We start from the raw sequence: 288,358 nt of genomic DNA on the forward strand, positions 1-288,358 counted from the left end.
TTAAAAGAATTAAATATAATAAAAACGGATTTAAATGTGTATTTTATTCATTGAAACCAGGTAGCTTTTTCAAAAAGGTATTACATAAGTTGACCGCCATTACCGGGAAATTTGATGCAGTTCATTTCTTTTTTGAATAATTATTATTTCTTTAATGTTAGATACTTTCTAGTTCTTAAATAAATAAATTGAGCAAAGTATCTCTCTCTCTCTCTCTCTCTCTCTCTGTCTGTGTGTGTGTGTGTGTGTGTGTGTGTGTGTGTGTGTGTGTGTGTGTGTGTGTGTGTGTGTGTGTGTGTGTTTGTGTAATTACGTGAACACGCGCTTTAAATATCATTTATTTTACTACATTTTGAGGAATCTTATACACAATTACATGTCCATCTAACACGCAAAGATTTAATCTTTACGTGTAACATATTTACATTATATTTGAATTATTGATTTTCAAAAAAAAAAAAAGGAAAAGAAACCGGCATATGATGTCTGAGGTCAACAGTTAACATTAAGAAAAAAAGGAAACATTTTCAGGAGTTACATAAACTCTTTTATTTGTTTAAAATATTGTTTTGTATTGTTTATTCTATACACTTTATTTGAATTCCTTTTATACTACAAAAGTTTGTTTAACTAATGGATTTTGGATTAAATCTCTATTGCGTACGATGAGAACGAGATAGTTCTATACATATCAAGTATGAACACACTTATGTATGAGAGAGAGGTTTGACCTTGTTCTAGCATTGAAATAAGTAGAATACGGCATTAGATTAAAAGTGTAATGTTATTATGTAAATATTAAGAATGTAAAAAGAATCTGTAAATAAAATAAAATGTATAAAATAAAGCGTTTTAATATACTGATTGGTTGACCAGGAACGAACAGGTCAAATAAAAGTTGTGCTGTGCAGAATTGCCATTGTATTGGAGTTTTCGACCGCAGTAGCCAAATTCGTGAATGTAACTTGCTAATTTAATGTATGCTAGACAAGTCTTGGCACGGGTTACGCATTTTTCATCGTTAATCTTTTTGCCTCGTAGGTAAAATCTCCGTAAAAGTTGTTTGTAATATACGGAAGTTAAATAAAGATGGTATGTCGTTTTAGAGGAAGAGACGGGATTTCCACGAGTGAAAATATTGGATTTTTTAATTTTTATAATTTTTTCTGAGAGTTAACCTAAAATTTCAAATTAAGAATTTTTGAAATTGAAACTGTTCTGTATGTTTATAATAGCTTATTTAGAGAAAAATTAAAAAGAAAATCAAATCGAAGGATTAAATGATATCATTGTTATTTTTTCTTATTATCTTTTTTTTGATATGCTAAAAATTATAAGAAAGTAAAATTTTATTTAGTATAGTTGTTTTCCTGAAGGTCAACACCTTTTCTAGCTTAAAAAGGATAATAATAAGAATTCCTGACCCTTAATATATTTGTTACCGCTCAGAATTTCGTGCTTATAGTTTCTTTGTTTCTGGAATACATAACAAAATAGACAACGGCTCACATTTCTATAAAAATATCGTATGACAAAGCCTAATATTAGTCCGGGAGTATGATAAACTAAATAATGGATATGATGTCACTACTACAATATTCTTTTGTGATAAAAAACTACTAAAACATCTTTAAAAATGTTATTCTAATATATTTACTTTTATTTATATGCAATATTTATTGTTTTAGTTATAGAAACATTTTTTTCGTTTTTATGTGGGACACTATCATCCTACGTTTGGTTTGCGGGATCGTGGGGCAGGTACCACCATAGTCACGCTATTCTGGATTTTCAAAGAACAAAATCTATTATTTCTTCATCAAAGCATTACCGTTAACTTAGACGGTCGTACGCTTATCGGGAACCATCTAGAACTGAAATCTCTTCATGTAAACAGTAAAAAATACTACATTATCTAAAATGTTATTTGTTCTTTTTACTTCCTTGTACGAAGTAAAGGATGTACTGTGATCGGGAAAAATGTCGGTTTTCAGATTTCAACGGAAATATCCATTTTGACCATCCCTGAATCCTTTTTGACTAGCTACGGCGTGACGTCTGTACGTACGTATGTATGTATGTACGTACGTAAGTACGTAGTTATCTCGCATAACTCAAAAACGATTAGCCGTAGGATGTTGAAATTTTGGATTTACAACTGTTGTAACATCTAGTTGTGAACCTCCCTTTTTGATTGCAATCGTTTGAACCAAAAGTATCAAAAAAAGCTCAAAATACAAAGAAATTTGGAATTTGAACTTTTTCTTAACTGCAGTAATAAGCCTTTTTTGAGAGCCTTTGAACGGTATATCATAAGTGGTACTTATTTTCATTGGTTCCAGAGTTAGAGCCAAATAAAATTTTAATTAATGAGATGTTTGGATTTTACAATGGAAAGGTAGATTGGTTCGAATCAGACTTCATCTCATTTTTTTTTATTTATTTGAATATATTGATTTATTAATAATTATTAACCTTATTGTAAAAAAAAAATTACGATAAATAATAATTCAATAACAATAAAAAAAAAAAAAACATGAAAAAATATATCATAAGTTATTAATGAAATAAAATGTTATGTACTTTTCAGTTTAAAAATGTAATGTAATTTAATAGGCGTACAAGGAAGTCATTTGGTGCCCACATCAGATTTTTATAATTTAGACACTTTATTATCGTATAGTTTTAAAATTGTATAACATGTGCTATTATTGTTATTATAAAATCATATTAAATTACATTTTAAATTATCAGTTCAAATAGATAAAAAATTCTTCATTTGTCCACGCTAATCTCAGAAACTGCACAACCGATTTTAGTGAAACTTTGCATACTGATAGCAGGCACTGAGCAGAAGGTTTTCCTTTTTGTTTGATATTGATACCTTGAAAATAACCGGAGTTATTACAAATTTTTTCACTTACATTCTTGACACGCCCATAAGTTTTTCCGACATTGGGCCACATTACTCGCTCCGCCCCTCACCGTCATCATTATCGTATAGTTTCTTCAATAGCGCAGTTTATCGAAAAGGTTTATGGACTCATTGAGTTTATAAATTTGTACGATGGTGCGTGATTATATCAGCGTGTGATACTTAACACCAAGAAATGAACAAGTAAATGCCGTAAATACTCCATACTGCATGAATTTCCGGGAGACGAAAAAACCTACTACTCCATTAATATAATTTTCAGCAAAGAGGATCCAGTTCATTACCCGACTGGGTTTATGAATTATTTATCAGTATCAGGATTCCTAGCTCACATATTAAAATTAAAAGTAGGTGTTTCAGTTATACTCATGAGAAATCTGAAAGCCACTTCAGTTACGTAATGGAACTCGATTGAAAGTTAAGTCCCTAAAAAAATATATCATCAAAGCGGCTATTTTAACAAATTGCGACGGAGAAATGTGTTTACCCCTAGAATTCCAGTCATACCTAATAACTTTCCGTTTAAATTTAAAAAAACTCCACTTTCCAGTTAATATATGTTTTACACTGACCAGTAAGTTACAAGGTCAACATTTAAGTACAGCTGGTGTAGATTTGCTTTTCTCCCGGGCAGTTAGTTGTAGGTGGCATGTTCTGGAATAAGTAAGAGCGGTGAGACCTTTATTTGGTTTGATAATGGAAGAATCGAAAATATAATATTTAACGAGGCGTCGGTGTAAAAATGTATATAAAATCACTATTTGCATTATTTAAAAAAAAAATAAACATTTCATCTATCTCTCTATTTATATGATTCGTGTTAATGCATATTTATAAATACCTCAAAATTATCAAATATTGATTTTACGTATCGAGGACATATAAATGATGAATCTATTACTTCATACTTTGGATATTCATAAATCACAATGAGAAGTATTTTGTACGTATTAGTGATACAATGTGACAATTGCTACAACGATCATAGTTCCAAGTGCGAAGCCGCGGGTACTTGCCAGTGATAAATAAAACTTTCTTACTTGTCGTATTTTAATTTTTAAAACAATCTTATCTTTATACGTGTTGTGAATATGATACTGTACATTTTTTATTTGACTACATTTCTTTAGTCCAACGTGAATTTAGATACAAAATAAATATTGCTTCCTACTAATAAAATGAATATATAATTTGATTTTTCGGTTTATACATGTAACCTTAAATATAGAATTTTTAAATATCGATTTTAATATTTTAAGAATTCATACTTTAAAAAGTCGAGGGACAAAAACTCTAGACAGAAGTGTTTATTTCATCTTTAGAAGTACTTTTTTTTTGTTATTACTATAAAAACCTTGAAATTAAAAATTGTGGAAGAAAATTTACAGATTTATTATCTGCCTGTGTTCGTAGTAAGTTTTTACCACTTACTTTCTAGCTATTTATATCAGTTAAAAAGTAGTTGCTTTTTCAGTGGTAGTCACGTTCATCCGAGTATTAGAAAAATTGCACTTAGTTTTTCATTTATATTACGTGAACAGCGTCTGAAATTGTTTTAGTTTTGGTTTAGATCTTATTTTTCACTTAGTTTATTAAGATGCATTTCATGTTTAATGGGATATTTATTTATTTCTTTAATTTTATTATAAAAATTTTCAGTGAGAGTCGGAAGGCACTTTTTGTTATTTAATGAATTTTTTTTCCATATCTGGATGACTGTACTCTTCAATATTGTTTAAGTAGTATAATCGCCTAATGTTTTAAAGGCACTATTCTAACGAAAAAACGATTATAAATTAATTTAAATATACGAATATATATATATATATATATATATATATATATATATATATATTATGCCACAAGATCGGTATAACGGACCTTAGTAACAAATTCCTACCAATTAAGAAGACTGTAGTAGAAAATATAATAATGAGAGGAATCCAGAAAGGGGCTAGAAGAAACCCTTTTAGTAAAGGTAACAGGTCCGTTTAACAATCGTCTTTTGTAATACTGCCCACTGACACACCTAAACAGATGTTGTTCTATGACAAGAGTTGCCGGATCAGTGTAGGAATTTCTTGAGAATGAATGACGGCGAATGATCATTCTCACTCTTCGAATCGGGTCAGGTAAAAAGGATCGTTGTATAAATACTGCGGAGAAAACCAGTTGACAATCAGTCTAAGCGAAACGTTATAATGTCAGTCTGCGAGAAGAGTGCTACGATCCTACTACGATCCTTATAACGGTACGTCATGTACCGTTATAAGTTCTAAGCGAGGAATTATTATGCGAATATGAAGCGAGAGTATTCTGCGAGGAGATCAGTGAAGGAGCGAATTTCTAGTGAATTAAGTTCGACGCGATTAAGGTGACGTCACGAGTAATTACGGTACATGAAAAAAGACGTAGTTCGGTGAGTTACTATTAGACAATCTGTGAAAGAGATAATGTACTAAATTTAATTCATAATTTGTTAGGGTAGTTTTATTTGTGAATAGCAAAGGTATTTGCAGTAAAAGAACTTTATACTTACCTATTACACTATTGCTGTTAATACAAGACTAGTGCTTAGAAGTGTTAAGAGTAGCGGTCATGCTAATGTCAACAATTGACAAGTTTGGTTGATTATATATATAATTTATATCTATAATTATGAACGGCAATGCTTATATTTTTAATATGGAAAATATGTTAATATGAAGAATGTTTAAAATAACTTGTATAAAACAGGATGTTTATGTGTTATCGGGATATTGGTCTTTTCTCCAACCTGGTTATTGTTAATAGCAATATTTTCTGTTATTTTGAGTTATTTCCAGGTGAAAAACTTTGCAGACTTTTGGGGAGGGAGAGAAACGAAAAAGTACGATTTATTTAATATTTTTTTTAAATAGTGTACTAATTTTTTTTAAACTGCCTACTGTAAGCGGTTCGGATAGTTGGATATCCGGAAAATCGGCGTTTGGATAATCTACTTCCATCGTGTATACATTTATATTTAAAAAGGCTATAATTTAAACGTTACATTCTATACACATACAATTTAAGTAGTTTAATCAGAACAGATGTAATTTTATATTAATGGTCTGTTCAGTATAATCTAATAAAGAGAATTCTAATTATCTACAGAACTTCAATGGATGGATCTATATAATATGCTTCTCCGGTCGGCGTAACTTTGCTGCTCGTGCCAATGGTATTCCCATTAGTAACACTATTTGCTTATAATGTTTAATTTTATGTACCGTTATAAATGATACGTTTTCATGAGATGATCAAAGTGATTTTATTTGCAAAAAAAGTACTTCAAATAATTTTTGTTTCGGTTTGAAATTTCTAGATCAAAAGCTAAGGTTATCATTGTTATTATATAAATATTAAATCTATGTAAAATTTAATATTTTATACTGAGCGGAATTCAGGTTCGGTTTACAGAATAAAAATATGTCAGCTCTTTGATGACGGTAAATAAGAGTAATTTAGAAATAGATCGATATCTAAAAATCAAACACGGTAACGTTTTCAATCGATTGTATATAAAATATACAAATGTTCTTTTTTTATTAAAACAAATCCTTTAATAAATCTATCCTTTAAAGTAACAATATCCACTGCTATCATAATAGACATCAGTACTGTTTTCCATAATAAAGCTTAGTATGTCCATTAACGAGAAAATACATTACCGTGCTTCAGTTTCTATTTGTTATTAGTTTACCTAACGATGTAAAGCCAATTTATTTTTAATTAATTAAAATGATTTTCCTTTTAATTTTATAAAAAAATGACTGTTTCGATGAATTTTTGATTAATAGGAAATAAATCTGAATTTTATGCATCCGCTTTTAATTTGAGCTTAGATTAGTAACTCAAATATTTTTTAGTCGTATAACATTTTTATTTTATTCTGTATAAATTTTATTTACTAATTACTTCTCGTACTCGTGCATCACTGTTTTTTTTTTTTTCATTTAATTAATATTTGTGTATATTGTAATGGAGTAACCACTTTTATTATTAATTAATTATTCTAAATTTTATGACTTTTCCTACAGTTTTCCTTGCTACTTATTAGAAAATATTGGAGCAATTTCTTTTTCTTATTTTTTGAGTACCACACCAATCCATTTATGAGTTGGTTGGTATATGTATTATTGAAATGTTGAAATAAATACGCATCTTAATAACAAAAAATATTAAAATTAATATTATTAATGTGTTAATAGTAAGCCAGCGAGCTTAATGAAGTTTTTATTTTGTAGTTACTATGTTTGTTGATAGATGGCACTTCCTGTAATTGTTATTGCGATCTACGGTAAATAAGAGTCCGTGTACTACGTGTCTAAGTAATTTAAATTTCTTACTTTTATTTTTCTGTATTTTTCTAATTTAAATAGAGCATGACAGTGCTGCTGAGAAAAAAAGTATGGTAGACTCTATTTTTTAATTTCGTTAATTCGTAAAGAAAACTTTCTTAATTATTCTTTCTTATGTATATACAGAGTGTCCCACAAAGAGGTATACGGCTTTGATTTACTATCACTCGCCCATTCCCAGACCGATTCTATTGAAACTTTACAGACCTTTTATTAACGAAGGTTTTAAAAATGTTTTGTAAAAAGTTTAACTTTCTAGGATTTATAAAAACAAAATGACGGTTTTCAAATAAAAACATCAATTTCAGGTAAACCACAGGCTTTATTCATTACAAAATAGCTAGTAAAAATGATTAAAATAAATGATAATTAGAATAATTAAAAAACTATAATTAGTTGTGATTATGACTAATTATTAACTTCTTTTATTCAATTTGAGTAGCTGTTTAACTCCATACTATATGTTTTTAATAATTTTTACCCGCTACTCGTATTTTGTAATGAATAAAAGATGTGGTTTATCTGAAATGATGTTTTATTTTGAAAGCCGCCATTTTGTTTCTATAAATCCTAGACGGTTGAAATTTTCACAAAAATTTATAGAATCTTCGTTAAAAAAAGGTGTGTAAATTTTCTATAGAATTTGTGGGAATGGGCTTGATACTAAATCAAAAGCGTATAACTTTTCGTGGTATACTGAATATATTGCTATGATAATCTGCTGCCTGACGTAAGTTTAGTAATAAATCGAACGTAGGCTTTTATAATTAGAGATTTAAAACAAAACTAATATAGTAAAACTTGAATTTCTATTATGTTTCCAAATATTATTAATGTTCAAATTATATTACTATTTTATGTAAACTAAAGGAAATGTAAATTCTTCAAGAAAATAACATTTTAAGGAAAATTAACACACAGGTGGCTCTTATTTTTCTGAGTTTCTATAGTTAAATATCTACATATTTCATAAACTTTGCTTTAGACTGATTTTCCAAAATGTGACTTTTGGCACTTCGATACATTTTAACATCTACTCTGCAGTTATAAACTGATCTGAATAAAATACTTGTTTGTGTTCTTTCATGCTTATATAACGGTAATATTTGCACGTGATCAAACATCTATATGTGTCCTTACACAAATGTTTTTAGAAAAATTAAAAATCTTTTGTCTATTTAGTTAAGAATTTTTTTAATGTAGTTGAATGTAAGAAAAGTTTGAATATGTGATTATTGGTACGAATTCTTGGCCGTATCATAATTTAAAACTGATAAAATCTTTCTTTTACAACAAAGAAATTCTAAGTGTCTGTGCCCTTTGTTAATTATTTAAGCTATTAAAGTTGTTCTATTTTTTAAAATAAAACTAATAAATTATTTAGCTTATTTATGCGTTTAATACTTTTTATATTACGTTAGAATTATTTGTGCGTGAATAATTATCAATGAAATGTGAAGCTGAGTGTTAATTATTGCATTTTAGGTAGATTTCACATGAAAGCTACCTATTGTAATGGGTACCATGATTCGAGTTCCGGAAAATTTCGACATATCTTTGTGTTTCTCATCCCCTAGACCCCAATACAACCGTCAGTTCGAAATTTTATATATATATATATAGATTATATAATTTTATATATATATATATATATACATATATATATATATATATATTGAAAAGACAGGGTAACTGCCGTAGTTTTACGGCAATCACTTTCAAATTGTTCCCTAAAAATAACTCGTCTGAAAATCTCGACCAAGTTCGTTAACGGCCAAAATCGGACCATGGAGGTGAAAATGGGAGGGCTTTTTCGTAAAATCAAAATATCGCTATAACTTTCTTATTAAGTAAAATATCGAACTCGTTTAAATTTCTTCCTATTCTTTGGATAAGGGGCTAAAACTAATCTTTGTAAAGTTTTTTGACATCACCAACCATTGGCCCAGGGAGTGGAAAAAATAGGGTTTCGAAGGCAAAAAGCATACCTCCCTTAATAGGCACAATATCGAATCGGTTTAAGGTGGTTGTTAGTTATCTAAACATTACCTAAGACTTTTGAAACAATTTTTGAAATGACCAACCCTTACGACAAGGGATGACCAAAATCCCTTGTCGTTTCACATGTTTATTTGTAAACATGTGAAACGTTTTTTCACATGTCGTATTGAGTAAATTTGAAGTTTTTTTTAACTTTAAGGTGGAAATAATTTTTATCTCCTACTTAGCACCGGTGAAATCTAGTTCCGCCTTCCGGCGTGCCGAAAGGGATTTTTTATATTTAAGTTATATTCGGTTATTATTTATTTTTTTTAACCTATATTTTATTCGTTCTAATTAAAAAAATTATAAAGCGTTCATTATTAATATCTAATAATATTTTTACAAAATTATTGCTCTAGGTAATTGAAGGATATTTGATCAATTTATGTGAAATTTATTTTTTTTTAAAGAGAAAAGAGTTAATTTTATCTAATGAGGGTAGAAAATAAGAAGTCTTGTTATTTTATTGGTCGATTTTTAATAAAATTTACCCTTTTCAACAGTTGGCCTAATGCCAGTCCTGTAAACCAATCAAAACTAATTAATATGTAAATTACATTTTCTACGAACCAATCAGGAATGTTCTGTATATGTTGGCTGATTATATTTTTTCGTCATATTGGCAAAAAAATTTTTTATTTTCATTTCAGTTTTAATAAAAATAAAGAAAATTCGCGTTTTGTTGTGGAGGAACATAATTTTTTTCCACTTTCTTAATAAAATAACCAAAGCGAAGAAGTTAAAAAAGATTAAACTGCTATCCAATGAAAGATAATTCTGTTATAATAAATTTATTGCCAATCTGTTGATATTTAGAGTTGGAAAAAAAAATTAAATTGTTGAAACCTGATAAAGCTGAATAATAAAGATTTGAATGAGCGCTTCATTAGCCGCTATTCCTTCAATATGCTTTCTTTCAATTCTTTTGACTTTGTTATTGAAAGTCTCTCTTTCTCTCTCTCTCCCTCTCTCTCTCACTTATATTAAACTTTTCTCCCTATGTTTTATTTTTCTTGAATGTATTATGTGTTCGTCCTTTCTTATTTATTTCCTTTCTCTCAATTTTTTTTCCCACTTTTTTAATCTCCTTGAATCCATGCAACTATTCTTCTTGTGTTCACTACCTCATTTCCTTTTCTTACTTTCATTTTACATCATATATCATTCGTTATTTATAACTATTCCTTTATTCTAACGTCTGTACCATTATATGTTTTATTACCTTTTTTTGACATCCTTCCATCATCCTTTTCTTTTGCTTTCATAGTCACTTTTTCTTGAAGATTTCTGTTATTTTTTAGTCTTTGTGTTTTGCGTATTTTTCATAGATATACGAGAGGTTATCTCATAGGTAAAGACCGTTTCATTGTAAAAAAAAATATTTTTAAAACTTTATACATGTTTTTTATTTCCCTTAAACTACATACCATATACTACTTCTTTATATATTGGCCACATGAATTTATCGTAGCGATACACAAGCTTCAATATACCCTCATATTCTTCTGCCACCGGACCATTTAGCCACTAATTAACAGGATTTTAAGTTCATCGTCACCCGCGAATGGGTTACCACTCAAAAATCCTTTCAATTTGACCAACAAAAGGAATCAGAAGGAGCTAAGTCCGGACTGTATGGTTGGTGATCGTAAATTTCCCATCCAAATTTTCTCAGTAAATCACATGTCGGACCTGCAACATGTGGACGTGCATTATTGTGCAGCAGGACGACGCCGTCGGTCAGCCGCCCACATCGCCGATTTTGAATGGCGCGCCGTAACTTACGTACAGTTTTGCAGTAGGCTTCTGCATTTACAGTCGTTTCACGTGGCATGAAATCAATTTGCAGTATGCCAAACCGATCCTAAAAGACTGTGGCCATCAGTTTGCCTCCAAATGGTTGTGGCTTGACCTTTGTCGGTCTGGTTGGTGATTGAGAATGACGCCATTCATTAACTGCCGTTTTCTCTCTGGCGTGTAATACGAAATCTATGTTTCATCACCGGTAACAATCGAATTAAAACTCATCGCCTTCTTCTGTATAGCGTATCAAAAATTCCAAAGCACTTCCCATTCGGATCTTTTTGTGACGTTAATTAAAGACGTACGGCACCCGACTTGCACGAACTTTTCTGAAGCTTAAATGATCTTGAACAATGCGACCAATAACAGCTCTTGAAACATCAAGGGTCTGGTCGAAATATCGTTGAACGACGATCTTTTCTGATTTCATCATCGACGCGATTCAATAAGTTCTCGGTGATTATCGAGGACCTCCCCGAACGTTCTTCATCATTCACATTAATTCTGTTATTTCTAACCCTTTCACATCATTTTTGGACGTTTCTTTCATTCACTACATTATCACCGTACACAGCAACCAACTGCCTGTGAATTTCAGCCGGCTTAACGTTTTGACGGTTTAAAAAACACATGACTCCACGTATTTCACAGTCGGCGGCAACATCGATTTTCCTATTCACTTTATAATGTAACTCACACGTAATCAGAGATAATACAACGCGACAACTTATAGACAACGATGCAGTGTGTACATTACTTTCGTGGCCATGAATGACACAGGTTCGCCAACCTTAAGGAGAGAAATTTCCCAGCGGTCTTTACTTTAGATATATCCCTCGTATATTTTTTTAATTGAGTTATACGAGTAAAAATTCATATTTTATTTTATTTAAAATTTCAACGTACAAAAGTTTATTACATTTAAAAAAATGAATTAGTAAAGGATTTACCGCTTTTTCACCCACTTTTTCCTTATTTTTAACATCGATGAAAATTGTTTCTAATTCTTAATGCAATTTTTTTTTATAAATAATTCTTTTATTCTGTTTGTACCGTAATGTACGTAATAACAGCTATATATATCACTTCTTTATAAGACAGATTATGAATGTAAAAATGAATTATATGATAAAAAAATATACGATTTAATTCCATATTAATAATTTAAGAATATACACGTAAGATTATTTTTTATTAATGTGATCTTATTATTATTACGCACTTAGTTATTACTATTACTTAAGTAGTTGTTGAGTAATAACATGGAAGAAATATGTTTTTTTCTTGGAAAAAGAAGTTCATACCGAATATAAGCTCATAAAAAATAAATTAAATGTGGGTTGTCAACTCATGTCATTTCCTCTTTTGATGTTTTTTTCTTCTTTGATTTAAAAATGACTATTTAATTTTATTACTTTTTTTTGTAATAAATATATTCGTATTTTTTTATTAATTTATGTTAATTCATTATGATTCTTAGTAATTTGTAGAGATAATTTTCAATAACTAATAATTTTGTTTTTATTTTACTGCTGATTATTTAAATAGAATATTTTTATATGATATCATGTACAAAGATAAAAAATTTATGACGCAATCAGAAAATTATATAATGATTAATCCTTAAAGGTGTGTTGTTAATGTAATTCGCTAAGCGTGTACTGTGTAATATGTGACCCGAGGCATGAAGATTAATTTGATGCAATGCCAGATAGATTTAACTTAAGTGTGATTCATACCTTGTATAAAACAATCCCGTACATGTTGATCATTTCTATAATTAAAATATTATGAGTTTCATTTTCCTCCGTTAAAGAATTTATGTTTCCGTATTAGTTTTTTTGTGTTTAATTTGTAGTTTATGCCATCTGCATACTTAAGTATGAGATTGAAAGACGTGTGTATGTACTCGTACAGTTGCGTATTTATAGAAATTAGTGTTATTTAATATTACGTTTTTTTTTGTCTTCAGTCATTTGACTGGTTTGATGCAGCTCTCCAAGATTCCCTATCTAGTGCTAGATCGTTTCATTTCAGTATACCTTCTACATACTACATCTCTAACAATTTGTTTTACATATTTCAAACGTGGCCTGCCTACACAATTTTTCCCTTCTACCTGTCCTTCCAATATTAAAGCGACTATTCCAGGATGCCTTAGTGTGTGGCCTATAAGTCTGTCTCTTCTTTTAACTATATTTTTCCAAATGCTTCTTTCTTCATCTATTAGCCGCAATACCTCTACATTTGTCACTTTATCCACCCGTCTGATTTTTAACATTCTCCTATAGCACCGCATTTCAAAAGCTTCTAATCTTTTCTTCTCAGATACTCCGATCGTCCAAGTTTCACTTCCATATAAAGCGACACTCCAAACATATACTTTCAAAAATCTTTTCCTGACATTTAAATTAATTTTTGATGTAAACAAATTATATATCTTACTGAAGGCTCGTTTAGCTTGTGCTATTCGGCATTTTATAATAATATTACGTAAGAAAGTAATTTTACTTAAACTTGTTAATTTTATGGGTTATGAAATCGTTTTTGATTGACTTTCTTGAGGAGGGTTCCTTGGATCGTGTTCTTCATTATTCCTTTTTAGATCTAGTTAAAGTTTTATGGTTGATGTTCTTTTTTTTAGATCTTTATCATTTTTATTCTTGGTTTCGTTTTTTCTTCTTTGCTCTGTTTTATTCTACACTTCTCTTTCTTATATATATATATATATGTTAAGAAAGTATTTCCTACTTCATAAATATATATATTTTTGTTTTGTTACAAGCTTTTCTATTGGAATTGTTCTGAATCACTTTATATAAGAGCATCCCCCCCAAAGGACGCAATAATTGATATGGCAGCAATACGACTATGATGCGAGTTATTTTTAAACGGTAAAAGCATACTTGATTGATTCATTTGTATTGTATCTGTATGTACGAGAACTATATCGCATTCTGCTTCTGATGATTATGATAATTTTGATGATACTGCATACTGCATAGTATTGTTGTGGTTAATAAATATGAGCAATAATGATTCTAGTAAACCACGTTTTTGAGTGCATCCACATTGAAGAGAATATAAATATTACAAGAACGAGTTAAGTGCTTCGTAAAAGAAATTTTTTCCCATGCATTATCTTCTTGCTATTTCCTTTGCTGTAACCGGAGTTTGTGATTTAGTATAAACATACGATTATGTTCTATGATCGATTCAAATTTAATATTAATTTCTACATCGTCTTTTATTTTATTATTTATGTTATTCAAGCATAGTAATAAATAAATATTTTAATAAGCAGTTACATTTATTGAACTAATAACAGACATGGACAGGATACAAAGAAAAATTAATTTTTTTACTTATCGCACGGGCTGCTCACTAAAAACAACAAATAGTGGAATATGCTGTACTTAGAAATAGGGTTGTTGCTAATCGTTTGCCTGTTGTATCATGTCGGTGGACGCTGATTCATACGTTTATAATATGAAAGAAGTTGCTGTTGTATCTTAATCGTACCGCTCTCAGAAGATCATTTAATGGGTGCTCCGTCTACGACTTTCTAAATTTTTCACTGTATCTGAGCGTTTAATAATAATGTAAAGTATCTTCCCTGCTTATCCTTCAAGTTCTACTAACCTTTATATTTCTTAATTTCTACGTTTCACATTCATTTTTAACTATATATATTAAGGTTTCTTAAATTACATTTTAGGTCCCTTAACGTATTGTTAAATTTTTATCGACTTCTGATTTTTATAAATTTAGTTTTATCGACTAGTATTAAGAATAATAATTATACATGTATTTTTACAAATGTTTTAAATTAAGTTAGATTTACAGAGGAAGAAATTCTATACGGTGGAACCTAAGGGATTTTCTGTACAGCCTTTTAAATCATCTAGCGTGGTTTTATATTTTTAAGATGCAGAATGTGGGGCCTTTTTTTAAAATTACTTTTGAACTTTTCACTTCTCGTATTTTATTCTGCAGAATTTTAAAGTTAACAGTGAATGTTTGTTTTTTCTTAAAAATGTACTTTACATATTATTTGATCTGTTGTATGAAAAAGCAGTCTAACTTTACAATTTGCACTACTCACCTCTGTGCAATTTTTTGAAAGTGATTTTAAAAATTGAAAAGTAGCAGAGTTAAAGTGTAAACTTGATGAAACCTACACTATATTTCTGTATTTTTCTTTTGAATGTGTGTTTTATGTTGATTATTTAAGTCCGCTCATTATTTAGCAAAGAATATTTCATGTTTTTAAGTAACCCTGTTACATAATATTTTTCTGTAAGTTTCGCCGGTGTTAAGTTTCTGAGATGTGTGGTTAATTGAAACCCAACCATCAAAGAACACCGGTTTACTAGATCGTGGTTACCGGTGTTTTTGGTGGTTGGCTTTCAATTAACCACGTATCTCAGGAAATGTCGACCTGATACTGTACACAAGACTACACTTCATTTACATTCATACGTATTATAATCTGAAGTAATACCTTACGGTGGTTCCGGAGGCTAAACAGAAAAAGAAAGTTTCACCGGTAGTGGTTGTATCATCTTAAAAACGATCAGTGATTGTATGATTTAATTTTTATCTCGGGTTATACGCGATTCAAATTTTGCAAAAAAAAAATTTCTTTCATTAGCCATTTCTTCTCCCTTCATCACTGCTGTAAATCTTTTTCTCACGTTATTTATGCGCATCATAAACAGCCAGTAGAATCAGTACGTTATCCTTTCTTAATTCTTATAGACTGCTCTTCAAATTGTTATTTTGAGAAGTACATTCTGAAAATTCAGAAAAACATTTTAAAAACAGATTAGTCATTTTTTCAATTTTGCACTTCTTTTTTCAAACATTTACTTAAAAAAATCTGATGTGGATACCACATGACTTCCTTGTACGCCTACTAAATTATATATACAGATTTTTAAAAGGACATAAAATCTTATTTCACTAACTTCTGACTTTTTTGATACTTTTTTTTTGTTAAATTGAATTATATTTTATTTTAAACATTTTTTTACAATCGGAGGTTAATTCGCTGATGTTTTTCTTTTATAAATAGCCTCAGGCACATCCCGAATTAATATCCAACAGTAATCGGCTAGCACGTTAGTATTTCATTTGCATTTATAGCGGTTTTCTATCACCGAAATGTCTTGGTGGAAACGTTCACCGTGTTCGTCACTTACATCTCCGACGTTGTCTGGGGAAAAAATCCACATATGAGTGGAGGAAATGTATTTTCAAAGACAGATTACATCCCATAGCTGTGTATGAGGTAAAAAGTTGATTGACAGTATTGTAGTAATTGTCGGATTTTTGATTGTAGAGAAAATATTTGCAAATGTCTTTCAATGAAGCCCAAGCTGCACTTTCTATATTAACATCTAATTAAATACATCATATTTGACCAAATTCGGAAATTTCCGCCTGATGTACAAAATACGGGACTATCTTTTTTTATTGCTTTTACAAATTTTTTTTTTAGTCCTAGCTTGATATGGAGAAGGGTAAAAATATTTCTTTGGGTTCAGCTAAGGGCTCATGAATAGTATTTTTCCCATTTGGAGTTAAGTTGTCTCGTTTCTTTCATTCTTTGGTAACATAATGTTTATCTCTAGCTCGGCTGTCCCATTCGCAAAGAAAACACATGTACTTAGTATAGCCTAACTGCGTCGTGCCTAACAAAATAGCTATAACTTTCAAACCACAGTGTTCCAGCTTATGTTTCTTTCAAATTAATATCATAAGCGATCGGTATTCCTTGTTCTTCGTACATGGAAGTAAAAAAGTAACAAAGAAACGAAAAATAAGACGTGTAAAGTTGAAAAGTATTTAATAAAAACAGGCACCTGACCTAATAATTCAGAATATTTACTCGAAAGGGAGAATATTCGAAAAATTATGTTCGTTTGGTTTAGAAAAATTCTGTGATTAAATAATAGTCAGTGTGATTGGATTTTTGGCTTAATTAGTTTTTATCAAAAATACCCTCAGTTTTAAAATTGACTCTTAAAGACATCATATCGTGTCAAGAAACTAATCATTGATTTTTAAGATTTTGCGTATACTTTCTAGGACGTAAAACGATAACCGAATTTGCAAAGAAGAATTATGCAAAGTTACTTAAAGGCTGGATTTTCGAACTGTAAGTTGCCTTTGCAAGATTATCTAGTCGTGCAATATTAATTTTTGGAATAATTAAGGTGTAATAAATGATGTGATACCCCGTTTCTTTTAGTTTCCTGACATCATAGCTCTTGAGCTCTGCTACCGAAGGAAAGTATGGTAATCAGTCAAAAACTGGGGTATGGGTTTTTTCTCATTTCTCGACATTTCATGAATCAGGGACTCCAAAAAAACAAAAAAAAAAAAAAAAAAAAAAAAAAAACAGTGGGGATAATGTTCGTCAATGTATGTGCGTTGGCGTGCTTTAAGCTTAATAATTTTTGACTGGATAAAACCGATTTTGATAAAATTTTGTACAGAGTAAAATATCAAACGTAAAAAAAAAATCAAAAAAAGTTTCTTGGAAGGTGATTTTGGAGGTGGCGGGATTAAAAAAATAAATTTTTTAATACCAATTTTTTGACTTTTTAAAACCTTTTTTGGTTTATTTGAACATAAAATGATAATTTACGTAAAACCGTATCATAAATTACCTATACCTCAAAAAATGAATTTTAGATAACTTTTTTCATGTATAATTATTTTTCCTTATATAAGCAGAAATAATTAATGACAGGGAGGTATTAAAACTTATCAAATTTTTTTAAATTGGGAATTAGTCTTTTGTTTCCGTGTAACGCGGAATATCTTTTAATAATAATAATAATTATAATAAGAGATTTTCGTTAGATTTTAATTTTAATTTGAAATAAAATTCAATGTGAAATGAATAGTTGAAATTTATTCAAGAGAAATTTATTTGGTATAAAACAGTTGTTATCGTGTAAGATTTTCTTTTGTAATTCTATATATATGTGTGTGTTCATAAATTCTATTGTACAATAAAGGAGAAATTGACTTGAAGTGAGAATAACACGTTTGTAAAATTATTATTGCCTGTAGTCGACTGAGTTATATGACAAGAGATGTAAGGATATTACATCTTGTTATTATTACGTATTATTATTACTGTATCATATTGTGCTTGTATCCATTATAATATTGCTTTATACCATTCTAACTCACCCTCCTTCTAGTTTTCTCTGTCTATATCTATATCTCTCGTTTTCTTCATCTTACTTATTATGACGAACATTTCATTGTAATATTAAAACAAGTAAATTTTAGTACTAAATATCAGTCGGGCGATAACATTTTAATTGGTTTCATCTTTGTTACGCTCCGTACTGCATTTCCAATGTAATATGAAATAAGTTACTGTTGATAATTGCTTTATTCCAATATCTTCATTATTATGTTTTCGTTAAAATTATTCTGAAGATTTTTTCGTTAATTTACTTAACTTTCAAGGCTACGCCGTGTATGTTATGCAATTCATTTTTAGCTTAAAAAGAAGCTAAAAAAACAATTTTTTTTCATTCCGGGACTCCCTTACTTAAGGGGAAATATTTATTTAAAGTTAGTTTTTAAGCACATAATCCGTAAGTGGTGATAATAAATTAAATAAAGTTTTTAATATATACAGCCATAATTCCAAATAAAGTTATAATTTTAAGGGTGAAAATTACTGGATATCTTTTTACTTCCTTGTACGAGGTAAAGAAATTATTGTGATCGCTAAAAATGTCATTATTCAGATTTCAATGGAAATATCCATTTTGACCATCCCTGAAGCAATTTTGATTAGTTTCGACTTGACGTCTGTACGTACGTATGTAACTCGCATAACTCAATAACGATTAGCCGTAAGATGTTGAAATTTTGGATTTAGGACTGTTGTAACATCTAGTTGTGCACCTCCTTTTTTCATTGCAATCAGTAAACCAAAAGTATCCAAAAAAAGCCCAAAATCCAAAAATATTTGAATTTTGGATTTTTTCTTAACTGCAGTAATAAATCCTTATTGTGAGCTTTTCAACCATATATCATAAGAGGAACTTATTTTCATTGGTTCCACCTATAGCAAAATAAAATTTTAATTAATGAAATATTTGGATCTTACAAGGGGAAGGCACAGCGATTCAAATCCGACTTCATCTCCTTTTTTCTTTTTTTTTAGTATATTGATTTATTAATAATTATTAATCTCAGATTGTAAAAAAAAGTTTTACGATAAATAATAATTCAATAATAATAAAAAAAGAAAAAATATCAGAAGTTATTAATGAAGTATGTAATTTAATAGATTGGAAGTCATGTGGTGTCCACATAAGATGTTTTGAAAAATACTAAAGTCTAAGAGGTATAAAAAAATAAGGTTGTTTCATTTTAAATACGATGGGTAACTTTCGGATGGACTTAAATTAAAAAAAAAAATATTTTTGTTATCACAGATCATCGGAGTGGGATGGGTAAAGTAGTTATAGTTGTTTGAAGGTCAGTTAATGAGAATTTAAGTGCTTTATCAAGCAAGATATAGATAAATAATTTTGTATAAAATTATTTTTTGAGGAGTGGTGATTATTAAACAATAATGGGTACGTTTTCGGAATCCGACAGCCAATTTTTAAAATTTTGTTTAATTTAATACTTGTAAAATAGCACGATTTTGAATGATTGATTAAAAAATATGTTGAAGAAATAGAGGTAAAATGATAAATTCACAGAAAATATTTTTGTTGAAAAAACAGAACTTACTGTCAACACACGTATCAGTACACGAAATCAATATAATCTAACTAAACATAACCGACGCTCTCTAACCTCGTCTAATTAACGTTAAAAATAATAATTATTTATAATAAGTTGTATATAAAATTTTGATCGTGAAATTTGCAATATCTTACAGCGTGCAATATTTTTTCTTTCTTGAAAAACTTTCACTGCTTTTTCAGAACTATTAACATCTCGAACGATTGAAGCAAAAGTGACGGAGCAATATTTTCAGCGATTTAATAATGTACAAATCACAAGAAATTCAGAAGAAATGAATACGAACACCGGTTATTTTGAGTTATTTCTCGGACTTAATTTTTGTTTATTGCTTCTTAAAAAGTTTCCTATAGTAAAATAAAAAAAAAATCCCTTTTGGGCACGCCGGAACGCGGAGGTAGATTTCATCGGTGCTAAGTAAGGGATAAAAAAATTTCCACCTTAAAATTAAGAAAAACTTCAAATTTACTCAATACGACAATGGTTGCGTTTGAAAAACGTTTCACATGTTTAACATACGACAATCCCCGTCTTACAACTACAGCAGCGTTTTGGTCATCCCTTGCCGTAAGGATTGGTCATCAAAAATTCTTTCAAAAAGCTTAGGTAATGTTTAGAGTACTAACGAACACCTTAAACCGATTCGATACTGTGCCTATTAAGGGAGGTATGGTATTTGTCTTCGAAACCCCATTTTTTCCACTCCCTGGGCCAATTGTTGGTTATATTAAAAAACTTTACTTTGATTAGTTTTAGGCCCTTATCCAAAGATTAGGAAGAACTTTAAACGAATTCGATATTTTACTTAATAAAAAAGTTATAGCGATATTTTGATTTTACGAAAAAACCCTCCCGTTTCTACCTCCATGGTTTGATTTTGTCCATTAACGAACTCGACCGAGATTTTAGGTCGTTATATTTTATAACCGCACGAATTTGAAAGTGATTACCGCACGATTAGCGGCAGTTATCGTATCCGCTAGGCAGTGAAAAATATATATATATATAAATTTTTAAGCTGACTGTGGTTTTGGGGTCTGGGGGATGTGAAACAAGAAGATATGTCGAAATTTTCCGGAAGTCGACTCCTGGTACCCATTACAATAGGTAGCTTTCTTAAGAAATTTATCTAAAAGTAGAAAAAAGTGGCTGTCGGATTCCGAAAAAAAATCTAAAAATGTTTGGTAATTTGAGTTTTTGATATGAAACACTTCGACTTTTGTAAGAAAATGTTTTTGCTCAAACGTCCCATTAAAGATTTAAAATTTTATTTCGGGCAAAAATACTCTCGCCCTTTTTTCAAATTTTTGTAAAAATTAACACGCTCTTTCCTCTAAAAAAGTTAGAATATGTTTACCAAGTTTGAAGAGAATCGGTCCACGGGGTTGGGAGTTGTAAGACTAAAACAGGCCGATGTACATACCTACATCCATAGACACAAACGTCCGTCTGATAAAAATAATTTTTTTCACAAATTATTTACAATTTATTTAAATCTTTTTTTTTTTTTGTATTTTAATATCTACTTAAGGCACAAAACTTAAAAAAAGAGCAATATTTTTAGATGTTTTTTTTCTTCTTTGATCGATCGATATACTTCCCGTTACAGCTAGCTGGGAAAATAAAAAAGTTATAAGAATTATAAAAAATTTAATTCTGTGTTGTTTCTATCATAAACGTCAAAAAAAATCCGTAATTAAAGAACTTTTCAAAGAAATAGTAATTAAAAGAAATAATAGTAATGAATAAATACATAAATAATATATACTTAGGTTGAGTGGCTGCCATAATTACAAAGGAACGAGTTTAAATTGTATATAACCATTTTCGCAAATAGGAAGTACTCTGTACGTTATTGTTTAGTTTTCTGTTTCGGTTACTGCTATGAGGGTTTTTCTGAAAGTTTTGAGCCTCATCATGAAGATGGCAGCACTCGACCACAGAAGTTAGGGAATATATTCGTGTATAAGTTGAAAGGTACTCACTAAAATTTCAGATATTTTGGACGTATAGTTGTTGTTTGAATAAGTCATTGTGAGTGTTTTTGTGAAAATGGAAAAAATCTAATATCGTGCCTCGATAAAATTGCATTTGAAAGGCAATACGCCTACGCAAATTAAAACCGAGTTGGACGCTGTTTACGGGGTCTGTTCCGTCATTTACCACCATGAAAAGACGGGCAGCTGAATTTAAACATGGTTGTACCAGCTTCGTTGACGATGAACGCCCTTGAAAAGAGATTTTGTTGAAAAATAAACCTATATTTGATAGAAAAAATACGTCTTTCTATGTTAGGTTCAACATTTTTCAGACACCCTCGTATATTAAATGCTATATATATTCAACCCTATAATTGACACCTTCATTCTGCACACCAATGGAATGGAGTACGTCATGATCATCATTATTGTCAAAAAGAAAATTAGACTTTGTTTAACCTTCGGGACCACCGTTAGGTATATCGCTTCAGAGGATGAATGATTTGTAGCGTGTGTGAAAATGCCATCCCTGACCGGGATTCGAACCTGGTACCTCCGGATGAAAGGCCGAGACGCTACCATTCGCGCCACGGAGCCCGGAAAACTGTTGTTACTTGTGACTGAGATTCGTTACATGAATGACCAGTATAAATTTTACTGGGAGAGGTAGTGCAAAGCGATAAATTATTCCCCCTTTCTACGGGAAAGTATGAATTACAATCTTCAGTTGGTAGAAGAAATTTAAATGTATATTTTCATTTTTTTTTTAAAATGATTACCGAAATGCTGATAAATGATTTGCTTGTGATTTTATAATAATAATTTTACCGTTTTATTATAATATTTGTAAAAAATGTTTGATTTGTTGACTGTTAAATATATATTTTGGAAAAATAAAAAAAAAATTCAGGATACAAAAGAAAGCTTAGAAAATTATTATTTACTTCTAAACAGTATAGGAATACCGAAATACTGTATTATGAAATTTTAGGTAATTTTCTTTTATTTAAATTTAATTATTGATAGTTCCCTAATTATTCATTTATACATATATAAATAATTGTAGCCATTCACATCTTAAAAGAAATTTAGACATTTATAATTGAATCAATAAATAGAAAATTATGGTATAATAGTCGTAGGATCTTAATTTTGGCCGTAGGAAAATAGTTTTCAAAAAGTGATAAAGATAATTTTATAAAATAAAATATAAAGATTTCATAAAATAACTCCTTTCCTCCCTGATTAATAGATAAGTTAAATACTTAAAGTTTTAATGTAACTTTTAATTCCCCAAGGTAACTTTCGGACTTAATAAACTCGGTACTAATTTATCAGGGTATATTTCATTTTTTATACTAAAAATACAAGGAAAACATTTTTTATTATTTTAATTAAAAAAAAAATTAATTTACCTCATAGTCTGAAGCTTATGTGTAAGAATATTACAAGAAATAATTATACCATATAAAAAAAATTCTAAACCTGGTTTGGATTCGAACTAGATCCTTCCAGATAAAAGACAAAGATTTTAGCACTTCTGTTGGGAGGTCAATATTGCTTAAATTTCTTCGAGTAGTTAAATTGAAAATTAATACTTTTGCAATTGTCACAGTTATTTTCTTATCAAAAGGAAAATTATAAAAAAATTTTTTGTAGTTATTTTTTTAATATCTACATACATAATTAGAAACAAATAATCATTCCTGTCGATAGGTTTAACATTTTTTAAGTTATAAAAAGATAGGAAACCCTTATTTTAAAGAGCTATCGTATATTGTTTAACCTTAACATACTGGTTGGTAGTGCTACGTTTTGATAACATATTGGGGACCAGTACGGGTTGTTCTAGAGGTGAACGCGTCTTCGCAAATCAGCTGATTTCAAAGTCTAGAGTTCCAGCGTTCAAATCCTAGTAAACGCAGTTACATTTATACGGATTTCATTATTAGATCGTGGATACCGGTTTTCTTTAGTGGTTCTTTTTCCTGTTAAGCCTCTGGTAACTACCGTTCAGATAATACTTCAGAGGATGAATGAGGATGATATGTATGAGTGTAAATGAAGTGTAGTCTTGTACATTCTCAGTTCGACCATTTCTGAGATGTATGGTTAATTGAAACCCAACCACCAAAGAACACCGGTATCCGCGATCTAGTATTCAATGTTCTAGAGGTGAACGCGTCTTCGCAAATCAGCTGATTTCAAAGTCTAGAGTTCCAGCGTTCAAATCCTAGTAAACGCAGTTACATTTATACGGATTTCATTATTTGATCGTGGATACCGGTTTTCTTTAATGGTTCTTTTTCCTGTTAAGCCTCTGGTAACTACCGTTCAGATGATACTTCAGAGGATGAATGAGGATGATATGTATGAGTGTAAATAAAGTGTAGTCTTGTACATTCTCAGTTTGACCATTTCTGAGATGTGTGGTTAATTGAAACCCAACCACCAAAGAACACCGGTATCCGCGATCTAGTATTCAATTCCGTGTAAAAATACTGGCTTTACTAGGACTTGAACGCTGGAACTCTCGACTTCCAAATCAGCTTTCTTTAGTGGTTGGGTTTCAATTAACCACAAGTCTCAGAAATGGCCGACCTGAGGCTGTATAAGACTACACTTCATTTACACTCACACATATCATCCTCTGAAGTAATACCTGACGGTGATTCCCAGAGGTTAAACAGGAAAAAGTATTTAATGACTTGCTGGAATTTTAAATCTGTTAAAACTCATTTTGTGAAAGTTTTCCGCTGTAAGAACATTAAACTGTTAATCCGTTCCTTGAAGTTTCGTTAATGGGTGGGGATATCTCTGATTCGTTTAAGGCTTTCGTTACCTTTATCTCAAGATTGCTTACCACGACTTAATGCACGCCTTTTTTATCCTTTAGGTAAATACAACTTATTTGAGTAGTTTTATAAAGTTGTTAAGTCTTCATGAAATCACGGTAGGCAATCTGAGTGTGTTGGTTCAATTAATTTAGATTTTTTTAAATTTAATTTACCCTTTTTTGGAATTAATGACTATTTTTTTTTTTCAATTTCTTTTTTTTGTAATTTATTTTTATTTTCATTTGAAAAGCCAGACTATAAGTACTGATTTTACGGGATTTCGTGTGTACTATTTGTCAACTGAATGGTGACACCCGGAAGACGGACAGTTTTTAAATAAGCAATACTCCGTTAATTTTAAAATTAATTATGTTTATTGACACGAAATTAAAGCTGAATTAAGTGCAATTTGAATGTAGTTATATTCACCATATTTATGAAAAAATGTCCTCGATGTGACGTCCATCAATCTGAGTGCAGTTCTCAAGTCTCTTTTCGAAATCCTTCATCACACGGGCCAACATTTATGGAGAAATTGTAGCAATTTCTTAAATTATTGCATTCTTTATATCGTTGAAATTGCGGGTTTTATGGTTGTAGACACAGCTTTTGAGGTATCCCACAGAAAATATTCACAGACGGATAAGTCGGGAAGTCTTGGAGGCCACGGAACATTGTCCAGAAAACATGCGTCGAAGAATTGCCCTTTTATCGTTTGCGGTGTATACTGTAGAAACATCTGCTGTAACCAAACATCTTTTAAAGCGATTCTTCGTCTTCACAGTTCTGGTGTAAAAAACGCCATCCAGCCGAGTTAACAGTGACATTAACGCCATTTACCACAAGAAAATACTGTCCGATAATGCCAAAAGAGCCAACCAGAGCGCCGGACTGTCACTCGTTGAGAGTGCAGAGGACGCTGGTGAATGATGTGTGGATGTTCAGGACACCAGTAACGCAGGTTTTGCTTATTTACGTTTCCTTTGAATAATTACTGTTTACTTCTTCCACAAAAATCGCCGTCCCAAAACCGCGATCGCGAATAGGTATCACCATTTGTAAGTTCCCTATTACCTTCCTTTCCTTTCAAGAAAGAAGAAAGAGGGAACGAGCCCAGCAGCCATCAGCCCAGCAGTCGCAAGCCCAGCAGCCACCTGCCCAGCAGCGACCTGCCCAGCAGCGACCTGCCCAGCAGCCACTGACAGCACAGAAGAGCGAAGAAACCTGCACTTTCCCCCGTTCAGCCCTTCGGGGCTTCGGGAATTACAAGGTTAATGGTATGTTACTTCGGTTACTACCAATTCTTGGAAAGTGCGGGCCAAAGAAGAACGAAGAGGTCTTCGGGAGAAGAAGAGGGAGAAGATGAAGATGAAGAAGAAGGACGACCAGCCACTCGTCTCAACATCACGGACTGGAGTCCGGAACAGAGCCCAGCAGAGATGCGTCCTGAAGGGCAGCCATACCAGAAGCGGATGAAGAGCTTCTAAACATCCTCTCCTTTTCAAAACTTACAATAAGATAAAATACCCCAGCAATTGCAACTCCTCCGGAAAAGGGGACGCATTGCTCCCTCCTTACAGGTAGTGCCCCGTTGTGGCGTATTCCTGGTAGCCTATTAAAGAGTTAGCACCGAAAGGACTTCAGTGGACGGTCTGAAGGGGTATACGTCGGGAGGACAGGCTTTATAAGCGTAGCCTTCCGCGGTCGGCCCATGAAATGGGTTCGATAACGCTGGTTTAACAACGGATTGGAATGCAATTAAATCCGTCTTAAATTCCCTAAAATAATAATAGACAAAAATTGAAAAATTAGATCCGAGATTAAAAAAAATAACCTTTTAAAAAATCAAAGCCCGATTAGAATGATCCAGCAGCAAGGGACTCTGTCCAGGTTCTGCGATAAAGTAGGGAGTAATAGACTCCTGCCAACTTTGCATTCCCACGTTTCCGTTCAGATGAAAATGAGCTTCATCATTCATCATTAATCTTACATTTTCATTCAATCCCAAATTTTGTAAACAACTACTACTTTGTGCCTACTATTCTTTGTGCCTAAACTTATCTGAGTAAATTTATATGATATAATCAACCATTGGTTGTTTCATATACGCGTTCACCAAGAGACCAACCCGGTGGGTTTGTGCTCTCAGTACTACGCAGTTCAAACTTTCCGTCTCACGTGTGTCAACCGTTATTTAATTACTTTTTATTTATTTGCATAAATAACTATGTATTTTTACGTGTAGTTTTTCCTGGAATATCTACTAATAACGATTGTGTAATAATCAAAATAGCCATCTGGATTTAGATTTTAAGTTAAAAAAAGAAGAATATTGTAATTGGCTTTTCGGGCATAATCTTATGCTCTAAATTCTTATGTATGAACATTTATTGTGGAATTTCTTTTTTCTTGAATTCCAAGTTTCAAAGTATTGAAAAACTCAGAGGAAATTTAATTTAAAATTAGGTCTAGTAATTAAAAAATTAAATAAATAAAAGCGTGACATGTTTTTGTTCTTAGGTTAGATTTATAGTGTGGGTTTCGTTGCAGAAAAGTAATCCTTCAACCAGCAAGAGCCATAGGTATCAAATTACGCTTTAAAGCTCCCCGGATCCTCTTTATTCAGTTGTGTAGCTTTTCTTTTTTTTTTTTAGTAAATGTATTGAGTATGGACGGTGAGGATTGTGTTTTCTACTTAATAGTAGGATTTTTATCCTTGATAGTCGTAGTTAACAAATTTTTAAAAAACAATTCCTATAACCCAACACCATATGTAATATTTAATACGTATATGTTTCGTAAAGTTTTTTTTAAAACGGTTGAGTTTATGTCTTCGGGGTATGGAAATACAGGATATTTCCCTTGTCACTACAGTTTTATGTAGAACAGCGAGAAAACATCATAAATACGACAGTCCTGCTGTAGCCGGATATCTGGTCTCATTAGTTATGATCTTTGTCAACGTCTACTGTATTTTAAATTATCATCTTTCTCCTTTGATGTTTTTACTTTAATTTCGTTTTGTTTTATTTTTTATTTCTACAATACTGTATATATTATTTTTGCTTATTAAAAAAATTCATAGTATTTTTAAATCCTCTTTTATTGTTCTCTTTTGTCGATGAGTTTTGCTTTGTTTGTTTTATTGTTACTTTCTTGGAAATTTTAAATAAATATTTTTCTGGGATATTTTTGTTAGTTGAGGGTATATTTTTCTGCATTAAGCTCCGATCCAATTTTATGTGTTATTTAAAAAGATATTACATAAACCTTTGCTATTGTGTGTAGCAATAAAAAAAAAAAATTCAATATATACTGCATATTTAACTTCAATATTTATCGGCATTATTTAATTACAGGCTGTAAATTGTTTTTTGTCGTTTTAAAACTCAGTAGTTCTCCTAAATATGTACATATGATAAACAAGATATATAATTTATGTAAATGCTGCACTAAAGTATATAATGGTTAGCAAGTTGTACACTTATTGTATTTTGTTATTAATATTATTATAATAAAGAAGCGTAAAAATGTCATTTATTTTACCTGACAGGTGACGCTGCTCGGTTGTGGAAAGCGCGACGAGATAAAGAAGAAAAATTTCATTTTCATTTTTCTAAAGTAATTAGTTTGCGTTAATTACATTTAAAAAACATTTTCAGTTTTCTTTTTATTTATAATTTTTTTTTCGTTGAACATCTAAAAGTGTATTTAAAATATATTTTACGTTTTACTTTTTAAATTAATATTTCTCATCAGTTTTCCTCTTTACTTTTGTTTATCGTTATTATCATCAACTTTTTAGATAAATTATAATTTAATTGTAACATTTATGAGTAAATGTAGGTGTAATCTTAATTTTTCTTCGTTTCATATTTTTTAATTTATTTTTAAGAAAGAGGAAACAATTTAATTTTTTTCAAATTTCTTTTTCTTATTATGACTTTTTTTACAATCATACGTTAGTTATTTTTAAGCTTACCTTTATTTGTTTAGTTAAATTAATTACGTATTTGATTTATTACCTATTCATTATCTTTAATTTATTAAAATATTAAATACTTTATTGAAACACATTATTTCTGTTTTCAGCATCTTTTTGGATCATTGTAATAATGCAGTAAAGCCTGTAATAAATTTTTCTTGTTCCAACGATTCCACTTTATATCTAGTTTTTTCTCTTCTCATAAAAAAATATTGATTTTCAATTTGAGAAAGATTTACGATTTTACGTTTAAAGATCGATGCGCATTGAAAAGCAATGAAATATTTTTAAATTGAACAGTTCTATTGTCTATCTTGATTTTGAAGGGAACATTTAATATTTTTGTTTTATTTTGTTCATTGAACAAAAACGTAACTGCTGTTTTTAGACATTTCTCATAATAGTTTACTTGCCGAATTCTTAATGATTTTAGGTAGAATTCATAAGAAAGCTACTTATTGTAACCGGTACCGTGACTTGACTTCTGGAAGATTTCGACATATCTTTGCGTTTCACAGACCCCAAAACCATCGTTAGTTCAGAACTTTATATATATATATATATATATATATTTTTTTTTTTGTCTTCAGTCATTTGGCTGGTTTGATGGAGCTCTCCAAGATTCCCTATCTAGCGCTAGTCGTTTCATTTCGGTGTACCCCCTACATCCTACATCCCTAACAATTTGTTTTACAACTTTATATATATATATATTTTTCACTTTCTACTGGACACGATATAACTGCCGTAATTTTGCGTATATCACTTTCAATTTGTTACATAAAATATACGACCAAAAATCTCAGCCGAATTCTTTAATAAGCAAAATCAAACCATCGGGGTGGAAATGGGGGTGGGCTTTTTCGAAAAAAACGAAATATCACTATAACGTTTTTATTAATAAAAATATCGAATTCGTTTAAAGTACCTACTATTCTTTGGATAAGATTACTACTTTGCGCCTAAAACTTATCTAAGTAAATTTATATGATATAACCAACCATTGGCCCAGGTGGTGGAAAAAAATGAGGTTTCGAAGACAAAAAAAATCATAACTCCCTTAATAGGCACAGTATCGATTCGGTTTAAAGTGGTCGTTAATTCTCTGAGCATTACCTAAAACTTTTGTCTGAAACTATTTTTTATATAATCAACTTTTACGGCAAGGGATGGCCAAAATATTTCTGGAATTGTAAGAAGATAGGCCTAGCCGTATGCTAAACAGGTGAAACTTTTTTCACATGCAATCATTGTCGTATTGAGAAAATTTCATTATCGTATCGAGTAATTTTTCCTTACCTATGAGGTGAAATTTTTTTATCCCCTACTAAACACTGGTGAAATCTACCTCCGTCTTCTTGCGAGCCGAAAGGATTTTTTTTAAATTTGTTTTGTTACTTCCTTGTACGAAGTGAAGGAAGTATTATGATCGCGAAAAATTTCGGTTTTCAGATTTCAACGGTCCATCTCTGAATCCATTTTGACTAATTTCGGCGTGATGTTTGTACGTACGTACGTACGTATGTATCTCGCATGACTCTAAAACAATTAGCCGTAGGATGTTTCTGTTGTAACATTTACTTGTGCACTTCCCGTTTTGATTGCAATAGATTGAACCAAAAGTGTCCAAAAAAGCCCAAAATTTAACACAATTTGGATTTTGGACTATTTCTTAAATGTAGATAAAGTCTCATTGAGAGCTTTTCAACGATGTATCATAAGCGGTACTTATTTTCATTGTTTCCGGAGTTATAGCCAAATAAAAATTTAATTAATGAAATATTTGGATCTTACAAGGGTAAGGCACATCGGCTCGAATCAACCTTTATCTGATTCATTTTTTTTTTAAATATATTGATTTATTAATAATTATTAACCTCTGATTCTAAAACATTTTTACGATAAATAATAATTGAATATTAACAATAAAAAATATATATATTAAAAAATATCAGTAGTTATTAATGAAATAAAATTTTATGTACTTTTCATTTTTTTTAAATGTGAATAAATAATTTAATAGGCATACAAGGAAGTCATGTAGTGTCCGCATCAATTTTAAATTTACATATATTTTAAGACATACTACCAACAGCATTAAAAAAATAAGTAATTTTTTATAAACTCCTGATATAAAATTCTTTCGTTTTAAATACAACGTAATAAATACGTTTTAATATTTTTTTTCTTTAAACTTTATCAATTCATCTTTTTTTCAACAATCTTTGGTTTAAAACCTTTTCAAAAGGGTTCGCATCAGAAATCATATACTTTTTTCTTTATTTAAATATCTTGATTTATTAATAATTATTTACCTGTTATTGTAAAAAAAGTTGTACGATAAATAATGATTCAATAATAACAATAAAAAAAAATATTAGAAGTTATTAATGAAATATTATTTTACGTACTTTTCATTTAAAAAAATATATGTATATGTGATTTAATAGGCGCACAAGGAAGTCATGTGGGTACACATCAGATTTTTATCAGTTAATAAATCTAAAATATTATTTTTAAATGTTATAAATACAGAATTTTAACAAAATATGAGAACCCTAAGTAACTTTTCCACCGTTAACATTCTGTAAAAAAGTTATTCTTAAAAGTTATTTAAGAGTTCTCATATTTTCTTCACACACACACACACACACATATATATATATATATATATATATATATATATATATATATATATATTTGTTATATTTATATATAATTGTATATAAAATAAGTAAAATCTCTTTAGAAACTAAATTTCATTTGTTAATAGTTTTATTTAAATTAAAAAATGGTTTTGTAATGCATTATAATCTTTTTTTGTTGTTAGTGTGTGTGCGAGCGAGCGCACACATACACACACACCAGTTTAATATAAATAATTTAAGAAATTGTATGTCAGGAGCAGAATATAACATTTTATTAAAATTCTATCAGTTACTGCCGTTTTTCTTTTGCCCTTTCGAGTACTTTCGCAGAAATCTCTACTTCTTCGGCAGCTACAAAAGGAGAAAAAGCAGCAAGCGATAAATTTGTAATCAATTTTAATAAATTATTAATTTCTTGTTGTATGTATGTATGTATGTGTATATTAACCATACCTATAGCATTGTAGAAGCTATTTGTTTTTTTTCATTTACAATGTTATTGTATTTATGGGATTTGTGTACCAATGTATGGTAAAATTGATGTGAGAAAGATAGGTGTAGGTTGTATAAACTCTCATCGTAGAATCTGAGACTAAACAGTTACGAAAAAAGTTATTAGTTGATTTTCTTTAGTGTTTAGCCAGTCTTTTCTGGAAAGATGCCTAATGGAATACAAGCGTTTTATCGTATCAAGCGGAAATGAAATGAGAGAATGATCTGTTGCATCTAAATATATTCCATCCGTATTTGCCATATAATAAGTTATATTAAATTCTGATGGTAATCGCCGGAACGTTTTCCTTCCACCCTTAATATTACGATAGTAATTTATATATTTTTATAAAACATATGATTAGCTTAAACCGGCCGGTTAACGTTTTGAATTTGCCTTATGTTTTTATTAAACTAATAATGACAATATTGTTAACTTAATAAACTAAATTATCACCCACTTGTTTTTGAAAAAAAAAAATGGAACAGCTTATATGAATAATAGTTGTGCTAAAAGCTTGCCAAGTTTGTTTCAAATCTCAAACTTATCAGCTGCAAGGTTTCTTCATATTAATCCACAATTTTTTTCAAATTGTGGCAGTATTATTTTACCCCTAAGCTTGTAATTAATGAACAAATACAAGTCTTTTAGTTATTATTACTTTTAAATTATTTATATGTTTTCTTATTCCATTTAAATCGATAGCTTATTAATAGGTGTACCTAAATATCAAATCTGAAGTTAGGCTAAAAATTATGATGATTCAAAGAAATTCTATCTTTTAAAGGAGAGACGGATGTGCTTTTGTACCTCAAATGTTAGAAAAAAAGTATTAGTACTTCAAAAGGTTCAAGAAGTAGGCTTATTTACAAAATTTCATATCTTAAAGTTGCTCTATTATATTTCTCCACGATTTACCGGTTTTCTGCGGTCAATCTATTTACCGGTAAATTATTCACCAGTGAAATGTCTTAGTTCATTCAATAAAATGTGTTGTTGCTCCATCAGGTTTATAGTACATTTCAATTCGTTTCGCTAATGAAAACTTTTTAAGGGCTGTAGAAATTCATTGTTTAAAAATTCCAGATAATTTTTCCCCGTGACACGTTGTTCAAATATGAAATGGCCTATACTAATCGGTTGTGAGCGTGTAACGTTCTTCATACTGTTCTTTTTGGAATGTGGAGTTGTGTAGAAATTCTTCGCGTACTCGTTGCAGGTCTGAGCTGTACTTAATAATGTTTTCTCTTTCATCGCTATGTCCCTGTTGACGTTCAGATGAAAACATGAGCCCTGGGAAGTGTAACATTTTCACGAAAATTATTAAAAATTATACAAAATACTTAACGGTTTAGAACTACTCGTTCAGGATACCTGCGTCGGTATTCTTCCACCGCAGCTGGAGCATTTCCATCGCACAAGCCGTACACAAAAATCGTATCGTATTCTGCATGACTAAAGAGACGCGGAATTTTTAAAAACAAAGAATTAATAAAAAAAAAAAATGAAAAAAAATAATTTTAGGACGTTATCTCAGATTGTATTTGACAACAATGTTTGATGGTGTATGTAAGATTATGTGAAAGTCATAGCTTCAAATAAAAAATTTGATATTTTTGCTTTTTTCTTCAAATGCGTGAAAAAATTGGGTTCATATGGACCCAATGCACTCCCCTCTTTAGGCTATTCATTACGCATATGAAAAAATTGAAGAGGGATGAAAAATTGTATTATTGCGATTTCCGGCGAAAGTTGATGCCAAAAAAATGTGTGGTTATTTAAGACACAGAAAGGTATACTTTCATCAAGTTTCGTCAAAATTAAATTATTTTTGCGAAAATTAAAAATAAAAAAGGAAAAAAGAAAAGATTTTTTTTTGAATTTTTCTCGGAAATTTTGAGATTATGTTAAAAAGTGACCTCTTTAAAATTTGTAGATTTTTGCATGATCTACAACTTTTGTATTAGAACATTTTTTTTCAACCTCCCAACCACCTAAATCACCCCTTCACCGCCACCGCTTACGCATTTAATTTTTTTACGTTTATTATAAACCCCTTTACCACTTCTAATTATAAAAGTACTGGTAACAATTTTTTTTTCTCTAAGTGTCATTTGGTTGGATTATTACACCTGTGCCAGTGTACAGATTTGAGCGGTGATTTAGCGAAAGATTTAATTTACGATTTAATTTACGGATAACCAAGATGCGGTCGATCAAGATGCGTTACACAGTTAGCGTTCGACATATGTCGTTTGAATCGTGAAAATCGGACGAGTGGCTGCCCAGATATTACGGTGGCACCCCATCAAACCCTCACAAATTTCCGAACTGCGCCCCGGGGGCACTTGAAAATATTATTATCCGACGGATATCACTGGGAGCGGATAAAGTGTAATCGAGAGGGTTGAAACAATTTTTCATATCGCTAGGACCAACCGTTTTCGAGATATTTGCGATTTTCTTCCGAAAATTCGGATCCTGTTAATAAGTACTAATTTTTTCCAAAACTTCGTTCGCTACTGTACAGAATTTGTAGTAGCACCTTAATATATATCTCGCTTGTATTTTATAATAGGTATACCCCTACGTTAAACATGCACGTAAACGAGGTTGCATAAGTTAAAGGGGCATTTTTTCTCTTAGCAACTTAGGAGCATCATAGCGACTTGAAAATGTTGCTAAAATGTGTCGTCATCAGGATTTCAGAGCGAAGGGATAAGCGGAAGTGCTTCAAAATTTGACTGAAAGGTTCCATACCGTGAATTTCATATTACATAGTCCATGAGCGAGTTAATATAAGAGTGGTAAAAACGGAATTTCACTTTTTAAATTCAGATTCAGTTAGAAATGTGTTGATGTAATTTAAGAGTTCAATAACTACAAAAACATTACATTATTTGATTTTCAAAAATTATAAAACGCAATTAAAATGATGTAAAAACGACTAAACCGCCTAAAGTTTACAATTACACGTAACTGCAATTATATTATGATAAGAATGAGTAGTATTCAAATTAATTACGAAGCATAGTGTTGCAAACCTAATCTTTTAAAGGTCTAAATTTATTGTACTAAAAACAGCTGTTTTTAAGTCTTTCATTTTTACAACTTCATTTTTCTGCTGTTTTGTTCTGTTTTTCTTTTCTTTTTTAATACTTTTATTTATAGTCGCATCTACAATTAAAGTCATTAGCAACTTATCAGTGTAACGTATCTGTACCGGTAAATTTGTATAGTCTTGAACAAATTTAAATCGACTACTCCTGAGACGTGTGGTTAATTGAAACCCAACAACCAAAGAACACCGGTATCCACGATCTAGTTTTCAAAACAGTATAAAAGTAACTAACTACCTTTATTACAATTTAAACCTGAGATTTTCGACTTCAAAATCAGCTGATTTACGTCGGCGAGTTTACCACTAGACCAACCCTGTTTGGGTTTGTTCTTTTTTGTTTTTAATAATAAAGTTGATTTCTTTTTTTTATAGACTCTATTACAAGAATTTTTCCAGAATTAAGTTCTGTACACGTTTTAATAATAAAATTTATTTGTTTATTAGTCATTTAAGAAAGTTATTTTACTTCAAACCTAAAAAAAAACGTGTTTTTCGTCACAGAATTTTTCTGATTTACGTTGGATATCGTGGAAACTACGCGAGATATAATTAATTATCGGACCTGTTTTATTCGATTTTTAAAATCAAAAAACATAAGAAACCATAAAATTTATCTCTTATGTAACGCTTTAAAAATTTTAGCATGTTCTCATTTCATCGAGTGAACTGAAATCCTGGCTCAATCTTTCGCTACTCGACAACTACCATATCTTTATATGAACTTTTTTCCTTATTTCAAGATCTAAAATCACTTTTCATATTATTTCCCTTTCTTCCTGAATCATCCAATATATTTATTTAAATACGTGTCTGTATATTGCGTATATTTGATTGTATGTGCGAGCGCGAATAATGCCGAGTTGTTTTTATATTGCTGAATTTAAAAAAATAGATATCCCTTCTTCATTACAATTGTGTCATCGTGATATATTTTTAAACGTGAAACATAAAGTTTGTTTTTACAAACCCTTAACCTAATTTCCACACCATTTATTACACAAATCTTATATCATCCAAAAGATGTTAACAAATATATATAACAGCGTGGCGCCCCATTAGCGGTTTTCCTCTTTTCTGTTTGCACAGTGACATCAAGTAACTTGACTCCATTGCATATGTATGAATTTACGTAATATTCCCCTGTGTCGCTTTGTGGCATGTAGTTCGCGATTTATGTAAACATTACGTACTTATAATGTTAAAAGAGCTCGTGTAATTCAATTGAAGCTTATAATTATGCGTTAAACTAGTATTATAATTAATTGTATTATTCATCGTATGAAAATAATTCAGTTTGTTTCATGTTTTATAACTTCAATATTTATTTTTATTTTAAATAAAATTAATTAGTTAATGATGAAAAGCGTATAAATATTTTTAATTATTTTTTTGTGTTTAATTTAATCGTAATATAAATAAAAATAATTGTATGTATTGTTTGTTTCGCATCTCCTCCTAAAGCACAGGACCGATTTCAACCAAATTTGAGACAATTATTACTTTAAACTTAGCAAAAATACTGTGGATGTTAAACATTCTTATCGCAACCGCTGCGCGAAGAGTGAGGGGTAAGAACACTGTTACAGTATTACTTCTATTTTCGAACGCTATTACATTTTGAAATTTTTAGAACTTCCTAAAAGTTTTTGAAACATATAGAAGATGTTTTAACTGGAACTTTTAGATCAATCTAGAATATTCCAAATGTTTGTAAAACATATAATAAGTAGAGTTCGAAAGAAGAGTATAAACTAAAGTGTGAGATTTAGTTGTTACATTATGAAGTTAAAAGTGTTTAAGTTAAAATCCAAGTGCGTGATATAAAACTTAGCTTCCTGATAACGAGTGAACTCAGATGATACTGATTACTGGAATTTCGGACGATATTATCATTGAGGAGTGTATAAACTTGTGATTTGATAACCTCGAAAGGAAAGTCCATCGGTCAAGTTCAAACGAAAACGAAGAAAGTAAACATTTTGCGAGTCGATGAAATAAATGATAAACGACAGCAACGGCTGTACGGGAACGTGCCAGAACATCGCCGTGGTCTGAATCTGTGGACCAATGAGAAACGTCGTTTTCAAGCAAAGAGGATGCAAGGTAGTACAACGTGGATTAATTAATACTGCTCACAGCAGGATTAATTAATTAAATTAAATTAAAAAAAGTAAAATTAAATTAGATTGTACATATTTTTTTAATTGTACAAGTTATTTGTATATAGGTGCATTAGATATTGTAGTGTTTGAAAGTTTAAAGTACATGTTTTTTTAAATAACCCGCTTTGTTATTCAAACCGTACTATTTTTGGTTAATAAACAGGATAAATTACAAAGGTTAGATTCAACAAGAAGGAATGCAAAGGAAATTTGTTTGTTATGAAAAGTTGTGATAATTTTTATAAAAAAACAAATGGATGGGCCTGTGAAGTAATGATGACCCGGGCAGTGCCGAATATATTAGCCGGCAATATATTAAAATCGTGTTTTTTTTTTATTTTGGGATAAATAAAAAGATAATCCGTAGATATACGGATTACAGTTTTTAAAATAATTTTACTAAGGAGCATAGTTTTAAAGATCCAAGCGTATTTATTATATTTTTCTTTTAATCAAAATTAAATTTTTATTGTTTTTTATCAAACAAAATTAAAATTTATTTACTTGTTATTATATTGTGTAATTATTTGCGTTAAGTTTTTTTTACCTAGGATTTGAACAGTACATTTCTAATAAACAGTTGTATGTTGATCAGCTTAAATATATATTGAAACCAACTCTGCTCGTTTAAAAGATAAAATGTGCTAATTCCAGCAGGATCATACTTTGCAAAGAAATAGTCACGCTTGTCCACTCGTTTCTTTGCCGAATAAACTTATCAAATTATTTTTAAAATAGCTAAGCTAGAAAAAAATCAAATTGCAAGAATATAATTTACATCAAAACTATTATTAAGTATATTTCATAACAAAGCTACCTATTGTAATGGATACCATGATTCGACTTCCGGAAAATTACGACATATGTTTGCGTTTCACAACCACGAGATTCCAAAACCACCGTCAGTGTAAAAGTTTGTATTTATACATTTCACTTGTGGACACGATAACTGCCGTAATTTTGCGCCAAACACTTTCAAATTGATACATCAAGTATAACGACCCAAAATCTCGGTCGAGTTTGTTAATGGCCAAAATCTGACCACGGGATGGAAATGGGGGGCTTTTTCTAAAAAAACAATATATCGCTATAACTTTTTTAAGTAAAAATTCTAATTCGTTTAAAGTTCCTAATATTCTTTGGATAAGGGCCAAAAACTTATCTGAGTAAAGCTTTATGATATCACCAACCATTGGCCAGGAGGTGGAAAAAATGGGGTTTCTAAGACAAAAATTATCATACCTCTCTTAATAGGCACTATATGGAACGGTTTAGAATGGTCGTTAGTCTTCTAAACATTACCTAAAACTTTTGTCTGAAACAATTTTTGATATGACCAACCCTTACGGCAAGGGATGACCAACATTTTGCTGGAAATGTAAGAAGATGGGGCTTGTCATATGCTAAACATGTGAAAGTTTTTTCACATGCAATCGTTGTCGTATTGAGTAAATTTCAAGTTTTTCTTAGCTTTAAGGTGGAAATTTTTTTTATCCCTTACTTAGCACCGGTGAAATCTACCTTCGCCTTCCGGCTTTCCGAAAGGGATTTTTTTTTTTACTGACTGTAGATAAGTACAATTTTACTTTTGGTCGCACGGTGGGTTTAAGGGGTGAAATGTAATTTTTTTTACGATTTGAGATATGAGGATTACGAAACTACCACTCATATGTGAAATTTTATGAATCGAAAATCACAAAAATAACATTATAAGATTTTACGGCACAAAAATAACAAAAACTACTCGATCAGTTTCATTGCAATTTAGATATGCTGCAGTAGTCTATCTGAAGGTGCGCATGTGAAAATTTGATGAAGATTGATCGAGGTGTTCTTCACTTATGCTCAATTTAACGTCGATGACCGACATTGATTTTTTTTTCCTGGGGTCACAACGAAGTTTCGTTATCAGCGCCCGGACATGATATTTATATTTTAAATAAATACATAATAATTAACATTTGCACAAACAGCTGAAACGTTTTACAGAAAATTCAAATAATTAAACGTAAACGGACGGCCCTAAGAAATCGTAAATCATAAGATAACATTTTCATTATTACCTAGCATATTTCATACGTTAGCCCCTAGGTTAAACTTGCGACACAATATCGCATATCACAATTCACAAGGATGTGATGTACACTTGAACACCAAATGGTTAGCGATCGCAGCGAACACAAACGGGTGCATCAGTTTGAGTCATCAGATATCCATGAGTGAGCCTAGCGTGCCGTATTTGCAAACGGAAAATAATTACCTCCTCGCGACGGTTATTCCTATATAAAGAGCTCCAAGGTGACACGGTGTTCTTAAATGGATAAAGTTTATTATTGACGGTAGCATTCCATTCACTTTACCATTCATCTGGAAGCTCACTTCAGAAAACAGATAAGATCGAAACAACACGATTAGTGAAAGGAGGCTGCAGACAAACCACACGATCAACGCGCAAATGTGAAAATCCATCATGGTTGGGGATCCAATAGAAGCTCACAGTTGTGTTACGTTTTGTATTACTGTATTACAGTTGTATTACGAGTCACGCAACGACATTGAGTTTATGTTGATTGTGGTTTTTTTTGTATGCAATGACTCACAGTGGTGAACGAGTTAAATTTGATGCTTTTTTGTAGGATCTACTCGTTATTTTTAATTATTTCATCAAATTACGGTTATAATAATTTAATTTTAATATTAAATAAAAAAAAAATTATACCTCTTTTAGTTTTCTCATTTAATTTATGTTTTGTGTATTCCTTGCGCAAAAAAGTATACAAAATAATAACCAAAAGTTGGTCTTCTTGCGCAGAAAGGCGCAATTTTTTTTTTTTAAATCCAAGTGTTTTTTAAAAGGTGGTGTTGAATGTTAATGAATTGAGTTGAAAGTATTTGTCATTAAATGATTCAATCCTTTTCATTTTTTTTTGATTCCACGAGAAAAGCTTTTCTTATTTCACTGTCAGGGCTAAAGAATCAACCAATACATTACTGGTTTCAGCGATTTTTTTCATCGCTTGTACATCTAGTGATGCTTTTTTTCTGAGTTTCTGAGTTCATCATTTTATATTTCCCCCTGGAGCCAAACTCGAAACCAAGCATGAACACAGCTTCACGGAGTGCCATAGCCTCAAACTGCCTAGTCGAGAACTGATGTTCGCTCCAGACAGCCGAGACTCGGTCTTTAATTAATCGCCGTACCTCTAAGGAGGGGACTTCGTAGATATCCTCCCACCGGGACTCCGGTCTTGATGCCACGCCTCAAATGAGAACCCCAAAGGAATCCTCCACCGGGACAATAGACTTTCTTTGTCCCCCTCATCAAAGTTCGATCGGAACACTAAGGGAGTCCATCACCGGCAGCGGGACATCTAAGCGACCCACCCCTCCTGGACAGGGCTGTCCCAACACAGGTCTTCCCCAAAACATAGGAAAAGCACTTCATTATTTGGTCTTGGTCCTGCAGCCGCGTCTCCCGAGAATTACAAAGGGTTCATATGGTGATGCTTATTTGTAGTCTGTTTCACGCTTGAATCTTCGGTTTTTATCTTGCCATCAGTTTGCAGTCCCTGTTATGAAATTTTTCGGTTTCTCGAGGCCCTTCAATCTTTACACATATTTAGATTTCTATTACCGATATTATTTTGTTTCTCTTCATTTCATTGTTTTATAATCTTTTCATTTACTTCATTAATCAAATAAGCTAACTTTTTTGTATTTTTAATTGCTTTTGAGCTTGATTAGAAGTTAAGAGCTTTAGCTTTCTTCATTTTGATAATATTTCATTTTTTATATATTTAATTGGTTTTTTTCTTTCAACAACTAAGCTGCACGCTTTGGGGGGCCTAGGTTGCAGAAATATTCACCGGAATTGAGGTGTACTCTCTTTGGAGCGTAGAAATTTGGTGACTCCGACCCGGGATAGCTTTGTACAGGAGTGGTGGGACGCTCCGGCGTCTCATCACCGACGAGTGGACGTGGACTCTTGACGGAGGCTTGGGGGGGGGGGGGTAAATCAGATAGATCGTAGTCCCGGTGGAGGATCCCTCTGGGGAATCCTCGCTAGAGACAAGGCGTAAAGACCGGAGTCCCGGTGGGGGAATCTCTTCGGGGTCCCCTCATTTGAGGCATAGCGAATAGTCAAAAGGGCCGGGTACCGGCTTCCTGGGTGGGACTTTAAGTTCTTCCGAGGTAATTTGAGGAGATGGCACCCTCCGGAGCTGTATATGTTTAATTGTGGGTCGGCTCTGGAGAGAAGGGTAAACAAAGATGGAAAAAAAGCTGCACGTTTTTAAAGATAATGGGTTACATTTTTTTTTTATGTATTAAAATAAAATTAATATAGTTTTTTTTTCTGTTTTTTTATAAAAGTAAATTTATTCATAATTCTTTAATGGAAGGCATTAATTTATTTATAGCATTATAAATCTACTTAAAATAAATAGAAATCTGTTCTTTTTAGTTATTATAGAAAGTTAACCGTTGATTTATTTACTTATTGTTATCCACCTTAAGTTGTTTTTATGAAAAGTTTAAAATGGAAAAGTTTTAACAAAAAGCCAGGAAAGTTGTTCATTTTATTTATATAATAATTATTAATATTCAAAAGCGGTTATGAGAGAGTTGTTCATTTTATTTGTATAATAATAATAATAATTATTATTATTATTGAAAAGCGGTTATGAGAGAAATTTATTGCCGTGTCTTTTATCCTTTTTATTGTGGAAAATACATTATTTATTGGTTGTTTAAATAAAATATTCCTCTTTTACGACTTTGTGTACGTACATAGTTTTATTATAATAAACCTTTGAAATATTTTCTTGGATAAATATCCAGCAGTTTATTGTACGATTTTAACAATTCCCTTTTTTTAGTAATCATGCATCGGATTGGGTTAAAAGAATTGTGACATTGAATTGATTTAGCAATAGAAAAGTTATTTTCTATTCCCTTCTTATTCAGTCTTCAGTCCGTAGATAGGTTAGCAGCTGTTCTCCATTTGGATCGTTTTTCAGCCTTCCGTTCTTCATTTTTTCATAAGAATTTGACATTCTTTATTACTTTTTTGATATATCGTATTTTTTTTGGTCTTCCTACGTATCATTTCCCTAATATAATCCTGAGTTTTTTTTCTGTTAGTTGTTATGGAGTATTATCCTACAGTTAATTTAACAAAAATCTTATTTGTTAATTTCTGTGTTTGAGATCTCAACTAGTAAAATTAGTAAAAGTTAAAGTAACAGTAATGGAAAATATGTTAATTTAAAAAAAAAACTAGTAGCGGATTTTATAAAAATTAATTCATTACATATAATTTAATTCTAGTTATGAGAACCATCGATGTTGAGAAAATAAATATAATTTAGAAAATTTGAAGAAAAACAAATTTGAAGTAGAAAGAATTTATATTTACTCGTATTTACAGTTTGTACAAGAGTCAATTCATCAATATTATAGATACATATCTATAACATTGATGAATTTTTATTAAAAAAAAAGAAAAGTAAAATTAAATACAGAAAATGAATAAAGATTTAATATATTACCGTTACTTTTACTTCTCCGGCTATAGCGATATATGCTGCTACACCTATAACGAGAAAGCATATAAATCAGTCAAAAAAATTGACTTGTTTTTGAAAATTTGTGCTTTAAGACATTACAAAAAAATAAATTGTAAATGATCTACGAAAATATTTTTAGTCCTATGCTCCCAAGATCAAAAAATCTATTTTTGTCAGACGGACGTTTGTGTGTATGTAGTATATGTATGTATACATACATACGTATGTATATTGGCCTGTTTTTGGTCTCATAACTCTGAACTACGATGAACGATTTTCTTCAAACTACGTAGACTTGGTTTCTACTACCTTCAGAGGGAAAGAATGATTAAACTTTTGCAAAAATTAGAAAAAGTGTGTGGAATGTTTTGGCCGAAATAAAATTTTAAATCTTTAATGGGGCACTTAGCAAAAATGTTTTCGTACAGAAGTTGAACTTTTTTTTTATAAAGATTACAGATTACCAAACAGTTTTACTTCTTTGTACGAAGTAAAGGAAATATTGTGATCGCGAAAAATTTCGGTTTTCTTATTTCAACGGAAATATTCATTTTGACCATCCCTGAATCCATTTTGATTAGTTTCGGCCTGACGTCTGTACGTACGTACTCATGTATCTCGCATAACTCAAAACGATTAGCGGTAGGATGTTGAAATTTTGGATTTAAGACTGTTGTAACACCTAATTATGCATCTCTCCTTTTGATTGCAATCTACTGGACCAAACATGTCCAAAAAAGCCCAAATTCCAAAAAATTAGATTTTGGACTTTTTCTTATCTGCAGTAATAGCCCTCATTGAGAGCTTTTCACAATATCGCAAGTGTAAGTTATTTTCATTGGTTCCAGAGTTATAGCCAAATAAAATTTTAATTGATGAATTATTTCGATCTTACAAGAAGGCACATCGGTTCGAATCAGACTTTATCCCCTTTTCTATTTTTAAACTTTTTTTTAAATTTAAATATATTTATGTATTAATAATTATTAACCTCTGACTCTAAAAAGTTTTTTACAATAAATAATAAGTTAGTAATAATAATAAAAATACGAAAAAAATATGCGAAGTTAATTAATGAAAAAAATTTTATGTACTTTCATTTTTTTTTAAATGTAATTTAATAGGCATACAAGAAAGTCATGTGGGGTCCACATAACTTTTTATTGAACAATCAGGTTCCCTACCTAAAAAATGGGTTTATATATATATATATATATATATATATATATATATATATATATTTAGATATATCTTGCTTCAGAAAAGGAGTTAAGGGAGTTTTTTTGTATCTATAATTTCTTCATCAATAGGCCTTCAAATCATTATAAATTTATTTTGCCTTTCACTCCAATGATCTGTAGCAACAAAATATATTTTTAATTTAAGTTTATCTTCAAAGATAGTCATTGCATTTAAAATTTAAAAATCATGATTTTTTTTCTATAACTATTTTTTCAGTACTTCTTGAAAAAAAAATTAGACAAAAATTTTCACCCGCTACTTAGAAAAATACAACTTAGTTTATTTTGTATTATGGCAGTATCTTTGTATTTTGAAAAACGTTTCATAAATTTTTTTAAAAATTTATTATCATCAACCAGGGATTATTACTTAAAAATTAATTTTATTTGAATGCTTTTCCCTGAGTATGGAAACGCCTAAAATGAAAAAAAAATCATTGAAATTATTAATGATCAATACGTATTTTCTTAAACAATAAAGTGACTAGAATAACTTACTTATCCTCCCCCTGATGGGGAGCTCTCAATCTTTTCAAGGTTAATCTTTTTTTAGGTTTAGATTTTAATTTTAAATTAATTTTAGTACCTATAATAATTGTATTGTAATTTTTATTATATTGTATATCATTTTTAGTGTACCTATTAGTATTGTAATCATTAAAAAATACCCTGAAACTCCAAATTAAAAAAAAATCGAAAACATATTTTTCGAAATTGTTAATGCTAATATACTGATATTAAAAATGTTTAATATTAAAATTTTACTAATACATTGTATTAGAAATTTTTATTTCTTAATTTTTTTGAGCATCTTGGCTTCAAAGATTAAAATTAAAATTTTTAAATAAAATCAAACAAGTAATTTCATATTTAATAATTTTTTTTTTTTAAATTAATAACTAAAATTTTGTATTATACATGTCCTTTTTTTAATGTCGATGAAAAAATAACTGAAGTTTGATATTAAAAACATTACAATTATGCAGCATAAAGATTCAAATAGAGCTTAAATTGATTGATTTGAAAAAATGAATTGGACACCTTGACCGGCTTAGTTGGGAAGCTTAAATAAACAATTTTTCCTTTTTTTAACTGTTATGTGAAAGTAATAAATTAAAATTTTTAATAATTCATCTTCTTTAAATTTAGAAGCTTATAAAAAATTGATTTGAGAAAAAAATAAGGATGTAATTTTTTATCTATAACATTCATTTTTTGGCTGTAACAAAAAAGGAATTAAGGAAATATTCATATACTAAATATATTAATTATTAACTAACTAAGGACTTGAAATGAAAATAAATTTAATTTGAAAATACGGTAAGTAATAATAAAATGGGATTTTTTTTATCCTGGTATGTTGCGACTAGGTGGGTAGTTAGTAATGAGTTAATTGGAAATCACAGAATTAGAATATTAAAACTTGGAAAAAAGTTTTTAAGAAAACAAAATAATATAAGTCTGTTGAAATCAAGACAAGGATTCAATTAAATGCAACAACAAAAGATGAGTTCATGGAGATATTTCCTTTTGGATGTAGTCATTTGAAATATAGATTTATAAAAATATTTTACTTTGTTTGAAACGTAATGATTTAGGGCAGTGAGATAAAAACAACAGAAAAAAGGAAAGGAAGATGAATAATAAAGCTTTTGAAAGGGTTTTAAACCAAAGATTGTTGAAAAACAGATGAATTGATAAAGTTTAAAGAAAAAAATATTAAAACGTATTTATTACGTTGTATTTAAAACGAAAGAATTTTATATCAGGAGTTTATAAAAAATTACTTATTTTTTTAATGCTGTTGGTAGTATGTCTTAAAATATATGTAAATTTAAAATTGATGCGGACACTACATGACTTCCTTGTATGCCTATTAAATTATTTATTCACATTTAAAAAAAATGAAAAGTACATAACATTTTATTTCATTAATAACTACTGATATTTTTTAATATATACATTTTTTATTGTTAATATTCAATTATTATTTATCGTAAAAATGTTTTAGAATCAGAGGTTAATAATTATTAATAAATCAATATATTTTTAAAAAAAATGAATCAGATAAAGGTTGATTCGAGCCGATGTGCCTTACCCTTGTAAGATCCAAATATTTCATTAGTTCTACTGTTTTATTTGGCTATAACTCTGCAACCGATGAAAATAAGTACCACTTATGATATTTCCTTGAAAAGCTCTAAATGAGGGCTTATTACTGCAGTTAAGAAAAAGTCCAATTAATATTTTGGGCTTTTTTGGACATTTTAGGTTCTGACGATTGCAGTTAAAAGGGGAGGTGCGCAACTAGATGTTACAACAGTCCTAAATCCAAAGTTTCAATATATTACGGCTAATCGTTTTTGAGTTACGTGAGGTACATACGTACGTAAGTACAGATTTCAACCGAAATTAGTCAAAATGGATATTTCCGTTCAAATCTGAAAACCGAAATTTTTTGCAATACTTCTTTTACTCACAATACTTCTTTTACTTCGTACAAGGAAGTAAAAACATAGGTGTAGAAAATAAACGTAATAACAATATGAGAAGTAAGTAGGTAGTTGAGATTGCAGGATGTAGAAAAATATGATTAGATTAAAAATTTGGGAAAATCACAATAAAAAATCTAGAAATATATGAGTATAATGAAAAAAGCGATTAAGTAAATTATTACTAAATTATTACTTTACTTTTACTAAGATATACTTTTAAATTTTCTTAATATAAGTAATTTTTTTTCGTATTCTGTTAAAGAACTCGAAATCTTTATAAATTTATCAAACTGGGTAGGGTAAAATCTTTTTTTCATCATCATACGAATTTATCTTAATAAGCTGGAAGAGAGGAATTTTTTAAAAATTTCCTCTTCGTTTCATTTCACTCTCGTTGCTTTGTTGATTATTATTTTCGTACCTTTGTTCCATCTGTGATTTATCTCTGTAAAACAAAGTTGGAACTAATGTGATTTTATTTTATTTATTGAGCAGCGTGATGAAACGTGATAATTTAAAAAAATAAAACTAATTGAACCCACCGGATTGGTCTAGTGGTAAACTCGTCGTTTTAAATCAGTTGATTTTGAAGCAGAACTTCTCAGGTTCAAATCCTAATATAGGTAGATATTTTTATTCGGATTTGAATAATAGATCGTGGATTCCGGTGCTCTTTGGTGATTTTTTCCCTTTTTTAACCTATACTCCCAAGGCCGGACCCGCTCTTTGGGAGCGGGCCCATCCGAGTGGCCTCGCTGGGCCCGCTCGCTATGCCATACCCAGCAGTACCACCCGGGTAGCCGGGACTAGCTCTTCTCTATGCCTCGCCTCTAGTTGGGGTCCTTCTGAAGGGGAACCCCACCAGGTGTGTGTTCTTTTGTTAATTCCCGTCCTACCCAAGTACCCCTGCTCTTCTGCTGCAGAAAGCCGCTTTTATCTGCAATACTAAAGTCGCTAATGACTTGAATTGTTGATACGACTATAAATAGAAGTATTAAAAAAAAAAACTAATTAATAAACATATTAAGATTCAATTTCAAGATCTTTATTGTAGTACCTATTATGAAGCTTCTTTGTTCATACAAAATCAAGCGCAAAGAATTTTATATTACTTCGGGCAGACTGGACTAACATTAATCCATATATATATGTAAAGAATACATACTAATAGAACTCAGTATTATAATCGACCTTCACAAATCAGCTCACAAAAATTCTCTTCTTTGTTGTTTTTGATGCTGTTATATGACCTTTGTATATCTGGATGCATATTCGTCTATCCATTCGGAAATAATATTCATCGCAATAACTGCAATTTACTTTGTTTATCCAAGGGCCTGCTTAAGATATTTTCGTGTTTACTTTTTTTTTTACTATACTAAACTTGGAACCTGTGCAGTAAATATTAAATTGCATATTTCTTATGTAACGTTGATATGGTTATTTTCAATTTAAACCATTTGTACGTGTTTTTTACAGTATTAATTAGGTATGAATAAATAGAAATTATTCATTCTTTTATTTAACAGTAAATTATATAAAATTTATTAATGTGATTAAAACCACATTTGTGTAAGTATATATTCAATTTTTCCAATTTTTGGAGTAAAAAATAAATAAACTTGCATTTTTTGTCTTTTTTTTATCACTGGAGACTGGATAATGTATATGTGTCATTACGTTGATTTGTCCTTTTAATTGTTACTCATTGATCAGCATGACAAAACGTAGTAAATTAACTTTAAATTTGCGAATTTTTAAAACGATTTTTTTTTCTCAAATTAATGGAACATTTTCGTTCAGCATCTTAATCGATACCAGGAACAGCCGAGATTTACTGCTCCACTAGGCATCAGAGCTCAGCGCCTTTTCTTATTTCTAAACATACGATTACCTCTAGTTCTTACTGTTCCTCCATGTTATTACTCCCGTTGGGGGCTTTACTCTAATAAATTACTGCTTTGGTCTTTGTCGATATCATAAAAAAAAACACAAATCCGGTTTTCTTGCAAAATTAATTTTATAATATTATAAATAGCGTGAATTCTGATGCTATAGTTCATACGAACGGCTCTAAAATCGTTAATTTTGATGGTTGTGCTTTGTGGTTGGCAACAATACATATATGTTTGATCTTCCCAGTATTTTCGTTGCGGAGCTGTATGCTATTAATAAGGTCTTAAATATAATTAGCCCGACATTTGATACACACTTGTCTGTTCAGATTCCATGAATGCCTTACAGGCGATTAGTAACATGTACTCTAGACATCCTATTGTCTGTGAGTGAGTTTCAGCGCGTTATTTCGCAAAGGAATCGGTGTAATACAAATGTGAGCTTCTGCTGAATCCGCAGCCATACTGGAATTTCAGACAATGAGCGCGCTGATAGCGTGACAAAAGAGGCTTGTTTCCAGCCCCCTTTCACCAATCGCATTGTTTCGAACGATCTTGGTAGTTTTCTGAAGAGGGTGTTTCGTGATGAGTAGGTAAGTGAACGCTGTATTACAGTGGAGCTCCTACTGCAGAAATAACCGTCAAGAGGAGGTTATTGTTTGCCGTTTACGAATTGAACACACCAGGTTTACTCATGCATGTCTGATGACACAACTGCACCCGTTTGTGCTCGCTGCGATTGCCAATTAACTGTGTACCACATCCTTTTGAATTGTATCTGCATTGCGTCGGAAGTTTAAACTAGGGACTGACATACGAAATACGTAGGGGAACAATTGTTTTAAGATTTCTCAAGGCCGCTTCTTTATATTCAAATATTTGAGTATTCAGGAGGAACTAATTCGGTAAGTAGCACTGTTATTAATGTCAGCCATCTTTAAAAATGTTACGAAACCTTTCAAGTATGTTATCGAATAATATAATCGGTCTGAGTTATGTTTTTGCTCTCACCCGCTAAAAAACCTCCCCTTCCACCATGCAGGGGCCGGATCTAAGCCATATGGTGGTATTTACAGCCCCTGCATGATCACCCAGGCACTCTACTATCCAAATCCGTGTGACCGGAAGGCGTCCCCAGGGGGCGATCGACGAGCGACCACTCCGAGGAGCCCCCGCTGCCCACCCCCAGAAGCTGGCCTCCCTTGATCACCCGTCATCGAACTCCAAGCCTCCATAGATTCGCATCTACTCAGCCTGCCGTCACCTCTCTTCATTGGTCTTATCTCGTATCGTTGATGCGATCGTAGTCGAGACACACTCCCACTTGTTGCTATTGCTGAGCATTACCTCGATTATATTGTTGGCCCCCTCCACACCCTGACCCTCGAGCACTACGCGGAAGTTGCGCCATCTAGGGGAAAAAAATAGTACATGCTCTGCTGTATCCAGTCCGCCACAATCGTGACAGCAACTTGTATGGCATCTGCCCATCCTGTACAGGTCCCGAAAACATCCATCACCAGGCAGGAACTGGGTGAATTCGTAGCCTGTATTACCATGCTTTCGCTCCATCCAGTTCCTGACGTCTCGTATGAGCCCATAGGTCCACCTTCCTTTGTCCGAATCTCGCCATCTGTCACGTCAAGCCATGTAGAGACCGTCAATTGCCTCCTCTCTGTCCCCTCCATTCACTGTTGCATCTCTCTATAACCGAAGCCGCCTCGGCGCTGATCGTACGATACGCTGCGATGACACGTATGTTCAGCCTTCGTTGTTGCGTAACCAAACGCCTCACATTCCTTGCCCTCGACAACGCTCCCAGCCATACAGGAACTCCATATAACACCACAGAAGAGTACACACTGGCCAACAGTTTCCTCTTACCCGTCTGAGGACCGCCCTTATTTCTTATCATGTTGCTCAGAGCCTTCACCACATTTTCGCCCTTTCTCGCCGCCTCCTCAACATGTATAGTAAAGGATCGGTTCTTGTCCAGCCACACGCCTAAATACTTCGCGGCTGGACTAGGATGGAGTATCGTGTGTCCCACTCTAAAACGCAACGGATGCAGTCTGCGTCTTCCAGCCATAACAACCACTTTCACTTTGTCTTCAGCGAGCCGTAGACCATGAGCTATTAGCCATCTCTTAACCACGTCAGCCGCTTCTTCACCGGCCACCATCAGTTCTTCTTCCATTGTGCGCACAATCACAAGTGCCAGATCATCAGCAAACGTCACCGGGGTGTTATTGTTTTTGTCATTGTTTGTATATTATATATTGTTCAGGTGTGTTGTTTAGAGTTATTTTGCCAAATTTTATTCTGTTTTTGTTCTTTGTATTCATAGATGAATGTACGTCCAGTTTGTCCAATGCAGTATTTATTATAGTTAAATTTGTATTTTCCTGGATCTCCGGTTATCATTGTATGTTTTATTAGTTTGTTGGTTGTTTTGAAACGGGCAGTTTTTTTTAAATATTGTCAGATTTGTATGACTGGTTGATGCATATTAATGTAACATATTTATTTTCTGTCATTTCGTCTGTGTTTTTGATTTTGTTGGAAATATTATGTAGCATGTAATTTAAACATGTATTGATTTCTTCGGTGTCAACTGAAAAAAAACTTTGACGGAGTTTTATTTCATTTTGCAACATTAAAATTTATTTTTTAATTAATTATTTATAATTAATTAATTGGGAATAGTATTATAATTTTTAATTTAATTAATATCGTTGTGAATTTTTAATTTTATATTTGTTTCAATACGACCTATAAATATTAAATGATAAATTTAATATTTAACATGTCGAATAATTAAAGCGCAAAATTGAAATGTGGTTTTTTTTGTTTAATGAGTGACGTTAGTTTAAAATGATTTAATCTGATAATTATGTTCGGCGATAATTGTGGATGAATATATTGAAAATTTTGCTTAAAAATTAGTTATAAATGTGACCTCATGTGAACAATAAAAATGTATTATGTAAGTATTATTTTCCCATAAATAAACTTTAATACATTTTTGTTATAATGAATGTGAATTATTAATTTTTCAACAAGTGATTTCGTATGTGCTATCCGTTGTTTTTTCGTTAAGTGTATCTATTTAAATATTATGTTTTGGAAATAAGCTATTCTAAATCTCCTTGGCAGTGAGTTATGCTTAAAAGAACATTTTAGTGATGAAATCTGGAAGTAAGCCATGCAGTTTTATTTTATCCTTTTTGAATTGCTAATAATTATTATTGTTTGTCTTGACTTGGACTGAATTTTAGTTTATTAACATTTTAACTGTTGCTGAGCTAATAAATTTTATGGTGGAATAAATTTACATATTTCTTTTTTAGATGTTGATAATAAATTTTAAATGAAAGGTATAACTGTTGTTTTCTCAGTATTGGGTTATATGTAGATCAGTTGTTCTTCATAGTGAGACAGTAGTAAATTAAAAATTCCTTTTTCCCTATTTGTAAATTAATTCACAAATTGTTTTTAATTATATTTTCTAGCCCTTGAAATTTTATATTTTGCTTTTCCATTTTATTTTATAATAGTTTTATATTACTGTTACTGTGTTTTCTAATTCAGTTAATTTTTTTAAAGCAACAGTATTACTGGAAACGATGGTAATTTAGGCATAACGCACACAAGCAACTTAAAATTCATAAATTCTTTTAAGTTATGTACGCGCTAATATATTATTTAGTCGGGATCAGTTGTACAACTGTTGGACAAATGTGTGCATACTTCTATTTACAAGTATTCTCATTGATCTGTTAATTACTTTCATGACTCTTACAACGGTTTAATTGTTTTTATACGTTATCTAGTAATCACGAATACATTCAAACGTATTAAGCGTAAAATAAAGAGGTTATAAAACAGTTATGAGGTTTGTAGCAAAGGTCTTATAAAAAGTCGAAGAAGTTGGTAGGCCATTTATTGAAATACCTAGGTTTAGTTAATTTTATGATGATGAACAGGTGGTAGATAAAAACTGTAAGATTGGAATATATTGTAACAGAACCAGTATAACGGATCAGGGTAACAGATTCCTTTGAATTAAGAAGAAAGAATGAGAAAATAACAAAGGAATTCAGAAGAAACTAAAAGAAATCCTTTTTTTCAGGCTGACAGGTCCGTTTTACTATCTGTTCTTTGCAATACAGGCCCCTTTAACAGTTGTTGTGCGACGAGAGGGTTTACCGGAGCGGAATAAGAATTTATGGGAAAATGTAAGGACGTGGACGATGAAAATTATTCCGCTTCAACAGTTATGGAATGAGGCGGGTACTGGTTCTGCAGGTCAGGGGATATATACTGCCGGGACCAGCGGGAGCAGTGAATAGTTAAGCGAGTACCTATACGAGGCCGTGTTCATCGTAGTCGTGATAACAGTGAATAGTTCTGTTAGTTGTTCTGCGAGGACGTGTTCTTCAAGGTTACGGTGACGGCGATATCAGTAAAAGTTTGATAATAAGAAGTAAAGAGTACGTCACAGGATTCCAGTATCGAGGTGGTTGAATGCAGAAAGATGTTCGGTGAGTTAATGGTAAACAGTATTGAAAGTAACGGTCTTAAATTCATTCATCAAGTGTAGGTTGTTCTACTTTTAACAGTAAAAATAAGATTTGCAGAGGACTGAATCGTGTGAACTTTAGACTTAGCTAATGTTATATTGTTGTTAATGCATTGTCAGGTTCTTCCGGTCTTTATACCGTTTTTAGTGAATTAGACTATTCTGGTTTTTATAATTCAATTGTCTTTAAACGAATCTTGTTCTCATTTGAATTACTATTTTGTATGTCGTATATCCACTACCATTATTATTATTATTATTATTACCATTGTTATCATTATTATCATTATTGTTATTATTTATTTTATTTTATCTTTTTAGAATATTGAATTCTATTTATAAGGAATTTTTAGTTTGTTAGTCTCCCAGTTACGTGTTCGAGCCGCGAACACGTGACAATATAAAAGAGGTAACTAAAAATGTAGGTTGTAATCAAGGGTAACTTTCCTTACATAAAGGAATGAAAAATAACACCAAACCGTCATATGAAAATAATAATAAAATATTTTTAAAAAACCGTTAATCGTATTATAAAACTACAAAAAATTGAATTGATATTTTTTCACTAATAATTTTGAAGCGGTACAATTTTAATTAGTAGAGATATTGTATGCATGTATTTCAAAAGGAGGAAAATGTGACGTGTAAAACAAATAAAAACAGTAAATTCTTGTAATAACATTAAAATAAATTAATGCTTAGAAAAATAATTAAATATCTTTCTTTACTATGACCTCATAGTTTTAACCAAATTATGTCGAACATTTTTTTTATCACCGTTAAATTTTAAGTCATTATTTAAAAATAAAACTGATGTGGACAACACGTGACTTCCTTGTATGCCTATTAAATTACATATTCACATGTTTTTTAAAATGAAAAATACATAAAGTTTTATTTCATTAATAACTTCTGATATTTTTCATATATATTTTTTTATGTTATTAAATTATTATTCATTGTATTTTTTTTTACAATGAGAGTTTAATAATTATTAATAAATGAATATATTTAAATTTAAAAAAAGAAATAAAAAAATGGTGATCAAGTCTGATTCGAACCGATGTGCCTTCATTGAAAATCCAGATATTTCATTAATTAAAATTTTATTTGGCTGTAATTCTGGAACTAATGAATATAGGTACCACTTATGATATATCATTAAAAAGCTCTCAATGAGGGCTTATTACTGTAGTTAACAAAAAGTTCAAAATACAATTTTTTTTTTGGATTTGGACTTTTTTGGACAATTTTGGTCCAGTCGATTGCAATCAAAAGGGGAGGTGCACAACTAAATATTTCAACAGTCCTAAATATAAAATGTCAACACGCTACGGCTAATCGTTTTTAAGTATATTAATAAAATTAATATTATCTCTAATGAGGAAGATATAAACGTTTAAAAAAATATTCTCGATTTGTGTATTTTTTAAATTGATTTTTATTATTACATAAAACTTTGAGATGTGCCTAGTTATGATTTCTCTCTCTTAAATGTGCTGAAATCAGTAGTTGACTAATGTAAATTTGTTCTTAAGTTTTCCAGGGGTTTTTTTGTTGTTAATCTGTATTTCCTAATCAGTCAAAAAATGGAGTATGGCTTTTCTCAGCATTTCAAGATCCAGGAACACCAAAAAAACAAAGAAAATTGGGAGGGGAAAGTTAATGTTTGTACTTACGTACTAAGTACGTGACTTTGGCGTGTTTGAAGCTTAATAAAATTTGATTGGAAAAATCGATTTTGTTGAAATTATGTGCAGAGACTTACGTATATGGGGCAATTTGTTGGTAACAGCTTGAGGTAAATTTCCTGAAAATTTTGCAAATATCTCTATTTTATATTAAGCCTATATATATATATATATATATATATACATATATATATGAGTACATTAAAAAAAAAATTGCCTCAAAATTCCCCTTTTACAAAAGAAAGAAAAAGCTATAATTTTATTTATTGTATATTTTTTAATCGAATTTTTTTTGTCTTCTTAAGTGTAATAATAGTTGATTTGGAAGTCAAGAGTTCCAGCGTTCAAGTCCTAGTAAAGTCAGTTATTTTTAAACGGATTTGAATACTAGATCGTGGATACCGGTGTTCTTTGGTGGTTGGGTTTCAATTAACCACACATCTCAGGAGTGGTCGAACTGAAACTGTACAAGACTCCACTTCATTTACACTCATACATATCACCCGCATTCATCCTCTGAAGTATTATCTGAAAGGTAATTACCGGAGGCTAAACAGGAAAAAGAAAAGAAAGAAGGCGTAGTAGTAGTGCAGATAGCTGCTAAAAAATACTTTGGGGACAATATTGGGGATAGCGGAGGCAATCGATCTTTAAAAATAACGAATTTTGACATTTTTGAAACTTTTTTTGATTTATCTAAATTTTAATAACAATAATACAATAAGAATTTTATCATAATTCACTCCCACCTACAAAAAAATACTAGGTAACTTTTATCGGTTGTACTTTTTTCAGTGAAATGATTTTGGTTTCTTCCATTTATCATAGTAAACGTAGACAGATTAAAAACCTTTCTTGGAAGGTGATTTTGGGAGCGGGGAAGTAGATAAAGTAAAAAAAATCAATTTTTTGAATCTTTTATTCAAGCATCATTATTTTTCCAATATATACGAATAAATAACCATTGCCAGGAAAATATCAACTTTTTTGTCAGATTTTTTTTTTTTTTTAATTTACATATTGAAATTAATAAAAACTTTTATGTTTCATTTAAACATACGATCAGTTAAAGGATATTTGTATGAATATACCGATCTACGTGCGGGAGTGGTAGCGTCTCTGCTTTTCATCCGGAGGTCCGGAGTTCGAATCTCGGTCAGGCATGGCCGGATTTTATATGCTACAAAATTCCGTTTCGATATCCCGCGCGCAAGCTTCAAGCTTATGTTCTGATATCATCAAGCAAAAAAAAAAATGTTGTTTACAATAATTTACAGCATTGATATAGTTTCAACTTTTATTTTTATATATATTTTCCTATACGCATATAAAAAAATACAGTAAGGTACAAGAGTTAACCGATAAGGTTGCCTTCTATGATAGTAATGTTGTTTAGTGCCCGTTTATACGATTAGAGTAAAAGTATCACTTGTAGGAAAGAATATTGCTTACATTTTTGGTGTGCTCGGCATTGGAAAATATCTTTCGAGCCTGACATGGGTTACTTGTTATTTTTGAGAAAAGGTACGATTTCTGTGATTCACTTGTGACTAATTTCAGGCTTGTTTGCAACTTTAATATTATGTAATCTAATGGAAACATCATTAAAGAATGTTGTTCTGAACAGGTGAAAATCGCATGAAAATGTTATAAAATGTAAAAGTTAAATAAAAATTGAGAAGGTTGATTTCTTTTAGTTATTAAATTTGAATATGGAAGCCTCATAGTTTCTTTATTTGTGTTAAAATAAACGTATGTTCTATGGATACGCAGATTAAGTTTGGATACACTATCCAACTTCGGGTCGAGCTTACCATCCAACCAAATTGTATTGTAAGTCTGTTGTACAAACTAGTTAGTTGTCCCTATGTTTGGGTGATAAGTAGGAACAAACCATCCAACTTAAGGATTTTCCCACCATTTTTGTTGGTGGCGTTGCCAGACCGACCGGTCAACCTCACAGTATTGACTGAAACCTCAGTGTATTCATGTTATTTATAAAATTTAAAAAATATATCATTTTTAAAATTTCGATTTTAATTTATTAGTATTGTTAGTTCTAAAGTAATGAAATTTAACTAACTCGTGAAACCGAAAATTATAAAATCTACACCTGTGTAACAATTGACTGTTCTGTTCTTTATAAGGTACCAGGTTCTCCTAATTTTTCTTTTTCAATAATTGATCTGTTTATAAATAATTTTAGCATGCTAAGTAAATAACTGTAACACTTGTCCATTCTTAGGAATATTCTAAAGTCGGTTACATCCGATTCTGGCAATGACTGAATCTCTTCCGATTTAACCATTACTTTTTGTCTACGTTGATCGTTTCTTCTTTGAAATTAAGGAGAAATTAAAATCGATCGTAAAATTCAGACTTTTTACCACGTTTATATTAACTTGCTCTTGGATTATGTACGTTCATGGACTAGACCCACCGAGTTGATCTAGTGGTGAACGCGTCTTCGCAGATCAGCTGATTTCGAAGTCGAGTGTTCTAGCGTTCAAGTCCTAGTAAAGGCAGTTATTTTTATACGGATTTGAATTTCAGGTTGTGGGTACCGGTGTTCTTTGGTTTCAACTAACATCTCAGATACGGTCGATCTGAGACTGTACAAGACTATACTTCACCTACACTCATACATATCATCATCATTCATCCTCTTAAGTAATAACTGAGGTAATTCCCGGGGGCTAAACAGGACAAATGGAATAGATTGTATGTGAATGAGATTCATGGTACGGAACCTTTCAGTCAAATTTTGAAGCACTTAACGCTTATCCGTTCGCTCTGAAATTTTGCGATGTAGTTAATACAGAAAAGATGTAGTTAATACATCTAAAGATGTAGTTAACATCTAAGATGTAGATGTTAAAGATGTAGTTAATACAGAAAAAAGACGCCCCTTAATAATGTTTAAAAAATTCCCCTTGAACTTATGCAACCTCGTTTACGTGGTGTTATGAACAAGTGGGATATATATTAGGGAATACAGTTGCTACTACAGGTTCTACACAGTAATGATCTAAGTTTTGGGAAAATTGAGTACTTTTTAATGGTGTGGTTCATATTTGTCCAAAAAGACAAAATATTGGTCGACATACAATTAATCATATGTAACCATGTGGCACAGACGAAGTCGCGACGGTGATGCAAGGGACTAATAATTTTTATAACCAGCAGCACCGATTGACGTAATCAATATCAAAATTAAAATAACTGTCTGTGATGTCATGGTAATATACGAGTATTATGAATTTAGATTAATATTACAAAAATGAATTTACAAATTGGATAAAAATTACTAGTATATTATGTAACACACACACACACACATACAACTTACACCTTACACACACATTAATTTATTATAGTCAATTAAATTTGACAAAGTTGAAAGACCCAGTTTTTCCTGGGTATATTATTTCTTTAATTTTACGTTAATTTAGGAATCATTGAATAAACAAACATATCGATTAAGATTTACGATTAAGCACTTCTATATTTTTTTGCATTGCTGTATTTGATGGTTCTAATTCTGATGTAGGAGCGGTTAGATATAGTATATACATAATATTTATATATATGACATAATCGGGTGATGTCAGACGTTGCAATAAACGCGTGCTGTAGCATTTTAGCATTTTTCTGTGTAGTCCAACCGCTGTTGAATTCTTACATGAAAAGAATGGATGGTAGTACTAGTGTTACGCAGTAGGAGGCGGGTCGTATAATCTTGCCTCTTGCTGTGTGTCTTTCATTTGACCCGCCTCCTATTATAAACGCGGGAGGAAGCAAGAACTGGTTATTTTCTATGGAATGAAGACGCCTAAAAATTTGCTTCTTAGTTACCTACTTAATTTACGCGGTGACTACATGAAATTATTCTGGATACCGTTTATTTGCCACTTACGTAAATATATTTCATCACTTATAGGTGATAAAAAAAAAGAAATTTTAATAACTGAATTAGAATAACCGTATTTAAATTTAAATCACTGTTAAAAAACTGTGTCTGTAAAATTAAATTAAAATTTTATTTATGTATATTTTTAATATTTAATATTAAATGTAATATTTATTATTATACATAATATTTTATTTTTACTTCCTTGTACGAAGTAAAGGAAGTATTGTGATAGCGAAAAATTTCGATTATCAAATTTCAACGGAAATATCCATTTTGACCATCTCTGAACTCATTTTGAGTTGTTTCGGCGTGACGTCTGTAGCACAGTATTTTCGTATCTAGAACTCAAACACGATTAGCCGTAGGATGTTGAAATTTTGGATTTAGGACTGTTGTAACATTTAGTTGTGCACCTCCCTTTTTGATGCAATCGACTGAACCAAAAGTGTCTAAAAAAGCCCAAAATCCAAATTGTTTTGGTTTTTGGACTTTTTCTTAAGTGCAATAATAAGTCCTCATTGAGAGAGTTTCAACGATAAGTGGTACTTATTTTCATTGGTTCCAGAGTTAGAGCCAAATAAAATTTTAATTAATGAGATGTTTGGATTTTACAATGGAAAGGTAGATTGGTTCGAATCAGACTTCATCTCATTTATGTTTTATTTATTTGAATATATTGATTTATTAATAATTATTAACCTCATTGAAAAAAAAATTACGATAAATAATAATTCAATAACAATAAAAAAAAACATGAAAAAATATCAGAAGTTATTAATGAAATAAAATTTTATGTACTTTTCATTTAAAAAAAAGTATATATGTAATTTAATAGGCGTACAAGGAAGTTATGTGGTGTCCACTAGAGATTTATATTTTTTTTTCTTTCTTGGTCTAGCGGTATATGCTACTATAGCTATAGCGGAAACGTACAACGAAGAAAAAATAGATTTAAAAATATATCCCTCATTTTTTAAGTTTTTTCCAAAAAAACCTTTTGACAAAAAAGAAAATCAGGAAACGATTAATTTTTGTTTGTTTAGGGTTTTTTATGATTGCATTGTCATCTAAGATTAAAAAAATACGTGATAAAGTTTTTTTTTAAAAGTATTACCAAACGTTTTGGTGATATCTTTATTAAATCGAATTAATTTTAGTTTTTTTTAAATTATTTTTTTATTAAATTATTATTTTTTTTAAATTTTTGTGGCTATTCATTATAATTCTTATAAAATTTCTATATTTTCTTTTTATTTTGTGTATATTTTTTCTTCCTTGTACGAAGTAAAGTAAGTATAGTGATTGCGAAAAATTTCGGTTTTCAGATTTAAACGGAAATATCCATTTTGACCATCCCTGAATCCATTTTGACTAGTTTCGGAGTGACATCTGTGCGTACGTATACATGTTTGTACGTACGTATCTCGCATAACTCAAAAACGATTAGCCGTAGGATGAAAAAAATTTGGATTTAGGACTGTTGTAACATCTAGTTGTGCAACTGCCCTTTTGATTGCAATTGACTGGACCAAAAGTGTCCAAAAACACTTTTTTCGTAACTGCAGTAATAAGCCCCCATTGAGAGAATTTCAACTATATAAGTAGTATTTATTTTCATTGGTTCCAGACTTTACAACCAAATAAATTTTTAATTAATCTTACAAGGGGAACCACATCGGTTCGAATCCGACTTCATTTAATTTTTATTTTTTATATATTGATATTTTAATTATTAGCCTCTGAAAGTAAAAAAAATTACAATAAATAATTATTCAATAATAAAAAAAAAATCAGAAGTTATTAATGAAATGAAATTTTATGTATTTTTCATTTTAAAAAAAAAGTGTATATATGTAATTTAATAGGTGTACAAGGAATCCATGTGGTATCCACATCAGATTTTAATTTTTATAATTAGAAAATAAACTCATATTTAAATTGTGTTTTATTTATATATACATTATGTTTCTTTTTTCTTTTGTAAAATTTTCCTTATAAAAGTAAAGAAAGAAAGTTTTTAAATGTCTTCGTATTAACGTTTGTACTTTAATATATTTTGTGATAAATTTCTTGGATAGCATTTGGTATAATTACTGTAAAACATTTTTCCATCTATTTTTTTAAATTAATTTTTGTGATTAACAGTGAAATATTATTAATAGAAAATAATTTATCAATTAATGATGCTTTTTATTTAATAAATAAATCTGAAAGGTGAAATATATTATTCAATATGCTAGTAGAAATATTATTGTGTAATTTTGAAATAGGTTTATTATTACATTATTAGATTGAGTGATTGCGCTATAAAATACATACACACCCGGTGACTGAATCTAATAATTTTGTCAGTTAAAAAAATTAATTTTGTGTCAATAAAAAAAAACCAAAAAGAAGTAGTAATTCAATTTTTTGGCTTTATCTTCTCATAATTTACTAAAATATACATTTATAGCATTTCTGGAAAGCCAATTCTGAAAAATTGTTCATATATGTCCCCAATTCTAACTGCGATAAGTCACGAACTGATTTAGTGAAGTTTGGAAAATTGCTTTTTTGTGCAGTAAGGATTGTTGTGAATTGCTTTTTTTTAGCTTAATTACTTTAATGGCATTAGATAATTATATTTATTTATTGTATAATTATATATTTAATTATTTTTTTTTAGTAAAGAAAATAAGATGAACTTTTGTTGAAAAATTAAATTTCTTTTAGAAGTTAAGTTAAATGTTCCTGTTTACTTAATAATTTCCTCACTGTAGTACGATATTCAGCGTGTAAATTTTTAAAACTTTTTAGTTATGAACTTAAAAATAAATTTACCGAAAATAAACTCTACCTATGAAATTACTATTAGTAAATGAACGTCGATTTAAGCTCCGATTCTAGTTTCTTTTTATACAAATTAAACTGAAACCGTGTGTTTAAAAATGAATATCGGCATTTTAAAGTTTTGTAATATTACTTTAGTTTTACTTGCGTTAATAAATTATACGTGAAATGAAAGAACAACTCTAACAGTTTTTCCTATAAGTGTTCAATGCGGGCACCATTCATCACACGACAGTCATCCAGCCAATAAGAGAATTAATTGTGTACTGGCACATACACTTGATCTTTTATAAACCTCCAAAGAAAAGAATCGCACGGGGTAAGATCAGGCGAACTTGGGTCCCCGGCGACCGAACCAGCGATCGGGTAGAATTTCATTCAGTCGATCGCATTATGCCAATGAGGAAGGGCAACATCTTGTTACCAAATAAAATTCTGTAATTCGAATTGGAGTTAAGGAAAAAGCCATACTCATTCCAGATACACTTGCTTGCGCGAAAAAGAACGGCCGGTAAACTTGGCGTCGGGATACGGTACAAAAGTCATTCAGTTTTTGGGAGTCTCGTTCTCACTACATTATTTCTTAAGAATATTCTGATCCCCGCATAGGCACATTTTGAGTGTTTACTTTAACCTTAACGTGAAATGTCGATTAGTCACCGAATATGATACGATAAAGAAAATCTTCATCGTCACGGTGCATCATTTCATTCGCAAGCTAGCACGCAAACCATAATCTATAGGCTTTAGAGCTTATACACAACTAAAACTGTTTGAGTTGCTCTTTCATGTCACGTATAATCAATTAATGTACGTGACACTTGAGAGATATTACGTAGCTTTAAATACCCGATACTCACTTTGAAACGCACGTTATTTTGTATTTATAATGTAGTACCGCGGAGAATTTCCTTACCCCTCTTTTTTTTCTCCTATTTTGTGACCGATATTGTATTTCTGAAGTGATACCTGCCTCGTAAGACATTGGTGCCTTTGAACATATTGAGGGCGAAGCATGGCAGATGCTCAGACTGGTTACACTACTGGGGAAAATTGCTGACACCAGTATGCTTCAAGGCAGTCCATAAAATGCATAACAGGAGACTGCCCTTTCGTACATATGAGAGTAATCCGGAAGATTTCCTGATGGGAACTATTAATGCAATCGAATACATAAAAGGACAAGTCCTTCGTAACATTAAGATATCGTTAATCAACGTAGAATATAAAATTGTTGTTATTGTGTGTACGTTTATGTTGCGTATTTGTTTAATTAATTTACTACTGCTTAGCCGTACTGTGTTAGGTATATGTAATGAAACGCTGTGTATAAATGCTATTCGTACGTATTTGCTTGTTATTAACCTTTTATTTTTAAACAAACAAATGGATTGAAATTTCTTGAATAAGTCATTTCATTTATTTTATTGTTCTGTTTCTTCCTCAATAAAATTCGATTTTTTAACTCTTTTATTTAATTTTTATTGAAATTATTTACATCACTGTTTGTAAAATTAAATTTTCTACAAGTTTTATTCATAAATTTTAGCATTTATTAGTCGGTTAATAAAATATATTTAGTCATTGTATTACAAATTTATATAAACGGTTTTCAGACAATTTTTTCATTTTTAACTTTGGATATCATGAAAACTACTGGAGATACAGTTCTGGAACCTATTTTCAGGTTTTCAGGTCAAAAAATATAGGAAACCATTAATTTTGTCCCTCAATCAACATCCTACAGATTTCAATAAGACCTCATTTCAACGAGGGAGCTGGAGTCCTGACGAAATCATTCGCTAGCCGTAACTCGCTAACGAAGCGTTTATAGACTTATATTTATATGAACTTTTTTATTTTTTTGATGAGAGGAATACACCTACAAAGGTATGTTGGTTTCCTTGTGGGATATTCTATTTATATACAGGGCGTTTCTAATACGGCGGGCTGGCTATTCTTTTTCTTTTTCTACTTAACAAAAAATATCGTTAGGAAAAATGGCAATTTCTCCTTCGTTCTCCCCCTATCCACTAGTTTGTTATTTTTATATAAACATTTTTATCTCAAGTTCGGATGGACGAATCACATTAATATTTCGTAAGCGTCTACGTAATAAAGTTTTAAAATTAGCAAAAAATCAGGACATAAATACCTTCCCAAATTACAAAATAGCAACCATTTTTTAATCCGTTATATCTACATAAATGTAAGTTTTATGAAAATTTATCTTATACGAGGTGTGTGAGAAAAGTAATGAGATTGGTAACACTGTTAGCGATCTGGCAAGCTGTGTCTACCGGTCTGTGATAGACCGGTTTGTTTATCCCTTCCAATGCTCAGTACGAGTTTCAACTCCGTTCAGCCAACACATTATTTTTGACAGCGTTATCAGTGAAGTTGTGTTACGAAAATGGAGCAACGGAATTTAGAGCAACGTTGTCCAGTCAAGTTTTGTGTTAAACTTGGGGAATCCGCGTGTGTGACCTTTGAAAAGTTGAAACGGGTCTATGGGGAACATTGCTTATCAAGAGCACAAGTTCCGCTGGTACTAATCATTTTTGGAAGGCCGAGAACACGTTGAAGATCAACCTCGCTCAGGGAGACCTTCAACTTCAAAATCCGACGAAAACGTTGAGCGTATGAGGGTTCTTGTGAGATCAGACCGTCGTTTAACAATAAGGATGATTTGTGAACAGTTAAATTTAAACACTTTCACCGTACATCAAATTTTGACAGACGATTTGGACATGCGAAAGGTTTGTGCGAAATTTGTGCCGAATAACCTCACAAAAGAACTGAAGGATAATCGAAGAAACCTGTGCGTTGATTTTCTTGAGAGGATTGACAACGACCAAGCATTCTTCAATCGTGTGATCATTAGTGATGAATCCTGGATATTTGAGTACGATCCTGAAACAAAGCGGAAAAGCGAAGAGTGGCACACTCAGTCATCTCCTCGACCGAAAAAATGTCGAATGAGCAAATCAAAGATCAAAACCATGTCGATTTGCTTTTTTGACAGTACGGGTATCGTGCATGAAGAAATTGTTCCTCCAGGACAAACTGTCAACCAAATGTTTTACAAAGGTGTCCTTGAAAGGCTCAGAAAAAGAGTGATTCGCGTGAGGACATTGCAGACAAATGGATGCTTCATAATGACAATGCCCCGTGTTACACGGCCATTTCCATCAGGGAATTTTTGACCTCAAAACGCTTTCCTACGGTTCCTCAACCCCTCTATTCACCTGATTTGAATCCTTGTGACTTTTTCCTTTTCCCGAAATTCAAACATGTCTTAAAAGGACGTAATTTTGGAACTCTGAAGAACATTCAACAGACTGTGACCGACCAGTTTAAAGCCCTACCAGTTGAAGCCTTCCAGCGCTGCTACCAGGAGTGGGAACAACGACTCCACCGGTGTATAGCTGCCCAAGGGAACTACTTTGAAGGGGATAATATTGTTGTTTGAAAAAATAAAAACTTTGGAAAGTAAAAAGTCAGTCTCATTACTTTTCTCACACACCTCGTTTACTAAAATATTAAGCCTTTTATTTTGAACAAAATGAAATTTTATTTTTTTTAAATCGGTTAACAAATAGTCGAGTTATGGAAGAAATTGATGTTGAAATTTTGTCATAATTATTAGGTCTATTATTTTGAGAAAATTATTTCTTAATTTTATACTAATTAACAATACTAGAATTAATAAATAAAAGCAATTAATATTTCACCGAATTGAACGTAGTGGCGGGCATGAAAATAGACACATAATTACAAATTTTCTGTCATAACTCGGCTATTTGTAACCAATTTTCAAAAATAATATATCATTTTGTTCAAAATAAAAGGCTTAATATTTTAGTAAATAACATAAATTTTGATAAAACTAATATTTATGGAGATATAACGGATTGAAAAGTAAACATGGCCACCATTTTGTAATTTACAAAGGTATTTAAGTCCTGATTTTATGTTAATTTTAAAACTGTATTACCAACACGCTTACCAAATAATAATGAGATTCGTATATTTGAACTTGAGATATAAAGTTTTATATAAAAATAACAAAATGGCGGACAGGAGGAGAACGAAAGAGAAATTGCCATTTTTCCTAACGATATTTTTTGTTTAGTTTTATAAGTAGAAAAAGAAAAAGAATAGCCGTTTTACCATTTTTTAAATATTCTGTATATACACATATTTACATAGCCTATGATATTCCCGGTAAAGTAAGGATTACAACGCGGGGTCATAGTCTAAATCGGTTCAGCTGTTGAGCTGCTACGGTGGAACAGACAAACAAATAAACATTCATTCATACACCCTAAAGACATTACAATTCTTTTTTGGGCAGTCGTGTAATAATGCCATAACCCCTTTTTTCAGTTTTATGAAAATTTAATAAATTCGTTCTTCCGGAAGGTAGAATTTATTTACGAAACTTGAAGAAAATCGGTCAACGAGATCCAGAGTTATTAGAAAATACTGATCAACGTACATACGCACAAAAGTCCTACTGACAAAAATGGATTTTTTGGAATTGGAGGTTTGAAATCAAAAAATCTTTTCGCAGATTATTAATCTTTTTTTAATTTTTTTGTTTTGTTAAACATTTTTTTTAATGACCTCTTAAGGCACAAAACTATTTTGAAGATTTGGATAAGTCATAGGAATGGGATGGAAAATCTTGAACGTTGTTGAACTAAATATTTTGACTGAAAGGTTACGTTGAGAAAAAATAAGGTTTTCCCGAAAAATTATACCTCTTTATTTTTGCACAGACTTATCAAATGTCCCTCATAAATTTAAACCTTCATTCTGTTTACTATAGAAATGTAGCATCATTTTGTGTGAAAGAAACTGTGATCAGTATCACCGTTTTTACACGATGTATGCGTTACATACAAAAGAAATATTTGAACAAATAATGTAAAACAAGAAATTATTTTACTCCTTTCTGTTATGAAATAATGCATTATAAAAGCTGTTTTGACTTGTAGGAGAATTCAGTTTTTATTATTAAAAATTTAATCACACGAATGTATATTTCAACTGCAATAATAGAATATTAATTTTTACAATAAATTTTTATTCCAGAGAACTTCTCCAAAAAGGAAACATCATGTATAACTAGTTATATTTTTATATTAAATTTTTACTGTATTTTTTTAATTTATTTATTTTAATAAATATTAATAAACAATATTTTGAAATATTCAAATTAATTATATTCATATTTGATTAATCCAGTCTTATTAAAAACGAAGTGTACTTACCTACTTGTTATGTTTTCATTATAAATTTACATTTTGTTTTGTTATTAGTTATTTATTTTTAAGTATTATTTTTCGATCGCTGTAAATTTAAATTGTATATTACGTAACCTCATCGGGTTTGTTGGAAATTAAAAGAAAATAATAAAAAGATGTTGATAATATGAATTTTATATTATTACTGTTTGTACCCGTTATTTTAACTGTATTATAATTTAATTTTATAGAGAATTTTTAAATTGATATAACTTTGTAAAAAGTTTAATATCTATCTACTTTTGTATGCAAGTCTTAAGAGGAATATGATGTGCATTGCGGTATTTTATAAAGAATTATATTATTGTAATTTTCTTTGAACAGAAATATTTTTTAATAAGTTGAAACGATATTAAGAAATTTTTCTTAATATATAGGCGTAATATTTAGTATTCCATTACATAAAAAAAAAGTAATATTGTGTTATTAATACCTTGGTTATTTTTATGCGAAATATTTTCTTTTATATTTTTTTAATTAAACTGGTACATGTTTGTTTTTATTTTACTAAGAGTAGAGAGCACCGGCCTCTGTAGCGCGACCGGTAGCGTCTCGGTATTTTATTCGAACGTCCCGGGTTCGAATCCCGGTCAAGTATGGGATTTTCATACGCTACAAAAATTGTCATTCATCTCATACCTAACGGTGGTCTCGGAGGTTTAAAAAAAAAGAAGTAAAGAAAAAAAGAATTATACGACTTTTATTAAAAAAGAAGAAAATTAGAGTTACGGTAAATGAGACAAAATATTAGTCTATTGAGTAAATAACTGACTTCTATAACTCGTAGGATAAAATAATTTTTTTTTAAGTTAATACATTTTAATTTTCTGATGTCTGAATTAAATTAAAAAAACATTTCCATCAAATTTTCATCTCTTAATTTATCGCAGAATTAAAAAAAAGGCAAATTTTAAGGAAAATTGAAACGTTTGGTAATTGTGAGCCTGAACTTCCTAAACCTTTTTTTTTTTTCAAATTGAAGTATGTTGAAAAATATGTTATATAATTATAAAAATACAAGTTTCAAAAGTCGGAAGAATGAAATTACCTCATTATTCTTTCTCAGAATCTGTAATTGCTCTAGCGTTGTTATCTGCTGTTTTGGGCAATTCCATCGTATAGTCAGGATACAGTGAAGCTGTCAACTGGCCACCTAAACAGGTAATGTATATATATATATATATATATATATATATATATATATAATTTGTATATTTAACGTTAATTAGACGTTGTATATTTAACTTAGGTTATGTTTGGTTAGGTTATATTGATACAGTGCGCGATACGTCATTACACCGAATCAAAATAATCTTAATTAAACATAATCTACGCTCTCTTAGCTCGCTATCCTCGTCTGATTAACCTTAAAAATAAAAATTATATGCAATAAGTTATAGTTGATTTTATTTTTACATACTCAATTGGATTTCAGTAGGTGGTCCCGTATAACTATAGGTACCGATATTCTTTTTTTGTACACCCTGTAAATCCAAATTGCTGTTTCAGATCTTTTTTATTTTCACTTTTAACAATATAATACCTTGTACAGTTAGCTATATCAGCTATCACACACGCCATCTTATTTCCTATCATATAAAGTATATTTTTCCCGGTACAAAAATTGTTAGCGATTGCTGGAAGACATATAATTGTTTGCAACACGAGAGCTACCAACATCTAGCGATGAACCACAAATATAATTTCATATATCCGGACACGGGAGCTCACACAGTTACCCAAAACAGCTGATAACAACAGTACTGCCATTACAGATTTTGAGGAAGAATAATGAGGTAATTTTAGTTTTCCGACTTTTGAAACTTGTGTTTTTATTAATTATATAACATAGTTTTCAAAATACTTCAGTTTGAAAAAGATTAACATTGAGGACGTTCAAGCTCACAATTACCAAAAATTTTATTTTTCAGTATAAAATTTAATAAGGAGCCTACAAATCTTAAGTTAATTTTTTTTATGCTGTAATATCATCCTAGGTTTTCCAACCAAATTTCATTAATTTTTTTTGTAAAATAGTAGTCGTATAATACTTCGTCAATCGTCTACTGCTGCTAACTTTTTTTGATCCAACTATATAGTTTTTATTGATATTTCTCTGATTTTGTGTATAAGATAGAAAAGGAATAATATTTATTAATTTGGAACTATTATAGTATACTTATCTTACAAGTTTAAATAGGTCGCTGTAAAATTTACAAAATTGAGTAGAAGTATTTCTGACCGTACAATATTTATTATTAACTGAATCAGAACTTGCAATGTAGTCTAAAATATAGCACAATAAACACATAATTGTGTAACCGTAAATACATCGAAAATATTAAACAAATCTGAAAATGTGAGTATTTTTTTAACTATTAATTGCTTTTGAAGAAGAAGTCAACTGAACCACCGTCAAATTATAATATTGGTTTCCAGAATTGATTGGTGAAAGACAGTATAAATGTTTTTTTACTTTAATATTAAAATATGTAAAAAAAATCCCTTTCGGCACGCCGGAAGGCAGAGGTAGATTTCACCGATGCTAAGTAGGGGATAAAAAAGATTTCCACTTTAAAGTTGAGAAAAACTTCAAATTTATTCAATACGACAATGTTTTGCATGTGATAAAAAGTTTCACCTATGTAGCATACTACAAGTCCTATCTTCTTACAATTTCAGCATTATTTTGGTCATCCCTTGCCTTAAGGGTTGGTGATATAAAAAATTGTTTCAGACAAACGTTTTAGATATGTCTAGAGGAATAACGACCATATGATTTTTTTTTTGTCTTCGAAACTCCATTTTTCCATCCTCTGGGCCAATGGTTGTTGATATCAAAAGACTTTTCTTAGGTAAGTTTTAGGTCTTTATCCAAAGAATAGTAGAAACTTTAAACGAGTTCGATATTTTACTTAATAACAAAGTTATAGAGATATTTTGTTTTTTCGAAAAAGTCCCCCATTTTCACTCCCATGGTCCGATTTTGCCTATTAACGAACATCACCGAGTTTTTGGGTCGTTATATTTTATGTAACAATTTGAAAGGGATTGGCGCAAAGTTACGTCAGTTATCGTTTCCACAAGAAAGTGAAATATATTCATGTGGATGTTATATACGTATATATATCGTATATAAATGGATATATAAACTTTTGAACTGACGGTGGTTTTGCGGTCTGGGGGATTTGAAACGCGGAGATTTGACGAAATATTCCGGAAATCCATTACAATTGGTAGGTTTCTTATGAAATCTACCTAATACACAAGAACTGAACTTTTCTTTTACTTAAAATTCATTTAAAGTGATTTTTTTTTTAACCCACTAATACACAGATAGGAATATTTATAAATCAACATTAAAGTTATATACAGTAATATATATATATATATATATATGTAGCCTTCGTGGTGCAAGTGGTACTGTCTCGGCCTTTCATCCAGAGGTTCCGGGTTCGAATCCCGGTCAGGCATGGCATTTTCACACGATAAATTTGTCATTCATATCATCCTCTGAAGGAATACATAACGGTGGTCCCGGAGGTTAAAAAAAAATTAAAAATTTATATATATATATGTATACATACATATACAGAATCGGTTTCAGGTTTTAAGTTTGCTAATAATAATAAATATATAACTTTTCCAATAAAGTTTTTACTCTCCCGTCTAGATAGCGCTATAACTCTAGAAGGGAAAATATTGGAATCAGGCCAATTTGGGTATATGGTTTTCTCTCGATCTTATTTTTTGACACCTAAGGAACGAAAAACCAAAAAAACCAGTTGGGAATTTTCCGGATGTTAATGTTCGTACGTTTGTGTGTATGTGTTCGATGTTGGCCTCTAAATCACCCTATATCTCCAGAAGTACTGGACCGATTTTCACCAAATTTTGTCGGATTACTTCTATGTATGGGGCATTGGTTCCAGTAAATTTTCAACGTAAAAGATCAAGGTGAGGCTGTAGTGCAAAAAATTTTGTAAAATCGCATTCCAACCCCAAAACATTGCTGTTCTAGTCATCTGCTACGTTGTGACGTCAGAGGTGAACGGTAGAATTAAATATGAATACTATTTAAAGTGTAAAAACGTAACGCGGTCTGGTTGGGACTCTGAACTCGATCGCCCGGCCGACTTGGTACCTAGTGCGTTAAGCCTCGCGGCTACACCAGTCTTCTGACCATATAAGCGAAATTTGTTGTATGTAAGTTGTGAAATTACATTAGTTTAGTTAATGCCAATAGTCGCCGCTAGTCCCACCATACCCGCGCAATTGTATAATATGCGTGCGTACTTTAGTTATAATCATTGCATTAAATAAACGAAAAAATCTTATATTTAAATAAAATTATAAATATTTTACATAAAATTGTATGTGTATGTTTGTGTAATCTGTGCATCAGAAATAACCCACAATTGTAGGAACGGTAAACCAAAACAACTGTTTTGGATTTTTTTTTAAATTTATTTATTTGGTGGAGTGGTATTTTCTTAGCCTTTTATCCAAATATTTCTAGGTTTGAATACTAGTTAAGTTTGGCTTTTCCGTACTAGATTATATTCATTAACAGAAATTAACTTTTCGTGGTGAATTAATTTTTTTGTAAAAAAGTACTGTAATAAACGTTCGTGTTGTATAATATGCTGTAGTGCTTCTCTCTCACTTAAGTTTGATTAAATTAATTAGTATAATAGTATTATATTTGATTTATGGTTACTGCTCGACTGAATTGAAATCCAATAAGCATTTGTATTATGAACAGTGAATTGGTAATTGGATAATGCCAGGTTTAAATTTCAAACATTGTCCGCAGTATTAAATCCATTCTCAAAAATGTGTAATACGAGTATGTAGAATTATCATATATATATATATGATTATATATATTTCTTGTTCTTGTTGAATTGGATATATTATATCCAAACATATATATATATCCCAAGTAACAGATTTTATTTATTATCTGATGTAGAATCTTCAATCAAAATATTATCAAAATATTATAATATTATAAATATTAGAAATTTTTAAAATATTTATTTGATTTCATATCACCTTAAATCTTTTACTGAAATGTACCCCAATAAATTAAATTAAAAAAATAATTTTCCCTAACTTTGGTGAAAAAAGTCTATTTATAATTTTTTTTTTAATTTCTTTGAAAGCGCATATATATATATAACCGACTTCTAAAAGGGGGAGATCTTCAGTTTGACCCGTATATATATATTTTTTGTTTTTCCGAGCATAAATTTTCATTAAGTGCATCAATTTAGATTAAATTTTATTTAAACAATACAGGATGATCAGAAAGTGGTCCCACATCAATCCCGAGTGGTACTGAACTATTAAAAAGGTATATTGAGTGAAAAACTTCCTTCTAGGCAGTAGAATGTATTTATTATTTTTTGAAAAACTTCTGAATTGAATACTTGTATTGGATTACTCGATATTTGAGGTATACGCAGTAAAAAAGTATAGTTTTCATCGATTTTTTTTTTCGAAATTTTTCATGTTGACGCCCTCTTTCAAGTCAGTCGATGTAAACGTTCTTCAGGCGTTTCATTACAAATACTTTTATGAATCGACCTAAAACGGTGTGGGATCTTTGTTGTTGAGTCTCATCTAAAGGCGTTTAAATGAGACGTTAAATGCGGGAAATATTCCCGCATTCTCATATGCGATATCAGACTATTGACTCCAAATCCTTTGCATCCTTCGTTCGAACTTTTTAGGTTATTTTGAGCGACCTATTTTGTTTCAAGAGAACTTTTTTCTTACGAGCAATCTCTTTTATAAACTTGCCCATATTTCCGCATCGATGAACTTATAAAACTAAAAACATAAAATAAATAACATTTTTTTTTTATTTTAAATTGAGGGACTCCAAAAAGATGATTTTTTTTTTCATAACTAGTATTATTACAATCGGCTCCTTAAGTAGAACAATAAATAAATGGTTTGATAATAGACACAAGATGGTTCTTAAGTAATTCCCATTTTAAGTCAATCCATAATAATAGTTATCATTAAGCAGTAATCTTAAAATTTATTAGTAAAAAATATATCTGCCGTCAGGCCATAAAATCAAACATTAACAATAAAAACCAATAAGGAAATAAATAGTCAATAAAAAAAAAATCAAGCGATAGCTGATCGAACAAAGGGCAAAACACCTTGTAAAAATTAACTTATTAAATTACAATACAATCTCAAAAAAGAAATCAAAATCCAAGGAGTTTTTTGTTAGTAAACAAAAATAACATAATTTTTTTATTGTTCCCCTTTTTTTATCCACCCCTGGAACCGAATCCGCAACTAAGCTTGTACACAACTCTAGGGTGTGCCATCGCCTCTAACTACCTCGGTAGGAACTAAAGTTCCCGCCCAGGTAGCCGGGACTCGGTTTTTAATCATTAGCCGTGCCTCTAATGAGGGACTTCGATCTTGACTCCACGTCTCTAATGGGGAACCCCAGAGGGATCCCTCACCAAAAATAAAATCATTAGATTTGGCGAAAATAACCAACTGTGGCGGTTTTGGCAAACTGTCATTCAGTAGCCCCTAAGTCAAGCACATAAAGACATTTCAACCTTCGAATGTCGCAGCTGTTATCAAGCAGATTGATTGCTGAGTGGTTAAAGTGATTTTCTAAACGTTTTTGGTATTAAACACTGCTGTCTCACAACCTTACGAAACGTCGGAAGCTCCAGGTATTTGTGAATTCATCATTACGTGTGAATCATGGCGCCTCTACAATTCTCGTTACTATGTTTTGGAAGCGTTGTATAATATCTACGTTACTATTACTTGCTGTACCCCACAACTTCATACAGTAAGTAAATATTGGTCGTACAACGTCAGAAGAGAGTTCTCCGCAGCTGCCAGTGCAGTTCCCTAAGCTTCACGTTCCATTTGTTTTCATCCTCGAGTGACACTTCCAGTCCGGAAACGCCGATGTAGGTGAAGTCCTAGGTACCGCACACTCTGTTTGTGGGATCAAAACACTATCCATGTTCACACTGGGACAGTTATCCCTTTTCACGGCGAATGTGACGTGCTTCAAATTATTCTGATTAACTTTAATCCTCTATTATTTCTGCCATGCGCCGATAAGATCCAATGCCATTTTCAGCTCTTGCGAGGCTAGTTAACGTCGACTTAACGTCCTGTCATAATGAACGTCTCCACCGTTTTTCAGATTTAAAAAAAATAATTTCTTAGCATAGAATTTAAAAAAAAACATCTAAAAGGAAATGCTTTTAGTTTATTTGTTCTCTTTATTTTCTTATTCGTTAACTGTATCCCGAAATGATTAAATATAAAAATGAAATTTTTGAAAAAAAAAAGGGCAATCGAATATTAATATTAGTTGAAGACTATTTAAAATTTTAGTCTTGTAAATGTCTTGAAAGAAGTTCCTTCTGCGAGTTGCATTGAACCAGGTTTCTTGTTCATAACCTACCGGGTCGGTCTAGTGATGAACTCATCGTTTCAAATCACCTGATTTCGAAGTCGAGCTCTAAGCTTCAAATCCTAGTAAAGGCAGTTACTTTTATATGGATTTGAATACTAGATCGTGGATACCGGTGTTCTTTGGTGGTTGGATTTCAATTAACGTCACATCTCAGGAACGGTTGACCTGTACAAAACTACACTTCATTTACATTCATACATATAATCTTTACCCATCCTCTGAAGTAATACCTTATGGTGATCCGGAGGCTAAACAGAAAAAGAAAAACGTTGTAACAAAAAAAGTTGTAAAGTTGTAAAAAAGTTTAAAAGCAAATATGATAACTATTACACGAACATTTAAAAATATACTATACGTTTAATTTCTAATCTTCTGACTAGTATATTTTTAAAAATGATTCTGTCCGCAATAAATAGAATTTATATAATATATATTATATTCCATAAATAAAAAAAAATAAATAAAATCACAAATTGGTCTGTAACGACGAACAAGGGACTTGAACATACAATTCTTTTACGTAGATTTCATAAGAAAGCGACCTATTGTAATGGGTACCATGATTCGACTTCTGGAAAATTTCTACATACCTTAGCGTTTCACATCCCCCAGCCACCAAAACCACCGTCAGCTCAAAAGTTTATATATATATTTCAGTTTCTTGTGGACACGATAACTGCCGTAATTTTACGCCAATCCCTTTCAATTTGTTCTCATAAAAAACTGGACCCAAAATATCGGTCGAGTTCGTTAACGACCAATATCGGATCGTGAGGGTGGAAACGGGGTGGTTTTTTTTGAAAAAACAAAGTATTGCTGTAACTTTTGTTAAGTAAAATATCGATTTCGTTTATGGTTTCTACTAGTTTTTGATAAGGGAGCCTAGAACTTATCTAAGTAAAGATTTTTGATATCGCCAACAATTGGCCCAGGGAATGGAAAAAATGGGGTTTCGAAGAAGAAAAAATCATACCTCCCTTAATAGGCACAGTATCGAATCGGTTTAAAGTGGTCGTTAATCCACTGAGCATTACCTAAAACCTTTGTATGAAAAAGTTTTGATATGACCAACCCTTACGGCAAGGGATAACTAAAATTTTGCTGGAATTTTAAGATTGTCTTGTCGTATGCTAAGCACGTGAAGCTTTTTTAACATGCAACCATTGTTGTATTGAGTAAATTTTTCATTTTTCTTAACTTAAAGGTAGTAATCTTTTTTTATCTCCTACTTAGCACCGGTGAAATCTACCTTCGCCTTTTTTTCTTCGGATTTTTTGTTTGCTTTTGTATTATCCAGAATTTCCTTAATATATATATATATATATATATATATATATATATATATATTTGTATTATTAAGGGAATTTTCTTTCTATTATTCAGAACTGTACAAATATATACTGGGTGATTAAAAAATCAGCTGATTTCGAAATCGAGAGTTCTAATGTTCAAATCGTAGTAAAAACTATGTACAAGGCTTCACTTCATTTATTTTCATACATATCATCCTCTTTCATCTTCTGAAGTAAAAACTTACGGTGGTTCCTGAAGGCGAAACAGAAAAAGAAAGGTTTATTGTTCACGCTTAGTTTATATAAACGGATACAAATCGAGTTATGAACGAATCTTTATTTTAATTTTGCTTGAAACACAAAAGAAAAAGAAAAAAACGCAGTCTTAATACTGTATAAACAAAATTTTAGTGTTATATACATTTATTTATTTATTTAGCATATGGCACCAAAACACAACACCAATTACAGCAGAAATTACAAACAAAGATTTAACAAGTTAATATATGCTACTGATTCTGGAGTTGCCATCAGGAAATCTTGAGAATTCCCTTCATAAGCTGTCCTAGGGCAAACTTCTGTGATGTGCTTAACAGAAATGTATAAATATTTATTTAAATCGATGCGAAAAATTATGTTACTCCTGTACCTAGAAAAATTGTGGTAAAATAACATTTTCTGTCGAATCTGTGTTTTCTTAGTCTTGTTTTTTCGATTTTTAAATATTAAAGTAAGATTCAAATTTTTTTCTCTAAATTAAAATTTCGAGAACTGTTTACCTCTTATAAAAAGTGATTTAATCGGCGATTCAAAATATTAATTCATGAAAATGGCGTTTATAAAGATACGATACACTCTCAAGTTAAGTTCTTATTGTTCATCGAACGGTGGAATTATCTCTATAGCTCTAGGCTTAATATCTTCTGAAAGTTTTATAAATATATCATTCATCGTTCTTAACGGCTCAGTGGTTCCTGTATTTTAAATGAACATCTGCATAAATTAAATAACACAAGAGTTTTTGATTTATTAAGACAAGATGTTTGTATTAAAACCGTTCAATATGTTAATCACGATAAAATATTTCGAGGTTTACTGAATTTTTAAATATCTAATATTATTTTCATAATTCTAAGTTTTTCTAATAACTTATTTCCAGTCTGTATAATTTGAAAATTTGGCATTCTTATATAAATATATTGTACGTAAAGATTTTAATATTTTAAATGAAACTTTTTAGAAAGTTTTGAAAGTTTACTTTATTCATTTTCCAAAAAAGTACGCCTACATTAAAATCAAACTCTTCATTCTTGACAAGAGACTGTAAAATGAAGTTATGAAAAGAAGTTAACAAAGGCAATCCAAATTGATGTAATCCTTCTTTGTGTTATAATATGTTTTACATAAAGTTATGCCGCAAATTTTCGTATCGAGATTTAATAACAGAAAACTTTTTAATATAAAAATATGTTAATATTAAAAAAAAAAAAAAAAATAATTATTATTAAGGTAGTAGATATATAGAAATAAAAGTGCTTTTGCGAAATTCGAGAAGTTTTAAAATATTTGTTGATTTATATTACTTTGCCTGGAAGCAACCGAAGAAAATTTGAACTACCCAATAATATACTTTTGTCATATTAATTTACTTTCTTTTTACGCTTGAAGAAAATTTTAAAACGTTGAAAATTTGCTTTAAAATTTTGAATGAGAAATACCGTAAAACATTTGAATTACCCATTATAAGCAGGGTAAACAACATAAAACCGAACCCATAATTTAACCTCTGCAGAATCGGTAGGTTATGTTGGAATGACATTTTATCAATGATACGGATAAATTAAATAAGAAAAATACAAAACGTAATTAAAATGTTGCATTTATTTACCTTATTGTTACAAAAGATGTTAAAAATGACCACCTTTAGGCATCGATGCACTTTTGTGCTCGATTGATCATATTGACAGTCGTCTGACGCAATAATTTGTTGTCAACTGCGTTGATTTCTTCAGTTCATGTTCTGCGAATTACCATGGCCGGATAAATGAAATCATGCCTCGTCTGACATGAAATACGACATCGGGTGTGTCTGCCCACCAAAAATGTTTTCGAGAAGACCGTTGCAATAATCATGTCGTTTCGGTTTGTCTGTGTCCTTCAGTTTTAACGCGGTATGGTTTAAATTTTAATTCATGAAGAATTTTACGACAAGATGTGCATTTAACATCAAATTGTTGGGATAACTTGCGTAGTGATTTTTCTGGACTGGCGGTAATTCATTCAATATCGGGAATGTCCTTCTGAGTACTAACGGAAGGTAGCCTATTTCGTTTTACATTTGAAACCGAACCTGTTGCACGGCAATTTTAACTAAAGCGTGTGTGCTACTCTTTGCTGGGATACAGGAATTCGGAAATTTTTCTACGAATACTTAACGTGATCCTTCAAACGATCCAGAACTAATATAGACCTTAACTATAGCTATCCTCTCCTGGATTGAATACGGCATTTTACACAAACAAAACTTCTTTCTTTCTTTTTCCTGTTTAGCCTTCGGTAATTACCTTTCAGATAATACTTCAGAGGATGAATGAGGATGATATGTATGAGGGTAAATGAAGTGTAGTCTTGTACAGTCTCAGATCGATTATTCCTGAGATGTCTGGTTAATTGAAACTCAACCATCAAAGAAAACCGGTATCCACGATCTAGTATTCAAATCCGTAAAAAGTAACTGCCTTTACAAGGACTTGAACCCTGGAACTCTCGATTTCCAAATCAGCCGATTTGGGAAGACGCGTTGCGTTCACCACTAGACCAACCTGGTGGGTTACAGAAACACAACTCCACTCACAATACTACACTGCAACAAAACGTACACTGCATCGATACGTAAGCACCTGACAAAGGCAGCAACAATCAGTAGTAACATATACATTCACTAGTCGTTCTATTTGTGCGAGTCTTTCATAAATAGTGTTGGTTACGGGTCGGTTTTACGTTGCTCACTCTATAAGCGTTACTCTACGGGTCGCTATGTATTTATAAAAAGTTTATATGGTTATTTTAACTATGTACTATACTAGCACATACATTTTTCTCTTGAATTTTCGAAATTGTAACAACTTTTTTTTCGTTTTTTTTCCCGGTACCACCGTTAGGTATTGCTTCAGAGGATGAGGTGAATGATTTGTAGCGTGTGTGAAAATGCCATGCCTACCGGGATTCAAACCCGGCACCTCAGGATGAAAGGCCGAGACGCTACCACTCGCGCCAATTTAAAAAAAACTTGAAATATTTAATCTTTACTATCTACTTCGGCTAACAGAGGTGAAAGTTTGGTTTTTTCTTCATTTTTGACTTGTAAGATGAATATTCATTTTACTGTACTGTTATTGTATCGACGCGTGTTCATTGTTTAGGGTAAGATAAGGGAGATATATCTGGATATTGATAAGAAGAGTTACGCGCGGTCAAGAGCTTTATATTTTTGTACTATCTAAACCTATCTCTAGTAACTTGTCTCTTAGGTTATTAGTAATCCTTGTGAAAAATGATAAATTATTTATAATTCATTTTAATCTATTTTATCTTCATTATTTAAGCGCCTCGGTGACATTTTTTCATGAATTGGGTCATAACACCCGTATATATGATGCGATTTCTATTACTGAATTCACTTTTGTCTGCCATCTCTGAAATAAATTATTGTTTTATTGTCAGTCATTTAATTGTTTTTACTATTCTTTATTTTATTTTTATTGATAAATATACTTTTAAAATATTCAATCAGTATCATTCATTTGTAGTGTTTTGCCATTACGGCAGATCCTGTCACGGCTGCTGCTCTCCATCTTCTATCCTTTGCTAACCTCTTTTGTTTCCGCATATTTTCCTTTTTACATTTTTCCATTATCCCATCCATCATTTAGAATCTCTTCCTTTCCTTTTATTGATCCTTCTATCGTATCTAGTAATAAACACTTTTTTCTCATACAATGTCCTAGCTAGCCGGTTTCCTTTTTCTATATTCAATCACATTTAGCATTTTGCTGTTCTCTCCGTTTCTCTTTAATACTTTATTTATTACACGGCCTTGCCATCTGAAACTTGTCATTCTGCGCCACACCCTCATCACAAAAGTGTCAATTCGTTTTCTATCTGCCTTTCTCATCATCCACGTTTCGGCTCCATAGAGCATCACATTCCATATAAAACATTTTATTAATTTTTTCCTTAACGCTATGTTTAACTTTCCACACAGCAGATTTTCCTTCTTATTAAATGCCTGCTTACTTCTTGATATTCTTGTTTTAATTTCTATTATGCTGGTCAGGTCATCGGTTATAAAGATCCCTAAGTACTGAAAGTTTTCACCTACTCAACAACTTCATTTTCTATCTTAACCTCAATCCTCTCCTCTTTTCCACCTAATACCGTGCATTTTGTCTTCTTTTTGTTTATCCTCATACCCTGATTTTTTAAGCTTCATTTAGTTATCAAGCATTTCATTTAGTTTACGTGGACTTACTGCGAGTACCGCTATGTCATCAGCAAAACGTATACATTCTAATCTTCTTCCACTGATGTTTATTCCTCTTTTCCCATTCGGACCGTAATAATTATTAATAGATATCTTTCATAATTATTTGCTTTATATTTTCTCCTGTTTCCACATTAACTAATTCTGCACTTTTCTTTAGAATAATGATAACTAATGGTAAAAACAAAAATTAACGGTCATTAAGTAATAAGACGGAGTTAGGAGTTGAAGAAGCGTTTTGTGAAATGTCACGTTTGGAGTGTACGAATGGGAAACGTGGAGGTTAAGAGGAAAAGAGAAAGAAAATGGTTAGATGGGGGCGTTTGAAAAGCGGGCGTGGAATTACTACTCCACTCCCTAACTCTCCTAATTACTATTAGGAGGGTTAAAAGAATAGAGATTTAATAACAACTTACAATAGGAAAGGTAACTAGCTGGAAAATGTTAAAGCAGAAGGATCGATTAAAACATTTAAGAGGATCAGTGTTAGTAGAAAGTGCAAAAAAGAGATACCGGAAAAAGATTAAAAAATGTCGATGATTTAAAAGGAAACAGGAAATATCAAGATCTTAAAAGTTTAGCTGTTAAGGAGTAGATTGGAGACTGACATTTTGCAAGGGACCTGTCTCAGAGCTGATAATCATATGATTGTGTACTTTTCATATCGAAGGTTATTAATGATCCGATCGGATTTCGATTAGGGGAGGAAAAGGAGGAAAGGTAAGACCGTTTTCCCGGTGGGGGAACCCTTTGGGATTGAGACCTGGCGTCATGACCGCAGTCCCTCTGGGGGGATCTCTACGAGTTTCCCTCATTAGAGGCATGGCGACTAATGGAAGACCGAATCTCGGCTGTCTGGGGGGAACGTCAGTTCTCGACTAAGCAGTTTGAGGTGATAGCACCCCCCCCCCCCCTGGAGCTGTGTTCTTGCTTGGTTTTGGGTCTGGCACCAGGAGGTGGATAACAGCTGATGAACAGAAAAAAAGGTTATTAAAACAAATATTTTAATTATTACGAAAGTTTGTAAGGTTAGATGAAGATAAAATGAATAGATCAGTTGTAAGGGAGTAAGCAGAATGTATATTAAGAGGGAAGTATACATTAAAAATACTGAAAAAAATTTTCATTACAACATTTTTTTGCTGTACTTTTTTTTCTGAAATTTACCGAAAATGTTGATACATTTATTTGTTTCTAAGTTACCTCTAAGTAAATTAAAAATTTTATAATAAACTACACATCATAAGTGCCCGTCTGGAGAGGAATCTTGGTGTTTTTATAATATAACGCAAGTACATGGTAAAACTACTGGGAAACATAAAGATAATATGAAAATACAGATCAGTTTGTTTTGCAACATATTGCCCCTATATATGAAAGAATAACAGACAGCGGACTGCTTTAAAGATGCACTAGAGGGATAATCCAAAACGGTAAAAAAAATTTCAATAACCGTATGTGGCGAAGATGTAACAAAACCAGGAGTTTTTCTCGGAAAATCGTCGAGACGGTTGTAGCAAAAGGTATTGGTGAGTAAAATTTTGGAAATACATAAATTTTCAGAGCTGGGATTTCCCCGGGGAGTTCATCCAGTATTCTTGGACGAAAAATGGACAGAAGAAGAAAACGGAGAATCACTAAAATACAGTCGAACACTCAAGAAAGAAAGAGAAAGTTTCGTACGATTAAAAAATTTAAAAAACGAAGAAAAATAAGTACAGGAAGATGGTGTAACATGTGGAGCAGGGCAGTTGAGTTTCAGAATTAATTTTTTTTGTTTAATTATTGTTTAGTTAATTTTATTTTGTTGTTTTCCGCAAATCTATTTTTTCCTTGTTTTCATTTGCTAGATCAATTTTATCTTTCGTTTTATGCTAGGTAGAAACATAATCATTTTTCGAAGTGTCCAGAATTCTTTGATCTATGTTCTGATAGACCATATATTGTAGTGTTTTTCATATAAGATATTTTTTTGGAAAAAGTTATATCGGCGAACTTGACTTTTCATTAAAATATAAAAAATAAATAAATAGTTACTTGGAAACACTATATTTTTAATTTGTTCTTATAATTCATAAAACCAAGTCAGGCCTTTTAAATGATACTAGTTTTGCTGTTATAGGTTCGATACTAATGAAATTATGATTTCTATAGCAATTTACTGTTTTTGCCACTTCAACCCTAACGTCCGGGGTTGTAACTATTGGGGTTGAAAATTACGCTTTACATTACTCATAACTGTTGAAAATTTATGACAGGAAATTGTAACCACAACTCTTATATTAAAAAAAAAGTAATTTTTAACGTATACTCCCCTCTGAAGAATCTCTTTTTTTTATACGTTCAGGAAAAAAAGTTTAGGAAAAAACATACTCGAAAGTAAAAGTTTCAATTCTTTAAATTTCAACCTTTAAATAACTCAATAATTCCTCCTTTCAGGTTAGATAATACAATTTTCCAAATAATCAGATTGAGATTTCTTTTATGGCTCCAATTTTCTTAAGGGGGAATTATTTACAATTAAAAATTGAAAGAAGTATTAATTTGACTTGTAAGGGGTTTATTATTGGAAAAAGCCTCTTATTATTTACTATTAATACATTTTTTGTTATTTCTATCCAAGATTCACCGTATTTTTTTAATGAAAGATTAATGCCATTTTGTAAATTAAACAGGATTTGTATTTTATACAAATCTAAAAATACTTCGTATTTTAACTATAGTACAATTTTTCACGTAATTTTGAGCTAATTTTTATTGAAATAAAAAATGAATGATTTTGAATAAAAACAAACGTAATTTTTCGCATAATTTTTTTAATTTTTTAGTCTGTAAGCTTAAAAAAATTTAGTGTGTGTACAAACGATATATTAATTAATGAATGAAATAATCATTTAGTGTGTATTTTAATTAAATTAAAAACAAGTTAAAAATTAAAATAAATAAAATTTTATAGGTTAATTACTAAACGACTGATTTTACTGTAAATAATTATACCACTAGTTTTTGAATTGTCCATTTATAAAAGGAAATATGTTGTTATGACATAAAATACAACATCGATACTGAATATTAATTAGCCCCTTTGAACGATATTTAATTGTTAATCATATACAGTTTTTTATGTAGAAAGTTATTTTTGCGCGCACATAACACGTGTGTGTATTTGTGTGTGAAAATTAAAAAGACCGATCGTTTGTTAATTAATAAAAAGAGAAGGAAAATCGTTTGACCCAAATATTAGTGTTCATTATAGCTAGCGGATCTTCTCTGTTGCTCGGAGAAGGTTTATATTTTATATGTTGGGTTGTTATATGCGAACATGATGAAATAATTTACACCGTGGGTTCATCAGAGCATCTCACCCCTTAAATGTCAGTCATCTGTAAAACTGAACGACCCCCCCCTCACCATCATCCATCAACCGACTCCAGTCGAGGATTTTCACTCGGGTTGATAGTCAAAGGAACAACTAAACTACTCTTGTTTAATATACCGCTCTGTTCTTTACTATTTTATTTTGCACATTTTATATTTTAATCTAAAAGGTAAATCATACCCAATAATCAATCGATCGGCATCAAAATTTATTTTTATTTTTTTTATATTTATCATAATTTATTAAATATATTTTTTTTTCGGAGGTAAAATGTTTGTATTTTCTTATTTGTCTTCCTATAATATTCTATATAAATTTCCTATAATCTTCTGTATAAATTTATAATAATAATTAAAAATTTTTTTTTTTGTAACATTATATATATATTTTTTTCTTATCCTCATTTTCCTTACAAAAAAAAAAAATAAAAATAAAAATGCAGCCGCATTAACCCCCAAACGACCTCGCTATTATCCAAACTATTATTTTTTTTTTTAATTTGAACTATTTACTTTTTTTCCTCTTTCTGATATTTTTTGTGTTTCTTTGTGTAACTGCGAGATATACATCTTGGTGTTTTCATTATTTTATTTTTAAGTTATGAATTGTATCAATATTATTTGGTCTCATCAGTGTAATTAATTATCTTTTTTTTATATACTTGAGTACTGCGTAAAATATGTATACATATTCATACATCTGCATGCATTCATAGTTCTTGAGAGATTTCAATAAAGACCTCTCTTTGCATACAATTTGTTTATTGTAATCAAATTTATTTTTGGTTCCGGTTAATTGGGATTGATTGTAAATAAAAATAACTTTACTAGCAAAAAAAAAAATCCTTTTTTCTTCTTTATATGCCGTTTCCTTTCAAAATCTTTGATTTTACAAGATTTCCCCCCTTTTTTAGGAGGGGGGGCATTGTTTTAAATGAAAATATACCAAAAATCGTACCAATTGTTATGTGCGGTTAAGAAATGTTTTCCTGTATACGAGTAGTCCCGTTAAAAAGAAAATGGAGACAAACACGAATTGAAATAATAGAACCAAGATTGAAATAACTTTTTTTGTGATTTGGTTTGGTTTTTTTTAATAAAAAGCTAAGCTTAAATTAAAATAAAATGTTTTTTAATAATTTACAGTCGAATCTTTAATTATGTGTCCTAAATATAAATAAGGTTTTTAACAAAGAAAAATGTACTTGCCGAACTAATAAAAGTGTGAAAGGATGAGATTTTCTATTTAATCTGTGATGCGTGTTGAACGATTATTTTATTTCGTACACGGATATCATGTTGATGATTATTACATTACACGAACTAATGGGTCATTACTTACGAATTAATGGGTACACGAACAGAGACACGGGTAATCTGAATCATTATAATAAGATTCGGGAGAAACCTCAGAATTTTATTTTAAGAAAAAAATATTTTTTACAAACTATTACATTCGAAGTATTTTCTTTCGAGAAAAAGTTAGTAATTCAATAGTGTCATTTAATATGAGGTGGTAATAATGTTTATGGTTATAAAATAAATTTCAAGGAAGACATTTACAAGGTAAAATAAAGTTATTTTTATAGGTAGTTTTTCTAGATAATATATTGAAAAGTTACACCATATCTTGAATGGCTTACGAATGTTATTATTGGTCTAGTCTAATAATAATTAATACATAAGGGAGATAATAAAATCTGTTCCTGTTTTATATATATATATATATATATATATATATATATATATATATATAGTTCTTTTTTATTCAACGTGTTGACAATTATATGTTTATTATAAACTTTCTACGTACCGAGTTGAAATGTAATAAAAAAGTTAAATATCAGTTCAGTAATGATTTGAAATTGAAGATAACATACTAATATACTTCTAAATTTCTAGTTTATTTTCAATCACTGGCATCGTCCAGTTATGTTAACTATACATAACATAACGTTAATCCGATTTATATTTGTCCTATTTTGTAATTACATATTACAATAACAATTTAATATCGATTAATGATAATAACAATTTTTAATTATCACGAAGTTCGTCAGAACTTCGCCGGTAAGAGGCCGCAGAACTGGACGGCACGGCGAAGTAAACGAACTATGTTTATAGTACTAAACATGACTTAACTTAACATGACAGTACTTAACATGACTTAAAGTGAAATGAAAATGGGTAAAAAATTAAAAAATAAGTATGGAAACATTTTATTTCATTTCAATTAGATTTTTAATAAAGAACACGTTCAAAAAATACCTCGAATTTTCTTAGACAAAGTTTTTTTTTCCATTTGATGAACCGCGGGAATCGATATTTCACATTTAATTTTTTTAAACGTGACTTTACGAATCTTGCCGCTAGATAGCAGTATTTGATAGTACTAGGCAGCGTAAAAAAACTTGAACATGTACTTTAAATAATAAAATTTAAAAGAAAATGTACTACAGCTTGTTTTAATAGTAAATGCTTATATGTAAATGAAAGTACTGAGATGAAACAATTTTTTTAATTCCCATCAATTCTTTAAAAATAAAAATAAAATTATTACTTTACAATAGGGTATACTAATTTTATTAAAAAAGGAATAAATAAAACAAGAATAAATTTCATTGGTAAAATTTTTATTTTACAATTAGAACTATACAAATAGAACTATTTGAACTAATTGTTGGAGAAATAAAAAAAGCTTCATTTAATAATAATATAAAAAGTATGTCCACGGATAAGATAAAAATTGAGGGTTGCACTTACAAAGTAATAAGTGCAATATTACATCACGGAAATTCGATTTGTGAAGTTCATTCTACTACTTTTATTAAAAACGGAAAAATATGGTATGAAGTTAATGATATGGCTGTCAACAAAAAAAATTGTCCGTGAAATTCAAAAAAATGTGTATTTTTTGTTCTAGAAAGGCAATAAACTCTAATAATAAATCCGTAAGATAATCAGTAATTCATAAAAAAAATAAAAGACTAATCTAACAAAACGCAGTGACATCCAAAAAAATTAACAATGAAATTGTAAACCGTACAGTAAGAGTCTGGGAAATATCATTTTTTCCTCTCAAAAAACAAAAATTCTGTAATATAAATAAAACGTTTTTTAACAAAATGATACTGATATCAAAAAAGATAAGACACTACATTTCTATTATCAAAATATGTTATTAATTTGAATTGTGTTAAAAAAACATTATATGTTAAATATATGTAATAGACAATGGATATACAATAATATATAATAAACAATGTTTAAGCATTCCATATAAGCAAAAAAATAAATAAAAATTTATTACAAAACTCTCACTGGCCCGATTTTATGTAATACTTATCACATTTACAGGAATAATACAATCTTTATGATTATTCGTCGTTTAATAAATGAAATCGAGCCGGTAAGAGTTTTGTAATAAATTTTTCTATGTTTTGCTTATTATATGGAACGCTTAAACATTGTTCATTATATATTATTGTATATCTATTGTCTATTACATATATTTAACTAATCTTTTTTTAAAACAAAATTCAAATTAATAGATTTTGATAATAGAAATGTGTAGTTTTACCTTTTTTTATATCAGTATCATTTTGTTAAAAACAGTTTTATCTAAATTACAGAAATTTTTGTTTTTTGAGCGGAAGAAATATTTACTAGACTCTTCCCGTACGATTACAATTTCATTGTAATTTTTTAATAATTATTATTCAACATATTTTTTATGGTTACATTAACTAATAATTCGTAAAATATTTATGCGTGTGCGCGCGCGAATACGGAGGTAAAATTGGAACATACAGATGAGCTATTATATATATTTTTAATAACAGAGTAAATGTATTGTCATGATTTGTATCGATAAAATCCGTCATACGCGTGTTTGTATTTCTGTAAAAATGGCGTTTAAATTTTTATAATACGCTCTTTAAAAACAAAAATAAATGAACGTTTAAATCTCTTCAAGCTGTCATATAATATGAGTACTCTTGAGAGAAGTAAAAATTTTCAAACTACTCTCTCGAGTAAAAAAATTTCATCGTGTAATTTCATTATTCATGATACGCTTTTTTTCTTTATTGCTGAAAAAAAGTTTTCTATTAAAGCTGAATAACAAAAAAGTTGTTTTTTAATGTGAAAAAGGTAAATTTTATGTTTAAAAACAATTAGATAATTTGTTTTTTAAAAAGTATAATAGTCATTTTTTTGTGTGTAAATATTGCTACTCTTTTTAATTAGATCAGTTATTAAATTTTATTTTAAGTGATTTGGATCAGTTATGTAACAAATTATTTTGAGGTAAATGTTCATTTGATACTGAATAAATATTTCATTAATCATGTTACTAGTTTAATGGATTTCCATTACTGTAATTATCTATATCATATATTTGTAAACACAAAACCTTTGTAAGTGTTCAATTTATAAAAAAGAATTAATTTGGAAGATATAAAAAATAGTTACAAATATTATACTAATAGTATTTTTTTAAAATCTTATATCAAATAAATAAAAAAGAGAATTTGTAGCAAAATAATTAATTAAAAATTTAAAAATGAGCTCTTAAAAAATAAAAACTTTTTTCTTATTAATAATTTGTATTAATATTTATTAAGAAACCTTCCTTTTTCCTGTTTAGCTCCTGGAAGTACTATCAGGTATTACTTCAGAGGAATGAATGAGTGTAAGTGAAGTGTAGTCTTGCACAGCTCAGTTCGACCATTCCTGAGGTGTATGGTTAATTGAAACCCAACCACCAAAGAACACCGGTATCCACGATCTAGTATTCCAATCCGTACAAAAGTTATTATTAATAAACCTACCATTCCCGTCACGGCTTCGCCCGCGCTGTATAGTTTCTTGTGTTTACCGTCACGGTCAGGGCGAGGGGCTTTGTCCCCTGGACTTCAAAATTCATTAAACTCATGCTTATGAGAATATTAAGGTAAATAAAATGAAAGCCTTTCCAATTTATAAAAAGTATCATCGTATTGTACTTTTTTCAGAGCAACAGTTCAGGACCCCCGAAATTTGGAGTTGTTTTGAAAAATACGGGTTTCAAAATAGTCGGCCTCCATCTTAAAAATATTAATTATAAATGGTACTTCGTTTTAGTCATAACTAATATTAGTTTTTACCCGACGAAGTACGGGTAAAAATGTATTTTGGTTCTTAGTGTTTCCCGATAAATATCTTTTTTCTTTTTCCTGTTTAGCCTCCGGTAACTACCGTTTAGATAATACTTCAGAGGATGAATGAGGATGATATGTACGAGTATAAATGAAGTGTTGTCTTGTACATTCTCAGTTCGACCATTCCTGATATGTGTGGTTAATTGAAACCGAACCGTCAAAGAACACCGGTATCCACGATCTAGTATTCAAATCCGTGTAAAAATAACTGGTTTTACTATAACTTTAACGCTGGAACTCTCGACTTCCAAATCAGTTGATTTGGGTAGACGCGTTCATCACTAGACCAACCCGGTGAGTTACCCGATAAATACCTGTAGGAGGTGACAATAGTAGGCCTACTTCTTTCCTCATTTTAATTACTTTTATTTTAGTCAAGTCCTTTTTTTGTTTATTAGTCAAGTTAGGAGGCAGGTGGATCCAGTTGCATCGTACATACAGCAACAGTGGCAGTGGCTGTGCGGTTTGATTCGCAGATCCGTATACCTTAAAAAATCAGAATTCAAAAAACCCGAAAGTAGTTTTTAGACATTTATCTGAAGAGTATTTACAAGCATCAATCTAGCGAATACCTCGTTTATTTTAGTCGGAAGTGGGGAAAATTTGCAATCATTCTTCCTCCCTTTCCAGTTCGAATTTCGAAAATCTAGAAATCGGTATTTAGATATTCACATGAAGATTATACGCACCAAAAATCAAGTTTATATTTTAATTTATTACCGAGAAATTCAAAAAATCGTAAATTTCATTTACTACATTGTAGCCCGGAATGATGATTAACTCGGAATTTCGAAAAATCTTTTCTTTGTGGCATTTACACCGTAAGAACATGTATACAAATTTTAATAAATTTATTTTAGAAAGTTTTTTAGACGACGTCAATTATGAATCACAATTTATTTATATATACAAATTATTTATTTATATTATCTTTTTAATTTTATTTTGCTTTATGAATTTAATTCTGTTTAATCGTTTTTAAAAATGACGGATGTTGTTAAATTGATGCGAGTATGTATTTTTTATTGGATGTTCAAGTCTTATTTTTGACGAATGGGTTGGTTTTGATGATTCTTTTTTATTTTGTATAAATATCCTTCTATTAATGTACCTTTCCTCTAGCGTACATTTAGGTAAAATTGTAGTAGAATAATTTAAATATTGGGCGTAAAAATTTAATTTTAATGAATTTATAAAATAATGTTTTGTGAAATTATTTTGTTATTAAAATATCATTAACTGATTTTAACTAGCGATTGCATTCAGCGTAATTTTTTATATTATTGTTTTTATTGTAGAAAAACTTTAAATTTAATATTTCTGCAGTTTTTATTAATCATTTCTGGTTTTTCATAAAAACGATTAAAAAGTTGAGTTTTTGGTTCATTTTTGTTCGAATTTCACAGAAATTTCTTAAATTGTAAATTTTTAAAGATATTTGGTCAACTTTTTTTTACATAAAATTACATCTGTAATAATAAAAAATTGCGTTTACCTGAGCATTTTAGTGCAGTTTTTATCTTTAATGATCACAAAAGAGGGGATATTTTTGACTTATCGTAACTCAAAAACATCATCTTTCCAGACCAAGGTTTTAGGGAAATTTTTTTTTCATTATTTTAATCAGAGAATTATATGAATCTTTCGTACTTATGCAACTTGTTCCAACAAACGTTTTTTTATCGTATTCATCATTACTGATATGTTGTACGTCACTTATACCTTCGTATAAGTGCCCCTATAACCCGATATAACCATTATATTACCATTTTTATAACCACGTATATTTATTTATTTTATAAACATAATTTAACCAAACTTAAACTACGCTCCCTTCGCTTGCTAACTTTGACTAATTAACACACTAATATTTAAATAATAAATTCAGTAATTATTGCAATTATTTCTTATTTGAGTAATCAAAATGGTATCGTTAATTGGTCGAGATTAGCGAGCGTATGTTAAGTTTGGTTAGATTATATTTATAATTTATATCTATAATTATAAGCAATAATGCTTATATTTTTAACATGAGAAGTATGTTAATATGGAAAATGTTTAAAGTGACGTATAAAATGTTTAATATACGATAAAGAAACGTTGGGGTGGAATAAACTGCCGAATCTTATGTACCGAATATTCTGAACACTGTAAGTAAAGAGTTTTTTCCAGAATGAATTTGATGTTTGCCTTAACATTTTTTTATGTATTAGATTTACATTTTTATTCCAAAACTTTGAAAATTTATATAATTACAATAATTTAGAAAATTTTACTGTAGTAATATTGTAAAAACTGGAAAGTTCTGGGTCTGGCAGAAATAACTTCCCCATTTCCTACCGCTGGTGGTGGAGCGCTAGTAGTACAGGGCGTAGTGTCGGCATGCCATTTTGTAGCGATGTCTTACCATTTCAATTATAACCCTGCCATGGATTGGTGAGCATCGCGCTTTCGTTATTGAAACTTATTTTAAAACTAATGATTCTGTTATCAACACGCAGCGATTATTTCGTTCACACTTTCGGCAAGGTCGACACGACTCGATACCTGATAAAAAGACAATTCAGTTACGGGTGTTCAATTTTAGAGCTGCCGGTTCAGTTTTGAAGAAGAAACCACTAGGTAGGTCGCGTTACCCGAAAATATTGAAATAGTTACACAATATCCTCGTCGCTTAGCTCTTAAACACGCTGCTACGTAACAAATTTCCGATCTGAGTGTAAGGAGAATTTTACACGCCGACTTACAGTTTCATCCTTACAAAATGATCGTAGTGCAGCAGCTAAATGAACGCGACTGGATTAGCAGTATCGCTTCTTATCAGGGTATTCTGGAAAATTTTCTAGTGAATTCGATTGTGCTTTCAAGTGACGAAGCCTGTTTTCATTTATCGGGTTGTGTTAACAAACAAACTTTCGATACCGGGTAGAAAATAATCCCCTACAATTTCATGAAAGCCCTTTGAACACTGAGCGCGTTGCGGTTACTAAATTTGGAATTATAGTGCCATGAATTTTTGAGAAAGAAAGGGGATCGGTTACAGTAACTTATGAATGTTATGTAAAAATGTTACGCGCGACTTCTGGTTATAAAGACTTAATGAACTCTGAAATCAAGCCGAAAATTTATGGTTTCAACAAGATGGGGTCACAGCTCACACAGCAAGACGATCAATGAATTTACTCGGAGAATTCTATCTCCGACGTCTTATTTCACGAGGAGCATCCCATGGCCTGCATCGATCTTGCAGCATGTGATTTTTTTCTTTGGGGACATTTAAAGACTGAAATCTTTAAACAGATTGTTTAAAAGCTCCTATTCATCCACAAATAGCTTCAATACCATCGGAAAGACAAGATAAGTAATGTGAAATTTCAGGGAGAGGTTAAACACCTGTATTGACAGTGAAGGTCGGCATATGAACGATATAATTTTTAAAATTAATAAAAGGTATGTAAAGGAAAAAACTGTTCTTTCAGAATATATTTAATTTTTTTATAATTTGTTTTACTGTCTGTTTTATTTACATTTCAAACCGGAGAGTGATTTCTACCGGACCTGTAAATGTAACGTAGACGAGAAAAATTAGTCTGCCATTAGAGGGTATTGGATCATATAAAAAACTATTTATGTTTTATTTTTAAATTTATAGTTTTTAAATAAGTTTCATTTTTTCACTAGTTACTTACAAATGGTATTTAATACCTTATAATTAATTTATATGACCATCGAGTAATTACGAGTTTATATTAGAAGTAAAAGATTTCAAATTTCAATTAGATTTTATTTTGATTATTTTTGTACAAATTTAAGTTATTGTTTTATATTTGTATTAACTAATTTGTATTCAATTTTTTAAAATTAAATTTATATTATTTAAGTAAAAAGTTATTCGTAATATAAAACAATTACTTACATTTTTTTTTAATAATATTTTGTTCTATAATTGCTTTGGATTATTCCAGTTTCTAAGCAAATTACATATACTTGTTCGTTCACATGTGTAAGAGAATTTCATTATTTTTTATATTAAAATTACTTTAAAATTTCTATTGTTTCATGGCGTATCTTATGAATTTATTTATTTTATTCTGCTTAGATATTACCATTTTAACGTTACTTGGAAATTATGTACGATCCAAATAAATCTGAATAACTCAGTATAAAACACATATTGCCCGTAAATATTTTCTATTTATTTATATTCACGTAGACCTCAAGATTTTCGTTAGTTTATTCTTTTTAAATCTGTTTAAATGATCAGCAAGTATCGTGCACATGTAAAGACTATCTGCTCCCCTTTTCTTTATCCTAAGAAACTTGAAACTGGTGCCAACACTAGGGGAACAAAGTATTGTTCTTCCTTACTTTCGTTCACTTCTCCTTTACTTCTTTTGTTCTAAGTTTCTTCACTTTCTTTTTTTTTATTGTTATACCTTCCTTAAGTTACTATTGTGAATTCCAGTTTTAACTCTTAGGAAGTTTCATATTTTTAGCTGTGTTCTAATTATAGTTTACGTCTGTTCTTTTGTATTTTCTCGCGTAGAAAACTTCATCCTTTATTTCTATTGATATCGGTTTCCGATTATTTTTCTATTCTTGTATCGATTCGCGTTTTTTTTTTGCAAAATCCGTTAGCTTACTTCCCCTATTTTATTCTGTAATTTTTTTTTATGTCTTCTAACAAGAGCCTCCTTCAATAAACTTCAACTAATGTTTCATTTTATTTTTTGTCGTATTCTACTACTATTCAAATTCATTCATTACTTATGTTAAATATAACCTGTAAAATTTAATTTTTCATAATTATTGTTATTATTAACATAATATATTCCGATCTCCTCGGCGAAGCGGTAGTGTCTCAGCGTTTCATCCGGAGGTGTCAGGTTCGAATCTCGGTCAGGGATGACATTTTTTGCACGCTACAAAATTAATTTATCATTCATGTAGTGAATGTAAAAGGGCGTAAGCGTGTTGTTACTATATAAATTATTTTACGTTTTCATACTTGAACTAAGTATTTAATTTTTAGAAAATATTTTTTTACGATTAGGTTCGACATTTTTGATTTTATTTTTAACTTAGATTAGTTACGTTATTCATGTACTCTTTGATTTGACTGCTTTTTTTTTAAATACTGATAACGTTGGCGTATTACTTACTCTGTAAGTAACCAAACTCATGATAGGATAGTGCAGGTACATTAAGGTTTTTTCTCATTCTATTCTGCTGCACATTTTGCACTTAGCTAGGTCCTCCCCGTTTCCATATTTGTAATATATAAATGGAGGTAGCGGATGACTGTAAGTGGGTGAAAATTCCATCCGTTAAAAAAATATTATTATTATTATTATTATTACCCTTTCGTATTACGTAGACGTAAATGTACCATCGTAATTAAAAATTGCTTATTATTTAAGAATAATTTTAAATATCATAGAAAATATCACTGTAGTTATGCTTTTACGATATTTAAATGCATTAATTCATTTTTAACGACAATTTTCTTTGTTTCATTGTGTTGAACAACTTTCTTTGTTTTAATGACAACGAAAACATTACGCGCTAATGGAACTTACATAAGCGTAAAGTAGCTGGAAATGTTTTGATGCGATTAAAAAAAAACTTCTATTTTAAGAATATTTAGTTCGGTTGTATTCATAGATGTTAAAGAAAATATATGAAAATAGTAACAATTATTATTATTCAATTGAAAATGTTGGAAAATTACTGCAGATACATATTTAAAAGAGAAAAAGTTAATAAACATAAATATGCAGCGAAATCTAGCTCAGGCAAAAGAAAATCTGTTAAAAGAAATGCGTTCTATTAGATTGTTAAAATATTTTCGGCAATTAAAACATCACTGATGTAAAAAATTCAAAATTTAAACTTTTCAACATTTAAACATTGTAAAATTAAATTTAAAAAGTGCACCTCCCTTGAAACAGTCTGTTTTTCGTTATGAGACTGACGAACAGTAAAAACATTAAAAATGTAATATTTAACAAATGATGATACATTAAAAAGATCTAAATTTTTGTTATGAGATATTCACACTCCCTGACCTCTTTGTGGGAGCAATTCATATCTTAAATAGAACGAATAAGGATTTAGCATATTTTTTAAAGAGTATTGAAAAAACAGTGAGGTAAAAGACTTCGGGTCCCGATAGCCCAAACCCACCAGGTTGGTCTAGTGGTGAACGCGTCTTCCCAAATCAGCTGATTTGGAAGCCGAGAGTTACAGCGTTCAAGTCCTAGTAAAGCCAATTATTTTTACATGGATTTGATTGCTAGATCGTGGATACCGGTGTTCTTTGGTGGTTGGGTTTCAATTAACCACACATCTCAGGATTGGTCGAACTGAGAATGTACAAGACTACACTTCATTTACACCCATACATATCATCTTCATTCATCCTCTGAAGTTTTATCTAAACGGTAGTTACCGGAGGCGAAAAAGGAAAAAAGAAAAGAAAGGGTCCCGATAGCCCTAACCAGAATGGTGAACATTTAATATTTTTTTACAGCCAGTTTCAAAAGTTGTTTACAATACACCCTATATAAAATTTTGTTCCTATTTCAAAAATAAATCATTTTGTACAAGGAACGTTTGCTAAATTTTATTTTTTAGTCTCCCTGTTCAGAAGTTATTTTGAAACCAAATGCAGAAAATAATTTTGTATGGAGTTGTACGAGTAATTCAAAGTTTTTTAGTCAATTTTTTTTTCAAGCCCTTTAAATAATCTGTCGCAACCCTAACCATTCCATTTAACATTTTGTGAATTACTCTCTCTGCGTATTTGGAGTGCGGTGGTCTCATACAAAAAAATAAATTCTTCGGTGGTAGTAAGAGCGTTTGCTAAAATTAATTTTTCTATGTTTAACTATAGAAAAATTGTTTAAGAATTGTATTCGGAAAAGACCATTTTGACTAAATTTCACTATTTATTTTTAAGTATACTGATACAAAAATGATATTTCATATCTTATTGAAATTTATGGTTTTTTGTGTGTGTGGGTGTGTGTTTGTGGTGATACATAATATTCTCAACTGAATTATGAAAAATTGTGTATTTGTGCCCGGACGCGTACATTAGTCCATTTACAATTTAATTTTTCATCAAATTGCTAAATCGAAAATTCGTTTTACGAGGTTTTTCGAGCTGACTTAATTGGATCGGTCTGCTGATTACACACAACCTGTTAATATCTTTTTCGTACGCGTTTTCCCTTAAATTAATCTTTCCCTTTTCTTTAATGTTTTCCTAGAAATAATAAAATTATTTCAAATTCTTCAACGTCATATGCCAGTTGGATCAACGAGTTAAAACTAAATGAAAAATACTTTAAAACATTCCCTAAAAATAATATTTTACTTTCTCGTCTAGATAGCGCTATAACAGAGCTATAGCTCTAAAAGGGAGAATATGGTCCAATTTGGAAATATGCGGTTTTCATCCGATTTTGACGTTTTGACACCTAAGGAACCCAAAAAACCGGATGGAAATTTTCGGATGTTAATGTTTGTTTGTACGGGTGTATGTTCGGTATTGGTTTCTAAATCGCGTTTATATTTTCAAAACGACTGGACCGATATTGATCAAACTTGATCAAATTACTTCTATGTATGGGGCATTGATGCAATAAAATTTTCAACTTAAAAGGTCTACAGGTGAGGCTGCAGAGCAAGGTCACTCTCAGGATCTCGAGAATTTCCCTAATTAAGGGCATATTTTTCTTAGACAAATGTGTTAACAATTAAAAAAATAAACAATATTTGTAAAACAATTTTTTGCAAAATCGCACTCCCACCCCTAAAAATATTGTGTTGAGGTCGTCTGCTATGTTGTGACCTCAAAGGTGAGCGGTAGAATTAAATAAATGAATAATATTTAAAGTGTAAAAAAGTATCTCGGTCTGACTGTTTCTGAACTTGATCACCCGATCGAGTTGGTACCTGATGCGTTAAGCCTCGCGGCTATACCAGTCTGCCGAACGTACAAGCAAAATTTATTCTATGTAATTTGTGAAATTACATTAGTTTAGTTAGTACCGACCGTTGCCGATAGTATCGCCACGCACGAATTAAATACGGTATGCGCGCTCGCGCTTTACTTTTTCTGAGGTGTGGAAAGTAGCCTCGTCTGAAAAACACACACGCTGAAGGTGCTCATTGTCGTTATCAAACCGTTGCAAAATTTCGGGTCGCAAAGGCAGCACGACGAGAGCCGTCATCTGGCTGTAGTTGTTGCAATATTTGAATTTTATACGCGTGCAACCTTAGTTTATTGTGTAAAAGTTTGTGTACTGTTGACCGGGGAATTCGTAGTCCCCGAGATGCACGACGGGTAGATTTGGAATGGTTGTGTAGAAATGCTTGCCGCCTAACCTCATCTTTTTCTTCACTAACAGATGGATGTCCTGTTTGCGGAAGGTTTACTACACTTCCATTCTCCTTAAACTTTGCGTACCACGCAATGATACTCTTGCTATCAGGAGCTGGTCGTCCGTATTCTCTTCTAAAATCTCGCTGCTCAGTAATTGGTGATTTCGACTCGTGATATCTCAAAACACATTGCGTTTTCTCCTGCTTTGACGCCATTTTATAAAAATTGATCACAGTGCCCTCTGCTCTGCCTCTACCTGAAACAAATCAATTTAAAAAAACCTGATAATTTTTTTTTGCCACAAACCGATCAGCTGTAACTATAATAGTTTTTTTTTGTAATAAATTTTTGTGACCATGGAAAGACATTATGGTCACACTCTGTATTATTATTTTTATTTGTAATGCACAAAATTTTCCGGTGAATAGAATTATTATTTTAATATATTCAAGTTTTTCTCGTCTATTGATAAAATTTAAAAATTGAAAAAAGTCTAATAATTTCAAAGATTATTCGGGAGTCTCTTAAATTATAATATGTAATATTTTTATTTTATTTTATAAATCGTGACAAAATTATTTTATCCTTTTCATTTTAGCACATTGTAAGAATTATTTATATGTAAGATAACGTAAATCGATATAATGTTCACGTTTTTAAAAACAAATACGAGTATATTCTAACTGGATTTTGGCTTCTGCTAGATCGCCAAAGAATTTTTTATTTTATTTATTATTATTATTATTGTGTAACTTCTATTATTTTAATTTGAATTTTATTATGTATTTCATAAACTAATTAATATTATTTTTTCATTTACTAATACTAGTACACAAATCAAACTTTTAATATAATAATTTTATTATTTAATTCAATAGATAAATAAATATTCTATCTTATTAAATTGTTTTTTACCTTTAAACTAGATAACTGGACTGCATGATTTTGCCTTGTCAGCGTGATATAATGGAATACGGTTTTATATTAAATGTTTTGAAATATAATTTTTTATAATTATTTTATTTAAAAAAAAGAATAAATAAAATAGAAAAAACCGGCACAATACTGAAAAAGCAGAGACGGTATATAAGTGTGTCACTCTTCATAGTTAAAGTTGTCATTGTTATTTAATGAGAAATGCATTATAAAAAAAGGATTTATTGAACCTTTTATCATTTTAAAAATTTCATCATATAATGACGAACATAAATCAATTTATCCCAGCAAATTAAGCTAAGCATCCGTGTGACTTAATTAATATATTTACTAATTAAAAAAGTTAATAAGTACTAAGCAGCACCTAGTACTTCTTTTAACTAGAGATATTACAAAAAGTTAATTATTCATACTTTATGCTTATGTATAAAGTCCCAGGTTTAATTTTTCATTTTATTTTATCATTTATTCTATTAAGTCATCATGATACTTAGTATTTAAGCCCGGAGGAAGTCATTAAATATTTCTTCGTGGGACAACCCCGTTAAAATTAATTTACGCTTTGCAAAGGATCTTTTATATTTCCTTTTTTATTTTTATTTATTTCCTGTAGTTTTATTTAGTTTATTAAATTATATTTTAATCATTCTTCACACTTAATATTCCACAAAAATATGTCAAGAACATGCTGTATAAAACTCAATCGCCTTTTATACTTACTATTTTTTATTCGTTATTACATTGCTAATTTGCATTAAGGCGGAATACCGCACTAATTAAGTCTTAATTGAAATCAAAACTGTCTCTATTTTATTTTTTCAATAATTAATATTAATTCTGACACGATTAATATTAATTAATAAAGAAATCTAATGTAGAAATACGATGGAATAGATTTATCAGGAAATATTCACTTTTAAGATTGTTCCGGAAGGTTCAACATTATAATTTTATTGTTAAATTATTTCTTACGAGAACATTCTCTTTGACATCAGGACCCTCGAGAATATATAAGCCCCGATGGTTGCCAGAAAAAAACACTCACTCTCTCTCCGACTCTCTGACAAGACTCTCTTGACTCAAGTCAAGTCAGACAGCCGTGGCCACAAGGGACAGCAGAAGGCAGCAAGGATATCCGAAGCTATCCAAGAATCGCGCAATTGCTCAACTCCATCATCGTTTCTGACGGATTTAACAGACAGCTATCAGGACGACGACTCCAAGCAACATAAATTTTAAATATAGAAAAGTATTACTTTCTGTAACAAAAGAAATAACAAAGATGAATCACTGAATGTGAAAATAGGAGGAGAAAAGATTATGGAGGTAGAAGAATTTTGTTATTTGGGAAGTAGAATTACTAAAGATGGACGAAGCAGGAGCGATATAAAATGTCGAATAGCGCAAGCGAAACGAGCCTTCAGTAAGAAATATAATTTGTTTACATCAAAAATTAATTTAAATGTCAGGAAAAAATTTTTGAAAGTATATTTTTGGAGTGTCGCTTTATATGGAAGTGAAACTTGGACGATCGGAGTATCTGAGAAGAAAAGATTAGAAGCTTTTGAAATGCGGTGCTATAGGAGAATGTTAAAAATCAGATGAGTGGATAAAGTGACAAATGAAGAGGTATTGCGGCAAATAGATGAAGAAAGAAGCATCTGGAAAAATATAGTTAAAAGAAGAGACAGACTTTTATAGGCCACATACTAAGGCATACTGGAATAGTCGCTTTAATATTGGAAGGACAGGTAGAAGGAAAAAATTGTGTAGGCAGGCCACGTTTGGAATATGAAAAACAAATTGTTAAGGATGTAGGATGTAGAGGGTATACTGAAATGAAACGACTAGCACTAGATAGGGAATCTTGGAGAGCTGCATCAAACCAGTCAAATGACTGACGACAAAAAAAAATTACTTTTTGCGTCATAGCTAAGCTATACTGAAACATGGAAAGTATGATAATAAGTCAAAAAATGGGGTATGTGTTTTTTTTTTCATTACTCGACGTTTCATGATCCAGGGACCCAAAAAAAACAACAAAAAACCTGATTTTGATGAAATTTTACGTAGAAACTTGTGTATGGCAATTTTATGGTAAAAGTTTGGAGTCAATAACTCCAGGGATTGATGTAGAAAGTACCTTTGGAGTCAATTTTCTCAAAATTTTGCAAATATAACATCACTTTATATTAAGCTTGTACAGGCGTGCATGCTTATTTTACCATTTTTAAACAATTTTTCCCACAAAATTCCATCCTTTCTCAAAAATTGAAAAAGCTATCTTTTTATTTATTGCATATTTTTTAACCGAATTTTTTTTATATTTTTTTCTCTTCCTAAGCGTAGAAGTAGTGCAGGTGACCCTCAAAAAATACTTTGGGAACAATTTTGCGGGTGTTGAGCCGATAAAAATGTAAAAATATCGATTTTTAAAATTTTTTAAAACTTTTAACGTTATTTAAAGTTTAAATAATAAAATTTTAATAATGATATTACAATATAATTTCATCCCACCACCTCCAGCAAAGAAATTTCAGGTAAATTTTTATTGGTTGAACATTTTTAAGTGAATTTTTGTTTAATTTCTTCCACTTAACATACTTAAAAAAATCAAAAATATTTCTTGTAAGGTGATTTTGGATGTGAGAAAAAAGTAACAATTTTTTGAATTCTTACAATTTTTTTTCGGTCTATTTTAACATATAATGATAATTTTACTACAAAACTTTTATCAGAAATTCCCCAATCCCCCCCAAAAAAATTAATCTTTGGTATCTTTTTCGTACATCATTATTTTTCCACTGTATAAGAATAAACAACCAATGCTAGGAAAGTATTACAATATTACTATCAATTCTTTCAATTATTATTTATGTCAAAATATTCAGCTGCTGAAAATTCGCAGTTATTTATTTTTTTAGCCAGTTAAAAACATTATTAAATTACTTCGACTATAGATATTTCATTTAGCTTTGTATGATAATATTACTTGCCGCTTTTGTTAAAATTTTTGTTGACATTCTCGTAAACTTAATTAACACATATTAACCGTTTTATAATTTTCAATGTTTGTACTCGTTGTGATCTGATGCATTTGTAAAATTAAGGTTTTGTAGTTGACCGTTTTGTTTCATCCATATACAGAATAAATTTACAGTTCAAATTATTTTTATTTTTTTTTTGTTTTATTCAAAGTAAAAATAATTTGTAAAAGGGTTAGAATAAATGAACAAAAGCAGCGACCTTTTTGTTTTTTTGTGTTGTTAAAAACTAAAAACAAAACAGCATTTGTCGTTCGAATATAATCTATTATAAAATGTACAGAGTGTATTATAAAATATATTTCAATGGGTTTTGCATTTACACATCAGTTTTACATGCATTTAACTGTCAAGTGGTAGTTTAGTTACTTTTTTTTAATTAAAAAAAAAAAAAAAAATCATAAAATTGTGTACCATTAATGATAACAACACTTGTTATCTGATATCATACTGTGAAAGCAGTTATCTTTTCAAAAAAAAAAAAAAAAAAGGCCGGATATTTCGTTTTTTGTCAGGGTGTTACTTCCAATAAGTCCTTTGTATATCGATAAAAAAATGTATAAATCAATCAGTTTTTCACGATGTGTTTCGATTGATTGGACAGCTACTCTGTATGAAAAGTATTAGTTTAGCTTTTTCCTTAAAAATATTGAATTGTTATAAAACAAAAATATCATTAATATTAAATATTCAAAAAATATAACGATATCGTAACACGTAACCTTCCTTTTTAAACACCTGAATGAAAAATTCTTTATACCGATATGTTACTGTAATATCCAAATGGCGTGTCGACAACCCTAATCACTTTATTCTTTACGCAGAAAAATGGCCTTAGTAACAATTCAAAGTCAATATTGTCGAAAATATTTTGTATTATTTTACTGAATAATTTTTCGAATTCTACTTAAAGTAATTTGTTAAGAATTTTTATTTTGCTTGTAAATTTTTGTGTATGCTCACAAATTGTGTATGCTCTTTTGTGGAATTAACGATTTTTAACCAGGTTTTTCCCAAATGAAATACAGATTTGATTTATTCAATTTAATTATTTTGGGAAAATGTTTATCTTTTCTTTAAATGTTTACATATAAAACAGATAAAGTGTTTTTAATTACACACAATATAGCAAATACTGAGGATGAGGTGGAAGAGAAAGCTACTCAGGCACTAGGGCTTGTGGAAGAATGGCTCTCAAATAATAGTCTCGAGTTTTATTTTGTTCATTGATGGGAGACGAATAAGAAGCCTGAATCTGATCCTCAAGGGAGAAAGAATTAAGACTAGGCATCTTGGAGTAATTATAGACAACAATTTAAAATAAACGCACCACATCGACATGATCAGTCAAAAGGTAGTACGGACAGGGCCCTACGAGGCCTTTTTTCGGGGCGACAGGTGACCAGAGACGATTGATTACATCGGTGATTCAATTTTCATTGCTTTATGCGGCTCCGGTATGGCCACCGAAATGAACATACAGAAGAACAAACAGAAATTAAATAGTATACATAGAAGGGCTTTGCTGAGGGTCGTGTCGAGTTACTGAACGGTCTCGTACGGCGCCCTGTGCGTATTGACTTCGGTACCGCCGATTGATTTACAAATTAGAGAGCGTTGCTTGAGGGCAGCAGGAACACCTAAGGAAGAAGCCCAGAGATTTATAAGAGATCAATGGAAGTTGGCAATGAGGTGGCATGAGGGGTTGCTGCCTGGACCAGGCGAATCATTCCGGACCTGGATAGATGGCTGGACCGTAGCCACGGAGATTTAAGTTACCACACGACGTAACTCATGACATGTCATGGGGGTTTGAACAATACCTTCATAGGTTTGGACGTCGACAGGCACCTACATACCAGTATTGTCAACAGGAGGACGACGTGGAGCATACCATATTTAGGTGTAGGCGGTGGGTCGTGCATAAAGCCAAAGCGAGACTCACATAGATCTATCCAAAACAGCTATGTGAGCTCGTCTTCCTCTACGAATAGACATGAAATGATTTTGAAATCTTTGTTACGACCGTTTTAAGAACAAAAGAGGACGACGCGAGACGAAGGGGTTTCTAGCCGCACAGAGTAGAGCAGGGTGGACGGCCTCGCCCTGGAGGACCTGCATGCCTTGGTTTGTGGGTTTCCGAAGGTGGGGCGAAGATGGAGTGCTAGGCGCGGGGCTTAAAAAAGACCGATACCCGGCCAGGAGTATGGGGTTCCGGATACGTTTCGGCGGCTCCGGCCCCTGTATCCCCGGTTAGAGGCAAGTAACGTGAAGATCGAGACCCGGTCGTTCTGGGTGGGGTGGGGGGTGGCAGGGATGGCACACCCGGGCCTGGTGTCTCTCCGCCGGGGATTAGAGGCAGGCAGGAAAAGATCCAGTTCCGAGTGGGGGCTGACCTGCTGTGCAGGGTTGAAAACCGATGAGTGGGAAGGCCTCCTTAGAGTCATAAGGACACGTTCCCTGGCCGAGTATACTTAATTGGATGTCCGGCCCGGGGATGTAGGGTAAAAAAAAAAATACCAACATTAATCACATTCTGTTTTAGTGCATGATATTCTATTCTACGGTCAATACTTTTATTATATTACATCGTTAGATTGTAGTGGATTGTAAACTGATATTATTAGATTATTAATCTACGCATATACCATGTGTCCCACGAAGTTGTATACGCTTTTGATTTTGTATAACTCGCCCATTCCTGCACCGATACTATTGAAACTTTACAGACCTTTTAATGAAGGTTCTAAAAATATATTGTGAAGGTTTCAACCTTCTAGGATTTTATTAAAACAAAATGGCGGCTTTAAAATAAAATCATCAATTTCAAGATAAACCACTTTTTTATCCATTACAAAATAGTAAAAATGATTAAAAATGGATAATAATTAGAACGAGAATAATTAAAAATAGTTAGATAATAATAAGTCATGATTGTGACTAATTATTAAATTACTTTATTCAATTTGAGCAGCTGTTTAACAATACTTCATCTGTTTTTAATTATTTTTATCTGCCTTTTTGTAATGAATAAATAATATAATTTATCTGAAATTCATGGTTTTATTTGAAAGCCGCCACTTTGTTTTTATAAATTCTAGAAGGTTGAAATTTTCACAGAAGCTTCGTTAAAAGGTCTGTAAAGTTTCAATAGAATCGGTCTGGGAATGGGCGAGTGATACTAAATCAAAAGCGTATACCCCTTCGTGGAACACACGTTTTAATCACTAGTTTTTTTTATGAAGTTACCGCAGGTATTTATTCCTAAACGATTGTTTTTCACTAGACTCAGCACTCTAGATATTTAATTCAGAAAAATTACTGTGAACTATAAGGGTGTATTCATGTCAAGAATTCCGAAATTCATTATCCGATGATTGCATACTTTTAGTGAACTTTTGATATACACTGATCTTTTTTATAGTAATTCCGAAACAAACCGTGTCCGGTTATCTAGACTATTTCTTCACGTATCACGATTGATCGATCTTATCAAAACTGTGGCCGAGAATGGCTCATCGGCATCTTTAGTGTTTCATAGTCATCCCCTTGATAAACACTGGTTTTTCGAAGAGATCGGCGATCCGAACTATTTACATAATTTTCTTGTTTTTATTTCGCATATCTGTCGATGTGTTTTTCGAATTGTGGTTAAAAGTTTTGGTTTTGATTGTAATTTTTATTCTTGAGTTACTTTATATATTCAGTATCAAAATTAAATTTATTTTTGTTTATATTTTAAAAAGCCCTTTACTAGTTTTATTTCGGTATATTTGAGTTAATATTTACTCAAATACATACATATTTGTTTTTTGGTATTCAGTAAATAGTATGTATTCGATAAATAATTTGTAAGTAGTATCTAATAAGCTAATTAACAATGCGAAATTTATAATGACATTAAATGAAAACAGAACAAAAAAGATGGTATGTGATATAATAGAGTAAGTCTACAGGTGGCTACAGGAGTATTCTAATATGCTATCCCTCCCTATTGCCGACGTCATTCCGTTCCGAATATACGAGTATATACTCGTACTTGTAGGTTGTTTTTATCGATTTTCTGTATCCTATAGAATCATTCTTGTACGACCTGAACTCTGAATGAAAAATGAACTGTGACAGTTTACCATTGTGTCAACGGTATTTTTTTCCTTTATTGCTTATTAATGACACTGTCTAGCTTGTCTGCTACTATAATATATTGTATAACCTTCTTTATTTTTGCAGCTACAAGTGTATAACCTTTCCATTTTTCCCCCTAAGAATAATTTACTTTTTAACTCTTTGCGATCATTTTATATACTTATTTTTAAACTTAATTTTAGTTTTTGTAATTATATTTTTTTAATATTTTTATTTATATAAAGAAATTATTATGTATTTACTACTAAATATTATTTTTTTCTGTTTTCTTCTCGGTATACGCTTTTGCAGAGATTTACTTTTGGTTTAAACATAAGAAATTTTGAATAAATATAAACCTATCGAAAAATTAAAATATAAAATGTATTTACTATTATAGTTAGACATCAAAAAAATTGACCGTTCTTCTGCTATTACAATCTGCGGTCGATATTAGTGTCATAATTTGGTTATATATTTTACAAGTAAAATAAAAATTTGAATAATTTTTATTAAATATTCTATTTTCTAATCCAATCGTGTTCAAACTTTTTTTTTATTCGCTAATTATATTTTCCTTTTATTTTTTTAATTATACTTGTATTTTCTGGCGGGTAAGGGATTTAAATTTATTTTATTTGTTTATTATACCTAATATTTACATTTTGTCTATAAATGATTGTATATTTTTGTTAGTTTCTTTTATGCGGTTAATAAAATTTGATCTCTGTTTATTTTATTTATCTGGTAGTCTGTTCATGAAAAATATTTTTTTTAATTTCCGTTAGCCATTCCAACGCAGAATTTTTTACAGTTTTACTCTGCGTATTCTAAATTTTATTAATTCCTGTTTTGTTATAAATATTATAATTAAATTTTTTATTATTTTATATATTTTTTATTGTTTGTTTCAAAAGCTATTTTACGATTAAATTTTTCAAATATTTATTCGGGTTACCGAATATATTATAGGATATAAAAATAATTTTCTCTCTAATGCTGTATATTTATTTATTTAATTATGAATGAAAATGAATATCGGGCTTTTAAAGTTATGTATATTTATTAAACTTTTCTTACAATGATAAATTATACATGAAATGAAAGAACAATTCTAACAGTTTTTCCTATAAATTCAATGCGAGTACCCATTTGTCAAATGACACACATCCAACCTACAGGAGAGTTCATGCCGTACTTTAACCAAGTCTGGACTAATTAATGCGACTGCTGCTTCAGTCTTGTATCTCAAATCAGGTAGGTGAGCTGGTAACGGTGGCACTTACACTTCATCTTTTATAAACCCCCAAATTCGCACGGGGTCAGATCGGGCGAATGTGGAGGTCACGGCTAACTATCCCTCTCATCTGGTCCCCGGCTGTCAATCCAGCGGTCGGGAAGAATTTCATTCAACCGATCACGTACAGTATTACACCAGTGAGGAGGCGCATCATCTTGTTGCCAAATAAAGTTCTGTGATTCGTATTGCAGTTGAGGAAAGCGCTATAGTTGTAGCATATCAAGATAGTTCATTCCAGACACACTTGCTTCCGGTCGGTAAGCTTTGCCGTCGTGGTACGGCACAAAAAACATTTAGTTTTAGGAAGTGTTGTTCACACTGTAATATTTCGTGAGGATTTTCTGGTATCCCCAAATACGCACAATATGAGCGTTTACTTTTCCATTAACGTGAAATGTTGATAACGTCACTAAATACGATACGATGCAGAGTCTTCATCGCCAAGGTACTTAATTTCATTTGCGAAGCTAGCACGCAAATCATAATTTGTAGACATCTAAAACTGTTTGAGTTGCTCTTACATTTCACGTATAATTAATCAATATACTTGAAACTTGAGAAATATTACATATTTTTAAAACCTCGATATTTATATTGAAACACATAATATTTAAATTGATATTTTTTAATTAATTATTGTTTCGTGTTATTATGATTTTCAGAATCATTTTTTTAGTATATCCAAAAATAAAAAAATAAAGGCTGTTAGATTATCTATTTTTATCTGTATTTCATGATTTTTGAAGTGACAAATGTTTTTTTTTTGCTTGTTTGAAAATTTTATTATCTTTTTTCTGTTTAACTTTAAAAACGAATGATGATTCAATTATGCTCTATGACAAATTAAAAACAAAAGGTGGTCGTTCTTAATTCGACCCGTACGGTTTTTTGTAAGTGTTTTCAAACTTTATTCATGATCAGATGATTTTTTTTTAATATCAGAGACTTTTCTCTAATTATCCCATAGTAAATTTATACCATAATATCACTCAAGAAGTTTTTTAATTGAAAAATTACATCATTTTCTTGTTTCCTTAAATTCTTAATTTATTTTTTCACTTTATATGTATTCATTTTGTCTTTATTTGTTTCCTGTTTTTTTTTTTCTTATTTGCTGGTAAAAAATTACATTTTCTATCCGTCAGTAAAAAAAAAAATATTGATTTAAAGATAATTTATTATAAAAGTTTTTGTTTTAATTTTCATTTTTTATATACAAACTTTCTGTAAAAACTTTAATATATTACGTTCGTAGTAAAATTTTAACTTCAATTAAGCCATTTGTCTTTTAATTTAAGATGTAAACTCTTGTTTTATGTCTTTATGAACGAGGACCTATCTGAGAGACTGTGCAAAAATTTTATTTATATTGTTTACTGCTGCATAGTTTTATTAATAAATTTATAGAATAAAACTTTATTTATTAATAATAAAAGTAGTTGCTGAAGTAATGTAGGATAATTGAAACTAATTTAATGACTTTATATAATTTCATAGCGCTATGGATATTAACTTACCCGCTGCATCTTGACGTAATGAAAATGTTTTTCCTCTATATTTTAATGAAAGAACTTTGTAATTTATTTATTATTTTTATGTTTTGTAAAAGGTTTATTAAAATATAGTGTAATACTAACATCGTAGTTCTTAACAATATTTATCTAAATTAAAATTTTTCCACAAGGTTGTCTATACACTTTTTAGGTGCCAAATATAGTTTTTTTTTCCTTATACATCTGCAGTTTTCTCACCCCCCCCCCCTGAGCCGGATACGCAGTTAAGCATAAACTTAACTCCAGGGGGTGCCTTCGTCTCAAACTACCTCGGAAGGACGCAAAGCCCTGCCTAGGCAGCCGGCACTCGGTCTTCTTGCACGCCATGCCTCAAATTATGAGTATGTAAAAGGGAACTCTCTACCGGTACTTTGGTCTTGACGCCTTGCCTGTAGTGCGGAACCCCCACCGGGACTACGGTCTTACATTCCCCCAATGGCATCTCAAAGGAGTCCCCACCCGATCATTGAAGGTGAAGGACCGCCGTCCCGAGTGGAGCTGTTTCTCAAAGACACAATGACGTTACTGTGAAGACACAATTCCTGACGCAGATGGACCCGTCTTGTATCCTCGATCTTCCGGCGCATGACCGTACAACTTGAAGGATGTAAATCGAGGCTCCTGCTCACAATCTTTATGTACATGGCCGGCCAGATATCGTTTAGAACAATTTTTTTTATCGTACTTATAAGTTATTACATGTGTTTATTAAATTATACATAACTCTCATTTTTAACACTTTTTCTACCTTCTCTTTCGTCCCGGTATGATTCTCGTTCGGCTTTACTTGTATTTATCATTTATTTTAATTACAATATTACTTACTTCATGAAATTTTTGTTTATGTCAATTTTGTCTCCTTTTTGTTAAAAAGTTTTATTTTAAAAATATGACCGACTAAAAAGGATGATTGCTGCGTATTTTAGATGACCTACTTAAGATAATATTCATATTTCAGGATGAAAATTGTCAATAAGTTTAAAATTGCTGAGTTACAAGACGCTGATCCAACGAATTTATTATACGGTAGCCAGATTTATGGTTATTTTACCTGTATCATTTGTTACAGCGTATAGAAAGACATTTTGCTATCAAAACCTCTTAAGATATCCAACCTTACCTTGCACAACGGTTTGAAAATACGAGTATATGTTATAAGAAGACGTATTAAATATTTGCTACGGATTCAAATCTAGTCTTGGCAATAATAATTAGTGAATTTTTTAATTATACATTTAAAACATTCTTCTAGGAAATTTAATTTTTATAAAATATTTAAAAATATAGAGGAAAAAAGATAAATTTGTATTAAGTAAATACCAGTCGATGAATTTTAATTTTTTGTTAGTTTATTCTTCTGTTTATTAACTACAGAGCATCCAAGTGGTGTCTAATACATTTATTGTTTACAAGTGTAGTAACCTGATTAAAGTAATGAAAATATTTCATGTAAACAGTTAAATATATTTTATTTTTTAGAGTTACGCCCTGATTTCTACTCCAATGGTGAAATAAAGTTATAATAACATTTTTGGTATATAAGTTGTAGAAATAAATAGGAGGTTTGATATTTTCCTTGATTTGAAATATTGAAATAGTATTCAGAACTATACCTCAAATTAAATGTTTAAAAACGCAATTTTTTACTTCCTTGTATGAATTAAAGGAAATATTGTGATCGCGAAATATTTCGGTTTTAAAATTTCAACGGAAATTTCCATTTTGACCAGCCCTGAAAACATTTTGATTAGTTTCGGCGTGACATCTGTAACTACGTACGGACATCTGTTGTACCCTTTTGATTGCAATCGACTGAACCAAAAGTGTCTAAAACACCAAAAATCCAAAAAAAGTTTGATTTTGGACTTTTTATTAACTTCAATAAGTCCTCATTGAGAGCTTTTCAACGATGTATTATCAATGGTACTTATTTTCATCGGTTCCAGAGTTATAGCCAAATAAAATTTTAATTAATGAAATATTTGGATCTTTGGGAAAGCACATCGGTTCGAATCAGATTTCATCTCCTTTTTTTAGACAGTTTTTAATTGTCTTATTTATTATTACACTGGTCAATGTATTGAAAAAAAGCGATTAAGTTGGTGTTATTAATGTAAAATAATCGTTTTTTTTTAGTTTTTTTTTACTTGATATCGCCAAATAGGCTTGAGGGTTTCAAGCTTGAAGTTCGTGGGATGTGGAAATGGAGTTTTATTTTATTTCATATACTGTGAGAAAACGTCAGATTCATTTTGTAGATTGATAAGTTTTATTGCAGTTATTTATTACTGTTATTATTTTTGAATGAGATAATATTTTTAATTCTAATTTAAATCGTGTTGCATTCTATTTACTTTCATTTTTTTTCATCTCTTCTATCTTAACTGTCATTTACAATTTTTTTTTCAATTAATATAACTTGTTTTAATATTTAGTAAACTTAGAAATTTTAGTTTACATGTTTGTCTCTAATTTTATTTTTCATTATTCTGATTTGGGTTAATATATATTTCGGGAAAAATGTTTTAACATTATTTTTTGTTCTGCTTTATGTAATTTCTTAAATCTTTCTTTAGTATAGCGCCTAAAAGATACCTTTCTGTTTCATTGTTTAAAGAAATTGTTTTTTTTATTCACTTTGCTTTTTAATGCACTTTGTTCGTTTTACATGACTGCCCAAAAAGGAGTGTAATATATTTAGGGTGCATATATTTTTGTTCACCGTAGCAGCTCAACGGCCGAGATGCTAACACTCGCGACAAAGAGGCCGGCTTTATCACTGTGTTAGCTGGGTTTGAACTGAATTATTCAAATCAACTAATGAATAATGAGTGATGAATAATAACGAGTAACCCATCAACTTTCAGACAGTCTTAATTTGTTTAAATATATTTTTCACGTTGTAAAAAATAGCAGGCATTTATGGTTTTCTAAGGATTAAGTTCTCACCAGGTCTTACATCGATAAGAAAATTTTATCCTTCAACGAAACTATTTAATGCAGTCTGGGAACTTTGAATAGTAATTATTCAATATAAAAGAGCGCCCCCGACTGCATTTAATATTTTCGTTGGACAACATTTTCTGATCGGTGTAAGACCTGGTGAGACAACCTTATACCGACTATTTATACAACATGAAAAGTATATTTAAACTGTCTGAAAGTCACATTGATCACCCGTTATCTTATTTAATTAATTACTGGATATCAATTTTTTTGTTCTTTATTTCCACACCTTGTTTTTAGTTCGATTTATTGTTCGTTTTTACTTCCTTGTACGAAGTATTGTAATCGCGAAAAATTTCGGTTTTCAGATTTCAATGGAAATATTCCTTTTGACTATCCCTGAATCCATTTTGACTAGTTTCGGCGTGACGTCTGTACGTACGCTCGTATGTATCTCACATAACTCAAAAACGACTAGCCGTAGAATGTTAACATTTTGGATTTAGGACTGTTGCAACATATAATTTTTCACCTCCCCTTTTGATTGCAATCGACTGGACCAAAAGTGCCAAAAAAAGCCCAAAATCCAAAAAAAATAATTTGGATTTTTTTTAACTGCAGTAATAAGCCCTCATTGAGAGCTTTTCAACCAAATATCATAAGTGATACTTATTTTCATTGGTTCCAGAGTTTTAACCCTATATACTTTTAATTAATGAAATATTTGGATATTACAAGGGTAAGGCACATCGGTTCGAATCAGACTTCATCTACTTTTGTTTATAATTTAAATAATAATAATTAATAATTATTATAATTGAAATGGAATGGAATGCAAAGTTAGCGGGAGTTTATAGATTCTCCCTTCACATCGCAGAACCTGGACAGAGTCCCTTGCTGCTGGATGATTCAAATCGGGCGTGTTTTTAGAAGGTTTATTTTAAGTAACGGGTCTAATTTTTCAAGTTTTGTTTTATTTAATATTTAGTATTTTTTTGGACGGATTTAATTGCATTCCAATATTATAATTATAATTACTTAATTATAATAATAATAATTACTTATAATTATAAGTAATAATTATTATTGTTGATTTAATAATAATTATTACTCTGATTTAAAAAAAAGTTTTACAATAAGTAATAATTTAATAATTAAAAAAAAAAAAAAAATTAAAAAATATCAGAAATTATTATGGAAATAAAATTTCATGTACTCATTTAAAAAAATGTGAATATGTAATTTAACAGGCGTACACGGAAGTCATGTGATGTTCATATAAATTTTTTTTAGTTCAATTTATTTTTTTTGTGGCAGTCGTGTTTTTTTAGTTTTTATAGTTGTTTTTTTTTCAGTTCTTAAGAAAAATAATAATTTGAAGAAATAAGAATTCTTTAACTGTTTATTTACTAATCAAATCCATTTTTCACGTGCAAATTTTTTTAAAATTTTTTATTTTATTTTTTTAAATTAATATTTTGTAGCTAGCAGTGAACGCAATAGCAATAGTGAGCGCTGTAAACAAGAATTGTAGGGTTATTTTAAAACAATTAACTGGTACTGACGAATGCTACTGTAATGTAGCATTAATAATGAGGACCATTAACTTATTGATTTTCCAAACTTATTTTTGTTGGACGAAATAAAACCAAGTCATATATATATATATATATATATATATATTTTGTCGGGTTTAATTGCTTTGGCAATAATTAAAACTAATTCTTTGCAAGCTTCTCTGGTTTTCAGTAACGGAGCATTGAAGTAAGTTTCTCTTGAGTAATATCTTTTACTTTGTTAGTTTTATGTTTTAAGTTATATTTATAAAAACCAATTATTAAATAATTCAGCTTCCTTCAGATATTTTGAAGTTAGGAAATACTTGGATTCCTTTTTCATTTAAAATTCGTAACTTTACTCATTTTTTTTCTATAACGATGTGTAATGGGGCTTCGGATTTCTAACGGTTGTCTTCTGTTAACAAAGCTGTTAGGTTATAACGAGGAACGACAGCGGGGTAGTTTTACTCGAGTAGGGTAATTTGATGTCTCATGTTTGTAATTTACTTTCTGTTCTCCAGTTCTACAACAAATTTATCTTTAATTCTTGATCTTGAAGTTACTTAATCAGCAAAAAAAAAAAAAATATTTCTGACAAGGTCTTGATCTTTAATAACCGGTTATAATTCGAGCAGGTTCATTGAGTCACATCCATAAGTTTGATCTGAGCGTACCTGTTCTAACGGTGGTATAGTTTTCTCCTGCTTTTAACGAACGTGCATTGATGTCGATCGGGGAGTTAATGGTTGTACTTCCTATCTTGATTCGTATCATTTTACGAATGATATTATTTCGTTAAACTTACTCGTACAGAATGTTTCACGTAGAATTTATGTTATAAACGGAACAGATATCATGATTTTATAATCATCTACGAAGGTTGAATTAGTTTTCTCATCGCTTTAGCTCATTACGTGATGAGTATAATCCAGTAAATACTGATTTTGAATTTCGAAAACACCGAGTTGAAGGTATAAATTATTTGAAATTATCAAATTAATTTTTAACACATTTTACTATATTTTATTCTTACTTCCTTTGCGAAATAAAGGAAGTATGTGATCGCGAAAAATTTCGGTTTTCAGATTTCAACGGAAATATCCATTCTGGCTATTATCGGCGTGACGTCTGTACGTACGTGTACATATATATCTCGCATAACTCAAAAACGATTAGCCGTGGATGTTGAAATTTTGGATTTAGGGCTGTTGTAACATCTAGTTGAGCACCTACCCTTTTGATTGCAGTCGACTGAACCAAAAGTGTCCATAAAAGCCGAAAAATCCAAACAAATTTGGATTTTGGACTTTTTCTTAACTGCAGTAATAAGCCCTCATCGAGAGCTTTTCAACGATATATCATCATAAGTAGTATTTTCACTGGTTCCAGAGTTATAGCAAAATAAAATTGTAATTAATGAAATATTAAGAACTTACAAGGGGATGGCACATCGGTTCGAATCCAACTTTATCCTCCTTTTTTTTAACTTTTATAATGAAATAAAATTTTATGTTGTTTTCATATTAAAAAAAAACTGTGTATATGTAATTTAATAGGCGTAGAAGGAAGTCGTGTGGGGCCCACATCAGATTTTTTATATTTCATTTCCTGAGCAAAAGTGAAAAATGGAAGGGTTTCACGATGTACAGTAAACAGAATTTCATGATTTTTTTTCTGTTGAGATGTTACATCAATAAAAGAAAGCTCCAAACTAAATTTCGTACGCGTGAATTAATACTTTTTATTTCCTTTCTGCAGGATTATGCGTTTATTTATACCTTTTAATTTTTACGAATCTCAACTGAAAAACCATTTTTATAACACTTGAATTTGAATAAATGGGTAAAAGAATCAACGACTAATGTAAGATGAAGATATGAGAAAGAGGTAGAAAGGAGGGAGAATAAACTGAAAAGAATTTATATTTCGACATTGCTATAGTGTATTCGACACATTACGAAAAATATTGAAGTGACTTTTTGTACAAAGATGAATCTCAATAAATGTAATGGAAGGATGAAAATGTAAGGGATTTTTGTTTGTGTGTGTATGTACACACACACACATATATATATATATATATATATATTCTCAATCACAGTGTAGGATGTAAAAAGGATGGAAATATTTTTGAAAGGTTAGAATACTTACTTTTTCTGTTTGTTAAAAAGGGATAAACATTCCAGACCAGTTTATATGTAATATTTTCCACCATATACGAAGTATGAATTGTAACGATTTTTCTTTTCTTATATTCATGAGTAAGTAAGCATTCGAACACTTAGCCTTTACATTTTGTGAATATATTCGACGACTTTGAAATTACATTTTATTACTTTTGTAAATACACTTTAGATATTTCGTTGTAAAAGATTTTCCAGTACGTTTCTTTAACGATATTGTAGATTTGGTCGTTAGAAAATCGTATTGAATTTTTATCTTTGTATTATTTACAGTTTTTCAGTAAATATTTCCCTTTAAACGGGATTACTATTTTAATAATATGTTTGAAAAGAAATAGTAAATAAAAAAAGAAAGAAGATAGATTATAAACCGTTCGTAGATGTAGACAATTTAATAGCTTTACATTTATTTTTCATAAGTTGTTTTCTATTTTATTGTAAATATTGATGATTACAACATATATTACAGTATGTAATATTTATATATATATTTTATTATTATTCTGACACTTTTTTTTATGTAACATTTAAAATAATATAGTATTACAATACTTTTATGGATTTTTTATTTGGTATTAAATTTTTTTTAAGTCGTAAAATTATATTGTATTCTAAAATTCTCCAATTTTGGTTTGGCTCAGGTGTTGTAATGGACTGTAGGGTATAAATTTTTGTTTAAGTAGTAATTTGTGAAAACTTATAAATGCAGTACGAATTTCTAAAGTTATACTAAGAACTAATTCTTACTCATCAGTTTTTCAAGGTCTCCTTATTCCGTGACTTTTTTTTCTTTTTCTACTCTTTTGTTTTCTACGCTTCCTTTTCCCCCAGCATCACCATCTTGAGACCGTTATGTTAATCGATAACGCTGGATGTTTTAATTCTAGTTAAAAGCTTTATCTTATCTTTGCCGATGGGTTTGTTGATTTATAACTTGTTTCATAATATAGTATTAAACAAATTTAGTTTTTAAGCTGAAAATAAGTAGGGTAGTTTTACTTTATTCACCAATCGTTTTCGATTGATATAAAATTCTTTATTTAATTCTTAAATTTTCCTCAAAAAAGTTAAGGAAAAGTAAAGAAAAATAATATTTTTGATTTTTTTTTAACGGACTTCAAAAACGGAGGTTATGTATTGAATCCATTAAAATTTTTTTAATGTTTATTCGCGCATAATGTTTTTCCTGTTAATCCGATTGAAATAAATTTTGTTGCAATCGACGTAACTGATTTTCGTGGTGATACCACGACGTTGAAAAAATGTTTAGACACAAAAAAACGGTCTAAAAATTGACAAAAAAACTTTTCACTTCCGGCGAGTAGATAAGGACAGTGGGAATCTTGATATTCTGCTTGTATGCGTCACATTTGATGGTGTTATATGGTCTTGTGTAGGCCAGATAATGTGATTTTCCGCCCAAGATTTGTAGCAACATCAATAAAACCATCAAAATCGAGTTATCTCGTCTTAAACATTTCCCAATATATATTATATAAAATATATAGCATCGGTAGGGTCAGTTGGAATCTTATAATTCTATATACCTGCATCACATTACAAGCTCTTTTGCGGTCTCTCGCAAGGTCGGACAACTAAGTTTAACAACCACGCTAAACCATCTAAGCTTCTGACTCGACTTAGAGCAACATAAACTTATTCTTTTACAAATAATTTTTTCCTCAAATCTGGTACAGCCCTATTGTTGTAACTTGCAATTTGTGCACTGCTACAGCTAAACTTAGAATTCAAGGTAGTGAGTGTGTCTTTCTACATCTCCGTGTTCTTTAGTTTCTTGAAAGTTGTCCTTACTGATGTAACAGGTACACAGCCACTTTTATCTTTCATTTTTTACCGATTGTTTCGTCATCAAATTTTATTACCACAGTTTCGGTTACTCACCTTTTTGCAGTTGGTCCCTTCGTAGGGGAGGCCATTTGAATTTCTTTACAATTACCATAGCATCGTTAACTAAACCATCTGAAATCGATATATTAGTTAACATAACTCTTGATCTATCAGTTTCTTTTATGCAACAGGTCACCACAATTATTGAAGTCTACCGGAATAAAATTCTCTGTGAGTATTCCCATATGTTGTAGTTTTTCTTGATTCATCAATAGCGTTAATAATATAAATTCTGTTTGTTTTTGATATCATATGAGTCATACTGCGATTATATTCATTAACTAATTTAATAAAGTGGGAATACTTTTACGGCATTTCCGTCTGCAAATTTCTGTTTGGCCAGTTGTAACTTCGCCAAAACGCAAGTTATTTAATATATGAAATCCATGTCATTTCTTTGTCTCGTGTTTATTGTCGACTCAAAAATGAAAACCGATGCCACAAATTTATTTCTGCTTCACATCAAGGAGGTTGGAACAAAACACCTATGGCCTTTGACTGAAGGCGGTTGCATTATATCACCGAAAAGGAACACCTTCTCCGCTGAATAACGTTTGGATTAATCAGACACAGAAAATTTTGAAATAATTGTTTTAAAAAAAAACGTAACCGACATCAGATGCGCTAAAAAGTAAGAAATAATTTCATCTAAATACTTAATTCCTTAGAAACGTTTTTGAATCGACACCAAAATACTTACATGGTCGTACTTATGTGGTACTCGAATGGATCTACAGATGGCGTGTATATAAGGATGTAATAATTGCAAACTGAAAAGCAGTCAAAGCACATAAATATGAATTGCACTGATGTAATATGATGTAGGTATTGGTTTTTATGAAGTATACGAATATAGTATTTTAAAAATAAATTATATTTTATCTAGAAATTAAAGCAAACGCCTATTTAAAAAATTGATGTGGATACCACATGACTTCCTTGTACGTCTATTAAATTACATATAAACATTTTTGTTGCCCTTCATTTCAACTTATTTCATTTGAAAGTGAGATACGATCCTCCAGTTCTTTAATTAAAGTAGACAGTTACGCAGTTTCTAAAATATTAGTTTTTATTAACATCAAATGTTTATACAATTATTTATTCAACAATCTTATGTGAAATATTAGGTTAGAGTAAAAGTCCCTTGATTACTCTTTAAATGAATTGTTTACCAAATAATCCAATAATAAAAACTGATTATTCTACACCGTAAGATCAAAATTAATATTTGTAACCGGTGTACAGGAGTTCAATAAACGGAATAGTTTACTTATTCTTAACTTTTATTTATACGACACACCAGAAATCTGAAGTACACACCAGAAATCTTGTGGATGTTATGCACAAATGAAAGAAAATTTTCAACGATCACTTTCTTTCTTTCTTTCTTTATATCTTTCACTTTTACAGAATTAATAATAAATGGAGTAATCCTAATACTAATTATAATATTACTTAACTTAATCACTTTAAATTGAGTACAATTTAAAAAATGTATTTTTTGTCAATTAAATAAAATTGTTTCTTTAAAAATAAATATTCAATTTTAATAAGAATTTGCTTAGAAAATCCAAAAATAGTACGTTTCTAAATTATAATTTTCAATTAACATTAAATAATTAGATGTTTAATCAAATCTATTACATATAAAGATATGTGTTTCCTATTAAATTACATTTACACATCTTTAAAAGTACATAAAATTTTATTTCACTAATAATAATAATAATAATTTTTTATCATCATTAAATTATTATTTATTGTAAAAATGTTTTTACAATCACGGGGTTTGATTAAATCAATATATTTAAATTAAAAGAATAAAAGTTAAAAAAAACAAAAGAAGATGAAGTCTGATTCGAACCGATGTGCCTTCCCTTTAATATCCAAATATTTCATTAATTAAAATTTTTATTTTAATTTCTATTACAATCAAAACTGGAGGTGCACATTTAGGTGTTACAGCAGTTCCAAATCGAAAATATAAACATTCTACGGATAATCGTTTTTGAGTTATGCGAGATACATACGAACATACATGCACACGTACGTATAGAAGTCTCGCCAAAACTAGTCAAAATGGATTCAGGGATGATCAAAATGGATATCTACGTTAAAATGTGAAAACCGAAATGTTTCGCGGTCACAATATTTCCTTTACTTCGTACCAGGAAGTAAAAAGTGTCTAACGAATTAAGTTATGTATTTGGACGGAAATCTCTCTTATTTTTTAGCCCATTTTGATGTCGGTTCCATTTTCTAAAAATAATTATTTAAAATAATTTCTATTTTCTTTCGTTTGAAACGTACAAAATTATTATTATTTTTTTTTTTAAATATACCGTTACATTTTTAATGAATAATGTACTATTTTCAAACTTTTCAGTTGATTTGGATGTAGGGGGAACAGTTTTCCTGCTATCTGTCATTACTGTATTTATATTTTAGCTAGAAACGACTAGTTTTAACAATAAAAAAATGTACCTTTTATTTATAAACTTATTAAGAAAGTAAATGTGTATTTGGTAATTAATAATAACGATTTTTATACGGAAGAAAGTAATATTTTTACGATATTTCTACATTTAATTATTGAGAGTTAAAAAAAATGTGTTTTAATGTAGGCCTTATTAACTGTTGTTATAGTCTGACTTTAATCTACCAAGACATCTGTAGTGTAGACTTAATCGCGTATGAACTGGACATGGTAGGTGTAATTACTTCAATAACAAATTAGGTATGTCACCTACGGCTGGTTGTGAGTGCGGTAAACCGTACCAAACTGTTGAACCCGTAATTAAGTATTGCCCACAGCGATTAGTATACAAGAGAGACCCACAGGATTTTATCGTGCTATCCCACCTGGAGTCGAAGAACTGAAAAAAACAAAATATGTTAAATATTAATTATATTGAAATCCGTAATTATATCTATATAAATATTATATATGCTTTTCTTTTATAATTGTTAGAATGTTAAGTTTTGATATTTTGGACACAGCATATCCATAAACCTTACGATAAATAAATACTTGTATACAATTAATTATAAATCAAGGCCGTGAAAAAGTCAATTTTTTGTTGAAGTTTCTATAAATTGCCAACAACAGCGTAAAATATTTAATAGATTTATTTACAAACATAAATACATTCGCAATGTAATAATGCCCATTTATAATTATTACTCATACGTAATAATTATACGTATTTGTATTCTTCGTTGATGTTCGTTGCGTTTCTGCCTTTCATGTGGAGGTTCAGGGTTCGAGTCCCGGTTAGTATGGAATTTTTCATTAGCTAAAAAACTCATTATCATCAATCAATAACTGTTATTTCATATCAACCAGTCCTAACTATTCTATAAATAGATAAATACATTTTATTAAGGTAAATAGATTACAGATTTATTGCAATAAAGTTATTTAAACGAACATTATTTGAAAAGCAGAAACCGGAAAACCGTTGCTCGAAAAATGTCCAAGTAGGCGACGATAATGAGAAAAGATATTTTATCAAGAAGATATCACTTAGTTAATAAGGCGTGTTTTTATGAATTTTCTTTCCCGTTTAAACGTGGGCGAAAGTCGAATTATTTTCAAAGTTATCGAAATGATTAATTTTCTTTATTTTATTGAAGACTTAAGAATAAGAAATTAAATGAAATTTTTTATGCTAGTGATTGTAGAAATTAAAAAAAGATGATGTTCTATGCTTCACAGTAATTATGAAGCGATTTATTAAACTTGAAACTGATTGACAAAGAAGTTACTCGACTGTTTTAATTATTCACTTAGTAATTTTGTATAAATGTTTTTTTCATCTTATAAATGTGTGATTTCTGTATTGTTTTTTGTAGGCGGTAAGTAGAGCCTTAATAATAAATAATTTTAGAGAAAATAATCTGCTCTTTTAAACTGTTAAAGATTGTACAAGTGTTGTATCGCAAAAACAAATTTTTACTCGTAACTAATTCACCGTATGAATGTGAAATATTAGCGTACCAAATTATAAAAGAAATTTTTTGTTTTTCACTGTAGATTCTAGACTATTTTACAAAATAGCAGTTACTCTTGTCTAATTTCTTTGCAGTTTTAACGAGTAAACGTAGTTTAGTTAAAAATTCTTTTCGATGTGTGAATATTATTATTGAAGTAACGAACAAAACGTACTGAAAAGGCGAAATTTTGAAGAGATGTATATTTTTGTTCGAGATTATTTTTCCTGTTGAATTTGTTTAATAAAGTATAGTACGTAACAAGCGCGCGCGCACAAACTTTGTTAATTTGTTAATTTTCTAGTTCTTGGAGTAATTTCATAAAAATTAAATTCCTTTTTTAAATTTATCTAAAGAAAGTTTTTTTTTTAGTTAGGTACTTGTGGGTATTACAAGAAAAGAATTATACCACTTATTTAGATGGAATCATGAAATTTCTTTAATTTTACATTTAATATGTCTTTTGAAAAGATTTCTAAAGAAAAAATCCTATTGCTAAATTAAAAATAAAATAATAATAATAATAAAAGAGTTTTGTCAACAAGTTTTGCACTATTTAAACTAACCTAAAAGAGTAGAATGTAATATAACGGCCGACAAAAAGTTTTTAACTTTAGATTCCATTGCAAACTGTTTCTTTATTTTTTTTTTTTTTTTTTTTAGCGTCGTAAGTTACAATTTCTTCTTCCCCTTCCAACGGTTTATTCTTTTTATTTTTTGTTTTATTATTTTTTCTTTGTTTCTTATTTCTTAACTTCTTTCTTTCTTTGGGCTATAACTATTTCTAATAAAAACTTATACTGAATACTTCCTTTTTAAAGAGCAAAAACTTAGTTTGATACAAATGGTTTTCCCATACTTATTTGAAGTATAGTATCTAGTTTTAAATTTTGTGTATGTGTATGTATGTTGTATGTGCGCGCGTATGTGAGAGCGAGGGAGGGTGATTTTCGGAAAAATCGTATAAAAAAATAATCGTGACATGAAAAGAACATTGTGCGTACGGATAAACTAAAAGGTGTATGTAAACTCGTGTTGTAACATATAAACGCGTGTACATATACTATTTGGACTACTGTCATTATCAATGTTAACATATACATATTTTCAAATACCTACATATTTGTTTGTGGAAAATGGAAGAAATTCGTTTTTGTAATAAATATCGATTTGAAACAAATTATAGAAATAATATTTTTATAAAAAGAATTGATTTCTTTGAAATGCAAGATTAAGGACTCCGTCTGTATAAAAAAAGTTTCTATTTATTGCAAGGATGGTTTTATGTTTTTCTTTTATACTATCGATAATCCGGTCATTCTCTTATTCCGATATTCAGTTATATCTACTAGACGGTATGACCAATTTTAAAAATTCAAAGGACTTATTTTTCACCATGTTGAATTCTAACGTTTGGTTAAAAAAGATGTACGCTGGAGGATCATTCGGTTATCCGTTATTTTTCCGAAATTTACTTGTATCTCCGGAATGGTACGACCAATTTTAAGAATTCAAACAGCGTATTTGAATTTTCATATATAAAAATCTTCTATGTATATATATATTTAAAAAATGAGTTGATTTCTTTGAAATGCAAGTTAACCCCATAGATATACAAATAAATCTGATTCGGCAAAAAGTTTCTATTTATTGCAAGGGTGGTTTTTACGTCTCTTTTTTGATGCAATTACTCATGCGGCTATAAACAGCACGTTTCTACTGCACAAATCCGGCTACAAAACTTTTTTTCTGAAGTAGTCAAAAGACTCATTTTTTAATTATATATCGATATTCCAAATAAAAAACATATGTTGTCGATCGTTATTTAAAGTTATCGATTATCAAAGATTTATAATATCTGTTTATTTTTAATTAAAAAAAAAAAAACTTTTAAACGAAGATCATGTAAAAATGAAATTCAGGACAATAATTTACATCGATTTTTAGAAACTTTTGTAGTTTTTACAACCGTTCTACACCTAATATTAAGGCCGCAAACCGCGAATAATTATTGCGCAAGCGCTATTGAGTATATATTTTTTTTTAAATTGAAGAATTTTCTCCTTGAAAATGTCTTTTGAAATGCACTTCGGTTCGTCGATAAGTTGCGGTTCGATAAATGGTGCTGTAGCTAAAAAATCATTACAAGTTCATCGCGGTGAAATGATAATATTTATTTTCTTAAAATATTTCAGTAAAGTATTTAATATTATCACAAAATGAGGATATGATCGTTTCGAGGGTCCAGGAGACAGAACCCTGACCGGCTAGTATTTAATAATAAATGAGTTGTACTATACTTGAACATTTATTAATATGAAAATATCTGAAGAAAAAGAGTAAATTTTACTCGTACTTGTCAAAGTTTAGAATGATCAGTTAAGGGTGAGGATAGATTGCTGGACTGGCTAAGAGTTGTACAATGAATATCAGTCTTAAACGTACATGATCACTACGTGTGGTACAAAGCTGGTTCAAGCGTTTACAATCTCAAAATTATGATATCAAAGATTCATCTCGCTCTGGTTGGCTACATCATGGAAAAAGTAAATTTAATCAAAGAAAAATTGAGTAAGACCACCATATTAGCAGTAATGAACTAAACATCCAGAAAAAAACAAATTAAAACAGTATTTAACTGTTTGAAGAAGGCTGATAAAAAAAAATCGTTGTTTGGGTGCCACATGATGTAACAATGAAATTTAATCGATCGAATTACGCTATTCAAATCGCTGCTAAAACGGAACTAAATCGGACCATTTTTGAAAGAAGTCATTACGGTCGATGAAAATGTGAACATGTACGTGAATTATATACAGCAAAGATCGTAGTCGAAGCAAGTTGCACTTCGCAAATGTAGCAAATCCAGGATTGATGCTAAGATAAGTTATGTTCTCTCCCTCTCTCTCTCACTGTGTGTGTGTTGTGTGTTTGATTGGAAAAGAATTGTACAGTATGATTTGTTGCCGTCGGGTCAACAATTTTAATCTATACTATTAAAAAATAGAATGATTACGTTAACCAATCGGCATAAAATACCAGAGTTTTTATTTTTTTTATTTTTTATTTTTTATTTATTTTTTTTTTTTATATTCCCACCTACTCCTCTGGAACGGATCTACAATCAAGTTTGACTCGCGCCAGAGGAGTGTCCTTTACTCTAGCTCGCCTCCCCGCTCGCCGGCTGTATGTCGGGCACGGCAGGTCAGTTCACCGGTTAGCTCTTTTATTTCGTAGGTGGAAATTCCACCTACGACAAGCCGTCATCAGCGAGCGGTTTCTTCTTGACGAGCTTCCTCATCTTTCTTCTTTATAACTGCGGTTATAAACGACGAGATCACATTAAAGTTGTCCTCGTTAAGTAGCATTTTATCCACCACATTCTCCGTAGATAATGGCCCTATACGTCTTACACAGGATTGCCTGCTTTCAGTCCAACGGTTACATTCAAATACTACATGTTCAGGGGAATCATAAGCCCCACAGTAAGGACAGTTGTTGTTATCTACCCTTAGTCTCGCACATAAATAGGACCTGAACGACCCATGCCCTGTAAAAAATTGCGTTATCCAGTAATTTATGTCCCCGAACTTCCTTTCTATCCACGGTCGGATCAAAGGTATCAAACGATGTGTCCATCGTCCCGTGTTGGCTACTACATCCCAACGATGTTGCCGATTACGCAGCATCTCTTCATATGCTTCTTTAGAAGGTTGTCCACATGCTATACTCACTCGCATCTCCGCCAGTTGTTTAAGCGGAGGAACTCCTGCAATTACGAGTACTGCCTCGGTGGAGACTGAAGAATATGCGCATATCACTCTTAAGCCCATGCGCCGTTGAATTCCTTCAAGGGCTCTTCTGTTCTTGTCGGCACGCAGAGCTCTTTCCCAGACTTGTGTACCGTAAAGTAAGATGGAATTAACTACGTGAGCGTAAATCTTACGCTTCGCAGTTCTGGATCCTGTCATATTACCGAGTAATCTGCTAAGATATAATACCAGAGATAAAATACTAGATAAAATACCAGAGTTGATGGAAAGAAAAGTCACCGTGACAACGCCAGGCCTCACACATATTTGGTGATCCGTCGAAAAATGAGAGAGAGTTTGGTTGGTAAGTTTTGATTTATCCATTGCATTATTCTGACATTGCACTGTCAAATTTCTATTCAATTCGTTATAACAAGACTCTCTTAAGGATATAAGTTGGCTTCAAAAGAGGTTTTTGAACATTTTTTGTCACAGTTTTTCGTTCAGGAAACACAAAACCTCTCAGAAATGGAAAATTAAAAAGTTGGTTGATCAAATTTGTAAATAATCCTACCCTACTAAACAGCATTTGTGTGTGTGTGTGTGTGTGTGTGTGTGTGTGTGTGTGTGTGCGCGCGCGCGCGCGTCCCTCTTAGCTTAGCACCGGAATGTACCGATCACTAGTGGAAAATCCCGATTCCGTAGTACATGGCTCGTGGTGGTCAGGTGTATACTTTTTGTATTATTATATATCGACATCTCGTATATTTATCAATATATATGCGAAATATATATCGAAGTTTTGGGAAAATTTAGTACTTTTTAACTTGTCCGAATTTTCGGACGAAAATCGCAAATATCTCGAAAACGGTTAAAAAATTATTTCGACATTCCTCATCGATGCCTCATCCGCTCTCGGTGGTATCCGTTGGATGATAATATTTTCAAGTGCCCCCTGGGGCGCCGTTCGGAAATTGCCGGGGGGGGGGGGGGTGCGATGGGGTGCCACCATAATATCTCGGCAGCAGCTCGTCTGATTTTCACGATTCAAACGGCGCATGTATCAGCAGGTTGAGCGATAACTATGTAACGCATCCGGTACACTCTTGATCGACCGAATCTTGGCTATCCGGAAATTAAATCGTTCAGCCCCACGTTTTCGTTGTACTCGTCCACCTTAAAAAGTACCGATCCGATCTTTCGCTAAATACGCTCAAACCTGTATGAGAGCGCAGCTGTAAAGTATAAACTTTCGAAGACTAAAAAGTAGAAAATAAAAAAATATTTAAAAAACTTTTTAAAAATCACTCTATTATTAAATGTACTAAAGTACATTAAAATGTTTCAAACGTTCTAATATTACAACATATGCAATATTTTTAATAAATTACTTTCATAATTTTGTTACAGAGCTCATGATATATATATTGTAAATATGAAAGTGTGTGTGTGTGTGTGTGTGTGTGTGTGTGTGTGTGTGTGTATTTATATAAATAATTTGACTGGTTACATGCTATTCCCCATTCCTTTCTCATCTATGTAATCTTTAGTATTGTAATTGTAACTAGTACATTACAATCTCCATGCTCAGTAATTTTTTTTTAGATTCTAATCCTTGAATTTCTTCTAAACTTCTATCTATATTATCAAATTTTCTAAACCTGAATATCCTAGCACATAGCCCTTAAACTAAGTTCGTCTCTTTACAAGATTCTCCCTCTCCTTTTTCTTCTCTCCTCTTCTTTAAGTTTTCACTTAGTAATCATTAGATTACTAATTGAAAACGATTATGATAAAAAGTGAAGCGATTACGATAATTATATCGTAGTTAATTTTCAATTCCTTCTTTAACGCCACATTCTCGTACGTCTTTATTTATGCTATTTGTATCGATTTTTTACTTCTTGGTACAAAGTAAAGGAAGTATTGTGATCGTTATACTACTGGTTAGGGGTGACGTCTGTACGTACGTACGTATGTATCTCGCATAACTAGAAACGATTAGCCGTAGAATGTTGAAATTTTGGATTTAGTTCTGTTGTAACATTTAGTTGAGCACGTCCTCTTTTGATTGAAATCGACTGAAACAAAACGGTCCAAAAAAGCCCAAAATCAAAAAAAAATTGGATTTTAGACTTTTTCTTAACTACAGTAATCAGTTCTCATTGAGAGCTTTTCAGTGATAAAACATAAGTGGTACTTATTTTCATTGGTTGCAGAGTTATAGTGAAATAAAATTTTAATTAACGAAATATTTGGATCTTACGAGAGGAAGACCCATCTGTTCAAATCCGACTTCATCTTCTTTTTTTAACTTTTTTTTTTTTTTAATTAAATATATTGATTTATTAATAATTATTTACCTCTTCTTCTAAAAAAATCTTTATATTAAATAACAATTTAATAAAATCAATAAAAGGAAAAAAAAATATCAGAAGTTATTAATGAAATAAAATTTTATGTACTCATTTAAAAAAATGTGTATAAGTAATTTAATAGGTGTACAAAGAAGTCATGTGATGATCATAGCAGATTTTTTTTCATAACCTAAATAGGTAGACACCACACAATGTTTTAAAGGATACATTTTTAATTCATAGATATTTATTTGATACTACTATAAGCAGATTTCACTTCTACATAAATGCGTTCCTTGATTGTGCCAGTATGTTTTTTGTCTTTCTCTTTATTACCTCGTTTTAAATCGTTTTTAATGTCATTTATATTATTTAATTTCTAAATACCAAAGTGTGTACTTTCTAGTATATTATATTTCCCCTGTATTAATATTAAATCTCTCCTCTCAGTTAATATATAATTTTCCTCCCGTAAGTCACTATTTATATTGTCAAACAGAATTTCTTCGCTATCATTTAAATTATTTAAATTTTTTTTATTAGAGTACAAAGTAATTTAGGATTTCACCATTTTATATTTTTTTAATTCTCATTTAGGTAGCGCTTTGTTTACAAAATATGATAAATCGTTTTGAATCCCATTTCTTTTATCAATTTTTATATATCTTGTCTGAGGTTATAAAAGCATATTAACATGCAAACATGCCGTTAAAATATTTTTGCATCTGTTGTTATAGACTGGTTTCAGACTATTTTTTCTGTTATAGACAGGTTTTAATTTTAATACTTTTATTCGTGTATATAACTTAAAAAAGTTTATTCATAAAATGAGCTGATTTTTTTCACAAGATTCAAAAAAGACATTGGTATATCCGATGTCATGTTTTATATATATATGAAAGCAGTAAGCTTATTAAAGAAAAAATATATTTTGTTGAAAATGAAGTTCAGAGAAAAACCTGTGATGTAATCTAGGAGGTTTTTAAAACTTGGTTCACATATTGCTTTTAATTCTGGTACTCATCCTGGACTGGAAAAGTTTTGGACGACGTAGTATTCCTTTCATGAACATATCTTAACTGCATTTCTTATACGTTTCTTTATTTTAAAGAATTCTCATTTTTATATTTTAAACTTTTTCTTGGCATACTTTTGGAATTACTCCTACATACTGTTTTATTATTGTATAATTATACTAGTTTTTTATTTTACTTTATGCTTTATCATTAAATGGTTGGCTTGTATCCTTTGAGATCTTTTTATTTGATCCGACCATTCAATAAAATTCTAGTAATTTTATTTTTCATTTTGAAAATAAAAGTTTTTTGTAAAATATTTTAGTTTCTTCAAACCGCAATGTACTTAATATCTATTCAATAAAAACTGCCGCCGTTGTTATAATGGCGCCAATATTTCATTATTGCTAATAAAGCATTATTTGTTTGTTTCCTCCTTATTATTATCGTTTTATATTCCTTTTTTTTTTCTTTTTTTTGAGGAGAAAATTACGATATTGTATTTATATTTTCTGTAGTTAATTTTTTGTATTATTCCTTAATTTTTCAACTCTGAAAATACAGTTTTATATTGTATAATCTTTACTTGACTTCAGAAAAAAGAAGAGTTTCTCAATTCGACACAAATTTAGTTTCTTTTTCATCAATATCTGACCAAATAAAAAGTTTATTCTTATACATTATTTCAACAAAACGATCATTGTTTTGTCGGGTTCTTTTTATTTTTAAAGAGGAATTTGGTCTAATTTTAAATTATTTTTCAGCATAACTTAAACGGTATACAAAACATTAAATTGTTTGTACAGACTATTTGAAGGTATTTTTAATTTTTATTGTTATCGTAAGAATATGGTAGAATTGGATTGTTACAGATTAATAGTTTACTGCCTGGTACTGTTTTTTCAAGAATTTATCCTAGTTAATTAAAGAAAATTAATAGGATGTACTTCGGGTTTAAAGAATAATATATATTAGAGCATTCCAGAAAGTTTTAGATCACGTTTGGTAGCAGTCTATTTGTGTCAAATGCGTTTAAATCTCTTTTTTGTATTTTTTATAAAGTCACAGTTGTTTGCTTTTAGTAAACAGTTTATTTTTTCATCTGGACAACTAAAATTTTCATATTTTACATAAGATTATGGTTTAGAATTTAAATAAAGGAAACTTAAAAAAACGTTAATCTAGCGTAATAAAAAAATAGCACTAAATGCGATTTTTTTTATTTCTTCGTTTAATTTTAACTTCCAAAAGTCAGCAGTATAATACAAACGGTTAACAGAATCGTAAAACTTATAATTTGCCGTCAACTAAAGATTAAGCAACATAAAAAAATAAATTTTTCTTTACACACGAGATTAGAAATAAACTTACATTTTAAATATTCAAATTACATATTATACCATCATTGCAGATTTAAGTTTCAGTAGTTTTACATATTCTGTTATATAATAGTAAAGAAAAAAAAAATCCTAACTTTTTATGATATTATTCTACTCGATTACATTTTAGTTGATTCCTGAGCGAGGGAATTCTTTCCAATTATTTCCTATTTTACTTCAAAGTTATAAAAAATTTGAAAAAGTTTAAATGTAGTTCTGTTGTAGTCGGCAGTTTTTTCTTTTATGTACTGGTAATAACAATAACAGTAATAAGAATACTAAAAGCAATTTAAAAGTGAGGAAAAAAACATTCCGCAGTTCCCTATTACTGTAGTAATAGTCCTTTGGGAATTTTAACCTACCACAATTTTTTTTTTAAATCCGTTATTTCAAAGAAAATAACTAACTTTCAGATTCGTTATTAAAATTTTAATTCTGATTTTATGTTTGCTGTATTTCAATTAAACATCTTTTAAAATTAAAAAAAAAATATTCGTTATTTAATGTGAATCTGGACATTTATATTCCAATTTAATAATTAAATAGCTGTATTGTATAGATGCTAAACTTAAAAATACCTAAATAAAAACTTTCAACTCTTCTAGTTTACTAAAGGATAGTGAAATATTATGTTTATTCGTTTACAGAAATTTTTTATCTTTCTTTTTACTTTCCCGTGTAGCGCTATATCTTATCTATAGCTCTAGAAGGGAATGTATCGTAATCGGTCAATTTGAACATGCACGATTTTCACCGAATCTTGATGTTTTGACGCCTAAGGAACCCAGTAAACCGGATGAGAATTTTTCGGATATTAATTTTCCTACGTACGTGTTGGGTATTGGCCTCTAAATCACCTTATACTGGACAGATTTTTACGAAACTACTATGAATTACATTACATTACATTAATTACATTAATTACTTCTATGAATGGTGCATTTTTGCCATTAAATTTTCAACTGAAATTGTCAAGAAGGAGACGCAGTAGAGGAAGATCACTCTTAGTATCTCGAGATTTCGCCTAATTAAGGTCATATGTTTTTTAGGCACATTTGCTGATTAAAAAATAACAAAATTTGAAAAAAAATTTTTTTTGCCAAATCGCGCACACACGCCAAAAATTTTGTTGTAGTCGGTAGTACGTTGAGACGTCACAGGTAAGCAGTAGAATTAAATAAATGGGTAATATTTAAACTATAAAAAAGTAACTCTGGTCGGATGTCGAGCTCGTTAGCCCGGTTGACTTGGTACGTGGTGCGTTAAGCTTCGTGGCTACATCTGTCTATCGACCGTACAAACTAAATTTATTGTAAATTGTGAAATTACATTAGTTTAGTTAGTGCTGATAGTCGCCGCTAGTATCGCCACAACCATGCGAATTAAATACGGTATACGCGCGCGTTTAGTTATTATCACCGAATTAAACGAAAAAAATATTGTATTTAAATCATGATCATTCACTAAATGCTACGCCTTGTCGATTTAGCCACGTCACTCTCATATTTCCGCTTCGCTCTTCAATTCATTGTATGAACCAAGTCCCATCTCATCTTTGGCATTATTGATGTTGGTTGCGCTCGGTCTACTTCTAAGATTTTACCCAAAACCTTGGCCTCAACTGGTAATGTCGTATTACATGTCCTATCAATTTCGCTCTTCGTCTTCGTGTAACATTTAGCAAGGATCTCCTCGCACTCATTTCTATTAGCACTTCATCATTTCTTTTCCTATCCACCTAGCTTGTTCTTGTTATTCTCCTCCAAATCCACATTTCCATTGCTTTCAGTCTTCTTTCTGATTTTCCAACCGCCCATGTTTCACACCCATTAGTTAGAACATTGCAGACGTAAGTTTTAGCGAACTGTTTCCTTATTTGCATACTCATATGATTATCAGTCAGTAAATTCTTTTTATCCTGGAAAGCTCGTTTTGCCAGCGCTATTCTTCTTTTTACTTCTTTGGCACATTTATTATCGCTAGTGACGGTGCTTCCCAAATAACAAAAATTTGTCAACCTTCTCTGCAACGATACCGTCTAATTTAATATCAACTTTTGTACCTTCCTACTATCATAATCTTTGTCTTCTGCTTATTAATTTTCAATTAATTTTTATTAGTACTTTAGATAGTGTTTCTAACATAATCTCCATTCCTCTTGCTGCTTCCGCCAGTAACGCAATATCATCTACAAAGCGGATACAGTGTATGGATTTTCCGTTAATTCTGATTCCTTTTGTTTTTTCTTTCAATTCTACAGTAGCTTTTTCAATAAACAAATTAAACAAAAACGGTGACAGTGAGCAACCTTGCCTGACTCTCCTTCTTATTTTGGCCTCTTTCTTTAATCCGTTGATTTCAATCTCCGTTTTCTGTATATTCAAATAAAATGATAAATATTTTTAATTAATTTGTATGAATAAGCCGTGCATCAGAAACAACCTACAGTTGTAGGATGTTAGTCTAGAATTGTGCTACAACTGTGTTGTCAGCTTTTTTTCAATAAAATTGAAATATATATTTCTGTTTTTATGTTTAAATATGTTGGCGGGGAGGCGCAATACTAAGAGAGACACTTTTGGAACGTGCAAATAAAATGTAAATATAATTTTATTAAATAAAGTTAGTAAGTTTATTTCATTAAGTTACAATAACCATCACAAACAGATTGTAATTGAAAATCATCTGTTTAGGGTTCAAATTGATTATGTTCCCCATTCACACTCTTCTGTAGTTTAGATTTTAATCTCTTAGAAAAAAAAAAACAGGAATTATTAAACCCAAAATAAGAACGACAACATATTTTTAGGGGTAATAAATAACGTCTCATGCAGTCAATGATTTTCACTGAAGGACAAATTAAAGGAAGAGAAGGGATTGGCGGGAAGAAGTTTTCATGGCTTACAGAACTTCGTAATGTTGGATTTTTTGTTAGCCTTTCTCAGAATAGAGAGGAGTATCAGAAGATGATTGTCAGCCTCTGGTGAGGAGCTGGCATCAAAACTAAATAAAAGGATAAGCTTTCTCATTACAGTCGTGGATGATCCCCCCGTAGATCTCAGGTCTTTATAGCCGTCAAAACAGGAAGAAATAATGAGATAGATAGTGATAAGCAGTATATAGTATATCTTTTTCTGATTTGGAGAAATTAGTTAACAATAATTGAACTCGGAAGAAAAAATAAATTTTTTTAAAAATATTTCAAGTAATTTAGTAAAAATGGTCTTTAATTTAGGTTATTGCTAGAATTAACGGATAATATTTGCCTTTAAATTATTTATCATATGAAAGATTCTATGTTATACTAGCCTCCCCGTCCAGCCAGAGCCTACACCCTCGGGGCTCACGTCAGCCTATGCAAATCTCGGATCCAAATCAGGGACTCCTCGGAGCCAAGGAGCCTATCCCATGGTCGCAGAGCTCGCTTCGCTCGCTATTCTCAATTTGCCAAGGGGACCGGCGCGCTGGATTCCTGTACAGCTTGCTTGAGTTCCCATTCCCATCTTCCCAAAGGGCTTTACCCCCTGGACCCCCGCACCGTACGTTATTCTCATGGTTGTGTGAATAATACTGATGAATAATAATAATAGTATTCAGACATTATAGAAACATGAAAAAGAAATTAAATTACAAATGATAGAATAATAATAACTAAAGTACACACACCTTTGACGACGGAAAATTCATAACTTATTTCTGTTGCCTTGGTGACAGAAATATAATAATGAAGCAAAAGGATTAATCTGTGTTTTCTATAATGAATATTTTTAATTCACGACTTCACTCTCCTTGGAGGCGAAGAAATAATGCATATTTTTTTAATACCTTAACCTTTTAGTGAGCTAGCTCGGTTGATGACTTAAAAAATTCCCTGCGATAACCCGAATGTATCCTGGAAATTTGAAAGTAATTAGACGGTTGGTTCTCGCGTGATGCGATAACAAATAATACTCACGTATACATCGTATGTACATTTCCGAATAACCGTGATCTATTACATCGAGAGTATATCTGATGCATGCAAAAGTTAGCCCCTTCAACCTACTAATAAATACACCATTTGAATTTTGAAAAACGGACGATTGTTTGCAGAGATATTATAAGAGCATTGCATTGCATTGCACCTAAAAACAACACTGGACCAAAACAGCGCTCAATGGGCACCCTGTTTTTTACGAGTTGATGTTGATGACTGGTCTAGTCTCCCTCGAGGTGCTCGCATACCTCACCACTTTAGCCTCATATGCAGTCCCCACGGTAAGCCCATTGCTGTTAAACAGAAATGTTTTTAATTTATTTAACGTAAATTTAATTCTATTATTTTTGTAATATTATTCATTCGATTGATTCAAACCCAACTCACGCAGTGAGACTCACACTTCATTAATTCCATTCATTAAAGTTTGTGCTTCAACCGGCAAATCATGGTTGCTGCTGCTGCTGCGGCGCGCGCGCGTGCACACACACACACATATACATATATTAGATTTTTCGAGATGAAATATATCTAAAAACCTTCTCAGTTATGCCAAGATAATGGGTAAAAATTTGGTTGAGACAGATCGAGTAGTTTTTTTGTTTATTCCGAACAAATAAAAACTCTCTTCCCTTTATAGATTGTGAAGAAAATATTATTGACAAAACATGTATCTAGAATGATTTATTTTCATAAAAAATATTGCAATTTGAAAGGATTCTAATAAAAATACTGTAGTAATTACATTTATGTTTTTTTTTTATGTGAAGTAAAGTACACCAAATTGATTGTATTTGTACAACTTTTTTTTTAAAAAAAAGGATGTTAAGTTAGGATGGGAACTTTTTTTAAAATCCTTTTTTCTCTTTTATTTATTAACGATAATATTTCAAAGGATAGCCTAATTTAATTTTAAATGAAAAAAATAAATAAAAATTAAACAGAACTTTCTTATTCATTTTAAATTTTAATTTGTTTTTCTTCGTTCATATTTAATTCAAAATTAAATTTAAAGAAGATTAGCTTATTGGCTTATTTTAAAAATAGTACACTCGGGAACGGATTTATTTTATTATTTTCAATCCTTTTTCTTTTATTTGTTACGTAGAAGGTACATTTAAGGTACAAATTCTCTTAATCCATTCCTTCCCTGACCATCTATATACCATTTATTTTCTACTCTTCTTCATCCACTGACGTAACTACCTAGTTTTTCGCCAGTTGATTGGCAAGGACAGTTACGCAATTTAAAAATTTAGTCCATTTCAATTTATCTTTAAATTTTACTTTCGGTTTTAATTTTTTTTATAAGAAGTGTACGTGTTTGTTTAATTTACTAATTATAATTTATTTTTAGACACGAAAATACGGAGAAAACATTTTTTATAGATCTCAAAAATGTTTTTTTAAAAATTACATAATGGCAATTTATCATTTTTAAAAATGGGAGAATGGGATTGACCGTTTGCTCATTGAAGAAAACTGTGGGAAAAACTTTACTTTTCACTTTACTCAGAAAAACCTGGCGTGTAGTGTTTCTTATCTTAAAAATAAATTTGATAATTGTACAAATGATTTATATATCATATCAGGGTCCCGAAAAACTTGGAACCTACATACATATGTTCAAAATATGTAATAAAACACTTAAATAAAGATTAGATAGATTTAAATAAATCATTTTAGTTTTGTGTAGTAGAAAATATAATTTGTCGTAAATAGAAAAACCGTTTTAAAATGAAATTGTTTTTTAAAAAAAATTGATTATACAGAACGTTCGGAAAGTCGCTGTGCAGTATGCTTTAGAATTATATGGTGGATTCTGTTCTTTCGGCGTAAGGTTGGTTGCCCTGAGGATTCGTCGGGCGGTTCCTCAGTAATAAACCAAGACGTCAGTTGTTGAGTTATGATTTAACGTGACTTTCGTTTTGAATTAAACTTTTCGTTTTGAATTACAATTAGAATGAGTTGATGCTTTTTCAGAAAGGTACAAAATAAAGTACCGAAAAGTTAGTCTTGCGTAGAACTGCGCAACAGTTGGCTTTGAAAAATAATAACCAAAATTATGAATTTTTTTTTTCACATTTTTATGTAAAACTATTTATTTCTAATTTTATGATTGAATTTTTTAGGAATGGAGTTGAAAATTTAAGGAGGTTTTTTATTTTCAAGAAATACTAAAGAAATAGGGCTATCGAAAAATTAACATTTTTGCATTTTAAATGCAATAGATAATTTGTGAGATGAATTTTAATTTAACATAAATTAAAAAAAAAAAATTTTGCTACAGTCCATTGGAATGGGATGAACTAAAAAAATTTATAATGGTTTGAAGGACTATTGATGTAGAAAATATAGATGCAAAAGAATTACAATTAACTTAATTTCTGAAGCCATATAGCTAAAAAAAAGAAAAATGTATAAAATCATTTTTTGGGGACTCGGGTGAATATTAAATAGAATTTTTGGTTGATTGTTATCTTGATTAAAAAAAAACTTTCAACTTTTATAAGGTCGTTTTTCTAAAATGCTTCAGTAAAGATTTGAAATTTTATCTTGGCCTAAACATACCCACCTCTCTTTCCAATCTTTGCAAAAATTTAGTACATTCTTTCCCTCAGAAGGTAGAACTTATCTACCAAATTTGAAGAAAATCGGTCAATGGTACTCAAATGCAAGCCAAATTAAGACCAAATTTATAAGATTTATAAGACCAAATGCAAGCCTTTTGAACTTCGGCACAATGGATAACAATTTTTTCGCAGTTTATTTACAATTTATTTAAATCTAAAATTTTTCTTTCAGTTAAAATTTGTTTAATGTCTCCTTAAGGCACAAAACTTAAAAAAAGACCGGTTACTTAGATTTTTTTTTGATCGATCTGTATACTTTCCCCTTATAGCTGGAGCAGCAAATCACTACAGGCGGCGAAATAAAAATATATTTCATTCAGAATTGCGATGCGATATGTGATTTGATGATGAATTATGTAATATGTGATTTTATAATGTGATGTTAATGATGAATTTTAACGTATTCATCTAAGTTTAAAAAAAACTAATTCGCAACTCCAAAAATTATTGATCTAAACTCACCATATAAATACGTATTCATTACGAAAAAATAAAGCTGAAATAAAAGTAAAATTATAATAAGGCATATCTTGTTGAATTATAAGTTCGGCTTCTTCTAAGCCTTTTAAAGTCATTTTAAAATATTCACCATCCTATCCATTTATTTTATTCCATTTTTCTGTTATAAATAAAGTCAAAAACTTAATATTTTTTTTTTTAAATAATGTTTTAATGACATATTTTTACTTGACATGATGTATGATTTAAATGATAATACATGGTTTGTTTGTGCTTTAGACGTTTAAAATATAGTTAAAAGTAAAAATAACCGAGTGTCCGAGATTATCTGTACAACTTTGATGTCTTATAGAAAAAAATCTGTGTAACGACATGACTTCCTTGTACGCCTATTAAAAAACATATACACATTTCTTGAAAGGAAAAGTACATAACATTTTATTTCATTAATAAGTTCTGCATTTTTTTATATATATATTTTTTGTTCTTATTGAATTATTATTTATTGTAAAAATCTTTTTACAATCGTAGGTTAATAATTATTAATAAATCAATATGTTTAAATTAAAAAAAAAGGAGATAAAGACGGATTTAAACCGATGTGCCTTCCCCTTGTATGACCCAAATATTTCATTAATTAAAATTTTATTTGGTTATAACTCTGGAACCAGTGAAAATAAGTACCACTTATTATAAATCGTTGAAAAGCTATAGATGAAGGCTTATTATTGCAGTTAAGAAAAAGTCCGCGATCCAAATCTTTTGAATTTTGGGAATTTTTGTACACTTTGGTGCAGTCGATTGCAATCAAAAGAGGAGGTGCACAACTAGATGTTACAACAGTCCTAAATCCAAAATTTCAACATCCTTCGGCTAATCGTTTTTGAGTTATACGAGATACATACGTACGTACAGAGGTCACGCTGAAACTAGTCAAAATGGATTCAGGGATGGTCAAAATGGTTATTTCCGTTAAAATCTGAAAACCGAAATTTTTAGCCATCACAATACTTCCCGTACTTCGTACAAGGCAGTAAATATTAACGGTCCTATTAATGAATAGTTGGGCTCTCTTTAACAGGTAACTCATAACGTTTCCCTCGGCTAATTCTAGATAGCGCTGTGATCCATGTGAAACCGCAGATGTCAGTCGCAATGAATCCACAGATGAAAGCATAATGCCTAGAATGGTTTATTGAAACAAAGTCAGACACAGGTTCGGCGCAATTTTAGAATTCTGTATAACACAAAGCCACCTTCTAGATAGAACAAGTATTCGTGATAGCATGATAAATTTAAAGAAACCGATAGTGTTTAACATAAGAAGGGTGCAGGCTGGCCTGAGGTTGTACAAAACTATACTTCATTTATATTCATACATATCATCCTCATTCATCCTCTGAAGTAATACCTTATTTTCCGGAGGCTAAACATAAAAAGAGAGAGAGAGAGCGTGTGAGAGGGAGGGCTGAACTGAACTCGGAGTGCCGCGCACGAGTTAAATCTTCTGCAACCTACCGTTGACTACGTTCTGAAGAAACGATTAAAATTACTTCCTTATAAATTATAAACATTTTAGCGCAATACACCGCAAGATAACACTGCTAGAAAGGAATTTACTGTGGAAATGATTGAATCAATTGAAAATGATGATTGTTATCTTAAAAAAGCTATGTTCTCAGACGAGCTACGTTTCACATACCCAGAAACTCTCAGAATATGCGAATGTAGGAGTTAGAGAACCCACATGTTACACTTAACCGTATTAGTGATAGCCCAAAAATTAATATTTGGTGCGGACTGCTTCACGATCGTGTGACTGGACTTATATTTTTTTGCGAAAACGGCAGTTAACGAAAATATCTATCTGGGCTTGTTAGAAGAGTTCATTTACTCTCAGTTTAGAGAGTTACAACCCGAAATCATATTACAACAAGATGGAGCGCCGCCATATTGGGATATGTTAGTGCGTGAATCCCTCAACAACACTTTCACAAATCGCTGGATTGGACGTTGTGGACAGATCGCTTGGCCATCTCGAACACCGGATATAACTCGCTGAGATTTTTTCGTATGGGGTTTCGTCTAGGATAATGTATACAAAACTCGGGTGATGAATATTGATGACCTTAAGGAAAGGATTGCTAACCCATTTGAAGTCGTAGATGTGGATGTGTTACCATGAGCATGGCATGAGATTGATAACCGGTTGGATATTTTGCGAATTACTAATTGAGCACTCATTGAATGTCTTTGATTACAGGTAAAACAAAATGTTCAGTTTCTAAATTCATACAAAGCTGTTTTTTTATCTTAATAAATAAATTATTTATTCAATATGAAAATTGTACGGATAATTCTCGGACACGCGGTATTATTATTCACTATTAGATAACGGTATTCGTTTATTTATTTATATGTTTTTACTTCCTTGTACGAAGTAAAGGAAGTATTGTGATCGCTAAAATTTCGATTTTCAGATTTCAACGGAAGTATCCATTTTTACCATCTTTGAATACATTTTGATCAGTTCCGGCGTGACGTCTGTACGTACGTTTGTGTTTCGCATCTAGGATTAGCTGTAGAATAATGAACTTTTGGATTTAGGACTGTTGTAACATCTAGTTGTGTACGTCCCCTTTTGATTGCGATCGGCTGGACCAAAAGTGTTCAAAAAAGCCCGAAAACCAAAAAATTTGGATTGCACTAACAATGCCTCATTGAGAGCTTTTCAACGATATATGATGTGGTACTTATTTTAATTGGTTCCAGAGTTATAGCCAAATAAAATTTTAATTAATGTAATATTTGGATCTTATAAGGGGAAGAACATCGATTCGAATTTGACTTCTCTCCTTTCTTAAGTTTTTTTTTTTTTTTTTATTTAAATATATTGATTTATAAAAATATGTATTAACCTCTGAATGTAAAAAAATTACGATAAATAATAATTCAATAATAAAAAAAAAAATAATAATTTAAAAAAAATGTGTGTATGTAATTTAATAGGCGTACGAGGAAGTCATGTGATGTCCACATCACATGTTTTTATTACTGTATTTTGTGTTTTGATATATATTGTAATTAATAAAAATAAAATAAATATTTGTTTAGTGATAATTATATTTATTATTATTATTATTATTTTTTTTTGTTTCAGGTATGACTGGAACACATAATACTTGAATACGTATGATTAAACTGTTTTGTTTTGTAAGTATATTATATATTACAGCCAAACATATTATTTCAGAGTTGTAAATGATAAAAAACTTCTATCATTTAATAAATATTTATTTAGTATGTAGAGGAAATTTTTTTTGTCACTTTAATGAGATTTTTAAACACAATTTTTTAAAAATAATTGCTCATAATGATAATTATATTTTGTTTTCTATAATTAGGAGTAATGTTTAATGTTAACATTTGAATCGTTACGTATGATAAATCGGTAGAATTGAGTTATAGATTTTTGAATGAAATTTATATAAATATTTTTTTTAAATTTTAAATATATTTGTTCTGTTTAAAGTTTTACCATCTTGCTTTTATAAATAAAACCTTTCGTGTAGTGAAAAGTTGATGTTATCGTACGGTTTATTGCGTCAGCTGTTGCTGCAGTATTATTTTAACTGTGCTTCTAAATTCAAATTCGGTAACCTTCAGTATTTTTCTATTATCTGCAATATTATATTTTATATATATATATATATATATATAAGTAAATCCTGTTATAATTTTGTGTTATCTATGTAATTTATTTTTATATTGAATTTCTTTTATAATTTAACTACAAAGTTATAAAAAAACCTTTTTCAGTTTAATATTCCAACGTTTATAAATTTATTTATTTATTTTTTTTTTACTGAATTATCACAGGTGTAACCTGTAATTATTCTGTTTAACTGCAATTTGATGGCAGTTGCGAGGATAATCACTATGATGTAGTTGTAAATAGCGTTTTATGAAAATAAAAATTATGGAATTTTCGTATTGAAGTCATTTAAAGAACTATTAATTCGTATTTTTAAATACAAGATTTTTTTTTTCATTAAGCTAAAAGTTAATTTTTGGCAACGTAATGTAAGCCGTTAGGTTAAAAAAAAATGGTTAGGTAGATATTTGCTGGAAACAAAAAAAAGAAGAATTCATATTTGTTTTTGACAACCTTTTTGTTAAGAAATATATACTCACTGACTCGGAAGGAAAGGAAAATAATTGAAGAAATAATTTTAAAGCCCGAAATAAAGAAAAACATATATCCGAAAATGCTTTGTTATCGAGTTACGGCTAGCAAAAAATTTCGCCAGAATTTCAGTTCCAACCCCCCCCCCCCCAAATAAAATGAAGTCATACCTAAATATTAGAAGACATAATATTAGGTGTACTTGATGGTTTCTTACGATTTTGATCCAGAAAAATGTAATTTAAACAGGTCCCAGAACTATATTTCGCGTAGTTTTCATGATGTCATAAAAAGAGGAAAATTATGTATTGAAATACACGTTTTTTAGTTTTGAAGTAGCCACAATAATTATGTTAAATGGCTATTAAATGCGTAAATTTTATTATCGAAACTTGTACAGAATTTAATTATGAGAAAATTGTTGTAATAAAGTATAAAAAACAAAAAAAAAAAAAAATCAACTTCTATTCTTAAAAACAAAACAGAACAAAATTTAACAGAAAGATTTTATGAATTTGTAAAAATTACAAAACCAGCTGTTGTACTAAAACATTCTGTGAGCATGTAAATAAATCCGTGAGCAGCATAAATCCGTGAGCATGTAATAATGATGTAAAAAAACAGCTGTTTTAGTACATTAAATATACCTTTGAAAATTAAAATACTTCTAATTTAAATTTAAAAAAAAACTCAAAAAAATAAATATAATTGTTCAAAAACTCCACCATTGACATTGATGAACTTTTCAACTTGTTTCCTTAACATTTTCTGTCTACGACCTAATGATATCTTCGCGTACCTTGATGAGGGCAGCAGCATTGAAAACGCAAACGATCAGTTCATCCCGTTTGTCTACATTTTGCTTGTATATCTAGCATTCCATCCATCCCCATAAACGGGAAGTTTTACTGACCTAGGTGGCTAATTTACCGGCCCTCTATGTCCAATCCATTTACCTGTAAATCTTTCATCTAAGAATTGTCTTACTTCATTCATGAAATGTTTTGGTACCCCAACAAGTTGAAGGACGTTCTTTAAAAATTCCAGATAATTTCTCCCCGTGACACGTTCTAGTATGAAAGGGTCTATTAGTTAGTTGTTGATCATACCACACCAAACTTTCACTGAAAATCGTTTTTGCAATTTGATTCAACTACACAATGTGGGCTTTCTTCAGATCACCGATGTGAATTCTATGTGTTTTTATGCCGTTTCGGGTAAAAGAAGTTCGTCCGACAAACTTAATATGGACGAAAATAAGTGGTAGTAATTATTAATCTATTGACAAAACTGCAGTTGTCTGGACGGTCACCAACTTTTGTGTAGAACCTTCTGAACGTGATAAGGACGCAATAAATCCGTGCGCATGTAACGTCCTCCGTACTGTACTTTGTGGAATGTTTAGTCGTGTAGAAATTTTTCGCGTGCTCGTTGCAGGACTAAACTGTATCGCCTGAAAAATGTTTCCCCTTTAATTATAATGTACCGGTTGATGTTCAGATAAAACAAGAGCGCTGGAATATTCTCACGAAGATTATTAAATTTCTACAAAATACTTTACTGTTTGGAACTACTCGTCCAGGATACCTATATCGGTTTTCTTCCACCGCAGCTGGAGTAGTACTACCGCAAAAGCCGTACACAAAAGTTTTATCAGCATATTCTGCATCATTGAGATAGGCGGCGTTTTTCGAAACAAAGAACTCAAAAGGGAATTTCACCTTTTTTAAATTCAGATTCAATCGGAAAAAATGTAGGTACTGTTTAGAGTGCAACAAACACAAAAATACTACATAATTCGATTCTCAAAAGTAATTAAACACAAAGATATGTTAAAAGCAACTATATTCGTCTAACGTTTGTTATTAACACGTAACCGCAATTCTATGACAGTACTCAAATTAATTTCGATACATACGTTTAGTGTTGCGAACCTAATTTTTTCAGTGATCTAATTTTATCGTACGAAAATAGCAGTTTTTAATTTTTACAAATTCATAATATTTTTCTGTGAAGTTTTGTTTTTAATTATAAATTTTTTATAAACATATATCAGTTTTTTCTTAATTAAATTTTTTACAAGTTTTAGTAATACAATTTTCGCATTTATTAGTCATTTAACAAAGTTATTGAACTTGAAACCAAAAAAGACGAAGTTTTTTTTGTTATAGATGAGTCTGATATGGGGGAGTGTCAGACTCGCACGGGTTCGGCTAGATGCTATTAAGAGCCTACGTGTTAAAAAAGCCCCCTACCGGTTAAAACTCCTATCTCACCCTTTCTCCTCCACCGGGGTCGGTCCTGCAGTTTAAGCATTGCGCGAGCTCAGGAGGTGCCTTTAGGAGTCCAGAGTCCCCGTGCTTCATCACCGTCGTCCATCCGCAAAGTGCAGACGTACGACGGCTCCACAGGAGACTGTCCTTCGTCCCTTCACCTTCAAGACACTTTCTTCGCCTGAGTCTCAGGTCTTTTGTATTGAATTCTGATTCCTTGTTCGGTTATCTTTAGTCCTCTTACTGATCTAGGTCCTAAATCAGGCTCTATCCCATTCTGTAGCATCTCTCGCTTTAGTTTTCAGGATACTTGCTGCCGGGTGTACTACCTTGTCCCATTCCGCTCTTCCTGTCAACATGTATGGAACATGTTTCTTCCGGAGAAAGCCAACTTAACCCGACATCTTGTCTGACCACATCCCACCGCATAAGAAACCATCGACCCTTTTTATATCGCCTTAAAAATTTCGGTATGACTTCGTTTGACCGGGGGAAATGAAATCTGGGCAAAATTTCTCGCTAGTCGTAACTCTATTACAATAGGTTTTCGGACACATGTTTTTCTTTATACGAAGCTCTAGAATCAGTTAACAAATTATTTCCCTTTCCTCTTGAATTATTCTGTATTTACGAAATGTATATTCCTAAAGGATATATAAATAAATATATGAATTTTTATAATATTTCTACTCGTGAATTGAAGCAGTGTATATATAACGCATTGTTTCATAAAATGTAAAATATTAATTTGCTGTTTTCCGTTATTTATACCAGTATCTCTTTGGATTTGATATACAAGATGCATCAATCAGAGCTGCTTTCCTTTAGGAGACTGATGCTCTTTATGCAGTTAGTCCCTATAGAGAACTGTAGTGCTTTTGAAAAAGTATGTACACTGTTAGGTATATTACCCAAATATTTTCGTTGTATGTAAACATAAGATTCGACTTTTAGTATTTTTATTTACGGAACAAATCGAGTCCCGTTTTATCCGGAGGCTTATAGCAGATAAATAAATTTTATTCAAGACACCGCTGAGGTCAGGACTTTTACTAGAAAGACCTGTGACAGAATATAGAAAAGAATCGTCTAACAAAATATTTAATTATTGTAGAAAAACGATATTACTTCATAAAAATAGAGAAGTATGGATGCAAATTACACATTTCTCTCCTGATTGTAACAAAGTAAAAATATTTTCAATAAAATCACTACTGTAACTTTACCATGGCTAATTGTAGAAAATTGGCTTTAGCCCTCGAAGAAACTAAAAATAAAAGTTTAACCCGTTGAAAAAGCAGTAATTTATAAAATGAGTTGTAAAGAAAATAATTGTAATCTAGGATACTTCTATGGGGCTAACTAAAAAGGAACATTTGGCTCGATATAAATGTAGAAAATCAGCGAATTTGGCTGTAGCCCAGTATCGATCAGAAACCGGTCTATTAGTTTGTTACTTGATTGGTTTTAAAAGATGTACGCAATAAACAGAAATTGGGTTGTACTTTACATTTTAATTAAAAAATGTTTACTATAAGAGAGGTTAACAATTATTAATAAATTATATATTTAACTTAAAAAAAAGTTAAAAAACTACACGTACATGAATTCAGATTCGAACCGATATCTTCATGGTTGCGGATCCGACACGTTCAAACTTACATCACGTAACTACTTGAGCGACGTGAAACGAAATTAATATATAATATACTATAAAATGCTGATTCGGACAACACAAAAAAATGTGATGCAATGTGGTGTCCACCACAATGCAGTTTTGTAACCGTCCACTTATTAAAGAATTGGAGGATCGTATCTCACTTTCAAATGAAATACTTTTAAATGAATTGCAGCCAAAAATGTGTATATGTAGTTTAATCGGCGTACAAGGAATTCATGTGGTGTCCACATAAAAGTTTTTATTGTAACCTTTAAATTTAACTGATGTTTTTTTGTAATTAAATCAATTACAAACATGATTTTTAGATTTTTTATTGTAGACATTATTTCGTTTTTAAATTTTTGTCTAATAGTATACAAAAGTTCATGTTTTTTTGATATTTAAAATATTTTTTCGTACATTAATGGAAAAAATTAATTAAAAAAATTAGGATAAAACGATAATATGTACGCTTACATTCCTTAGAGCCTTAAATGACTGTCGGTTTGTAGTCCTTTTGACGTCGTTTATCTGCATCCTTTTTTTATTTTAATTATAATATATTTTTCTTACATTTTCGTGAACGGCAGTAAATGTTAAATAAATAAAAAAATACCTGCACGTATGTTTGAAGGATTTTTTTGTTTTTATTATTTTTCCAATTACTAAGATTGCACATATTCCTTTTATTGCAAATTTACTTTCTCGACAATAACTATTGCTACATGCTCTAGCAGCGTATGTATAAAGGTAAAGTAAATCGATCGGCCAAAATTTTAGATATCGGGGTTTTTTCAAATGTCTACGTTTTAAAACATCCTTAGTTTAAAAACCATAAAAATATTCTAGAGATTTTCGGAAGGTAATGAGGAAAGATATGTGGGTGGATTGGCCTGTGTTTTGATTATCATCTTCGGATCGGCTTATCTTAAATTTTTCAGAAATGGCTCATATATTTTATATTGAGGCTTACGAGTGGATATCCTACGTTATTTCTAAACAACTTTTATCTCTTAACTCGAAAACCCGTTGACCGCAAAAGTTGAAATTTAGCGTAAATTTTGACTATATTCTCGTGTATATATACACACACACGCACACATCTATCCTACTAAAGGGCATTTGTATGTGTGTGTGTCTGTTTCCCTTAGCTTAAGATGTTAAGCTAAGGGAATTGGTAAAATCCCATCGGATTTTACCAATTCTCGATATTTGTTAATATTTTTTTAAATTTATTCATGTAATTGTTTTTCTTCATAAAATAATGAACTATAACCAAAACGTAGGCACCGCAATGTACAGATCGCTAGCGGAAAATTCCGATTCGTTAGTATCAATTTCTAGAGTTAAATTTGTAATGGGTCAATCCATTTGAAGTGACCCCAGGGTGGTTGATTGACCTATTCAAAAAAATTGAAACTTAGCCACTTGTTTCCTACATGTCTCATGACCTTAAAAGTATTTTTTTTTAAATATTTTATTTAATCATTTTACCTGTGGCAGCCATTTTTGTTACGATGCGCACACTTATTTTTGTGATTGTGGAGGGTTTACGGAAAAAATCATAAAGAAATAAACTATTGGTCCTGGAAGGATGAAACAAAAAGCAATTTAATCATATTTTCTCAAGGCAAAAGATCGGTCTAGTGGTTATTTGTCTATCTCTCTTCTTTCTATGAGAAGATTACCAGTAAATTTGAACATGAAAAACTGTGAAATTTCACTTTCGGTAATTTTTTTCAAGAGGAAGGGATGGCATACACAGTTGGTATTACTTTTTATCCTAGGGATATGTTAGTAGTTTTACCATAACTAATAATAATATACTTACCCCTAAACTTTTATGAATTTTTGAAAACTAATTTTTCTTTAAAAATTCAAATAATGTCTGATGGCTGGTGATCTCAAATTTGCACTACTTTGTAGATGTTTCTGACAAATAATTAAATTTCTTATGTATTGTACTAATAAAAAAGTCATAACCTCTCAAAAATCTTGAAAAACCTGTTAAAAGCGACACCTAAATAAGTGCTCCAAGGGGGTTTCTTGTCTTCTCCGCTCTACAATTTTTATATATTTTTTACATTTAGCCCCTATGTTGTTGAAATTGACGTATTCAGTATTTTTAAAATAGTGCTTTTTTAAGTGTTAATGATAGGTATTAATTTAACCAATACCATTAAATAATAACGTAACCTAACCGTTACTTTTAATAACGTTTAATAATTACTTTTATGTACGTTATTATAATAACGTATTCAATTCGAACCCAAGCTTTTTTAATGAACATTTTGATCTTTCGCAATTTTTCCCGCATTTATTGCATAATAAAGTCATTTAAATTCACCCTTTGTAGTACTTTAAATAATAATAATCTGTCAGGAGAAAAGTCAGTAACGTTATGTAACTTTTCCCCCAGATTTTTTAACATGGTAATTTCTCGATCGTAATTTTTAATTGTTTAGAATTTATTAAATAAAAATATAAAATTCATTGGTTTATATAAAGTATTATTTTCTTTATCATAAATATCATTACGAGTATAGATCAATTATTCGTCAAGATTGTAGAGGTGACATGAAGGTAATTCTGTGGTGAAGAATTTAGTAACTCGGCAGAAAGACAACTTTGTCGTATTTTGATATCTTATTTTTTTAATATATTTTATTCAAGATTTTAACTTAAATATTAATGCAACATAAGACATTTTTTCTTTTTTCTCGTTTTAGTAATAAAAAATATTTTATGTCATCAAAAGGATATCTCTTTTAGAAATTTTCGTATCCTACGTCGGTTATTACATTATACATCAAATTTAAAGGGTGTAATATAATAGGCTGTAAAATATTTCATATCTTTTTCTTCAGTGACGTTACATTTTGACCTTCTCGTTAGGTGTCATCAAAATGAGTGTCTGTTATAACTATAAAGAATAAGTTATGTGTTAAGTGTCATGATATAACTGTTTATTATTATTACCTGTTTTTTTTTTCGAATAAAATGGTGCCATACGTTTCTATTTTTATAAAATAATCACGTGACGTAAATGTTGTTAAAAAAATTTAAAAAAGTTAGTTTTCAAACCAATCATTATGGATATTTATTTTATTTTTAGTTTTTTTAATTTTCACCATAGATTTTGAATATTGGAAAAAAAACATAATTTAAACAAAAAAATAAATTATTTTTTTAGGTGGATTTTAAGCGATGTCTTTTTCAATTTTTTACTATACGTATAAGCGAAAAATCTGATGTTTTTTTAAATTAAAAATTTTTTTTTGTTGCCACAGATCATTGGAGTGAAATGGACAAAAAAAATGTTATAATGATTTGAAGGACTATTGATGAAGAAAATATAGATACAAAAAACTCCCTTCAACTCCTTTTCTGAAGCGAGATGTAGCTAATATATATATATATATATTGTTATTATAATATATATATATATATAGTTATTATTATTATTATTTAAAGCCATTTTTTGGGTAGGGAAGCCGATTATTGAATAAAAATCTGATGTGGACACCACATGACTTCCTTGTACGCCTATTAAATTACATTTACACATTTTTTGCTGCATTTCATTTTAACTTATTTCATTTGAATGTTAGATACCATCCTTCAATTCTTTAATAAAGTGGACAGTTACAAAATTTCTGAAATATTAGTTTTTATTAACATCAAATATTTATACAATTTTTAATTCAACAATCTTACATGAAATATTAGATTACAGTAAAAGTCCCTTTACTACTCGTATTACTAGAGCAGTATTATTAGGATCTTCTTGAGTTGTTGATTAACAAAAGTTTCAGATTTCTGGTGTGTTGTATAAAAATGTTAATAATAATTAAATTATTCCATTTAGTGAACCCCTGTTTACAGGTTACAAATGTTAATTTCGATCTTACGGTTTAAAGTATTCAGTTTTTATTATTAGATTATTTGGAGATTGATAAAAATGAAAAAGAAACACAACACAAGGAAATATAACTAAAAAAAAGACAATAAGATGAATATGAATAGAAAGAAAATGTTAAGGACTAGTGAAAAATAAAAACAAAATAATTGAAGATAATAAATATAAAGAGGAAGAAAATGTTAAAACCAAAGAAAGAATAAAAAAATTCAAAGAAGATGATAAATATAAAGAGGAAGAAAATGTTACGTCTGTACGTACGTATATATCTCTCATTACTCAAAAACGATTAGCCGTTGGATGTTGATATTTTGGATCTATTGTAACATGTATTGTAGGTCTATTGTAACATGTAGTTTTCCCTTCCCTTTTAATGCAATCGAGTGGACCAAAAGTGTCTAACAAAGCCTAAAATCCAAAACATTTGGATTTTGGACTTTTTCATAACTGCAGTAATAAGCCCTCATTGACAGCTTTTCAAGGATATGTCGTAAGCGGTACTTATTTTCATTGGCTCCACAGTTATAGGAAAATAAAATTTTAATTAATGAGATATTTTGATCTTACAACGGGAAGGCACATCGGTTCGATTCCGACTTCATCTCCTTTTTTTTTAATTTAAATATATATATATATATATATATATATATATTGATTTATTAACCTCTGATTGTAAAAAAAATTTACAATAAATAATTCAATAATAATAACATTAAAAATAAAAAATAAAAAATATCGGAAGTTATTAACGAAAAAAATGTATGAACTTTTCATTTAAAAAAAAAAAGTGTAATTTAATAGACGTACAAGGAAGTTATGTGTGTCCACATCAGATTTTTAACTAAACAATTCCAAAAACATATTCCCCTTAATTAAATTTTTAAGAAACTTATACTGAATTAAAAAATAATAATAATTATTTTATTTTTTTTTATTGTTAATATTGAAAAATTATTTATTGTAAATTTGTAATTTTCTTGTAAGATGCAAATATTTCATTAATTAAAGTTAATTAATGACTTATCATATATATCTTATCACTTATCATATATATCGTTGAAAAGCTTTCAATGAGGTCTTATTACTGCAGTTAAAAAAAAAATCCAAAATCCATTTGTTTTTGGATTTTACGATTTTTTGACAGTTTTGGTTCGGTTGATTGAATCATAAAGGGAAGTGGACAACTACATGTTGAAACAATCCTACATCCAAAATTTCAAGTCCTACGATTAATCCTTTTTGAGTTATGCGAGATACATACGCACATACGTACGTAAGTAGAAATGTCACGCTGAAATTATTCAAAATTAATTCAGGGATGGTCAAAATGGATATTTCCGTTGAAATCTGAAAACCGGTCACAATACTTCCTTTACTGCTTACAAGGAAGTAAAAATTAATTATTTATTTTTATTACTTCTTGAAAATATTATGTAATCAAAGATTGGATATTTATTTCATTTAAAAAAACAATCTTTCTTTTTTTTTTTACGTAAATCATTTGAAGTGATGATTCTGCTTTTTTTATGTATAATATTAGAAATAAATGCATATTGTAGCATTGTTTGTTCTTTCCATTGTTACTTTTTTCCAATTTGTTTGTTTATTTGCTTTTTTTTATTTAAAAAAAAATACGGTTTTTATTTTTATTGTTTTAATATTCATACTTGTAGTTATTTTTCCTATCATGAATGTAAAATCAATATGTCTTTTATGTTCATTAGACACGGTTTGTTACACTCACTATTTCATTTCTAAAGAGCAAATATATAGGTACGTTTTTTTAAATTTTTTTTTATATTGCTGATTTACATTTATTGCGACTGAGATGTTATATATAAGCAATTTTGATTTTTCTTTTGTTTGAAAATAAATGCATATTATTTTCTGTTACAATTTTAACATTTTTATTCTGTTTTTCCTATAAAATACATATAATAATGTTTTTTTAATATTAATTAATAACTAATTAAAATATTAATTATTTAATTAAATTAATATTTTAATTAATTAATTAATTATAACTAATATATAATATTAATTAACATTAATCATTTTTCTCATATAAAAAACTAATTTTGCGTATTCTAAATAAAAAATAAAAAAAAGTTTCTTTTCGTATAATTGCTGGTCGTAGCATCTGACTTCCTAGAGTAAAGATAGTGTGAGATCATGTAAGAAGGTCGAAATCGTTCTATCATAATTTTACAAGAGAATTTAAAGAAACGCATCGCTTCGTAGAATAGGATTTAATAAGAAATTTTATTACATCAAAAACATATATGACAATGTAAATAAATCTAAAACAACATTTCAATGCTTTTCCTCCTGTGTTAAAGAATACATAAATAACTCCATGTGTTGACATACACTTACATAGGAAAAATAGACATTTTTATGTTTAGAATCTCAATGTAAGACACATTTTCCCTGTTTATGAATAACGTGCCCTTATTCATTTTTTTTGTACTTATGTATGTATTAACTGTTTGATGAGAATTTTCTATTTTATCGTATGATGTATACGTAATTTTTGTTTTTTTCTAAAAACACATTTGTAATTTTAATTATTGTCTTACTAATTATCATTTGTCATAAGAATTTCGTATATGTTTCCCCGCATCATCTGATGTGTGTTTTTTTATTTTGAGATTAAAGAAACGTATTTGAGGGTATTTTCATTCCCTGTTAATATTGATACATTGATACGGCGAAAAAAATTAAAATTATAAATTTTTTTTAGTAAGAAATAAAAAAATGTGAATGTGTGTATATATAAAAAAATATATATAATTATATAAAACAGGGACAAGGGAAGCAATTTTAGGCCTCAGATTAATAGTAGAAGACAGATTAAAGAAAAACAAACCAACATACTTGGCGTTTATAGACCTAGAAAAGGCTTTCGATAACGTAGACTGGAATAAAATGTTCAGCATTTTAAAAAAATTAGGGTTCAAATACAGAGATAGAAGAACAATTGCTAACATGTACAGGAACCAAACAGCAACAATAACAATTGAAGGACATAAGAAAGAAGCCCTAATAAGAAAGGGAGTCCGACAAGGATGTTCCCTATCTCCGTTACTTTTTAATCTTTACATGGAACTAGCAGTTAATGATGTTAAAGAACAATTTAGATTCGGAGTAACAGTACAAGGTGAAAAGATAAAGATGCTACGATTTGCTGATGATATAGTAATTCTAGCCGAGAGTAAAAAGGATTTAGAACAAACAATGAACGGCATAGATGAAGTCCTACGCAAGAACTATCGCATGAAAATAAACAAGAACAAAACAAAAGTAATGAAATGTAGTAGAAATAACAAAGATGGACCGCTGAATGTGAAAATAGGAGGAGAAAAGATTATGGAGGTAGAAGAATTTTGTTATTTGGGAAGTAAAATTACTAAAGATGGACGAAGCAGGAGCGATATAAAATGCCGAATAGCACAAGCTAAACGAGCCTTCAGTAAGAAATATAATTTGTTTACATCAAAAATTAATTTAAATGTCAGGAAAAGATTTTTGAAAGTGTATGTTTGGAGTGTCGCTTTATATGGAAGTGAAACTTGGACGATCGGAGTATCTGAGAAGAAAAGATTAGAAGCTTTTGAAATGCGGTGCTATAGGAGAATGTTAAAAATCAGATGGGTGGATAAAGTGACAAATGAAGAGGTATTGCGGCAAATAGATGAAGAAAGAAGCGTTTGGAAAAATATAGTTAAAAGAAGAGACAGACTTATAGGCCACATACTAAGGCATCCTGGAATAGTCGCTGTAATATTGGAAGGACAGGTAGAAGGAAAAGATTGTGTAGGCAGGCCACGTTTGGAGTATGTAAAACAAATTGTTGGGGATGTAGGATGTAGAGGGTATATTGAAATGAAACGACTAGCACTAGGTAGGGAATCTTGGAGAGCTGCATCAAACCAGTCAAATGACTGAAGACAAAAAAAAAATATAAAACAGAAAACAAACACTTTGGAAATGACCCTTTGGTTCGTAAATGCTGATACACTGAAGAAGGTTTAAAAAGAATGCTGCAAAGATTATGTTTATCAGGTGCAGAAAGAATACGATTTTCTCTCTATTTTTCGTTTGTTTTGATTCAATAAAAAACCGAATTTAAAAAAATTTTATTTACTTTTTATTGGCTGTATTTACATTTTTAAATTCACTACAAGTTTTGTTACTAAAGCTTCTTCCATTATTAGTCATTTAACAAAGCTATTTATACTAAAACCCTAAAAAAACTTTGCTATGTTTAGCACAGCTGGAGTTATACTTGTAATACGTTACTTGAGATGATTTATGTCTTTGTATCTTTTCCTGATACACCATTGCATTCATAAAAAATATCTATTTTCCCTATGTATGTAATCGTACGGAGTTATGTATTCTTCAGCACTGAAGAAAACGCATCGAAATATGTGTTTAAAACAGCGGTACTTATGTAGAGCGAATTATATAAATAAAAATGTTTTTCATAAAGAAAATACTTATTTTTCTGTGTGAAAACTTACGGAACTCTCTGCAGTTCAAAAAATACAACCCAGTTAAAGCTCGTTTAGTATTTAAACTACAAAGGATAGATTAGTAAAAGATATACAAGAAAAAACTTCAGATAAATTTCGGTTAACGACCTACGGAACATCGGATCGTTAAATTACAGTAGATAACCGTAGATATTCGTGTTGTCTAAAATACTACAAATCACAAAGGTGTTTAAAATTTAAAAAAATAAAAGGAAAAACTAGCTAAATAGATGAAAGCGAAAGAATCGGTTCAAGTTCTTATCACTTGGTAAACGGCATGCAAACTCGAGCAATGTTTTTCTTACAAATTTCTTTCTTTTTATCGTAAGGAAAATCGATAAAAAAGAATTACATTTCTTTTTTTCTAAAACTTTGTTAATTTATTTAATTTAGAAAAAAAATACATTCATATACTAAATGATTTAAGTTCTAACAAATTTTCACCAAAATAATATTAAGCATTTAAATGATAAGACCAACACTTTATTTAAATTAGAAAGGTGATTAAAAATAAATGTAATTTCTACTTTTTTATACGTATTCCAATCTTTTCAACGTTTTAATTTATATTGTATTAATTTTAAAGTAAAAACATAATTTAACTTAATAAATTTTATAGTCTGTAATCTCCAATCGGTATCTGTATTGAAGGAGGGAATAACTTATAATTTTGGAATTCCCAAATATGGAACGTTCTTGACAATAGTCATATTTCAAAAATAAAAGTAATTAGGTGTGATCGGAAACATTCTCCCATTAATATACAGAATTTTAATATTTTTGAGTATACAGCATGTTTAAATATACTGTCCTTAAGTATTTATACAAGAATTTACATAGTAATGCTTTCAAACCGAAATTGAAAGGTTTTTTTTTTAAATGAGTTGTTTTCAGGGATTTTGTCAGGGTTTTTGAACACTTGGAGAATGCACCCAACCATTTCCACTAATGAAAAATATAAAGGCGAATTAAAGAGAAAAATCTCTTTGACATTCAGAAATACGTTTCGTCAGTCATATCTACATAAAATATAACATCACATGATGCATCATGTGATGCATCACATGATCCTCGTGTGAAACATGTAGGTAATTCCTATGCAAAATGTATGGTAAGACAATAATTAAAATTATAATTGTGTCTAGGAAAAATAAAAAAAAAATTTTAAACACCATACTATAAAATAAAACATGCTGATCAAAGTCTTAATATATATAAATACATAAAGTACATATAAATGAATTATCGTGAATAGAGAAAATATGTATTACATATATGACCTAACATAACATTTTTTAAAAAATATTATATGAAGTGATGCATTTCCATCACTTTTTTTGTGTGTGTGTGTGTGTGTGTGTTTTATATATATATCCTAGCTGTTCAGCCAAGCATCGTATCGCTCTGCTCTTTGGGGGATAAAAAAAGATTCAGTTTTCGAAAACTGATTTATTTATCGTAATCGTGCAAAAATACATAACTTTAATTTCAGTTATAAAAGCCAGAAAAATTTTTACAAAATAATTGTAACTGTTTTCCACACAACCCATGCTAAATGTGCCTTTTTCTAAATTCTTGAAAATTTAATTTTCATTTCATTTTTTGCGTTTCATTTTTGTGTCTCACATTAACTTGGTATTACGAAAAATTACTTTAATTAAAAGATTTTTTCTATTTGTTTTTCCGGTACTTTCATTATTCGTATCGATTTCTTATTTCTATTTCAAAATTTTAACGTCAAGCCCTTGTACTGCTATAAAACATACGATTTAATTTTTAAAATTGGTCATACCGTCGCGTAGATATAACTAAATTTCGGAATAATATAATGGTCCGGATAACCGGACAACCGGATAATCGAGAGTATAAAAGAAAAACATAAAACCCACTCTTGCAATACTTAGAAAATTTTTGCCGAATTACACTTTTTTTGTATATCTATGGGGTCCTTAATTATGCATTTCAAAGAAGTCTCTCCTTTTTTATAGATATAGATTAGTGATCATTGTTTTTTTTTTTTTTAATATTATTTAGGAGCAAATATGACTTTATCTACGTGGATCTGCATGGAACATTCTATCTTCAACTCTATGCAGAAGATGAATTCAAAATACAAACTTAAAGCTTTCTGTCAAGCTTAAATTTTCGTTCGATCATTTTCCTACTACATGAAGTTTCTTTTATATTTCAATATAAGACATTATTTTCTACATACAACTCTACGCCTAAACGCATTATGTTGAGCTAATATTTTTTGCAAATCATTTATATGTTAGATCTCAACGAAAGACATGAGAGATGTCTTTGATGAAGTCAACGAGATGTATCACAACTTATTTTTAAATAATATTCTTAGTTGTGTTTCGTGTCTTACTGAATTCATCCTGTAGAATTCGTTGTAGCTTTGATAAAAACAATATATCTCATATTAAAATTGGATCCCTGTAGCAAAAAATAAACGAATCGACCAAGTAACCCTCTTCGTTAATCGATTTATTTTCAATCGAAAACACACGGGACTTGACCGTACTTGACTTGACCAGTCTTATTTATTATTTAACAAGGATACACCTGACCATCACGAGACATGCACTAACGAATCGGGATTTTCCGCTTGTGATCGGTACATTCCGGTACTAAGCTAAGGGGGACAGACACACATACAAATGGTCTGTATTAGGGTACGATGTATACATATATGTATAATAATATTTTCACGTAAATTTGAATATTCATGAATATTTTTTTTTGTTCATGTGCACGATAATCAGTTATTAATCAAAAACTTTTTATTTATTAAACATCGAGGTTATTTCTAACATTAAATTTATCCAGATAATTTAATTGATGAAAGAATTTACAGCGTCATTTATCGTGTAGTAATACGGGTATTTCCTGTCGCTGGCTGAATCACGTTCTGTAAGAAATAGTTGGTGGTTCCTGCAGATGAGTTTTCGATACGTAGATTAATTTGGTTTATTGGTATTTCATTTTAAAACATCAGGTCAATTCTTGATTCCAAATACCAGCAATGTAATGAAAACTACATTGTTTCGTAAAAATTTCTTACTACCAATTTTTGTAATTAAATCAACATAGTATAAAATCAAATCGTTTAATACTTTTTTTTTGTGGAATAAATATATGTATGTATATATAAATATATATATAAAATATATTATTTGGACAATATTTTAACAAGAAAAGACTCGGTTATTATTATAAATAACATTTTTTACATTACTTTTAGAAAGTTAAGACGTAAATATTTTTTTCAGAAAATGCTAAGATTTCATAATTTTTAACTGTAAGCAAGTGACTTGATTGTTAAATGAAAGCCAAAGTTCATTATTGTAATTTATGTTCAATAATGTCCACTATTTGGATTTGTATCTATTTTTTTTGTTAGTAAAGATTTTTCTTAAATGGTAAAATCTAAAACTTTATAAAAAAAAAGATATAAAACAAAAAAAAAAAGGTGTAAACATTAATTCTGTTATATCGTCAGTTAAAAATTATTTGTTATTGGATTGCTAGGACAAAATATATTAACAGAACAAAAATTCGAATCTGTTTAAACTCAAACCGTAAAACGTTTGGGAATCTATTTTCGTTGAGATGTTCACATTGGTAGAAAGGATTTAATTAGACAGAATTCTAATTTTCTATGTAGTTTTTATTATTGATATCAAAGATATTTTTTTCATTAGTGGAAATGGTTGGGCGCATTCTCCAAGTGTTCAAAAATATCCTGACAAACCCCAAAAAACAACTCATTTAAAAAAAAAACCTTTTAATTTCGGTTTGAAAGAATTGCTATGTAAATTCTTGTATAAATACTTAAGGACAGTATATTTATACATATTCAAAAATATTAAAATACTGTATAGTAATGGGAGAACGTTTTTGATCACACCTAATTACTTTTTATTTTTGAAATATGACTATTGTCAAGAACGTTCCATATTTGGGAATTCCAAAATTATAAGTTATTCCCTCCTTCTTCAATACAGATACCGATTGCAGATTACAGACTATAAAATTAATTATGAAAAATAATGTTTTTACTTTAAAATTGATACAATATAAATTAAAACGTTGAAAAGATTGTAATATGTATAAACAAAATTGAAATTACATTTATTTTTAATCGCCTTTCTAATTTAAATAAACTGTTGGTCTTATCATTTAAATGCTTAATATTATTTTGGTGAAAATTTGTTAGAACTTAAATCATTTAGTAAATGAATGCTTCTTTTTTTTTTCTAAATTAATAAATTAACAAAGTTTTAGAAAAAAAAAATGTAATTCTTTCTTATCGATTTTCTTTACGACAAAAAGAAAGAGATTTGTAAGAAAAATCATTGTTCGAGTTTGCATGCCGTTTGCCAAGTGATAAGAACTTGAACCGATTCCTTCATTTTCTTTTATTTAACTTGTTTTTCTTTTTCTTGTTTTATTTTAAATACCTTTGTGATTTGTAGTATTTTAGACAACACGAATATCTACGGTTATCTACTGTAATTTTACGATCGATAGGTCGTTAACCGAAACTTATCTGAAGTTTTTCTTGTATATTTTTTCTAATCTGTCCTTTTTAATTTAAATGATACTAAACGAGCTTAAACCGATTTTTATTTTTTGACCTACAGATTGTTCCATTAGATTTCATGCGTAGAAAATATATATATTTTTTTTTTATGAAAATAATTTTTATTCATGTAATTCGCTCTACAAAAATACCATTGGTTTGAAAACATATTTCGATGCATTTCCTCCAGTGCTGAAGAATACATAACTCCATATGCTTACATTCATAGGAAAAATAGTCATTTTTTTATGAAGGCTATGGTGTATCAAGAAAAGATACAAAAAGATAAATCATCTCAAGGAACGTATCAAAATTCTACAAGTATAACTCCAGCTGTGCTTAACACAGTTTGTAATGACGTTGGTGGTACGTTCCTTGAGATGATTTATCTTTTTGTATTTTTCCCTGATACACTATGGCATTCATAAAGAGAAAAGTTTATTTTTCTTATGTGCGGGAACTTATGGGAAATTGTAGAATCTTATTTATGTCTTAATTTGATAGAATTTACCTATCGATGTCTTTTTTACATTTTATTTATATTGTTTGAGCGCACTTATGAATAATTATTAATACTCAATCGGTAATATAATTTATTTATTAAAATATTTTATTACTAAAAGAAACCTATTTCTTATGTATACGCGCACTTACACATTAGACATTTATCGGTAGTTATTATACATGCGTATGCTGATGATTAGAAAATATACAGAAATCTACTAAACTGGTGAAAAGTATTATAAATAAATGTGAAAATTTATTCATTAAATTTATTGTTATGAAGACTACATTTTTAAAATAAAGATTATTTAAAAAATTATGTATTTTTTGTGCAAATCTTAAAATAAATAACCTTATAACCTGTAGAAGTACCCACGGCCCACTTCAAACTTTTTGTAATATTCTAATCATAGACATCTTATTTTTTAAATACGTGTATATCGATGAAATAACATCGAGAGAATTAAAGTGTAAAACGCTTGGATATCAATTTTATTTATTTTCATTCATTATTTATCAAGTTTGTATTGAATAAATACACTACTATATTAAACGCCACAGAATTGAATTTAATTAATGTATAAGGTCTATGAATTTCCCTAGCCAAACGGTCGTATCTTAGTATCTTCTCAAATACAAATTTAATTAGTACGTAAGAAAGCAATAGGATCACATAAAAATATTCTGTAAATAAATTTAGTAACTCTCCTGTAACTTAAAGATAAATATAAAGATTTAACATAAATATAAACTAAAGATGAAGAAAAAATAAATCCTTCAACAATCTGTAATGTAGGACTGTCTACACATAACAGTTACCGATTCACTAGCTGTTACGGGCTAGGAATATCGTCACCACTGCTGTCGTTCACGGTGCAGATTGCGTAAAATTTTGTATTTTGACTCGACATTCCTAAAGGATTTATTTCTTGGGTTTGAGTGGGTGGATGGATCGTTCTCAAATGACAAAGGACCTATTAATGGTGGAACTTCTCACTTCATTAAAATAGCGATGGGCTCTTTCGTAAAATATCTTAGAAGATGATCCAATAATTTATGCAAATAGTAAACTTACCAACTTTTAAACAAAATATACAGTATTTTAATAACACATGTAATGGTGGTTATTTTCTATTTTTAAAATTATCTTAAATAATAATAATATTATTTATTATTACTTATTTATAAAATTTTTCATTAAATTTTTTGTATAATTTTTCTTTCCCGACTTTATTGCTACTATGTAATTGTCGCTGCAAAGTGTGTGTAGATCGATCCAAAATTTCTATTTTGGTTTTTGTTTGTAAAAGTTGACGTTTCACGATTCCTTCAGTTCAAAAAACGTAAATAGAAACTGTAAAAAGTTTGGGGTAGCTGTATATTTGTACATACGTACTTGTGTAGGACTGTATTTTAATTAATATCTCCGGACTGGCTGAACATAAATTCTGGGCTCAAAAAATTTGTTTTTTCAATGCTTCATTGATGGAATAAAATTCTGGAAAATATTAAAAGAGGGAAATTTGCGTCGTTCAGATATTTTGAGTTTGTGTACAGCGGTGAAAAAAACTGAACTTTAATACGACGAAAGTATTTATTAAGTTATTTAAAATTCCAAGGTTTTTTAAGTCATATACGGGATATTCCATATTATTTCTAAACAACTTTTGCTTATATCTCGAAATTCTGTGTTTAAAAAAGATGAAATTTGGCACATCTTTGGTATGATTTCGATTCCGTAAAACAAGATGGTATCTCACGGTACCCATATATTTTTTTTCTCCTACGGCAATAGCGGTTTCTTTTCCTTTGGTGGAGTCGACCAAATTTAAGGTACTGATTTAGGTCATCAAATTAAATAAAAAGGTTTACGTGGACAAATGCCCTATCTTTCTTCTTTTTTTCCTTTTATCTATTGTTTTAAATTTGTTCGATAAAGTTTATATCTTAAGAACGGTTTGAGATATTTTAATGAAATTTGGCATGTACAGTGTGGGCGAAAGGTCCCTTTACATGTTAATAGCATAGTGCAGTTACATATGTAGATAAATATTGTTATGAATACAAAAAGCAGTATATTTCAACATTTATGTCTGATTAACATTAACATTTATTGTGAATAACATTGTTATAAAGGTTCAAGGTTCGTTTATCGGTCGGGAAACGGTTCATTTAGTCCTGTGAGGACACTCTCTGCAAAATGTGGTGGAGCGCCGTCTTGTTACGATGTCAAACGATAAGTGTAACGATGTCAGCTATTCTTCTTGCCGTTAATTCTGGAAGCAACCACGTAATTATGTGAAAATAGCTGTGCCGGTTCACAGAACCATAAAGGAAATACGGTCGAAGCAGTTGGTCTGCCATTATCCCTGCCCAAATCAAAACATGCGTCTTATTGCACTCGGTTTCCTCATAAAAGTGCGAATTGTCTTTTGCCCAAAAAAATACTTTACGATTTCGTGAGCTACGATAAATTGCACGCTCGTCAGAGAACTTAAAGTTTTTTTGTTCATTTGCATTTAGGAAGCGTGCGAGCAGCATTTCACGTGCATGCACACGTCGTTCCAAGTCACGATCGCTCAACTCGCTCACTGGGAATTGCCGAAAACATGAAACATTCAAGTCTTTACGCTTGCGGTCCCGCATAGTCGATCGCGGGATGCCTAATTCTGCAGACCGCTTAGGGTTTGACTTCAACGACGATCATTCAATTGATTCTACCACAGCAACACAAGTTTCGGTGCGAGTCGTAGGCCTTCCGCTACGCGGTGCATCGAGAACACTTCCCGTTGCAAAGGTGTTCTTCTCCATATAAAAAACGTTGGTCGTGATGGCGGTGGTTTTCCAAATCCCACAGCAAAGTCCCTCATAATGTCTGTCATTGTCTTCTTTCTGTTTTGACGTTCGTGAACTTGCTCAAAAGCCACCAAACGTTCCTCAACATTGAAATCATTTGTATCCGCCATGATTTAACTCGAGACTGTCACGTCTCTCCTACACTAACCGAAGTGACATGCGCAGGACAGAGCTTAAGGCGGGAAACAATAATAAAAAGTCAATCTGCTCAACAGTGAAAAATATACGGTTTTATGTATTGTTTTGTATTCATAACAATGTTTATCTATCTACACGTCTAACTGCATTATTCTATTAACATGTAAAGGGAGTTTTCGCTCGTATCAAACAACATTACCTATAAAATGAATAAGTTTGAAAATTTGATCTGTGGAAATTTAAAAAAAAAGGCGGCCATTAACATTTTTTTAATAATTGATGGAAAATAAAAGTTTAAGAATTTTTTTTATGAATAAAATGACCCTTCATTTCAAATTATTTGAGGCATGGCTGAAATTATTTTAAGTTGATCGAAATTATTACGCGTATAGGCCTAAAGTTATCTGACCGCATAATTTTCACCCTATACTCCTACCGATAAAAAGGTAGGGTGTACTTGATTTCACATTTTATTAATTCTTTTAATATCATTAAATACATTTTGTGTTAAAACAAGGAATTTGCTTGAAATTTTTTCTTACAAAGAAATTTGACATCAGATTATGAATTTTTGGACTTTTTAAATAATTTCTAATACCTTCTGTTTTTCATATTTGGTTGTTATTAAAAACGTTAAGTGAACTAGTTTTCGAGCAAGCGATCAATCGGGAATTTTTTTTTTTATTTTTATTGTTATAAATACAGTATAATGTGACGAACTCTGTGATCGAGCTTCGGTGTGGGAGGGTGTAGGAATTGACCTCGCTCCCGAAAGCGGACCAGAGCAGAGAGAGATAGTGTATGTTTTCATTAGAAGCTTATTAAATTTGTCAATCTGTTTTTTAAGTAAATCAAGAGGACTTTGAGTAGATTGAATTGCGGGACAAAATTATTGTTGTTGCGATCAACACTTGTCGTGTTGGTATGAGGCTAGTATTTTTTATGTTTAACGACTCGATCAAATATTTATCCGAGTGCATAGTCTAATTGAAATATAATTTTTACGATACGTTTTTGAAGTCAAAACTTTTAATGAGAATTTTAATTTTTTTCTCGATTATACTTTTACTGAATAATTTTAAGGTAAAAATAAATTAACTGTATATATTTAATTTACTAGCAAATAAAACTGAATGACGTTTTCAGGAAATAAATAATAAATTAAAAAAGAAAATCTGAACGACGAATTAACGTACATTTTTTACTATGTTTATTACCAGCGTAATTTTATTTATTTATTTATTTCACCGGTCGGTATACATCAGTTAATACATATCAGTACACCTGCAGTGGTAATAGTGATTTCCTGTTCGCAGGACTGAATCTTACATACTAAAACAAGTGAACTTAAAAAGTAAAACACAACAGATAATACATTTTATAAATATTTCCAAAAGTAATAACCGTACATCATCCTTTTAAGCATATAATCCGGAAAATTCAAGTAGGGCACTTTAAAAAGTTAAAGCGCCCTGTTCAGTGTTTTAACAAAATATAAAACTTATATACTCATTCTAATCCATCCCTTATGTTTTCTGCTTATTTCCTACTAATCTTTTGAGATCATTTGGCAGTAGATTAAATATTTTTATAGCTTTGATATAACTGCTTTTGAAGCTAATAGTCTTATTTATTCTCGGTATTGGAATATATTTATTTCTTGTTGGACTATTGGAATTGATAAATTTATTTTGTAATTCAATGTAGTTGTAATTTAATGATCGGTAAGAAAACATCTGTTAAGTGCTTATAGGTAATTTCTCACTAAAAGTATTTTTACTTATTATTCTCAATATTTTTTTGGAGGGGCTGTATTAAATTTGTGCACGTTTTGTGTGAACCATTTCGTGCAATAATCCGTAATTAATTAAGCTGTGGAAAAAGGCGTAATATATCATTTTTAACGTTTCTGTCTTTATGATTCTCGATAGCATATAAAATATAAATACTAGATATACATAAATATTAAATATAAATATAAAATATAATTCCTATTAATTATATTTTTCATCAAACTTTATCTGTGTATATTAACTGTGATTTACTGGTATTAGAAATAGCTAAAAGGGATTTATCAAATAATTTGTTATGATGTTTTTTTATAATCTACGTATTTATTTATTTTTTTTAATATTTACCCGTATTTTTGATTAATTTTCATTTTTATTAACAGAATAAAATAACAAAAACAAACAAAAAACAAAAGAAAAAATTTAATTCTATGAAAAAAATTCTTTTTGGCACGCCGGAAGGCGAAAGTAGATTTCACCGATGCTAAGTACAGCGCATTGTGCTCAGCGAGATTTCGGAATGCCCGAAATCTCGCTCTCATACGAGACAGCCTGTGTCGTGTCTTCTGTTTTTCCGGATAGAGTTGCAGGCCTTGGAACTAACTTTCCGGTTCGAAGGTGTAGACAGGGCCGAAGCCGCTACTTTAGTACGGCTTAAGTGGGAAAAGAAGTGACGGTCTGGCGATCGCGCCTCATGGAATATGCGGCTTATACCCGACTTAGACGCATGGATTGACAGAAGACGTGGCGAGACAAGTTATTATATAAAACAGTGCTTAACTGGTCACGGTGCTTTCGAGAGCTATTTGCACAGGTTTCATAGACGCGTATTCCCCCGATGCATGTACTGCGACAGAGTAGAAGACGCTGAACATACCATCTTTGTATGCAGCGAATGGCGAGTTCAGCGGGTCAGAGCGTGTATTCACCGGTTTAGGCTGGAGGATTTCCTCGACTTTATTCTGGCTTCCGAGGCTAACTGGCGTAAGTTCGAGGTCTTCGCGGTCGACGTCCTGACTGCCAAGAAGGCTGAGGGGCGACGACGTGGACATTAGCATAGGGAAGGGTGGACAGCCCCACACGTGAGGGGTCGCATGCCTAGATGTGTGCTTCCAATGATCGGGTGGGGACTCCATGGGCTTATAGGATGTGAATAAGTTAAGACCGAGTCCCGGCCGCGGGGGTGACGGCATAGTCGGACCTGGTTTCTCCTTTCTGCGGTTTGAGGCAGACAATGTCTATGACCGAGTCCCGGTCTCTGGCGGGCGGCCCGGGAACGACATAGTCGGGCCGCTATTACCGTTGGGATTAGAGGCAGTTACTTAAAAGATCCGACCGGGGGGGTTGACCTGCCGTGCCGGACATACTGTCGGTGGGTGGGGAGGCTCTCTTAGAGTATAAGGACACTCTCGGGCTGAGTTCTACTTAGCTGTAAATCCGGCCCGGGGAGTAGGGTTAAAAAAAAGTAGGGGATAAAAAAGATTTTCATTTTAAAGATAAGAAAAACTTCAAATTTACTGAATACGACAATGTTTGCATGTGAAAAAAGTTTCACATGTTTAGCATACGACAAGCCTCATCTTCTTACACATTCCAGCAACATTTTGGTCATCCCTTGAGGTCAGGGTTGGTCATATCAAAAATTTTTTCAGAAAAAGTTTTAATTAATGTAGAAGACTAACGACCACTTTTAACCGATTCGGTACTGTGCCTATTAAGGGACGTATCATATTTTTGTCTAAGATACCCCATTTTTTCCATCCCCTAGGCCAATGGTTGCTGATATCAAAAACCTTTACTTAGAAAAGTTTTAGGCCCTTATCCAAAGAATAGTAGAAACTTTAAACGAATTCGAAATTTTACTTAATAAGATAGTTATAGCGATATTTTGTTTTTTTCGAAAACGGCAGTTGTCATGTCCACAAGAAAGTGATATATTTACTCGTATATATAAATGTATGCGTAAACGTTTGAGGTGATGGTGGTTTTGTGGTCTGGGGAATGTGAAACGCGAAGATACGTCGAAATTTTCTTGAAGTCTAATCATGGTACTCATTACAATAGGTAGCTTTCTTATGAAATCTACCTAAAAGAGAGAATATCATTTTTGCAATATGCACTTTCCTTAAAGAACACATGAATACAATTAAGACGTTTGTTAAAAAAAAATCAATACTATTAAAAATGTTAAAAAGTTTTATCGTACATTAATAGGAAAATCAGTAATACACTACGACGTAAATAGAAAAGAGTAGTAAATTAAATCTGAATAATCTAAATAGAAAAAAAAATTATACTTATTTTTTTGATGTTATATCAAACAGAATTCGTAATTAAAAAAAAAAAAAAAATATGTGATATACACATAAAGGTGAAATATTGCTACACCATCATACATAACATTATAATAATTTTTAGTTGTTATCGTGAGCAATTAATAATCGATGAATGAACTTCGGGGACCAGATGGGGAAATGTAAGACCGTAGTCCCAGTGAGGGGCTCCCTCTAGGGTTCCCCTATTTGAGGCATGGCAATGAAAGACCGGGCCCCGGCTGCCTGGATGGGAACTTTAGGAACGACATAGCTGGGCCCAGCGTTGCTGCCCGGGTGGTTTGAGGCGATGGCACCTCTCAGAGTTGACTTCTCAACTGTCAGAGTTGAGATTATATTTAACTCCGAATCCGACTCTGAGAGGCGGGATGTAAAAAAAAAGACGAAAAAAGTTAATAATTGAACTGCAAAACTAGTTGCCCTCTATAATACCACGCATCTCTGCCACAGTCTGCCAGCTTATCCCAGTCCTTTCCGTTTAAAAAGTCTATAGATAAATCACGTGACAACTTGGTTGACCTCCAGCCAACGACTTCTCCATTTGGCGAGAACAGGATATAGAAAAACAGAATGAAAAATATCGTCTTGCTGTTTTGTATTACATAAGGGTGAGCGTTCATTTACAATGCTGACCACGGCTTACAGTTACAATAGATTAACTCACACCTTACTTTCATTCTATTTAATTGACGAGAATTTATTTACCTGCGTAAGATTTTCTCCCTAGATTCAAATTCGATACAATGAAACCTTCTCGTTCAAAATCAGATCTCCTTTGTGCTTATCACTCATTCTTCCCAACTGTCTCTCGTATTTTAATGTCCGAGGTATGCGGTTAGTATTTGATATATTTGTAAGGATTTCTTATTTATATTTTATTTATTTATTTATTTATTTTTTTTGCTGTTAATAATTTATCATATTATAAAATTTGACTTTTCTTATAGTTAAAAGAAGATGAACTCAAATTGTATAAATTTTACACAAAATAAATAATCAACCCAAATATTTATAAATCTTCTTTTCCTGATTTTAATATTATTATTACAAAAAAATAAAGATTTTTTTTAAACCCTCTATTCAAAGAGGATGTAATCTGTCTGGGTGTATTTCTGTTTATTTATTTTCTTGTTACTGCAGTAAAGCTGCAACGAATGTCATGGAGTTTGATAAAAGCTATTTATTTAAATTGAACGACTTTTATTCAGTACGTGACAATTTGAAAAAGAAGAAGTGAAATGGTAAACAATGTACGTTTTTATTTAAAAGAAACAAAATAGAATTTTATAAAACTGAACAATTGATACGTCAAACACTTGAAAAGTGTGTTATGAGAAATAATGTAAATCATGTTTTTAGTAACAATGTTATATAAATATGGAAGATAATTTAAAGGCATGTTATACATAAAATTGTATACTTGGAAAAAAGATAGATTATTTGTTGAATTTTTCGTTACGGCTTACTAAGAACCACGGTTAACATTTTTTCTTTTTTTCAGTATTCTTTCATTTGTTAGCTTATTTTTCACGAATCTTCTCTTTGTTATCCATTTGTTGTTATTTTTATGATTTACTTTATCTCTAAAAATCTCTTGAGATTATTTAATAATCTTCTTTCTTTATTTTGCCTTAAACTTTTCATTCCCAATTTCATATCTGGTGTTAACCTGATTAGTTGATTTCGGGATTTTTTTTTAGTTGTCTTGTAAAAATGTTTTTAATTAACTCTCTGAATGCATTCTAATTATATAACCAAAAAACAATAATTTTTGTGTAAAATCTTTTCGATACTTTTTGGATAAATTTCTAAGTTGGATCTGATTTTATAATATCTTTTTATCATTTTTGGTCACAAAATTTATTCCGAGAATTTTTTTTCTTTTGTTTTAATATTAGTAATTTCAGTTCTTATGAAAATTTTGATTTTGGGTACTAACTCTGATAAAATTTTCGTGATTCGTATTTTGTATTATTCAGGCTCTTTTTTGGATCTGTAGAAAATATGTTCGGTAAAATTTAAATTAATTTATTTATCGTACTTATTTAATTTTTGGAAGCCCCTTTTACAAACATCAAGATAAAAATGCTGTTTAAAAATCCGAATCAATTTAATTATAAGATTTCACTTTTTAAAATCGTCCAAAATAATATGGTTCTAAGGAACCAAATATTTATTTTTTCCGAATTACTAATGAATCTTCTAAAAATCAATTCTTTGGAAAAAAAATTACTTTTTATTGGCTGTATTTCTCAGAATTAAATTCTTTACAAGTTTTGTTACTAAATCTTCCGCATCTATTAGCCATTTAACAAAGGTATTGTACTACAGACCTAAAAAAAACTTGTTCTTCAGACTGAATTTTGTGTTTTACGTCGAATATCTTAAAAACTACTGACGTTACAGTTCTGAGACTTATTTTATCCTATTTACCGGCACAAATTATATAAGAAACCACCAACTTTCCTGTTTAATTTGGGTCCCAAAAATTACAGTAGGGCTTAATTTTTTTAGAACAGCTGAAATCCGGGCGAAATCGTTTGCTAGCTGTAACTGGAAAACAAAGCATTTCCTGTCCTATGTTTATATGAACACGTTTCATTATTTTCAGCAGTAAAACACGTCCCGAAAGTATCTCCGTTTCTTCGTGGGACACTCTGTATACAAGATAATGAAAAATTAACTTTAATTAAAATTTAATTATAGTTTAATAATTTAAATTTAAATCGAAGACGTTTATCATAAAATTCGATTTTCCGAATATATTTAATCGTATAATGTTTGGTTACGTTACTCAGTTGATTGAGTAACTTTTTATCAATGCGATTCTTCTAATTCAATCAGCAAAGCAAAGGAATCCTACTCTCGTATTTAAAGAAAGAGTTTACTATTGTATTATCTTTGTTTTCAAAAATTCTGAATTAGTTGAATATAGAATAAGTTGACGAAAATCATTACTGAGGCGTCGTAGATTGCACGAAACGAAGAAATACATAATTATCTGGAATTACCTTAAGTGCGCAAGGAAATCAAGCGATTCGGTTTACATTAAAAACAACGGCATGGTTGTAATCATGTGAACTATCTAGTGCTGAATCTCCTAGAAAATAGTGAGGATGTCTGACAACTCTAATGCCTTCACGTGCTTCACCTGGGCGAGTCCGAGTGACTCCCCCATTTCTTGAGTGATGAACATCTATTCTATGCCTGATGAAGGGCCTAAATTCCTTTCATAGCTAATTATGTTACTGTGTTTGTTTTTTTTTCTACTTTGTTCTTTAATTTTATTTGAGTTTTTGTTAGGATTTTATCAACTATACTTTTTACGAAGTGAATCTGTGCAAGTGCATTATACAAATAAAATATTTTCTTATCTATTTATATATTGTGATATATTTATATCAAATTGTCTTTGTTTTTCTTTTCTTTTTTCTTGTAATAGTATTTGATTTTTTGCTTTTTGCTAATTTTATGAATTTTTGTGCTTTTTATGGAGTGAATTTATGCAAGTACATTTATGAAAATTAACTATTTATTGCCTTATGTATGTATGTATGTATATTTTATGGAGGGTATTCATTAGAAACCCCTCATCAAGTGCTTATTGTAATTCTATTTATTTATGGTTCCTTCTTGGAACCAATGATACAAAAAAAAAATTAAATAAATCTAAAAGGTCAGATTATATTACCAGAAGAGTTTCATAATTTTTTTAATTTATAATCTAGATAAGTACTTTTTTTAATAGATAATGACTTTTGTAGTTAATTATTTTTTTCAGACTTATTTTTATATATTCTTTTTTAAATCAGTACTTATATATATATATATATATATAATTTAATTTTAAAAGCATTTCACTTTGATTTATGCTAATAATTACTAAGGTACTGATCACGGAGTTCGTTAGAACTTCGTCGGTAAGAGACGACGAAGTTAACGAACTACGTTTACAGTTCTAAAAATGACCTAACCTAACAGTGAAATGAAAATGGACAAAAATAAGCATGAAAACATTATATTTCAGTTCAATTAGATTAGTAATAAAGAATACTTTCAAAAAATGCCTCGAATTTTGTTAGACAACTTTTTTCCCCATTTCATGAATCGCGGGACTCTAATATGTTACTTTTTATTTTTTTTAAAGGTGACTTTACGAATCGTACCGCTAGATAGCAGTACTTGATAGTACTAGGTAGCATACAAAAACTTGATAATGTATTTGAAATAATAACATTTTAAAGAAAATATACTACGGCTTGTTTTAATAGTAAATGTTGTTATGTAAATGAAAGTACTAAACATGAAACAATTTTTTTAATTCCCATCACTTCTTTAAAAAAAAAATAAAAGCCTTAGTTTACAAGAGACTATACTAGTTTTATTAAAAAAGGAATAAAAAAAAGAAATAAATTCGATTAGTAAAATCAAATTTAATGATAAAAATCGAGGGTTATACATACCAAGTAATAATTGCAATATTACTTAAAGGATTTTCTATTCGTAAAGATCATTATTATACTAGTTTTGTTAAAAAAAGGAAAAAAATGTGGTATGAAGTGAATGATATGATTATTGAAAACAAAAATTGGCTGTGAAATTCAATTTGTTTGTTCTAAGGGAATAAATTTTAATAATAAATCCATAAGAACAATCTGTAATTCATAAAAAAATAAAAGAATAATCTAACAAAACGCAGTGATATCCAAAAAAATTACATTGAAATTGTAAACCGTACGGTAAGAGTCTCGTGGATATCATTTCTTTCCCTCAAAAAACAAAAAATTCTATAATATAAATAAAACTGTTTTTAACAAAACGATACTGATATCAAAAAAGGTAAGACACTACGCATTTCTATTATCAAAATCTGTTATTAATTTAGAATTTAAAAAAAAAAAATACATTGTTAATAAATGTAATAGACAATAGTTATTCAATAATAAACAATGTTCAAGTCTTCCATATAATAAGAGAAAAATAGAAATATTTTGTTATAAAACTGTTACCTTTCCGATTTCATATCACATCTGTAGATTTAATAAAATTCTTATGATTATTTGTTGTTTAATAAATGAAATCGGGCAGGTAAGAGTTCTGTAACAAATTTTTCTTTTTTTTGCTTATTACATGGATCGTTTAAATATTGTTTATTGTCTATTTTTGTATATTTATTGACTGTTACATATATTTACATGCATACATGTATTTACATATGTTACATGTATTTTCTTCAAAAGAAAGTTCAGAATTAATAACAGATTTTTATAATAGAAATGTAACGGCTTATCTTTTCTGATATCAGTATTTTTTCGTGTTTTTGTTTTTTTTTGTCTTCAGTCATTTGACTGGTTTGATGCAGCTCTCCATGATTCCTTATCTACTACTAGTCGTTTCATTTCGGTATACCCTCTACATCCTACATCTCTAACAATTTGTTTTACATATTCCAAACGTGACCTGCCTACACAATTTTTTCCTTCTACCTGTCCTTCCAATATTAAAGCGACTATTCCAGGATGCCTTAATATGTGGCCTATAAGTATGTCTCTTCTTTTAGCTATATTTTTCCAATTGCTTCTTTCTTCATCTATTTGCCGCAACAACTCTTCATTTATCGCTTTACCCACCCATTTGATTTTTAACATTCTCCTATAGCCCACATTTCAAAAGCTTCTAATCTTTTCTTCTCAGAAATGAATCTTTTTCTTCTCGTTTTTCGTTAAAAACAGTTTTATATATATTACAGATTTTTTATTTTTACGGAGAGGAAATGATACCTAGCTCTTTTACTGGTTTTTTATATGAATGCAAATTAGTTTTACAGATGGGGACTCTGCCCATTTGACACCCGGTGGTATCGGACCCGTAAAGGAAATGATATCTGTGAGACTCTTACTGTACGGTTTACAATTACATTGTAATTTTTTTTTTTTTTTATTTACTGAAAATAAAGCAATAAATTATTTAAATTTTTTAAAAAACTGTTAACAGGTTTCTTGATCTGATTTAAAGTTAAGAAGAAATATTTTATAAATTTAAAACTGCTGTTTTATGTCCTAGTCTAAAAAAAGGCAAATTTTTACCATAAATCTAAGTTACTTTAAAGTCTCTTCGTAATATATTTATCAAATAAAATGATGTATGTATGTTTTATTTTGATAAATATGTTATGCGATGAACGTTTTAATATAAATCATGCGGTATACGTCACTAGTTGTAAAATAAATTTCATATCAACAGACCGTTCCCTTATTGCAGTTACTTTTAGAAAATTAATTTAACCGCTGCGCCATTTTCCTTTCTCGTTTAAAATGAAAGTGTTAGAATTTGAAGTTCTGTTGTGATTTATAGTCGTTGATAATTGTTTGGGGCTCTTACTTAAAGCGCATATACGCTTCTGCTTACCGATAGGTCTTGTTATATATTTTACTATAATGCAACTACTTTTGGTGTGCGCTCGGCTATGTTTTAACTTGTAGATTGATTTATGGCCGTTGCAATGTTACCACGCATACTAAAATGTAATTTCCTAAAACCTTTACTTCAGCCATTAACCTATATAAATAACTTTGATAATCGTGTTACTAGTAGCTTCTCGTAGTGTATAAAACAATATTATTCTGCAGATTTAAATATCTTCAAGTAATTGGAGCCAAACTAAAATAAAAAAAACGGTATAAATTTTATAATATTTTTAAGAATAATAGCGCAATGAAAAAGGCTTTAGGCGACCTCAAATTAATTGTAAATCACTACTATAAATAACATTGATATTTTCGTGAATAAAATGTAGATCATGCTCGCTATTATTTTGAAAATTGAGGTGTGAAGTGGTTTCCTGTTACCTTTTTCATTGAGCTTTATATACTGTCGCACATGTACATACCAACAACAAGGAAATGGAATTTTTCTGTGCTATAAATAACACTTTCACTCTATTTACTAAAATAACTAATTGTATATTTGCTGAAAAAGCTATCCGATTGTTACCCTTAGTACTTCAGATGGGTTTTTTTTTAACCTCCGGGACCCACCGTTAGATATTGCTTCAGAGGACAAAAGGAACGATTTGTAGCGCGTGTGAAAATGCCATGCTTGACCAGGATTCGAACCTGGGATCTCCGGATGAAAGACTTCAGATGGTTTACATGCAATACAATAACGAACAAGATTGTGAAAACTATACGTTGGCTTACCTTGGGATTAAATGATAAGTGAATTTAGAACTTTAATAATAACTTTTAAATGGAAAATTTATCATTTTTAAAATTATTTATTTTTGTTACTTTTACAACAGTTTTTAGTTGAAATTGGGTGAATTTCTTGTAAAAAATTGTAGGTTGAAAGTAAATAAATTAAAAACATGAAAAAAAATTAATTTTATATAAGCAAAGGTATAATTCATTTTGGTTTTTAATCAACCGTGGAAATTCCTTTAATCATAGGTTAAATTATTAAAAAAAAAGAAAAAAATAATTAAATAAACGTATACATACCATATTCTGGGCTGGAATTGTACAGGTCACTATCGTGAACATGCGAGTTGTCATGTTATTGGAATTGACTTACAAATTATGGAATGCAAATGTTCGGCTATAATTGCAAAACGTGTAATATACCGGTATAGAAGAAATATGTTTTAATCATGTTGCATACGTCAGACCACGTGTGTAGAAACACGTGGTCATAATGTTGGGGATTGTAGTGGACATTTTTTCGTAAGTAATAATCATATAAACTTACTAAACGGATGCCAAAAATGACATTATAAGCTTTCAAAGTTGCAACGACGAAAAAATAATTTAAACGATATATCGAGGAAAGACGCGCTGTATAAACATTTTTAATGTATTTTACATTCATCATAATGCACACAATAATGAACTTTAAACAGCGCTGTAATATTGATAATAATTAACAATACATTAAAAATTAAACACGTTTTATTGTCAACACGATTTTTCCGTCATTACAAATTTGAATGTTTATAACTCGATAACGAAGGTGTTAACAGAAAAACGGGTTTCACCGTTGTTTTTCTTTGTAAAATTTTAAATCGAAATCATGTCCCATATGTCCACCTTTCTATTTAAAAAAAATCAGTTTGATTCAATATGGCGGAAAAAATTAAAACCCACCGTAACGCAGATTTTTTTTAACTATGTAGAATTCCATTTCTTTCTGCCTCCAAATTTCTCTCAGATATGCAGTATAAAGATGTTTCCATACTTAAGTATCACCGGGTATATATGCAATTTTACATACCGTTGAGTTAATAAAGCGTTCTTCAAAAACCTTTAGGTTTAAATAAATTATCTATGTGTACATTATTAGTTTATTTTTAATATTTCTTGGGTAAGTTAAATAAAATTAATATAAAGTACATATTAATTAATATAGATTTAAATGTTTTATATTCTTTATGTAAGGAAAGGTTACGAGACCAGGTGTTACTCGATCGGTACTTAAGGCAGTACGTTTTTTGAACAGATATCGGAGATATCATATTCACTACCACCAGATCACAGTTATTAATAGTTGTATAAGCTCTAACATTTTATGAAAGTAGAATAACGTCATAAAGCTTTTTCAAATTTCCACTAATTTATTTGTGGTAATATTTTATAGAAAAAAATAGTTTTAGATTCGTGTTTTTACAATGCATCGCTAAATTATAATTACTTTTAATTCATTCATACGACTTGTTGGTTCTTTTCATTAACGGTTAGTAGTATGAGGAAGAATCCCGTTGGATTTCAGCCAGAAAGGTTCTTCTTGTAAACCCACCGGGAGGCTAAACAGGAAAAAGAAAGTAAAGGTTCTTCTTGTAGCCTACTTCTAATAGTTAATCAGATAGATCTCTTTCTTTCTTTCTTTTTCCTGTTTTGTCTCCGGTAACTACTGTTTAGATAATTCTTCAGAGGATGAATGAGGATGATATGTATGAGTCTGAATGAAGTGCAGTCTTGTACATTCTCAGTTCGACCGTACCTGAGATGTGTGGTTAATTGAAACCCAACCACCAAAGAACACCGGTATCCACGATCTAGTATTCAAGTCGTTGTAAAAATAGCTGGCTTTACTAGGACTTGAACGCTGGAACTCTCGATTTCCAAATCAGCTGATTTGAGAAGACGCGTTCACCACTAGACCAACTCGGTGGGTTAATCAGTTAGATCTGATTGTAGTTTTTCTAACTGGTTCCAGAAAATATTTATCGATCTAGAAAACTTATTTTAATTGGAAATTTTTACATTTAACCAAAATTCAAAATATTTTCGTTCATATAACTAGATTCTTTTTAAAAAAAAAAAAATATTTAATTTTATCTTAATAATCGAAGGGCGTCATTCAAATATATAAAACGGTGCGTTCTATTAAAAATGTCAGTAAATTTTCTAATAAAAATTTTAACTCTACACTAGTAAGAATCAAAAATTCGCTCAAAAATAATGGAAATTCGCAGCAGATAAAATGTGTCAGAATAATATGTATACAGAAACTCTTTGGTCAATTTAAAATAAAGAAAGAAAACACAACAAAACTGATAAAATGATATTCAATGTAAATTTACAATAAGTACATTTAATGTTATGAATAAAAATTATCCGATATTTTTTATAAAAAAAAAAAATTCAATATGAATTTAATTTTTTGTAACTACTTAAAGAAAGGTTCTTTAATTCAATTTTTTACTTTTTTGAATATATTTTTAAAAAATCGTAAAACTAGTAATAAAAATGGTTAATAATTTGTTAGATTTTTATACCTTTATTCATTAAACAATTTTCCGTATAAGATAAAACTGTTTTAGTTCGATATATGTTATGAAAACACCTTAGGGAAATTACGACTTGATTGTAAAAATTCTGAACGGAGCCGTGAAAACAAAAGTATAACTTTATTGCAGTATAATAATAGTAATATTAGTATAAAGGGTTAGGGATTTATATACAGGAGTAGGGAAATTGTTAGACGAGCTGAAATGACGTTAAGATTTATCTGTCAGGATACGATGATATCCTGAAAGGATAACAGGAAGGATGGTTGTTATCAGGCACACAGGACCTCATGGGATCCCCATCCTGGATGAAATAAATCTTACTCGATACGTAGATAAACATAATAAACTCGCACACGCACATTATATGTACGATAATATACGATGTACGAATGTACAGTCTTACGAAAGAGGAACCAAAATTACATCAAACAATACATAGCATATTTCAGTTAATTTCTTCTAACATGATTCACAGATTACTTAAATAATTTTTTAATATTAATAAAAATATTTTACGCCAAATCGAGAGAAAATTAAAAATTAATTCTTCGATTAGGTTATTAACTTTTTTTTATTTATTTTATTTCGTCTAACTAAAAACTGGAATAAATTCTACGTATGAACAATTTTACTAAAAGAAATGTGTTATCACATATAGCAATATTATTAGATATAAGTTATGAGATATATTTTGTTCGATTTTATTTTATACGGATTCCCTTGCTGATTTCTACCAATCCTAAATAATTCCGACCAGGATTACACACTGGAAATGAACACAGTAATCATCACGTAATGGTCACCTATCAATTTACATAATCTATTTAGTAAACCAATCAATCATTACGTAAACTATAATATAATACCAACTAATAATTAAATTCATCCCCGACTAATTCAATAATTATAATTTAATGATTCGCTGATGATACCAGGAGAATACATTTTATTTACTATATAACCTAATTTTAGAAACAGAAAAAATATTTTCAATATCTTCTTAAAAAACTTTCATTACACTATGAATAGCTTCCTATTCAACTCAATGTTCACTTTACAAAAAAAGTATATATATATATATATATATATACCAACCAAGAACCCACGCTTCATAGATCACTTACCTTCCTACACTGATAGTTATTATTATGATTTAAATCTGACGCTATCGGTATATTTATTTTGACCCACATACTAGGATTATTCAGAAAGTTCTTGGCCTAACACAGAGACGGTGAAAGTACGATCAAATGATTATGATTTTCGTAAAATATGATCCTTGGTAGCCAACCTTGTTGTTATACCTACAGCCAACTTTTGTATATCTCTTAATAGTAAAATTTTCTAACCGCCCACCGTTTCCACAGTAATGGTGATTTATAAAGTAGGGAAGTAACTCTACTTAGAACAAGTTAAAGCGTAAAATAATAACTATTTAGCAAATACTTGTATTGACCAGATGCGCGAGATATTCTGGGATGAGGCTCTTTTGTTTGCGGTTGTAATTTCTTTTTCCTGTTTAGCCTCCGGTAATTATCGTTCAGATAATACTTCAGGGGATGAATGAGGATGATATGTATGAGAGTAACTGAAGTGTAGTCTTGTACAGTCTCAGTTCGACCGTTCCTGAGGTGTGTGGTTAATTGAAACCCAACCACCAAAAAACACCGGTATCCACGATCTAGTATTCAAATCCATGTAAAAATATCTGCTAGGACTTGAACGCTAAGACTCTCGACTTCCAAATCAGCTGATTTGGGAAGACGCGTTCACCACTAGACCAACTCGGTGGGTTAATCAGTTAGATCTGATTGTAGTTTTTCTAACTGGTTCTAGAAAACTTATTTTAATTGGAAATTTTTACATTTCACCAAAATTCAAAATATTTTCGTTCATATAACTAGAGTCTTTTTTTTTTTTTTTTAAATATTTAATTTTATCTTAATAATCGAAGGGCGTCGCTAGAGCATCCTGTGGCAAGTATGGTAACTTGATAGAGAAACCTCTATAATCTTTAAAATAGGATTTTTCATCAAATTCCGTACGTTCAAATTCTTTTTATTAAATTAATATGAATGATTTTAGATATATGAATTGTGTTTAAAAATTCAGGAATAAAAATATAATCTTATCCGCAAAACAGTTTTTCGATTAGCATTCTTGATTTTTTATTGGAACACATCATAATCCCACAGTAACTACTTAAAAAAAAAATTCAGACGTTATTATTTGTTTAAAAAACAATATTATAGTCCAATCTAGATCAGCTGATCCAAATCGTTTAAGAATGAGAACCAGTTTACATGAAATTTTATCACGTGTATCTAAATTTCAATAAAACTGGTGCAGCAGTTTGGAGATTTTTGAGCCTCAAAATTTTTTACTTAGGTATGTAAAAAATTTACAAAGTAAATTTTGTAAAGTGTTTTATACATATATAAAACACTTCCCGTCAAGTATTTTTCATGATTTATTTAATACTCGCAGACCCGGTAATGCTTCGGTATTACTAGATTTGAGTATATATATAGATTAAATGAACACAATTTTGAAAGTTTGATAAAACATTAAAAAACTGAACTTTACGGAAACTATACAAAATTTAACCTTTCACTTTATTCCTTTTCTCTGCTCCCTTTTCCCCCATTTTCCCCTTTCTCGCGCGTAAATCGATCCATTATTTTTTTAGTCTATAGCGGACACGCATACGAACATTGGCTTTTATATATATAGAAGAAAGTCTGTTTGTATATTTGTTTGTTTCGTAAATATTTCGTTACCGGCGTCACCTAGCGGTTATAGTTTTTGCAGAAATTTTTCTTTTCATGTAAGTAATATATATTCTAAATATGAGCCAAATCGGACAATAAATACATTTTTCAAATTATCTCAACTCCGGCGTCACCTAGCCGGTCCAAAGTAATTCAGAAACCTTCGCGGGCGTGCGCACAGCAACTCACCAAAGTTTCATCGCAGTCGGATGAGTGGTATAGGAACGCGTACGGGACAAACAAATAAACATTCATTATATATACGAGATTTTTATTAAATACTGTTTACGCATACAACCACGCTTTTCCAAAATAGAAATTTGTCTCCGAATTTATTTCTAAAATTAGTGATTATTCTTTCTTTACAAAAAAAAATTATTTTGGAACAAGTATGACTTTACATTGAACTCTATGGACTCTTAATTTTCATTCGGTCATTTTCCTTCTACGTAGTTTCATTTTTATTTCAATATAGGATAATTTTTATTAATTTCACGTACATCTTCAGGTCTGCAAAAAATGAAATCAAAAGACATTCTGTCAGTCTTAAACTTTCATTCGATCATTTTCCTACTATATATATGAAGTTTCTTTTATATTTCAATATAAGATTTTTTTTTTGTACATACAATTCTATTGCCTAAACATATATATATGTTTGAAGCTAATTTTTTTCAAAACATTTATATTCTTGATCTCAAAAAAAGATGTGAACAAAATACTATTTTTAAATAGTATTCTTAATAGTGTTTCGTATCTTACTGAATTCATCCTGTAGAATTCGTTGATCGAATAAAAGTCTAAGCTTGACAAACTGTATTTTTCCGGCCTCCGTGGCGCGAGTAGTACTGTCTCGGCCTTTCATCCGGAGGTCCAGGGTTCGAATCTCGATCAGGCATGGTATTTTTACACGCTACAAATCATTCATCTCATTCTCTGTAGCAATACCTACCTAATGGTGGTCCCGGAAGTTAAAAAAAAAAAGTATGACAGAATGTATTTTAAGTTTTTGCATAGAAATGAATTAATTTTTGCATACTTGCTCCTAAATAATCTTTTTTGAAAAAAAAAAGGAAGATCACTAATTTTGTACTTACGTAATTCGACATGTTCGTGTTAATGGGAAGTAATTTACAGTAAAACTGTATTGGATTTATACTAAATCGTTTGATTTATTCGTATGATATTTCAAAAGTCTTCAGTTATGTGGTGCAGATTTCTTGATTTTGAGGTCTCTTCTTATTCGTATATATGAGTAAGCATTACATCCTTGGATCTCTCCACCAAATTGTATTGTTAATTAGAACCTTACAATTGCGTAATGTCCCACTAATATTATTAAAAAAATTATTACCGATAAAATACAACTGATTCGTCCGGCCCTTAATCTTATTAATCTTTTGCACTGGAAGAATACCTATAATTGTGCCACTGAGACACATAAATAAATTAAATGGATGATAGAATGTTATAATTTAATTATATGAATATTTTTATATCGATTTATGGAATATATATCATTCGAGTTATATTTTAAGTAAATTTAATTGGCTAATCATGTTTGAAAAAAAAAATTTAGTGAATGAAATTTCTGTTATTAGATACAATACATGTAAATGTTAAGTCTACTTTTTGGAGCGTACGCTTGTTTTTACGTTGTATTAATAGAGCTTATTTTAATTTTGTTGTTTTTATGTTCGATCTAATGGACTGAAGTGTAGATTAATATATATCGATTTCATGTTATATTAAAATGATTTCTATTTTCCGCTTCTATTGATCCTGTTGTGTTTGTTACGCTTGTTTGATGATGAAGTACAAAAGAGATGATTAATTTGAAAAAAATAAGTGTGTATGTGTATGGATGTTTAATAGTGGGAGGGAGAGAGTGTGAGAGAGAGAGAGAGAAAAAAAGAGAGAGAGTGAATGAATGAATGAGTGATAGAGAGAGAGTAGAAGAGGCCTCCAATTTATATTTACCGGAAATTAACATAAAATTGACACGAAAAACTTCCGTTTATTTTTTATATTAATATTCAGTTTTGAATATATTTGTTCTGTAGCTACGTTATTAGTTCCTTTTTAAAAATATATTATTTCCTTTTAATTAAAACATGAAATTAAATGGAGAGTCATTTTTTTACGGTTCATCGGTTTTATTATTGCTTATTTATTTTTATTTTTTCTTTGAACAGAATTACTCTTTTTTTTTATACAACAATTTTTTTATGTTAATAGATTTACTAACTGAAAGGATATTAAAATAAAAGAGAATAAAAATTAGACCGGATAGACATCAAATGTTTATATGGGTCGCTTGTAAAGAGCTTTGTGCAATTTATTTTCTGTAATTAAACAGAAAATGAAGCAAAGAGAAATTTAAAATCAAACGCAAAAAAAAACCCATTTAAACAGTAAAAAAAAAAAGCTAAAAATATTTTTTACAGAATTATCATGTTGTTCCAGGAAATAAAATGTATATGCTATTTAATTTTACTAAATTTAATTAAATTTATTTTCTTTATTTTTTACTCAATATTTTTACTATTTGATGGGTTTTAGAGTTACTTTGTATTGTTATTTTTTTTGTAGCTGCTTGACCACATCCTTTCTTTAAGTTGTTGTGTAATGAGACCTTATTGTCTAAGATTATTTAGCAATTTTCATGTTATAAATAGTGTTTCGTGTTAGTTTTTTCATTTTTTATTACAAAATTATATTTTTGTTCTGTGTGTCTTGAATATATAAAAATGAATATAACTCTAAGAAAGCGGTCGAAAATTGTTTCTATTTCTGAACATACCAGTATAACACAACGACAGACAGCTTCTGAATATTGTGTTAGACTAGTTAGACGGTAAATGTTATTTTAAAAGAATTTAATGAAATAGTTCCTTTTCACTTCAAAACAAAGCCAAATGTGGTCGTAAAAGGAAAAACACTACAACACAGGATCGGTTATTAGCAGAGAAATAAACTTGATCCAAAATTATCTGCTGTGGTCTTAAATCGAGAATTAGCGGCCAGTGGGACAGATTTACACGGCATGTTAGACGACGACTAATTATTGTTGGATTTAAAGCTCCTCGAAAAAGTAGAAAACTTTTAACTCCAGAAATGTCCAGTAACAGCTCTTATGGGTCAAAATAAATGCTAACTGGACAAAAGAAGACTGAAGAAATGTTATATTTTCCGACGAGTGACATTTTTATGTTCAAGGGCAAAGGGTTTCGTACGTTAGAAAACCACGAAAGGAAAATGCATCACCGGCTCATATATAAAAAAATCAGTCGTTTAACCCAGAAAAAATGTTTCACATTTGACGGCCCTTGTTCATTTCTTTCAGAAGATGGTATGTTGAAAAGTGATGGATATCCTGACCCAGTAGGGGAAGACACCCACCATGTAACAGGGTGGCGGTCGCCACCCTTTTCTTTCTTTTTCCTGTTTAGCCTCCGGTAACTACCGTTTAGATAATTCTTCAGAGGATGATATGTATGAGTGTAAATGGAGTGTAGTCTTGTACATTCTCAGTTCGACCGTTCCTGAGATGTACACCGGTATCCACGATCTAGTATTCAAATCCGTGTAAAAATATCTGGCTTTACTAGGACTTGAACGCAGTAACTCTCGACTTCCAAATTAGCTGATTTGGGAAGACGCGTTAACCACTAGACCGACCCGGTGGGTTGGCGGTCGCCACCCTACCCTATCCGTACCTAACCCTTTTGGGCTTTACCGGAGTTCATCTTCAAAACCTCGGAAAAAGACATCTCTCAGTCTTGTTGCTACCTCAGTCTGGATGACACCGATGCGAATGCCACATGTTACATTCCCATCGGTGTACCACTATTCCTAAAAAAAAAAACTACCCACATCTTACGTTGGTCTCAAACAAGACTCGAAAAACAAAATACGAAAAGGAAATGAAATCCACTACTTACCCAAGGTAGATAAGCGAGTTCAACACGCAATTACAACAAAACAAACCAACAAAAAAAACTTAAAACTATCAATTACAAAACAAACAAACGAAGAACGCAGGAAAGCCCAGGCGGCACCCTAAATGCCCTCGGCAATCCTTTCTTTTGGCTAATAGAGTATTAAATTCTCAAGTATTATTTATTCGGCCTGGTTTTGCCAATTGACACGGAGATCCAGCACCGACCCGATAATTCTGAAGGAAGGAAGGAAGATAAATAACTTCAAAACTAATTCATATAAGATAAGGGAGTGTTCCAACAGGATTGGCGCCATGCCATACTTCCAAAAAGGAGAAAAAAATCTTCGAAGAACGAAACAGTAAAATGCTCCCGTGGTGAGCATTTTATCTTTTGTTGCCCAGTTTTTGAGCAGCAGTCAAGAAACGACTCTCAAAAATGGATTATACCGCAAAAACTTATATTAAAGCAGTAATATCGGTATGGTTTCATCATGAAGAAATCAAAAAACGTGTAGTAAACTTGTTGAATCGATGCCAAATCGTATACGTGAAGTGATTAAGAATAAAGGATGACATATTTATTACTAGACATTCACAAATTGTATATACAGGTATGATTTATTTTAAATAAAGCTACTTTTTATTAAATAAAATATGTGTTAGAATTAATTTGCACGCTACTGTAATTTGTTTTTTCATTTAAGTCGTACTCGTGATTAAATACACATGTTTAGACGATTGTATGTTGTTTAATTATTGGAAATCCCTTTAATGGATACGTTGTAATTTTTTCCTAGTAACATAGACGATTTTTTGCGAAAAGTTACATTGCGTCCATAAATTATTTGAAGATAGTTTTCATTTGTTTCTTTTTATTACAGTTGCTCAACGTCGGTTTAATATAGAATGATACAACCTTATAGCCTAAAGTTATTTTAACATTAGCAAATGTTAATAAAAGAAAAAAAAAATTGTTATAAAATCAGAAATTAAAAAAAAAACTGATAACTGCGGATTGTTTCTGATGACGGCTTACACACATATACATACACAACTTAATTTAAAATATTTATCATTTTATTTAAATATAATTTTTTTTTCGTTTATTTAATTTAGTGATTCTAACTAAAGCGCGCCCGCATACCGTATTTAATTCGCGCGGGTGTGGCGGTACTAGCGGTGACGGTCAGCACTAACTAAACTACCGTAATTTCACAACTTGCATAGAACATATTTCGCTTGACCGTCGGCAGACTGATGTACCCGCGAGCCTTAATGCACCAGTTATGAAGACATCGGATTCGAACCGGATTCAGACCGAGTTATTTTTTTACACTTTAAATATTTCATTTATTTAATTCTACCGCTCACATGTGACGTCATAACATAGCAGTAGTACCTAACTGGTACGGTTCATACCGTCGTACCAGTTAGGTTTATCAGATCTAAAACCTTATATTCCTGAAATATAAAAGATAACCTCTACTATACAGAAGGCTATTGACGTACACCCAGCTATTTTGACAAAAGCGTTATCGATACATCACTAATTCCATGCATCATTCAGTTGTTCTGCAATGTAAACAAAACGATTGAACGATTTCTTAGACGTATACAGCAAAGAACACACCGGCTTTGCTGTTTTTTAATCGACTCAGTAAATGGAGACAACCACCCAAGTCGATTACTAATGCTTCAACAGATCGTGGTTGCCTTTTTGTAGATTTACTACTGGAGACAATAGTTTTTTGATATTTACTATTTCTTTATGTTATATTTTTTATTTTTTGTTCTTTGTTTTAATTTTTTTTTTTTTTTACTAAATCGGAGCATATATTTTATTAATTTGCTTATATTACAATAATTAAAATGATTGAGTGAATGAAAAAAATTAGCGTAGAACAAATACGTTAATGAAGTTACGTGTAATAATCATAAAAAATTATTGAAAAATCAGTTGTTTACGTCGAGTAAATTGTTTGTCTTTCCTTATTTCATTCATTCATAGTGTTCTGCCATTAGCCAGGTCCTGACACGGCTGCCGCTCTCCTCTTTGTTCTATCCTTTGCTAACCTCTTTGTTTCCGCATATTTTCCCTTTTCCAAAATCCCAACCGTCATTTGAAATCTTTTCCTTCCAAGCCTTCTATTGCATCCACTACTAAACACCTTCTTCTCTTACCACGTCCTAGCCAGTTTTCCTATATTCAATCACGTTTAGCATTATTCCTGTGGTCTCCAATTCTTAATACTTCTTCAGTTATTACACGGTTTTGCCATCTGCTATTTATTATTCTGCACCACACCCTCATCTCAAAAGCCTGAATTAGTTTTCTATCTGCCTTTCTCATCCTTCACGTTTCAGCTTCGTAAAGCATCACACACCAAATTAAACTCTTCCTTTAGGATTAGTTTAACTTTCGACACAGCAGTCTCCCCTCTTCCCTTCTTATTAAATACCTGCTTATTTCTTAATATTCATCTTTTAATTTCTATTGTGCAAGTCAGGTAAAACTGACTTGCACTATAAAGTTCCCTAAGTACTGCAATTTCTTCACCTGTTCTAAAACTTCATTTCCTGTCTTAATCTCAATCCTTTCCTCGTTTCCTGATAAGTTTGTTTCTCTGGTTTATCTTCGATACTGGGTGTTACTCGTTGTTTTATCCGTTTCTTTTAAATGACAATACAATAATGATGATAGAATTTTTTGCTTCTCTATTATCGCACATTTTATATTCTCTGAACTTTAAACACAATTCCTTTCCTTCCACGTTTATATTGGTATTGTAATCTGTTATACGTAATTATAGCTTATAAATGTCTCGCTGCTATTAATGGTCATTCAAAAACTGCTAAGTTATCTATAGCCGAATTAAATTATGTAGAAGTATCCAGTAGATCTCTAAACCGTTAATAAGATCTCCGGAGGAGAATAAATCATTTACCGTAAAATGTTTATTTGTGAACAAACTTCTAATTAATCTTTTTACAAATATTAATTACTATGAATTCTATTTTTCAACATTTGAATAGGTTTTTCCGAGTGTCGTTGTTTACAATATTATTATACGATTTATATGTTGAACGCCTGTTAAATATTAGGTATAAAAAGGAAATTTCTATTAATTTATGTTTTTGCTTCTACATATTTTTAAAGGATTTAAAAAAAATTTCCCCAATCTTGTTTTAATTAAGGCAGTTTTTCCTGGGTGAACAACCCGAAAATTATTGTATCTCGAGTACAAAAACAATGTAATTAAAAACAATTTATATGAAAAGAAAAAAAAGGCTAATAAAAAAGTCCAATAAAGTAAATAACAGTTTTATTAAGGATGTAAAAAAAAAAAAAAAAAAAAACATAAAATCAGAAGGAAAAAATAAAGTTTTATACTGCAATACGATAAGCATCCTACCGTACCGTATATAAATGAAATAAAACTTTTAAAAACAATAAAAAAAGAAAAAGCTAAATCAAAATTTGAATAACGGTGTAAACGACCCTATAACAATAAAATCTTAATAAATGGGATAAATAAAAAAAATAATTAAATAAAACGTGAACTGCAAGACGGCCAGCATTTCAGGATATAAAGGAAATGTAAAAAATAAAAAGCTAATACTAAATAACAGTGGAAGTAAGGGTGTAAAAGGCATTCAATCCCTCATTGGCAGTAAACTGTGAAATAAATTATGTGTAATATTTCAAAGTAAATAATTAAATTCAGTTCTATTTTTCCAGCGGGACGGATTCCCACTGGTTATATTTAAACTGTTTTTATTCCTCTAGTTTTGGTGACATACAGGTATTAACGGAATAACATCGTGAATTAAATTTAAAAAAATGTGATGTGAACACCAAATGACTTCCTTGTACGCCTATTAAATTACATATACACATTTTTTTTAAATGAAAAGTACATAAAATTTTATCTCATTAATAACTTCTGATATTTTTTCATTTTTTATCTTTATTGTTATTATGAGTTATTATTTATCGTAAAAAAGTTTTTTTACATTCAGAGGTTAATAATTATTAATAAATCAATATATTTAAATTAAAAAAAAAAAAACAATTTAAAAAGAAGGCGTGAAGTGTGATTCGTACCGATGTGCCAAAGATCCAGATATTTCATTAATTAAAATTTATTTGGCTATAACTCTGGAACCAATGAAAATAAGTACCACTTATGATATATCGTTGAAAAACTCTGAATGAGGGCTTATTACTGCAGTAAGTGAAAAACCAAAATCCAGATTTTTTTTAATTATGGACTTTTTTGGACACTTTTGGTTCAGCCGACTGCAACCAAAAGGGGAGGTGCAAACTAGATGTTACAGCAATCCTAAATCCAAAAGTTCAACATCTACGGCTAATCGTTTTTGAGTTATGCGTGATACTTTGGTATGTATAGCCGTCACGCCGAAACTAGTAAAAATGGTTTCAGGGATGTTCAAAATGGATATTTCTGTTGAAATCTGAAAACCGAAATTTTTCGCGATCACAATACTTCCATTACTTCGTACAGGGAAGTAATAATAATCCAAAAGATTGTGTAATTAGTAATCTGTGACTTATTCCTCTATCGAGTATACATCGTAAAACCTTTCTTATATGAATCAATATTGTTCATTAGATATTTACAAAAAAAATTAATAACTTTCTAAATATTGGAAAGAACTATCTTAATTATTCGATTATAAAGAAAAAGTGTTTATTTTTATTTTTAACTACTTTAGTGATTCATTTTTAAACACTCCTTAAACGTCGGTTTAACCAGGATTTTCATATAATTTTTAAAACGTCATGCTTTTTTTTTCGAGAATAATGATATCATCCAAAAATCTTATAATTTTTTCCTTGTATCCGCATTAATTTCATTTACAACGAATTGAAACTTTTTTAATTATATTCTTTTGCGCCAAGTAGGTCAATGAAACAGGTAAGCGATCTCATTCTTGTTTTCACTTTAATGTTGAAATTTTATTTTTTGTTCCATTTCTTATAGTTCTGACAGTCAATTTATCAGTTTTAATTTGTATTCCTTTATCTTTAATTATTTTTATGTGTTTTCGTCCTTCTTTTTCGTAGCTAATGGATTGTCTTTGTTCATACTTGTTATTCACTTTATTATTATTTTTAAAGATCTTTTAACATATTTCTAATTAATATTTTTTTTAACAGTAAACTTCGTTTTTAAAAATTCCGATTATCAGTTTCCATTTATTTTGTAAAATATATATTTTTATATAGGTATATTAAAATAACTAATCTTTGAATCGTGGGTTTTGGATTAAAATATGTACAAAATGGTTTTAATGAATTTACCTATTATAATTTGTAAACCTTACGACAAATTTGTGTAAAAGGCATCCATACATCGCCCTAGTTGTTACTTATTTTAATTTTATTTTAACACTACTTCCACAAATGAATGTAATGTATTTAGGGTGTATGTATGTCTGATTTTTCTACTGTAGCTGAACTACATCGGCTGAACCGATTTAAATGGATAACACCGGGTTGGAATCCTTACGTTACTGAGAATTACATAGGTTATACAAATTTTATATATATACACATAACACGTGTTTAAATAAATTTAAAAAAGTTTTAAAAAATCATATTATATTTTATAATATAATTATATTAATTTTTTTTCTATATTGAAAAAAATTATACATTTTATAAAGTATACTATATTTACATATCTATATTATTATTTTCATAATAATGAATATTGTATGGGATATTTAGTTACCGGGAAAATAAATTCCAGTTTTAAGCAAAGCTTCATTGATATACCGTTCCGGAATGTTTCCTAGATAATTACAATGCAACATTTTAAATCCGGCAACTCGAATTTATTATTAATGGAAATCGTTATGTTGTGGGACATAACTTAATATATAATTTTTAAATGATTACACTAATTTAATTTTATGAAGTTAAATCAAAAAATAAAGTGAAATTAAAAAAAAAACCTTTTTATCTTCGCTTACATAAGTTGAATATCGTTTTTTTTTTAATATAATTCTCTACTAATCAATTTTTTAACAAGCGGTTGTATTCCTTCGTTAAAAGAAACTTTTCGCTCTGGTGCGTTGCCAAATTTGTAACTCTTCCATGACCTCTTTATTAGAACAGAAATTGTTTTTTCGTAGTTCCTCTTTCAGTGGATAAAAGAGATTAAAAAAAAAATGCCTGAAATTTATTCAGAAAAGTACGATTGGTGGCGAGCACTCAACTCCGAAATCCGAAAACATCCGAATCCGAAAAAAAGGATTGTGCTGTTGATTTTATGGAGGTCTTGTTTCCTTTTTACCTTAGGTATGAAGTAAATAAGAATTGAAGCTTCCGTAACCAAGAATATTATCGTTATCAGTTTTCCTTCAGACCTGTGAGATTTTTTTTTTTTACCGTAACTGGTTAAGGGTTGTTTCCAGAATAAATTTTGTCGGCTCGTCTCCGGTTCTAAGTGATGCACTCATTCCACTTGAACAATTATTATCCGATTCATAAATGAATAGCCTTCAAAATGTTGCTAAAAATTTTGGGAAATTTTCAAACTATTCTCTTTGTGGATGGAATGTTTGTCAGTTGATGTGAAACCAGTCAACATAGACTTTTCTAATGTTTAAAATATCATGCGTGATTGAATATATATATATCGTTATCAACTTATAATCAGCTCGCTTGCAATTTAAATAAAATTTAACTCGTTAATTGTTATTTTTATAACCGCTTCGATACTTTTGAACTAAAAGTTCAATCTTTCCATTGTTCATCTCGAAGAGAATCCTACTTTTTTTCTAAAGCGGGCTTTTTTTCTAAATCCATTCGTAAATCTTGTTTCTATTTTACGTATAGCTGCATCATTTTTACAAATAATTTCTACTGATTACTGTTATTCTGAACTGAGGAAATGTAACATTGTTCCCATTTCTTCCAAGATGAAATTGAATACATGAGCGTTATTTAAAATTTACTTTTAAACACGTCTATAAACAATTAACAGTATTTCCAATGAATAGATGATATGAGGTTATGATTTCATAACAGTTGTGTTTCGTGAAATGGATTTAGAGGGAAATCAAAAAGTCCCTTTAATTTTTTACTTTCCCTTGTACATTTTATTTACACAGCGCTCGCGCGCGCGCGTGTGTAATATTTAAAAATTGAAGTCTTATTACAATTTTAAAATCTTACTTATCAGAACAAACATTGTTAAACAATAATACCCGTATACTATATGTATTGGTATATTCATATAATCATATCCCATACCAACATATACGAGTATATTGGATCTACGATAGAATTGTAGGATTCAAAATAATCATATTAAAAAATTGAAATTGAAGAAAGTTAAATAATTTTAAGTACCGTTAAGCCGTTTGTGCAGGTGCATTAATGTGTTGAAAAGAACTTTATTTTTAACCGAATGTTAACGTTAAGCCTCCTAAATAATACCCTTCGATGTGTCCAGTTATGAAGCATAATACTTTCCGGTGATGTTTCTGCCATTTTTTTTATGGTATCTATGAGCACTATTCTATGAGAATCACAAAAAAACGTAGCCATGACGTTTCTTTCAGATGGAACTGTTTTCGCTTTGTTTAGGACACTTTCATTTGCTTCCATTCACTGTTTACGTTGCTGTTTGGTCTCTGGTGTATTCTTGTTTCATCTCGTATTATAAAACATCCAAGAAACTCAGCCGGATTGCGTTTAAATTAAGTATTAAATACCCTCGATAAGTGTTCTGTAGAATGCGTTTTCGGTCAGCTGTGAACAAATGCGGTACCAATACTCAGCGGAAAGCTTTTTAATATCAAAAGTAACGTATAAAGTGTAATGAACACAGTCTATCGAGATACTTTCGATGTCTGTATTCATTAGGCGATCATTTAATACGGCATTGTGAATTTTTGTGACGATTTCGTCTTTCGCAAAGATTTTTGGACGTCCCGATCATATTGCATACAATTACCATCTCGTTCAAATACAGTAGAGCACTTTTTTCCGTCTAAATCGAAGTGAAAGAATCCTTTGGATTGGAATTTTAACTCTATTTGTTTGTTGTCCGGATTAAACCTTTAAAACAAAATAATTTATAACAGCTCGAAATTCAATTTTATTCAGTTTTCAGAAAATGTGAAATCTTGTTTCAATTTCTCAGTCGCCACAAATGATTAAATACACGCTCATGTCAGAAACTTTGCAGCACGCCATCTAAAATATGGGTACTCAACCTGGTCCCTACCGCCCAGTGGTGGGCTTTCCAGCTTTCATGGTGGGCGGCAGGGGTTTTCTCCGATACTGTAGCACCTTTTTTTTAAAATTTAATTAACTTTTTAAAAAATTTCATAGCATTATTTAAAAATATTTTCATTAATTTTTCATAAAATTCCTGTGACAATTAAAATTTCAGAAAATATACTCTATGTATCGCTTGCGCATAAGTTTAGTTCACGTTACGTAAGTGAAACTAAATGGTTTTATAATAGTCGAGAGTTCCAGCAAAGTCAAGTCCTAGTAAAGTCAGTTATTTTTAAACGGATTTGAATACTAAAACGGATTTGAAATTAATAAAAATTATCCTATATTGAAATAAAAATGAAACTACGTAGAAGGAAAATGACCGAATGAAAATTAGGAGTCCATAGAGTTCAATGTAAAGTCATACTTGTTCCAAAATAATTTTTTTTTGTAAAGAAAGAATAATCACTAATTTTAGAAATAAATTCGGAGACAAATTTCTATTTTGGAAAAGCGTGGTTGTATGCGTAAACAGTATTTAATAAAAATCTCGTATATATAATGAATGTTTATCTGTTTGTCCCGTACGCGTTCCTATACCACTCATCCGACTGCGATGAAACTTTGGTGAGTTGTTCTGCGCACGCCCGCGAAGGTTTTTGAATTACTTTGGACCGGCTAGGTGGCGCCGGAGTTGAGCTAATTCGAAAAAATGTATTTATTGTCCGATTTGGCTCATATTTAGAATATATATTACTTACATGAAAAGAAAAATTTCTGCAAAAACGATAACCGCTAGGTGACGCCGGTGTCGAAATATTTACGAAACAAACAAATATACAAACAGACTTTCTTCTATATATATAAAAGCCAATGTTCGTATGCGTGTCCGCTATAGACTAAAAAAATAATGGATCGATTTACGCGCGAGAAAGGGGAAAATGGGGGAAAAGGGAGCAGGGAAAAGGAATAAAGTGAAAGGTTAAATTTTGTATAGTTTCCGTAAAGTTCAGTTTTTTAATGTTTTATCAAACTTTCAAAATTGTGTTCATTTAATCTATATATATACTCAAATCTAGTAATACCGAAGCATTACCGGGTCTGCGAGTATTAAATAAATCATGAAAAATACTTGACGGGAAGTGTTTTATATATGTATAAAACACTTTACAAAATTTACTTTGTAAATTTTTTACATACCTAAGTAAAAAATTTTGAGGCACAAAAATCTCCAAACTGCTGCACCAGTTTTATTGAAATTTAGATACACGTGATAAAATTTGATGTAAACTGGTTCTCATTCTTAAACGATTTGGATCAGCTGATCTAGATTGGACTATAATTTTTTTTTTAAACAAATAATGTCTGAATTTTTTTTAAAAGTAGTTACTGTGGGATTATGATGTGTTCCAATAAAAAACCAAGAATGCTAATCGAAAAACTGTTTTGCGGATAAGATTATATTTTTATTCCTGAATTTTTAAACACAATTCATATATCTAAAATCATTCATATTAATTTAATAAAAAGAATTTGAACGTACGGAATTTGATGAAAAATCCTATTTTAAAGATTATAGAGGTCTCTCTATCAAGTTACCATACTTGCCACAGGATGCTCTACCGACGCCCTTCGATTATTAAGATAAAATTAAATATTTTTAAAAAAAAAAAAAGACTCTAGTTATATGAACGAAAATATTTTGAATTTTGGTGAAATGTAAAAATTTCCAATTAAAATAAGTTTTCTAGAACCAGTTAGAAAAACTACAATCAGATCTAACTGATTAACCCACCGAGTTGGTCTAGTGGTGAACGCGTCTTCCCAAATCAGCTGATTTGGAAGTCGAGAGTCTTAGCGTTCAAGTCCTAGCAGATATTTTTACATGGATTTGAATACTAGATCGTGGATACCGGTGTTCTTAGGTGGTTGGGTTTCAATTAACCACACATCTCAGGAACGGTCGAACTGAGACTGTACAAAACTACACTTCAGTTACTCTCATACATATCATCCTCATTCATCCCCTGAAGTATTATCTGAACGATAATTACCGGAGGCTAAACAGGAAAAAGAAATTACAACCGCAAACAAAAGAGCCTCATCCCAGAATATCTCGCGCATCTGGTCAGTACAAGTATTTGCTAAATAGTTATTATTTTACGCTTTAACTTGTTCTAAGTAGAGTTACTTCCCTACTTTATAAATCACCATTACTGTGGAAACGGTGGGCGGTTAGAAAATTTTACTATTAAGAGATATACAAAAGTTGGCTTGTTGAAACAACAAGGTTGGCTACCAAGGATCATATTTTACGAAAATCATAATCATTTGATCGTACTTTCACCGTCTCTGTGTTAGGCCAAGAACTTTCTGAATAATCCTAGTATGTGGGTCAAAATAAATATACCGATAGCGTCAGATTTAAATCATAATAATAACTATCAATGTAGGAAGGTAAGTGATCTATGAAGCGTGGGTTCTTGGCTGGTATATATATATATTTTTGTAAAGTAAACATTGAGTTGAATAGGAAGCTCATAATGTAATGAAAGTTTTTTAAGAAGATATTGAAAATATTTTTTTGTTTCTAAAATTAGGTTATATAGTAAATAAAATGTATTCTCCTGGTGTCATCAGCGAATCATTAAATTATAATTATTGAATTAGTCGGGGATGAATTTAATTATTAGCTGGTATTATATTATAGTTTACGTAATGATTGATTGGTTTACTAAATAGATTATGTAAATTGATAGGTGACCATTACGTGATGATTACTGTGTTCATTTCCAGTGTGTAATCCTGGTCGGAATTATTTAGGATTGGTAGAAATCAGCAAGGGAATCCGTATAAAATAAAATCGAACAAAATATATCTCATAACTTATATCTAATAATATTGCTATATGTGATAACACTTCTTTTAGTAAAATTGTTCATACGTAGAATTTATTCCAGTTTTTATTTCGTCTGAAATAAAATAAATTAAAAAAATTAATAACCAAATCGAAGAATTAATTTTTAATAATATTAAAAAATTATTTAAGTAATCTGTGAATCATGTTAGAAGAAATTAACTGAAATATGCTATGTATTGTTTGATGTAATTTTGGTTCCTCTTTCGTAAGACTGTACTATATATTATCGTACATATAATGTGCGTTTGCGAGTTTATTATGTTTATATACGTATCGAGTAAGATTTATTTAATCCAGGATGGGGATCCCATGAGGTCCTGTGTGCCTGATAACAACCATCCTTCCTGTTATCCTTTCAGGATATCATCGTATCCTGACAGATAAATCTTAACGTCATTTCAGCTCGTCTAACAATTTCCCTACTCCTCTCTATAAATCCCTAACCCTTTATACTAATATTACTATTATTATACTGCAATAAAGTTATACTTTTGTTTTCTCGGCTCCGTTCAGAATTTTTACAATCAAGTCGTAATTTCCCTAAGGTGTTTTCATAACATATATCGAACTAAAACAGTTTTATCTTATACGGAAAATTGTTTAATGAATAAAGGTATAAAAATCTAACAAATTATTAACCATTTTTATTACTAGTTTTACGATTTTTTAAAAATATATTCAAAAAAGTAAAAAATTGAATTAAAGAACCTTTCTTTAAGTAGTTACAAAAAATTAAATTCATATTGAATTTTTTTTTTTTATAAAAAATATCGGATAATTTTTATTCATAACATTAAATGTACTTATTGTAAATTTACATTGAATATCATTTTATCAGTTTTGTTGTGTTTTCTTTCTTTATTTTAAATTGACCAAAGATTTTCTGTATACATATTATTCTGACACATTTTATCTGCTGCGAATTTCCATTATTTTTGAGAGAATTTTTGATTCTTACTAGTGTAGAATTAAAATTTTTATTAGAAAATTTACTGACATTTTTAATAGAACGCAGCGTTTTATATATTTGAATACTTAAAGTTTTTTCAACTAGTTTTCATTTTAATGAAACATTTATAAAATTAAAAATTAAATGTATAAAAAATTTTTGTGTTATCAAAAAAAAGCAAGTTTGGACATTTTTTTGACGGTAGGTGTACTTCTAACAACCCACCGGGGTGGTCTAGTGGTAAACTCGTCATCGGAAATTAGCTGATTTCGAAGTCGAAATCAGACACTTTTTCCAGTTGATTGCAGTCAAAAGGGGAGGTACACGACTAGATGTTACAACAGTCCTAAATCCAAAATTTCAACATTCTACGGGTTTTGAATTGTGCTCCTTATTTTTAAAGTAACAATGAAGTAATGTATTTTGTAATTAGAAAATTAAAAAAAGTTGATAAAATAATACATTTATCTTAAAATGTATTAAAATTTCATCAAGTAAAACAAAAAAAATATGTGTTGCCTCTATGTATTTCTTTAGTACCGGATAAGCTACCCACCGGGTTGGTCTAGTGGTGAACGCGCCTTTACAAATCACCTGATTTCAAAGTCTAGAGTTGCAACGTTCAAATCCTAGTAAAGGCAGTTACTTTTATACGGATTTGAATATTAGATCGTGGATATCGGTGTTTTTTGGTGGTTGACTTCCAATTAGCAACACGTTTCAAGAATGGACGACCTGAGACTGTAAAAGACGACTGCACTTCATTTACATTCATATCCTCATTCATCCTTTGAAGTAGTACCTTCGGTGGTTCCGGAGGTTAAACAGAAAAACGAAAACAAGATGTACTTCTAAAGTTTAAAAGTAAATATGATACCTGTTACATGAACATTTAAAAATATATCTTTAATTTATATCCGCTGTTTTTTTTCGCTACGTTGAAAGAAAATTTTTATTGAAAAAATATTTATTTATTTTTTTAAATCACCTCATTTATAAAGGTGATCACCTAATGGGATTGACTCATTCATTATAAATTTCAGATCCTAACTGGGAATCGAATCCAATACGTTCGGCGTTACAGATTATCTCATTACCACTTATACCTCCAAGTTGGTCAAACTTTAGAACTGGTAATTTATAATAGTAGAAAAAGAATTAAATATTTCATCTTAAAATTTGTTACGTAATTTTTTATTTTGGATGATAATTAAAGTAAAGATTCTACAAATTAATTATCTGAGCGATGTTGGATTTTTTCAGTGACCATATTACCGTAGAATTTATTTATAAAAAAAAAAAAAATTATTCTATTTAACCTAATTGTTTTTTTTTTCAATGTATTTCTGATTATATGTTAAATGCTGTCACACATGGGAAAAAATAACCAAAATTGTAGGTGACCGGACGTGAGAAATGAGAAATCAGTTACAACCAATCATGACTTTGCTTTTTTTCTGTTTAGCCTCCGGAACCACCTTAAGGTATTACTTCAGAGGATTGTAGGTATGAATGTAAATGAAGTGTAGTCTTGTACAGACAGTCTCAGGTCGATCATTTCTGAGATATGTGGTTAATTGAAACCCAACCACCTAAGAACACCGGTATCCACAATCTAGTATTCAAATCTGTATAAAAGTAACAGCCTTTACTAGCATTTGAACCTTAGAACTCCCAACTTCAAAATCAGCTGATCTGCGATGACGAGTTCACCACTGAACCAATCGGGTCAGTTAAACATGACTGCTATTTCAATGTTAATAACCGTCATATGCCAGGTTTAATCAGGGAATGAGGAGTGGTGTTTTTTTTGTGTTTGTTTGTTCTCCTGCTCCCTTGGGCCGGCTCAACTATAAAGTGTTACTCAGCCTAGGGGAGTATCCTTGCAACTCTAATGAACCTCCCCAGCTACCGGTAGTACGTGCGACATGGCAGGTTGGCTCACCGGTTGTGGATATTTTCCTCATTTTCAGCTTGTCTCTGCCCCTAACCGCTAAGGCCAGGTACACCGGGCCCGGCTAATGCCGTTCCCGGACCCTGCCCTAGCAGCTGGGTTTCGGCCCTTTTTCGAGTTGGTTTATACGCCTAGCTGAATGTTATATTTTTTATCATTATGTCAAACCCACTGAAACGCAGTTCAGCAACAGAAATGACAACACTACCTTTTTATTCAAGTTACTTCCTGTATAATGTACATCATCACTCTCTGGGAAAACAAGTCGTACTACAGAGTGTTCAAAAAGTGATGCGACCTTATGGAAGAATTTTTCCTTCTCTTTTTGCTTGTTTAATTGAGAAAAATTGAGGAAAAGCGCGTTAAACAATGCAGTAGAGATTATTTATTGTCTCCCAATATATTAAATTTGCCAGTTATGCTCAGACCCAGAATGCTTTCACAGAACAGTATGGTATAGATGCAGCAAACAACAAGTCCTCCGTGAAGCGACTGTACGACAAGTTGCAAGAGACAGGTAATGTGGCATATGCAGCCAAAAGTGGTCCACCGAAAGTGCTAACACCAGAAAAGTTGACTGACGTGCAAACTGCATTCCGGTAGTCCCAAGAAGTCTGTGCGACGTCTTTCTAGCTGGTCTGGTTCTCAGTTGGTAGTACCCAGGTGGCATTGCGCAAGTATTTAAAGATGCATCCGTACAGAATTCGTGTTGTTCACGAGTTTTTACCTGCTAACACTGGAGAACGTGTAGCTTTCTTTCAGTGATTCATGTCATCTGTAATCCGAGATGGGGAAGAACTCGATGATTGGTTTCGGTCTGACGAGGCATGGTTTCACCTTCATAGATTAGTGGATGCACAGAATTTACGCATTTGGTGTACGGAAAATCCACATCAGCCGCATAAGTCTCTTTTGCACGAAAAAAATGTGGATATTGGGTGTGCAGTTTCACGTAGGGGAATCTCCATGACTTTCTTTCATGGCACAGTGAACAGTGAGCGCTACTTACAATGGTGCAACAATTTGTAAATTATAAAGTATACCTGAAGACCGGAGTATACGTGTTTTCAACAGGACAATGCTACGAGCCGTAGCATTGTCCGTATGAGTCCGTTGTTCGACGTACGGCTAACAACAGTATGACTTTCTTGGCTAGGTGTTTTAATGGACAAATGATTTCGAAGGAGTTGTGGCCCCCTCGAAGAGAGAGAGATTGTGAAGTAAAGGAATGGTAGAGAGTGATTAGATGGACAGGAAAGTATGGAGATTGAGATGGTGGATGCCGGAACAATCTGTTGGAATCACGCTTAAAGTAAGTGTAAAATCATGCTTTTTGGGCTTGCGTGATATTTTAAAGTATTACAGAATTTTTAAACATGTTTAATATATTATTTATTATGAAATGATATTTGTGAAATGATATTTATTTATTTTGATATTTATTTATTGTGATATTTATTATGAAATGATATCTTAATATTTGTCAATTTAAATTTATATATTTACCGTCTAGTAATTTTTCCCTTCTTTAACGTCTTTTTCATTTTATTTTATGTTAAGTTTGATGAAAGTATAATTTATGTATGATTCAAAATTTCCTAGTCCTTTGCGCAATGTAATCTTTAAAAGAAATGATGAGTAATTATTTTTTAGAGCGAAAAATAAAAAATTGCTTTTTCATCGTTTTATGTAGGTTTTTGTAATATTTGATGATAAAGTAAGGTGCTAGATAAAATGAAAATAAAAGACACATAGGCATTTAAGTTAGGCACCATTCATCCAAACTGATAGAATTGTCTTCACGTCTTGAATACTGACTACAGCTGACTTTCTTATCATAAATAATCTCCTTCCTTCAGTTGTATTGCATTATTTTTTTTTTTTACAATCTTAAATTTTAAGTGCTAGTATGTTAGATATTATTCTGTTCTTATGTGATTGGTGAATTTTTATCTTTATTGTTCGTGTCGTTCGTTTCCCTCTTCGTTTCGAAAAAAAAATTATATTACATTTTCAAGTTTCCTGTAGTTTTAGTTTTATGATTTGTACTCGGTGCATTGTGAATTTATAAAACACGCGAGAACAAATTGATTAAAATATTTGATAAATTTTATTTTATGTATGCTATCAATTTTGTACATAAAATTTTATCGTTGGATGATATGTAGATTGTATCCACGGATAGTTGTAGTAAGTAAGTAATATGTTTCAACAAATTACTCTCCGATATAAGTAAAATTTAACGATATGCATTGCTATTTGAATTTATATTGCTGTAATTTAAACTCATATACACGGACATATTATTATTTTCTTTACACTAAGTTTATTTTATTCTTTATCTTCCGATTCCTCTTTGGTTAATTTATCGTTCTTCTTCCTTTCTGTGCTTCTCTTTTTATTTTCCATTTTTTACGTTCTCTTAGTCTTCGTACTTATTATACTCATTCATTCTTCCTTACCTTCTCCTTTTCTTTCTTATGAGAGAGGGAAAGGAAAAGGTAAAAAAAGCCACTTCTGTTTTTGTTTCTCTTTTCCCAATTCATATTCCTCCCCTCTTCATCATCAATTTCTCATTTCTTAATACTTTTCCCCTAAAATTTCTATTTTAAAAATTGTTTATTTTTTATTTATTAAAACGAAATTTCTCTTCTTAATATGACGATTAATAAAATTAACCATGTCTACGTTTCAAGTTTTTCGTTCGTTTTTGTTCCCTTAATTGGTAAAAGTATAATATTATTTATGTGGATGGATAATTTGGCCGGTTTATAATTTATTTAACATAATACAGTTAAATGATGCGGTGTTAATTTTTTAAAAGATTTTGAGGAAGAAGTACATAAATTTAAAATTAAGGATAAATAGCATCCATTTCATTTCACGTGTTGGCTGGAATCTATTAAATTATAAGTAATAAAAAAAATTATATCGCGTTGTTTTGAAATTTGATTGTTTGATTATATTTTATCAATGTCTGTTTTTAATTTCATTTTATTCTACTTCTTGTATTAGCCAACTTTTTTTTTAACCTCCGGGACTACCGTTAGGTATTGCTTCACAGGATGAGATGAATGATATGTAGCGTTTGAAAATGCCATGCCTGACCGGGATTCGAACCCGGGACATCCGGATGAAAGGCCGAAACGCTACCACTCGCGCCACGGAGGCCGGCAAATTGAGAACTGTATTGGCCAACCGAGGACAATCATAGATATCTTAATCATTTTTTCTCTTGATTTCCTTTCTTCTCAACGATTCATCTTTCTCAATGTTTTCGATTTCTTTCTTCACTTTCTCCGTAGTTATATTTCTTTTTAAGGAATCTCTTGTTTTATAAAATAATCTTTCTAAATTTATTTCTTTCGTGATATTTAATTCCCTCATATCGTTTAGAGATTCTTTAAAACACGTGTTTTTAATTTTTTGATTATAGACAAAATTAAAAATTACTTTGGTCAGTTTCTTCCATTCTGAAAAGATTTTCAAATAACATTTTTTTCTACTCCTCCACGTATTTTCTTCAATTTTAACTGGACCTATTATTTTTATTAATATTTTCCTCTCTTTCTCCTTTAGCTCTTCAATTTCGCGCTTTAATTTCATTTTATTTTTAATGAATTGTGCTATGTTGCGCTTTATTATTATAAATTAAATTAGCTACTTTAGAATTTATCAAATAAAAGAAGCAGAAAGACAAAACCATTTACAAAAAGGATTTATCAGTTAATTGGAATCGTTTATCTCATTTAATTCAATAACAAATCCTTAAATCTTATTGGTTGACTTCGTTTTATCATTAACTGATTTTTGATAAATTGTATATTCATATATATCCAATTTTAACAGAAAAATTAGGTTTCAAAAAAATAAAAATAGATTTTAGATAATTCTTATCTGCTTATGTAGATTTCAATTATAGAATTACTGCATTCTTATTTTTTTTATTTTAGTCGGTAAATTTCTGTATAAAATTAATGGTTCCTTATATAAATTTGATTTGGTTGTGAAATTTCAAAAAATAGTTGTAATATGCAAAACGAAATTTAATTTTTTTTTTACTCAAAATTCTTGTTTCTCTTTCTGCCAATATAACCGTCGTACATAGAAGCTAAAATACAGTATCCATTTATTACCAAGTTCTCTGACTTTGTACACTGCATCAATTTTACTGTTCTTATTCAAAATTTTTTTTAAACCAAGAATAAAAGTTATTTAACAGATTTTTTAAAAGTGTTTCAAGAAAAATTTCCACTATTTAAAAAAAAAATTCTTTGTTAATATGTGATGCATGGAGGAAAATCGGGGAAATTTGGATTCCTTTGTGTGTGTGTGTGTGTGTGTGTATGTGTGTTACAGCAAAATCCTACAGTTTAATAATATTTTTCGGGTTTTGTGTTGATTGAGCAACACTAATTAGTTTGATGGATCTTTTATAAGAATCATTTATAAAAACGTTTTTCGGATTTCATTGTGATTTATATTTATTTGTGCGTGTTAAAAGAAAAGATATATTTTTGAATTGTTTATTTTCGACAAAAGTATGTTGGAAAGTTATTACGATTTCGTCTAAAATATATTGGTTCGTTTTTATTTTTTATAGATATTCTTTTAGGTACGACACATTTTTTGATAAACTTGTTATCATAAATTGGGAAAAGATTCTCGTTCAGTATACATTAATTTTGAAACAAATTAAAAGAATTAGGAAATGATCTCTAGCTAATATTTATGTATGCTGGCCGTTATTACACGACTACCCAAAAATGAGTGCAATGCCGTTAGGGTGTATATATGACTGTTTGTTCCACCGTAGTTGAACCGATTTAGATGTATGACCCCGCGTCGGAATCTTTTCGTTACGGGGAGTGTCATAGGCTATATAATTACGTATATGTGTATGTTTAATTGTTACTACAAGGCCAAAAAATATATATATAGGATTTTAAATAGATAATCGATAGTATTTTCAGTAACAACTTATTTTATGAACATTATTTGGGGAATTACCTGTGTGTGTATGTGATCACATTTTACAAGAAACTTGCAGTCAGAAAAATATTTATTTTATGGAAATAATTGTCAAGATATATATATATATATATATATTTAATATTTTGTTTGATATTTGTTTAGTAAGATATATATATATATTTTTTACAGTATTTAAGAAAATTAATGGGTATTTTTTAAGTTTTTGAATTAAAAAATCTATGGTACATGTGTAGATAATATTTATATTTTGAATTCTATCGCCATTTTTTTTAAGATGAATTCAATTTTTATGGCAAAAACAAATAATGTTTCTTTTGTAGAATTCGGCTACAAAATTTCGTTGAAAATAATTTTAGTGAAAAACACAAACAATACTTCTATTTTATAAATTATTTTTCCATGCTTTATGAAATAATAGTAAATAAAAAAACTTCCATCATTTTCAATATTACCCCAGAAATGTTTTACAGTTTGTAAGATTATCTAGGTCATTAACGGTTACTATTTCTACTTTGTTGACCACACTCGCACTCAAAAACACACACATACACACGGAGAGAGAGAGAGAGAGAGAGAGATTGCATATCAAGGATGCATTCACGTCATTTAATAGTGTTATTTAATATTTTCAGTATTCTTATTTGAATTTCAGTAAAACGTATGAGACTGAAAAATTTAATTCCTTAACAATAGAGAGAGAGAGAGAGAGAGAGAGAGAGAGAGAGAGAGAGAGAGAGCGAGAGAAAGAGATTGCATATCAAGGAAGCATTCACGTAATTTAATAATGTTATTTAATATTTTCAGTATTCTTATTTGAATTTCAGTAAAATGTATCAGAGACTGAAAATTTTAATTCCCTTACAATATTAGTGATATTTTCACTTGGTACAAGTCTGTTACTAAATGCTGAACAGTCCATCTAAATATGTTTTCTCCCTTTTTTAATTTAAACTAAGAAATCAGCGTATTAATAGTTCGATATAATTTTAGGAAACAACTTTTGTATGTTTTGAAAACGATTTAAGTTTTGAAAGTTTTGGTATTAGAAAGTTTATTATTCATAGCTGTCTTGCTGAAGAGTAATATGAAGATATTAAATAATATTAGCGTATTTTTTTCCTAAAAACTAGATTTTTATTTCTGTTCAATATATGCAGATATAATATTATCGCGTGTTCGCGATTCTACCAGGATATTGAGAGACTAATAAACTAAAAATTTCTTACAAATACAATTTATTATCATAAAGACATATAAACAAAATTAACAATGAAGATAATAATAGTAATAATAACAATTTTTAATAATAATAATAATAATAATAATGACAACAGCTATATATAATATACAAAATAATAATTCAAATAAAAAGGATAAAATATTTTAATGAAAATAAATAAATAAATATAAAATTGTCAATTACAGAATACAGTTTAATTTAATAAAAACGTTATAGTGACTGATAGAACCTAATATTGTATTAACAACAAAATAACAATAGAAAAGTCTAATGTCCATACAATTCAATTTGTGCAAGTATTATTATTTTTACTGTTTATAAAAGAACTATCCTACACTGAATGAATGAATTGAATATTGTCACTTTCACTACTGTTTACCATTAACTCGCCGAACAACTTCTTGTTTTCAATCACTATCCAAAGTGGAATTCCTGTGATGTACTTGTCACTCGTTATTAACAAAAGCTTACTTTTATTACGACTACGTTGAACACGGCCTTTCAAACGTACTGTTACCGCTTATTATCACGACTGCGCCGAATATAGTCTCGCAGAACTACTGATTCTCTGTGATGGTCCCTGGCAATACTTATATAATGCCCTGTCCTGTAGAACTAGTACCCGCCTCATTCCTTTAATTGTTGAAGCGTAATTTTTTTTTTTTTTTAACTGAAATTTTACGGGCATCGACTGCTAAGGTCATTAGCCCTCGTCACATTCTTTAAAAGAAATTATTATCTCCATCAGGATCGTCATATGTAAGGGTGTAAAGGGCCCTTACATTTTATTTAAAAACACAAACTTCACAATAAATATTAAAACATAAAAGACAAGGCAGTCACAAACACTTACGGGGTGTAAAGGGCCCCAATATTAAAATTTGAGATAGGTTCTCAAAAGACCATGGAATTAAAATTAAAATTCAACTTATCAACACCATATCTTTCTTTCTTTCTTCTATGAAGTCTCATTTGTAGTTTGTTTAAGCACCCTCGGGGCGACCAGAACCGCCGTTGAGCAGTATATCAGTCGTGCCAGGGTGATGTGGCAGTTGAATCCTTCTTATATCAGGCCATAGGCATGCACGGCGTACACCCATAGCCTCGCGCCCTCAATCAACCTTTGAGGGTCCCCCATGCCATCATCGGGCACACCCCGACTCACTGCTCTTGAATGCAGGTGAGCCAAAATGGCCTAGGCAAGAGGGCTACCTCCCGTCACTATACGTGCCACGCTTCAAGACTCCCTTATATGTATATATAAAACTACCGCTTAGAGTATCTTTTACCACAGCTTTAAACTTCCATTTTATAGACTTTTAAGAAGTCCACTTATAATAATAAGTAATAATTTACATTGTCTGCGCCCATTTTTCACATTCTTATTCCGGTCCGGTAACCATTGTGGTCGAACAACAGCTTTTGCAGGTGCCATTCTCTGTATTACAAAGAACAGATTGTTAAACGTACCCGTTATCACAGAAAAGGATCCCTTTTAGTTCCTTCCGGCTTCTTCTTTTCATTATTGTGTTCTCTTTTTTTCTTCTTACCCGTTATACTGGTTTTGTAACAATCTTATAGTTTAAATACTGTTTATTTTAAGTAATGGATTTGTAAGGTTATATATAATTTCACTGGAAATAATGTGATTGTATTTTTTAATTTTCAAATTCATATGTACAAAAATACTTTAAAGAACTGAACTTACTTATTTTCACTTGATTTTTCTAAAAACAAAATTTTTCTAAAGTAACTTTATTTTTTGTGACCCGTTCGCTAAGTGATCTTAATTTAAGATAGGAAGTTAATTTAATTTAATACGTATTTTACAAGAATAATATATTATTGTTTAAAATAAATTTCGATAAACTCGTTTAAACCACCCAGCTCATTTAAAATATAACTTGAGTAAAGTAAAAAAAAAAAAATATTAATTGTTTTTTATTGAATGATTTTAATTGACATAGCTAGTGCTGTCATTTTTTGGTGTGAAAATATTGCTCCTTTAATTATTATGAACCGCAAGCTCATTAGTCTGAAATAGATTTTTTTATCAATTACCGCGGCACAGTAACCCATGATATCATTGGTGAATGTGTGTGTTATTTTCTTAATTTTGCACTTATTCTCTGTCGTATAACTCTGTAAAGTTTTTACATTTAAATATTCTATTAATTGTAATTGATCATGTTTTTACTATTCTAAAAACGCTTTGGACTTTGATAAATTACGCGCATCACTAATATCTAGAATTATAAAATAATTATATTTTTTATTTGTCCGATTGATATTTAAAATTACTATGTTCGAAAATGAAAACATGTGGATTTATTATTTTTTTAAATAAAATATCTTTGGAGGAATAAATACTTTTAAATAATTCCGGCTTCTTTCATGTTTATTTCAACTTCCCAGATTATTATAAAATTTTCAAAAATTATATGTGTTAAATGATCCTCTGAAAATATATTAAATCTGTTGATAACAAGATGTATGTTGCAGTACTCAATGACACCACGACAATTGACGAAGAGCGTTTGTTTTTAGAGATGTGCTAACAGCACCTGTCATAGGGCATTTCCTGTTCAAACAGTATTTGTATTCCTATAAAAAATGTGTTTCCTTATATAATATGTATTTCTTCTTTTGTAGTTTTATTTTAATTAAATTTTATCCTTAATAGTAATTTGTATCCTAGACTATTGGATTCTGGTCGATTAGAGTATTTTATTTCTGGCGGTTTATTAGGATATGTGAGTTGATTTGGTTTTTTTTTATATGTATATATTTTTTTGATGTATATTTTATTATTTTTTTTAATATATTTCCTACATTTTTTAGTGGTAATTTTTATCCTTAATAATACTTTGATGACGATTTTTACATTAAAAACGAATAAGGCACATCGTTTATGGTGACTTCTTGTAAGTGGTCAAGACTTGTACTTTCAGGAACGCGTTGCCTAGACAACAGTTACCTCCTACCGCTGCGTAGCCAGTTATTGTAAGATTTGGCTCGTAAGTGATCAAGACTTGTACTTTCAGAAACGCGTTGCTTATACAACAGTTACCTCCTATTGATGTGTAGCCATTTTAAGATCTGTAAGATCATTGTAAGATCTGGCTGTTTTTAATTATTTTTGAATTTTTCCTAAATGATTATATTTACTTCAGCTATTATCTCATTTATTCTGTACTGTTTTTTTTATCAGTTATTATGTTATTTATCTATTATTTAATTGTCTTATTGTATTTTCCATACATGTAATGCCTACGATTAGTTATTTTTATTCTTCGAAGAGTATCATTGGATGCTACTGTTTCATGTAATTATTTATTATACAGTTTACTTATGGTTTCATGTAGTATGAACCAATTGTCAAATAAAGCTTTGCAGTAAAAAAATACCGAATGTTTGAACGTTTTATAAAAAACCAAAAGAAAAACACCCTTCATTCGATATTAACATTTGTTTTGTTAATACATACTTCAGTGTTTTATGTATATTTTCTGTATTATTAAAAATCAAACAATTCAAATTATTATTATTGTTTATATTATTTTAGAAAATATAAATATTTTTTTTTTGTAAAAAAAAATTGCATATTGCCCTCCATATAGTAACAAGGTAAACTTTTTACACATATACATATAATTTTTTAAAATTCCAATTTTAACTTTACCGTGGCTAACTCTGTGGTACTGGCCTTCACCTCAAAAATGAAACTAAATCAAGTCAAAGAGTGAACATTTGTAAAGATAATAATTGTAATTTAGGTTACATAGAACAAACCAAAAGAAAGACTGAAATTAGAATAAATTTTCTGAAGCATTTTACTCACTATTAATATAGAAGACCCGGAAAAACCTGCTATGGTCCAGCATCGCCTGAAAACTCATTACGAAATTAATTTATTAGGTATTTAGAAACTATAGCTTTTAAAAAATCTAGAAATAAAGAAGAATTAGGTCATTGGAAAACCTATTTTGTTATTAGTGAAGCATAAATCTCATTATTTAGCAACGGAGAACACATCCAAAAGCCTCTGCTTGAATTTTAATGTGTAAAAATATTTTTGTAAAAGTTTTTAATAATGATAACGTTAAACTGTTCTACCCCCTTTCTTAAGATATTAAACGGGTGCGGATATCTATTTTCTGCATTTAAGGTTCGTTCTATCTTTATCTTTGCCGAGATAAGTTTTACCTAACCAACCTATACAAGCGATGTGCTTTAAGTGTTGGATGTGAAGTATTTAATGGAAGATTGAATGGTTTAGATATTTGTAAAATAAATTTACATCTTCTACTGGAATTGCCAGGAAAAGTTATTTGATTGTTTCTTTTAACTTTTATTTATTATTCTAAAATTTCTTGTTAAAATTACTTGATTTTCAGGGTTTTTTTTATAAGCACTGACGATAATTGTTTAACAATTGAAACTACCATTTAAGTTTAGTTATTAACATCTTTTTAGTGCGTTATGTTGTTACCTTGAGATGGAAGACGAGGAGAATTGATGCATTGAAAATGTGAACCTACAGAAGAATGCTTCACCACACACGGACAGAAAAGAGAACGAACGATTTGCCAAGTCGATTATAAACGAGCTCGGTATACAGAATAGTTGTCCGCAATGTGCTTCCAGTGCATCACTCGCTTTTTCGGCCATATAGTCTTAGGCCCGGCGAAAATTTTGAGAAGGTAGGAAAAATACAAGGGAAAATCGAGGGCGTCAGGTCACTCAGAAGATCGACAAAACGGTAGACGGACCAGATTGTAGAGGTGACTGGAGAAACGTTAAGCATATTGATTCGAATGACAGAGGATCGTGAGTTATGGCGGGAAATTGTCAGCGAGTTATAAATCAAGCCACCAGCTCTCAATACATGAGAGATCATGGTGCGTATCTTGTTTCTAGGTTATTTTGTTGTAACTTTAAAAATGAGTATATAGTGATTAGTAACAGAGCTGTATGCCTGTATCCGTTTGTAAATATTTTCTTGCAATTGCATTTAATAAATCAAAATACAAAGAAGCAACTTAAACATTTCAAAGAAATGAAAAAAGCTATTTTAGAATTTTTAAAATAAATTTATTTCTTTGTTTAAATATTTTTCAGTTTCATTATATAATAAAAACAAGTAAAAATCAGACAGAAACAATCATATCTGAATGTTTTTCGTTTAATTGATTATAATATGAAACTTAACATTTAAAAACACGTTATTTGTATAAAAATACGGTAATAAATGTTTATGATATGTTTCTTTGGTAAACGGAAACTAAAGTATTTAATTTTTCGCTTGAGTCGTGAGTCTATTAAAGGTGTGTCGTCTTAAATGAAGAATATGAAAATACAATTATAAAACAAGTTTATCTATAATGAAATTTTATTTAAGCAAGAAATTTTGCGTATTTTGCTGAATTATAAACTAATTCAATTAGAAGCAGTTAGATTAAATCAAATGATTTTTTTTTACAGTTACCAGCTTTCCAAGCATTAAAATATAATTTAATTTTCAGTCAGTAACTTTGCCTCTTTTTTTACTTTTCCGTCTATATACTGTGGAACACTTTGCTTTTAAGGTGACCCCACAAAAAGTAATCGCAAGCTGAGAGATCAGGTGATCTGGGAGGCCATCTAATGTCACCGTTTCGTGAAATGACACGTTGTTCAAACAATCGGCGTACAGCTGCCATCGATATTCGTGCAGTATGTGAGGTTGCCCCGTCTTGTTGAAACCAGGCTGTGTTAAGAATCGGTGGAAATCTCTTTTGTTGTTCCACAACAAAGGTTTCAAGCACGGCTACGTAACGAGCCGACGTCACTGTAATCGCAAGACCGTTGTCATCCTCAAAAAAATAAGGGCCTATAACACCGTAAGATGACATAGCACACCACACGGTCACTTTCTGGCTGTGCAACGGACGCTGGTGTAACTGCGTAGGATTTTGTTGTGCCCGGTATCTGAAATTTTGCTCGTTAACAAATCCACTGAGGTGGATATGCGCTTCGTCTGACATCCACAGTTCATGAACAAACTCTTCGTTATCATTTATTTTCTGAAGGATTACATTACAGAATTGTGCTCGCACAACTGCATCGTTCGATTTCAGTGCCTGGACGATCTGCAACTTGTACGGATGGAATTGCAAATCCTTCACTAACATTCTTCGAACGCTTGAACTATGCGATTGTAAAGATGCTGAGAGACGACGAATTGAACTACGTGGACTTTGTGCGACAGCATCTTGTAAAGCTTGAACATTCTGTGGTGTACGAACGGTTCGCTCACGGCCTGGAGGTTTCTTTTTCATTGCCGAACCGGTTTCCTCAAAACTAGATATCCATGTTTTAATTGCATGTGCTGATGGAACACGATCGTGCCGTCCCAGATTAAAATGACGGCGAAATTCTCTACGCGCTCCCTTCACACTGTCATTGTTTTGTAAAACGCTTTGACAGCAAATTTGACGTTGCGCACCACTCCAAGGATCCATGACAACTAAATGGCAGGTTAGGTTAGAGAGGCTGGCGCCACTTATCAAGTGGTACTAATCGCTCACGGCTACCAACACAACTTTAAAAATTTCACGTTTCTTTGAATCACCTATAGTAGCTATAGCTACTATATAGCTATAGATGGGAAAGTATGGTGATCGGTAAAAATTGAGCATTTCCGGTTTTAGCCGAATTTTGACGAATTGACCCCTAAGGATCCCAGAAAACCGAAAAATGGCAACGAAATTTCTGCGAAAAAATATGCGTACGTATGTATATATGTTGACTTGTAAATCACCTTATATCTCCAGAACTACTTGATAGATTTTCAGCAATCGTGGCTATACTATTGCTATAGTAGGGGCATTGAGTTATTAAATTTTCAGTGCAAAAACTCAGGGGATGGAGGATTAAGGGGGAAAACGAAATCTTCTCCAGGTTCTGCATAGTTAAGGTTATATTTTTTTCGATAATTTTGTGAATATTAATTAACAACTTTTATAAAAAAATTATTTTGCTAAATTTAACCCCACCCCTGAAACCTGCTTTCGGTGTTGGCCTATAAATCACCTAATATCTCCGGAACTACTCGACCGATTTTGACTAAATTTGGTCAGATTACTTCTATACATGGGGCATTGATGATCCTAAATTTTCAATTCAAAAAGTCTAGTGGTGTGGGCATGCAGGAGGGAAAACGGATTTTGCCTAATTAAGGTTATATATATATTTTTTTTTTTATATATAATTTTGTGAATGTTAATAAACAACTTTTGAAAAAAAAAATTTGATAAATTTCACCCCCACCCCTACAAATGGTTTTAATTTTGAAGAGTTATAGAAGGGAGTACAAGGGGTGATTTTTGTTACAATTTTTTTTAAAAATATTTTTGTGAACAATTATAAAAGAAACACCTTTTGTGTAAAAATTTTTTTGTTAATTTGTACCCCCGCTCAAAAAAATATTAATAATTTTGAAACTAGAAGCAATATAGTGGGTCTTTTTCGTTGTAGTTTTTTTCTGTTACCATCTCGTTGGATCCACAAATTTATTCCCCATTAAAGTGGGGTCTTAACCCAGCCAACCACTTCACTTCCATATAAAGCTACGCTCCAAACATACACTTTCAAAAATGTTTGATGTTTGAATTAATTTTTGATGTAAACAAATTATATTTCTGACTGAAGGCTCGTTTCGCCTGTGCTATTCGGCATTTTATATCGTTCCTGCTTCGTCCATCTTTAGCAATTCTACTTTCCAAATGACAAAATTCTTCTACCTCCATTATCTTTTCTCTTCCTATTTTTACATTCAGTGGTCCATCTTTGTTATTTCTATTACATTTCATTACTTTTGTTTTGTTCTAGTTTATTTTCACGCGATAGTTCTTGCGTAGGCCATCATTTATGCCTTTCATTGTTTCTTCTAAATCCTTTTTACTCTCGGCTAGAATTACTATATCATCAGCAAATCGTAGCATCTTTATCTTTTCACCTTGTACTGTTACTCCGAATCTAAATTGTTCTTTAACATCATTAACTGCTAGTTCTATGTAAAGATTAAAAAGTAACGGGAATAGGGAACATCCTTGTCGGACTCCCTTTCTTATTACAGCTTCTTTCTTATGTTCTTCAAGATTAAATTTTATTCTGCTTTATATTTAGTAAAAAATCAAACCTCTCTTATTTAGTATCAGAAATTATTGTTTTGTTTTTTTTTGTTTGCGATAAGTTGAACAGTTTTTACTTGGAGGAAATAATTTAAGTACTAATGTATTACAAATATATCATTTATAAACTTTACTATGGTTTTAAGATCAAATTCGTAGGATATCAAACTCACTTTACTGCCGGTACGTGATTTTTTAATAATAATTAGTCTATTTTTTTGTTTTAGCCGTTATGGGACTACGTTAATTTCATCTGTTTCATTTTTCAGTTTTTTTTTTTCTAATCGCTTGCCATCCGACCATATGTACTTTACGATGTTTCATTGTATTTTCTTGTCTATATTGATGGATACTGTTATTTATTTTAATAATAAAAATTAACCCTACACTAATTCAAGGAACTTTAGCCTAATTTAAAGTATTTATACATTTAATAGGCTCTTTATGTATGTTTTTCTGTATCTACCAACATGTTTTAAATGATTTTCTACGTAACAATTTTAATTAATTATTGCTTTTATCTCCAACAATGTACTTTAATGATATAATTAAAAATACGAATGCTTCAATTATCCAACGAATGAAAACGCTAAAAGGTAAACAAGAATTTCTTGTATTTATTTTCTTATAATATTATTACAACGTACTATATATATATATATATATATATATATATATATATATATATATGATATATTTTATCGATGAAATACTGAGTTTGTAAATTTAAGGTTATAACTTAATCTGTATTCATTTACGTGCCCTTATATTTACATAATATCGTATGTTACATAATATTTATAGGTTGTTCGCTTTAATGTATAATATTATTATAACGTTGTTATGTTTAAACTTTAGCCTAACTTGCTCGTCATGTTTAGTTTTATATTTTAAAACGCTAAATGTCGTTTAATGTACAAAATTTGTATTAATTCGTTTTATAAACTTGTACAAATTTTTAACTGAATTTAGAATATAATATTATTTTTTACTAAATGATAAAAACCGTACTAAAAAAAAACTTATACATCCAAGAAAATTTAGATTGTAATTACACTATTATGATTTAAATGATGGTTTTAGATATTTTTATTATAATTTAAGAATTTCTTCTGTAGATTTTCTTTTCCTATTTTGAGTCAATTTTTCTTTCTACTCAGACGAAGGTTTATTTATAATTGATTATTTCACAATAAAAATTATATAATTTTCAAACTTAAAATTTGTCTAATTTTATAATTTAAGCCGTCTCTTTAGAAATATCAAATAATAATTAAAGGTTAATGTATTATTATGCCAAATTAAAATGCTCGTTGTGATTATAACGCGCGCGTGTTTTTGTTGGTATCTTTTCCGATTTACGACTCAGGAATCTTTTAATCTAAAATTATATAATTTATGAATTAAGAGAGAACTTCTGAGTTAATTTCTGAATTAATTTCCTGTTCATTTCTGAATTAGAGAGGAATCGATTCTATTAGATTTTCAAAAATATTAGATAAGTAGTTAAGTTGTAATTAAAATGTGTGTGAAAGTACATATTAGGGTATGAAAATATTTGCTCGTACATCTTATATTAAAGTAATATAATTGCGAATAATAATAATTAAATATTCTTGGAAAGTAAAAAATTTTAAATTCTCTACTGTGATAGATGGAGTTACATCAATTTTTTAATATTTATTTATTTTTTCATTCTCTCTAGCTGATTTTTTTTCTAAACGAGATAAAAATATGTTAGATCGTTTTGGACTTATTCAATTCAAGAGAAAGGTAAATAAAAAAGCAATGTAAATATATATTTGTTCAAATAGTAAAAAACAAATTGCCAAGAGTTATCTGAATTGTACTCTGTGATAGTTTAGGAAAAAATACCTTTGAATGATTTTGAATTCGTGAAAAAATTTTTTAACTTGTTGTAATGATTTAAAAAATTATTATATTTTTTTTTTTGTAAAGTAAGTAATGTTCTAATAATAATAATAATAACAAATTTCAGCTTTATCACTGGGAGACGAGTTATATGTTAAATATGTACACAAATATCGGATGTAGTGGTAACGTCGTACCAGTTTTTTTCTGATAATTGAGGGTGAAATAGACTTTTAAATCTAGGCAATGATTTGGATTAAAATTAATGTTTACTTACTCTTCTTATTTCCGATTTTTGCAATTTTTTTTCACATTTATATACCAAAATTTATACAACATGTAGATTATTAAATTAGATTAAACTTTTTATAAATTACATTAAATTTTTATTAAATTACATTAAATTACATTAAACACGTTGGAGTGATATATTTCGTTCAGTGATACGTTTGAAGCAGAATGGTTAGAGGAGGTTTTGTTCAAGCAGAAAAACTACATGAAATTTTGCGGTTGTTAGGAGGTTAAGTCCGGACTAAATAAGACCTGAAAAATAGTTATAAAGAAAAGAAGATTGATGTCACCTGTCGAAACGAAATAATCTTATTTTTAAATAGTAAAGGGTTAATATATTAAAATTAATTACTCTATCTCGAACAACGTTTCGTAAGGGCGCTATTAATTAAATTCTTCCTACAAATAAAAAGAAAAAAAAATTAAACAATTATTTACATGATTGTTATAGATCAATTGTAATTTGAATTTATTTTCTTAAGACTTTTTTAAAAACCTTTTATCCTATTTGGTAAGTCTAATCCATCACGTAATATTTAAAAAAAAACAAAAAAAAACTGTAAATACAGTTGTTGGACTTTCCCTTCACGCGGCTTAAGTTGCGTTCCGGGAAACACACACAATTTAAAATATTTATTATTTTGTTTAAATATAATATTTTTTCGCTTATTTGATTCAGTGATTCTAATTAAAGCTCACGCACATACGGTGTTTAATTCGCGCAGGTGTGGCAGTACCCGGTGACGCACGGTACTAACCAAACTAATGTAATTTCACAACTTAAATAGAACAAATTTCGCTCGTACGGTCAACAGACTAGTGTAGCCGCGAGGATTAACGTACTAGATACCGAGTCATCCGGGTGATCGAGCTCGAAACCCAGCCAGATTGAGTTATTTTGTTACGCTTTAAATATTACTCATTCATTTAATTCTACCGCTCACCTCTGACATCACAACATAGCAGTCGACTACAACAGAATTTTTTAGAGTGCAGGTACAATTTTGCAAAAACTCTTTTTTGTCAATACCGTTATTTTTTAATTTTAACAAATGTGCGTAAGAAAAATAATACCTTAATTAGGCAAAATGTCGAGATACTGAATGTGGCCTTGCTCTTCAGCTTTTCTTCCTAGACCTTTTAAGTTAAAAATTTAATGGCATCAATGCCTCATATATAGTATTAATCTCATATATAGTATTAAGTTCGGTCAAAATCGGTTTAATAGTTATAGAGATATAAGGTGATTTAAAGGTCATCACCGAACACGTACTGCATACGAACATTAATATCCGGATAATTTCCATCCGGTTTTTTTGGGTTCGTTAGGTGTCAAAACGTGAAGATGCGGTGAAAACCGCATATGCCAAAATTGGAACGATTACAATACTTCCCTTCTACAGTTATAGTTCTACTATAGCGCTCTCTGGACGGGAAAGTAATAATAATATTTATAATATTTTATTTAATTAGATGTATGGAATATAATAATCAATTTTTAAGGTACAGATATTGTTTAAATCTATATAAATAAAAATGTAAATGTTCGTTTGTTCAAAATCTTAAATCTCCGAAAGTTTTTCACCAATCGCTTTGAAATTTTGACACAACGTTGCTTGCGAATACGCGCCTGTTTTTATTACCTACTATTTTTATACCTATGATGTCACATCTTTGACAGGTAAAAACATGATTTTTTTTCAAAAACAGCACTATCTGTTGGACGTAAAAGCAATACACGCTATACTAAATATTTTACGATTCATTTCAATGTTTCAGATATCTGTGTCCACTATAGACTAAAATCGGTCCACTGGACCGATTTATGCGCGGGGAAAAAGGAAGAAAGGGGAAAAATCGGAAAAGGGAAAAATCGAAAAAATAAAAAGGGGAAAACGGAAAAAGGAAGTGGAAAGGGAAATAAGGGAAAGAGAAATGGTGGAAGGGAAAAAGGGAAAATTGAGGGAAGGAGTGAATGGGGAAGAGAAAGGTGAAATGGTAAAAAGGAAAATGACGAAAAGGGTAAAATGGAAAGGAATGTTTTATCAAAATTTCATTTGTGTTCATTTAGTATATATATATATATATATATATATATATATATATATATATATATATACACACACACACACACACACACACACACAAATCTTGTTGTAATAGCGAAGCATGCTGGTAGTCTGCTAGTATAAAAATATAATTAATTATATTTTCGTTTTTTTTTCAGATTTAATTTTCCTCTTCTAATCTTTAAATTTTCTTACTGGTTATTTCATTTCCTCTACGTTAAACAGTTTATGGAATTATTATAAAAGTTTCCTTCATTTTAATATATTTTTTTTCTTTAACGAAATATGTACGAAGAAACGTCCGAGAGAGAATTCTCTTGGTTTAATTTTATTTCAAGCTAATATAATCCGTTTTGTTCGTTTCAGTTTGTATATATAAAATTAATTTTTTATTCCAATCTTTATAACGTTAAAAGATTATTATTGATTTTTCGTTATTATTATTAATGATGTATATACTAGTATTTTTAATTTTAAATTATTTTACTATATTTATACAATTAAAAGAAAAAAAAAATTATATAATTACTTATTTTTCGTTAAGTAACAGAATGGTACAATCGTTTATTTTTCCTATTCTATACGCATAGTAGTTTATTTTAACTGAGTGTTATCTACAAATAAATATTTACTATAAATAAGTTATAACAGTAAGTAAACACAATTTACATAAGTTTTATTTCAAATTATCTTTAATGTTTATAAAACTTGTTTGCTTAGAAGATTTCACAACATGTGTACTTCTGTGATCATAATATATAATTATTATAATGTACAGTAATTTGAATATAAACACATACATCATATATACTTTATGCTTCATATACATCACATACATTTTTTATGTTTGGTTTGCTGATTAAACACTCTCTGTAACAAGTGGTAGTTTTGTATATGATTCTACGAATTAAATTTTAAAAAAACTAAATTTATTTTCATATTTTTACTTTTTCGTCTAACGCTATAGCAGAACTATAGATTTATAAGGAAAAGCATTGTAATAGTTCCGGTTTATGCATTTGGGGTTACCACCGGATATTTACGTTTTGACAACTAAGGAATCAAAAAAAACGGATGGTAATTTTCGGGTGTTCGTTTATACGTGAATGTATGTGTGTGTGTTCAGTGTCGCACCCAAAATCACCTTATATCTCCAGAACTACTGGACCGATTTTGACCAAACTTAGTTAGATTACTTTTCTACATGGGGCATTGATGCCATTAAATGTTCAGCTTAAAAGGTCAAGGGGGTGAGGCTGTAGAGCAAGGTCACTCTCAGATCTCGAGATTTCGCCTAATTAAGGTCTTAGATTTTAGCCACATTTGTTGACAATTACAAAGTAATAATACCTTCCAAAAAAAGTTTACAAAATCTCACTTCCACCCGAAAAAATGCTAAGTTGTATACTGTCATTAGTACCACCTCTCACCATAAAAAGCGCTAGTGTTGTACTGACGTACAGCTGCTGTAGTCGATTGCTATGTTGTGACGTCACAGGCGACCGGTAGAGTTACGTAAATAAATAATATTTAAAGTGTAAAAAATATTTAAAGTGGCCGCTAGTACCGCCATACCCACACGAATGAAATAACGGTATGTGCGCGAGCTTTAGTTAGAATCATTGAATTAAAAAAACAAAAAATGCTTTATTTAAATAAAATTAAAATATTTTAAATTAAGTTGTGTGTGTAACTCGTGCATCAGAAAAAAGCCGTTTGACGGGGAAGTCTTAGAATTGTATTGTCATTTTTTTTAAATAGAATCAGAAAAAAATTAATTCTGGCTGTATCTGTGAATTTATTAGAAAACGATTATTATTTCGCAATTTTTTATTAGGCAATAGACGTATTTTTTTCAAAATGAAATCAGTGACTTATAAAATTCTTCTTATATTATTAGAAGTATTTTTAACGAGGAAATTATTAAATTTTATTTTATACTAGCAGAACCGGCAATGCTTCGCTATTGCTAGTTATGAGTATGTGTGTGTATATATATAGATTAAATCAACACAATTTAAAGTTTGATAAAACATTAACAAAATTAACATTACGGAACTTCACAAAATTTAACCTTTTCATTTTTTCCTTTTTTCACATTTTACTTTTTACACATTTCAATCCGTTCCCGCATACCCCTATCTGTTTCTCAATATCCCCCTTTCTCCTTCCCCCATTTATCTTCCCTTTCCTTTTTCCTTTCCTCTTTCCCCTTTACCTTTTTTTTTCTTTTCCATTTAAATTTCGTTTCCCCCTTTTTCCTCCTTTTACCTTTTACGATTTTTCCCTTTTATAGCTTGTGTTGCTTTTACGTCCAACAGATAGCGCTGTTTTTTAAAAATAAAACATAGTTTTACCTGTCAAACGTAACAAAGATGTGACATCTTAGGTATATAAATAGTAGGAATATAAAAACACGCGCGCATTCGAATGCAACGTTGTCAAAATTTCAAAGCAGTCGGTGAAGAACTTTCGGAGAATTAAAATTTGGAAAAACGAACATTTATATTTTTATTTATATAGATAACAAATTTTAGATTATATTCCTCGTTTTTAAAGGAAATTATACGATTTTAAACTTTCTGTGATAAACGAGTGATGAAATTTTTTGTAACGATTTCTATTCATGCACTGCATGAATTTAATTCAATTAAAGTTACGTCTGTAAATGCTGCTTTTTATTCTCGTATCATTTTATTAAAATACGAAAACAAAATTCATTATTACTTTTTATGCCAGTTATCATATTAGCCTATTATCTTGAGTTATGTTTGTTTTTCTCTTTTTAAGGAATTACGCTTGAACTGGGAAACATTGTGTTTAATGAAGTTTGGAAATCGAGTAAACTTATTTTAACCAGAAATTTCAGTTTATACGGCTAAAAGCTTAATTATCGTTTATTTTATCTTCACTGGAAATACTCGCCAACAGACCTTTTCATTTCTACAGAAAATAGATTTTGACATTTATTAACTCATTTAGCCTCAGGTTTGCCGATCGGTCTAAGGCGCCAGATTTACTAACTCAGATGGGTTTGGAACTGATAAAAATATAATAACACAAACTATTAACCTGTACTTTATTTATTGATTTATTTAATTTTAATTTTTAGGATGTTAAAAAATAGTATTTAAAATAATAGTTCTTGAAAACAATTTTCTTTTTCTTTTCGGATATGCGAAAATAATTTTTTTTCTTTTGTATGCGGGTCCTATCCTCTTTATGAATAAAACGATTCTTTATGAGTATTTTGTATGAGGTTGCATTTTAATGAAACATTTTAAAAGATGAAAATTACAAACAGAATTTAAAACTACTGTCTTACAAACCTTGAAAATTTTGAAATGGCAATTCCTTTTCTGTTCACGTTACAAAATGAGTTTTTGTGATGTATTCTTTATGAATAAAATATTAGAGATTTCAGGTGGTTCAAAAATTAAAAGAAATTGAAACAAAGTTTCTTACGAAAACATTTCTTTTCTGAATTCTGACAAAGTATTCCCTTCGAGGTAAAATATAAAATTTGTAATAACACCAGATTTTTACTTATGCTGTGATACAGCTTTTGTGAAAAATATCCTTGAACTTTAAAATTGAATTCAAACTTATCTGATTTTAACGTAACGATTTTTATCCTTATTCTGCCATAAAATTTACGATTTATTTAACTGTTTTTACGTGAAAATAAAAAAATTACCAAAACTGTAAATATTGTATGTAAAATTGTTTTTACCTCGACTACGCCTGTTGGAGAGTAATCGGTTTAAATATTAGATTTGTTCGTCGCTTCTATTATAATCACAAAAAGCTTTCAGTGAAGTACCAGAAATATATACCAAACGTTTTGTTTTAATTGATAGTGGGTTTAAATTGCTTAAATAATTAAAATAGTAGACGTTAGACACATTACTTTCAAAATTGTTAACATATCATGTGCAACATAATAAATAAAAGCGTTTGGAAAGAGCATTTAAATATTGCTCAATTTATTTATTCATGGAAAAAGATTATTCATTTGGGAAAATTGAAAAAAAAAAAGGAAAAAAGAATACTGATATTTAAAAAAAAAAATCTTATATGGACACCACATGACTTCCTAGTACGCCTATTAAATTACATATACACATTTTTTGCTACACTTCGTTTGAATTTATTTCATTTGAAGTTGAAAGTGCGATACGATCCTCCAATTCTTTAATAAAGTGGATAGTTACACAATTGCTGAAACTAGAGAACATGTACACAACTTAACAACATAAGAATTATATCAAACGAAACAGCGATTAAATGATTGCCAACGAAATAAAAATAAACGAAATGATGATCAACTCCTACTTAGGGAGAAATTGTCCGACAATATCAAAGCAGTAATAAACTAAAATATAAGAATGTTTGGCATTTGCGTATTAACGCCACCGCAGCTACAGATTTATTTAAAAACAAAGTAGTCAATCTGATTTCGGTGGAAAATGGGCGGATATAGAGTTTAACATAAATTCAAAACAGTCTATTTATTTATTTTAATAAATGGTTATTTATAATTTAACCAAACTTAATCTACGCTCGCTTCGCTCGCTAACCTTGACTAATCAACAGGAGTGTTTTGATTATTTAAATAATAAATAATTGCAGTAATTACTGAATTTATTAAATAAATACTCAAAAAATGATGTTAATTAGTCACCAAGGTTAGCGAGCGTAGGTTAAGTTTGGTTAAATTATATTTATGAAATAAATAAATATAAATAACCGTTTATTAAAATTAATAAAGAGGCTGTTCATTTTCCACCGAAATCCGATTGACTACTTAGTATTTAAATAAAGCTGTAGCTGCGGTGACGTTAATACGTAAGTATTAACAAATCTTAAGTATTTACAATCTTTTGCAGTTTATTAAGATCGGTCACGTATGCCTCGGTGTATATATTGTTCTTGTGAGGGTCTATTTTTCAGTGACTGTGTAGTTAACTTTAATGTAAATAAAATTAAACTGAAATTTCGGAATAATTAAATAAAATTGAACAGAAATTAAACTAGAAAATTAATACGATTCTAAATTATAATTTTCAATTAATATTAAATAATCAGATGTTTTACCAAATTTATTACATATACACATATGTAATAATGCCTATTAAATTTAAAATACAAATTTTTACCTATTTTTCATATTATTAATTTTTTTTTAATATTATTAATTATTTTTATTTTTGTTGATTATTTTTAATTATTATTAATTTTTTCATATTTTTCGTAAAAGGTTATTAGTGAAATAAAATTTTATGTACTTTTAAAATTGTTTATAATTTAATAGGCATTATTACATATGTGTATATATATATAATAGATATGGTGAACATCTGATTATTTATTATTAATTGAAAATTATAATTTACAATAACTAATGATTTTTTTCATAATTTTTTTTCGTTATTGAATTATTTGTTATTGTAAAAAAAAATTACAATCACGGTTTAATAATTATTAATAAATCAATATATTTAATTTAAAAAAAGTTAAAAAAAGGAGATGATGTCTGATTCGGACCGGTTTGCCTTCTTTATTAAGATTCAAATATTTCATTAATTAAAATTTTATCTCGCTGTAAATCTAGAACCAATGAAAAAAAGTATCACTTATGATATATAGTTGAGAAGCTTTCAATGAGGGCTTATTACAGCAGTTAACAAAAAGTACATAATCCAGATGTTTTGGGATTTTGGGCTTCTTTAGACACTTTTGATTCAGTTAATTGCAATCAAAAGGGGAAGTGCACAAATACATTTTACAACAGTCCTAAATCCAAAATTTCAACATTCTACGGCTAATCGTTTTTTAGTTATGTGAGATACATGCATACGTACGTGCGTACGTACAGATGTGACGCCGATAGTAGTCAAAATAAATTCAGGGATGGTCAAAATGGATATTTCCGTTGAAATCTGAAAACCGAAATTTTTCGCGATCACAATACTTCCTTTATTTCGTACAAGGATGTAAAAATTCATGATAATATTTTTTAAAAATTGATAGGTTAATCAATAGATCTGATTTCCTCAAGACTTATTACGAAATTTTTACAGTTGAAATTTTAGTTTATGTTAATTTAAAAATTAAAATATTTTCTGAAAACATCAATATTTGTGTTATTTAAAAATAAAAGAATTTTTTTATTTTGAAAACCTGCTTTTCTTAAAAAGAATGAACAACAAAAACAAACAAAAAAGAAAAGAGCAAACTTCAATTAAAAATTCGTTTTGTATGAGAGCGTGCCCTGTTTGTTCTGTTATTTATTTATTTTTTTTTTTTTTTAAGAAAACATGTTTTAATATTTCATATTTTCTTCTTTTTAGTCATAATTAAATGAAGCTGTTATCAAATCTGTTGCGGCCTCATCGTTGTTCAGACCGTCGTTGTATGTGCTAATCGAAATGCCAGTCAAACTTCACGCTGTTGTGGTGTTTTATTAGCATTCAGTCGCACTTTGTATTGATTATGAATATCCAATCTTCATTTGTTTTGTTTTATTGGTATTTTGACGCGCTTTCTCTGTTTCTTTCCCCTAGCCGTTGTCTCTTTCTTTATCGTTGTAAAATTTTGTTTGTTTTTTTCCTAAATGCTCGCCGAGATTCGATCTCTTTCGACATTTCTTTTAAAATAACTTCTGAGGATTTATATTATTTAATCTTTTTTTTCCTTCACTTGGAACTTAGTTGTTTGAAATTATATTTGAACAAATAAATTCTATTATGTTATAAAATCTCTTCGAAAAGTGTTAATTATAATACTACTTTTTTTAAATTTATAAGTATTTAAACTAACATGTAAGTGTTTATCTTTAGTTTTTTAATTTAGCAAACAAAAATATATTTACGATCAGTTTATTCTATATTATATAACCTGAATAATTATTTTCATTATTATAAATCATACCAGTTATTTATAACTAAATCGGATGATTAACGTATATAGATTTTATAAAGAACTAACAGACCGGGCAATGCTTCGCTATTGCTATATATATATATATATATATATATATATATATATATTTATAGAGAGAGAGAGAAAGTGAGAGAGAGAGTTTAAATGAAGACAATTGAAAATTTGATAAACAAAATTAAAAAACTGAACTTCACAAATTCCACCTTTCACTTATTCTCCTTCCCCTTTTCCCTTTCCAACTTCTCCCTCCCCCTCCACCAATTTTCCTTTATACCCTTTCCCGTTTTCCCCTTTTCTCTTTCCACCTTTTCCCCGTTTTCCATTTTCCCCCTTTTTCCTTTTGCCCGCGAGTAAATCGGTCCATTAGAATTTTGGTCTTTAACGGACACACATACGAACAAGCCTTTTATATATATATATATATATATATATATATATATAGAATAAAAAAGTCTGTTTGTATATTTGTTTGTTTGTTTCGTAAATATCTCGACACCGGCCCCACCTAGCGGGTATAGTTTTTGCAAAAATATTTCTTTTCACGTAACGAATATTAATATTCTGAATATGAACCAAATCGGTCCATAAATATAATTTTTATAAATATCTTAACCCCAGCGCCATCTAGCGGGTTAATTTTTTGCAGAGATAATTCTTTCCATGCAAGTAACTTGTATTCCGAATATGAGGCAAATCGGACGATGAATACAATTTTTCGAAATATCTCGACGCCAGCGCCACCTAACGGGTCCAAACTAATTCAGAAACCTTCCCTAGCATGCGCCAACCATTCCCCAAAGTTTCATCGCTATCGGATGAACGGTTTAGGAAGGCATAAGAGACATACAGACAGACAAACATTAATTTTTATGTAGATTTTAGCGAATCTGCTTCAACAGTCAACTGATCTACTCATACCGAATCGACAGTCAAAATCAATCGGATCGATAGTTACATCTTATCGATTCAAAGCTACCTTCATCAAGATGTTCTCCCTTGTATCTCCGACAAATTATATATAAATGTTTTTTTCTATATAAAATTCAAAAATTTATGAAATTAACAATGGAATAAATATTGTACTGTAACGCGATTTACGTCGCTATTTAAGATTTTACCATTGTATGACGTCGGAAAATGATTTTAATTAAGATTTTAAGATTTCAGGACACGGTTGAACAGTTGTCTAAGTTCAAGAAAGAACGTAAAAATTCATGGTATTTTCAATAAAAAAATATCGTAAGACAGTGATTCCTTAACTATATTCCGTAATAGGTCCAAAAGACCTTACAATCGAAGTTCAAATCGATTAATCGTTTTTGATTCAATTCGAAATATATTAAAAAGTATTAAAACATTAACACATAGTTAAATATTTCATTTTTACTTCCTTGTACGCAGTAAAGGAAGTATTGTGATCGCGAAAAATTTCGGTTTTCAGGTTTCAGCGGAAATGTCCATTTTGACCATCCCTGAATTTATTTTGACTAGTTTCGGCGTCACATCTGTACGTACGTATGCATGTATCTCACATAACTAAAAAACGATTAGCCGTAGAATGTTGAAATTTTGGATTTAGGACTGTTGTAAAATTTATTTGTGCACTTCCCCTTTTGATTGCAATTAACTGAATCAAAAGTGTCTAAAAAAGCCCAAAATCCCAAAACATCTGGATTATGTACTTTTTGTTAATTGCTGTAAGAAGCCCTCATTGAAAGATTCTCAACTATATATCATAAGTGGTACTCTTTTTCATTGGTTCTAGATTTACAGCGAGATAAAATTTTAATTAATGAAATATTTGAATCTTAAAAAAGAAGGGACATTGGTCCGAATCAGACATCATCTCCTTTTTTTTAACTTTTTTAAAATTAAATATATTGGTTTATTAATAATTGATTACCTCTGTTTGTAAAAAAAGTTTTACGATATATAACAGTTCAGTAATAACATTAAAAAAATAACGTGAAAAAACATCAGAAGTTATTAATGAATAAAATTTTATATATTTTTTATTTAAATAAAACGTGTATATGTAATTTAATATGTGTACAAGGAAGTCATGTGGTGCCCATATCAGATTTTTTTTAATATTAGAATATCTTTTGAATCGATAAAAATTTTCACTTTGCTCTATAAAACAATCTATGTTTGTAAGTAAAAAGAAAACAAAAATCAATGGTTGTAATAACTCTTCAGAAAAATCGCATTCAGATCTATTATTGGGGATAAGTATTTTAAAAGAAAGATTTATGTGCATTGAATTTATTTAGAATTTATAGTTCCTGTTTTATTTATTTATTTATTCTTTACTTTATTTATTACTAAACGCATTGATCAGTTATTTATTTTGTACATTGTGCATTTTTGTTTATTCAAGCTGTATTACGTTTCGCTATGGCAATACATTTTTGCTTGTCATTAATTTTACATTCGGTGAACATGTAGAAAATAGTAAACTATTGTTTTATTTTATTTATTTTATTTTTTACGAAAGTGATATTTACATTCATTTTTATATTGTTACTTTTGTATATGTGGAAAATTAACTGTAAATCGTTGTATTTATTATTATTATTTATTTATATTTTTTTAGTGATTTATATTGCCGATTGAAATAGTATCATTCTATATCAATGTATATTTATTTATTTATATATCTGTCTCTTGTACTTTGTGATAAAACAAGTATTCTATCTCTCACCTTTTTTATAATATCTTAATTTGTTGTACTTTGTTGTTTGTTTGTATACAAACAATAACAAAATAATACGATGTGGACACCACGTGACTTCCTTGTACTCCTATTAAATTACAAATACAAATTTTTAAAACTACACAAAATTTTATTTCACTTATAACTTCCGATTTTTTTACATTCTTTTTTTTATTATTATTATTATTGAATTATTATTTATTGTAAACGTTTTTTACAATTACAGGTTAATAATAAATCAATATATATAAATTAAAAAAGTTACATAAAAATGAAGTCGAATTCGAACCGATGTGCCTCACACCACATGTTCACATCAGAATTTATTTTTTAACAAAGCTATACTTAAGTTTACGTCAAAGTTTAGCTTACCAACCGTTATTTTTTTTTTGTCTTCAGTCATTTTACTGGTTTGATGCAGCTCTCCAAGATTCCCTATCTAGTGCTAGTCGTTTCATTTCAGTATACCCTCTACATCCTACATCCCTAACAATTTGTTTTACATACTCCAAACGTGGCCTGCCTACACAATTTTTCCCTTCTACCTGTCCTTCCAATATTAAAGCGACTATTCCAGGATGCCTTAGTATGTGGCCTATAAGTCTGTCTCTTCTTTTAACTATATTTTTCCAAATGCCTCTTTCTTCATCTATTTGCCGCAATATGATTTTTAACATTCTCCTATAGCACCACCAACCGTTATAAAATTTTGTAAATATATTCTACTGCTTTCGGATCTTCATCCATCCTCAGGAATATCCGTATAATTAAGTATAAAAATTTTACAACTATTCGCTTAAAATAGTATAAAACAGAATAAAATGAAATCAACCAAAATTTTATATACATAACAATTGATTATCATTGTATTAAAAGTATAGCAAGTTGTACGTTTAACTAAAAACATGTCCTGTCAGTAAAAGAATCTAATTGTTATGGTAATCTAAAATAAAAACAGTTTTGCCAACCTATTAATCATTAATTATTGTTTATAATTTGTTTAAATGGAATGTCGTTTTCGATTTTAGTTTGTTCATCAGTTTGTTATTGTTTAAATAAATGTAAAATTTCTCTAAGATATTAGTTTTATAAAAATCATTAGTATTCTAATACATCAATAAAATCGTTAGGCTTATAATTATATATGTTTATTTGTTGAAAACAATGTGTTTGTTTTCCAAAATATGTTTGGCGAAATTAGAATGGGTCTTTATTTTCTTTGTATGTGAAGTTATATGATCTTTGATTTTAACCGAATAATCGATTATTCATACCATATATTAAATATATATATATTTTAAATCACAGTTTTCGCATTTTAAGCTATATATTCCTTGTTTGTCTAAGTTATATTTGTCATTATATTTTATTGTTTTAGAAGGACTTTATCTATATAAATAAAAATGTAAATTCGTTTGTTCAAAATCCTAATTCTCCGAAAGTTCATCACCGATTGCTTTGAAATTTTGACACAACGTTGCATTCGAATACGCGCGTGTTTTTCTATACCTACTATTTATATACCTAAAATGTCACACCTGTGACAGGTAAAAACATTTTTTTTTTTTTTTTAAACAGCGCCATTTGTTGGATGTAAAAGCAACAGTCGCTATGTTAACTATTTTACTATTCCATTTCAGTATTTCCGATATGTATGTTCGCTATAGACTAAAAAACTACTGGACCGACTTGCGCGCGAGAAAAAAGGGAGAAAGGGAAAAATCGGAAAAGGAAGAAGGGAAAATCGAAAAAAGTAAAAGGGAAGAAGGGGAAAACGGAAAAAGTAAATGGAAATGGTAAAAGATAAAAAAGAAAAGGATAAAGGGGAAAATTAAATAAGGGAAGGGGAAATGAAAGGGAAAGCGAGAGGAAAGAAATGGGGGAAAGAGAAAGGGAATATGGTGAGAATGAAGATAAGAAAAGGAAAGTAGGGAACGGGTCAAAGGGTAAAAGGGAAGGGTTTGAATTTTGTGAAGTTCCGTAATGTTTATTTTGTTAATGTTTTATCAAAATTTCAGTTGTGTTCATATAATCTTATATAGACTGAAATCTAGCCGTAGCGAAGCATTGCCGGGTGTGCTAGTTATTATATAATTTATTATTTTGTTAATAATTATATATGCTGTTTTGAATTCAAATGATTTAAAGATTTTATTAAATTTTCTATAATTTATATTTTATTGAATTTTCCAGGTAAAATAAATTAATTTTATTTTACCATTTATGTATATTTTATTTTGTTATATAATTTGTTTCCTAAATTTGCATTATGTTTAATAATTGTCGATTATAATCTTTAAGGAGCATAAGGAAGTTTTCAGATTTATTTTTGAAAAGAATTAATCTGATATAGAACATTACAGTTAATGTTTGAGTACGTTTCAGAAAGCTACAAGATATTAAAATGGTAATCTACCAAACGATTTGTTAATTTGAAAACTTTTACACGCCGAACAATTCCGGCAAGAATTTTCTTATAAACCACTAATATATTTTCTTTAGTATATATAAGAAAATACATTTTTTGTATAATTTATTTAATCCGGTCTACAAAATTTGCAAAATTGTTATCGGTAATTTTTTATTCTCATCCTACAAAAAATACTCAGATCTCTTTAAGGATGTGGGTGGGATATGCTTACATAATTGGGTGGGGTTTGAATAGGTTGGTTGGTTTGTCTATTTTCAGTGGATCGCTTTCTCAGAGTTCACCACTTTTCCATATGCTTGATTCCTTTTACTTAAAGAGTTTTTCTGCAAGTTTGGGTGGTTAAATAGTTTAGGTTGTTACTCGTAACTAGCAAATATAAAGAGAAGAAACAAATGCGGCATAAAGATACGTTTTATTTGCTACAAAAAATTCTCCGCATAATCACCATTTACATATTTATCCTAACGGTGAACCGGCTTTCTCATTCATTTTTTTTGGACGCGTAATTTTTCCCGTAGTCTGATAGTGCAAGTATGAGGCGCAGAGGTTCGCTCTCTTTAGAGGCAACAGCCGCTCAAAGTAGTAGTCAACAGAGGGTGGTGCCTATCAAGAAATTAGAGGGCAAATGCAAGAAGAGACCACGCAAAGGGTCATCAGAAGAAGAGGAGGAGCTACCAGATACTTTGGGTAGCCTTTGGGACACACGCTGGCTTCCCTAAAACAACATATGGGGGCTGGACTTAGCAAATACATTGGTACGCATGAGCAGGAGCTCAGAGCAATTTATGAAGGCCTGAACGCGCTGGCTGAAACGCAATCCACGGCAACGGCAAACATGGTGACGCAAGCCACACAAACGGATCTGCCGATAACTGAAGATAGCATGGAACATATTCTTTCTAAGGATTTAGAAGATGGGGAGCTGTTAGAACTCCTACACAGAAGGTGGCCTGATTCCTTGAGGAGTAAGCTAAATTTGGTGACAGAACTCCCTCCTGACAGGGAAATTACATGCAGTCTAAAATACTTAAAGAAGATGGGAGAACAAGAACAAGGCCCCAAATTAGTCGCAGGAGACATTATAAAAGATGAAGTTTCAGTCATTGGAGCAGCACTACAGAAAAAAAGAGATGTAAATATAAGATATGCTACAACTCTGGCGTACCTGAGAGGGAAACCCTTGCTACGTTGTTAAGAGCGGTCAGGAGGGTTATATCTCAAGTACCAGATGCTGCGTTTATTTTGCCGGCAGGGAATATTGGAAATTACATGAAGAAGATCCTGTCTTATTTGTTAAGGAATAAGGAAACGCAAGTATACATATTGACGCTTCAAGGAGATTCAATTGTAAGGTATGGGGGAGTGAATCATATACCCATAAAGAAAGCTACACCACCAGCGGATCAAAGTCGTACAGTAATCGTCAAGGCTGAGGGTAAGACGTATGCGGAGCTCCTTAGATCGATGATGGGTGCGGTGACAAGTGAGGAGGCAAACAATGTAATAGCACTGCGCAAGGGCCGTAACGAAGAGTTACATGTAAGGATCGAGGGTGCAAAAAATTCAGAGGACTTTACCACATTACTTAGGGATAAGGCGGCGGATTTACACGTTGATCTTAAGAGTAGAGCCACCAGAAGAGCTGTTGTCCACATCAGGGATGTAGAGTTTGAAACATCAGAACAGGAGGTGATGGCTGCAATAGCAAACAGGGTTGGTCCAAACGAAGAGTTTAAGATATCATCAAATAGAAGAGGCTTTGGCAAGACCAGGAACGTCACGGTTATCACCTCCTATAGAGCAGCGTGCAAACTCGTAGAGTAAAAGCTCAGCATAGGCTGGATAAGTTGCCGAGCCTATATACGCGAGGACGAAGACAGGTGCTATCGTTGCTGGGGGACAGGACATAGACGTCAGGACTGTAAGGGCCCAGATAGGTTGGAACTCTGTTTCAATTGCGGCGGTCGAGGTCATAAGATTGCTGATTGTCGAGAACCGAAGCAGTGCCTTCGACTGCAGAAGCAGAGAACATAGGACTGGAGCTTGGCAATGCAAGAAAAACCAACATGTATAGAACATTATTTGCTAATGTGAACAGGAGTATCCTCGTTCATGATCTAATTGCACGAGTCGTCGTCGAGAGAGGAGTTGATTTCCTTGCAGTTGCCGAGCCGAATAGATACGAGGCAGCCAAGTCATGCTGGATCGCTGATACTCAGGGGGATGTTGCTATTATAGTCATAAATCATAATATTCACTGGAGGCTCAGGTTTATGGGTAGGGGCGTGGTGGCATTGGAGAATGAGACCGTCATGATAGTGGGTGTGTCACCTAACATAGAGCTTGCGGAATTTACTCGCTTCGTAGATGTCCTACAGGGATTAATTACTAATTCACCGAAGAGATTAGTTATGTTGGGTGACTTTAATAGTAAAATGGTGATGGCTGGTAGTAGTTACACGAACAGCAGAGGACAGATCCTGGCGGACCTGCTTGAGACTACTGGCTGTCATTGTATAAACGACGGCACACCCACTTATGTAGCAAGAGCTGGTGCTGGATTTGACCGTCCTGGATAATAGATGGAAAAGTGAACAATATGACTGGATGGTCCTCCTTGACGATATAGCTAGTGATCACCGCGCAACGATACTAGACCTGAGAGATGCGAATTTTGAGCGAGTGGAGTATCCTCCCCTACCAAGTTTTTCAGCGGAACAAATTGAACTGACAGTCAATAGAACAGCTGATAGACTAAAAGATAGGCAGCAGCAGACCCCTGAAGCTTTATCAAATATAATTAAACAAGAGATAGATAGAGTGGCAAGTAATGCTGTAAGTAGACGTAATATATGTCGGTGGACGACCGAGATCGGGAATATGAGACAAGAGCTCTAGTCCCTTAGGAGAAGAAAACAGAGACTTCTCAGAAATGGTAGGGAAGATTACCAGGATATAGCAAGAAGATATATTGAAACTAGAAGGGCCCTTAACAGAGCAATTAAGAAAAGGAAAAGAGAGTGCTGGAATAATCTCTGCAGTGAGCTCGATACTGACCCATGGGGCCAAGCTTATTGTATAGTAACTAAGAAGTTCGGCAGACGATTACCTATTTTGGATAAGGCTAATGCTGAAATGGATGTGGCGAGATTGTTCCCTAGCATGATAGCCGATGATAGTGGACCCACACCATGTGAGAGCAGGAGATTTACTATAGATGAACTGCAACTAGCGGCCAAAAGTCTGGTTTTAAAGAAGAGCCCTGGACCGGACAGAATCCCTGCAGCGGTCATCAAAGGTTTAGTCCAGAAGACTCCCTGGGAAGTATTAGAGGTTGCCAGTTACGGTTTGGAGAGAAGAGTTTTCCCCGCGTGTTGGAAAGAGGCCAGGGTGGTGCTCCTTCCTAAAGGTGCACCCATGGAGGAGGACGCCACTTACAGACCCCTGAGCCTATTGAATACCATGGGGAAACTCGTGGAAAAAATGCTGGCGGGCCGTATTATTCGGGAACTAGAACAGGTAGTCGGGATTAGCCCAAAACAGTATGGTTTCTGGCGGGGGCGGTCCACTGTGAAGGCCATCTGTAAGATTTCGGACCGGGCTAATGAAGTCAGAAGAGGCACATGGCGCACAAGACGCATTCCATTAATGATTTCACTTGATATAAAGAGTGCCTTTGGCTCAATCAGTTGGAGTCACATAAACAGGGCGATGGCCACAAAGGGATTGAGCCCTTATATATGTAGGCAAATCGAGGACTATCTTTCCGATAGAAGATGTTTGATTGAAGCCCAGGAAGGAAGAATTCATTTTGAGATGCAAGGTGGGGTGCCACAGGGATCGGTCCTGGGGCCGCTGCTATGGTCGCTAGTTATAGATGATCTCCTGCACAGAATGTTCCCTGCTGGAGTTGACGTTTTGGAATATTCAGATGATCTCGCTGTACTAGTTGAGGGCAGGACGGTAATTCAGGTCCAAGAGAGGGCGAACGCGGCCACTCAGATCATTAATGAGTGGATGATTTCTAGGGGTCTGCAGTTGTCATTGGAAAAATGTAGGTGTATCGCTTTCACTGGAAGAAGAGTACCGGATCCTATTACTATTTTCATCATTGGTAAAGTTATAGAAGAGGTGCATAGTTTGAAATACTTAGGAGTTACCTTCCAGAGGAATTGTAGATACACTGACCATATAAGTAACATATGTAGGAATGCTGAAGCAACGGTAAAGAGTCTTAACATTATAATGGCAACGCAGAATGGCCCTAGAGCATCAAAACGCAGATTGTTGGTGTCAACGATAGTATCCTCGTTGATGTATGCTGTTCCCGCATGGAGTCACGCTATAGATAGGCGTAAAAAGGAGAAGTTAGCGAGGGTGCATAGGAGAGGGCTGCTAGGTATGGTGGCCGCGTATAGGACAGTGTCCTATGAAGCCCTTTGTGTTCTCGCCGGAGTACTGCCGTAGACCTCATCGCGAGATATAGAGTCGAAAGATCGAAGGGCAGAGCAGATCAAGAGGCCAAAGATGAAGTCAATACTACCTGGCAGGAGAGGTGGACTAATAGCGGTGCGGGTCGCTGGACAAGACAACTCATCCCGGAGATCGAACCGTGGATAAGAAGATGTTTTGGCGAAATGGATCACTTTTTAACGCAATTTTTCACCGGGCATGGCTCATTTAATAATTACTTAAATAAAGTAGGAAGGAGAACAGAGGCAATCTGCATCTATTGCGAAGAGATCGACGATGCAGAACATACTTTCTTCATATGTGAAAGATGGGCCGCAGATTTGACATGGCGATCGACGGGATGACTCCGGAAGCTTTAGTACCTTTTATGACTAGTCGGGAATCCAGCTGGAAGAAAATAGCGTGTTACACCAGACAGATCTTATCGCAGAAAAACATCGACGAAAGGAGACTGAGTTTTTGATTTAGATTATGGAAGGGAGGACAGCCTCAGCGGGGAGGGCCGGCATGCCGAGGTGTGTGGTTCCAATGAGCCGCTGGGGACTCCTGGGGATATAGTTTAGGGAATAATAGAATAATAAAACACAAGATATAGAGAAAAGACATCGACACCACGTCACGACACTCCAGGTATGGCGTGGTGTCTGAAAGGGGCATATAAAATAAAAGATTACTCTCAAAAAGAGCTACCGGTAGGTTGACCTGCCATGCCAGTATATAGCTGGTAGGCGGGAAGGCCTATTTGAGTATAAAGACACTCCCTTGGGTGGCGTAATACCAACAAGTCGGTCCGGCCCAGGGGAGCTGAGAGAAAAAAATAAAAAATAAAAGGTTCAAATTTCAACTTCACAAGAGCCTAAGCGGTTGCGCGGTATGTGTGTGGCGGGAGCATTATCGTGTTGCAGAAGGATGGATTGCGTGGACTGTCGAACACGACACAGACATCTCCTTTATTTGTCACATTTAAAATTTTTTTTAACATGGGTAAAAATTTGGTTGCGATTGGTCGAGTAGTTTTTTGTTTATCCCGAACAAATACCCTCTTCTTCTTTATATAATAATATAGAATTTATTTAACGTAAATTCATCTATTATTTTTGTAATATTATTCATTAGATTGATTCGAATATTTTAGTTCAAACCCAGTTCCCATAGTGATAGATACTCACAGTTCATTAATTCAATTCATTAACGTTGGTGCTTCAACCGGCAAAACTCCACCACTACACATGAATTTTTTCTGAGATTTTTCGAGACGAATTATGTCTTAAAACCTTCTCAGTTATAATAATTTTATCAAAGATGGCGCGTTAGTATGATTATATAATTAATAATTAAAAAACCCACTTATCAACAATTCTTTTATACATGCGTTCAAGAGCTTTCAGAATAAAATTCCATCATCAGGAACTAAAAATGTTTTAGGTATATTTCATAGTTACCTGTTGTAATAGGTACCACGATTCGACTTCCGGATAATTTCCACATATCTTCGCGTTTCACTTCCTCCAGACACCAAAATCCCAGTCAGCTGGAAAGTTTATATATGTATATATATATATATATATATATATATATTTTTTTTTTTTTCACTTTCTTATGGACACAATAACTGCCGTAATTTTGCGCCAATCAGTTTCAGATTGTTCCTTAAAAATTACTCGTCCCAAAATCTCGGTCGAGTTGGTTAACGGCCAAAATCGGATCATGGGGGGCTTTTTCGAAAAAAAATATCGCTATAACATTCTTATTAAGTAAAATATCGAATTCGTTTAAAGTTCCTACTATTTTCTGGATGAGAGCCTAAAACTTATTGGGCCAACGGTTTGATATCACCAACCATTCGCCCAGGTGGTGGAATAAATGGGTTTTGAAGACAAAAAATATTATATCTTCGTTAATAGGCACAGTATCTAACCCTTACGGCAAGGGATGACGAAATGGTGCTGGAATTGTAAGAAGATGGGGCTTGTCGTATGCTAAACATGTTAAACGTTTTTTCACGTGCAACCATTGTCGTATTGAGTAAATTTGAAGTATTTCTTAACTTAAAGGTAGAAATCTTTTTATCCCATACTTAGCATCCGGTGAAATCTACCTCCGCCTTCCGGCGTGCCGAAAGGGATTTTTTACGTTATAATCTTATTAAAAATAAAACTCCTTTGTCTTGTAAATCTGTTTATGTATCGTAATATAATATAACAGTGGTCGTCATAGTTTAAAATTACGTCGACTTAATGTGCTGTCAGTATGAATGTCTGCACTGTTATATTTTAATTCTCAGTTATGCCAAGAAACATGGGTAAAAATTTAGTTGCGATTGATCGAGTAGTTTTTTTTTTTTTTTTGTTTATTCCTAAGAAATAAAAATCCTCTTCCTTTTTATATAATTTTATAAATTGTGATACAATAAAGTTTAAACGATACATTTAAAATAATTCAATTAAGATAAGTGATGATCTGCAAATTTGCAAGATTTTGTTATCGATCATTCTTGACAATGGTTCCATCATATCCTATTTCATCTTTATTTTATATATTTTTATTATTCTTCGTTATGTAAGGGGAGAACATAGATATGTTGACCAATTCAGGTGGATCGTTTCAGTAGCAAGAATACATTGAGTTTTTTTTTTTAGCTTGGACTGTTCGCAAATAATTTGGAAATGTTTAAACTTTTAAACTACTAAAAAACTACTACTGCGAAATTCAGTTTTGGAATTTGTAATATATTTTATTTTTATATTATTTGTTAAAAGCTAAGAGAACGTTTGTACTACCATTACAGAGTTTTTTTAATTAAAAAAAATTTCATTAATTCCTTATGATTATTTCTTAAAAATAGAAATACGAGTATTATTGTAGACTTTATTTTGTAAATGGTTCTCGATCTTTCGTTTAATAATATAATTATAACCTGAGTTTTGATGAATATGAGTGCGATTGTGTGCGTGTATTTGTTCGTCGGCGTATTATTAAATTACTGTCTGTGTTGTTTCTCACTCGACCTTGCTCTCTCCCTTGTATGTTAAGGAAGTGTAAAAAGGTAAAGGAATTTATAACTGTCTGTAATATCGCGGTGTGCAACATTTTTCGACTTTGTATGGCTTCATCTTTTTTTTTTTTTATACTTTTATATTTATTCAATATCGGGTCAAGGTTATATGTGACACACCGCGGTTACGATTTCTTCTTGGTTGTTTCTATGGGCTGCTTTAAAATTGCAGCTATTATTTATGTAAAAAGATGTAAGAGAACGTATAATAATGTGAAGTAAAATACATGATGCTATTATTGTATTTTTTTTCTGTTGATAACCTAAGAAAATAAAAAAAATATTTTTCTCTTTGATGTTGGAAAGAAAATTACAGAAAATTATACGCGATTCTAGAATCATTTCATAGTTTCTTTCTTATTTTATATTATATACTTCTAAAATCACATCATCCATAAATCGTATTGTGGTAGAATGAAAATTAGTATGTAATTATCTGTTAATCACTTTTCTATTCTTTATTTTATATTTCCACTCTGTATGTAAAACGTTGAATTCTGTTGAAAAAAAAGTTGAGTTATTTCCGCTTAATGTATTTGATTAAATGAACCTCGGAAGTAAAAGATTTTTTGGTTTTTTATAATGGAAGAAAGAAACTAGTTTTTCTTTTAAATTTTAAAATATTGTAAAAGTGTATTTTTTAATATTTCGAAAGTATCTCGATTTTTCTCTTTTATTTATTGGTTTTATAAAAGTGTTGACATCATTTCGTTATGGTTATTTACGAATTATTTATTTTTTTTGCTTGCATTATATATTTTCTTAAAGATGTTATATATGTAGTAATAAACATCCTTTTCTTAAAATATATATTATTGGTTTTGCAGAGATGTATAAATTATCGAACAAACGGACAGAAAAAAAAAAATTGGTGGTGGGTTTATGTTGACCCAAAAATGTTTGGACTGCACAGATTATAATTAGTTTTCATATATATATATAAAAAATTGACGTATACATAATGTCACTCTGTTTGATTGAAATAAGGAGTCTGATAAATTATTCATGAAATACATTGCGGCAATATCTAATAGTGTTATACAAATTGTGTAATATTTTTATAGTAAGTAGTAGGATATTAAAATGTAAAAAAATATAAATATTAAACAAACTGTAGCCGTTTGCATAAAAAAAAGACAATTCAATCGATCGTTAATTATTTCGTTTACATGATATTTTTCGATTTTAAAATTCACGGTATTCCTATTGAAACTTACCGTATTAAAATGTTAATTATGATTCGTAAAAATAGAGTTTCCTACAATTTGCTGCTTTTCTCTAAAAATTTTATTATTTCAATAGTATATGACGCATGTAAAACGTAAGAAATTCAACCGAAACCAATAAGAATTATTTTCTTTTAAGTAAATGATGTTCATCCTAGAGTTAGATATTTAGTTGAAAGAACATATTTGATACTTTTAACAGAGTAAGTGTCATTCATTGGTTTGAGTAATTATATTTTTATGCCTACGTGGTGCGAGTGGTAGCGTCTCGGCCTTTGATCCGGCGGTTTCGGGTTTTAGTATGCCAGATCAGGTATGGCATTTTCACCTGCTATAAAAGTGCCATTTCACCTCATCCTCTGAAGTAATACTACAATACCTAACGGTAGTTAAATTCATTTTTATGGTCTTCTTGGTATATTAATATGCTACAGTGCATTTGAGTTCAGTGATGAATACGAGAAGAAGCCAATTCCCTCCTTATATTATCAATTTTGTTAAATATATATATATATATATATATATATATACACACACACACACACGAGGGTTATTTTTTTTCAAGGTCCGATCGGTCGCGAAATAAAAACCCCCGCAAAAATCGGATGGACCTTTGCGCATATGTGTTGCGCCGCGTCAGTTCGTTTAGTTCTGAACACGCAGCTAGCACGTAAACATGTCTACAACAATAGCATCTCTGGCCAAGTGTGAATTGCCTGCGGTAATTCAATTTCTTCTGGCTGAGGGGTGTAATGAAGCTGACGAATAAGTAATGTGTACGGTGAAACTTCAGTGAGTGACAGCAAAGTGCGACAGTGGTGCAGGAACTTTAAAGCAGGAAGTACAGATGTTCATGATGCAGGCGGTCATGGAGGGAAGCGAGTTTCAACCGATGATCTCGTTAAGCGAGTGGATGAGGCGATTCGAGAAACTCGTCGGTTCACAATTTCCGTATTGAGTTCCTATTTGAGTATTTCCGTATTTGAGTTCCGTATCGATTCGTTTCCTGAAATTTCAAGGTCAACTCTCTTCACCATTGTGAGTGGGAGACTTCAGTACCGCAAACTGTGTGTGAGGTGGGTTCTCAAGATGCTGTCTGACCATCACAAAACAATGAGAACGGACGCCTCCCTAACGTTTCGCCAGCGCTAGCAGAATGAAGGAGAAGATTTTTTGAACAAAATTGTCACAGTGGACGAGACACCGGTCCATTTCAAAACTGAAGAAACAAAAGAACAATCAAAACAGCGGATGCATTCTCATTCTCCCAGTAAACCAAAGAAGTTCAAGCGAATCTACTCCAACAGAAAGTGTACGGCTACTGTGAGCTGGGACCGGAATGGAGTACTCTTGGTGGAATTCATGGAACGTAGCACGACCATCACTGCAGCCTCATACTGCCTGACTCTTCAACGTCTACGAAGGACGATTCAGAATAAGCGGAGAGGAATGTTTGTCATCAGGCATTGTCTTTATCCATGACAATGCTCAGCCGCACACTGCAGCTGTAACAAAGAAGCTCCTGCAGCGTTTTCGTCGGGAAGTGTTCGATCACCCACCATACAGCCGGGACTTGGCTCCATCCGATTTTCGCGTCTTTGCTCACATGAAACGCTGGCTAGGAGGGCAACATTTTGTTACAGACATCGAGCTGCAGTCCAGCGTAGAATCATGGCTGAAAACAAAGGCGGCTCCGTTCTATGACGAGGGTATTGGAAAGTTGGTACCGCGCTACAACAAATGTCTAAATCTGAATGGCGACTATGTAGAGAAATAGCGTAATTATGTAAGTACTTGTTACAAATAAAATTTTTTTTATTTTCACTGTGGTTTTAATTTCGTGACCGATCGGACCTTGAAAAAAAAACCCTCGTATATATGAATATTAACGTGTAATTTATTTAAGTTTATTTTCCTCTTGATTGGGTAAAATTAAATATAATAACAGCAGACATATTTTACTTAAAAATATTATCTTTATTAATCTCTTCGGTTAGCCAATCAACTATACAAACTTATAAATTAAATTTGCTACGTTTCACTTACAATTCTCTAAGCTTTTCATGTGACAATACACATTCACACACGCACCCACACCCACACACACACACACACACACACACACACACACACACAAAACACACACATCATACATAATTCTCTTGCATACTATGAAATTAGCTGATCTACCCACCTTAGATGATAATATTTTGTCCCCACCCCTATTGTAATAGATCCCCCTACTCACATGACTCATCTTATCTGTAGATAATTATATGTTAAGTTCTTTAAAAATGGCACAGTTGGTATATATTATTTATATATAAATAATGAAATAAAACCTTACTAATAATTCGCCAGCAGTTTCTTTTCTAGTACTTTCGTTCGTTCGACCGTCCTCAAGAAAAGTTATTCCTCAATTTATATCATTAAAATTAGATTATGTAAAAAGTAAATTTAAAATCTCAACCGGTCGTCATAGTATAAAGTTAGTCATGTCTGTTATGCATTAAGGTCGCAGTTGTTATCGTAATAACATATGCAATATTTTAGTACTGTTGTCTAATATTTGACAAAGATAAGATGAGTTATGTGCGAGTAGGGGAATATTACAATAAAGATGGGGACAATGTATTATTACCTAGGATGGGTAGATCAGTTAATTTCGCAGTACGCAAGAGAATTCTGTATGGTGTGTTTATAAATGTGTATTGTCACATGAGGAAGCTTTGAGAATTCTAAGTGAAACGTAGTGAATTTAATTTATAAGTTTGTATATTTGACTGGTTAATCCAAGAGATTAATAAAAATAATATTTTTAAGTAAAGTATGTCTTGCTATATATATACGAGTGTATATATATATATATATATATATATATATATATATATATACACACACGATAAACTTTAAAACAATTTTTACCTTTAAATTTTGATGATGGGCATAACGACATTATGATTTTTTAACTCTTTATTTAAATACTCCACCAAATATTACCAGTATTGTTCTCTTGGCGTTATTTGTAGAAAAAAGCATTATCAATTTCGTATTAAATGGAAACAACGAATTAATGCATTGTTTCTCAACAGAAAGTATTTCTTTACACTAACTCTTCCACTCTTTGAAATATCTGTGATACGTGCAATATAGTTGAAATACAAGAAACACTATTTAAATCTGCTTTTATTGAAAGTAATTATTCTCACTACACAGCCTGTTGCTATAATAATAGTGGGAATGTATCACTTGGAACTTAACATCTCCTGAATTAAGATGGGAATGGGTTGCCAATTTGAGACTACATGTTTAACGAATTGAAAAAAATGTATCTGAAACGGACCTACTTCAGATTTTTTTTAAAACCTGCAACTAAATGCTTGCTATTTTTAAATATGTCTATTGGAGTTTCAACAAACACCTCATAACCCGGTCAGGACCGTTATAACTTTTTTGATCGTGGAATCTGACATACGTTATAGAAAAGGTACATATATCATCGGTTCAAATATCTTTCTCTTCAAAAAATAATTGTACTAAAAAGTTACAAATAATTATATTTTTATTTATTAACTAAAGTAAAAGTATTTACAAAAAATACAATTTTTTAAGTCGATGCCAGCCAACACAAATTTTCGTAAAGTTAGTACTTCAGTCGACTGCTAGGCGGCGAAACGGGATTTCCATATATAAAATGGGATCTCAAGAGCATATAAGACAGAGCGTCTCACAATCATACCTCATCTTGAGTTCGCTAAGGCATACTTGGTGATATGTATGAAATACATATCGCATATCATTTTCATATTGGATGAAAAAAATTATAGTTATAGAATATCGCAAATCTTGTTTTTTTTTCTTAAAAGGAAATCGATTGATTTAATAATTTTCGATACGATTTAAATTTTTTACTACTTCTTGCACATTTTCATTTATTATTTCTGAAACTTAGAAAACGGGAGGCGGTATGATTATAATATGAAATGTGTTATGATTATAAAAGTAATGTTCTAAATACAATAAAACTATCTGTTGTGCACTATATATTGTAGATATCTAAAAAGGAGTGAAACACAGTTGATTTACTTTAGTTAACTTTTTAATTTAATTTAAAAAAAAGTTATTATCGTTACACAGAATACGAGTATACCCTTAACTGTATGTCGATTGATAACGCTATTGAATATCGATAGAAACGTGAAGTGGCGATAGAAATGTCAGTAAAACAATTACCTATGTGGTAGCAGCTGTGTTAACATTCCTTCCAATTTCTTGGCGTTTCTTTCGCTTTTGTCAAGTTTTATTACTTTTTCACCATTTCTTTTTAGACCACCTATCATTTTTATCCTTCGATGTTTTTTTTTTTTTTTTACTTTTTACGTACAGTTATCCGTGTAAAATACCGGTTTTATTATACCTCCTTCTCTGTGTGCATACTTGACCTTATTTCTCTTAAATTGTATCAGGTGAACTATCTCTTTATATACCTTTATAAATAAAAAAAAAACATCTTTATGTATTATCTTATTTTTATAGTGAAGCTTCTACATTCATCGTTCGTACGGTTATAAATTTATAAATATATATTAAGTGAATAAATGAATTAATTTTTTTTTCTTATTTCATGTAATCGAGGCTAAAAAGTTCTTTTGAATAAATATCTGTTTAAAACCTCGTGCAGTGTTTTTTTAACTCATATTTGGTATTTAGTTTTAAAACGAATTTAATAAGAATACAATACTGACTTAGCTTACTAGTGTGGATTAATACCATCGTGTTAAAAAATAAATAAAAAAATATTTTTTGTAATTGAAAATTCTCTAATTAATTTAAAATTCAATTTATTTAAAAACACATTTTCAATAATATACTTCAGTTTATAGAAAATTTGTCACTTTTCATATTATACATCTCTTGTTTTGAAATGGTATCAGAATAATCCATGCATCATTTCTGTTTTTCACTATGATTGTATTCTCTGTTGTCATTTTATCGACTTTTATATTATATCCATTTAAGAATTGTAATACCTGCTACGACTAAGATTCGTTATTTTCTTTCTTTCTTTACAAGATTAATGGAAAAACGCTCGCAAATCATTTACAAAATAATTTTATATTTTCTTCCCCGTTTCTAATGTTAAATGATCATCGTCAGCAGATACAAATAAAACAATATATATATATATATATATATATATATATATATATATATATATATAAAATAAGTAAATAAATATTTAAATAAATAAATGAACAAAAGGTAAGAAGAAAGTAAGAAGGTAATATAGAGTATTATTATTTAACAAATAAACACTACTTAAGAATCATTAACGTGTTTCTGATAACATTTGTACAGAATGATTCATGAAGAATGTAACAAAAGTTTCAGAACATGTTGAGAATAAAAAAGAAAAATCATATAAACATTGGTTCGGAAACTCTTCGTTGGCAAATGTCGGCTGGCCAAAGATTTCGATTCTTGTAACCCAAATTTAAGGGTTACATTTAAAAATCTTATAAACCAAAGGTTTAAGCGAAAGTTAGTAATTATTTAACAATTCAGATAGAAGGTAAACAGTACGTAGTTCTAATTAATGATAAGAATATAATTCCTGATAACCCTCGAAGAGATTCTATGGCAGTCTTCAGGATGAATACGGGTTATTACTGCTTTGCAGAATATCTTTACAAGATGAAAATCCTCTCATCTCCTGTGTGTTTTAACTGTAGAATTGAATTGTTATGAATTGGAGACGTTTAGGAGTCTGTAAAGAACTGATTGATTATAGAAACATGTCTGATGGAGTAATGACTGGAAAGCTAGAAATCTGATGACATTTTATCAATAGATTGTGCATTGAATAAATAAAAATTAAGGGGTAAATTTAGTGGTTTTATATGAAATATGACCTGAATAATTGAAAAAAATAGGTCCCAGAACTATAATGTTAGTAGTTTTTGAGAAATTTGTTGTGAAGTACAAAAAAATAGGATCGAAAAACACACTATTTTATGTTTGGAGTAAAATTACTTTAGGCTATTCAAATGAAATACAAAAAACATAATCGTTGGAAGCAGGTGTAATCATCTCCCACGTTTGAAGTAAAATATTTTTAATAAATTTAGTTAAAAATAACTTTTCATTAGAGATAAATATTTTTAAAAAATGTTTACTTATTGATGTGCTAATTTTTTTAATATTTATTCTTTTTTTGTTTTGTAATATTGAATATTTTCTTTAATTAATAACTATACTTTGTTTAATTAATAGCTTATAGAGTGAAGAATAAACAAACGTTGCGTTTTTTTTAGTGATTTCGTCATATTTTTGCTGGATCACATCCCATTTATTAGTGCCGATTCACAACGCGGCCGTATCTATATACAGCACAATAATCATTATTCATATTAGTCACCGTATAATTAATTAGTCGTAAGTAATCAAACGTTTATAAATTTGTAATATTATGTGTCTCAGTTGTATTAAAACCCTGGATATAGTTATAATCTTCCAACATTTTAATACGTTTTCTTTACAATGAACATCCAGATTCTTATGTTTGTATTTAACTTTTAAAGACTGTTCATATTAGTAGTGGGATAAACGATACTTTTTCAGGAATCGATTCTTTCGATTTGATTCTCAGAAAGGATTCGTAAAAAAGAATCGTTCGTCCGATTCAACGATTCTTTTCCTTTCCCCCATTACCAGTACTGTAAACTCCGATGGGCATGTTCTCTTTCTCTTGTTCACCGATGTTTAGCGGCTCATCTCTATTCATACTTCTGTTCGACTCAACTGAATGCCTACTAAATGTCTTTGATTCTTCTCTTTTCAACTCTTATTCGATTCTTTAAGAAAGATGAGTCGAATCGTAACTGAGAAAGATTTGATATCCTATAGCCTATCCAATTCATTGTTGCGAATCTTTTTTTTTTTTTTTTCTTTCCGTAGCGGAGGAAAAAGCTCTGCCAGCCGCCGTCAGGCCCGTACTGACGGCAGTGCGGGGCTCTCACCCGCTAAAAAACCTCCCCTTCTACCATGCAGGGTCCGGATCTAAGCCGTATGGTATGTACAGCCCCTGCATGATCACCCAGGCACTCCACTATCCGAATCCGCGTGACCGGAAGGCGTCCCCAGGGGGCGATCGACGAGCGACGACTCCGAGGAGCCCCCGCCTCCCACCTCCAGAAGCTGGCCTCCCTTGATCACCCATCATCGAACTCCAAGCCTCCATAGATTCGCATCTACTCAGCCTGCCGTCACCTCTCTTCATTGGCCTTATCTCGTATCGTTGATGCGATCGTAGTCGAGACACACTTCCACTTGTTGCTATTGCTGAGCATTACCTCGATTATATTGGCCCCCTCCACACCCTGACCCTCGAGCACTACGCGGAAGTTGCGCCATCTAGGGAAAAAAATAGTACATGCTCTGCTGTATCCAGTCCGCCACAATCGCGACAGCGACTTGTATAGCATCTGCCCATCCTGTACAGGTAGTCCCGAAAACTTCCATGTCCAGACAGGAACTGGGTGAATTCGTAGCTTGTATTACCATGCTTTCGCTCCACCCAGTTCCTGACGTCTCGTATGAGCCCATAGGTCCACCTTCCTTTGTCCGAATCTCGCCATCTGTCACGTCAAGCCATGTAGAGACCGTCAATTGCCTCCTCTCTGTCCCCTCCATTCACTATTGCAGCTCTCATTTGCGGTTGTAAGTCTATGGGCGGTACTCCAGCTATAACCGAAGCCGCCTCGGGGCTGATCGTACGATACCCTGCGATGACACGTATGTTCAGCCTACGTTGTTCCATAACCAAAAGCCTCACATTCCTTGCCCTCGACAACGCTGCCAGCCGTACAGGAACTCCATATAACACCACAGAAGAGTACACACTGGCCAACAGTTTCCCCTTACCCGTCTGAGGACCGCCCTTATTTCTTATCATGTTGCTCAGAGCCTTCACCACATTTTCGCCCTTTCTCGCCGCCTCCTCAACATGTATAGTAAAGGATCGGTTCTCGTCCAGCCACACGCCTAAATACTTCGCGGCTGGACTAGGATGGACTATCGTGTGTCCCACTCTAAAACGCAGTGGATGCAGTCTGCGTCTTCCAGCCATAACAACCACTTTCATTTTGTCTTCAGCGAGCCGCAGACCATGCGCTATTAGCCACCTCTTAACCACATCAGCCGCGTCTGCACCGGCCACCGTCAGTTCTTCTTCCGTTTTGCGCACAATTACAAGTGCCAAATCATCAGCAAACGCCACCGGGGTGACGCCCGCCGGATAGCGCTGCCTTAGAACATTTTCGAAAGCAATGGCCACAAGGCCGGACCCAACACCTAACCCTGAGGGACACTCCTCTCCACCGGAAATTTCGTTTCACCACCTTCCGACCTGCCCACCACGAATCTGTCCTTGAAATATTCGTGCAACATTCTTCGCAGGTATGCCGGAATTCGTCTTACTTCTAGTTCACGAAATATTACTTCCCATGGCAGCTCATTAAACGCATTGCGTATATTTAACAGCATGACCGCTTCTATCTCTCTCGACCTCCGTGTGCCCTCTGAAGCTGATCGAATAACAGTCATCACTCGACCGATCGCATCAATCGCTGAGCGTCTAGGCCGGAAACCAAATTGGTCCTCATGAAGTCCCCCTGCCACCTCTACGCCGTCGTTGAGTCTTCGAAGAACTTGTCTTTCAAACAACTTCGCAAAGCAATTCAATAAACAAAGTGGTCGAAACGAAACCTGTGCCCCCGTAGGACCAGCAGTCTTCCTTAGCATCACTAACCTTGCACCTCTCCACCGTTCAGGTATCCATTCCATCTCCAATATCATATTCATTGCACGCAATGCCACACCAGGCACCGTCTCAGCCACAATTTTTACGACCTCCGGGGGGATTCCATCCGGCCCAGGACTCTTGCCGCCTTTAATCAACTTAGTCGCCTCACTCAGGTCTTGCAGCGAGAATGGAACCATTGATTCCACCACAATTTCTTCCCGTTGAAAGTCCACTCCTTTCGGAAACAGTTCATCAACGCCTTTCCTCAGCTCATCGTCGGTGATGAGTGGCAGCCGTCTTCCTAACTTTTTTGTGACGATACGATAGGCATCACCCCACGGATCAATTTCCACAGCATCACACAATTACTGCCACTTGAATTTTTTGGACGCAGCAATTGCTCCACCAAAGTTCCGTCTAGCAAGCCGTAACCTTCCGAGCTCCTCTTCGATGTTCTCACCCCGCCTCTGTGATCGCTTGAGGCAGCGCCTACTCACCACACATCTTCTTCTCAATTCGGCGAGTTCGGGAGTCCACCAATATACCCCTGCACGCCCTGCTTTCACTTCCTTAATTACACCCGTTTCCACTCCAACCCTGTAAACTGTGTTTGTCAGCTTATTGAAATCCGTGCCTTCGCTACAGCCAAGTTCAAAATCAATAGCCGCCCTGAACTGCGCGACACTCTCTCTTTTTCCTGTTTAGCCTCCGGTAACTACCGTTTAGATAATTCTTCAGAGGATGAATGAGGATGATATGTATGAGTGTAAATGAAGTGTAGTCTTGTACATTCTCAGTTCGACCGTACCTGAGATGTGTGGTTAATTTAATCCCGACCACCAAAAAACACCGGTATCCACGATCTAGTCTTCAAGTCCGTGTAAAAATAGCTGGCTTTACTAGGTCTTGAACGCTGGAACTCTCGACTGAACTGCGCGACACTGCCTGTCTGAAACCTCACGCTCCTGGTGCCTGCCCGTTCTTCCTGGATAATATCTCCAATTTCAAAAGTTATTAGCCTGTGATCACTGAGGGTTTCCTCAATTTCCTCCCCCAACATTTCCCATCCCAACAACCTCTGCAAGCCTCTCATGTTCACAAATGCCAGATCTGGGACAGAAATCCCTACTCCTCCTCTCTCGAACGTCATTTCGCTCCTTCGATTGACCCACTGAAGGTCCACTGAAGCCATAGCGTCCTCAAGAAGTCTGCCTCTTCGATCATCGATGGCTGATCTCCAACTCCGAACCATAAACAGGGAGAACCTGTTGAGAATCTTAAACAGAATCGGTTTCTCCCGCAAACCGAATCTCGATTCTTTCGTTCAGTATAAAGAATCGAACCGAAGGAACGACTCGTTCACGATTCTTCTCATTACTAATTCATATAATTTTTCTCCGAATCAAATTCTCTACAAGTTTTCTTTAAAACTTTATGTGTTTATTACCAAAATCATCTAATAAAGTTATTTTAGGCTAAATATAAAATAGTGTGCTTTTTTTATCCCAACCTTTTGTCTTTTACACCAAATTTCTCAAAAAAATATTAAAAATATAGGTTGTCCTATTTTTTTTTTTCAACTGAGATATCATAAAAAACCACTGAATTTAACGATTAATTTGGGTCCCAAAAATTACAGTCAGGCTTGTTTATAATAAAGCGCAGAAATCAGGGCAAACTCTTTTGCCGGCTGATGCTAACAAAACGATTCTGAACCGATTTTTATGTGAAATTTCTTCTTTATTTCAGCAGGAGAGAACATATCCTGAAATTTTGTTACATTTTTCATAAATCACTCTGTACATATAATATTTACTCTGTATAATATTTGTAGTTGTTCTAGATAAATATGAACTTAAAACCTCTAAATCATTCAAATCAACCCAAAAATTACGGGAACTACGAGATTAATATCGGAATACAAAATAAATTATAATTATAATTTATTTAATGTTGGTGAAAGGTTTAATTTGATACCACTTGGTTGTAAGCAGAACGTAAATCGTTGTTCAGTTAATTTCTGTTTTTTTATTTATTTCTTTTATTTTTATTCATGGATTAATGTGAATTTCTTTGTAAAAGTAATGCAAATTTAACGACATTTTCATGACATCAAATGTTAGCGTATCCTTTAATGCTCTATAAGATAATTAAATTCACGCTCTATAAGTTGTTTTTATATAATGCAAATATAATTTCCATAACGAAATATCAAATTTTCTTTTCGGTTTGTTTATTTGTCTATATGTTTTGCATTTTTTGATTTAAATATAATTCAATGACATTCGTAAAATTTTTAAATCATTACAGAGCCGAATTATTTTAGTAGTTGATTATGAAACTGTTTTACTTGGAAATTTTTATAGATTTTAAACTAATTTAATTTTAACTAATAAAATAATTACAGATTTTACAAAATTACTAAATTTTAAAAACATGATAGCTAATTTATCGGATAAATAAATTAAAGTTACATGTTACTGTAGCTGAATCAATTCTAAAATTTATTTTTGTTTATTTTACTTGTATATTTTAAACCGATGCTCACCACTGACTAATTATTGATTCTTAATCTGTAAAAACTACATTAATTTGCACTTTTATGATTGTATTAGTTGACGTTAATTTCCTTATAAAATTATATTCGATTTTAAAAATATTGAGATCTATAAATACCCTAGCCATTTGTGTATACCACGGAAGGAAAATTGTTTTTAAAAAAAAAATATCCATCCAGAACTTTACATTTGTCGACATTTTATAAAGTTCTTTAAAAAAAAATACATAGAACTAGCTTATTAATTTCTGTGTAAATTATAGTGTTTTTTTATTTTTATTTTTTTTATTATTTAGCTTTGTGTAATAAAAGTAAAATACCTTTGCTGACCAAATATCTGAATAGGCCTTTATTATGGCTAGCATATATAAGAAATAGGAAAGGCTACAATAAGAATAATTTACATTAAGAGTAGTGACGTTAATTATAACGATCAACAACTTAAAATCGAACACAGTTGAATCGTGTAAAAGTTTCTAAATGAAATGGAAAAAATGACGACGCAAATTTTTTAAAATTTGTTTTTGTATTAGCAAAAGTTTACGTATTTATCAAAAAGATTTCAAAGTGAGCACCCTCCACAGCGATACTGTTCGCTGCTCCAGTGATCATATTGAGAATCACCTGACGCAAAACGTTGCAGTCAATGCCGTTGATTTCTCGTTGAAAGTTCCTCTTCAGTTCATCGATAATTTTGGGGATTCGGTTCATAAATTTTATCCTTCAAATAGCCCAAAAGGAAAAAAAATTCAAAAACACAAGTATGGGGAACGCGGAGGCCCTCTGCTGACTACTGTAAAAGCCACGCGAACTTGTGCTATTAAATCGTTTGATACGCGTATTTAACAAGTTGCTCCCTCCTTGTAGGAAGTCTTACGCTTTTTTACGATCTGTTAACTGACAGTAGAATTCTTTGAAATTTTTTTCGTACATTTCTGTATTAACATTTCGGCCAAAAAATATTGCTCTCCATATTATGATTTCCAGAAATAGCAAACTACGGTTTGCTAATTCTGGATATTAGCAAACTTAAAATCGGTGTACGCACCGATTTTCCAATCGTGAAGTAGACCCTCAAAAATCTGGGTGAGGATTTTCAGTCATTCGATACCTAGTGTTTGCAAATTAACATACAGATAAATGAAACCGTGCCTCGTATGACGTGAAATACATCGGATCTACCTGTCCATCGACAATGTTTTTCAGACACCGTCGCAATAATTAAGATGTTACGTTTTGTCTGTTCTCTTAAGTTGCTACACGACATGATCTCATGTTTAAATTTAGAATCAAGATTTGTATTTTATACCACTCTGTTTTGATTACTTGATAACTTTTTTCGGACTAGCAGAACCCTTTTGCGGTTCCCTCACTTGAGGCGAGGCGTAGAAGACCAAGTCCTGGCAGCTTGGGTTGCGGGGGGCCCTGAGTGGTAAGAGCCGAGCCAATTCCCAGGACCGCGTGATACTTGATTGCAGGTCCAGTCCTGGAAAGCTAACCCACCGGGTTGATCTAGTGGTGAACGCACCTTCCAAATCAGCTGATTTGGAAGTAGAGATTTCAGCGTTCAAGTCCTTGTAAAGTCAGTTATTTTTACACGGATTTGAAATATCGTGGATACCGGTGTTCTTTGGTGGTTGGGTTTCAATTAACCACACATCTCAGGAATGGTCGAACTAAGACTGTACAAGACTACACTTCATTTGCACTCATCCTCATTTATCCTCTGAAGTATTATCTGAAAGGTAATTACCGGAGGTTAAACAGGAAAAGGAAAACAATGTTCTGGAAAGCTGGAAAAAATATGCATTATTTTTATTTGTCTTCCTCAAACAGAGAGAAGAAATTAAACAGTTGTTTTGCACTAACAATTCTGTCTTTCTTATGACTTTCTAAAAAAAAAAATGTCTTATTTCTTATGTCTTTCTAATGGATGAAACATATGTAAAATATTTCTCTTTGGAAATGTCTTTGAAAGTTAGAACGCGGCGTGTACTGAGGAGATTAAATAAAAGTCGATTAGGAAAGACGGGCAGTGGCTATGTACGTTATAAAGAAGAAGAAGAAGAAGAAGAAGAAGAAGATATATCGCATTTTCTCAGAACATGCTCGATATTAGCGGATATATGAACGGCTAAATTGGACAAAAGTATCTTAACGGAGAAACGGATAATTATTAACCTACTTAATGGAAGAGATTGGAAAAGGCTGATAGGATTTATTAGGTGTGAGTCGTTTTATAGATGTAGTTTACTTGCAGAATTTAATATATAGGAACCAATTTGTTAAATGTTAATTGTTTTTTGACAAATGAAATTAATCTTGTGGGGGGGGGGTGTTGTGATGGTGCAGATGTTTCTATGTGTGTGTTTGTTGTGTATACCAATGTACTTGTATTTAAGATGGGGCATATATCGTTAAGTTCTGGTGCACTAAAGCTCATAATTTAAATGTAGGTTATTATCAAGATGCAGTGATCATAATTTATGTTTAGTAAATTTGGTAGGAGATTCATGGAAATCTTTTACGCGGTGTATAAATCGTTTTTTTTTTCTTTTCTAGATTTGTTTTATTTTTATCTAGCCATTAGTTGCAGTGAGATTTTCGGTATTACTGGTAATAAAGTTATTTATTACTTTGCGACTATTTTGATGTTATTATCATATCTTGATTTTGTTTGTCATTGAATAATTAAATATAACAACTAAACCTGACATACCACCAGTTTCTGGTCGTGTCTATAAAATGTCGATTAGTATTTATTGTAATTATCTTTTATTTAGAAATAAAAATTTGATTATTGTCATTAATAATTGGCATTGTTTAAAATCTCTTTTTTTTTAGAGTAACGGTGTTCGTTACATAGATATACGGTGAACACGTGTGAAGATTTTATTTCTGAGGTGAACATCTCGTACATTTAGGAGGGCTTACTTAATTGTTTATGTTAACGCTATCTTTACTATAATTATAAACATAAATCTGATGGGGACACCACACGACTTCCTTGTACGTCTATTAAATTAAATGTACACATTTTTGCTGTACTTCATTTAAAATTACTTCATTTGAAAGTGATATACTATCCTCCAATTCTTTAATAAAAGTGGACAGTTACACGATTGCTAAAATATTAGTTTTTATTAACATAATATTTATACAATTATTAATCCAACACAATTACCTGAAATATTAATTTAGAGTAAAATCCCGTGATTACTCTTTAAATAAATTTTTTACCAAATAATCCAATAATAAAAACTGATTATTCTAGGTCAGAATTAATATTTGTAGCCAGTACACAGGAGTTCACTAAACGGAATAATTTATTATTAACTTTAATTTATACGACCACCAGAGATCTCGTGCATATTATGCACAAGTAAAAAAGGATTTTCAACAATCACTTTAAATTGAATACAATTCAAAAATATATTTTATTTTTCTGTCAAATAATTAAATAAAATGATTTAAAAAAAAATAAATAAACAAATTTTTATAAGAATTTGCTAAGAAAATCCAAAAATAATACGATTCTAAATTATAATTTACAATAAATATTAAATAATCAGATGTTTCACCTAATATGTTACATATACAGATATGTAATGCCTATTAAATTATATTTACACATTTTTATAAGTATATTACCAGACCCGGCAATGCTTCGCTAATGCTATATATATAGAGAGAGAGAGAGAGAGTGAGAGGGAAAGAGAGAGAGAGAGAGAGAGAGCAATTAAATGTACACAATTGAAAATTTGATAAAAAATTAAATATTTGAACTTTACAAATTTTACTTTTCCCTTATTTTCCTTCCCCTTTTCAAATTCTTCCTTTCACCCTTCTCTCTCACCCATCTTCCAGTTTTTTTTTTACTCTTTCCCGTTTTCCCCTTTTCTCTTTCCACCTTTTCCCCGTTTTCCATTTTCTCTTTTTTCCCTTTTGCCCGCGCGTAAATCGGTCCATTAGTTTTTTGGTCTTTAGCGGACACACATACGAACATGCCTTTTATATATATATATATATATATATATATATATATATATATAGAATAAAAAAGTCTGTTTGTATATTTGTTTGTTTCATAAATATCTCGACACCGGCCCCAACTAGCGGGTATAGTTTTTGCAAAAATATTTCTTTTTCACGTAACTAATATTCATATTCTGACTATGAACCAAATCGGTCCATAAATATAATTTTTTTTTATATACCTCAACCCCAGCACCATCTAGAGGGTTCATTTTTTGCAGAGATAATTCTTTCCATGCAAGTAACATGTATTGTGAATACGAGGCAAATCGGACCATAAATACAATTTTTCGAAATATCTCGACGCCAGCGTCACCTAGCGGGTCCAAACTAATTCTAATTATTATAAAATTATTATAAATTGGCATGTGCCAACCATTCCCCAAAGTTTCAGCGCTACTGGATGAACGGTTTAGGAAGGAATAAAAGACATACAGACAGACAACATTCATTTATATATATATATATATATATATATATATATATAGATAAAAGCTTTTTCCATTTTTTTTTTTATCTTTGAATTATTATTTATTGTAAAACTTTTTGTACAATCACGGGTTAATAATATTTAAATCAATATATCTAAATTAAAAAAATAGATTTATTTTTTTTAATAAATAATTCGCCACGGAGATCTGATCATATCATTATTGATTTGGATTCAGACAGCGTTTCACAATTTTGCTTAAATACATCTATAATAAATACACTTTTTTCAAATTTATTTCGTATAACATATATTTAAAATTTAGTTTTTAAGATATTCTGTTCTTCAATCTAATTTCTTATAATTTTACTGAAATAAACTGAGAGAATGACGAAACAAACAGGAAGAAAGACGGCGAAAAAAAAAATTATAACGTTAGTTGTTTGTGAACATTAACGAAACTAACAAAAACATTAATTCCATTTGGATACTGATAATTCATACGCTTGGCTTGATTACAACATGCATCATTAATCAATTATGAATTACTAGTTATGGAACACATACATGAGCAAACGATTTTTATTATAGAACTATCTAATTTTCTTGAATTTTGTTTTACTACTCTGACCTTTATTTCCTGTAGGTACAGATGTAAATTTTTGTTTGTGACAGAATTATCAGAAATAAGTACTTCATAATATTTTAGATATGTAGTGAAGCTATTCTCTCTCTCTCTCTCACTCTCTTTTTCTTCTCTGTTTTATTTTTGGTTTATTTTCTAATTATCTCGCCTAATTAATATATTAATTGGTATAATGAGCTTGTTAAATATTAATTACATAATTAAAACGTCTGTGTGTGTATGTGCGGGTTTTATATTAGTATATATATATATATATATATATATATATATATATATATATATATATATATGTGTGTGTGTGTGTAAATAAAATAAAACCCCTAAACACTCGCATATCATACGAATGTCTCACCCAATTCCACGATTTTCGATATGTTGATGAAATGATGCCATGAATGGAACATGATTGGTTGTTAGAATTGGCTTATAGGTGTGCAATATGGTATAGCATTATCTTGTTTTAGTGCATGTTGCATATGGTTGAATGCATCCCAAAATGCAGTCTACTACAGGTGCATATGTATGTAGTGATCATTAAACAATGACCTTAATACCGTAACTGTATCAACAGGTGAACTGATGATAAGTTGTACGCTTGGCTTGATTACAACATGCATTAACATGCATTAATCAATTATGAATTAGCAATTATGGAACACATTGATGAGCATGCGATTGCTATTATAGAACTATCTAATTTTCTTGAATTCCTTTTTACCACTCTGACCTGTATCTTCTGTATCAGAAATAGGTTTGTTAGATGAAAAATAGACCTCTTTTATATTCTGTGCACTCATATCTACAATGATTTTATTTTCTTATAATTTTTCTCCTGACAGATACAATAAATTCGTTAAGATAATTCTTGTTTTTATCTTTTTAAAATACGAGGAAGCTTTTTACTTAATCTAACCCGGACTCTATTTCGCCCATTCATCATTTCTTTTTTTTCATTTTTTTTTGAACAGTTATTTTAAATATAATAATTGTATATTTAATTTTATTTATAAAAACGATTAAAGCCAAATAATAGAAAGTATTTCCAAAAAGTTTATATTTTGGGTTTTTAACATAAATAATTTCTTGTTTTATATGACCTTACGTGCTATATCTTTACTTGTAATAATTTTACAAGATTCAAACAATTTTCCGAAAACGAAGTAGCCGTTCTTTATGTAACCAAAAATATCCCATTCCATACTTATTTTGGGAAATGAAGTGAAGTGGTTTCCCGATGTTCTCTTCATTAAATCTTATATGGATTGAACGTCATCTTCCCATGGTAATAGAAATAAAAGAAATATCCTACCTTACAATCGATACATTTCATTCGAATCATCAAACAGATTGGGTATTGTGTAATGAGTAATCATTAATCTCAGAGAAAATAACGCTAAACATACCTCTCATCCTTCAGTTGAATTACGTGTCATATTTATAAGAATGATTGAGTAAAATTATTTAAGTAATCATTTGATGTACATCATTCTTTTAAGGAATAAAATAGACACGATCCTCGAATGTAACAGGGTATATATTTATATAAGAATGAAAAGAAATATTACGACGTACTCTTCGTTCATATTAAAATAATTATAATTTTATTTTTAAAAAGTTCTGATTTTATATAAAGCTTATCCTTTATTGGAAAATTTCACGCATTACATTTATTGTTTAACTGTTAGATATTACGTTTATGGGACATAAGGACATTGGTTTTTAAAAATTAAGATGTTTTTATACATCAGGATATGTCTGTTTTAGCATGATTGTAACTTGTAACACGAAGGGATTAAATGATATTGCGTTACTAACATAAAAAAAGTCTTGTTCTAGCGTATTTGTGCCTGTACTGTGGAAGTTATGCAAAATGATCTGTATATTTTGTATTAAACGTATTATATTATTTTATATATATATATATATATATATATATAATTATAATGTGATTATTTATAGTAATATTGTACAGTGAAACCTCTACAAAGCGGAATCTCTTCGAAACGTACTGATTCCTAGGCCCCGATTTATTTTTATAGAAATTAAACTCTTCAAGGCAGAAAACTCCACAATACGGACACGGAAAGGAAACATAGATTTTACTTTTAATTTTACGTATTAATCTTGTCCCATTAGACGGAAAGAAAATTAAAAAAAAAAAAAAAGATTGTACATTCCTACAATTTGCAAATTATAAATCCAGTGCAAATTATTATAATACAGTACTGTATGATTTATCTCAAAATAACTGATTTTTATCTTTATAAGCAGTTGTTTCATTCAGCTAACAAGAATTGGTTACACAGTGAACTTCATTATTCTCAGAAAAATAAACTGGCTTAGTGTCACTTATACTTTATATTTGCTTTTCGTACGTTTCAACTATAAGAAACACTGGAATTAATAGATTGTTTAAAGCAAGTTAATATATTCTAAACAGAGTAAAATTATTTAAATGTATTTTACGCTATTCTTTTATTAAACTTGAAATTTTATTAAATCCAGTTTTCATTATATATACATACGTCTCAGGCAGTGAAAGAATACTCGGAAAGTGGGAAAGAATAAAGCAAGAATAACAAAAAAAAATTTGTGAGGGATGGTTCTTAGATCACAATAAAAAAGAACTTAATCCTTAGTCATACTTAATCCGCTTACTCGGCATGGAGAGCTTTGTTGAACTCCACGCTTCAAAAGAAATTAGAAGCTGTTCAAAACATAGCGTTGCGGACGATATTTGGAGCACCGTGGTTCGTCAGAAACGTCACTCTTCGCTACGATGCGGGACTATACACCGTATCCGAGGTAGTGGTGGCGAAGGCGTGCAAACTGTTCGGGAGAGCGGCCGTGTCCGAGCACGCCATCTCTGGGACATCTGCCGAGAGGACCGTACACCACAGGATATAAGAAAACGGCCTCATGCCGTATTAAAGAACCACCGTGAAGAGGTGGTACGAGAGGCAAAAATGACAAGCCAGGCTTAGGAGCCTCTATATCGCGTAACCTTTAAATGGAAACCACGCGAAAATTCCGGCCGCGTAAGCGACCGTTTTCACAATTAAATTTTGTTAAATCTATAAAAACCCAGACAATACCCCACACCGTCCCACGAAGAGACCACAATTTCATTTAGTCACCATATGCGACTTGCTGGGCGCATTTCTCCCTCCAAATAACTAGGGTTCCGGTAGGCGCATTCCTTCTAGGCCATAGGTGCTGGTATCTAAAGGACTTCAGCGGACGGACTGAAGAGGAATCACGCCGGGATTACTAGGCTCAAAAGCTTAGTCTCCCACGGTCAGAACTAGTAAATAAATTTCACGCTGGTCCATACGGATAGGAACGGAAATGACCAAATCCGTCCATAAATAAAACCAAAAATTTATAATCACCACGAAATAACCCATGAAACCCGTCCGATATCAGAAAGATGCAGCAGCAAGGGACATTGTCCAGGCTCTGCGATCTGTAGGGGGATATATTGAAACTCCCGCCATTCTTGCGTTCCGTTCCATTCATAATCCGTAAGTAATTTTTTCACGGAACCCTAAATTTTATGTTTATTTTGGCAAACAAAAGTTTAATTTCCATCTTTAATTAAAAGAATGTTTTGATTTGACGGTTTGGAAAATTGTATTTATTTTTTACCATCTTTTACGTTCATCATCCACTTGGAATCATTCGATTACACAAATATTCTGCAATGTGAAGTATATTTCATCAATTATATTAGTTGCATTAATATACATTATATTAATTCTGCCGTAAGGTAAAAATTACTTTACAATTGAATCGTTCGTTAAAAGAAAAAAATTTTATTTTCAATCGAGTATTTATATACATCCTATTTTTTTTACTTTTAGTATTTACTTATTATTATTATTATTTTTGTTTTCAAGACAACAAAAACATTTTCAAGATAACATTCTTATTATTAAAATGTTTTCAATAAGTGGCAATCTTATCCATTTATTTTTGTTTCTAGAGGATAATATCGAAAACAAGTGTATTAGTTTATAATGAAATCCTAAATTTAAAATCCTAAAATTAAATTAGTACAAGATCGTTAATTTACAATTCACTAAAATTTTGATAGGTTATTATTACTGTGTTATTAGTGTTCTTACAATTTTATAAACTGATTGAGGAAAAGTTGAATTACGTTGATATATATATATATATAAGGGGTAGATGAGAAGAAATGAAGAATGAAAGATATGATATGTTGAAGAGAAAAAGGTAACTAACTATTGGGAGGAGTTGGTAGAGGAGGGTTGAGAGATGGATTGATGAAGTGGGTGCTAGGATGATGTGTCACAATTAATTACAAGATAGAAGACAGCAGTATTTTCTCTCTATTTCAATCTTGTCGCCCATTTATGAAACTCTTCGTATACTATAACATTACACATACACACTGCATTTATATATATATATATATATATATATATATATATATATGAAAACCACATGGGATTTTCTGACATTGGCACACAAGTGTCAAAGAATACCTCTTGTATTTTTATAATTTTAATTAATATTTTCCTAAATGATAAATTAGGAGAGTTAAAATACAAAATTCGTAGTTTATAATGAAAATATATTTGACATACTGCATTATTATCTCCTGTAATTACAATATATGGCAATGAAAAGAGAGGCATTTTTATGCATTTTTCAAATGTAATTTTTGTAATATATTTTACGCATTGTAAAAATATTTAAGTTTGTTATTTACTAAAATACTTAAGAGTACTTAATTTTTAATTAGCAGAACTGCACAGATTTAAGCGGTGTTGTAATTGTTAGTAATAGGTAGTTTACAAAGTAGTGAGCCTTTTGCGCACGAGATGGTGTTAGAATTCCAATTATCGGGTATATGAGTCGCAGTGGGTTAGGCCGAACGTCATTTGACAGATGAAAGTTGAAACTGGTAAGTGCAAAAAGTATTGGAATTTTTATACTCAGACATAAGTTATTGTGCCGTGAAGATGAGTGAACTTTTCGTAAAACTGCGCTACATTTAAGAATTTTACTTCGATAAAGACGCTTGAAGAAATTTGTGTTGTTTACGGGCAAGATACGATATCAAAACCAACAGCCAAAAGATGGTTCAGTCACTTCTGTTCTGGAAATGTCGATGTCCAAGTTGCGCCTCGCACTGGGCGACCAATTGCAGAAAAATTGAATGATATTCTGGCAAATATCGAGGAAGACCGGCTTGTAAACAGTTATAACATCGCCGATGATCTAAACATCCATCACCAAACAGTGTTAAACCGTTTGGAGAAAGGTGGTCACAAAAAGATCTCGACGTTTGGGTGCCACATGATCTGACTCGGAAAAATTTACTCGACTGAATTTCTATCTGCGAAAGCGGTTGATCACGAGTGATGAAAGGTGGATAATCTACGACAACAATGTGCGAAAAAGATCTTGGTCGAAGCAAGAAGAAGATCCACAGTCTCTGGCCAAAGTCCACATTGACACTCAGGAAGGTTATGCTGTACGTTTGGTGGGATAGACTCGGTTTTGTACTGCCGAAATTTATCCCGATTGCACCTAGCAATTATAACTTAACAGTCGGAAATGGAAAACAAAAAGGGTGTCGTGTAGTTCGCTGACAACGCCAGACCGTATACATATTTAACGACCCGTCAGAAATTGAGAGAACTTGACTGGGAGTTTTAATGCATCCATCGTACAGTTCGTAACTTGTACCGTCAAACTATCTTTCTTTTGTTCTCTGCACAGCTCTCTGAGTGGTGTTAAGTTAGTTTCAAAAGAGACATGTTAAAACCACGTTTCGCAATTCTTTGATCAGAAACCACAGAAGTTCTGTAGCGACGAGATTATGGTGTTGCCGGGAAATAGTAGAGTTCAACGAAAAAATGGTACTTTCATAATATTATTTTCCAATAAAATGCATTCTCGATTTTGGCCTCCAAAGGCTCAATACGTTTTAGACAACATGACGATGACGCCATGATACTGAAAGTAGTTGCTCATAACACTCGGGCTGTGCAATAGCCTAACACAGGTGCCATCTGACGAAGAATGCGTAAACTAAAACTGAATTGTTCTCCCTTCAAGATTACGCAAAAAACACTTGTGCTGCAAAATACGAGTACGATTTAAACAATACAGTACAGTAATTAAACAATGCGAGGTAGAAATGGCACTAATCAGAATTACTTTCTCTAAGGGTAACTTGTAGGGCTAAGGGTACATGTTCGAATAGATAAAGAAACAGAAGCGGTAAAGATGGGAATAGGAGTTAGACAGAAATGTTGCACGTCACCAATCCTTTGAATTTGTCTCCAGTCGTTTATGGAGACCCGACTAATTGAGGAAGCTTTGGAAGACTTAGAGGATGGCGATTATGTGACAGTAGGAGGAGACAAAATAAAGACAAGTATGCAGATCACTTAGTAGTAATCGCTCCAACTTAAGAGAAAATACAATAAAAATGATGGATACAAAAAGCTATGTAGGAGAAAAATACAGAATGAATACGGTGCAGCAAAGTTTAAAATAAAAAAAAACTTCAGGGTAATTTAAAAGTGTTATAAGGAATTTTCTGTATTGACGGAGTAAAACAGAAATCTTTCTTGTTTGCTTTATAAATTCATTCAGTATTGTCACTACTAAAATATTATGAATTTACTGTAATGCTAAATGAGCACACTTCAAATTGGATTATGTGTTAGCCAACTATACGAATATGTATTTATTATTATTATTTTTTTTAATAGTTATTCTTTGATACCTTATATTAGTTTATTTTTTTTATTTTTTTATTTAATAGAGTTAAGATTTATGAAAAATAAAAGAAGAAGAAGTGTTTTCCTAAATAAGTTGAAACAATTTTAATTAAGATTGTATAACATTACGAAGTTCTCTAATTTATGAAGTGGATAAAGACGCTGGTAATATAGCTTTGAGGGTGTATTACAGGACTGAACAAAAACGAGTGTAATATTTTTAGGGTGTGTGTATGTATGCATGTTTTTTCCACTGTAGCAGCTCAACGGCCGAACAGATTTAAATGTATGACCCCGCGTTGGAATTTTTACGTTATGGGGATATTGTAGTGTAGGCTATATAAATATGTATGTTTAAATATATGTATAATAAATAAATATGTGCGTAGGCTCTATATATATATATATATATATATATATGTGTGTGTGTGTTTAATTGTAACTACAAGTTCAAAAAAACGTTATATGTACGATTCTAAATAGATAATCGATAATATTTTCAGTGTCGATTTATTTGTATCGATAATAGTTGTGTTTTAAAATCTGTTGCAATATTGAATGAATTACGGTAGTAAAATATATTTTATAATTATTATTATTACTTTTGTTGTTTATTGTTTATAAACATTTAAGAAAAAACAAATCAAGATTTTTTGACGGGTAGTGTGTTGGATCATGTAAGCGTGTTCTTTATTTATATGTTTAATTACACGACTGCCCAAAACGGAGTGTAATGTATTTAGGGTGTTTGTATGTATATTATTTCCAATGTAACAGCTCAACTGCCAAACCGATTTAGATGTACAGCCCCGCGTTGGAATCCTTACTTTACCGGGAGTGTCATAGGCTATATAATTATCTATATATCTTTATATAAATATTATGTACTTAATATATATATATATATATATATTTAATGAATTGAATTAATGAACTGTAAGCTGGGTTTAAACTGAATGATTCGAATCAATCGAATGAATAATATTATAAAAATAATTGAATTAAATTAACGCTAAATAAAATACACTATTTAATAAATAGTTTTGTTTAATAAAGATTTTTTGGCTTCCCATGGGGGGTCTGCGTTTGAGGATAGAGTGGTGAGGTGTTGCAAACTCATCGTGCGAGGCTAGACCAGTCATCACCATCAGTTGGTAACAAATGGTTTGCCTCTGGAGCACTGTTTTGGGAGGTGCAATGAGCTGTTCTTATAATATCTCTGCAAAGAATCGTCCGATTTTCAAAATTCAAACGGAGTGTTTGTTAATAGGTTGACTAATTTTTTCATAAATCAGGTACACTCTCGATCTAACAGATCATGTTTATTCGGAAATCTTATATCTTCGCAACGAATCTTCCGATTTTCAAAATTCAAACAGGGTAATTGCTAGTATAATTCAAAATCTTAATGGAACCAAACTAGAACAAAAAGAGCAATGTTTTTTCGGCAGTCGTGTTTTTAATTTTTGAATATTTACTTCATGTTTTTTTTTTCTCTTAATTTAGGAAAAACAAGAAAAGAAAAATTGTAATATGTAGAGGTTATTTATTACCGAATACTTTCATTCCGATAGGATCATTTTATTCAGTTAGCTATTAGAAATTGTCAATATATCAAACGGTAAAATATTACATATATGCTACGTAATATAGTTATATGAGATCATAATATCTTAACAAATATATAAATCGTATTTTTTTAATCTTTTTTATTGATGTCACCATTAGATTCTTAATTTTTTATCTTAAAAATATTACGTTTAGATTTTATTTGAGATTTATTTAATTTTTTATTATCATATTTTTCTCTTATTTGGAAAACAAGATATTATTCAAACGACGACAAAATTATTAAAATCAAAACGTAATAAACAGGTGATCATTTAGTATATACTAAAAAATTACAGTATTAATATACAGTAATAATATTAAACACTTGTAAATAAAAACAAGAATAAATAATTAATGCTATTTACTTATGGAATATTAAGAAACTAGATTTCTATATGTAAAAAAGAGTACTTTTTGTTATATTTTTGTTTTAATCAAACTCCTATAAACTCCTATATTTTTGTTTTCCTATAAACTTTTTAATGTTTCATAGGAATTTTCTATTTGTTTATTAATTATTATTATTTTTCATTAGTATTAATTAATGTATTATTAATTAGGTAATTAATTAATTTATTATTATTTGGATATAATAGTGTAGTAATTTCCCAATATTTATTAATGATTGTAATCGTATGTAATCGAAACAATCATCTATTTTAAAATTTTATTACGTTTTTCGATACTAATTTTTTTGAAAGTTTTCTTGTATTACAATTCTTTTAATCTTGTAATCTTTTGCATTTGTATTTAATTCATTTGATGACTAGATTCTCACGGCGTGCCTACGGCACGCCCTCTACAACTAGGTCCTCCGGGCGGGTTGTGCTGGCAGGCGGCGTCTCGGAATAGGATTATTAGGCGTCCAAAATTAATTCATCCCTAACACTAAAATACGCTTTACTGGTTCTTATTGCTCAGTGTAGACAATTTGTACCATCGATTTTCGGTTATTGGTAATTTTTCAATCTACTACTTCTTTTGATTTATTTCGGAGATAATTAAAATTTTTTATAGAATAAGAATTTCCTTAAAAGAAAAACTACATATTATTCAGTCAGAGTACTCTGTAGTGGGCTTTAAATCTTATATATATATATATATATATATATATATATATTATTATTATTATTATTATTACTGTTTGTTTCTTTGTCTGTTTGTCCCGTCTGCGTTCCTATACCACTCATCCGATTGCGATGAAACATTGGTGAGTTGCGCGCACGCCCGTGAAGGTTTCTGAATTAGTTTGGATCCGCTAGGTGGCGATGGGGTCGAGGTACTTTAGAAAATGGTATTTATGGTTCGATTTGACTCATATTAAGAATATATATTAGTTACGTGGAAAATGTTTTTTGCAAAATTATACTCGCAGGTGGCGCCGAAGTCGAGATACTTACGAAACAAAAATTTTTACATACAGACTTTCTTTCTCACTCTCTCTCTCTCTCTCTCTCTCTATATATATATATATATATATATATAAAAGGCAATGTCCGTAGTAGCCTAAAACATTTCAGGACCGATTTACGCACAGGAACATGGGAAAGAGAGAAACGTAGAAAAGGGGAAAGAGAAAGGAGGTAAAAGGGAGCGAAATGGCGGAAAGAGAAGAAAGGGAAAATTGAAAAAGGAAATGAGGGAAAGAAATAGGGAAACAGAGAAGTAGGGAAAAGTGGAAATAGGATAACAGGGAAAGGTTAAATTTTGTGAAGTTTCGTAATGTACAGTTTTTTAATGTTTTATCAAACTTACAATTTTGTTAATTTAATCTATATACATATACTCAAATCTAGCAATAGCGAAGCATTACCGGGTCGAATAGTAGAACTATAAAAAAATATTAAAAATTAATAAAAATTCAATATTAAATAATAATAGAAAACAGAATTTATAAGGTGAATTAAGACATCAGCATTAATTATAAAAAAAACGTGTTAGCAGTTCCTTTTTTCAAATTAAAATGAATGCTCGATGAATAATGAATATGAAAATAAAATTAAATCTGAAAAGGATGATGAAGGAAGGTCAGAAGAAATAGTTTTCCAGTTTTATCACGGTTAATTTGAGAAATTACTTTTTGTTATAGTTCATTATTTTACGAAGAAAAACAATCACGTTAATAAAAAAATATATACACACCTGACTACCACGAGACGTACTAACGAATCGGGATTCTCCGCTAGTACTCGGTACATTCCGGTGCCTGTTATCTGACAACGTTATTACTTATTGTTGTACGGACTGTCATCACTCGGACTGTTGGAGTTTTATCTGCTAAGCTAAGGTTACGACACGCAGATAGACAGGCACACATACAAATGCTCTTTAGTAGAGTAGAATACGAGTATTATTAAATGCATTAAAGTTAAGGTAATGTGGTAAATTATAAGATTTAGTGTTGTTTTATATTAGTTTATTCGGTGTTGTTTTCTAGTCTTTTACATAATATTATAATAAGGAAAAGTATTTGAGTTAAAATTTTAAGTACTTGTGCAATGCTTTTTGATAGCTGTTTACAACTTTTTAGTTCTCACTTTTCATTCTATAGAATATCGGAAGTGAAGAGGGATCCTGTTATTTAAAATCTGTAATTTGCATATTTGATCTGTTTTATGAAAAGCACTCTAACTTTTTACTTTCTCCTTTCTGTTGTTTACTTCTGTGCCGTTTTTTTGAAAAGTGAAAAGTTACAATAATTTACATCGTTTCTGTATTTTTTTATTTTAAGCATTAGGTCAGCACTTTTCATGTTTATTCTTCAACTCTACTCATTAATTGGCAAGGTCTATTTGTAGATGACCATGTTATATAATACTGTTCTTGAAGTTGGGCTAGAAGTGGTTATAGGAGCATGTAAAAATGATTTGTAGAAATACATGATTTAATTTTCATCTCTTTGGTTATACACTGTTCAGATTTTACAAATAAATATTTCTTTAATTAGAAAATACTTCAAGAACAACCGTTTTCTTAGCTACTTTTACGTGTTTTTTTTTTTTTGTTGACACGTTTACATGCAACGAAAACAACAAACAAAATCGTGTACAAAATTATTCTATGCTTAAAAATAACAGCCTACTCTTCAAAATGTTATTCTAAAACGTCAGAAATACCTTTTAAAAAATCTGATGTGGATACTACATAACTTCGTTGTACGCCCAGTAAATTTCATACACATTTTTTTAAAATGAAAATTACATAAAATTTTATTTCATTAGTAGCATCTGATACTTTTTCATATTTTTTTAAAATTGTTATTGAATTATTATTCATCGTAATTTTTTTTTTTTACAATCAGTGGTTAATAATTATTAATAAATCAATATATTTAAATTAAAAAAAAGTTTTAAAAAAGGAAATGAAATCTGATTCGAACCGATTTGCTTTTCCCTTATAAGATCCAAATATTTCATTAATTAAAATTTTATGTGGTTATAACTCTGGAACCGATGAAAATAAGTACCACCTATGATATATCGCTGAAAAGCTCTCGATGAGGACTTATTACTGCAGTTAAGAAAAAGTTCAAAATCCAATTTTTTTTTGAATTTGTTCTTTTTTTCATTCAGTCGATTGCAATCAAAATGTGAGGTGCACAACTAGATGTTACAACAGTCCTAAATCCAAATTTCAACATGCTGCGGCTAATCGTTTTTGAGTTATGCCGCGTATATCAATCCGTACGTACAGACTCAGCCGTAAAATAATAGTCAGCCGGAAATAATAATTTTTGCAAAATCGTACCCACATCCCAAAAAATGCCCTAAACTAGCGGCTAAGGTGAGTATAATGCATCAATAGTATCCCCCTGTCACGACAAGAAGCGCTAGTGAATTAAATAGAGTGTGTAAACAGTGCATCAGAAAGAAATCGCGTGATCTGAAAATCCTACAACTGTGTTGTCAGCTTTTTTTTTTAAATTTTTTATATATTATTATTTTTCCATTGTATAAGAATAAATAACCGATGCCAGGAAATTATAAAATTATTTTTCAGATTTCTTATTTATTAATTAATAATTGGGTTTACTATTTTTTGTTTTATTGATTTATTATTATTTTATATAATATTTCCTCGGTAATTTTACTAATACTTATTATTTAACAATCGAAATTGATATCATGGTGTTAAAGTTTTAATTAAACATTTTTTTCTAAACTGTTTCGTATCTTTTGCTTTTTACGTACGTTTCATTCAATAAAAGTCTTATAGGTTAACGATACGCAATTAATTAGCGATATTTTATTTTTTGAGATGATTGTATATATTGAATTCTAATAATTTAATTTATTTTGATTATAGTTACGATTTAATCTAACGAACTTACAATGATGTAACGCTAATCATATTTAAACTATTTGAATAGTAATATCCGATTTTTAGATGTTGGAGAAACTAATAGTGACTCCTTCGATTTAGTTTTGCTTTCATTACAACTGTATTACAAGATCAGTTAGTAAATACTTAGTGTTTCCGATAAACTATGAGGAATTTATAAAAAGGTTTGTATTGATGTTATAGTTTTAGATATACCCGTAATTTGACCTATTTATGGATTATGAATGATGATATTTATTTGATTTTGTAATTATTTTGATAAATTTTTATTTCAATATATTTATCATGATTTAAAGATGTTCTCTTGTAATCTTTTTATAAATTAACAGAAATCTTAACTTTCATGCTGAAGTAAAGAATTATATAAAATAAACTGTAACGTTATGCTAATTATTTAAACTAAATTTAAAAAAATCTCATGACTTTCTTGTACGCCTATTAGATTTCATATACACATTTTTTTAAATGAAAAGTACGTAAAGTTTTTTTTCATTAATAACTTCTAATTTTTTTCTTGATATTGAATTATTATTTATCGTAAATTTTTTTTATAATCAGAGGTTAATAATTATTAGTAAATCAATATATTCAAATTAAAAAAAAAGAAGATGAAGTCTGATTCAAACCGAAGTGCCCATTCCGCTTGTAAGATCCAACTAATTCGTTAATCAAATTTTTATTTAGCTATAACTGGAACCAATGACAATAAGTACGTTTTACGATATATCGTTAAAAAGCTCTGAAGAGAGCTTATTACTGCAGTTAAATAAAAGTCCAAAATCCAGATTTTTTTGGATTTTGGGCTGTAGTGTACAGTTTTGGTTCAGCCCAAGGGATGGTGCACAACTAGATGTTACAACACTACAAATCCAGAATCAAATTATAAATCTAGATGTTATCAAATCCAAAATTTCAACATCCTACGGATAATCGTTTTTGAGTTATGTGAGGTACATAAGTACGTACAGACGTCACGCCTAAACTATTCAAAATGGATTCAGGGATGGTCAAAATTGATATTTTCGGTGAAATCTGAAAACCAAAATTTTTCGCGAATACAATACTTCGTTTATTTTGTACAAGGAAGTAATAAAACCGTAATTTAATAGAAATTTTTTTTAATAATTTAATATTTTTACTTAATTTTTAATAAAAAATAAATTAATAAATTCAAGCGTTTTAAATTTGTTTTATACAATGTATTCAGAAAGCCGCTGTGTGATATGCTTTAGATTTACGTGATCTAATCTGTTCTTTCGGCTTACGTTGTTTGTCCTGTGGGTTGGATGTGTGTTGCTCAGTAATAAACCAAGACGTCAGTCGTTGAGTTATGATTGAAAGTACTTAGTTTCGTGTTGTTTCGTTTATCGTGAGTATTACTTGCGTTCCTCTTTAGAGGAAGGTTTTTTTCTCGTCGAACACATATTTCGAGAAAGCGACAAGTATACCGATTTAGTGAAGCATAAGTTTTTTAAAACGTTTCCAAGTATTCCTGTTTCTCACCGCAGTTCAGTTCGAACTCTTATCGAAAAATTGCGGGCAACAGGCTGTGTTGATGATGTTGATCAAAGCGGAAGACCACCTAAAATAAACGAACAGATACTGCTTGATATTTTGGATGCTATGGCTGTAAGTCCGTCAAAGTCAACGAGTTGGTTAGCGCAGCAGCAAGATATCGGAATTGCTACCGCACATTAAGCTGGAAATAATGTACTGAAACTTTTTCTCTGCAAAGTAATGTGTGTTCAAGAAATTAAACCTACAGATCATGCCAAAAAACTAAATTATTGTCGACGGTTAAACTTTTTATTTACTAAAATTCCATAGGTACCCTCAACGTTACGTTTTTTACAGATGAAGCGTGGTTTTATCCAGTAAAGTATGTTAATTCACAAAATACACGACTGTGGCCGACAACTAACCTCCATGAATTACAGAAAGCGATGATTGAAGTCGGTGTGAGTAGAACGCGCATTGTGGATCCAAATTCTTTTTTTTTTAATACAGCCAACAGTGATCGTTATTGAGTTATTTTAACAAACTTAATTAGTCAGTTAACAGAACGGAAAATCAATCACGGTCGGTTACAACAAGACGGCGCCACAGTACGTACAGCTAACAGGTCAGTGATTTTTTTTTTTTTTACGAAATTTCTTTGATGATCGAATCATTTTGAGGGGTTTGTGGCCTCCACGATCGCCTGATTTGACTCTTTCCAGATTAATTCTCTATGGAAGACAGTGAAAAAAACCAGTGTATCGCAACAGACCACGTATTATTGACGAATTAAAAACCGTAATAACGGTATATGTACGAAAGATTCCAGTAAATCAGCTGGTTAATATGTTTGAAAAGAAATTGAAACGTGTGCAGTGTTTTATTGATGTTGAAGGAAGTCATTTTCAACACGTTTTGTAAACTATTCCGGTTATTGTAATATCAATTTGTATAAAATAATAATTTAAAAATACCAAGTAATAAAAAAGTTTCCTCATTACTCTTCCATAATTCCAGAGCACAACAACTTTTCGAACGCATTGTATTTTACTGTTTAAAGAAGTAAAAACTTATATTTTATACCTAATTTAATTTATAGTTTATATGTATTTATATATATATATTTGAATCGACAATAAAAATTGTTATTAGATTATCAACGTTGCTTTGCTACTGTACCTTTTAAAAGTTTATAACTTAAGATCGCTTTATAACTTTGGTCTTACACTTGTATGCTTTTAGCAGCTACTGTTTATTTTCACTCATTTCTTACTCGTCTGTAACCCTGTCTAATCGTCTCCATTCTAGTTATTGTCTTAAGTCTGTAATAATTTTACAATATACTTTATATTTAATAGTGTTATCATTTCGGTTCAGGCAATATATTACGTATTAATATATTATATATAATATATTAACAAGTACGCATACATCGGTCTCAGAGTCTTTTTATTTGTGATAAAACACTGTTTTATTTGTAAATAAATAACTCTCGGATCGTTCTGTACATACTTGTGTGTGATGTGATATAATATACAAAACCAAAAATAAATTATGACATAAATACTTTATTTTATTCCTATAATGTGCATCCTAACATTAATTAGCTAAAAAAAAAAAAAAAAAAAAATTAATTTTATTTATTTACCACTCTGCCGACCTCTGTAGCGGAATGGTAGAGTCTCAGACTTTTATCCAGAGGTCCGGGGTTCGAATTCCGGACAGGATGACACTTTTCATAAGCTAAAAAATTTAATTTCCATATTCCCATGTGCAAGCTTTTTCAGGCTTCTGTGGTGAATTACTTAATCAATGAAAAAAATAAACCAAAATGAAATTATAAAAATTATAAGAATGCCAGAATAAAATCAGACTTCAAAAATGTCTCACGAAAAAATTAGATTGATTCTCAAATAGCAAAATTAGAACAAGAGTTCAAAAATGAGTTCAAAGAGTTCATTGAGTTCAAAAATGTAAATGTCTAGGAAAAATTATAAACCTGGTCTAATTTTATCGAAGGCATAGAAATCTGGACCGACATTTGCTAATAAAGCGTTTCCTAATTGTGTTTCAACCTGAAAGGTTGTCCTGAAAGGACAACCTTGAAGGTGTCCTGAAAGGTTGTTATATTCATTAGGAATTATCTTTAATTGACGTATGAGCGTAAAAAAAAAATAATAAGCAATCTTTATCCTAAAATAAACATTTTTTTTTTTTTTTTTTTTTTTTTTTTTTTACTAAAGCACGGCTTAATTTTGTTTTTCCTAATACGTACGTTGCAATTTATTCAACTAGTGAACAATAAGCAATCACCCACGGGCCAGTGAGAAGAGGGTGTTTTGTGTGTGACATGTAAATCAGGTGTACACCTGTACAGATTCAGGCCGACCATCTCTGAGACGTTTGGTTAATTGAACTCCGATCACAAAGTACACCTGCATCCACTTTATCGTATATAAATCCTAGTAAAAGAAACTAACTTTTACTAGGATTTGAATCTCAGAACCTTTAACTTCAAAAATCAGCTATTAAACAACTGATTTGCGACGACGAATTAACCGCCACACCACCCCGGTTGGTTAAAATTTCTTATTATTTATTTCGTTTGTTAATCGTTTAATTTATTTGATATTATTTCCATTTTTTCTGTTCTGTTTTAATTTTTTATATTCAACTTTTTTCAAATAAAGAATATTATTTTAAAAATATTTATATAATGTGCCGTTTTATGGTAGTGCAATATAGATAATAGAAAAATATCGAAACGAATAGAGGTTTTTAAGGTGTGGTGTTACAGGAAGATGTTGAAAATTAGGTGAGTCAGTAAAATTCGAAGTGATGAATCTTAAGTTGATTAAGAGAGGACTTATAAAAGGACGAATTAGGATGGTTGTCCTTATTTTAAGACGTATATATTGAGTTTATGTTTTTTAAGATATCGGAGAAAAAAGAAAAAGGAATGTGTGAAAGGTAACAAGTGCAGATGAAGTAAATATTAGAATATATAAAACAGTAAATCAGATAATTTAGTTGGTAGGATATAATATACTAGTATATTAGTAGCCGGTCTAGCAAGTGGACTCTGTCCTCTGGACCCTCGACGCGACGTATATTCATTTTTGTGAGAATATTAAGTATTTCAGAAATATTAGTGTGTAGAGAATATTTTTCTGAATATTTTGGTGTTTTTATATTTCAAATAAGCTTAAGGAGAGATTAAATATAGAAATAAATAGTTTTTAATATAAATATAATGTTTAACGCTAGCCATATTGATAACATGGAGTTGGCTTGGGGACGCTGTCTTCGTTTAGTCTTGTGTGTATTTTTGTGAGGTGATGCGCCGGCCTGATGCGCGTCGTCGACTCTCTACCGCTAAATAAAGAATTCTATTTTTACTGCTAAATATTAACTAATAACCCCTTTCTTTTATTAATAAAATTAAATAAGTAAATAAAAACACAAAATTAAAAAAAATAATCTGCGCTTAGAAATTAAATTAAATCTGTTAATTAATTCACAACGGACTGCTTCTAGCGGGAGAGAGTAAGCTGACAAAGAGTCGCCATGCGCAGCCGCCCGGCTCCCCACCATTGGTCTGCTCTAGGCCAATAGCGGCTAAAAAAAAAGTGTGAGCACTCATACAACAAACAAATAAACCCACGTACGCACGCACCATTCTTTTTACTTCCGTGTACGAAGTAAAGGAAATGTTGTGATTTCAACGGAAGTATCCATTTTCATCATCCCTGAAAGCCATTTTAACTAGTTTCGGTGCGACGTCTGTATGTACGTATGTATCTCGCATAATTCAAAAACTATTAGCCGTAGGATGTTGAAATTTTTGATTTAAGACTGTTGTTATACCTAGTTCTGCACCTCCCTTTTTCATTGCAATTGATGAACCAAAAGTGTTGAAAAAGCCCAAAATCCAAAACAATTTAAATTTTAAACTTTTTTTTAACTGCAGTAATAAACCTTCATTGACAGCTTTTCAACGATATATCATATTGGGCCCTTATATTCATTGGTTCCAGTGTTATAGCCAAATGAAATTTTAATTACTGAAATATTTGGATCTCGGAAGGGGGAAGGCACAACAGTTCGAATCAGACTTTGTATCCTTTTTTTAAGTTTTTCTTTTTTTAACACATTGATTTATTAATTATTATTGTGCGATTGTAAAAAAATGTTTTGGTAAATCATAAATAATAATAATAATATTAATAATAAAAAAATGAACAAATATCAGAAGTTATTAATTGAAATAAAATTTTATGTACTTTTAAAAATGTGTATTTGTAATTTAATAGATGTACAAGGAAGTCATGTGGTGCCTAAATCAGATTTTTTTATGGAGAGTGATGAAATATGATGAGCTTAAAAAATTAGCACGGAACAAGAGCATGGGAATAGGTAATACCCTTAAACTAGTCAATTGACTGCTGATTCCAAAAAAAAGGAAAAAAGGACGTATAAATTTTCTCCTAATCCATCCTACGTAGTCGAAAATCATTTAAATCATTTTGTTCTATAATTTTTATACTGTATATGTTTCTCTATTACCAAATTAAATAAATATTATCTTAATATATGATCCACAGATCTATTTGTCAACAATTTTTCATTTTAGTCAGTATCTTTTCCCACGATACGTATAGATTTCATTGGAAAGCTACCTATTGTAATGGGTACCATGATTTGACTTCCGGAAAATTTCGAGATATCTTTGTGTTTCACATCCCCAGACTCCAAAACAACTCTCAGCTCAAAAGTTGTTATATATATATATATATATATATACTCGTATATATATTTCACTTTTTTGCGGACAAGATTACTGCCGTAATTTTTCGCCAATCACTGTCAAATTGTACTTTAAAATTAACTTGTCCCAAAATATCTGTCGAGTTCGTTAATGGCCAAAATCGGACCATGGTGATGAAAATGAAGGGGGGCGTTTTTGAAAAAAAAAAAAAAATATCGCTACAACTTTCTTATTAAGTAAAATATCGAATTCGTTTAAAGTTTCTACTATTCTTTGGATAAGGGCCTAAGTAAAATTTTTTTATATCACCATCCATTGGCCCAGGAGGTTGAAAAAATGGGGTTTCGAAGACAAAAAAAATCATACCTCCTTTAATAGGCACAGTATCGAATCGGTTTAAAGTGGTTGTTGGTCCTCTAAACATTACCTAAAACGTTTGCCTGAAAGGGTTTTTGATATGACCAACCCTTACGGCAAGGGTTGACCAAAATGTTGCTGCAATTGTAAGAAGACGGGGCTTGTCGTATGCTAAACTTGTGAAACTTTTTTTCACATGCAACCGTTGTCGTATTGAGTAAATTTGAAGTTTTTCTTTTTTTTAAAGCGGAAACTTTTTTATCCCCTACTTAGTACCGGTGAAATCTTTCTCCGTCTTGGAGAAAGAAATTTTTTAGTTTTACATTGATTCGTATACAAAAATGATGCGATTAAATTTTTCTAAATTTGAAATTATGAGATCGTTAGGATAGTCCTGATATCTGAGTACTTGATGTAAACTTTTGAATCTGTGACGCATTCATATTTATTTTAAAAAGAAAGATGATCGAATTTATTTATCTCATTAAAATTGTTTTTGCGGTAATAATCTACAGCATTACATAATTTTCCTTCCGTCTTGTATTCGTTAATGGGTGTTAGCTTTGTGTCCAGTAACGCCTTCTATAATAACAGTATGCAACTGTACAGTAGAGGTAAATTAGTAAACGTTATACCTTCTAAGTATTATGTTATTTTACGAGATGTTACTTTGATATCATATACGGTGCAGTTTGAGCGTGACTTAACTATTATCTGGAAGGCTTTGCTTGATTAAACGCAAATATTTACCGAGAGTGTGTCTACGTTGTGGTTGTCATGTAGTCTGCTAAATTGTAGTTACTTTGGTGAATGCTTTGATTATTATGCTAAGTCGAAACTAAACTGTCCGTATAGATTACAGGGAAGCTCGCTTATTTATAATCCGTTTGTTATTAATTATTATATGAATACAATTTAACTAATAATTCTAAGAATTAAGCCAAATTTGGGGCGATAATTTTAGGAATAAAAATAATTAAAATTATAAACAAAAAGATATTGGGTGTTTTTTACGTTTGTCTTTGTATATTATAAAAATTAACCAACATACTTGGCGTTTATAGACCTAGAAAAGGCTTTCGATAACGTAGGTTGGAATAAAATGTTCAGCATTTTAAAAAAATTAGGGTTCAAATACAGAGATACAAGAACAATTGCTAGCATGTACAGGAACCAAACAGCAACAATAACAATTGAAGAACATAAGAAAGAAGCCCTAATAAGAAAGGGAGTCCGACAAGGATGTTCCCTATCGCCGTTACTTTTTAATCTTTACATGGAACTAGCAGTTAATGATGTTAAAGAACAATTTAGATTCGAAGTAACAGTAAAAGGTGAAAAGATAAAGATGCTACGATTTGCTGATGATATAGTAATTCTAGCCGAGAGTAAAAAGGATTTAGAAGAAACAATGAACGGCATAGATGAAGTCCTACGCAAGAACTATCGCGTGAAAATAAACAAGAACAAAACAAAAGTAATGAAATGTAGTAGAAATAACAAAGATGGACCGCTGAATGTGAAAATAGGAGGAGAAAAGATTATGGAGGTAGAAGAATTTTGTTATTTGGGAAGTAAAATTACTAAAGATGGACGAAGCAGGAGCGATATAAAATGCCGAGTAGCACAAGCTAAACGAGCCTTCAGTAAGAAATACAATTTGTTTACATCAAAAATTAATTTAAATCTCAGGAAAAGATTTTTGAAAGTGTATGTTTGGAGTGTCGCTTTATATGGAAGTGAAACTTGGACAATCGGAGTATCTGAGAAGAAAAGATTAGAAGCTTTTGAAATGCGGTGCTATAGGAGAATGTTAAAAATCAGACGGGTGGATAAAGTGACAAATGAAGAGGTATTGCGGCAAATAGATGAAGAAAGAAGCATTTGGAAAAATATAGTTAAAAGAAGAGACAGACTAAGGCCACATACTAAGGCATCCTGGAATAGTCGCTTTAATATTGGAAGGACAGGTAGAAGGGAAAAATTGTGTAGGCAGGCCACGTTTGGAATATGTAAAACAAATTGTTGGGGATGTAGGATGTAGAGGGTATACTGAAATGAAACGACTAGCACTAGATAGGGAATCTTGGAGAGCAGCATCAAACCAGTCAAATGACTGAAGACAAAAAAAAAAAAAATATAAAAATTGTATTACTATCATTATTTTTCGGGTTTTTACAGCCGTTACGGTCATTTCCCGCGTCCTACTTTCCAAGCCTTCCTATCCTGGGTCGCTTCGTTCAGCAAACCACTCTTCTCCGTAGTCTTCACCACATCATGACCCCGCATCCTCCGTGGCCTTCCTTCCTTTCTTTCTTCTGTTTGGTGGCTGCCATCCCCAAACTTGACGAGACAATCTTTCTGGATCATCCTTAGCATATGGCCATACAGCAGTAGTCGTCAAACTGCTACATTTTTATCAAAGCTGATGTGATCTTCATACCGTATCACTTCTGACCATCCATCGGTGTAACTTGACAACACCTCCTCATCATCTCTACAGTTATCACTCTTTGTTTCATTATTTCATGTAAATAATTCTTTGTTTCATACGCCACACTGCCTCCGACTAATGTTTTAAAAATATTACGTTTATTTTTCATTGAGAAAATGTTATTCCACAAAACCGAATGCAACCTTCTTAGATTCTCTTTCTCTATATAATATTATTAATAATATCCGTAGAATATCTTCCATCAGATGTTAATGCTGTCGCAAGATATTTAAATTCATCAGACTGCTTCACAGTTCCTAACGACCTTTATAAATCCTATCCTTTTTCTCCAACCGCCATGTACTGGGTCTTTTTTATATTAATTTTTAGTCCCAATTTCTTTTATTTAATTTGTAAGCTCTCCATCATATATAAAATATCATCCTTATCATCTGCCAAAATAACCTGATCATCTGCAAACAATAAATTTTGAATATGGTTTTCCTGCATCAAAACTCCCATTTGACCGCATTTACGAGTCTAGTATTTCAGCGCCTTCTGCAAATAAATTTTATATAACGTTTGGGTAATAGGACACCCCTGCCGTAAACGTTTAGTAACAGCGAAGTCATCCGGCAAACGTGCACCAACCTTAACCTTGCTTTTAGAATCCTGATAAAAATGTTTAACTGCATTCATATAAATTTCTTTAACACTTCAGTATTTCATAGGTCTCCAAATATACTTAATAGGTACACTATCGTAAGCCTTTTTTAAGTTAATACTATATGCACCTTTCTATTATAGGTTAATGACTTTTCAGTAAGCTGTTCTTTCCAGAAAACATTATCTATACAGGAATGGCCAAGTTTAAAACCATTCTGCTCCTCCCGATTCCTGCATCTGACCTTCAGTACTCTGTTTTAATACCCGCCGATACAGTCTACCCACCGAATTTGTCTCGCTGATATCTCTGTAATTAAATTAACAACTTGCTCCCCGTCGCAGCTTTGCCCGCACTATATGGTTACTTGCGTTTCTCGTAGCGGTCAAACTGTATACAAAGGGGTACAAAAAAATATAGTCGCTGTTTGTAATTAAATAATACCTAAACAAAAAGACTTACACTCGGTAATAAAATATGTAATGTAGTGTAAGGCATTAAATTTATTGCGGTAGGCGGAGCTGGTAACTTATACCGTGTATGCGCGGGTGGTTGGTGGTGGGACGAGCCAGTCATATTACCCAGTGCTGCAGAAGACAGTCGAGTAGCAACAATGGGTGAGATTCGCTTATCGTTTGTTAAACGCAAGGGTGTACTGAAGTGCCGTGGCTGTACTGGAAGTTCGAGAACATTCTCGAGGTACAACGAAGTGGCAGAGAGAGTTTGGAACAAAGAAAGATCCGGCCGACCACGAACAGCTATAAGTCGGCCGTCCAGTGCTGCGGTGTTGCAACATTTCCACCGATCATCGCAAAAATCAGTGAACCAAAGAGCGCGCGAAAGTGGCGTGATCCTGTTTAGTGTGAGTGCAATTCTGAAGAGTGCAAACTGGAAAGTGTACATTCCAAGACCGCTGCACGCAATGAATGAGAACGATCCAGATCGAAGGATGGAGAGTACTGTGAATGTGTTCAGCACATGGTTGATGAGGATGAGAAATTTGTAGAGAAGTTTGTGAGGACTAACGAGGCGCAATTCAAACTTAATGGGACTGTGAACCGCCCAAATGTGTCTACTGGGCTCCTGAAAATCCTCACGCTCATGTGGACAAGGCAGTGAATCTACCGGGAATTGCTGTGCGGTGTGGTCTATCAGTGCGTGGTTTGACTGGTCCTTCTTCTTTGAGGGTACCATAACTGGTGAGGTATATCTTAATATGCTGTAGACAAGGATTTTGCCTGCCATCCAAAAGCTGTATGGTGAACGTTTTTACTTGCAACAAGACGGAGCCCCGGCTTGCTATAAAATTCTACCCAGATGGTGGTTCGACCCAGGTGGGTCAAAGAGGTGCTGCTGAGTACCTACCTCGGTTTCCTAATTTGACACCTCTGGAGTTCTACCTCTGGGGGACTGTCAAGATTGACGTTTATCGACAAAAAACACCAACAAACGACGAGCTACATAAAAAAAATCTTAGAGTCATGGGCTACCATTACGCCAGATACACTTAACAGACGTAGTTCGGTGTGCAGTTTGGAGGCATGAGTGTTCTGTAGAAGCTGCTGGCGGTCATTTCGAACAAATCTCATAACTCTCTCTCAGTGGCAAAAATTGTTACGTAAAGCCAAATCTGTCACGAAATATGGACTAGCAAACAGCGAGTACATTTTTTAGACTCCTCTGTATTTCATGTCAAGTAACCGGAGGCAGATGCAGCCAGTTACTGCCGGTGGCAGTGGTTGTAGCGGTTGAGCCATAGTGCCTTATACCTTCGCATTTGTTAAAAAAATCGGAATTAAAAAAAAGCAAAAATGATTTTTCAATATTTATCTGAATAGTATATGCAAACCTAAATCTACTGAATATATCTCATTTACTATAGTCGGGATTGGTAAAATTTACAATCATTGTTAAAATATTTTTCACCTTTCTTCATCCCCTTTCAAGGTCGAATTTCAAAAATCTAGAAATCGGTATATTGATATGGAGATTACAGTCACCAAAAATCAGATTGATTTTTTCATTTGTGACCGAGAAATTGAAAAAAAACTCAAAAATCACTTTTAACCCTTGTAACTCAGAAGTTCAAAAAATTTAGAAATTAGTTTATAGATATTAATAATGATTCGATTAAAATCCAGCTCACACAGTGATAGATGTTCACAGTTCATTAAAGTTTGTGCTTCAACCGGAAAATCTCCACTACTACATATGTATGTTTTATTTTTTCGAAATTTTTCGAGAAATATAATAGTATAGATTATATTAAAAATTATATTATTAAAAGTACAAATTTTGCGTAATCATTAAACCTCGGATTTAAAACAAGAATCTTTTAATTACGTTTATTTTTTGAACTTTAGATTTTTTTAATTTCAGTAGCACTAAAAACTGTTGGATGATTATTAAAAAAAACGATAAAACGCCTTCCATTTTGAAAAAAAAAGAAGAAAACAAATTTGCTTCATTCAACGGCAATTTTAATATTAGTATTTTTCATTAAGAGCCAATTAGTTTTATCTTAGTAGGTAAATAAAATTATGATTCTATTGTTTAAATGAAATCATTTATATTTTCTTGAAAAATTTAAATAGCGTATAATGAAATTTATAAGAAAACCAGTTAAATGGAATGTATTTATAATCCTTTTATTAAATCTGAATTTCCCTTTCAATACGAGATATAACCTATTAATAATATATTACATCCGACCTCAGCAGCTGAGTAAGCATTCGAATGCGGGAGGTCTCTGGTTTCTCCGGGCTCATGACCATAGCCGTTGATTACCGCTCTTTTATAACAAAAAAAAAAAAAAAATATTGAAAATTCTTTTCTTTAATATTTTCATTTTTAAGAAAAATGAATACATACAACTTATCCCTCAGCACAGTAAATATATATATTATTAGAGTTTGAAGGAGAGAAAGCCCAATAACAACAATTAACTCCTCTATATTCCGTTATATTCTGGTTGGCAATCTGTACCAGCTAGCTGTTAATTTTGATGATAATAATAAATGAATCTATTTGTAATTAACGAAAACAGCTGACAACACAGTTGTAGGACTTTCCCAACTCTGGGTTGTTTCTGATGGACGGCATTCACGCGCAACTTAATTGAAAATATTTATCATTGTATTTAAATATAATATTTTTTCGTCTATTTAATTCAATGATTCTAACTAAAGCGCGTGTGCATCCTTATTTAATTTGTGCAAGTGTATCAATACTAGCGACGACGATCGGCACTAACTAAACTAATTTATTTTCACAACTTAAATAGAACAAATTTAGCTTGTACTGTCGGCAGCTGGTGTAGCTGCGAGTCTTAACGCACCAGGTCCTGAGTCAACCGGGCGATCGAGTTCGAGACCCAGCCAGACCGAGTTACCTTTTGAATAATATTATTTAAATATTATTCGTTTACTTAATTCTACCGCTCATCTGTGACCTTACAACATAGCAGGCGATTTCAACAGCATTTTTTCGGGTGGGAATGCGATTTTGCAAAATTCTTTTTTATTTTTTAACAAATTTGCCTAAAAGAAGTATAACCTTAATCAAGCAAAATCATATGATCCTGAAGGCGCTCTACAACCTGACCCCCATGACCTTTTAATTTGAAAATTTAATGGGATCAATGCGGTATATATAAAAAGTAATCTGAATTTGCTCAAAATCGGTAGTTTTGGACATATAATTTGATTTAGAGGCCAACATCGAAAACACGTATGAACATTAAAATACAGAAAATTTCCATCCGGTTTTTTGGGTTCCTTAGGTGCCAAAACGTCAAGATAAGTTGAAAAACAGCATATGGCCCAAATTGGATCGATTACAGTATTTTCTCTTCTAGAGCTATAGCGCTATCTAGAGGGGAAAGTAAAAAATTCATGTTTAATCGGGACTCAAACCCAGAATCTCTGCATAAATGACGAAAAGCTCATTTACCACTTGGCTAGCTACCACTTGGCCACGTAGATTGACTTTTCGTTTTTTAATATTAAAATTTCTTTTCATATAATTCATTATTATTTTGGTCATTAGCTGACATAAATAATCAAAGTACAGTATTTCGTTATGGTGTTGAGACAATTATAAATTTTACTGGGAAAATTATTTACTGATATTTATAAATATTAAAAATCTATTTTTTCATTTTTTAAATACAAATAAATGCGATTTTCTTTCAAAGTTTTACTCTTTTTTCTCAAATATGAAGATAAACCAAGAAAAGAAAATTAACCTAATACCTGTCAGTGTTTCGTCAAAGATTATTTCTTTAATTACATTATTATTATTATTATTACTATTATTATTTTTTTTTTTTGGACAGTTCAATAGTGCTTTTATGTGTATTATGTGAAATTTGATTTCACAATCTATATTTAATGAAATTTATATGCTCTAATTTTAAGAAGAGACAGAAACTGAAAATAAAATATGTTTTTTATTTAATTTTTTTAATTCCATTATTTTACGATAAATTTTTTTTTTAATTTTATACGCCAACTTCGTAATAAATATGATTTAATAAATATAATAAAAATACTGTGCGTTTTATTTTAATCGGTGCTAATTTGAAACATCAGAAATTAATTTAAACGTCAGGAAAACATTTTTGTAAATATATGATTAGAGTGTAGCTTTATATGGAAGTAAAACTTGGACGACCGGAGTTCCTTAGAAGAAACGATTAGAAGATATTGATATGCGGGGCTATAGGAGAATATTAAAAATCTGATGAGTGAATAATGTAAGAAATGAAGAGATGTTGCGGCAAATCGATGAAGAAAGAAGCATTAAGAAAAATATAATTAAAAGAAGAGACAGATTTATAGGCCACATATTAAGGCATCTTGGAACAGTCACTTTAATATTGGAAGGACATATAGATGGGAACAATTGTGCAGGTAGGAAAAGTTTGAAATATGTAAAATAAATTGTTAAGGACGTAGGATGTAAGGGGTATATCGAAACGAAACGACTGGCGCTAGATAGGGAATCTTGGAGAGCTGCATCAAATCAGTCAAATGACTGAAGACGAAAAAAAAATGAAAACTTTTAATCTAAATTTAAAAAATTTGTTTATGGAAAATTTTATCGATAAAAGTATTAGCAAAGCGTATTAAAACTTTATTTACTAATACATAGGTCAAATGAACTAATGAAATATTAAAGTCCCTTAATGGTTCACTAGTTTATAGCTCTTAACAGGTGAACGGGTACAAAGAGGTGAAAATTATTTAGTATTCGCATCGACGTAGCGATCCGTGCTGATACGTTTCCCACGATAGTGTGAAGTTTAGAATACCTACATAACAACCCTTAGCGCACAATATTTAATCCTTTGTGTTTCATATAAATACGTATGAAAGACAGAAGCCTTACCGGTAACACTAATACAGACAGAGCTTGAAACCACAAGAGCTTATAATCAGTCAGTTAACAGAACAGGCAGTAAATTCCATAATCATCAGCATCTTTAGCTCCTTTCAGTACGGTCTCGTTATTTAGTAAATTATTATTTTGTTAAACTTTAATTCTCTTTTACTGTCTAATTTTCTACACGTTTTCTCCTTTATTTCTCTTTTTAGATTTACGTAAAACATTTTCTTTTAATTTATCACGTAAATCGTTCATGAAAATTTAATTCTCTTTTGGATTTTAATGTTTTTCTGATAACACTTTAAACCTTTAAGTAATAAGTACGAACGTACGTTTACTTTCTAAACTTTACATCGTAGAAAATGACGTGGTATACTTTTGGAAAATGATTCGTAGTATTAAATAAACGAAGCATTTTCCTATAAACAAATATTAAAACGTTTTGTTTTCAGTTTGTCTGTCTTTTAATTGATTTTTGGTTTAAAGAGAGATTGAAATCTGAAGAACGGATTGAAATATTATACTAAACTTTTTATGTATAATAGTTTAATCGGCCATTTTCTTAAAAAAATAACGTAATGCTTTTGAATTTTCAAAATTCGAAAATTGTTGCATTACGTGGGATATCTAAAGTAAAGACCGCCGGGAATTTTTTCTCCTTTTTTCCTGGCGAACTTGTATCGTTCATGGCCACGCTAGTAATATACACACTATACTGTTGTCTGTAAGTTGTCGCGTTTTAGTATCTATAATTACATGTGAATTACATTACGTTATAAAATGAATAGTAAAATCGATGTTGCAGCCGACTGTGAAATACATGGAGTCATACGTTTTTTAAACCATAAAAACGTTAAGCCAGCTGAAATTCATTGGCAGTTATAATGTAATGAATGAGAGAAACGTCCGAAAATGGTGTGAAAGGTTTAGAAATAACAGAATTAATGTGATGATAAAGAACGTTCGGGGAGGACCTCAGTAATCACCAAGGATTTGATACGCGCCGATGATTAAATCAGAAAAGATCGTCCATCAACGATTTCCGACTGGGGCCTTCTTTTTCCTGCTGTTTTAATAGCTGTTATCGGCCGCATTGTTCATGATCACTTAGACTTACGAAAGGTTTGTGCACGTCGGGTGCCGCACGTCTTAACGGAACGTCACAAAAAAATTCAAATGGGATCTTCTTTGGAATTTTTAATGGGCTACACAGAAAAAAGTGATGAGTTCCTTTATTCAGTTGTTACCGTCGGTAAAACAGATTCTGTATTACACGCCAGAAAGGAAACGACAGTCAAGCGAATGGCGTTACCCTCAATCAACAACCGGACCAAAAAAAGGTCAAGCCACAGCCATTTGGATGCAAACTAATGGCCACAGTATTTTGCGTTTGGTTTGGCATATGCTGATCGATTTCATGCCACGTGGAACGAGTAGACAGAAGCCTACGCGAAACTCTACGTAAGTTAGGACGCGCCATTCAAAATCGGTGACGTGGGCGGCTGACCGACGCCGTCGTCCTGCTGCACGATAATGCACGTCCACATGTTACGTGTCATGTCCGACACTTGATTTATTGTGAACATTTGTATGGGAAATTTACCCTTCATATAGTCCGGACGTAGCTCCTTCTGATTACCAATTTTTTTGGCAATTTGAAAGGATTTTTTAGTGGTAAGAGATTCGCGGGTGACGATGAACCTAAAAATGCTGTTAATCAGTGGCTAAATGGACTGGCGGCAGAAGAATATGACAAGGTATATTGAAGCTGGTGTATCGCTCGATAAATGTCTTAATTCATTTGGCGATTATATAGAGAAGTAGTATAACGTATGTATTTTAAGAGAAATAAAAAATATTTATGAAGTTTTCACAATAGATTTTTTTACAATGGAAAGATCTTTACTTTACAGATAACCTCCAGTAATTTTGGAATTATTAATATCTGTTACAGTTACTTCTATAAAATAATTTTTTAGTAGCTAAAATATTAAGAAAAATATCAACAGTAAGTAAATTAACCAGAACCGGATTTCCTGTTTATTCAGTAGCACCATCTGGCATAACTAATTATAATACTATTTTTAAACTTGAGCTCAGATAATGTAGTAGAACATAAAACCACTTCCAGTTACCCACTCTGGGCTTGTGTTAATGGGGAAATAATACAAAAAATATTTTATATTAACCCATATATTCTCGTTTATCCGAGACCTATGCTTACGCTGAGTAGCAAATTGTTTATCACTTTATTATTTTTTTTTAACAAGAAAGAATAAAAAAATCAAATTTAATATTTTAGAGAGACAACACAGGTTCATTAACAGTATCTTTACCATTTATTTAACAGTTTCTCTGCATTTATTATCTTATTTGAATTAGAACACGGCATTTTTGTCAAAACGAGCAATTTTTTTTATTATCATATTTTACACGACATATTTTATTAACTTAAAAAACTTTACAAACATAAATAAAACTAAAAAGAAAAAAAAACTATATATTTTTTTCAATTCTTTGTTGGTTTTGAAGTTTACAAGTCAGTTCCTAATAAAATTATAGTAATAAGTTGTTGATTTCGTAAATTTTAAAAGCTGAGATTTATGTTTCGAACGTTTTAATTAAAACAGAAACTCTTTCAAGTATTAATGTTATCTTGGAGAAATTTTTTTTAGGACTATTGTGGGAAATATTTTTAAATAATTATTGAAATCTATGGTTGAAGTCGTATGTGTATATATATATATTTGATATAAATATATATCAAGTTGAATTAATAACCCTCTCCTCCCTTTAAAAAAGGAAAATGTATATTTTCCTTTTAAAGGAAATATATATTTTCCTTTTTTTTTACTTAGTTAACATTTTCCTGTTAAGCAAGAATCGTTAAAAACTATTATTAAAGGTAGACGTTCCATCACTCTCCATAAAAAAAGGATGGCGCGTGGGTTTGTTTGTTGTATGTGGTCAGATTTTATTTTAGTGCTACTGGCGCAGAGCGGACGAATGGTGATGGGCCGGGCGGCTGAGCGCAGCGCACGAATGATTAATTCGTTTAAACGTTTTATCCTTCTTGATACGAACGATTTATGTAAAATTATATTTGTGTTTTTTGAGTTAAAAAAGGAAAACATTGGGGTTAGAGCTGTGCTAAAAAAAACAAAAGTCAAGAAACAGCTAAAAATGTTTAGGATTCTGAAGCTTTTTGTTGTTAGTACGCTAAATTTATGAATGTTACTTAGTTACAATTGACAAAGAAATTTAACAAAATCATATGTAATGAAACATAAACCACGTAACATTTTCGCGGTGGACCTTAGGTCCGCCTTTTTTCTATTAGTAAAAATACTTATTATCATTACAAAAAACGTAGGGTATAAGGATGTAAGGATATGTAGAGATAAACTAAGAAAGAAAAGACACCTGATTGTTATAAATTAAGTTTACATTCGTAAATATTAAGGAGTTATATTGCTGGCCACTTATAATTTTACTTTTAATTTTTTTTTTTTTAGTACATATATTATACAAGCAACATTAAAACAAAGTAAATTAACAAAAAACAAAACACAGAGAGTGCAATGCATTTTAAATAAATTCTTTAAAATAAAACAAAAAAAAGGAATAACAATTATAAGAAAAAGTAGCATTCTACAATTTTCTCATTTTCTTTTGTTGTAGAAAACAGTAACATTTTATTTTAATGGGAGATACATTTTGTTGTTAACGACTTCATATTTTTTTCTTTTAGAAACGTCTGTTTACAAATATAAATAATTGTTAAAATTTAAATTTAATGATTTCAGCAGTTTATATTCTATAAAAAAAAAAGGCTAGCTTTACTTTTAGCTCAAATTTAAGAGTTTAAACGAAACAATTGGAAGTTTTTATTTTACACGTAAAATATTTATGTTCATTTCCTGATAAGATCTTCCAGTTTAGAAATAAGAAATATAATCTTATATTTTATTTTATCAAATTATTTCAGTACTTTGTAATTTATTAGTGTTTATATTTATTATAGACAAATATACAGTACTGAAAATTTGAAGTTTTATATATGTGTATAAATAACCTAATAGCTTGTATAAAATCCATGTGGAAAATAAATGAAATCCTCAAAACATTCGCTTTGTACAACTATCTTTCGACTTACCTCAAGTTTAATCATTTTAATGAAGAGCGATGAAAATTCTTTCTGGATAGGGTGACATTAGCATTTAATGCTTTACATGTATCGAAGGGTAGAGCCCCAACATCCTTTCATGAAACTATTATATGTAGGATTTGGTGTCACAACCTTTATACAGGTTATTCTCACTGTTCATCGAGTACTCAATTTTTTTTTTTTTTTTTTTTTTGTCTTCAGTCATTTGACTGGTTTGATGCAGCTCTCCAAGATTCCCTATCTAGTGCTAGTCGTTTCATTTCAGTATACCCTCTACATCCTACATCCCCAACAATTTGTTTTACATACTCCAAACGTGGCCTGCCTACACAATTTTTCCCTTCTACCTGTCCTTCCAATATTAAAGCGACTATTCCAGGATGCCTTAGTATGTGGCCTATAAGTCTGTCTCTTCTTTTAACTATATTTTTCCAAATGCTTCTTTCTTCATCTATTTGCCGCAATACCTCTTCATTTGTCACTTTATCCACCCATCTGATTTTTAACATTCTCCTATAGCACCACATTTCAAAAGCTTCTAATCTTTTCTTCTCAGATACTCCGATTGTCCAAGTTTCACTTCCATATAAAGCGACACTCCAAACATACACTTTCAAAAATCTTTTCCTGACATTTAAATTAATTTTTGATGTAAACAAATTATATTTCTTACTGAAGGCTCGTTTAGCTTGTGCTATTCGGCATTTTATATCGCTCCTGCTTCGTCCATCTTTAGTAATTTTACTTCCCAAATAACAAAATTCTTCTACCTCCTTAATCTTTTCTCCTCCTATTTTCACATTCAGCGGTCCATCTTTGTTTTTTCTACTACATTTCATTACTTTTGTTTTGTTCTTGTTTATTTTCATGCGATAGTTCTTGCGTAGGACTTCATCTATGCCGTTCATTGTTTCTTCTAAATCCTTTTTACTCTCGGCTAGAATTACTATATCATCAGCAAATCGTAGCATCTTTATCTTTTCACCTTGTACTGTTACTCCGAATCTAAATTGTTCTTTAACATCATTAACTGCTAGTTCCATGTAAAGATTAAAAAGTAACGGAGATAGGGAACATCCTTGTCGGACTCCCTTTCTTATTACGGCTTCTTTCTTATGTTCTTCAATTGTTATTGTTGCTGTTTGGTTCCTGTACATGTTAGCAATTGTTCTTCTATCTCTGTATTTGAACCCTAATTTTTTTAAAATGCTGAACATTTTATTCCAGTCTACGTTATCGAAAGCCTTTTCTAGGTCTATAAACGCCAAGTATGTTGGTTTGTTTTTCTTTAATCTTCCTTCTACTATTAATCTGAGGCCTAAAATTGCTTCCCTTGTCCCTATACTTTTCCTGAAACCAAATTGGTCTTCTCCTAACACTTCTTCCACTCTCCTCTCAATTCTTCTGTATAAAATTCTAGTTAAGATTTTTGATGCATGACTAGTTAAACTAATTGTTCTGTATTCTTCACATTTATCTGCCCCTGCTTTCTTTGGTATCATTACTATAACACTTTTTTTGAAGTCTGATGGAAATTCCCCATTTTCATAAATATTACACACCAGTTTGTATAATCTATCAATCGCTTCCTTACCTGCACTGCGCAGTAATTCTACAGGTATTCCGTCTATTCCAGGAGCCTTTCTGCCATTTAAATCTTTTAATGCTCTCTTAAATTCAGATCTCAGTATTGTTTCTCCCATTTCATCCTCCTCAACTTCCTCTTCTTCCTCTGTAACACCATTTTCTAATTCATTTCCTCCGTATAACTCTTCAATATATTCCACCCATCTATCGACTTTACCTTTCGTATTATATATTGGTGTACCATCTTTGTTTAACACATTATTAGATTTTAATTTATGTACCCCAAAATTTGCCTTAACTTTCCTGTATGCTCCGTCTATTTTACCATTGTTCATTTCTCTTTCCACTTCTGAACACTTTTCTTTAATCCACTCTTCTTTCACCAGTTTGCACTTCCTGTTTATAGCATTTCTTAATTTCCGATAGTTCCTTTTACTTTCTTCATCACTAGCATTCTTATATTTTCTACGTTCATCCATCAGCTGCAATATATCGTCTGAAACCCAAGGTTTTCTACCGGTTCTCTTTATTCCGCCTAAGTTTGCTTCTGCTGATTTAAGAATTTCCTTTTTAACATTCTCCCATTCTTCTTCTACATTTTCTACCTTATCTTTTTTACTCAGACCTCTTGCGATGTCCTCCTCAAAAATCTTCTTTACCTCCTCTTCCTCAAGCTTCTCTAAATTCCACCGATTCATCTGACACCTTTTTTTCAGGTTTTTAAACCCCAATCTACATTTCATTATCACCAAATTATGGTCGCTATCAATGTCTGCTCCAGGGTAAGTTTTGCAGTCAACGAGTTGATTTCTAAATCTTTGCTTAACCATGATATAATCTATCTGATACCTTGCAGTATCGCCTGGCTTTTTCCAAGTGTATATTCTTCTGTTATGATTTTTAAATTGGGTGTTGGCAATTACTAAATTATACTTCGTGCAAAACTCTATAAGTCGGTCCCCTCTTTCATTCCTTTTGCCCAGCCCGTATTCACCCACTATATTTCCTTCCTTGCCTTTTCCAATGCTTGCATTCCAATCTCCAATTATTATTAAATTTTCATCTCCTTTTACGTGTTTAATTGCTTCATCAATCTCTTCGTATACACACTCTACCTCATCATCATCATGGGCGCTTGTAGGCATATAGACGTTAACAATCGTTGTCGGTTTAGGTTTTGATTTTATCCTTATTACAATGATTCTATCGCTATGCGTTTTGAAATACTCCACTCTCCTCCCTATCTTCTTGTTCATCACGAAACCTACTCCTGCCTGCCCATTATTTGACGCTGAGTTAATTACTCTAAAATCACCTGACCAAAAGTCGCCTTCCTCTTCCCACCGAACCTCACTAATTCCTACTATATCCACATTTGTCCTACCCATTTCCCTTTTTAAATTCTCTAGCCTACCAACCTTTTTCAAGCTTCTAACATTCCACGCTCCGACTCGTAGAATGTTATTTTTTAATTTTCTGGTGACCCCTTCCTTAGTAGTCCCCACCCGGAGATCCGAACGGGGGACTATTTTACCTCCGGAATATTTTACCAAGGAAGGCGCCTCCATTATTGCTATGTGAAAATGCAGAGAGCCACATTTTCTTGGAAAAAAAGCAGCTGTAGTTTTCCATTGCTTTCAGCTGCGCAGTACTCAGAGGACTGAGTGATGTTGATACGGCCGTTTAAGTCGTCCTGACTCACGCCCCTAACAACTACTGAAAGAGCTGCTGCCCTCTTTCAGGAATCATTCCTTAGTCTGGCTATCAACAGATACCTCTCCGATATGGTTGCACCTTCGGTCCAGCTACTCTGTATCCCTGAGCACTCAAGCCCCCTCACCAACGGCAAGGTCTCATGATTCATAGAGGAGGCGAGTACTCAAAGTCAACGTATATTTTTAGTCTAGGCCTCGACTTACCGGAAATGTTCGGGTAACGAACATACTGCTACTCATCAATATAATATCTCTTTTTGGAATCTTTGCAGCTTCTTTCCAAAAAAAAAATTACCTGATATTCGATGACAAGTTTTCGTCGAACTCGTATACCAGATGCTGAATTCAGACGCAATGTTTTATAGAGATTGTTTTATACACGAATCATCGTTTCATCTGAGTTCATGTACAATAAAAAGCTTATTTGTTCGGGCTGCAGTTTAAATTTTGTATATTTATTTATAAATTTAATCTGTTATGCCTAAGTTGATATGTGCATATCATGTAATATTTGCTCGGTTGATTATCTTGGAGAAAAGAGTTTAGAACATTACGTAAAACCCGAAAATTTCAGAAATAGAAATATTTGTTTCTCATCAAACACACACAGTTTCTATAATGGTTTCCAAGTCGCATGGGAATTTCAAATAAAGAAAAAGGCAAAGTACAGACTACGGAAGCTTAACCCACCGGGTTGGTCTAGTGGTTAACGCGTCTTCCCAAATCAGCTGATTTGGAAGTCGAGAGATACAGCGTTCAAGTCCTAGTAAAGCCAGTTAGTTATTTTTACATGGATTTGAATACTAGATCGTGGATACCGGTGTTCTTTGGTGGTTGGGTTTCAATTAACCACACATCTCAGGAATGGTCGAACTGAGAATGTACAAGACTACACTTCATTTACACTCATACATATCATCCTCATTCATCCTCTGAAGAATTATCTAAACGGTAGTTACCGGAGGCTAAACAGGAAAAAGAAAGGTAAAAGACTAGGGAAGCTTAAATTCGGCCAATTTTTACAGAATACGTGCCCATTTCGACAATACATAATTTGTGATACTCGGTTGAAAGAACACGTGCCGGATTTTTTGGCAATAACCTTTAAGAAGTCAACGATACTATGTTTCTGTGGAAACATCCAGTATGAGAGTCCTCATGAGGGAATCGGTTTACTTGACACACACCAAATTAAGGTATATATGTTACACCTTTACGCATCCTTAGGATAACTACCGTGCAACAGTTCCTGATATTCCTCTTTATTATCATTAAAATTAATCAGCATTACTGCGGAAAATTAAACAAGAATTGTTAATTGGCCAACATTGACAAATTGGTTAAATTTATAATTGTCGGTCTAACATGTGTTATATAGCAGGTTTTGCGGTAATCGAGAGGGAAACCCATTATCTATATTTTACATAAATACATTTTTTTCTAAACCTATTTCATGATTTTTTTTTAGAACATTTGTAGAAAATTTCGTTACCCAAAAGATAGTAAATTATTAAATGAAGAGTTAGGCGTAATGAAAGACAAAACAATAAAATAAAACTTATGATGAAAACATAAATTTGAAAAAAATATTGAAACTTTGCTCATTAATAATTT

The sequence above is a fragment of the Lycorma delicatula genome, chromosome 7 (assembly GCF_047948215.1).
Source record: "Lycorma delicatula isolate Av1 chromosome 7, ASM4794821v1, whole genome shotgun sequence".
NCBI lineage: Eukaryota > Metazoa > Arthropoda > Insecta > Hemiptera > Fulgoridae > Lycorma > Lycorma delicatula.